Source organism: Bombus bifarius, unplaced genomic scaffold, assembly GCF_011952205.1.
Source record: "Bombus bifarius isolate JDL3187 unplaced genomic scaffold, Bbif_JDL3187 scf7180000009145, whole genome shotgun sequence".
In the NCBI taxonomy this organism is placed as follows: domain Eukaryota; kingdom Metazoa; phylum Arthropoda; class Insecta; order Hymenoptera; family Apidae; genus Bombus; species Bombus bifarius.
Genome location: NW_022884930.1, coordinates 608250 through 851170, shown reverse-complemented (window position 1 = coordinate 851170; position 242921 = coordinate 608250). Strand labels below are relative to the sequence as shown.

Genomic DNA, 242921 nt, shown 5'->3' with positions numbered 1-242921 from the left:
GGCTGGCCGGCCTAATGAAGGTTCGCGCGATGGTGACCTTGAACTTGGGCAAGACCCGCGTTTCCGGTCTTCCTGAGATGTACCATAAAATAAAGAAATTACGTGCCTTATGGGTTTTCCCGTGGGGTCCTAGAGTACCTTGACTGTACAATAGGCCCACTGTTTATGATGGGGTCCGCGCTAGAGTCGCGTAGACCCTTGACGATCGTCCTGCCCGAGAATCGCACCTGGTTGATACAAGGCGTCGGGGTAATTACCAGGCGGCACTCCAAATCCCCAACACTTTTACCATTTATGCGAGGATTGATTGTAAATTTTAATAAATTAAAAAAGAAAACTTTTACCATTTTTAATACGACAACAATTGGACGCTAGAAGAATCCTCACAGATCGCGGGTAATTTGTCTTTTCTCGATACAACGAAATTGGAGGATCAAAGAATCAAAGGTGATTTGTCGATAATTTTCAGTAAACTGTAAAATTCGTAATTGATGTTTAATTAGAAGAGCAGTATTTCATTTTTTTGATAGTTGGAACATAGTACAGACAAAGTTTGTACATAGACCGGACGTACTAAGCATCGACGTATACATCATTCGTCAGGCTGTACTGGCTAACAAGTGGAAAATCCAAACTAAGCATAGAAAACAAACTAAAAATATATAAAATGGTCGTAAAACCAATCTGGACATACGGAATAGCACTATGGGGAACAGCAGCAATGAGCCATATAACCAAAATAGAGGCAATGCAATTTAAAATACTCACAACAATAGCAAACGCGCCATGGTACGTTAAAAACGAGGACATTCGGAAAGACCTGGCAATACCAACGGTCAAGGAGGAGAGATTAACAGAAGCGCAAGAAGATACAGAGAAAGAATAGCAAAGCACCCGAACCGGTAACAAACATAAAAAGGAGACTAAAAAGGAAACACCCAACAGATCTCACAAAGGACATAACTTAACATACAAGCACTCGCCACGCTAAAGAGATAAATCAATCAAACTCGAAGATGGTATCCCACTGGGGGTAGCCATCCACATGCTATATCACTATATCACTAAGCTATAATATTTTACCAAATGTCCTATTGGACAAATTGTAAAATGTAAATAAATAAATAAAAAAAAAATTCGTCAGGTTTGAAAAGTTACACGGAAGCATCGCATAAAATCAATAATAAACAGAATACGTGAAGAAAGGAAGCAAATGTACCGGTTAACCAATAGAAAATCTAAATTAAGCATAATGAATAAACTAAATATATACAAAACAATAATGAAACCAAGCTGGACATACGGAGTCCCACTATGGGGGAGGCAGCAATGGGTCACGTAAATAAAATAGAAACAGGGCAAGCAAAAATTTTAAGGACGATAGTTAACGCTCCATGGTACGTCGGAAATGAAGACTTACGAAAAGATTTAAAAATTCCAACAGTCAAAGAGGAAATCGCTAGATATGCAAAAAAGTATAAAGAAAGACTTGTAACACACCCAAACCAGCTGGTTGCTGAAACGAATAAAACCATAATGGAAAGAAGACTGAAGAAGGAGCATCCCGCGGACCTCACGATAGAAATAAAATAAACAACTTGGAAGATGGAACCCCGCTGAGGGTAACCATCCACATGTTATATTATCATACCACTAAGCTATAATATTTTACCAAATGTCCTACTGGACAAATTGTAAAATTTAAATAAATAAATAGAGAAAAAAAAAGTTTAAAAAGTATCTAATGATAGCACGCGCGCGTTTATCCACGAATGAACAAAATAAAACTCGCAGTTGGAAACACTGGCAAGTATATTTTAACAAGACGAGATATTTTTAAACACCGAGTCGCTATGAAAATATTTTTATCAACGAGCGGACCCTCTATCGCGAGTTAATAATATAATCGATGCTCGGATAAAAGATACGCGAGTGTAGCTATGTTTATGCATAAATATGAGACGGCTGAATCTCTTCGGACCCTTTGAAACCCTTTTCCTAGACCTAGTCATTACGAAGCATAGCATAAAAAATATCTACGACTCGTACCACGGTAGACGTCATTTTTCTCCAAGTTACGAAGAAAAGCGGTTCGTTTCCCCAGACGACTTTTTATGCAGGATATATACGCTGAGTAATCAGAGAAAATAGATTTCCTTCTGCGTCCAGCTTCTCTTCCCAAATCCTTCTACGAGTACAGAAAAGAAAACGCAGACTAATCGTAACGTAACGTTTTAATCAAATTTCCCACGTTTTCTACGTTCGGAATAAAAGTATTCGCTTGGCAACTAAGCGATCGCGCATTTTCTCAATACCACCTAATGACAAAATCCGCGATCACTTAGTCGCCAACCCGATACATTTCTAACACCCAACCAATTTTCCTGTATACCGTTCTATTTAATCGGTACGAGGTAACGAATAATTAATGGATTTGATAAAACAATAATAGCGGTCGAAGGTCGTTGGATTTAAGGAGCCGTTCGAGGTAAGACAAATGCGGCATCTCATTAGCAATACCGGAGAGAAGATCTTCGCGCGTGGACGCCACTCGCGGTAACAACCTCCTAACGCGATACGATCATTATACGACTTCTCTACTGGCCGACTTTTTCCTCTCTTTACTACTTCGTGTCCGGCCAACGATTCGCTGGTTTTTTCGTTCGTGTGCACCGCGCGTCCTTTCGCACAAAACCAATGTTTTTCTCGTGTCGACGAAACAAAAAATCCTCAACGAGATTCCCTGTAACGGTTAATTAAATCGCAACGATAATTGCGTCCACTTGAATTTCATTTTTCAATCTCTAATGATTTGAATCATTTGATCGATCAACGATAAGGCAACGCGCAAAAGTAAACGCGAAATTGTCGGAAAGAGCAAGTCAAGTACGTCATACGTTTCATAAAAGTGTCTGGAAACAAGACAATTATCAAAGGCTTCGTCGAGATAGCGAAACAAAGTGTATTAGAGTAATAGATACTTTATAGAAGACCGCTATAACAATTAGGGACGCGAAATAGATTTTTATGAATCGAAAGTTCGTTTCTATGGTAAAATTATAGAATCTGTTTATGCGACCAATCGCGGGGAGACGTAATCGCGAGGAGAGACGTCAACGGGAGTCGTAAATTCCCGTTACGATTATAACAATCGACACCACGAATTGATCGATCCCCTGATCTCCGTTGAGATAATAGGGGTGATTGAGTTTGTATAACACTGTGATTCACAGAATTATAAATTATATATTTCCAACACTTAGATTACACCGATGAGCATAGATAAATAGATAATCACTTATCGCACGAAGATAAGATAGATTGTAGATGTACGTTAGAGCAGGGCTCTTATAATTGGATTTAGCGTATTAGTGGACGTAGCACTATAATATATTTAGTAGAGGAGATGTATGCTCGACAATACCGAGAACCGACTCTCGCGTTATGCTTAGACTGCCCCGATAGGCATTAGCTTTAGACTTGGTAGTTGACTTTTCCAACGATGTAGAAGAAGTGAAGTTGAGTGACGATGGAAAACTAGCGATGGGTGTGTCTAGCGCACGGGACCATCGGATTTGTTCGTGCCATTTTAGGTCAGGAAGTGAGGGCAGTATACATTGCCTCGGATTGGATAAACGAAGGTTGGTGGACTAGGAAGGGTCTTAACCGCCCTCGATAGAAAGTTGCTAGTGGGAAGCATCGTACGTGAGAAAAACTAACTTTCCCGTGTCAAGCCGAGTAAACAATAGTCTTTAGAAACTGATTTAGAAAAAGACATTTGTTGGGTCTGAAGGACCTTAGCAGGCAAGTTACTCGGGTTTATGACGGGTGCTTAAGGCTATCGAGGGTACGCCGTACGGAAGAGCGGACATCCGGTGTCCGTCTGGCCCGCGGTGTGTGACCTGGGCCAGGCAGAGAGTCGCCCGGCGTAATAGAATCGAAGTGAAAGAGATAACAAGTAAAATGGAGAAATATTTTCATTTCGAAAAGATCTAATTTATATAGATATACGTATATGGATAATTCGTAATTTAAGATTCAATTTTTAAGATTCAAAAATTGCAAGATGGTAAAAATTGATTTCATGGAGATGTTACTGTGTTATTATAATAAGTCGCGTAAATTCTATAGAATTCCACAATTCTATGGAATTTGTTTCACCGAAATATTAAAAAATTTAATCCACCGTACGATCCGTACGAAATAAAACACGAAACTTCCTTTATAAATCGTATTAAAATCGTAAGAAATAGCGATACGAAGAGAATAAACGAGCAGACTTGCCGGTGACGAGTTTTCAAAGCTTAAAAAGCACTTTTATCATTTGCAAGCATGTCATTAAGAAATACAAGCTGAGTAAATATGTAGCAGGCAAATACTGCAACGTCAGAACACCAATTTAATTTGTACCTTTTCTAATTAGCAGCTTGTTTGTAGAATTTACCCTCGTTTCTTGAGATTAAACGTTAAATTGTCATTTTGTCCCCATTGCGAACTGTGATTTAAACAAAGAACGAATTTGTTTCTTAACCGTGTCGTAAGGAACTTGAAAGATATGCCTCTGCCACGAACAAGTATCCCTTGATTTACTAAAACAAGAGAAAATTATGCATTTCAGTACGTTCGTCTTTTGTTCGTATCCTTTATCGTTCATTTATTTTTTAAATAATACAGAACGGAATTTTATTATCGAAAAATAGCTTCGTTCGTGGCATTATTTCGAACGTTCTTCCAATCAATAAAAAGCGAAATATATTCCAAATATCCAAAGTTTTGCCTATCACAGTTTCAATACGATTCCATAAAAGAAACTCGAGGAAAGTAGAAACAGCGGATGTTTTGACATGATTTCCCAAATTTGTATTCTATTCACCTACAGTTTAGAAGATTCCAAGTTCCAACGTTAAAGTTTCAAGTGACCTTATCGTTGGTCACAACGCGTACATTCTTTTGGGACAACTTTCGCATAAACAAATAAAAATTTACAAAGCTTCTTCGTTTCATTTCCGTAATGCAAGAAGATGCTTGAATCGATACTTTTAAAAATAACGAAAGTATAATTCTCTTAGAATGATCGATAATCAAATGATCATGCGGAAATATTTTTATGCTTTTTAGCATAATTATTCTCATCCAGCGATGAATGAAATAACTCTGCAAAATTTCTTCGTCGCTTAGTAGCTCCGTTACGACAATGTTCTTTCATTTTATACGTGGGGAAATCCTCATCGACACCCCTCGCTCTTCTGGCAAGCGGCGGGATAGTGTTGTCACGTCCCGCGCTGCACACGCGCCGTAACGTAGACTAAAACTACCAAAAGCGCGAGTGAGCGTTCCAATTTGAAATTTAAATAAATTTTAACAATTTGTATAGAAAGCAAATTCGAGCCTCACAACCCCCACGGAATAACCCGTCACACGACGATCCCTCCACGGAAGACCTAAATATAAATAAGCGTAGCGACATAGAAGAAAGAAGAAATAATTCCTTAGTTCGGAGTAGTTAATTCCTCGGTTTTGTGTGATTAGTTCGTCAGTTCTTGGTGATTAATTCCTTGGTTCTTGGCGATCAGTTCTCCAATTCTTAGCAAGTAATTTCCTTGTTCATAGCGATTAATTCTCAATTCCTTTAGCTCTTAATTTCTCAATTCCTTTGCCTTTCGATTCTTTCGTTCCTTAGCTTTTCAGCTCTTAGTTCCTTTAGCTCTTAGTTTTTGCTCTCAGTTCTTAAGTTCTTCAGTCCTTTAGTTCTTTAGCTTTTAGTTTTTTGTTTCATTAGTTTCCAGTTCTTGTTAGTCTTATTAATCGACGTGTTTGTATTTGTCAATTTGTAAATTATTTGTAAAATTTGAAAATCTATCAAATTAATTTATGAGACGGAAAACGTATTACGAACGATTGTAACTTCGAGTATTCGAAATTTCAACGACAATTCTGTCAATATCCAATTAGAATACGAATAAACATTTTTTTTTGTGAAGAATATTTGTCTAATAATATAATAGGATTAAGCGAACATTTATTTTCACCAACTTTAATCCTCTCCCGTGCCAGTACTCCTGCGCGTAGCAGGCGCGTAGCAGAGTTCAATTGCCAATCGCATTAAACAACGGACAACGCTACAATTTAATCTGAATTCAAAAATTAACGGCAACACAACCAAAACGAGCCAAACAAAACGTAACAGTGTCAGACTTTACCGACTAAAACCCCACGGTGGACCGCCTGATGCTCGACTGAGATGCCCCGGCACCTTTTTCGAATTACTGCCGCAGCACTCCTGCGTCTTCTCCTGTCCGAGGGAGCATTCCTTGGGTAGCGCAGGGTCGTCCTTGCGAGGAACCCTGCAAGGATAAGACGCTCTCACGCTCTCGCGCTCTGTTCGTTCCTTTACGAGCATTACGTCTTCGCGATATAAACGGACTGCGAGCAACTCTTGTTGCCCCCTCAGCATCGCTTTCGCAACTGACGAGGGGTCTAATCCGTCGCCAATCGCTAGCTAGTAGAATACGACGTGGGGCCTCCCACGCTGGACAAAATCGCAACGTGTGCTGGGCCGTGTCCTTGCCCTCACCGCAGTGGTGACATGTGTTCGTCGCCTCTCTTCCGATTTTCTGCAGGTATTCCATGTCCTGCGAGCACCGCGTCATCCGGAAGGACAGCGGAAGCCCTCCGCGGTCCCTCCAAGGCTCCCAATTATTACGACATTGTACTCGCGCGTTGATTAATCGAGTGGTTGTTCCATTGTTCGTGGTAAATTTGCAACTGTTTTCGTTCGCTCGATTCGTTACGACACATCCAGGACATTTACGCGTTTAAATATGAATATTATCTACGCTGCTTTGCGATATCGAGCGTTATCGATCGAAATACAATTGGAATTGTCAAAAGTCATAAATATATCTTTTTCGACAAAACGTTATCGAAGGAATTACAGCAAAGATCAATAAAGAAAATTTCCTCCGTGTATCTTTTGCTGAAAAGTGCTATTGATAAAATAAAATTACAAAAGAAGAATTTACGATAGATCGTATAAAAGAATCGTATTTATTATTATTATTATACGTATTATCTCATCGTTGAAGAAATAAAGGGGGAATGAAGAAAATTAACTGGCATCGAAAGAACCATCTTTTTTTGCCTTTATTATCGAAATTCTTTATTTTCTGTGTCTTGTAGCTCTATGTGTAGGTGTGCATGTGTATGGAGTAGGAGGAGGAGAGAGAAAGAGACAAAGTATAATCTTCGTTTATGCTAGAAATATCGAAATATTCGCTTAACGAGATATACATTACGTGACGGCTAATCTTTACTTTTCTTTTGTTCCTAAGACGCGTAAGACCACCTTAAGATCATAGATAGCGAGCCGATTTCACTTTGTTTTATTCATCGATTAACTCATTAATTGAATAGGCAGATACAGTGGATAGGGAAAGTCGTGTGTAATGATTGTTCTTTGTCTTTTTTCTTCGTTTATTCTACGTATCCTATCTTTGTCGGTTTTTGTAAAAAGACACTGTTTGGCTAGACAGAAATTTGGCTGAAAATGATAGTCTGCTCCCCGTCCCTAATGGGGAAAAAAGACGAGTAAAAGAATTAAACCATCAAGAACCGGGCAGTGAAACAATGTGCAAGATTGGAGAAAGTAACTTGCAACGTTGATTTGTCCTTTGTCAGGCTAAATATATATCGGAACACTACGCATATTGGCAACGCCGGTGTTCAATGCAAAATTCCTTATAGCGCCACGAATAATTAAATTTGAATTTTATAAAGTTGTAGGATCTAAATGGAAAAAGAAATAGCGAGCAAAAAAATATTACATAAATGCTTATAAATCCTTTTTATAATCATAATGTTAAAAGACAGAATTCAAATACAAGTAAACCGACCGCAAATAAATTGCAAATGGAATGTTGGCCTTTAATGGATTAAGAAAAGCTACTTTTTAGAAAAATTTTTAGAAAAGCACGGTGTCGGGAAAGCAAGGGAGAACTTGAGACCCTCTAATAACAAATTCACTATTTTTGCCACAAATACATTCGAAAACTAGGCACATTTATATTCGCAAATCTTTCTTCCGATCTGTTTAACCGGAAACACCAGTATCGTCCTATATTTTACACGAAATCAAATACATAAAAAATAGAGCTTTCATTACGATACAGGCCGATCGTTTAGCGTTCGGTTACTCGCCCATAGCAATTAGAGAACAGAACGTCGTGATAACGCACAAATCTTAAGAGTGGAAAAAGGAACGCAAGAAGTGTTTTCATTTCTTTTTTAAACCAGTCTTCAAATCGACAGTTCATTGTAAAATCATCGTGAAAAATTCAAAGTTTCGTTCAAGCATATCGCAAATATACAAACTACTCTCGTTATTTAAGAAGCGAATCCGTAAAAAATCATTTACTTTTACTTACTACGCTTTTGTTTCAACGCGCTATTCTTCGCCGTTTTCTTTGTAATTACAACCAAAGGGAAATTCGATCTACTTTGATCAAAGAAACACAGTATATTTCCTTTTTGTAAATTATATTATAATTTCGATGCAAAAGTAAGGAGAAATTTTGCTTGATATCTTTTTCCATCCATTTCCATCGTTGGTAAACTCGTCGTAAGATATCTTTTTAATAAATTGTAACAAATAACAAAAGAGCCAGGACTTCGATTTGCAAATTCGTGCATATTCGAATTTGTATTCGTGTATTTCATCGAATATTAGTAACGATCAAATAAAAAATACACGCTTCGTGTGCTTTTTTCTTTTTACAAAAATTCTCATTACTTCTGCATCTGCGAAGAAGTTCGTCTCGTTTAACAGCTAAGAAAAATGAGCATGGATTTACGGATAATTCATATAAACCATTAAATATAATTCGCTTTTAATCGATCTTATTACGTCAATATTTCATCAGCTCTTTTAGTTTCTCTAAGAACTTCGAATGAGTTATATGAAAGAAAAAAGAGAGAGATAATAGTAATTACTTTTATAATAATAAGAAGAAACGTAAGAACGTTTAATTTTTAAAAACGGGTACTACCAACGATATTTGTAGCAAAAATATACAGGCCACGTGGCTGCTTACAATATACGCTCCGCAAATTCTTAAAAGGAAAGAAAAACTTAACAAACGCGAAAGAAATGAAAAGTTATTTTTCTTCTTTTTTGTTTTTTTTTTCTTCTTTTGACAAAGAACATAACGGTTAACGACGTCAAAACAACCATCACTCAGTGTCAGTCAGGTGCGGCTGTACAAATCATTGATACCCACTGACAATGAGCTCATCGATTGTACACCTATACTTAAGAATCTAGATTTTATTACGAAACTGCTCGCACGAATTTCACAAACGATTTCTTATTTTCTTTTTGCTTTACTTTTTTCTTCTTTTTCCTTTAATTACACCACGAAAAAGAAACTATTGACCCATGCTACTTCGCTCGATTATTCCAATAATTATATTTACGGATGCATCGTACATGCGTTATTGCCAATAACATATGTACCGCTTCATCTTCGTACCGTTGTTTGTTGAACAACCTCACAGACATAAACTGAGATACGTATTATATTTTCCCGTGCAATTCGGTGTGTCGAACATTCAAAAAAATTAGTTACAATTATTTAAATTACACGATGAAAATATTATATTATTCGTTGAAATTCACGTACCTATCGAATCCATATTTTTTTTTCCAATTTATAGATACAATAGCGCAGTGATCGTCGACTAATTGATACAAATTTGCATATGTACAACGTACGAAGATGAAACACAAGGAACGGAATATGTATATTTATATACACGAATCGGAGCATGTGTTATGAATGCATAATATGCACGCATGTAAATGTATATCTCTGTATAATATGACGTGTGTAGAGTGTGTGTGTGTGTGTGTATGTGTTTGCGCGCGCGCTCATGTGCGTGCGTGCGTGCATGCGTGCGTGCGTGCATGTGTGTCTGTATGTGTATGTATCCTTGTAAAATGTACGTCGCGTTTCATGTACGTATGTATGTATGTACGAAACATTTCGCATAGACGTTCTGGGAGTGGAATCAAGATATATCGAGTATATGAAAAGCAATCGTTTTTAAAAATGTAGAAATTCGCTTGTTAATAAACGTATACGCAATAGTTTGGCCATCGGTCTTTGCCATACAAGGATAATAATTTTTATCGACTACTATCGTTAACTAGGGATGAAGTCATCGTGAAAAAAGAACCGGAAGTCCATAATTGTTTGTTTCTTTTATAGACAAGGGAACGATATCCGTTCAGTTAGAAGAAAATGTTTTCACGAAGAAAAACGCACGAGGATAGCATAGTCTCGTAAATTTCAAATACATGTGCAATAATACATGTGTATATAATTTTTTTTTTTCTTAAGAAGCGGTAATTCGTTTTTCGCGATCCTAATGGTGCCTTTAATGTACGCGTGTTCGCTTGTTATGCCTTATCGTTTCCTTTAACTGGCCAGTGTAAACTCTACTGTGGCACAAAGAAATTTCGACAATTACTCGCGTAATTTCACGTTCGATACGTCGTGTAAATAGAGCTTCAATTGCAAATAAATTGTCACGATATATATTTATGTGTATATATATGTATATAGAATACCACTAAAAATTCGCTTGAGCGTACGCCCAACATACAGACCAAACCTTCATATCAATCTCAAGCACACATCAACCGCTTTGTAAACGATATAACAAAAGTAGCTTGACAAACGAAGCACACAACCAAATGATGAATCCTACATTGTTTTGCATACTTTTAGTTTTAGATTCAAGAAAAAATAATATAGACTTCGAAGAACATTAGTTTCGAGAAATTAACACACGAACGTGTATCTGTACATCTATACAACCCTTAACTATATAGTAGTCAATTATGTTAAGGAAATACATACTACCTAGTATTGCTATACGATTTCTTTATTTATAAGAATGTTTGACAATTAAAACGTAAATTATAAAATATTTTGCAGAATGCAACCTCAAATAAAGATTAGTTAAAGATTAAATATGAATAATTAGAAAGCAGACAACGTAAAGCATTAGAAATATATACGTTTATTATTTTAATATCTAACAAAATAAAAATGTAAAAAGTTTCTACTTGATAAAAGAAAATATATAATTTCATTAGTCTGTCAAATTGAATCATTCGTGAATTTTCATCTTTTGCATAATACGTAGAATTACAAGTAATACTATAACCTCTAAAGCCTCATTGTATGTGATGTTAATTTTCTTAAAATCATATACTATCTCGAAATACTCTAGAACTGTGATGATTTAGTTGTGTGCTCGTTCACATTATCGAATCATGTTGATCAATGAATGAAAGCATCGAGTAAATACAAAAGGTAATAGCAAAATTCGCTTTACCCCCAGAAACATCGCTATTCTCATATCAGATTCGTTTACTGTCTACTTTTAACAAATGTATATGTCCAAACAAACTTACTTATGAATTGCACGATGAAAAAATTAAGATATAATAAGATAGAATGGAACGAATGAAAGCTCACAATGATAAAAAAACACTTAGAAAAATTGTCAATATAACTATCTAAGTTGATAATCGTCGTGTTCCCTCTGTTGAAAGAAAGGAAGCACGGATTGCGCAAACGCATTTTCACAGAGAATGTTTACACTGTTTCGTACGTACGTACAACATGTGTACTCACGAAAAAAGAACTAAGATTAATGTTATTTGGAATAATTATGATCCTTAGTAATTCCAAACGTAAGAATCAATTCCAGATAAAAATGATTACATCTCACATTCACAAATGCGATTGGCGATTTAATCACTAATTACTGAAAAATCTATGCATACATAATCAAACACTTCACTGTTTGCGCGGCAGCCTTTTCAGCTATAAATGGAATTATGCATTAGATTAATTCAGTATCTTAAATTACCTAGTTAATGTTGTGTTTTGTGTATCAAATCATTATCGTAACAATTATTTGTTGGGCACACACCGAATTAAAGTCTCAGCCATAAGCACGCGTCAAACTTTTCTTTCTTCGTGATTCATGTTCATTAGCCATCCTCTTTTGGAGGGGTAAACCAACCTATAGGAATATATAACAACATAATACCATGTATATAGATATTTCAGAAACAAGTATTTCAGAAAGAGATGGAAAAACATACGTCAAAAGTAAAAGATTAAGAGCCATGTGATACAAAGACTTACTAACATAACAGAATCTTATAGGATTGCATCGTTAAACCTCGAGTTAGGAATGCAAATAGTAATATAACGTATAAATATCGACGTTATATTAAAAAAAAAAGGAAAGGAAAAAAAGAAGCAGCATATGTTTCTAAAATTATCCTTCCCAAATTATTTAAGTCAATATTGTTAAAGAAACGCGCATTAAAAAACATATTATATAATAACGATAATGAAAAATTCATCGTCTAAATAACCCTAGACATTAAACTCATCATCTTCTCATCAGATATTCTTCGTATTGCAAAAATTTAACATACATGATGAAATGAGAAATAAAATGACCGTCTTACCATTTTTTTCATGTATTTGTACAAGAGACTTGAATGACTGTTGTGCACGGGCTAGACTATATTGACCCTGACCACACACTTTGCTAGCACTACCTGGTCCTTGAAATTGTATGCGTGCTTTTCCCTTCACTAGTGTTGCTGAAATCTGCATGATGACTGCTTCCACTGTATAGGCTGAACTCCAACCTTGTTTCGTTAAGAGTTCCATGCAAATTGCACCTCCTATAAGGACGTAACCACCAGAGATCATGGGATGCACAACTCTGACAAATGGGGGTTCGAATGGGTAAGTTTCCTGCAATCACAAGAATAAAGAATTTTTTCTTAATTTTACAAAATCAATAACCTAAATATCAATATCATGCGAATTAACAAAATTTCTAAAGTATTTACCAAACTACATTGATATCATACGTAATTAAAACATCAAGATATAATAAACAGATTCTTAAAAGTGATGATGTATTACTTATTATCTAAAACACAACTAGAATCAATAATTTTGATTTATACAAAATTCATACAATAAAAACACTTGCAAGTTAATGACATACCTTAAAAAGCATGTTAAGAAGAATACTGTCTTTGCCTTCCTTTTCTTTTAGAAGTATGAGATCGCTGTGTAAAGGTGAATCAGGATCAACACACATCAGCCTGACATTCCATTCATACAAACTGTCATTTACTAATTCTATGCTGTACATTCCTACAACAAATTTAAGTAAATACTTGAATATGTCAATAAATCTGCATTTTCCTTTTATAATATGATTATTAAGCTGTCTTAATACAACCATAGAATGAAAAACATGTGACTACCTTTTTTGAAACTGTCACTCCGATAAATGTCGCGCAATTCTTTCATAAGTCTGTCTGTGGCTTGCACACTGCCACAGACAGATCCTTTTAAGTAATCTTGTCTTTGATTTTGTCTCAACCTTTCTAACGTTGCAAGATGTTCCAATTCTATTTCTTCACCCTTAAAAATTCAATTTGTATCAGTATAAAACAATACAAGTATAATCTACATATTAAAACAATTGTTTTATTTAATGTTACTTTATTTACCTTACTCTTTGCATTGGCATCCCCTTCGTCCATATCTAAATGTAGGTCTTCCTCCGCGTCGCTTTCTTCATCATCATCAATATCTTCTACATCCTCAGCTTCCATCCTTTGTGCCGCTGCTTCGTTCGATCCTCCTAAACGTAATGGATCCAAAGCTGTCCTTAACCGTTCAACATCGGGTGGTTCGGGTAATGAGTGCAGTCTACATAATTCTTTCAAGAGAATCCCAACTTGATTAATGACATGGTTGTCACGGCCTGTAGTAGTACTTAAAATTTGTACCGCATTTGTAACACTTGTTTCCTCTGATTCCGCAAACCAAACTGGTGGTGTAGAAGGATAGGTTTCCTATGACATTCATTAGAGTTCATATAATCACTTTATAAAGCAAAACCGCAATAATCATAATTTAATTTTTATAATATGTAATATACGTAATGATATATTACTTTACATAATATTGAATAACAATAATGAATATTTATATAACATATTTCGATAAACTTGATAGTTCTCAATATTGCAATTAACTACTTTATTCAAAAAATGCTATAATTTCCCTCAACATAGTTCATTTGTTATTTCAACTAAGACAGAAAATTGTCTAAATATAAAATGAACTACTACCACTTTAAAGTATGTGTACAATAATAAAATCTTCTAACAAATTAAAAAATATGTTTACCAATTGTTATGCATATAAAAATTACTGATAAAAATTAGTTACCTAATTGGGTGTTTAAAGCTGACTCATAAAGTAGAAAATATTTTAAGATTCTAAAAAAAAAACTGTAGTAAAAAAGATAATGGACATGAAAATTCTTAAATTGTAAAATAGTTGTGTTCGACGATAATTCGTGAAATAAAAGATTACATTAAAAATCAACTATAATACACGGCGAATGTTTATCACGGTCGTATACAGGATATTTAAATATGGATTTATCGGCAATTGCAGTTAGCTCAGCGTCGGTGCACGTCCATGCATGTGCGTAACAGAAATCACATATTATTAATTAGCAATACCAGACCATATTTTCTCAATGAAACAAATGAACAAAAATTGTCAATTTTGTAACAAACGAATAGATAAAACGAGAACAATAATGCGTTTCACTAATATCTATTTGAAGCAAATTTTTAAGTCCAACATTTGTTTTGATACACGCAAGATGAAAAGATAGTTTTGAATACGCTCGAATTGTTAAAACGCTAAATAATTTTATTCACAATCGACCTTTAATGAAAGAAAAGACAACTATTGTAAATTTCGAATTGCATTCGGAGCTCCATAACAAAAGAAACATAGCGCTTAAATTTTTTTTGAACGCACGCGATTATACGCGACTTATTGTTTACATACGCTGATAATAAACTTTCTGCATGGATCCGAATCTAAAATTAATCGCTACAAATTAATGAACTCAACTCTAAACAACATAAACAGCTATAAGATTAAACAATTATTTACTTTTAGCATTAATATGTTAACTATTATAATTTCGGAGTAGTCAAATGAAAATTGAAAGTAATTTCATAACAAAAAAGCGAACGATGATGGCAACGATGGTAAGAGGGACGTACATACATGGATATGCTCATTGTTATCTAATTTATCTATAAATATTATCTGGCGTACACAAAATTAGTAAGTAGTTTGGTAATCGTGATATAACTGTCTAAATGGCACCGATTCTAAACGAACTTGTTTGTTGCAAATTTCAAACACAAAAATGGACAGAGAGAACAGATACCATTACGAGGGGCTTACCCTCTATTTGTGACATACATTGACCTCTAGCGCAATATTAATTCGTCTGAAAATCTCCACGGAAACTAGCTGATTGAGGTGAGAAAGGATCGATCGTAACTACAACAAAACGTACAGAACAATAAGAAACTATGGAGAGGACAATGCGTACACGATAGACACGGTATACGTGCTCCCGAGCATGGCTCTTGTCAAAAGCCTCAAATAACAACACGACTGTTATTGTTTCTTTGTCCGATCGGTCGTAGACAGCGACGAAACTTAACACGCTATCCATATAAAAATGAAAATACTGTCGATTGTTCCGAATCGATTTACTGTCTCAAATCGCATCCATGCTTGGTACACTTACTGTAATATTGGCGTGTATTTCGTATTTCTTCCCATTTTTACCGACGAACCTGCAGCTGAGTTCGTCCACACTCGCAGACATTATCTGAAATCTCTCATGGCTCTTAGGGAAGACGGACTCAAGAGTTTTAATCTCCTGCTTAAGGGTGTTCAAACAAGCCATTTGGGGGAGCGAACGAACGTGCCGGACCCCAAATTTTTCGGCGGTGCTTGTTCCAAAAAGTACAGCAACCCGAAAGAAACACGACGTACCCGATGACTGCCCGACAAAATGGCGACCGCAACTGACCAATTCGGCTAGTCTCGTACAATTTCGTCCTCTTTCGTCACAGATGGCACCACTGAAACATTCAAACACTCGTGACGTCTTTCCGGTACAGCTGAGTGCCGCTCAACGTGTTGTGGCATTTAAAACGAAATCCGGATAATATACAATTGCTCACGAAAGTATTCGTACGTTTATAAAAATGTGTTATCAATATATTATTTATTGAAATTTCGTTAGAACGGTAATGAACACGACTATCAGAAATATATTAATAAAGTTCAAAATAAATCTAAAAATTTGTAAAAATATAATCACATATTCTTTATATTTAAAAACCAATGATTAAGTATCTTATTAGTTGTAGAGCTCCGAAAATAATATTGTATTTGTACAAATCTCGATCTAAACACTTAAATATTGTATTAATAAACTCTACCGATTATACTATATTAATAAATACCAGTAAATCAAAAGTTAAAATAATCAACTTCACTTTTTATCAATTCCACAATTTCATTACATGAATACATGATTAACATTCAATTTTCAAGAAACAAATAATTTATTTCCGTAAGTTCATTCATTGCAAAGAAAATGACATAAACGATACTAAATTCTAAAATAAGTTTAAAAAATAGTATTTGTAACATCGTTACCTTCTTCTGTTTTTCATTTTATGGAGTAGATTAATGCAACTTCTGATTGACTCAAATGTAAATCTTCCTTTTAGTCAATATAATGTATTTAATTTTAACATAAAATAACCAACACTCGTTAATTATATCATGAATTTATTTGAAATGTCTAATATGTCTAGTTCTTATGATCTATATGTACAGATGATAGTGTGATAAAGTATAATACACGCATGTTAACATGTTAACAAATAAATGCTCTAATCTAATATACTAAAAATAATTAAGTTCTAATTTTTCGACTGGGCCCACAAATTTCTTCTTTTTTTTTCTTTTAATTTCAGGATATAGTGCATACATTCTATGTACTTCATGGGATAACATGAAGCAATTATTAAAATAATTCAAGAAATTCTTCCAACTTAGATATTTATTTACCAGTTTGTATTCGTATTCTCTTCAGTGGCATACATCTTTTTGTAATAATATTTTTGTTCTCACGTAGTTATATACATACATAAGAAATAAATAATATTTATTTATAACAGCGCTCAATATAACACAAACATATTAGTACAAGAAACATTGTTCATATTGTACTTAATTTATTAAATAAAGGATCCATGATGCATGCGCTTAAAATTAAAATGAGCTAAAATGATACTAATTGCAATTATATTTCCTTTTCTCTTTCTAACAATAAGTTTTTTTTTACGAAAATACAAAAATCAAAACCCGACATGTTATAAAACGTAAATAATAAATATATTATTTTACATATTGTACAGACGTTTTTCACTGCATGCTTTTCGTGTATGAATTTCTTGGGTTATTTTTTTATCATCTTTCTCGTTAACATTGGAAAAGAGTAGACACCAGTCCGTGGTACATAGTCTTTTTAATGGCAATAGAATCTTTGAATTCGTGATATGACTAAGTGTAATTTATAAATAACAAAATATACCATTTCCACCGTAACAGGATGCCTAAGCCTTTTTTATTATATGAAAATCCATAGTGGTCAACATTAATTTATCACTAGAATTATTTTCATACATATACATATATATACACACGTTTCTTTCTTTGCATATACATAGCTTTTTCTGTTTCATGTAATAGTAAAAGCGAATGTGAAAGTTAATCAGTCAATAATATTAATTTAAGCCTCTATTTTTCAAAGTCAGGATCAGCAGAAATAGCGTACTTACACTCCAATTCATTTTTCTTAGTTACCTTCCATTTAATTAAACGAATTAAAAACATGCACGTAAACGGAAATTATATTACATAATTATTTCAAATAATTTTACTTCCGTACCTACATTATTTTTAAAGCGGAAGACCATCTCAGGTGGCTTTATACGTTTAACAATTTTTAAGTTTTCTGAACTTTTTTTCTGCGATACTTGTTTTCATATAAATAAATGTTTTATATACATATACATATATAAAATATATTATATATATAATTATTAATATATATATATATACATATAGTATTTAATTAATTTAATTAATATATATATACATATATATATATATATTAATAATTTATGTTCGCTTTATGAAATATGTTTTAATAAATAATAATCATGAAATTTGCTAATACAAAAAATAAGACAATTTATGCTTTACGTAATATAAATTTGTATTTTTTTTACATAACTTTCTACATAATTAATAATTACTTTGTTCATTTTATAAAAAATAAAAGAAGCCAATTACATCCTTTAAATGATTGTGTTCACATTTGAAATAGTTATGAAGCCTTCACAAACATTGGTAGTAGATATCTCACCAACTGTTAATATGTGTCATATTTTTAATGATATTCTAAATTGCATTTCTTTTTATTGACTTAGATATTTACACAGACAATACTTGAACAAAATTATTTGCATCACTGTGTACGGTGTCTCTGATAAGTGAACTTTAGAAAATAGAGTTTTCCAAGATTCAAAACTTAGAATACTTTTTCTCTAGTAAGATTCAGTAAACTTACGTCACAATTTATGTTAAACCATTGTTGTGAATTAGTAACAGTTTTAAATTATTTTTCAGCAATTATCATGATACATATTAGTAATAACTAGGAACTTGAAGAAGCATTACCTCCGTCTCTTTAAATATACAAATGCCAAATCTTTTTGATATCCGTTCAACGTGCAATATAAGCAAGTTCAAACAACCACCTTCTTGCATTTCGCATCTGTTAATGAGTTATCGCATGGCGGCACTTTCTTTCTCCGAATCACATTAATATTAAAACTTTCATTTTATTTATAAAGAAATACTATACGTAAGATACTTTATAGTAGAGGTAGAAAAATAAAATGAGGACAAACAAAGAAGAAAGGAATGGTCTTGTGTGTGTGTGATAGTCACAGTATTTATATTGTTCGTTCGACAACCTCCAGTTGTAAACGAAAAATCTTAAAGAAAAGTATTAATAATCTTAATATATAAAAGCATATCTAAACTGCCAACTGTGCAACACTAGTTTTATACATCTCAGTTTTATTTACAAGTATTCTTTCGTCGATAGATACACTTTGGAGAAAGAAGTAGCTCACAGTATGTCACAGATTCCTTGTATTATAAAAGGTAATCTTCATTTGCGTGCACTCTTTCTGGCACATGACGTCAATACAGAATAATCTGGTTTACGTTTTTTCAGGGCATGTAATAATGCTGATTTGTTACATTAGAGTAAAGGAAACGGCTTTTTTTAAAATGCCGAATGATAGTAATCATAAGTAGGCCAGTAAGGCTGTAGCCAGTCCTAGCTGGTGCGTTGACGTTTTTTGGCAGGGTGTTCCTCAGAAGAATGTGCAGGTGCAGGCATTACCATCTCACCACCTCTATTAAACATATATTTCAATTGAGGCATGTATTTCATAATACTTTTTACTTGTATTAATGGTAGTTCTTCGTTTAAAGATGAACACTTCCCTGCTTCCATTAACATTTTCATTTGTAGCCTTTAAAAGAAAGTATCTTAAATTAAAAGTTATTTACATCAGTCATAATGTGAGGTAAATGTACATTCCTATAAAATATTTTAAGGTAAACAAAAAGGAATATACTTGCAAAATTCTTACTATTGACAAAGTTAAGAGCATTGTGTACAGACATATGCAAAAAATAATACTTTTTTACCTATTTCCTTGATATAAGTCTATATGCAAGACATCTGTTAGGACTTGCCGACAGCTATTAATGTCACAGATAGGAAAATACTGGGCGACGAAGTCAGGAAGCGTCATCAGTAATTCAGAATATATATATGGCTTGAAATTAATACAAGGTACCATTTTGTCTTCTACAAGCGCTTTCTGAATTTGATAAGGTTGAACTTGACAGGTTGATATATGTGTTTCTGATATTGGGATCAATGGCTTTCTGCCTCTTGAATCCCTAGAAATAAATACTTCAATACAATAATAAAGTATTTATTTGTTCCCTTTAAAGTAGTTTAGTTCCTATTAAAAATTTAAATATAACAATATGATAATATAATAAAGCAAACAATGTCATACCTGGAACTATTATTACTACCATTAACTGGTATTAATGGTGGTGGATATTTCGCATGAGATGTGTTATGCACGGATGGTGTATGCCTTTGTGGGTGTAATAGCGTAGATACCTGAGTAGGTGACGGCATCAGAGCTTGTACTTGTTCGCTTAAACCTAGCATTTGAGGGTATGTACTTGCTGTAACAGCATTTGGGACACCTAAAGTAGGCGTAGTATATGTTGATGTAACCCTAAAATGGAAACATTCTATGATAAATCTTAAGGAACATACAAATTAGGAAATATATATGATCAACTATAATTATGTAATTTACACGAACTACAGTACTTAATAAAGTTACAAAATGTTTATGTAAGATACAATATTGTACAGAAAATCTACACATTGTTGAATAGTTTGGGAAACTTAAAAGTGTATACTAGTTTAAAAGAATATAAATAGAGAAATATGTACATGAGATATTAATCATTGTAATCAGATTCCCTACAAAATGTATATATTGATTTACTATATTTATGCTTAAATGTATAATAGCATCAAGAGTATTTTATGTATTATATAAATTTCAATATTTCATTAACTAACATTTTAAACAACAAATAAATAACTAAAATAAAAAATTAACATAGTTTATTATTTAAAATAATAAACAAAGAAAGTGTAGAAATCAGTCATATATGTATATAAATAATAATAATAACAAATACGAATTATTCACATTTTTCACATATATCAATATCTCATTTAATAGCATTTCTGTGAAAAAAGGTCGATAATAATATGATCTACAAAAAAACGAAACTAAAAGTATATCTAGGAAATATAAAGTAGATATATGTGTATAGTAAATAAAAGAAATAAAAACATTAGAAAGAATATAAGTACTGTTTGAAGAGGCAACACAGGCAATATATAGTTATTGCAGATTTATATAAATCAAAAATTTGTTAATTATAATGTTCTTGTGCATGCTATCTTACTTTTGTGTAGTAATCATGACTATAGTACATTTTACAGGGACTCACCAGTCATCCTTCCCATAGGTTGGATAACTATACAAAAAAATCATACGTTGTATGTACAAATGCAAGAAGCTATAGTGCAGGTTTTCCAGATAATAAATAATAACATTTTTGCAAATAGTATAATTATATATTTCAAATAAATAAGTGGTTCCCTAAAATTCGACACTGCATGCTCATTTTATTCTAGTATACATCATATTAAGATCACTTTTCAAATAAAGCTATTATGAACTTTTAATATGCATTGATAAACTATATACAGTGTGAGTAATAAATATAATAAACATTTTTACACTAATGTAACTACTACACGAATGAAGTTGCGTTGAATTAATGATTAATTTCACCTTGAATTTGAGCAACACATCAAGAAAGATAAATTGTAATTAATTGTCAAAAGGGAAACGATATTTAACATGTGTATATGATTTGTTATTTAAATAGATTTGAGCAAAATATTCCATAACGTGCTTTTTAACAATAAAAACTCACATCTAATATATAATTTACTGTTTTCAATCACTAAATTGGAAGCAAGCATAAAATATTGATAATGCTGTGTAAGAAGAGAGAATGCTTAATATTAAAAATGAAAAGTTGCTCTGAATATTCTAAAGCTTCATTTTAAAAAAACATATACATAGATATTGTATATTAAGAAACAAAGAAGAATAAAGAAGACTTTTAAGAAAACTTTTCATTGCTTACCCGAGATTAGGTTGATTGGAGTGAACTGTTGCTCTGACAAGAGGGGGTGGTTGGGCCTGAACAACATTCTGCATAGTTGTAACTGGATAAACTCCAGGGTACTGAGCTGCTGCACTACCTCCACCCCCTCTACTCCTACTAGATTGTTGGGAATAATTTTTTGGTGCCGTAGATATTTGCTATAATAAAAGATCTTGAACTATTATCAATGAAAAACTCATTAGTATATTATTTCAATTTGTCTTTGTTTATTAAAATATAATTTTATATATATAAATATATTTATATTTTGATATTTATAATATATAATATATATGTCGGAGAAGAGTCAGGAACAGGGTTGTGGGCGTTTGATAGACCTCCCTTGGAGTTGGCCATCGTTGTGTGATAACGAAGACACGGCCTGATGGTACGAGTATGGACACTACCGATTCGACAATCAGCAGCGGTGATTAGGCACTTGCGATGTTAGCGACGTTGGTCTTAGGTTCGATGACGAATCCACGGTCAACGGGATGAAAGAGATACTTGCTCTAACTCAATCTCACGAATCGTCAGGCGCTGCTCCCTTCGTCGATGGGATCTCAAGAAAGAAGAATCTTCGTCCCAATGATGCCACAGAGAAAAACTATGATAGGGTGTATCTAAGGACACGAGATCATCGGATTCGTCGGATATAGCCCTCGTTCCGAAAGTAAGGGAAATTGGCGTCGCTGTCAATTGATCCGTTTGGGACAAAGACCGTCTGTCCGTTTGGAAGATCTTAATTGCCGGAAAAACCCAGGTTTTATAGCGAGTCCTCGGGCTAACTGGACTTGTGCTGTGTATGTGCCTCAACATCCACACCTTTGCTAGGCGAAGCGCCCGTCCCGTTGACCGCGGTTACGTTCGGCGACTGATGGTCGCTTTGAGCCCAAGTTTATTACCACAAATCGCAAACAAGTACAATTGGACAGGATGACGGCAAATTGTTTAATTACGACTGTAAACTTTAATTGCAATTTTACGGATTATCCCGAAGTTCCAGAGGGACGGCTCCGGTGTCCTTTCATCTCCGACATATAATATATATATATATATATATATATATATTATACTAACACAACATTGACCCTTACTGGGGGTTCAACATCTTCAAAAAGAAATAGAAAAAATAGCTAATTATAATGATGTATTTAAAAAATATTCTTACATATTCTAACTTTAATAAAATTTTAACAATATTACAACAAAAATATATAATAATATAAATATATTTTTAAACAACTGGACACTTTTTATTGAATTACATAAAAGCGGAAATATAGTAGAGAGCGACTTACATTGTGCATGTTTAGGGACGAAGGCATTCGCACAATAGAACTAGGTTGAGAAACAAGCGCCGCCGTTTGAAAGGTGGGTTGACCACCGACGAGGCCTGTCCAGCCATTAACACTTTGCACTGTGTTCAACATCGGCTGTGTGACGATATTCGACCTGCCTGAGGATAGTGCTGTTGGCGAAGAATGTGCTGGATGGGTGGTCGCAACGGGTCTAGGTTGGCTGACTCGTTGCTGCACTTGCGATGTGTTTGCGACAGATCCACGTGGTAGCATGTTATGCATAGGGGCAGCACGTGCGTTAACAGTCGCTTTATTCGCACTATTTTGCACGGGAACTGGTTTGGTCGCTGGCGGTGTGGGTTGTTTGGTCCAGCCGCCACCGCTACCACCACCTTTGCTATTCACTAACAACTGAGAGTCCATCACTTTCGTCGGCCAATAATCTTCGAACCCCGTGCCCGGCGGGAAATAACTTTTAATGTCATTCAAACTAATCACTGAACATGTTTCACTGGCAAACAGTTCGTTACGAATACCCTGTACTTTGCAACAAAACTTTAAATACGATAAGTCCCAACCCTCGAGCTTTTCCGCTTTCAACTTGAGATTCTCGGTCTCGCCCTCGAAGTAAAAAAGAGGGACGTATTGAAGGCCGTCCTTCACCGTGTAAGGAACAACGGATTCCTTATTTATCCGAATGAATCCACATTTATCAGCTTTTTGCCCATTTGACACGTTTGGATTCGTCCCGGCCGTTAATTTCGTGTAACACACGTCCAAAAACGTATAAAACTCCTTTGCGTCCGAAAGTCGAACCACTAAGTCTTTACACGTGAATGGATCTCTTCCAAACTGATTCTCGCAGTGTTTAACGTTTATATCGGTGAACAGCTTACTCTCCGCTTCCGTTATATAGTAACTCCTTATACACGTACAACTGTAGATATCCGAGTGCAGGTAACTCAGGTACTTGTTCAGCAACTTAGATTCTAAAATTCGTACAGCACAATACTTTTCGCCAGAGCGAAATATATAAGGTATGTGACAATCGTCGAAACTGGTCCATCCGAATCGGCCTCTTTGGCTTTCATCGTCAGGCGGTACTTTGCCTTCCGTCGTAGGAGGCTTCGTTGATACGGCAGTTGACGAATCCGCTGGTCGTTTATTCAAGTATCCCAGGATACCAGGAAGATTTGATTGTGGAAGGAGACATTGTGGGGGCCTTTGTTGTGGTGGGGCCCCTGGTACTCCTGTAACCATTTTCGCCTTGTTTGCTTCCACCATTTTGGCAGCCAGTTCTCGGATCTCCGCCTCATCGGGAAGTTCTTGCTTAACTACTACTTTATCAAAAGCTGGAAAATATACAATATACTCCTATTATTTTTGATAATTACAAAATAGAGAATATGATATATATACATTTATGTGGTATAAATTTTTTAAGGAATATTGAACTCTAGATAAAATTATTTTGCTTAAATTGTTTGTTATTTAACGGTTAAGTGGTACCCATAGGTAACCATAGTAGTCTAAGTTAGATTACTTAATTCCAATATTTAATTTGTATGTGTATTCTACATTTATTAATAATTTTCATCACAAAAAATGCTTACAGAATACAAACTAAAATGAAATACTTTAAAATTAAACAGCTTAATCCAAATTACTGAACAATACCAATCGAGAATTAATTAAAATTATATTTTAACCTTATATGTATAATTCTTTTCTTTAACACATTATTTACAATAACAAAGCCCACTTAATTATTACAATAACTTATATTCGTTATAAATACTAGATTATAACTGAAATACATAATGTCAGTATATTATCAAGTTTTAGTGAATTAAATAACAATAAATAACCATTATGAATTCTATTTATTTCTCAACAAAATTAAAACATATTAACAAAATCTATAGAAATCAAAATAATGAAAAAATTAATTATTTTTTATTGTTTTAGATGATTGTGTATAAAAATTACAGACGACGATCGATGGAGAAGAGCGCGGGAAAATACATTTATCGTATGCCACAAATGAATTCAAGCAATTATCTTTGATTATTCTGCGAAACGAACTCCCACAAAAATAATAACCCACTAAATTGTCAATTTTATCCATCTTAAACAAGACTTATAAAGTTCGTTTCTACATAAAAAAATATCTCGTATTATACGAAATTTGGCGCTGTTAATTTGTACGAAAGCATACACGTGTTCAAGACCTATGCGCAAGACACGCACTATCCAATCGAAGTTATTTTTGCACTGTAATCATCGATATTTAATTTAAGTTTATGAATATGAATGACAACTATTCATTTTTCTTATACAAATTTTAATTGTTTTTCCTTTCATACAAAACATAGACAAAGAAAATAAGCATAGAAACATTTTCGTGATAGTTCATTTTCAATTAAACATTACAATTCAACTAAATTGCAAAAGACGAATATAATAACACAACACAAGATTGGTACCGGCAATTTGCATGATATATATACATATCTAAGATTTGTAATGTACACAGGACTGCAAAATTGTCTAATGTCGGATTAGGAACCATATTTTCCGAAAATTCACAAATTCGAAACTGTAGTTGCGCACTCGCAGTTTTGTAAAACGTCAGACACTTCAAAACACTGTACACTGTACACGTGACATGTGTTAATTGATTATTCATTGTTTAATCGATTCGAATCCCCTGTCATCTACATCGACATTTAAATAAAACAACCATAAATTACGTTCTGTAAAAAATTAAAACGTTCCTTTTCTTTGAAATCGATGGAAAAAATACTCTCGCGCTCTTTTCAACCGACATCGATTATCAAACGAAAACAAGGGGCTAATCAAGAGTACGCGCACGTGTACATTAAGATACGAGAAAAATTCACCACACTAGGATTTACAAAGACACAACGCATCTTTCATTAATGATAGAAAGATGCATTTGAAAACGTACTGAGTGACACTTGATCGGGTGCCGTCTGCAACGGACTCCTTTTCTCGAGCCATATGGCGTCCGTGCTGCTATCAGCGTTCACCGTATGCATGTCTGTAATATCGTTCCTCATCCTTGACGATCAACGATGCTTTCTAGCCGAGTCGAAATCACATATCGGTTGGATGAGTTGTAAACCAGCGAAGAGGTTATACGCGGTGCGTCTACTGATGTGCACTGTCGATGGAACGACACACGACCATGTTACACGACGAGACGAGAAACAGGCTCAGACAGAGGAAAAGTTCTATCCTCCTCCTCTGTTTCGACTCTCTCGGCTTCGAAGTTTTCACGCTTTCCCTCGACGACGTTTTCACTTTGCCTCTGTCGATTGCAATTATTATAGCAGGTGGCGCGAAAGAGTTTCCGACTCGACTCTCGAGGGATACATTTCGAGGGTAGATAAACGTACGTAGACGGTGGTATCGTTCACACTGACTATGTACATGCTGTTCGTAACACGGGCGTACCTCTGGACCCCGGCGAAGCTTTGCCGTTGATTAAGGAGCTCTCGATCGAGGGTAGCGCCATTTTACGCGGACTTCGCCTCTGTAAAACTGCGATTTCAGGCCGCCCAGTAGGCCATGCCGTAGCATCGAGCTGTCTGCCTGCAGTTGCACGGGACACTAGGCATTCCGCGGTCTAGCCGACCGCCAATCCTTACGGACTAGAGAGGCACGCTTAGTTTTCCACGCTGACTGTACTCCGTTAGGTATGTGCCAGTATCGTCCTCCGCGACGTATCACCACCCGTTGGCTTTAACTTTCCATTTTTAGGAATCTGACGTTACTGTTGCACTCCCTAATGTCCATCGATAATTCTTTCAGATACCCCAATTTTATATCACTGCGGGGTATTTTTAAACGACAACTTCGTAAATCTGTATTGCATTTTACTGCGCGAAATGTGCAAGTACAAAATACAATGAATGTTATCGAGTATTCGATAAAACACTGAGTTGTATATGTACATTACTTGAAAAAATGCATACAAAAATATATAACATACTTGAAAGTATATGTATTACTTGAAAAACAAATGACAATAATTTCTTTAAAAAGGTTCTTAAAACAAAAACACAATTCAGATCATTAACCTATTATAATATAATTTGTCTATATTTTGTATTTAATAAATTGACAATTTGAATTAAAATTGTATACAGTATACAAAGATTTCTATTGCTCTGGGTAAAAGGGGATCGGTAGTCTTCCCAATAACTGTCGCCATCTATCCGTCGCGCTCAATATTATTAATTATGTTGAATTTTATTTCCAGACATAAAATACATACATGTTGCGCATGCGCCGATAATTTAAATAAACATAACGGTAAATATAAATAACTTAAAAATTAATAATATTGCAACAAAATCCTTAAATTACATTTAATTCTAATAATAATTCATTCGTTACGAAGAAATGTCCATTAACTTACAAGAAATGAATGCTTTATAAGATGGAAGGTAGGTTCTGTTTATATACTAATTACTATACTTTGGTGTTCGATACGAGAGCTATATAAGACCGTTGCCTGGCAGCAGTCTTTAGTCGAAGCCGATCAGTGACAAGTGAAGGATGTACTCAACTTTCTCTCCCAAAGATAATAAAATTTCGAAGACGGTAGAAATTATTCCAGTATTTACGGTTTTTTAAATCGTGATTATACAATTTACACATAAGGTATAATTTTGTGCTATATAAATAAGAAGCATAAATAAAATGCGCAAGATCATTTCAGTTTTCAAATTTCGTAGTAAATAAGTATTTAAATACCGGAAATTGGAAAATAAAATTAAAAAATCTTTATACGCTGTGTTAATACGCATGCTTGTCACGTGTTACATTCATCACTCATACTTCCAACTAGGAAATATTTATTGTTCCCTCTATATTATCGCGTTTTATAAATTGAGATTTTAATTAAATTTCGGCAATAATACATATAACAAATATATATTATTAATATGTAAAACTGCACAACGGTTATAATGAAATATACATACAGCAAAATTGGATTTCTTAGATGTTTACAAACAAATAGGTCATTCAAACTTCTTATTTTCATTATAACCATAGCAATATCAGGTAGTATTTCATTAAACTTTAGTCTATAAATCCATATGTATTTCATTAATTCAAAATTCTTTTCTGCATAACTCTCAGAAATCATCGAAATCGTGATCAACATTTTCAACTGCTTTTAATCTCCAGTGTAGTATCATTATCACTTGGTCGTACTTCTCACTTCACTTATTTCAAGAGATTCAGGAAATTATGAAATTTTATGCTAGATACGTCACTGAATCTTATAAATAGGTGAACCATATCCTCAATCGGATTTCGCATCGTGTGTCAGGGATCGGCTGCAGCAGCTAGGTACATACCGCTCAAAGAGTGGCCAGGGCCAGCGCGTAAGATCGCGCAGACGATGTGACAACGTTGCACGGTCGATATGCTCTTTCAGGCAAAGTGCCAAGATTGGTAAACGCACGCGGCGGTATATAGTCGTGGTTTCAGGTGCCCTTCCCTCCTCTAACGCCCGCGTTTCACCCCCACCGCCATTCCTGGAACTTACCCGTGGGATTCTGCGTGATGGTGGGGGTTAAATAACAAAGGTGGGGGAATTGAAGCTGCGCAGAACATTGCCAGACATACGTCGCTGTTTGTGCCTCTGCGCAGCCTTACATACATATACTCGACAGCCTCCTATATACTACATATGTATTATACTTATTATTTTAATCATGATTTACGGCTGCAACGTTGCCGGTTCTCGCTGCAGGCACGCCCACTCGGTCTCCCTTTTTTCACTTTTCAGTCGTACATACTAATACATAGATGTATGCGGGGAAAAGCAACGTCGCTTGATCGATACTTAAAGAAACATATAAAAACAAAAAGATGTACAAAGTTGTATTTATCAGCATCGTATGAGCATGTTTACGAATAAAGATACGTCTTTATTAAGATACAAAATAAAAAATCGCTAGCTTTCGTGCATAGATTGAGCAACTAAAACTAAAATAAAGAATATTTAAAAAATCGTAACTATATACGTTGTAATTAAAATGTTTATATGTTTGTTACTCTTTTATTTCGATTGTGTTTTTCTATAAATAATTATATATATAACAGGAATAACAAAGATGTTAATCTATATGACCGTGCAACGTTGCCATTACAAAATGGCCGTCGCGGCCTTGATTGGCCCGATTTCTTCTATGGCATACGCTGGGCCAGTCGTTTTGGCAACACTGGAAGGTCATAACAATCTATTTATAGCAGCCCTCTATTGCTGCTGTTGCTATGCCAAGTGAAGGCACAGTTCGCGGGGAGGGGAGGCAGTGGAAATGGAGGGGGAAGAGATTACTGAAGAACAATATGGCGTTGAACAGGATGTGCCCTGTACCGATCTACCCATTCTCTTTGCCATAACTACATTGTCCTTTCTTTCTAACGTTCACAATCTTTCTCTTACAATTTCCTTCTTCTTCCTAATATCAACGTATATCATTCATTTCGTTCAATTATGAAATCAAAAGAGCAAACATTACATAACGCGATGAAATATAGTACAGAGAGACACAATTAAATACGATAGCCTTAATCGTGATAAGACGTATGGGACGAGGTTACCATCGCTTTAGTGTTCTGTGACGAGAAAAACAAGGATGATTCGAAGAGTGGGGAGAACGAATATTCGGTATATTCACAATAATGAAAGAGGACCATCTAAATATGCTCTATCATTTTTCTAAATGTAATTTTTTGCGCAACTCAGTAGAATTGCACATGGCGGCGTGCACTTGCAGCAGCTGACAAGCATCGTGGTGTGCGTTTTCATGGTACACAAGCACGCATGCGACTTGCACGAAGTCGCGCCGCTTCGGGAATGCTCGGCAAACTTCGTGAAACTGCCTCTTTGTTACATCATTCTTTAGCTCTTATGTAGTACATAGAGGCGGATACATTATATACTGCGTCTGCACATATTTCCCTCCCAGCTCTCGCTCTCGTATGTACAGTGTATATAGCTGCCTTTGCATATATGTGCCGGCGAAGCAAACGGGCGGACGGTCGGAGGAGTGAGATCAGCTCCATGTTACACGAGGCGCACAAATGTAAATCAACTAGAACGGACACTAGAGTATGTAATATGTATATGCGTTTTATCATCTATAATTTTACCAATTATAATAAAGAAAATTCTTAATAATCTTATTCCATATTAAACTATTACAACTTCACTAGATCTAAATAAATCGTAACTTTAAATAAATTATTATTTGTTTTCACTGTAATATACAATAGTGCTTTCTGCATTTTAAAAATTTGATTATTCCATTACTCAGAAAAAATATATATATAAAACTTTTCGTACACATATTAAACTTTTATTAAAAAAATATATTTTGCCAAAGTACTCAAAATTACGGAATAAAGATGAACCAAAATTACTTTGAAAGAACAAAATCCAGGGGCCTCTTGCATAATATAATATAACGTAATATATAGTAATATAATAGTAATATTACTAATATAGTAATATAAAGTAATAGTAAGTAATATAAACGTCTCCTTTACGATTTCACAATTTCTTATCAAATAGGATAATCATATAACGCGATTTTTTCTTAATTTAATTGTGAAATTTGTTACTATTATGCAAGGACATTTATTAATATTGATAATTTGTATAATTTCACTAATGACAGTAGTTCAATTGCAAAAGTGTAAATGGAAGTTTATATGTATCATTTTCAAAAACTAATAAAAAAGCATTATTGAAAAAATGTTTTTAGTGATAGATAGATCTATCTTGCAACTAATAACTGACATCAATAATGTTTATTTTTCATCACGCTTTGTGGCGCCAAAAAACTTTTGGAATACTTCACATATAAAAAGGACATAATCTATAATAATCTCAAAGACAATTCCACATCTTTTTTATCTACGGTTGATTAATTTTCTTTGCTTTTCCATCTTTTTATTTCAGTTATTTCTTTACTTAATAATAACGGAATTACACATCGATACTGGTAGTAATATATATTATGTCATATTTATATGTAATATTATGGTACGGTAAACCTAACCATAAATCATTAAAAAGATTATAGTTACTTATAGGAAAATAGTTGTAAAACAGGAAGCACAAATTCTTATGAGCGTTTTCAATAATGAATGACTATACTTACTTTTTCATTGTACTGATAGAAAACAGGCTATATATTATTTTTATATAATAAAATAACCATGTACATAATGTATGTCATACAATATAATAGTATGTTATTTTATTATCCTAACCTTAATTTATTCGCGATGCACACAAAGCTCAAAAAATAAGCTATCTATGAATAAATGTAGACTTGTTATTATCTGACCGTAATTAAATTTTCATAAAAGAATATATCTAAATATAATCTTTCATTAATATAAAAAAGTTTTTAATAAAAGATGACACGCTTTAAGCTTCTCGTAATATTTTTTGTTTATGGAAGTTATACGGTACTGTAATTTAAGTATTCATTACACACTTTCTTCCCAAAAAAATATCTACGATATTGCCAGGATCATCTTACCGTTTACTTTAAATAAACCGTGACGTCATCTTCTGCAAGCACACGCGGATAAAATGAAATGTGAATTAACATCCTTTTATTGATCATACATCGAAACGTATTGCAAATAATTCTTGTTATTAACGATTTATCGTTCGTGTAAATATTAAATAGTAATAATCAATACAATGTATGTATATTTAACAGGATATAGACATATTTTTGCAAACATTGAGCACCGTACATATGTCACTAATAATGTTTCCTATGTGTATTCTTTACTTTTATATGTACAGTCACATAACGTAAATACAATAATCGTTAAACATAAACAATCTTAATGAGTTCTTTCCCAGCATTTGCAATCGATGTCTGTATGTGTCATTCAAATACAATAATACACGCTGATATTCAAACTCAATTAGGATTACGCTGGTATGTGTTTTAAAAGTCAATTTACAACAAACATGTATCCACGTGCACATAAACGAACCTTAGTATTATATTGAAATTAATAGACATTAGACGTTTTATATAACTGTGAATTTACATGTGCCCAAACAGGGTAACTGTGGTATATATAATATTTATAAATGACTGAAGAAAAATCTTTAAAAAAGAAAGAAAAATGAAATAGTTTCAATCGTTGCGTTGTATGGAACAAGAAAAGGAATGCAATAGAAGGTAAAAAGTATACGTCAGATTTTACGAGAACAAGACGTGTATTTAGATTCAATGTGTCGTTGTTGCAACGGTATATTGTCAACACGTGAGATGCAGATGTTGACAGGTAGTCGCATCGGGGAACCACGTTTCGCCGGGTCTGCACGAGGCGCAGCTCATAGAAAACAGAAAACACGACGTGTACCTTCTAGGCACTGGGCGCTGCTACAACCCGTGTAACAGAGCGAGAGGGTACCGAGGTTGGACGTGGTAGAAAATCAAGCGAGGAGTACACAGAAGTACCAAGAAAAGTAAAAAAGGATAGAAGATGAGAATCTAAACGAGAAAGGAATACAGATGTATAGGAAGAGAAAAAGAGATGGGGAATATCGGGAGAAAGAGAGGGGGAAACGATACGCGCGAGTCTGTTGTCGCCGCCACCGCGACCACCGCCGCCACCCATAACCTCAAAGCTTACCTCTGTTGATTCGGGCTTCGACGATTTGTACGTCTTCGTCGACGCTCCTGTCGTTCATCTTCTTCTTCTTCTCGTTAACCTGAATGTCCATGCACATAATTCCACAGAACAAAACAACACTTCCGCCACACGAATACGCTACCCTTACGTTCCCGTGACATTTACATGAAACTGTGTGTGCGCGCGCGCGAAATATAATATACCACAGTTACAGCGGGGAAAGCGAATGGGTCGTCGCACGAGGGCGCCGCGAAATGCGCCTCTGTGAGTTGCGAATCTATTTTGTGGTTGTTGTACTTGACAATGGAGGAGAGATAGACATAGAGACACGACCGATAAGCACGAGGAAGGAAAACGAGAAGAATCTTAAACAGTTTAGTCGGTTGCCTCGTTCGTTATACACGTACACGCAATTCTCTCGCGGCCCGCGTTTTCTGCTGTTTTGTGCGGAGGTGAACCGAGAGGCCGACCGGGTTCCGTCCAGATTTGAATGTGGTACACGTTGCCAGTTCTTTCTCATACCCCCCTTCGTCCCCCTCCTATTCGTCCTTATGTACTTAACGGTTGCGACGTTGCCGCACATCCGGTACCATTGGGTAAGTGGTGGGGGAAGAGAATTTTGCAAAAGAGTGGGGGATGTACATAAGTACCTGACAACGACATAGTGGGGACTGCGAAAGGGTGGGGGAGAGCAGGGGGTATGTACATAGAGAAGGGGAGAGGGTTGTTGCTCGGGAATAGGAATTTTCCATGACGCCTCGGGGCAACAGCGACCGTTAGCTAGATCACGTGGCTTCACCGGAAGTTGTAAGGGCGACGCGCCATGATGCGCGCGCCCTCCTTTTCCGCTTTCAAATCTTTTTTTCCGAAATTTTTTTCCTTCGAAATATTTAATTATACTTTACGATACTTTTTTTCTTTTTCGTGCTTGTTATCATTTATTGTACGAGTCGTCCGAAAGTCACATTAGTCAATTTCATAAATTGAAAATAGAGGAAAATTTGTATGTTTGTGTGAATATACAGTATTATTTTTATTATTGTTGAATCGCAAAAAGGTGATACTCTCAAATGTGCCTTTCCAATTTTGCCAAATAATACAAATAGTTTTAACATTTTTTTTTTTTGGTATATATACATATATTTGTGACAAGTAGTCTTATAGAAATAAATCATCTGTTTTTTGAAAATTGGATATTAAACAAAAGATGTCATTGTGAATATTTGACGAAAACTCTAGTTGATCAATTTTATCAGTTTGTAAGTAAATTTCAAAATTATGTTTTCTTCAAAATGTCAAGGACGAGTTAAGGTGACATCAAGTCTAAGTATGCATACTTCACATTAAAAGTAATGTAAGCAAAGTATAACAAAGATAGTATAAACAGTTTATGTAATTTTACTTCAGTTGAAACTACGTACAATATAGATAACTTATAAATAAAGCAGAAATTGTGTGTGTCTTAAATATTGGTGTTCCGAAAATAAATGTAAATAGGTTTGCAACGCTCTAAGTGAATTTATGTAATTTGATAGAATGAAATAAATAAATAAAATGTCACACACATATGTGCACATATATTGTTATAAAAAATAAGTATGTATACGAGAATTAATTTATTAAAATTGAAAATTAATTAAGCATGATATGTTTCCCTTTCACTGCTCTTTCTTATCTTAATGGAAAACTAGTTACTCTATGCACTATCTTTTCGTGCGCCGTTTTAGAGGAGGAGGTTTTAATAAATAAAGAAGCAATGACATATTGCTGCTTTTACGTGCTGTATGACGTTGCGGGTAACATATTACCGAGGTATACCATTTGCATTGAAAAATGAAATATAAAATTATTTATTTTTTTCCATAAATAAATGGAAACATTCTATATATATATATATATATATATATATATAGATACATTATAATACAAGTGACACAGTAAGTACTCATATTTGTCTCGGAAAAAATTTCAGAACGTGCTACCAGTACAAATAATACTTTATATTAAATGGAAATTTTGAATTACTGCAGTATGCATTGCTCGTACGTATCAGAGGCATGTTGTGCGGACTCCTCGATATCTTTAGTAGCTAAAAGCCCTTTGGTACTTTCGGCTCCTTTCATCCAGTATTGTACCTGTCAATTAGCATAACATTATAAAATGAAAAAAAGAATTGTGCATTACACATATATGTATACATATTCATAAACGTAATTACTAAAAGCGCGCAATAAATGTTGCGGGTAATCATAAAATTTAATTACGACGTTGTATCGAATTATTTGTCTCACAATATTGAAATCGTTCGATCGTTAAAATCGTTAGTTATTGCACAAAATAACGTGAAAAATGGTATGGTAAATTTGCAATATAAAGAAAGAGTTTCAATACATATGTATGTATACATATTTTTTAATAGTTGTAAATTGTAGGAATTATCTATGTAACCAGATATCTATTAGAAACCAGAGGTACTGAAACGGACACCATAATTAATTACAATAGCCCATCTTGATATGTTATAAGATATTAAATTAATGGTCATCTGTCATTTAATAGATGTTATATATGGTCGTTGGAAATTATTTATTTGAATTGGTATACGTGAAACCTCAGAGATGATGCATAATATATGAATGGCATAATAATTAAGATAACCACATGTAATTTGCTTGTAACACCGTTATTAACATGCAGTTCTATGATTATAATATAACGTTCACTAAATAATGACGAAAGTACGTTTATAAATTATATTAATTGCAGCGAAAATTATTCTGATATTTATAAAAGGATCAAATAAATTAAATACAAACAATTAACAACGAAGGGTATCGAAGGAAGTTAAATGAAAATGATTTTTGTTCGAATAAATAAATACATGTTTAAATAGTCGCCGTGCAAACTGGTAATTAGAAAAGTACACAAATATTCCACGACTTTGTATTTAAAAAACTAAGTACAATAATTAAAAATTAAAAATTTATCACTGTTAACAATCTGTCCTATTTAAACATTGTAAACCAACGAAACAAATTTGTGTAAATATAAGTATAAAAAGATCGACCACATTATGTAAAAAAACGATGCAATAAATATTATAAAGAGGGTTCAATGGAATTTAGAATTTAGGATATCTTCTATGTTTTATATAAAAAGAATTTTTAAGTTAATCAATTTTTCCCGTTATTTTTATGATATACTCCAGACTCTGTAGAATTAAATTGAAAATGATTAAAAACATTTACCGAATTAATTAAAAAGTAGACGCCAATGGAAATTTCGTCCCAGTTGGCGTAATTAAATATTAAAATCAAATAATTTTAAAGGAGGACAGATTATTAGATAAATAAAAATTTTGATTCTACATCCGGTTAATCCGACTTCGAGTTGCCGCATTTATGGCTGAAACGTTAAAAACGCACTATTGTAAGTAAGCCATTAGAGTAGTCGAATTTTCCTCTATTTAGCTGTCCCACTTTCGAGCTATGTAGGTATATTTTATATCATAATTTTATACTCCGCAAAACAGACCATCAAATAAAAGAAATGCTTTTACATGCTTCCACTTATCCTCAATTTTTTATTCCAACAGCTAACGCGAAAACCAGATTAATACCAGAAAGTGGCAACGAGGTTAAAGGAGGTCGCAACGAAAACAACCCTTTTCCATGATAGAGTCTAGAACATTTAATGTATGTTCTACATATTTGTTACCTAAGTTCTATTTCTTGAATCGCATTTAGAAAAATATGAAATTGCATAAACATCCACATTCACTATTAATTATGAGAATTAATCACCTGTTTGTGTAACAAATCTCTTCTTCGACCTGGAGGTTCTTTTCGCAAAAGAGGTACCAATATTCCTAGACAAGATTGAAATTTTTCTAACGCAAGCGCATAATTTCCTTCCGCAAGATATAGTTCGGCGATTGCTCCTATTTCAAGCCCATCCGCCATACTGGTTGTACTTTTGCTAAGCGTTCCTATCGATAAATAACCACGATAATTATCCATAATATAATAAAATATACACACGTAATCTTGCAGTAAATAAGAAACAAATCTTTATTAATATACCTAAATTTTATAAATTCGCTAGTAAGAAATTATAAAAAATTAACGTTTAGTAAAAAATAATCATAAAATAATATCTCTTGGTGACGAGACCGATTGTTGAATCAGGAGTTGCTATCAATTACAGGTTATTCTAGATGGATAAAAAAGTTTTCCGTTGAAACAAAGCACACACCCCGTTTCATCTCAACAGGTGTAATACTTTTAAAGCCATATTGCTTTTTCTTATTTTATTGGAATTTCATAAGGATATTTTATTACATTTTTGTAACGATGAATAACGAATCAATTGTAAACTAATAATGTTAGAAACTTCCTCGTACCTAATTAGAATTATACAATGGCGTGCAACTACCACGTATAGATATTTTTAATTTTAACGAACTTTATGTGTTATAGTACCTATATGAAACATTCTAATCATAAATTCAATTTAAACTGAATTAAAAATCTTATCTGTCTTTGTATTTTATATTTTATGATTCAATGTAATTATTAAATAATAACAAACTATCTCAATTAATGTAATGTAATTTCTGCAACAGAAGAAATATTATTCTATGAATTCTTCTATATAAATTAACAATTAATTTGAGTAAATTATATTATCTTCACATTTTATTGAAAAGGTCGTATTGTAAAAATTTTGATACAAACGTAGTTCGTGATACACAAGTGACGCCTCATTTAAAGATGATATCCTCTGAATAGAATATTCTTTATGCTCCACAGGAACACATTTATCTGTATCATTACTATTATCTATACAGGATGCTTTCAATACCTCTGCTCTTTTAATATAATCATTTATGCGTGATCTTAAACTTTCTTTCCTCTTTAAATCAGTCTCACCTAATAAATTCATAATTTAGTTAAAATATGAATGTAATTAATTAAGAGCGAACAACATCAAATTTGTGTCATTTGTATTACTCTTTCTTACTTGTTACAATAGGAATAAAATATCTAAGAGCTTCACAATATAAATGTAAAGCTTCTTTCGAATTCTTTTCTGCATCCATTTTCACAGCCTTTTGAATTAACTCTACCGCCTTGTCGTAATTTTCCTTTGTTGGCGCATGAGCCAAATCCAGGAAATCATGGGCGAAAAATTCATCAAACGTTATCCTCTCGTCAGGGTTGTGTCTCAACAAGGACATCAATAAGTCCTTGCACTCCGATGAGACATGCGAGCCTTTCGGTAACTGTGATTTCATCACATCGACAAATACAGGAATAAATAATTTTCAACAATAAAGAACAAAAGAACAAAGAACAAATAATTTTCAAACGATAAAGAAATAAAAGAGATTCTTTATGTTCAGTAATATTCCGTATATTTTGTACAGATCTTGTACATTGTATGTTTCTTGAATTAAATTAAAAGATTTATAGAAACACACAGAAACGTCATATAAATTATTTGTAAATATTTGCATAAAAGATACTAAAGAAAAATATCTGAATATTTCTGATATTTTTAAAGGTAAACTAAAAGTTATGCGGATAATTTTTAAAAGCAGCAAGAATTTCATTAATGTTGTCGTTACTGTAAAAATCACTTTTTCAAAGATATTTAGTTTTCTGGTCTTTTGCTTTTAGTAGAGCATAATATCTTTTGATAGTTTATTTAAAGCTCTTCATATATCGTTTTATTTATATTTTCAAGCCATAATTCTTATCATGGAAAATTCTTTACAACTATTTATGTATTCTCAATTGAAAGAATGTTGTTTAAATAACTCAGATCGTTCTTTCCAAATGTCGGCAAACGTCAACAGTCGACTGCAATAGTTGTCTACCTAAAAACTTGCCTTTATTAACTAAAGATGTCTCTTGAAATAAAATTGATTGATTACTTGATTGCAGGATTTTCTACGTTTATTTTCTAGATGTTATGGTTTCAAAATTAGAAACAGTACTGCTATTCATTTGCATTATCTTTATCCTTGTAATTACATAATAAGCGATTTAAATCACATTATCATTGCTTTTCTTAGCTGCATGTACATTGCATACATGCATTATAGTACATTGTAACAAAAAAGAAATATGTTATACAATACTAAAAAAACTCATCATACTTTCAACGTATACAAACGTCCAAAGTCAACATTTTTCTTAAACACACAATTAAGAAATAACATATCACCGTTGCACTTAGAACAAGTTTATACTTATGTACATATTTACTTCAATTCACATGTTCAATTCACAATCACACACTGTTCGGACAATTATAATTTTCGAATAATCAAATAACTTTCTTTTCGCACAAGGAAAGACTATTTATTTTGAATCATTTCATACAAATATAATAACATAATATTTTAATGAGAACAAAAACTTTCCAGTAAAAAATTCCACGATGTTTTCTATTGTTATCCTCGCTTTACAATTTCTTATAAGAGACCGTTTCTTTGTTAATCAATGTTGCGTTACTGTAACACTTAATTTCCAATTTTCAAATGTTCAAATATTCGAATCTTCAGATTTTCAAATTCTCGAATTTATTGTTGCTAGACCGCGGATATTTAAGCATTTACAAGGAATTGAAAAATCTCAAAATGTATAGGATGCTCATAATATACGAGAATATATGAAATATCCAGTATAAAGTATTCACTATACTATTTAACGAGTAAAACAAATTTTTATCTATGTTAAGTCACGTTCCTAAAAATATGAAATTGCATAAAAATCCTCAACCTAGTTATCGTGCAATAATGTTGCAATTACGTATCTTTTATGCATTATTTATGCGTTATTTCGCAGCTTATTAATTCTCAATAAACTAATCGTTGCTCGAATAATCAAAGTTCTACTATCCTTAATATCTTCTTCATAAGATTTGCCTAATCTTGGAACTTCTTTGAGTACAAAATATACCAAATAATTTAAGCATGCAAGGAGATAGTTCGAGCCAAAACACATAATTTATTCAGAAACTAAAAGTGACAAAACATATAAGACAAATAAGAATACAGAGACAAATACAGTAACGAAGCAGTGCATTTTAATTATTCGATAATACTAATTATTCATTATATGTACACATAAAACAGATTAACAACGTAATCACCTTAATAGGTCGGCAGTCCTTGATCTTCTCAGCTAGCTCCTGGAAGCTGTTGCTAGAATACGGAGCTTCGCCAAAAAGGCATTCGTACATGATCACACCGACGCTCCACAAATCAACACGAGCATCATATTTGTTCTTCAATAAAATTTCTGGCGCCATGTAAAGTGGAGAACCACAAATCGCAAATTTTGTTTGCGAATTCGAAAGAAATCGAGCGAAACCGAAATCTAAAACGAACGTAGACTAAATGTCGTCGAATTCGAATTGAAGAAATTGATATATAAAGAGGCAGCTCCACTTTACAGGAATTTGAGTATATAACTAAAAATCAATTGAAAATCATCCGTCGGGTTAATCAAAAGGTTTCTAGCGTTTTTAATAGTCTATCTATTTTACTATACAGGGTGGTTGGTAACTGGTGGTACAAGCGGAAAGGGGGTGATTCTACGCGAAAAAAGAAGTCGAAAATATAGAATAACAATTTTTCGTTTGAGGCTTTGTTTTCGAGAAAATCGACTATGAATTTTCGCTCGGTACGCGTGCACTTTATCTAGTCACGTTCAAACGGATCCCACTGTAGATCGTTGTGTGGATGGAAAAATTTAAAAAAAAAAGAAAGAAGAAAAAATAAAAAAAAAAATTTGTATTCTATATTTTCGACTTCTTTTTTCGCGTAGAATCACCCCCTTTCCGCTTGTACCACCAGTTACCAACCACCCTGTATATTCGATGAAGCTAACAAAATTGTTTCACAATTTCCGAATTATATTTAAGAAATAATTTTCCTGATCTTTATTTAAGTAAATGATATCTAATATCAGGAAAATTCTATTATTGGATAATCTTTAAATTTTTTTTAATTTCGCTACAAATTTTTTATCAAACAATATCTTTCCAAATGTGCTGAAAATTCATAATCAATCAATATTCCTAGTAATAAACTTTTGTACCTTTAAACATAAAACCTACATCTTTCGTTCTCTTCCAAAAGATACAATTTGAATATTGGAGCTGTCTCCCTATTACTGGAAACTTCAATTGTATGAAACTAGAAAAAGAAATAAGAATTCAGAATGTAGAACGGACCTCCAACTTTTAATGTTAATTGTGGCCTTCTGATTAGCAATAAATTTTGGGGTTTCAAATCCATATGACAAACATTATTATTACGTAGATATTTTAGAGCGAGTGCAAGTTGTTGCAAAAATCGACGACAAATTTGCTCGGGTAACTTGTGCCTCTTCTTTATAAAACTCGATAGATCGCCACCATCACAGTATTCCATTACGATGTATATGTGCCTGTATTATCCTGAACGATAGATATACTTTTCTGCGTTGTTCAGATTAATTAGAGGATTATACCGCTCTTGAAAACGCTTTACAAAAGTATTTCGTATATATAATTTAGATATTAATGATTTTACATTAATTAAAAATTAAATTAATGTCTTTATAAATGTAAATCCCCTAATTATTCTAAATAATGATTTGGAATAAATTTTAAATATAAAATGACCAGTAATAAAAAAGAACTGTGTCGCCACCACTTGGAAATCTAATCCATCAATTAAGATCCTAAACAATAATATATATTAAAGTATAATAAATTATTAATACTTTAAACAATATTAATAGAATATTGATGACGTATTTCGTTTATTATCCTCCATTTCGGAAATAAAACTGCAAATAAATCTTAACTCCGTATATTGCATACACGTATGTTCATATACATATAAATATACATGTACATATGTATATATGTACGTGATATTTTTTATGGCGTTCATAGTCTTTTTTTACTCTGAATGTTGGATGTTCAACGAACTAACCCTTCGTCCCAAAAAAAATCCCTCATTTCGACGATATTCTCGTGGCGCAGTATTTTTAGGAGATAGATCTCCGTGACGATATTATCGATAGCCGACTTGGAGAGTGATGATTTGTCTACACACTTGATTGCGACTACCTCTCGGCATCCATCCTATAAAACGACCAACAATAGCATAGGGTTAGCCTCGCCTTGAGATAACGCTACTTTCAAACATCTTTTTCTGGCCGCCTCTCAATTCTGCGCTAACAATCGACACAGTTCAATGTTCAGTCATAGAAATACATTAAAACAAGTTGAATTTGAATGGATGACCTGTTACATTTTCTTACTGTGTTTATCAATGCCGGGGAAAAAATAGTGTAAAGGTTAGTATAATCTCGTAAACGATCGACGACGGGAATATCGGAAATATGTGCAGTACGTTTTTAAAATTATTTACACGATACTAATGCTGTGGATTGTCATTCTTGCTTAAATCAGTTAATATTAATTTATTAATTTTTTTGATAATAAAAACGTACTTCCTTTAATAAAAATCTTACTTACTTAAACTTTTCATTAATATATTATAAAAAGTGTCAATAATTGTAACCAATTTGTTTATTGTATGCAAAGATATATTTCGTATTTTAAAATTACGACTAAACAATGATATTTTATTTTTCATAAGAGGACCATTAATTAAAAAGTTAAAACATGTGTACTATGTTTCTCCGTACTGTATGCCACAGTTTTAAGTGTATTATATGCAGCACGCTTAAAATTCACAATAGTCGTAGTACGTACAAAATGCATTAATCTTTCATTAAATTCAAATTAATTCAAAACTGTCAGAATTAGAATTCTGTTAAAGTCATTCATTTACCGAATTATATGACATACATATATGCATATCTCATGAACCTCCATTATTGGAAATACAATACACAAATATTGCAAATACGTACATCCAAAAAGTAATAATATTAATACATATAATAATCTAGTAAGTTTTACTGTTATATAATAAAATCACTAGAAATATAACTAAACACATCATATAACGTTAAGCAACTTTTTATCTTAAAGCAATAATTTATTAACACAGTATTAATTTTCTGTCGTACAATTCAGATATATCTAAACCTAAATAACATGAAAATTTACTATTATGATTTCATGCATATTAAAGGAAAGCTGTGAAATAGAAATTATACATATTTTATGTTACAATGAATCACATGTGCAATTGTGACGCCTGTTAACCTAGTTACAACAATGCCATCATATGATTTGTATATGTACGTATCAAATCTCAAAATATACATACCTTCTTAAAGGCTTTGTAAACAGTCGCGTAACTCCCCGTACCGATTTTTTCTAATAAAGAATAATCACTTACGCTGGGTAAACTCATTTTACCCTGTAACTCTTATTCAATTCACTTCGACATTTGTCCCGAATATTACTACACTATGAGGTTAACGTAACTTGACAGAACGCCGCGCCGTGAGCTTCTGCTTCTTCACTTATCATTCGTACACACATTGGCGTAATATTCCGAAATTTCAAACGATAGTTTAAACTTTAATTTCTCACTCCTCTCGTATAATGTATATAACACATATACAGGGTGTATACCACGCGATCGTGTCTAGTTATAACTTCGTCACTAGCACAGTTAGAGAAAAATGTGAAAGGAGAAAGATGAATGGTTTAAAGAATACTATGCCCATAGGGTCATATTTGTTATAGAAGAGTAATGGTGTACGTGCAATCAACAATTCTATTACTTTTTTTAATGGAATTGGTTACTTCTTTTTTTACATGAAGACATTCTACGTAAAAGAGTATTGAAGTACAATGATAAAAGACTTATTAGTTATCGAGATATTTTTAAAAAATATCTTTTGTTCATTGCACACATGTACCATTGCACTCCTAAAAAGCACATGATCCTACGGATGTAGTATTCTTTGAACCATTCATCTTTCGCCTTTCACATTTTTCTATAACTGTACTGGTAACGGAGTTATAACCTGAAACAATTGCATGGACCACCCTATATGCATATATTATATATAATTAATTGTATATAATCGTCCTTTATATACTCAATTTGGAAAATAAGAATTAACATATTTTTATGCCTCTATATAAAACTGAAGTTTGTATTATGAAATAACTTAAACATTCATAGTTTATGTAGAATGTGGAACAATATTATTACTTCTACAGATTATAAGAATGCAACTTTATGGTTGTAATCATTAATTTATTAAGAAAATTGACATCTTGACATCTATTTCCCTATGCAAAATAAGTAAGAGAATTGGAGTTTGTACAACATTCGTAACTTAAAACCTCGATCGAAAGTTAAAAGGTTCGTAATTTATTTATAATTAGTAACTTATTTAGAAACTATTACTCTGAAAGGTTATAAAATTGCGACTTTATTGTAATAATTATTAATTTTCTAAAAAAAAAATCAACGTATTGTTATTATCATATTATAATAATAATTTGAAAATTATTTTCAAAACATTTTTGTGTAAAGACGCCCATGTGTGTCAGTTGTACGACGCGTAAGAAGCTAACTTCAGGTAGTTGACTAAAGTCAGTAAAAACGGTACTTGGTGACGAGACATTTCGTTGTCGCGTCCCTCTTAGATTCTCAATTCCTCGGATAGTATCACGTGAAATTTAGTGTCTATTGTCGTCCATCGATCAACTCAAATCTTACATTTTCGAGAGCGAACGCAAAAAAAAAAATAACGTATTTGACTCGATAGAAGAAAAAAGTCATCGCACATACTGCTATGGACGTGACAGTAGTGTTCGAGCTATAAGCTCGTCTCTTTCTTCATGGCAAACGGTGCATTCTAGATTAATTTATGGTTTTACTCGATTAGCCTACTGATTTGGTGATTTGTCCAGTGCAATGGCTAAAAAGATTATCGTGCATGGTAATATATCTGTGATGTGTTTCAACATCGATATATATTTAGCATAAAGTGTATCTGGTGTTCATTAAAATCCTTAATCGAACTTCAATTTCATCTTACTAGTCTTCTTACACTCAGAACGATATCAAAGTGAATTTTCCTTAGTTATCTTTCTACTATTCGTGGAAAATTGTTGTGATTGTTATATTCGTCAAGTATATAATAATATTTATATATTCAGTTTATCGTTTTCATTAATTATACTGTACGTCATAAAATAACAAGATATTTTTATTTATTTATATATTTTCATAAACATTACCAATTACTTAAAATGATTGAAGCGTTTGGGAGCAAAAAATAATTAAGCCTCAATTCAGTCTCAACACTAAAGGTGTTAGTATGTTTTCTTTTCCCAATCTAATATATGCATAATGTTTCTTTCAATATAAGATATAGTTTAACAAATTATGTTAAACCAATTTTTTTACGTCGAGGTATAATTATCCGTAATTATGTAAATCAGTTGATCACAATATAAAATCTAAAATTGTGTAAAATGAATGGACTTTAAAGCAAAAAATTAATAGTAAGAAAAGGACAATATAAAATATCAATTCAATAAACAGAGGATGTCATTGGGTAGTATGTATACAGAGGTGTTCTGATTGGCTAACAACACGATGGCTCATTCATCCTTACTCCGTGAAAATAGCTTTCAGTGTATCAGCTGCCGGAGTTCAACTCGGATGTTTTGGCAGCTGATTTTATTCTTGCTTGCGTTGATGGCAAAAATATTTTGAAGTTTTAACTGTTCATATTATTTTGAGAATCGTTTAGTATCGTGATTGTAAATTTCGTTAGTTACTATCGACAGTAAGTTAAGGTAAACTCATGACGAAGTTTCTTGCTTTATTCGAGAAGTAGCGAACGATGACGTCATGTGTTGAACATAAGCTGTTTTCACCTTGTTCCGCTACAATAGTATTTCGCGGGTGCAGGTGTGATAGCTTTTCGAACCAAAATTGTGTCGAAATTCATCAAGTGTAATACCAAACCAGTTGCAAATACATTCGTGTTCACACTATTATTTTTTGCATAATTTCGTGGCCATTTAAGTTGGGGTACAAATTGAAATAAAAATGTGTTAGTGTACTGTTTTTATTTAACTATCATATACGTACACCAGATAGTTTAATTGTTTTCAATTACAATGTAGTGGAACAAATGAGTCAAGTGAACGTTCACAAGATTTGGTTTAAAGGTCAAAATACTGGATATAATATAAATTGTATTTATTTCTTTATACAGGTACAAAATATATAAAGTAAGTGGATATATTAGTATTTCAATTATTTAATAAATCAGAAGATTCACAATGGATTCTGAAGAAGAAACATACGATGATGTTGATTCTGGTAATGAGTCTAGCGGAGATGATGTTGATTTTGCAATGGAAATAGAGGCTGGAAATCTAAGAGAACGGGCTACGGATGTTGACGATTATCCATTTGAAGTCTTATCAACAGAGGAAATAGTGCAACACATGGTTGATTCTATTAAGGAAGTTAACACAGTTGTAGAAGTATGTTTTATTCACAAGATTAAAAAAAACTTTTAATTTTTGTTATTACAGTTGAAATATTTTATTGTTTGATTATAGATACCAGCCACAACTACACGTATATTATTAAATCATTTTAAATGGGATAAAGAAAAATTAATGGAGCGTTTTTATGATGGTGATCAGGAAAAGTTGTTTGCAGAAGCACGAGTCGTTAATCCATTTAGAAAGGGTCCATTAATAAATAGAACTCAATCTTCTCAAAGTTCACTAGTACATAAAATTCTATACTATTCACTATGTATAAAATCAAATGTGTGTGTGTATGTGTGTATAATTGCATTAACAATATATTTAAAATTTTTAGGCCAGAAGAACTTCAACAAATGGTACAGAAGAATGTGGAATTTGTTTTACTGTTCAACCATCTGCAGTATGTATATGAATACCTACAAAATACTAATTTGTGTTAAAATCTGAAATCGATGCTTGTATGCATTAAATATATCCAAAACAAATTTAGATGATGACTGGACTCGAATGTGGACATCGCTTTTGTACTGGCTGTTGGGGAGAGTATCTTACAACCAAAATTATGGAAGAAGGAGTTGGCCAAACGATTGCATGTGCAGCACATGCTTGTGACATTTTAGTTGATGATGCCAGTGTTATGCGTCTTATAAAAGACTCTAAAGTGAAATTGAAATATCAACATTTAATAACAAATAGTTTTGTTGAAGTACATATTTTTTAATCTTTCATTTTATTGAAAAATTATGTGACAACAATACTATTTAATATTTTTTTTTATAGTGCAATAGGTTATTAAGGTGGTGTCCATCTCCAGACTGTAATAATGCAATAAAAGTGCAGTATGTAGAAGCAAGACCAGTAACCTGTAAATGTGGACATACATTCTGTTTCCATTGTGGTGAAAATTGGCATGATCCAGTAAAATGCCATTTGTTGCGCAAATGGATAAAGAAGTGTGACGATGATTCTGAAACGTCAAATTGGATTGCAGCAAACACAAAAGAATGCCCAAAATGTAACGTCACTATCGAAAAAGATGGTGGCTGTAATCATATGGTATGCAAAAATCAAAATTGTAAAACTGACTTTTGTTGGGTGTGTCTTGGACCATGGGAACCACATGGTTCAAGCTGGTATAATTGTAACCGTTATGATGAGGAAGAAGCTAAAGCAGCACGAGATGCTCAAGAAAAATCGCGATCTGCATTACAAAGATATCTATTCTATTGTAATAGATACATAAATCACATGCAATCATTGAAATTTGAAAGTAAACTATATGCAAGTGTAAAAGAAAAAATGGAAGAAATGCAGCAACATAACATGTCATGGATTGAGGTAAAATTACTTATAGCTAAATCGAATGTAGTTTAATGAAACGAAAAGCAGCATTTTATAAAAGAGTCATTTTCAGGTACAATTTTTAAAGAAAGCAGTAGACATTTTGTGTTCCTGTAGACAGACTCTTATGTATACTTATGTTTTTGCTTATTATGTGCGAAAAAATAACCAATCTGTGATTTTTGAAGACAACCAAAAGGATCTAGAGGGCACTACAGAACGCCTCTCTGAATATCTTGAACGAGATATTACAAGTGAAAATCTTGCTGATATTAAACAAAAGGTTCAAGACAAATATAGGTAGGTCATTAATTAGTAAACATATTTTTTCCTTCTTTCATCATTATAACACAATTCTATTAAATCAAGAACTAAATTTTTTAAGATATAGAGCATATATACATGTGCGTATTATTTTTATTTTAAGATATTGCGATAGCCGGAGGAAAGTGCTTTTGGAACATGTACATGAAGGTTATGAAAAAGATTGGTGGGACTATGTTGAATAGAGACCTGAACCAACTTTGTTTTTTGGGCATACGAGACAAGATTTCACTGTTGACACTTTTGCCCCAGCTGTGATAAATCAAGAAAGCTGACAGAAAACAAAAATAGAGCATGTCATCAAGTGATTTACATGTTACATATACTTTAAACGTAATATGATCTGTGGCAACACATATATCGTTATGAATTTTTGAATTTATTAAAATTGAATCCTATTACCATCAGGCTAATTGTAAAATACTTTCGCATTAATTAACGATGCTAATTTGCGCTTGCTGTGTGCTGTTTATCGTTACATATTTCAATCCCTCATAAACATGCCTTGCAATAATATTTTCAAGTCTCAAATGAATTTTATATATTAAATATGTCGAATGATAAACGATGATATAAAAGAAATCGAAGTGTGTTGCTGTATTGAAAAAAAAAAAGGATTATCGAAAAATTTGCTTAATATATTTTAATGCCATAGTATAATACATTGTGTATCCCTTTTCATACTACTATAAGATTCTCCGGAAAAGTGTTATTTGATCTATGGTTAAAAACTTTTCGAGAATGCTTTGAATAGTACATGAAAAGGCTAATATAGAACTAGACTACCTTGATCTGTCTTTTATTGTCAATCCTGTGCACTCGATTTATAAAGGGATAATTGGATATAACAGGATACTGGTGCAGATAAGATTCATAAAATGTCTTACCATTTTTGCTCTGTTTTGGACAGTAATACGTCCAGGCTATAACTGCCAATCTTTATGAGAAACTGAACTAAAGTGATCATGTCGTCAGTATTGTGTGCAATCTCTAGATAAAATTATATTTCTTTACCTTTTATTCTGTTTTTGTTTACATAATCTCCACGAAATTATACTCTTAAAACGAATATTTTTTGTATTTGTAAAAATAAAAGATTGAAAATTGTTTCATAAGTAAAAAATAAAGATACTTAAATTATTAGTAAACTATAATATTTTCTTGCTTTAAGCAAATTATTAAAACAGGGTCCAACATTCGTAGGGATTAATAATTCACATTATTCAGCATTAATATACCGAATAGGAAATTGAATATTATTTATACCCAAACCACTCAGTTTTAAAGGTATGGAAATATCAAATATTTTCGTTTATTTTTTTATTTAAAATCAAGAAGAAATTAAACATTTTCCTTTTACTTAATATGTGATCGTTGCTTCTTTAAAATTTATTTCATGTTTGGTGAGAGATATTCTTAATACTGACGATATGTTTCATATATCATTAATCAAGTAATTGATGGTTAATGATTGTGGTACGTTGGTCACTTATTGTTATATAAGTGGGGAACGAAATGAGTTCCGTTTGTATAGTTATATAGTTATATATTCACACGTAAATGCATAATACATACTTATACATAGTTGTAATATCGATATTAGCAACCTTAAAGTAGAAACATTTGAAGGTTTATTAAAAAGAATTGTTGATTCTTACTATTATCCTCGTTAGGATATAACAATTAAAAGAAAATAAAAAAAAGCAATTGTGTTCTGTACAGTCACAAGATCTGAGTAGAAATAAGAAAAACTGTTAGATATATTCACAGCAAATTATTCTCAAGTTTATGATTTTGTATTGTATGTTCATGTAATGCATAAAGTTATAAACTATAATCAAGGAATTATTTCTTTTTTTATATTCAAACGTTAAAAAGTATTTAAAGAAATTTAACAAATTTTGTGTAATTTATACATACATCGATCATTCGATTATTATTATTAAGACCTGTGCGATAAATTTCAGTAGTTGGTTTTAGATTTGAATTGTTAAACATATCTCGAAAAACATAATACATTCAAACAATGCTGAGATTTTTGGATAGCAACAAGAATTTCATAAAAGTAATGGTATTATTCGAAGAAACAAATACCCGGTTTACAAATTTTTTAATAGTTTTCAATAACTGGTGATATGTGTACAGAAATCGCGTAAAGTATTTTATTAGTAAAGTATGTCATTAGTAAAAGTATGTGTTTAATTTTCCAATAATCTAAAAGATTATCTTAATCTAAAGATTAAACACATCGATACTTTACGCTGGTACCGTATTAAACGGAAGGTAAAAGGATACAGGACATATTATAGATACTCTCATTACTAATTATTCTGTATTTTAGAAATTTTTGTGGTTTGAAATCTTTGCATTCTGGTATCAAATAATAAATCAATATATTTTGAGTAGTACGTAGATTGTATTTACGTTTGAATAAGTATGCTATTTTAAATAAAACTATATCAATATCTACTAAATATATTTTTAATAATTCTACCGCGAAAACATTAATTCTTTTTTAAGATAATACCTTTTTTAAAATTGAATTTTTTTGGTAATAATACGCCTTTCATACGAATCAGTTTCTGCAAAGTATTATAATACATATAAGCAAGTATATTTAAGAGTAATCGTTTTTGAAATTAACAGTGACCTTATTTAATACATAATTATTTTTCATTCTTTTTAAATGTATTAAGGTTTTATATTTTTCGTGATATATTTTATATATGACATCGATAACATTTAGAATGTATTATCAAGTAATACTATAGTCAATAGTCGTTAAGTGTACAATAAGACATTAAAATCTTCGATTAGATCCAATGAATGAACATTTGTTATAAAAATCAGCTACTTGGATTTGATTATCTAGCCTCCTTTGCATTTGCTAAAGTTTTATATTTAAAAAGTTGGAAATATATCAACTAAATATTTCATTCATGCAAAATATAGTACCAAGTATGTATATATACTTATATATATAATATATAATATTATATATATAATATGTAATATATATATATATAATATTAAGCCTATCACATTATTTTGTAAATGATTTTTCTTGTTACAGGTTTAAAAATAACTGATACAACTAACAGAACTGAGGTTTTGTGGAAATATTTATTCCGAATACTCGTATAAAAATTTTTGCAATATCATTAGAAACTATCACGTATAATATTCATTGCTGTTTAAGAGAATGTTGCTGTATATTCAGTGAGCATTGTTATTTTAACTGCTTTTTTTATAAGTTCCAAGCATTTATTATGATGGTCTTTGATTGACAAGGAAATTTATTAATATATTTTCTACCTAGAATAAATTATAAATAAATACATTTAGATTGATTCTACCTAAATTCGACAGAATTTTGAGATTCCTGTTTGGTATAAATACCTAAAACGTTAATTTTGAGTATTATATGAAATTACTTTGATAAAATATCTAGATTAATATTAAATAAAATTTGTTTTCTCGCTAATTTAACTAGTCCATCGAGCTGCAGTTGTTATAAAATATGAATATAATAGGAAACTTGTATCGTTATCGTTCACTTATGTTACATATTTGTTGGAGTTATATAAAATGTAGGATGATTCTAAGTTGAGTGACATTGATACGATAATTGTGCAGGCTGCAAGGTTGAAACTTAATTTATATCCTGTACTTATTCTTTAAGATACCTTTTGGATCACACAATTTCACTTTCTGTGCCAATATAGAAACTTATGTAAGCTTCCAGAAATCATTTCTCGACATATTTTGGTAAAAAATAAGTACACTGGAAGATCTCACACGAAACGTACCCTGTATACATTAATTTCTAAGAGTATATCAGGAGGTCACTGTTAAGATCGTTGCAACCAAACCAAGTGTAGCACCTGTCATTATAAGACTTCTCCAAATTGCTCCACTTATTTCTTCTGCCACAGGGTATTCTATACAAAGTTGCTCCTAAAGAAATACAATATGTGCATATGTCAATGTAACAAAAACTTGTGTGTCCAAACTATAACAATTTCTATGTATTTGTATCCTAATTTTGGAAACACAGCACTTACCCATCCACCGTATCCTTTGATGAAATGTGCAACTTTCTCACCAATAAATCTGGAGACGTAAAGAGGTAATTTTTTCTTTAGAGTGTGCATTCGTCTATCCCGTGCCCACAGAGCGAGTCTACCCATGAATGCATATAGACAAACGATTCTCGCCCATGTAACTCCACCGTGTAAGAACAATTCGTCCGCAACTCCCATGAACGCTTCGTATGCCGTATCTGGCACAACGTTTAGACGATTTACCATACTTGCGAACAGAATACTATGTTTATTCAACATTTGATACACGTTGTGTCTCATACTACGGGAAACTGGGTCTTGAGATATCAGATATATATCTTCCTTCAGTAGATATCGTATCACATCGTTGGCTAAACACTCTGCTGTTCGCTCTATGGAATCTTCGCAGAGAGTATACCGCGAAGACGAAATCAGCTGCGGAAAAAAGTTCTGCAATCGGATCTGAAAGAGATCATTTCTTCGTTATTTTAACAAATTAGTCACACTCAATTTTTTGAAGTAAATACACATATGTGTGAGAAAGCGGAATAGTAACTAGACGATTAACGGTGCTTCGCTCTCATTACTTAGAACATCGAATAGTTTAGTGTTTTCGTATATTAAATCTTAACATATCATCGGGGAGTCAACAATCTAGGATTAGATTATTTAATTTGGGAATTTTTAATCTCTATTACGGCGAATGTAAAATACGAAATAGAATTAAATATCCTAAATTTCAGCAATTTAACGAAAATCATCAAAGTCAGTTATTAAGAAGACAGTTATTAGTAAATAAGTTAGAAAAATAAACAACAGAGCGAGAGGTTTAATTTTGAAATCCGACTTTATTGACCTTCCCCGAAAACGCGGCAAGAGCTACGCGCGAGTTAGAAGAAGAAAGAAACAGGCGCGAAAGAGAGGAAATTCGAGGATATAGCTTATTGACAACGGAGTCGAGTTAAATGAAAGTTTAGTTCGGTGACTTAATACCTAAGTTAACTAAAGCGAAAGTATCGATATGTGTGTGGTTACCTGACAAACTTCGATAAAAGACATAGCGGTATGTGCAGTGCCGATAGCATATCGGCACAGAGCGCCGTTATCACCGGCAATCGGTGTTCCACCGCCTCCGTTACGATCCTGTGGAATCACAGTATCAGCGCTTCCGCCGGCGTAGTCGTTGTCGTTAGAGACTCGCTGGCTCGACGAATTCTTGTTACCGGGGGGATCGCATTCCAGGATGCCGCCCACTCTGGAATGCGGTTCCCCCCGCACTGACGCACCCTGCCCCTCTCCATCCGTGAGGATCTCATTGTCCGGTGGTGCACCGTCGTCGCCGGCCATCCTCGTGTACGCACTCTCTGATCTCTTTGAGACACCGGTGTGTGTGTCAGAAGTTGGAACCACTCTCACCACAGAGAGGGACCAGATTAGTCGTAGGCACTAATAGCGATTCTTAAAAATCGAACCTCCTTTCTCGGGTTTTTAAAACATGGTTGTCTGTTGAAGAGTGAGCTGCTGAACTAACGCTCGAAGCGCCGGGTTAACGAGCGCTCTACACGAAAAACTTCGGCTCGCCTGCCAGACGACGTAACGCTCTCTACTTTCCCGCGGCCATTTCCGAAGCCGAACCTTTAACCGCTCCTCACTCCTCCGTCTGCTTATCCCCACTCCGAGTTTTACGTTTCCCACCAGACTCCACTACTAGTCCATTCCCTTCCATCTATACATCGCACGTTGTATAGGACGTTGCAAAATACAGTGGCTCGCGAAGGTGTTTGGATTCTTATCGTACAAAATTTTGACGAACATGTTATGTGTATTATGTGAAATTTTTGAAATTTCATTACCATTGCAGTTTTAACAATATTCGTACAAAGTCGCTAATAATTCTGATATTTTACATAGTTCAAAGTTCTCTAACGATAAGAAAGTTGGAAAGTTCGACTATATGTAATTCGTGAAATACCTGATTATTAATAGTCCAAAACAATGCCAATTTTAAAATTTCGCGGCTCTAAAAAGGTTAATTCAAAGTCGAATATTTCTTGTTTGATTCTGTACATTCTATATATAAGAATTTTATTACTTTTATTTTGCTCGTACATTGTTGTCACAATAATGAAGTTTCATACTTTCGTTATAAATCTTCTTAACATTGGACATCCGTGATATAAATTTCTTTTTCTTTGACACGCTTGATAATTAACGATAGGGCATGATTGAACGGATGGTATTGACACGCTATATTCAAATTTCGAAGAAACGATATTTCACATTTCTCACTCTGATATAGTGGTCAAAATTTTATCAGCATGGCTTCTGAGAGACTGAAATATGCGCTACATATTTTGTAACCCTCTGTATACTAACACAGGTTACTTGAATGGTGCACACAACGGTACAGGCTTCTATGGATCATTCACGATTTCTCCCCACCATTGACCATTGGTGTATTCCGGCACGCGGTTCACACTGTTATCCACTGCTCCATACAAACTCACTGTACATGTACGTTTGAATGTAACGTGCATGTTGTAAATGTGTAAGTGACTCAACTATCTCTTCTATATTTCCTCTCTCGTCCCTACCCTCTGTTCACCTTTCTCTCTTTACTCTCCTTCTCAGCGAGGCGCCGTCGATAACCTCCTTCCCCTCGAAAGAGTGCTCTCGCGCACGTGCACGGTCACAAGCGCGAATACCTGTGTGCGCCCTGGGAATCGAACGAACGGAATTTTCGATGGAACGCGGAGTTCGCCTGCTATCGGCCACCGTTCTTAGCCGTATTCTCGCCGCTGTATTATTCACGGAGAATGTTTCTTCAAAGATTAAGCCACTATAATCGGATATACGATACAGTGAGGTTTTGTTTGGAATTAATTTCTTATTGTTCGTTTATCGAATTCGCTTTGTATACATACGTGATAACAAGTATATTATTATAGTTGATACTAAGTATTGAAGGTTAATTGTTATAGTTGCTACAGTGGTTGGTGCAATCATGACAACGAGGTGTGACAATGTATCGATCTTGAAAATTTGATATAGTATTTATTCTTTTCTTTTTGGCAGCATTTGAATCATTGTAGCAATTCAAATTCCATAGAGAAGTAACGCAAAGGAACGATATCTATTACCATTTAACAAACTATTTGCCATAGAAGTTACCTTTAGATTTATCGATCCTGTTATGGGAGATATAGTGACCAACGCTAACGAAATTAATTAGAATACTTGAATAAAAAGGACAGTCACAAATATATTCTTTCTTCGTAAAAAATTTGTAATAATTTTAATATTGAAATAACAGTATAAAATTACTTAATGCACCAGGAAGTGCTCACAAAATGAAGCGTGTACACAATTTAAAATTACCCGACAGTCAACGTGTTATGCAATAAATGATTTGCTACTATTTTTGTGAAATATAAAATATGTTAATTTGAGAGTAACGATAAAGATATAACTTTATCGAGCAATAAGATTATAATGTATTATAAGATTATATTAATCAAAATTGTATATGGATTTCAAGAAATTGCAACACTTATTCCAATGCCGCTGGCGCGCTTGGTGAAAGCCAGCCACGTCACAGTTGCTAACCTAAAGGTGACGTAGAGATCGTTGGGGATGACGATAGTATTCCAGTCATTGGTAGTTTCCCATTTCATTGATGCCGTGCTCCCTGTTATTATAACTTCCTGCTGTGCAGTCGCATGGGTCCACCATTCATGTTGTTTGTCTTCCATTGAATTGTCGGTAGATAGCCTTCTTTTTAAGAGAAACTTCTTTTAATGAGAAACATATTTCAAAAGAATTATTTCAAATGATCCGTGAATGTTAAGGAAGTTAATAAGTTTTAAAATTATTCACTAATTTTAAGTAAAGTTACCTATTAATTTTAAAGAACTAGAACTCTATTAATCTCTACCCAACTATATTTTTTTAAATATTATATTTGCTTGTTAAAATGAAATCAGTAATACACTTGAATCTAATTAATTAGTATGTAAAGTTTACAATAAATAAAACGGTGTGCCAAATACTTTCTACAGTCGTTGTAAAGTTTTCTAGATTCTACGTCGTCATATTAGAATCTTTATTAGTAAGTAATTATAAATACGTTCACCCTCCATCGTTATACAATTAAGGTTCATAACCTTAAAATTTCCTACTCGTACTAAATCGTATCATTGAGAAATTCCTTATATTACCAAAAATATTATGTCCAATCTAAAAAAAGAAACATAATTTTGCTTTCGTATAAAATTTGTTTTTACCATAGTAGTAAGATTTCTACGGTTACATAACCACGTAATTGTTTGGACGATATTTCTCGATAGGACAAAAAGAGGGACAAAAACGTCTGGGAAGAAGACGATCGTCACAAAGTGTTGGCGCGTCGATTCACATATAACGAATACGATTGGTATTCGCGATGGTGCAGAATGTAGTGGTATTTGTATTGTAGTGGTGGTCACGGCGTATTTCCAAGAAGGAATTATTATGTTGAAACTGGTCGGCGCGGCGCGGCGTGCACGCCGACTGACTCTGATCGGCGGCGCGCGACCGTGCCCGCTCTTTTCTGCCTGTGCAACCTTCAAAGGCCACAGAATGCGTCGATGAATGAAGTAGGAAAGTTGCAGAGTACCGAGCCGACCGGATGTGTATACTAGGTGGTCAAGAAAATGAGAGCTACTACGTCATTCAGCAACTAGCTAGTTTTGCGCCCCCTCTCAGTGGTTAGAGTCGCTGCTAGACGCTCTAACGACAATTATCAATCACTTTATTTTTACATTGTCTCGATATTAAACCATCTTTAATCGTTCTTTGTCTTTTACTTGTCACTTAGCGTATAGACTTCTTTTTTTTTAATTCTTCGCACGATATATTAAAGATGTAGAAAAGAAGTTTAAGGTAAAATAGTTAGTGCAAAATAGATTAAAAAGGATGGAATGTGTTAAAAGTTGAATAAAATAATGATATATGTTTATGTAATATGAATAGCGGAAGTTCAACTGCTTCTGATGAAGGTTGTTTAAGACTTATTTGCTCCATCTTCTCCAATGTACAGTGAACGCAAAAAGTAGGTTTATATTTTTCTCTTCCTGACACGAATACGGTGAAGCTTGGTTTATACATATAGATTTCTCAACGGACGATCGATAATTTTATCTCAGTGTGACGGTTTTGAAATAGGACGAAGTACGACAATTTTTTATAAGCTTCTTCATATTGCACATAACTTGGTACTACAAATATCTACGCTTATTATCAACAACAATCTTTCCAACTTCCGTCTTCGTCCTTGCTTCTTGCCTCTTTGGTTTTCTGCAACTAGTTTATTCTCCTTCCTAAATTATTCAAAGGATAAGTAGTTCATAGATTCTTCCTGCTATTTATGATTTCTCGTTTCTAGGATAGGAGTTTATTTCAGAATAATCGCGTACCAAATAAAGCTTCAAATAGCGTTCAAATAAATGAAATTCATGTAAACGGATTTCTATCGAGTATTTAATTTATTTCAAAAAGAAAGTATTTGTTAAACTACCGACTTATTAAATACCACCGTTTTGTGTCCCTTACATACTTAAACACTATAAGAACATTTACTCAAACATTATACTGTAGTACTTAAACCTTTAAAGGATCAAGCTTGATCTATGAATTTCAGTCTTCCTCATCGCGAATGGTAATTATCTATGAGATTAGAAATATTTGCTGACGGAAGGTCTTGTAAGCCGTACGATAAACGATTTCTCTTAACCAAAGCTCGCAGGTGTCTATCGACGTTGTCTATGCGTTATTCGAGGCGGTTTACCTTTCTATACCAAATGTGGATAATCACACACGTAAGGCATTAATGCTTGGCAGCCGGACATGGATAAATTGGCAATATGAGTCACGTATAAATGACATCTAATTGGGTCATTATCTCACAGTTGCTTCTTAAAGTGGCAAGAGACGCAATAAGAAGCTTTGTGGATTGGCAACGTTTCGCACGACGAATTCCTTAGGAAAAATTTAAATGTATCTCATTCTCGCACTTCGCATAAAATACTATTTAAATCCCACTTTTGATTTAACTGGCCAAAAATATAACGTACAGTGCAGTTATATTTTACATTCTTTAAAGTATTTGAACATTTATAATAGAATATTTTTATTAATCTAATCGAACTTTTCGAGAAGTTGTATTCAGACAATCTTTTTCCGTTTGTCAACGTAAAGAATCGTTTTTAGATGATGAGCTTCTTAACTTCCGCTACGAATTTTTCAAACATAACCTAATATTATTAGCGAATTACGAGTTTATTATTTCCCTTGTTGGGTACTATCTCTATATTGCTTTTCGAAAACCACTCTATTACTTCTCATGGTTTAGGGTGGCTTTCGTTAGTCTTTTATTGCATTTGCTGACAACGTTATTTTAATAAAGAATTGAATAAACCAAAATGTTTTGTCCATATTATATTATAAAATTTTTTTGTGTTTATAATTCGCAATGGTTAAGCTTCTACATACTGAAGTGCTTCTCATACTTGTTTCATTTCTTTGTTGTTTCGCGATAGGAGATTGCACGCGTATCGTTTGTCTCTCTCGATAACCCATCCGTTCTCGAATTACCTTAGATTGGTAACAATTGTGCTTTATCCTTCTCTGGCCCATTAAAATGTCAGCCAGTCGCTGACAAACATATCAACTACCGCGACATCCGTCAAGTCGGACCACGTGTCTTGATAGTGGTCTGCAGCTACGATTGAAAATATCGTTTCACTTTGTTTTCTCGCCGCGAAGTGGACCGTGGGAATACAAGTGAGTGAGCGGCACACAGTATTTCAGGGGAACTCGTGGCAACCGGCTCTCGGTAGCTTTTCTTACCATCATTCATGATACTATGGTACGGCAATAGGATGATTGCCTGACGGCCGATGCCTAAAGTGGATAAAGTCTTCTATAGTAATTTAACTCGAACAGGGCACAGGGGTGTGTTAGATAACCAGCCTTTTACATTTTACTATCACTGAGTTGGCCTAACGACCAGCCGTGTTTGACCTCTACGTCCAAAAGCATGTTGTTCGTCATTTGGATAGTTGTCCCTTTGAGGTTTCGATATTAGTCGAAGCTTGAATTTGCGATGTTATTGGCTAAGAATGAAGGTTATGTTTATTCATCTGGAACTCGGTAGTTTTGTAAGCGTCAAAAAATCTGGTCAACTTGTTATTCAATATTATATTGTATGTTTAAAACTATCCTGTATAATTTGTTAATAAACATTCATATTCATTGAATAATCTGACGTATCTATCGATCCACGTGGAATAATCTAAGTCAATAAATTTGTTATTTAGTCCTTTGGGCAGTTTCACAAAAATTGATATATTTGAATATAAATGACGAATGATAATAAATTATATCACATGTACTACTTTTCGAATATATGTATTAACCCTACTCCTGGCGGATGGCGAATCCATTCGGATCTAGACGTACGTCGCTCCTAAGTTGCAATTATTTTAACGTATATTCTATATTTGCAGAAACGTTGAAGGCAACACGAACTCTTTGCACGTTGCTAAGATCATCCGCTGTTCGAGGGTTAATCAAGATCCGTGAATTATTTCCCTAAATTAGATTTTAGGAGCGACAGATTTCTATTAGATTTCTGTAAATCTTCATAACTATATGGGAATTATGTCTGAAGAGTATCACTCGTGTCAAGTGAATGAAAGTAATTTTAAGTCAACTAAATAATCTATAGATTTTACTACAATGGAAAAATTACTTCATAAATCAGTTATTCAGATAGTTGGTTTATTATTTATTTTTAATTCGTTCTCATAGATTAGTATGACTTAACAAATTTTGGCTAAATACAAAATTCAAACAATGGTAATACCTTTTGAGAAGATTTGGTTTCCTGTTGGAATTATGATAAAAAATCTTTTTAAATCCAGACATATATCTACCATATCTCACTATTCACAGACAAGTGGTGCACTCGTGAGCTACCATTTAAGTAATAAAGGCTACCTTAAGCGCTATATTAAACCGAATCAAACAGGCTGGAGCCAGTATATACAATTTGAATATTTAGTTATGATAAGGAACCTTATTCGGCCATTTTTATTCGGTATCCTTCATACATCGCCAAAAATGTAGAAATATAAAAAACGTAGGCTAAAATAAACAGTTAGGTTTTAATTATTGATTGCATATTTTTAGTATTATAGTGTGCAATTTTAATTAATTGTTAATTTCATTAAATGCTAATGAGAATACTATGAATGCTAATAAATCCTATTAATAAATTTTCCATTTTTTATCTGTACATTTTACATTTTTCTATTACTATAGATAAGCTGTTCCAATGATAGGTCCTACTTGAAATCTATGTTAGTTAGAGATCGATGACTGTTTCGTCAAATTTGTGACATCCATTAATCACTAAATATATTATTTACTAGATTATTAGATTTACTAGATATAGTATTACTAGATTACTAGATAACAATCAAGTTCATTTTTTCTTATTTATACTGTTTACGAGATACTTCTATATCTTTATAGTATCATTTCGTAAAAATTTTGTTACGATAAATATTCACTAAAAATTCATTAAAATGCATTGTATACGCGTCTATTGAAGTAATTGGTGCATGTTTGTAAACCTGATTGGAACAAGTGCATAGGTTGAGTCGTTCGGTGACCTCTTTCTTTCGCATAGTTACTTTTCTGTCGTGTATGCATACAACGTTGAATAATCACGACAATATAGCAGCCTCGAGTAATTAAGGAGTTATACGCTTAGGAAAATTGAATCAACGTTACGATCGTTTCGCGTAACGTTTCGCTAATTGGATCCTCGGATGTAATTTCATTCGTTTGTTTCATTGGACTCCATCAAGAAGACAATGTTCTATAAAAAGTTAAGGTAATTATTATTACCATGTGTGAAACGAATATTACACTCAACAAATCGATAAAATTATTAAGTTTATGTAAATTAAGGTAATGTTTACGCAAACTATTGCTACAAAATTCTAAAAGAATACTTTTAATAACTTACGAGAACGCCAAAGATATTTCAATATGGCAACTTAAATTGAATTTTAATAAAAATTAATCACGACTTCTCATTTTCAATTGCCAATGGTTACTTTACTAGTTGTTAATCTTCTATGTTACAGATAATGATAATATGCAACGAAGAGTTTGGAAGAAAAGTTGTGTTAGTAATAAAATCTTTTATTTGAAAAATCTATGGACAAAATTAAATTCTAATGGAGGAAACATCGAAAAACATTACGTATGAGATATGTCGACACTTCGATGCGCATTATATTCTTCATTTGCTGCCACATATAGAAATGTTACATATTAAAGAAATTGGTAATTAGATTTTGTACATAAATAATACGAATGTACATAACACAAATCTCATATCATTTTCTATACTTTTTCTTTTTCAAAAAAGAATTTACTTGTGCCACTTTTCCCCTAAAATCCTAGTATACAATCGAAATCAAAAAGTGATCGATTTAGAAGGTGCAAAGGAAGTTCTTCCGGTCCAGCGTAAATTTATTTATCCAGCGACAAGTTCGCGCTTAGCTAGTTATCCTTAACCGTGAGTTTTATTACTTCCGTGAAGCTGTCAATGGTCGTCTATTATCCCCCTTCGCGCGAGGTATACCTTTTTTCTAGTGCTGTGCACAAAGGAAAGGAGGGGGAAGGGGCCGCCTGATTTCGCGGTCCCGTGCGACGTCCCTGAGTTGGCAGTTGTACTAACAGATTGACAGACGTACTCGCCGCGAACTGACCCCTTCGTAGTGATTTAGTTATCTCTCTATCGACGCCTCGCCAACTCCTATAACTTGGATCGTAATAAAAAGAAAGAGGAAAAAAAGTGTTACCGGAAGTGTTGTATCAAAAGGTAACGCGAATTCTACGCTGAATGAGCTCCTGCCGGTTTGAAATTGTCTCGAGACGAGATATTATGATTAGGTGAGTAACTAAATTAGGTTTGATCTTCTTTTGAGTGGTCGTCCCGTCGTTCCGCAATTCAGTGGTTCTTAGAGATTTTTCAGTGACTTTGGTCCTAGTGACAAGATATTTCTTTTAGATACAACGATATATGTGCGTTCTTCGACCCAAAGTAGTCGCTAAAAATCTCGTAATTGATGCGACTATAAATAAACGAATAAGAAGAAGAAGTTCTATGGTACAAGATCGTTTGAATAAAGCTTGTTAGGCAATTGTATTAGTATTAACGATACAAGTTAAATTAAGTAATATTTCAAGTATAATATATAGTTCTCTATAAGGAGATTTTAATATTAACGTGGAACTATTTATTCAGTTGGATAAAACGAGGATCATATCGCAACATCCAGTTTTCTTAATCCATATTTAATCTCGGTAATGTTTAAGCTATTAATTACGAGGTAATGTATGATTAGTAAAAACCACAGAATTACTAGTTATAAGATAGTAATATCCTTTAAATATTCTTTTTTCGATATTTCTTAGATAACTTTTTATATTCTTTTCTCTATAAAATTAGATTACAGTTAATTAATACAATATCGTGGTTGTACTAATTTGAAACTTTATTATCGTCTTTTAAACGTTTTTTAAACAAAATATAAATCGATTATTTTATAACATTTGCAGCAAAAAATTAGGTTGAAGTATAACTCAAATTAAAACAGAAAAAAAGCTCGATGGTTATATATCAGTGTGAAACTTTGTTATTGGCTTGATCTCTTTAAATCCATTACTTAATTCAAACTTCCTTATTGCTTTAAGTAAAGATTCGCTGCGTTTTCGTGAAGTGCATTCCATTCATGAGCGAGTAAATTAAATGAACTGATGTAAGTAGTAGTATTTCGTGTGCATCCTAGTATTTGCAAGTGTCTAATAGGGTGCTAGTAGATCAAATGAATTCGTGGTGAAATCAGCTTACAGTGCTCGATAATAAGTCTAGTGGATTTCGAGCGGAAATAGATCATACCGGTCATTTGTGACACGTATGAACACTCGGGATAGTTACAATGGTGTTTAAAGTAGCAAGATCTGATACGTTTTATACACAGAAAATTCGAATAATATTTTACTTAAATCTGCTGTTCTCGCTTTTTCTTCACATTGGTACGTATGTCTTTAAATATTTTCTATTCTTGAGATATTTTATTCGTAAAAAGCACGGAATACGCAAAAGGTAAAATTACATCGAATATTAAAATTAAATATTTAAAGACACATTGATCCAATGAAAGCAGCAGGGTTTATGTCGTTTACCATTCTTTTTAGTTTTTCGTAAACTTACCTAAATCAAATATCATTATGAAAATGTACGACGCCCATTTTGTTTAATAGTCACATTTCGTTTAGTAGTAACAAGGATCAGAAAATATTTCGTTTAATTTTTCCTATACAGATAAGAGGCCTATGAGAAATTTAGACCAGCTATATGCGTTATGTAACGACATTAACAAGTCAGAGTTAACGATTGAGTAATGCATTAGATAATTAAGGTTTGAAGCTCGGTGCTAGACACTTTTCCATTCGAAACGACGTAATTTTCCGACCTCTAAATTTGATTTACGCGATACAATAAATCAATGGAAAAGAAGTTTATCCAGCATTGAAATATTGCCTAACCTACAAAATGCCTATACCGTATTGGTAACATACGTAAGATTCAAGATCGTGTCTATATCGTAAATTTGAAAATTCTTCATCGTAAGTACAATTTGCAATAGATTGCGAAGTACACGATATATATGCCATAATGTGACGCAAATTGTTAATTTTATGGAAAGAATAAAGAAAGCAGAATATTATTAAATGATTGAATCCTTCGAAAATTTATTACGTGGTGCTTTATTCTGACTTTTCGTTCATATAAGAGAATAATTTCTTTTTTACAGCAGCTTAACTTCCCTACAATTTTATAATTATATTATAATTTAATAACGACACAGGAAAATATAATTTTATTATTTTATAACCTTTTAATTTTATCATTTTCCTAAGACTTCTTTCGAGTAGCTTAATTCTGTGTCTCACTTCTTGAAAGCACAAATTTAATATTTTAGTAAACTGTAGTTGAGAAAACAAAATTACAATTGCGGATCTGGTTTCTTTAAAAGGAGCACGTTTTGCTTGCTAGTTTTCGAAACGGTTTGGTAAACACAGATAACAGCCCATTATTATCATATTTTGCACGGTGACATGAAAAGATGAGCACAATCAAATTGCAATTTTCTTTGAAAACTTAAGCAACGTTAAAAAAATTACGACACCCGGAAGAATAAATCTTTAAAAAAAATCGACAAAAAACAGATGTTGAACGATTCAACGTCTTACGATAATTAAATGATAATTGCGTAAAGTTACAGCTGTTCGCAATTACAGTAGATGCAAAAATTCTCAAAATTCTACAACTTTACATTATTTACTTAAAGATATATCTTCGATTTGAAAAATTTTAATATTGAAAAATCAGATAGACAAATGAAAAAAGAATTGAGAGTCGTAATAATAAAAACTGACAGAAGCACGTGCTTATTATACGTACTTGGTATGTATAGCGCAGAGTTGATTCTTTCAAAAAAAAATCATACGTCCAACGTCAGAAATTCAAATTTGTTCGCGTTGGAAAATGAGATAAATCGGTGAGACGAACAAATTGAAATCTTGCAACAGTAATAAAACCAGGTAAACGTAATAGCTCACCGTATGTATGGCGGAAATCTAGCGCAGCAACAACTGGATTTCCAATCTGATTTCCATCGATCGGTTGATTCTGGCCTCATTGATCGACAGATTTATTATCAGAAGTATACAATCGATCTACTGCGATTCTATTGAACTCAGACAGGATGGTCGATGCGATATTTTTGTGTCCTTCTGTTTATCCGTTTAAAATCAGCCAATGTTTGTATAATATCACAATCGTAAAATGTAATTTTTGTAAATAATACTTTGTTTAAAAAATACACACGTACATATATTTTCAAGACAAATATTTAAACGGCTGATAAAAATATTAAAATACGTATTCCACGATGCAAGTCACGGTAAAGCAAGAGTAACCAAAAGCGAGACGGATAAACATACGAAGAGTTAAATATTTTAAATATTTCATTATATCGCTATTGATCGAATCAAGTCATGCATGACAAACGCGCGTGGTTTAACACACGTAAACCTGATATAGCATCGTAATAGGCGAAAATATTGCTTTACCTTTAGCTTGAAATGCAAATGTCGCAATGAAACCGATTTTCTCACGTGGATCGCTATTTGAACCAGGATGTCATTGCCAACGAGTTACAGCGTGTACCTCCCCGGAGAGTCCTGGATCCTAGAAATTCTAGAATGGTTTCTTTCGCAGTACCTTTATCGAGAAAATTAGACTCCTTTGTGAGTTCATTCAATCAGAATGAAAGATAATCTTCTTGAACCGAGCATAAGTAAACAAGATTAACATACCTGGTTGATTAAATTCTGTAAATTAAAATCTACTTCTCTATTCGCTCTTTCAACGACGAATATAAGTATAATAAGCGGATGGCGGATTTTTATGTATTTATGCGTAGTTCGAAGATCCAAGAATGCATAATATGCAAAAATATACGAAATGCTCGATGTATAGTGGTCGTTGTAATATTTGATAAGTATCGAGATACTTTTGTCGCTCACTGTATATACGAGAAGAGGTTATTGAGAAGAGAGCGCTGTATGACGCGAACTGCATCGAATTTCTTGGGTTCCGCCGAAACGACGCGCATTCAGCTCCCATTCAACTCGCAACATCCACCCACGCAATCACGCTGCAACCGTGCAGTACGTGACGCGTGATCCGCAAGATTTTTACGCTGCTTGCCGGTTGATTGCCCCCAGAGCACGTTGATGACGTCAGTACGCTCGATGATTCACTACGAGCAACTCGTGTACACGACGCCGGACACACATGACCGTGCGTGTGCATAATTCGCATTACTTTCACGCGTCTGTGTACACTGTACACCTGAACGCATTTGCCGCGTTGATACATTCGGCCACGTTCGCGTTTCTTACCATGTTGGATTGTTTTTCGCGTTACTACTTTATTCTATTTCTGTCGATTTAGAGCAATCCGCGCGCGATAAAATTCAGCATCGTGCGAAGACCGCAGATGAAAAGCACAATTCATATTTCTCGTCTTTTATAGAGAAGGAATTTTAAAAGTTAACGCGTACGTTTTGGCGATCGATGCAACATCAAATCTGTCTCTGCGTTTGATTTTCATTCTGTAACGATTTGTTCAATTTGCTCCGCTCTTTGACCCATTTCCTACTCGCATTTTCTGTTCATTGTCAGTCGTATTTCTCTATTACCAAGAGATTTCTTAACCCTCGCATAGTATCCTCGTGGATTGCAGACTACAATGATTTATGTTGGATCATTTAAGTTTACGACATTTAAATTTCGTATTTTTTATTCTCAGTGTTAAAAACTAGTAATAAGGTATTCTTCTATTTCTGTTTCTATCGCTAAGAGAAATTTCTTAAGTATGCGGATAACATGGGAGAATCATTTATTGACACGCGTTATTTTACATCCGAATTTTATTATATGTATATGATCAGTTCTTCGGGAAATATCTGAAATGTTTGCCGAGACTGTATCATATATGTGTTAACTGGAAAGTATGTAGTATAATGGCCATTTTATTATGTAGACGATATCGTAGGCTTCATAGGACTGGATACTACCGATACATCGTCATGTGATCTCCCAAGTTCAACAAAGTTCGATAACATCATCGTTGATTAGAATGCCAAAGACCATAGTCTGGAAAATATTTATTACGTATCGTTTCGATCACGACGCCATTGTTTCGCTTTCTTAATCAGCCAGTAGCTAATGAAATCTATTTCTTACTAACCGATATTCCTAATTCTTTCTCTAATTTTGTGCTTTTATTTCAAGATCGATATTTCTTATCTTACATTTTCATTTATTGAAATAAATATTTGCGCGACATATATTTCGATAAAATAGTTTTAATGTGTTATTAGAGGCATTTTTTAATCAGAAGCCTCATCGGAATCGCAAAGTCAATTCTTCCTTAGAAAACCAATAAAGATCCAGTATTTGAACACTCACCATAGAAAAATTCTATATCCACGTTAAGCATTTATGTTATACAGGGTGGTTGGTAACTGGTGGCACCAGCGGAAAGGGGGTGATTCTACGCGAAAAAAGAAGTCGAAAATATAGAATAAAAATTTTTCTTTTTTTTAATTTTTCCATCGAGACAACGATCTACAGTGAGATCCGTTGTAACGAGACGCGATAAAGTGCACGCGTACCGAGCGAAAATTCAAAGTCGATTTTCTCGAAAACAAAGCCTCGAACGAAAAATTTGTATTCTATATTTTCGACTTCTTTTTTCGCGTAGAATCACCCTCTTTCCGCTTGTACCACCAGTTACCAACCACCCTGTATATGTAATGCGACACAATTTATATTGGTATATCTGAAATTGTATTGGTCAAATTTGAGACTAATCTGAAAATGTATATAGAAATTAGAAGGTATTTGTTGCAAACATGTATTCAATAAAAAATTGATATAAAGCCTGATAGCCATCTTGAGTATATAATAAGTGTCAAACGTGGTCTTACCGATTATCGAGCTTCGTTAAAATATAATGGATAATCGACCGTTTAAATAGATCTATGATCTTTGCGAAATAATTATACACATGCTTGTACTAAATATTTTCTAACTTCAATATACATTAAGAACCTAAATTCGCAGCACAAGGGAAGTCCTAGCCCGAAATAGGACGAAAATCGAGGATACCAAAATTGTGTTCGGGGCTTCGTTTTCGAGAACATCGAGCTTGAAAAGTTGCCATCGCGAAGGACACTGCAACGAGCGAAACAGAAACGAATAGAGACAATCATTGCGCGGCGAGACAATCGATTACATGATAGTCATATATCATTGCGTATATTAATGCCGAGTAAGATTGTAAGACAATGCAACCATGTTTCTGTCCGCGTATCACGCCTGGTATCTCGATGACTGTGAGTGCAACACACGTTTCATTTGTCCGTAAAAGTTTGCGACAATATCGCGAAGGTGGTGGAAGATACAAGATACGTACTAACAGTTATAGGTTGAGGGAAATTCAGGCGACCTCGGTTCTGGAAATATGGGCTAAACAGGGTGACTAAAATTCAGTAGAGTAGGATTCGATGAAATAGAATATGGCCGACTATACTAACGAACTATAACTATATTTCTAGTAAATTCTTTCTTAATTCGAAATTATATGTAAAATCGAACTTTCTTTATAATTCCTCTAATACACCATAGCCAGAATAAACATCAAGTAGTTTGAAATAAATATCGAATTTATCATCCGATTCTATTTTATAGGATCGTAAAAGTTGGAAGCTGTAAAGCCCTGTTGGTTCGTACACGGTCAGTAGTTTAGTCAAGTAGCATGTAAAAGCGAATTTACACCGCTTTCATCCTCGTGTCATCCGCAATGATCATCGAAAGTTAAGAGTGTAGATTCGGCTTTACTTGCTATTTGATGGATACTGGCCGTGTCTGAATCAGCCTTTAAGTTAGTGGCGAGCTCGCAACGGTTTGTAGTTCGTGTGCATAAGACACGAAAAGCTGGTTCCACTTTGGCGCTTGTTAAGCCGCCGTAAGATTTACTACAAACAGTGTCTCCATTATCACGTTTCTTTCAACACGAGTTGACGTGTATCTTTTTAAAGTTGGTAAACCCACATGATTGACGACACGATTGCTGCGCAATTAGCGATACATTCTCGTTCAATTTCGACTCTGTTCTTACCGTTGATTGATTTTATGAGCCACCAATTTGTCTTCTGGAAAACGCACAATCGTCCATCCGCGATGTTTTGCTTTACCAAAAAAATTGAGATATATTCTTCGAAAATCAAGCAATGTAATTGTTAAACATTTCGTTTGCAAGCTTGCGTTAAAATTATCTTTCAATCTCTCCGTATGATATTTATTTTCAGATTATTTTTCGATACAACCAAAGGCTAAGTTCACTTTCCGATAAAAACTAAAACAGAAAACCTTAAACGTTTCCTAATATATTTTCCTAATTATCGTAATTTCCCGATGTATAATAACTACATGGTAGATGTTAACCTTAACTAGTTTAGTCGAGGCAAATAGGTTATATGCCTTGTGTCAGAAATGAATAGCAGATAGGTTAAGCAATAAGATGGATATGGAATATAAACGAATGGGGATCAGGGTTTTCAAGATCGATGGCAAGAACGTGAAGACCCGTCGGTGATTTCGGCGAGTCGTTTCCGGAAATTTGTATCTCGCTACACCGTAAAGTACTTCCTTCATATTGTAAATAAATAATCACGGAAGACGACCAGCATCGATATATTGTCGTGATTCTTAGTTATTGAGAAAAAAAACATATCTTAGTGTAACGTCTCTACAAGAGGAAAATCGAAAAAATACCGATATTTATTTCGATTTTCGATAATATATTGGTTTCGATATAGCTTCGATGGCATAATACCGGTATCAAAATCATACAGGATTTAAAGTAACAATGAAAAGGAACTAAGAAATCGTGTAAAAAGATTTCACGAGGAGTTGTTTTATTTTTTCGTCGGTAATGCGATTAAGTAATATTGCGTAAGACGAAGAACAAAAAAATAAGACCGAGTATTACGGTGCTTTTTATTGTTCGCCAGATACATTTGTCGAATTAATTCAATTTATCATTTGTTTATTCGTTAAGCGACTCGTTAAATTTGCTCTTCTCGAACGGCGAGATTCTTTTTAAGGTGAAATTTTTTTCTTAGCTAATGACCAGCAAAATCGTTGGCAGGAGAGCAAGTTCAGAAAAGTATAATAAATCTGTCAAAATGCTCTTGTCTAAATTTATGATCGTACAACATGGAACAACGTGTAGATGGCGCGGAAGAATTCGAAACGTGTCCTTCGCTGTGCTTCGCGAATTAATTTATACGACGATACTAAATTAATCTGAAACCAATACCACAATTAGCTTTGTTTTCGAACCAACGCTGAATTCTACTAGCTGCTGGTCGAAATTCCCATTTCGATCAAACGTCGATAATCGATAACGCGAAACAACTAGAGAACTGATTTAAAGGAATTGAACGTCTCGATTGATCCTCGTTTCGAACCGACTGTTGGGCCACGTGTGCGATTAAGATTGCCGTTCTGACGAATCAACGCTCTGCTACTGCTCTATTCTTTGCATATTTTTTTGCATCTTGAAATTTTCCATATATTCCACAATTTACCGTAATGTACCGTATCTTGTGGAATATTACGCTTCTAAATTTCCCACGAATGTATAAAAATTCGCAGTCTACTAATAATTGACCTTCCAATAATATCCACTGTCTTTCTATATCCTTGCATATGACGAGTATTTTGTGCAATATCGCAGTTTCAAAATTCCCCATAAACGCAGAAGAATCCACCATCTTACTGGCAATCGATCTAGTAAATATTATACGAACGACATAATGTTCAGCAGGATAACCTATTAAACGGCAAGAAACGTGCAATGTCGAACGAAAGATCGCACTCGGCCGCGAGCCTCGTTACAATAAAACAATTAATATCAATATTAATCCACTGATAATGCATCATCGATTTTCCAACTATAGGTTAGTTATCGATAAACAATCAATTAAAGCGGAAAAAATGCTTTCTCGCGGGTGTCCAACGACCGACTCCTGCTATCGATGTCGCGGCGATATTCGCGGGAATCGTTTACACGAGGTTACGCAACTGATGGTCGCGTCGTCGCGAGTACCGCGAATTTCTTCAACGCCATGCGCTTTTATGTTTCTCTCAAAGAGCATTCGCAAGCTGACACTCGCACAATGCGAAGTGTGTCAGAACGAAACTTCGCTATAAACTCGTATAAAGTAATTTATTCATCAAAAGATGGATGTCGGTTTTCGTGATCTCGTTTGCTCTTTTTCCAACGACTCGTCGTTGACTCTCTGGATGCAGATACGTTTGTGTGTGGCTTCTACGAACGAAGAGTGGGGAATATTGGTGCCTCGTGGCCTCCCCTATATAAGGTTTGCGCTCTCCCATTGCCTCTCGGTTCCCCAATTCGGGCAACTTCTCCGAGACTTGGCAAACCGCACACTGTAAGTTTTACAATTCTTTTTTCTTCTATTTAACTACCGTTAAATGTAAAACTTCGTGTCGATTTTTGGCTCAGACATGCCCGTTAACATTTCAAAGAGAAACTTTTCTTAATATTCTGCGATAATAATACGAAATAGCGCAAAAAACCGTGGCCTATCGATGTCAATGTTAAATGTGAAATTTGTCTGAAACGCAAAGAAACGATCGTAGCAGTCGATTCATATTTATATTTAACGTATTTTCATCGAAATTGGTTATATCGATATCGGTCGATCAAGATGTATCGATATCACGATGTTCGAGTATAGTTGGAGGATATTTACGTTTGTTAATATCTCTTGAAATTGTTAATATCTTTGTGTTTTCTGTTTCGCACAAATGGCACAATTAGGTTCTTCGATTCTATTGCGTTATTTTGAGAGATGATGGCGAGAAGGAACGAACGTCTTCTTTCTTGTTTGCCAGATCGAGCTTAGAACGTTCGATAGAAGCAGAGGACGCAGTTGTTCATGATTGTCTATGCACCTGTTACTTATCAATGTAATTGAATCTTCAAGAATTAAAGATCTTATAGTGATGTTTACGTTTCGTCTATTTTATTACCCGATTTCCATAATTCGAGCTATGGAAACGTACCAGTTTGTCACGACTCTGCATTCGTATAAATATCGTCGGCCATTGAACTGTTTGAAAAATGTCAGTAAAAAGCCTACTTTCGCTCAATACGCTAAACACGTTATTCAAGATCAAAATTGACCAACAATTACGTCGACTGACATCACGTCGAATGAATCTTAATCTCAATCAATAAATTAAAACCGCACGCCGGCAGTTAGCCATCGAGATGGCGAACGTCTGCGAAGTAAACATACCGCGTTTCATGTAAACACATAATAATTCCAAATGCAGGATCGCGAAACGTGGACATTGAGACTAGAGCATCTTATTCTATTCGCGACGTAACCGGTTTTAAAAGGTTTTGGCATGGCTACACATGTTAAACAGCGTTCTAACTTATTCTATGGATTGTCGATTCGCTGTAAGACGTGACGCGATATCGACAAAATAACAACTAAAATAATATTTCGTTCATTTTGACGTTACTGCGGAGAATTATAGATTTTTTAACAAATTGGTCGACCTATGGATACGATAAAGTTTAAAGGCGTTTATGAATAAATTACAGCAGTATTTTAGTAAATAACCTTTGATTTTATTCGCCAATGCCGGAATTACGTTCGCCTCAAATTCAATTAAAAATCGTTTCGACGTGCGAGTTTTGCAAATGATACGCGAAGATATAGTTATTTATTCTAGCGTTTCTAGGAAGCGATTTCGAAAATTATGGTACTTTAAAATTTAAAACTCGGATTAATTTATCTGTAGTTCTCTGAATTTCTACACATTTCTCAAGAATTTCACAACACTTTTTGTCCGTATAATCAATCAATATCAATGGCAAAGGATTAAACTACGTTTCGTTATAGGACATAAAAAAATATAGCGTAAGAAATTACGATGATTCTTGGAGCGTAGACGGAATAAACCTTGCCCTAGTGACGACGAGGTCGACATATTTATTTCCATTTTCCGTGTTACATTAGGCGAAAAGTCGCTTTCCACCGTTGTTATCAGTTACGCTTGCCTTTTATCTCTCCCTTAATTAACAAGCTAACAAACGATTAATTCATCGGAGACGAATTTTCGTTAACGTTAGAACGCGTCATAATGATTTTGCAAAAATAAGCGCACTCTTTCTTGCGTAAAAACTAAAAGCATGGCTGCTTCAATAATAAACTTCATCAACTTCGTTTAGCTCGTTAAACTTAGATCAATCTTCAACATATGTACTTACGTACGTTCATTTCGATTCTATTAATCCAATAATATTAGTTTGTTACTTCGGAGATATATATTTAGCGCAAGCATACATAAATGAGCTGCAATGGACGATGAAACGCTTATCGTAATTAATTAGTTGCCGGTATTTATGCAAATTCCTAGATATATTTGTAAATATAATTTTATAGAAAAAAATAGAATGTAAACACGTGCTTGTCTCGCTTCGAAAATATCTTTAATAATTCGACTGTGAATGTTTATGCGATTCATATGCGTCATGAACAACTGAAGAATTAGGATCTGAGTATAAACGTGTTTTAGCTATTAAATATCTATTTAGCCGTAATATTAATAATAATAATCGTTTTTTCGTTTTAATCGCATCATCCTAACTTACTATTAAGATCTGCTAAAGTTCCGCTGGTAAAATTCAGCTTAACTTATTAACACGTTCATCCGTCGATCAGAAACTTTTCTAACATAAGTAAAAGTTAACGAAGCCACGTAAACGTTAAGTAGATCAGTTTCAATCCTTCCACGTACAAATATGATGCAATTTATTTTCAATAGAAATAAAATATCAAGTAACGTGATATTATTTACTATCGTTGGTGATTCTTGTCTTTTGGGCTTGAGATGGCTTCCGGTTTACGCTTCCTCTTACAGGAGATGTAATTTCCTATAGGATCAAGGATTGTAATTCGTCATAATTGAAATATAGGAAAATAACAAAATTATTATATCCAAGGAATTAACGATCTACGTATAGCGTAAGTAACAGTTAACTGAATTTTCTCTCTTAACAAATTAATACGATATAACGCGATAACAAGAGCGTCAACGAGTCGATGAAACAACGTCGAAACGAAAGGATCGAAGGATCTGATATCCTTTGAAGCGAATCGGGCAAAGTAACGGGGGCATCTCCCTTCATGGCCACCATCGGCATGTCATTCGATAGACTAGGAAACGAACGGGAACGTTTGCAAACCGAGTGATAGGAGGTGGCAGTTTGCTTTTACTCTTCGATACTCTCTGACAGTCACTTCATTACCAAACGCCGCACCGTCTCTCGCGGATCCAATATTATTTTATTATACGTAGAAGCCGCGTGTAACACGATAAAACACGTTCTTATTCGTCAAATCGGTGCGTCGCAAATTTTTGTGCATTTTCATGTTCTTTGTTATTAGATCGTCGATTCGAAGCTTCTTTTCGAGACTTTTAAACAAGTGCATTCTACCTATCGTAAAGAGATTATTTTGGAAAATTCTTAACTTTTAACTCTGCTATTCCTCCTCATACTATTAGATACTATTTATTAAAAAAAAAAAAAAAAACAACTGTTTAAATACTTTGTTTCGTTCAAGTTTTGCTATCTTTTACAAACGCGAAGACCAAGTGGAACAGTAGCAGAGTTAATTATTTTGCAGGATTATTTGTCATTATTCGTAGACATTAAAGCTAGAAATTCATCGTTTGAATATTTTTCGAAAGAGGGACGATGTCCATAATCGCGAAGAACATATTTTATCAATTTATTTATTAATAGTAATAAGCATGTTTCGGATAATTAGTTTCGAAATTCCGAGTGCACGAAGTTCTTATCGATTTGCGCACTTTAATCGCTTTGTCTAATAAACCGGTGGTTCGCTATGATAATTACAGCTAATTAAACGATAACCTCGACGAAATGTTATATAATTTCGATAAATTTGAGGATTTACATACGCGATAGTTGTCATTTCTCAACGCACCTGACTTTTATCGTTCTATTCACGGTATTTCCGCGTTTCCTAAATGCGACCACCCTCTAACTGGTATGCAGCATCAGTCGATCGATTAATTGATCCTTTCGTTTCGGACCACGGACCCCTGGATCGTGATTTCATGAAATTCCACGCCTCTTCCAGGAGTAAGTAATTTATTTTTTCGTTCTTAATCGCAACGATCGATTCTGACAATTAATTGTTACTAATTTTTCGATAAACGCTGTTTTTCGCGTGTCTCGTCAAAGATCTTCGGTCGACAAAATTTAATTATTAGAATATCAGATAAGACACGAGCTATTTAACGTCAAATTATGCTGCGAGTGATTTAATCATTCGCCGAAACGTCCTTCTTACTTTATCATTCGCAAATCAAGTGAAATACCTTGTAGCTTGTTAAATCAGATTCTAAGTAGGCTATGAAAGATTTAAAAGTATTCAACGTGTTGATACGAAGCGCAGTTTAAAAGTATTCCACGTGCAAAATAAATCTTTTCTCGAGTTCCACTTTTTTAATTGCGTTCATTTTCATACAAATCTGAAAAAAAAAAAAATATTATTACTTCGATATCTCCAACGTTCTTCGTAAAATATTCAACGATTCAGAAATTTCTGTTCTTACTCGATCGAGCTGGTTTACATCGTGGCCTATCCCACCGAGACAAGGGAAATTATAAAACACGCAAGAAAACGGAAACGCAAAGGAGTCAAGAAATCCATTTATCGTACGTTTATTTCTGATTGAGAGCGATCATGAATCAACGATACGCTTATCGAAAACGTGCCAATTAGTTAGCAGTGGTAGCGTGGTGTGAACCAGTCTTAACGAGTATGATGACACCGCTTTTCAGCGACGGCATCGCTTCTCTGCCGCCGGTAAATTTGTCGACAACGAGACTGATTATTATGTCCTTGCGAGACTGACGATAATTATAAACCGCTTTACTTTCAGTGCCACACGCTTGACACGCCGATTAGAGCTTTCGAGAGCAGCTTGACCTCGTTTCCTTTTCGCACCGTTCGATCCGCAATCGCGGTCCACGTTTTTAATCAAACGCGATCCCCCGATTAACAGTCGCGTGACGGAGATGAACGCTCGACGTTCGCATTGATCGCGAATTTCGCCAATTTTTTCTATCTACAATGGCCTCTATCTATTTTACGAGTTTCTTTACCCATTTATCTTTGTTTCAATCGACACTATGTTCGAGTCGAGCTAAGTAACTTGGTTACGAACGATTCTTAAACTACCTATATTTACAAGTAGATCGCGTATTTAACTTGGTATTTATTAGCGGCGTGATAAATAGCGAAATGTATCGTAGATATACATCGACAGTTGGGCGATCAAATTTCTCGTTTATTTATCATTCGTAGTTCTTCGTTTTGCGGTTTCGACGAACTTTCCAATTTACACCACTTTATGTTGTTTGCTTTTTTCTTCAAATTTCCATTCGCTTTCGTGCAAAAGACCTTAGAATATAAAATATATATATCCTCGTTTCGCACGAGGATATAACTTGTACTCGTTAAAAGAAAATTTGTTCGACTCGTAATTTTCGTAAGTAAGTCACCGACGCGTGGAAATTATTCTTATTTAATAATTAATAGTTATTATAAATAAATGGTACGATAGTTCGATAGAGTAATATTAACAAGCGACGAATCGAAAGAGAATGTAACTTGGAAGCCTCGAAACGGAATCCTATAAGAGGATTAATTTATGTTAATTCGATATCAATATCGTTTCAGTTCCATCACTTTTATGGGAAAATCGGCAAGGTCGAAGTAGTTTTACGATGGAAGAAGAACGAAGGTGTAGCAACTGTTCTCGTGTGACCGGATTGAAAAACGATAGGTGTAACAGCGAGAAAAATCGTTCGATGTAGAATGTAGGGGATTAGTACGTTTTTTTTTATTTATTTATTTATTTATTTACATTTTACAATTTGTCCATTACAATTTGATTTAAGGGAATTAGTACGTGTGTCGTATGTTACGAAGATGTCTTGTTTAAATAAAAAATATACGTATACAGTATTCCTACTGTCTCACGGATTACTTCGTCTTATAGAAGGAAACGAGAATAGAAAATTACTAACAATCACGTGGAATCAAAGTTACAATTAATAAAAATGAGCTTTCTAGTTGAGATTACAGCAAGTTTTCGTATTTCCTCGTTTCTCGTAGCGCAGAAATCCCCTCTGTCTACGTTAAATAACTAGGAATCTCAGTAAAAACGCGAGGAGTGTTAAAAAATCATTCGCAACTCAAGTAATCTATAAATACACGTTTCACACGTGTAATATTACACGATTCTTCGCATTTTTCCATTCCGTCCTGCCGTTATTACTATTTCACTATCGACGAAGATTTTTCAAGAAACCATATTTTTCCCAATGATAACAGGAAATTATAAAAATACAGATATCAATCGCTTATTTGCGAATTTGTTAAATAGTAAAAAATGGTTCGGAACATAGTTCGACGATGATAAAGTAAAGACTATGGCCTTTGCAGCCGTTTATAGTCATTGCAGGTACGAGAACACCGACCAATTCGAGACTGTGCTCTTGAAACTGTCGACCTTTTCGTTTCTATTTTCAGCATTTCCGTATCCAACTTGTTAGGTTACGAGATATTTAAAAAATAGTGTCATTCAAATCAGTGTTCTCTGAACATGTCAACGAATGCCTACTCATTCTTATTATCACAGTTTGTGATTCATCCTCGTGATAAACAACGTTGTCTTCTATCCTGTTACTCTGCTGATATTTGATAAAGCTGGAAGGAAAAGCTCTACGCGTGAAAATTTCTTCTTCGAGGTTTCTTCTTTTTTTTCTTTTTTTTTTTCTGTACGGAGTTACAATTCGAGTTAAAGATCTGTTTAATTGTCTTTTTGCCAGCAACCTTAGCTTTTATTGTAAATGTCGAAAAGTTCGTCGAAGAGCTCGTGATATTAGAACTGTGGCGAGTTATATAATAAATGCAAATAAGAGTAAGATTATTTTTTCATATTCTAAGAACCAGCGTTTTCCTGTATGAAAGGAAGTTTTCACACTCTGAAAGATATTGGTATAAACTATTCCAACTAAGTAAACTTTCAGGGCATACTGTACATGTAAAATTTATCGCACAACAGGCATAATTGACGTATATCTAAAAAAATTCGAATCGTAAATTATATGCGTAAACGTTTATACAGATGACAATTTATAAATATTGTTATCAGCTGAAACTGCTATTATGTCTCGTTTTATGTTTTATGTTCTGTAACGGGTCTCTATGTCGATAATGAATCACTGTACGAAAAGTTACAATCGTTGTAATGACAAGTTCGACCGATGTAAAACGTGTAATTAACTGGAAAATATATCGTATCAAATTAGAGAGAAAGAAAGATAGTAAATTCTTTTCTAATACATATTCGTTGGAACTTGGGAAAAAAACAATCCTAGAACGATTTTTCCATTTTTTATCAACCTATGATACTTGATATTTTACCAAATTTAATAAAAATTCCGATAAATACAATTTGAACGTACAAAATATCTTGGAATTTCTCAACGAAAGATCAATTTTCTTTATGTTTGCAAGTAACGATATTTCGCAAAATTAATCGACGATCAAGTCGATAGAAAATCTTTCAAAAATTGTAAGATTTCTTATACCAAACGGGATTAAACAGAATTCGATTTTTAATTCTCTGGTCGGTGTTTGCGTTGATTAAATTTATTCCGGCGATACCATAGAAGACATCTATCGCTGTAACTAATGCTGTAACTAATTCTATCTAAATTCACTCGGTTTAAATTCCCAAGAAAGGAAATAAATAATCGACGTACTAGATTCTCTATAGATTCTCTGCTTAAAAGGTTTTCTGTATTAGTGCCAAGAGTACACGTGGTGCACAGATCGCACCTGCAGCACGCATCATCGTAGATGGCAATTACATTACGACGGATCATTGAACTTAATTTCACAACGGATAATTGACAGTTTAACCGATGTAGTTAATTACGGTGTGTCGTACAACGACCTGAATGCGATATCGCCTACCGTTTATTAAACCTTTTAAACGCACGATATTGTCGATATAAGTTACGATTAGATGGCTAATTTAACATCAAATTCATATTTTTATAAATATTGATTTACGTGTAAAATCAATGAAATAATACCGGAAACGAACGAAATAGAAAAACGTTTAAATATTAGATTTTACTGTTAGTTTCCACTCGTGAAGAGATCTTCAAACGCAGAATCACGAGTTAAAGGAATTCTTCCCTCGAGATAAAAGCATACTTATCTTTCATTATTGAAAAATAGCAGGCACGCGTCAGTCCACGTTTTAATTTAATCGATTCGAAGGGAACATTCGTCGAAAATTTGTTGGGACACATTTCGCGCAAGTAAAAGCATTCTTTGAAAGATTCGATATACAGGGTGGTTGGTAACTGGTGATGCGAGCGGAAAGGGGTGATTCTACGCGAAAAAAGAAGTCGAAAACATAGAATAAAAATTTTTCCTTCGAGGCTTTGTTTTCGAGAAAATCGACTTTGAATTTTCGCTCGGTACGCGTGCACTTTATCGCGTCTCGTTACAACGGATCTCACTGTAGATCGTTGTCTCGATGGAAAAATTTAAAAAAGAAAAAAAAATTTTATTTAGTATAGAGAAATTCTATGATAGAATCTTCGACGTAACTTTACAAGAAAATGCAATAATACAACGTACTCGGAAATTTAACTATTATTAAATATATACCTTGCATTAACCTGATTAATATTAATCATCCGTATAATAATAACGTTACCATTAGGTATAGGATAGGTACACATGGAATACTTTAGACGAAGGTATTAAATTATCGTGCAATTTGCATTCACAATCGAACGAGTAACTAACGTGATTAATTACCTACTCGACTCAACGTTCATCATTTTGTCACGAGAATGATTAAAAGCCTGAAGATTTTTATCCTATAGAAACTTTATATTTATATACCAGCTGGTAAAACAACTTATCACGATAAGCATCAGAAAAGATGTTTAAATCTCGCCTTTTTCTATTCGGGACACTCTTGTCAGTTTTAAAATTACAAACGACAATTAAAAACATTATAAGATATATCAAGAAACGTACGTATTTGTTAAAACGATGAAATATTTATTTCCGACTGATCGAAATTATAAAACTAACAGATTACGGCGGAATAAACGTTTACGAGCAGAAAATGCGCACGTAGAACGAAACAAAAGAGGAAGTTAATATGTAAAATGGGTTCCGGATGATCGCGATTCACGAAGTCTGCGGAAGGTTTCGAAGAGACGCGCGTGATATCGTCTACTTAGCGAGTATTTGGTACAGGATGTCCGTCAATGTCTGCTAATATTCAGTCGTTTTCTAGAACGAGACGAAGACACGCCTCCCTCGCAATTATGTCGTTGAGCTTTTCAGGGTCTGTAATGGGATTTGCCAAGGTATTCGATTCAACATTTTCTCGAAATTCTTGTATTTTTTTCTATATCTCGTTGCGTTGGATATCGGTGTGATATCAATTACATGAAATTCCAAGGTAACATAACCACGTGCAAACTTATAAATTCCAAACTTTTCGATTCAATTGCGAATCTAACCGCAAAATTACAAGATCTAATTTATATCTATTACGATACGAAAATTCCATCTTATAATTATGAAAAACAAACGATAAGCTACACTCTTTATATAATATTCTATATAATATAAATAAGTTTTCAAAATAGACAAGTTACTCTACAATTATTGTATAAATCATCGCTAAATTACCTATGTTCCGGTAAATGCAGATTTATAATCGTTTATGCGTTAGAGTAGCAACGTAGAGCGTTTATTTTTATCAAATAATATCGTATATCGGAAGCTGAAGTGTTTGCGCGATAACATTAATTCGTATCGAACGATAATAGGGGTGACATTCTCTTTAGCATTGAAATTTCAATTTCGGAAAACTACCCTTCAACGACCGTGTGGCCTAACGGATAAGGCGTCGGACTTCGGATCCGAAGATTGCAGGTTCGAGTCCTGTCACGGTCGATCCTTTCATTTTTCATTTTTTTTCTTTCCATTTTGATCGGCCAAATTACTTTCTCCCTTCTCGTAAATGTAATTATTTTAGTTTACAACCCTGATCTAGTCGTATCACTTACTATAAAAAATATATCGGTTGAAATTGTACAGGGTGTCCCAAAATATAGACTCAATTTAAAAAAAAAAAAAAAGAAGAGAGAAAGTTTATGTAGAGAAATTTCGTTCGAGGCTTGTCTTTCAAGTTGTAAACAGTGAACACTCCATAGATTGAGTTTGAAGCAAAAATATAATCGCCGGAGGCTTCAAAACCAGTCCTTTATTTTAAATAATAGCAGTTGTGTAAAACTCGTCGGTCATAAGATATAAATTTGTCAACGTTGAACACTCTGTAAAAGAATAAACGAAGATTAATGTATTTATGCGACACACGTTTTTATCGATCCGCGTTAGAAACGTCGTCAGAGCTTTTACACTCCAACGTTGATCACACGAATGGTAAAAACACAAACGACATTAGCATGAAGTTTCGCAAAAAATTAATAACTGATTTGAAATAGTTGCACTAGAAATAAAGATATTCTCGTTAGGGTAAACAAGAAACCCGGTTTCCTGGCATCCAGTTTCAGGAAAAATTCATTTCAGTTCGTTCCTTTTATTTGGATAAATATGCATCAGTCGAGTTTGTTTTCACGTTAGATTGTATCGAGGCTGTTATGATAATTCAAGAAATTATTCATAGCCTGATCTGTTCAGCCATGACGATATTCTCAGTGTGTAGTTTACGAGACTTTGTTCAGTCGAAAGATAGCGCGGAAAACCGACTGTTACGTATGCGATGGCTAGTTGCATCGAGCATAGAATTGTGGGAACACATAATAATTAAAGTGATCATAGTGTTTATATGTTAAACGAGTGCAGTCATCTGCGAATCAAGGTCAATCTTCGTAACCGTATAAATGATACGAATTTTTCGTTCTATTTTAATTGACGTTTCATCTCGCGTCTGAAAATTCAGTTCTTCGCCGATGAAAGAAGAAGTGTCTTAACTTAAAAAGAATGAAGATTTTCAAAGGGAAAAAAGGGTTCAAAGGGTCCTCGACAACCGTTATAAATTACACATTTACACGTAGCATTTTCCTTGATATTAAAGAGGGACTGAAACTTAAGTACCCTCGTGACATGCGAATCACGTCCCTCTCGCAACATGCTTCGTGCAGACCCGATTATCGTTTCGTTGCCTCTGATTTCAAATCGTTGCCTTTCGGAATATTACGACCCACGCCCACTATTATCGCTGCAACTACGAATTGGCCCTACTTAAAGCCTCGATATCGTTTCCAATGGAAAGAGTAAATTCCTTCCGACTTGTCTATTCTTAATTCATCATCGAACATTGCGGTCCTCGTAAAACATAGTAGGAAATTAGTCGAGTGCGATCGATGATCGATATCGAGGATTTCAAATGTACATGTCAAATTATTAAAGCCAATTTTATTACGAATGTATCGTTTATGATAGCAACAACAGATCTATACATATATCTTGCCTGTACATGTTAATAAGACGATCGTTCGTTTAACGGAGCAAGGCTTTATCACTTTCACTAGCTTTCGTATCTCTGTTTAGTGCTGTTAGTGAAAAGTAACGCGAAATACATACCCTTTTTCTGTTTATATAATGTGTCGTATACGTTATGTGTTTTTATATCGCGTTTCAGCTCACAAGTGAGCGTAGAACCTAGCCCCGCCGACGAGCAGCAGCAGATCAGCACAGATTCAGCAGAAAGACTTCGCCGAGATCCAGCAGCCCGCAAAAACAAGATCAATCTAATATCGAACGAAGCCCATCGTCGAGCACGAAGATTTCTCATCTAACTCTATTACAAAGCCAAATTCACCCAACTGCGCCGACATCGTAGAATGGTAGAGAGTGAACTTAATTCAAAGCACAATCATAGTACGTATCTTTCAAGATCTATTTCTCAAAGTATCTAATTTTTAAACCGATACGCATAGTATACTGTAACGAATTTTTTTGCTGGTACTTAAGTTTAGATTTTAAATGTTCGCAGTGATTAGACGACAATATTTACGATTACCGTACATTGCGTACAAAACAGTTGAAATCCGAAGAATCGTAATGCAAAAGGATCATAGAATTGCTAAAATTCGTAAAGCAATACTTTTACAATGGGTTTTCACGTAATTAAGTAGTAAATGTCTTATATTCGTGTGTTTAACGCTGTGTTTATAAACACAGCGGAGGTTAAAAGTACTACGGATGTTTAATGAATTCTTCTACAACTTCTAGAAAAAACTGTTCATTCTTTATTAGAAACAACAATACGATCGATTAAAGATCTATCTTAAACAGAACATCCTGAATGTATCGTAATGCGATGTATGAATTCATAGAAAATACTATAAATATTAAACACGATTATCGTACTTCGCATTGATTTAAATAATATGCAATTCTTATTTCGAAATCATTAAGTGGTACAGTTATATAGGAATAAATTAAACACGAACCTGTTTTCTCATTTATTTCAGAGTGTGATGTAAAAGACGAGCGGCTAAACGGCTGTGGCTCTAAGGATCTCGAACTTGCCCGTAAGTATTATACAGAAATTCCGTCTATCTATTAACAAAAATCGAAAAGCCATATTATCTTGTGCATCGCTTAAATGTATTAAATATATTGAATATATTACAATGTTCTGTAACAGGTATTGGAACAACGGGCAAGACCCTAGACCCAGAGAAAGGATCCATCGTTAAAGCAGACTTTGAGAAGGCCATCGAACTTACCGGTAACTTCGTTATTTCTTTTCTTTCCCTTTATTTATTTATATTACGATACATATATACGAATTTACTCGATTCTTTTCAGACTATGGCAAATTTCACTACTTCCTCCTCACGGTGTGCGGCTTCGTCAGCACCAGCGAAGAGATGGACGTAATCTCTATGTCCTTCATTCTACCTAGTGCACAATGTGACCTAAAGCTCGATACCCAAGCCAAGGGATGGCTCAACTCGATCATCTTTATTGGTATGATGGCGGGTGCTTACGCCTGGGGCTCCGTAGCGGATGCCCTAGGTCGTCGAAAGGTTCTCATCGCCATCTCTTTCACGAATGCCCTTTGCATCGTCGCCTCCAGCTTCAGCCAGTCCTATGAACTTTTCATGTTCTTCCGTTTTTTAAATGGCGCTGCGTAAGTCAGTCCATTTACACTTTACATCTAAATTATTAACATCGTTCGTTTTTTTTATTTTATATACTCCGGCCAATTTCATCGATGTACATTAAAATTACAATTTGAACGTTTGTAACAGCGATTTCAGCGACGATTTCGCCGATTACTTCGATATGCTACATACGGAGAAGCGTATAGAATAGGGCGGAACGAAATATGGGGGAGAAATTATTCTGCGTTATTCGTAACTTCTAATAATGAAACTTTACTCTTAATATTCTTTAACGATACACGCTTGAATCGAGTTAAAATACTATGTTAAAATGGGTCGTAGATTATTAAAAAATACTAAAGTTTTGTATTATATTATAGTTTAATAGCGATATTTTAAAGGATATAGAAAATTTTATGAGAATTCGCTGATTTTTAGACTTGGCGGCAGCGGACCTGTGATCTGGTCATATTTTGCTGAATTTCAACCGAAAGCAAAACGAGGCTCCATGCTGTCCTTCATGGCTGCATTCTGGACACTTGGAAACCTCTTTGTTGCTGGTAAATCTACGCAATCTTTTGATTAAATTTAATTATTATTAAATCAATATCGCGCTATACTCGCCTCATTACCGTTTCTCGTTACAAAATAACATTGTTGTTTTAGTGTAAAAAGAAATTTGTAGTTTAATAAATGTATGCTTCTTTTTACCACCAGGTTTAGCATGGTCGATCATCCCTAACGACATCGGTATCGTAAGCTCATCGTTCACGTACAATTCTTGGCGAATCTTCCTGCTGATCTGCGCTGCTCCATCGTTTATCGTCGCGGGGCTACTCCTGCTGCTCCCTGAATCCCCCAAATACCTCTTGTCCTGCGGAAGATACGAAGAGGCACTCGATATTTTCCGTGGGATCTATGCCATTAACACTGGCAAACCGCGTGATAGTTACACGGTAAATACTATATATTCGTTGCTTTAATTAGCACTAAAAATTGTATATTTATATTTAGATACGTAACGATATAGACCATCTTATGTTTTCTGAATATAGAAATTCAGAAAATTCGAAAGAGTGTAATTTTAATTGTTATGATACGGGTTTAGGTAAAGGAATTAATTTTGGACGACTTCCAAGAACCGGAACCGAAGAAGAATAACGTTGAAAAAAACAAATATAAAACAATGCTCGCTGACATCGTAGACAATAGCAAGCAACTGTTCGTCTCACCGATACTTCGTTTCACCGTAATATCGATCATCATCAATTTCACTTTTCACATCGGTTATTACGGTCTCATGATGTGGTTTCCGGAATTATTCAATCGTTTCGACGAATTCCATCGTGATCATCCTGATGAAGTTGCTTCGATATGTCAAGTAACCGAATATGTAGTTCAAAAAGGTTCTCAAAGTATCGAGAATTTTTGCTTGGATAAAATTGGCGCTTCCGTTTTTATGGAATCGTTGATTACCGTTGCATCCGCCATACCCGCAAATATCGTCGCTGTTTTAGGAATGGATCGTCTTGGTCGTAAATTCTTTTTAGGTAAGAATTATTTAATATTTGCATAAATACTTTATCACACGCTATTAAATTTTTAACGTATTTTTAACATTTTTTTTTTCGTAGATGGCCGATTTTTGAGAAAGGTAGAAGAGGAAAGACATTTATTATTTTTTACGTTCGATAGATTTTTTTAATACTATATATTTCATATACAACACGTTCAGTGTCAATTTTGATATAAAACTTCAATTTTCTATAGTTGTTGATAGATTTAATCTAATTTAGTAGTCTAAAGCAACAGAATTTTACTATTGTACTCGATAAATGTAGATAGCCTTCTAAAATGAAATCTTTGGATGTTAAAGTAAATCTTTGAACTCTATTGTAATGTATAACTAATAATTTAATATTTAAAAATTTTTTTGTTTATTCCGACAATTGTATTTTGTGTAAAAGATACTTTGTCCTCTTCTATTTTTTTTAACGAATCTACTATTTACAAGGATAACGCTGAGAATAACGTATAACTACTTAGCATTTATGCAAATGGCAATGTAAATAAAATACATTATTTGCAGTGTTCAGTACATTTTCATCAGGGCTCTGTTCAATCGGACTGTATTTCGTATACAACAAGCACCATAATCTGATCGTTTCGGCAATCTTTAGCGGTGTGATAAGCTGCGGAAACGCAGCCTTAGACTGTCTAATAACCGAAGTTTTCCCGACGCCACTTCGCGCTACAGGAATTGCTATTTCCATGGTTGCGGCCCGTCTCGGTGGAATTATTGGTAACATCGTAATAGCTCAACTCCTGGACATGTATTGTCCAGCACCGACTTTTATTGTTGCTGCTCTTCTAATAGGTAGATATTTTTAAGTTTTTTAAATGCTAATTAAAATGCTATTAACGTTAAAATTTACGTTACTTCGATTTGTATACGTCATGTAAATAGTTACATGGAAATCGATACATATTTTACAAGAAAAATGAGCAAAAATGTCATCATCTTTTATATATTGCTTAAACTCATTTTAGCAAATGAATTTGTTAAAATCTATTTATACATCCATATTATGCCATGGGCATAATTCTTCTATCTCTAATAGTTTCTAAGATAGTTCCCAAAAAATGTACTTCCAATTTTAAACTCAAAACAGAAGAAAATTACTTTTGACCGCTTGTTAAGACAAGCTCGCTTACTACACATATAGATATGTTTATTGAACAAAAAAATATCTTTTTGAGATTTCTACATTTTGAAACAATTTGTACTTTTTTTTCATTTTTATCTTTTAATTAATAAATGAATTGAATTTTACTAAATAGTATAAATTATATTTCTCTTACAGGTGGAGGATTATTATGCTTATTCTTACCAAACACAACACGGGAACCACTTTCTTGACACCAGTGGAAAGTTACATCAGACCAACTAAATCGATGTACAATCATACACGTACCCTTCCAATTGCTAAACTTACCATATTTCAAAACAACACATTGTATGTTCATGCATTTGTTCGCATTTACTCATGAAACGATTCATTGTAAACAACGTATGTCGTGACGATTGAGCATCACATTCCTATTTTACATATCAATCTCGAATGACAATAAACAAAGTTGTATTAACAATTAGAATTCGTAGTAGATAGTAGAGGATATGTTTTTCAAGAATAAATGAAACACGAATACACAATTTCCTACAGTATCTTTCTTTGTAGAAAAACAAAGATATATTATTTCTATTATATGTTCAAATATTAGATATATCGTGACACTCCAATCGTGTGTGAATTTTGTGTATTATTCGCTAAACGTGAAATGTAGATACAGCATTTACGCTGATAATTCATGTGGTGTTTGTAAAATTTTTGTTATGTACTTTTGTATCTCTTGTCCATACTCCTGACACAACCATTATATTTATAAGATGTAACAATTACAAAATGTCTGAAATGTAAAACAACAATGTAACTATGAAAGAAAGTAAAGAAATTTAAGAAAATTGAGCTTTTTCCTCTATAGTGTACCCATAATCCTTTAGATTCTTATCTTAAATTTTATTATAGAAATATTATTAAATTTCAATAGAATTTGGCCCAAATTATTTATTCCTCTGTTAAGAAAAATGTACATACATGATAATGAAAAAGGATAGAAATGAAGTGAAAAAATTACGAGACCAATGTAATTTTCATTTTTTCCATTATACATTCAATATCGAGCTAATATTTAAAATTATTCTCTCATCATTTTCTCCTTTTGTCTGGCGAGTTTTTTCTTACTGAGCTTCTTTTTCGATGGCTCTTCTTCCGGACTTTTTACTACAAAATCTTCTTTCTCAGTCAAAATTACCTCGATGTGACACGGTGAACTCATGTAAGCTATGGAAACATACAAAATTTTACTGAACTATTGATTAAATTGTGAAATGCGTATATTTTAAATGAATGTTCTAAATACGTACGGTTAATACGACCATGAGCTCTATATGTTCTTCTACGTAAACAAGGGGCATGATTCACTTGAATGTGGTTAATTACAAGACGGTCAAGATCTAGTCCACTGGCATCAGCATTACTCTCAGCATTTTTTAACAGCTGGAGTAAAAATTCTGCTGACTTTTTGGGCCAACGACCTGAATTTAAAGATAATAAAAGTAATTTTAAGTATTAGAGAGAATTAGTAAATTATTAATTATTTATTGTGATTTACCTTGTGTGGTACCGAACTGTTTTGCTTGAGCACACCTGCCAACACCACCATTAAATCTACGGAATGGTACACACTCCTTGTGTTCAATTACGTTTTTCAAGTATTTCTGCGCCCTTCGTAGGGGCATGTTCTTAATAGCACGTGCTGTTTCATGCGTATTCTAGAACATAGAATAGCAGTAAACAACTAGAAAATTTATTAAATAAAACAAACCATTCCAGTATAGCATTTTGTAAACACAACTTAGACTGTGAGGTTAAGTTTTTTGAAATATAGTTGTTGTTTTATTTACTTTGAAATGCACTCGCAGATTCGATCCACGTGCTTTGCACGATTTGCTTGCATTTACTGGTTCGTGAGAGTAACGTCCCATCGTGTTCTGAAATTACAGAAGTCGACGATAATTTTTCACATCGGCCTTTTGCAATAGCTGTCGCGACTTAACCCTGCCATCACTTATATTTGGTCCCCGATAATTATCGTTTACCAAATATTTTTGTTACACTTTTTCCACAATATTATTATTTGGTATCACGTCTTTAGAGATTTCAGGGTTTTAATGAACTTGTAGAAATGAAATCGAAGATGTAAGCAGATTCCAAAATTGCTATTATACAAGTCATACATACCTTTTAACAGCACGATTTTAAAGGAAAAAGCATCACGCGTGTAACTAGAAACTAGAAAGACATTTCCTGTGACGCACGTACTACCAACCTAAAATATGTCGAGTAAAAAAACCATAAACAATACTATTTACTTTATTTTAATTAAATATGATACAAGTACGCCTAGATTAGACCATAATTTCAATATATAATTTTATTTTGAATTATACTTGAAAGTTCTATACATTTTATATAATTTCATGTTTGAATAATTTAATTCTTGATTATGGAAATTAATCACATTTTAAATAATAATTTATAATTAATGGATGGTTATTTATATGTTTACATTGATATTAATGGTATTAGGGAGTATTGTATTCTAATTGAAGTCTTATTGTATTAGGTCAAATTATTACAGTTTTTAGATAATTTATTTCTAGGAACTTTTTAAACGAGTAATATACGTGTTTGTCGTTGTCCCGGGAAGATTCGTATAACCTCTTCTTATTTGCACAATATTTGTAAAAAATATGCATACTTGTGCTATTTCGTGATTGTTGTTATTAAATTAACAATTTTTCTAAACAAAATATACATTTTTTCGTTGCTCGCCAAAAAATCTAATTAAACAAAGAATTTGACAGATCGGAGACTGACAGTTCAGCTTTAACAACATTTCGAGCTGGGGCTACTCCTTACAAAATTTTCGAATGAAATTCACAATGAGAACGTATATGATTGTATATGTATTATAATTTAAAGATACGATTAAGAAAACTTTCGATCGAATAAATTTTCGATTGACTAGATAGCTGTATTTAATCTACAATAACATTATTGACAAGTGTAATATTTGTAAGAATTGTTAAAGATAGTTATTCAACCTTGCAATCCAAATGTCAAAAAACAAGTTAAATTTGACACTGCCACCTGGTTCGATAGAACCAGTTCCAGTTGTGTCACCGTCACCACCAGTACCACCATTACCCATTTATTCTGAGCCGCCAGTAATCCCAGAGTAATTAATTCTTTCATTAAAATTTTTATTATTAAAGACAAATATTGTATTTATTTATATGCAAATACTAATTTTCATTTATTTCAATTACAGCGGAGTTATGGGAAAGATGAGCATAGATGCCATTCAAGAAAGATTAAAGGAATTAGAAATGGATGAGGAACAAAAGAAGAGGCTAGAAAGCTTTTTAGGTCAAAAAGAAAAGGTCGGAGAATTATGTGATGAAGATTTTGAAAAGCTTGGAGAACTTGGTGCTGGTAATGGCGGTGTTGTCATGAAAGTGAGGCACAAAAAGTATGGACTTATAATGGCAAGAAAGGTGTGACTTATCTATGTTCAATGTGTTTATTTGCTTCAATTTGAAATTTATTGTATTATAATGATCATAATTTCAGCTAATACATTTAGAAGTCAAACCTGCCATTAAGAAACAAATAATTAGAGAACTGAAAGTTCTGCATGAGTGCAATTTTGCACACATAGTTGGCTTTTATGGTGCTTTCTATAGGTAATATAGTAATTTTATCTAATATAGTAATTACCTACAAAGTTAACATATTCAACACATTAACATATTTACATTAAATATAAAATATTTTGCCTACTATAGTGATGGAGAAATTAGTATATGTATGGAATATATGGATGGTGGTTCGTTAGATTTAATACTGAAAAAAGCTGGAAGAATTCCAGAACCTATATTAAGCACAATTACTTCAGCAGTAAGTACACTCACTCTTCGTTATTCTACCCTATTTTGCTCAAGGATACAATTTTCGCTTTTATACTTATTGATAGCATTCCATAAACAAAACCATGATGACATCATTAATTGAAATACTTCAACATTAGTTATGAACTTTAGACAAATATTCAGTAGTAAGTTTCCTGTTCTATAATTCCACCAGGAATCTTCCGAATACATAGTCTTCTTAATTCGTCATATATCCAAAGAAATGCACCAAGTGGTAGACATGGCCAGTACCAATAAGAACTCAATGGCATGGTTTTAAATATCTTCTCAGTTCCTGGCACATATAGCAATATACCAGTTAAGATAATTTCGAAAATAAAGGCAAAATTTAAAAACCAATTATCCATTCCTTGCTGTAGAATCGAGTTAACTCTCGTTTTACACATTATCAAATCTATAAGTTGTGTTATAACGATAGTTAAGAAATATCCGGTACGAGCTTCATTTAATAAATCCATTCTAGTATCATAGGTCCAAGTTTGACCATAAGAATCTTGCAAGTCGTTAATTGACTTATTTTCCCAATCTAATCTTAATCCTACCAAACGATCAGGTAAAAATCCATTTAACATAAGAATTAAGAAAAAAGTGTAAAATGCAGCTAAAGATTGAGTCATTCCAATCTGACCATAGGCTACAGATATTAAACGTTTGTTTACAAGTTGATCATATTGAGGATTCCTCGGTGGCCGATACATGATATCAGATTCGGCTTTTTCATATGCTAATGCTATAGCAGGAAGTAAATCCGTTCCTATATCTATGCAGAGGATCATCTCAAGAATAAAGGGTAAAGGAATGACGAATAGAATACTGCTCAACATTGGCAACATTTCAGGCACACTAGACGTCAAAGTATAAACAATGGATTTCTTAAGATTGTCAAATATCAATCTACCTTCTTCGATACCAGTCACAATTGATGCAAAGTTATCGTCCATCAGGATCATATCGGCTGCATTTTTCGCTACGTCAGAACCAGTAATACCCATAGCCACGCCAATATCTGCTTTTCTTAATGCTGGTGAATCATTTACGCCATCGCCAGTCACTGCGACAATTTCACCCAATCGCTGGCAACTTTCCACAATATATAGTTTTTGTTGCGGAGATGTTCTTGCGAAAACGATCTCTTGGTACTTCTTTATAAGGTCATCTAATTCTATAGTGTCCATATTCCGTAATTCGCAACCGGTAATGATAGTCGCGTGTTCGTCAGAATTGGTTATTTGAGAATACGATTTGCTCTGTATTAACTTACGCTCGTAACTAGTTTCGTGTTCTTCACTTATTATACCGACCTTCTTCGCTATAGCCATTGCAGTTACCGGATGGTCGCCCGTTACCATGATCACTTTGATACCAGCTGTGCGACATTTTCTCACAGCTTCAGGAACAGCTGGTCTTGGTGGATCTAAGAGACTTATTAATCCAACGAATCTGTAACCTTCATTAGGAAAATTGTATGAACTTGGAGAATCAGTGTTAAACTCATAGTTTAGACCATAAGTATAACTGGGCAGATGAAGATCACAGTATGCTAACACACGTTCACCCAGGTAGCCTAATTCTTCACAAGCTTGTCGACATGTTGAGTGGTCTAATGGTGTCATTTCTTTTGTTTCTCCTTCCGTAGTCAGTATGTGAGTGCACTTCTCCAAGATCACCTCTGGAGCACCTTTCAGGATTATAATATATCCATTGTTGTCTCTGTGTATCGACATGTGATACTTATTTATAGAGCTAAAAGGAATTTCTGCAACTTTTGGATACATATCTCGGAATGGCTCCGTTGGGTGGATGTGCTCGCAGAATTTGAGGATACCTGTTTCAGAAGCATCACCAATCACATTTCGTTCCTCGATTGGTTTCAGTAAGACAGATTCAGTGGTGAATTCTGCCCGTAAACAAAGCGTAGCATTCTTGAGTATCACTTGGAAAGCTGGTTTCTCCATTAGTAAAGTTTTCTCAATACCTAACATCTGATCAGGGGGACAATTATATCTGGTGAAGCCAACCCATAAATTGGACACAGTCATCCTGTTTTGTGTAAGAGTGCCTGTCTTATCTGAACATATAATCGATGTGGATCCCAATGTTTCCACTGCTTCTAAATTCTTAACCAAACAATTCTTGTTAGCCATTTTCTGGGCTGTTAATGTCAAACTTGTAGTAACAGTTACCAATAAAACTTCTGGCACGTTGGCTATGATGATACCAAGTAAATAAGTGGATGCTTTCACTATGTTGGGAGTAAGTAACAATGATAAGCCAAAGAATAATACCCCAAATAATACAGCAATAGTGATGATTATTTGAACAAAATGTTTGATCTCTTTGGCTATGGGAGTTTCGGATTTTTCAAGGTATGTTGTAAGTCCAGCAAGACGACCTATCATTGTTTGGTCACCAGTAGTCATTACAATTCCAACACCAGTGCCATCCACAGCAAAAGAGGAAAAGAAGGCAACATTAGAGGATTCTAAGGGATTCTCGTCGGTAGGATAGTCTGTACGAGGTACTGGTTCGCTTTCACCAGTGATACTCGAATTTTCAACTCGAAGTCCTTGACATTCGATAATCCTGATATCGCCTGGTATTTTATCGCCAGTTTTAATTTCCACTAAATCGCCTGGGACTATGTCTTCAGCTGGAATCCGCATTTTAACACCTTCCCGTATTACCATAGCAAAAGTTGGTACCATTTTTTGAAAAGATTCCATCACCTGTAAGATATTATAGAAAAAGATTCATTAATATCATACTTTGGATGTTTTTTAAGTTATATGCACTCTGTGCATTTTAACATGATTAAACTTCCTGTAAATGCATAAACATCCACAGTATAACAATGAGTGATTTGTTTACCTTTATATTTTTGCTCTCTTGTATATACGAGCAAAAACCAGAAAATAGGCAGATTAGCATAATAATAAGTCCTAACCATTCTGTGCCACCACCCTCACCTTCTGTCGCCATGCTAATTCCATACAAAATATAGCATAATAATGAACAGACCCACAACAAACCAGCGAATCCATGAAACATACACTTTATAAATTTGATATATTCCGGAATTACTTTTGGTGGTGTCAAAGCATTTGGACCCACTTCAAGAAAAACTTTGGTTGCCTCTTCTTTAGTTAGACCAGTAACTACATTGGTATTTAATTTCTTACATAACTGTTCCAAAGGAATCATATGATCTTGTGTTGTCAATTCCTGTTGAAGTTCCCTGATTTCTTCATCAGTAAGTTTCTTCTTACTGATTTGACTGGGTGATTTTTTTAGAACCTTATTTGCTGCATGGAACATTTCGAAATATATAAAATTCACCACATTAAGTATAATGCTATTGTACTTCTGCAAAATCTGTTTTTTTTTCTTTTTTTTTCAGAATTCAGCTTTTTTAATGGCAGACATTTTCATGGCCTCCTTTTCTACTTGTAGATTACAATTTTGTTTTCTGTCACAGGTTTTAAAAGGTTTGAGCTATTTGCGAGATAAACATGCAATTATGCATCGGGACGTAAAACCAAGCAATATTTTGGTAAATAGTGCTGGAGAAATAAAAATTTGTGATTTTGGTGTCTCCGGGCAATTAATTGATTCCATGGCTAATTCATTTGTTGGAACGAGAAGTTATATGTCGGTAAGAATTTATGTAGTTATAATTGCATTATTATCTTTAATTTTAATAAATGTCATGCATATATAAGGAATATTAAAATATGTGAAACTGCAGACAAGCTATCTCATCTCTGATTTTAATGATTTTTGCATACGTTGTAAAACTCAACATTTTGAACAACTTTTTCCTATACGTATTACCGGCGATCTCGCTTACTTTTCGAGATATTTCGTAAAAATCTGTCAGTACTATTGCGTGAATTCTACCTATAGTTGTATGGCAGCATATGTGTCAGTAATGGTTGCCAGTTGCTGGCATCTTATCTTCTGTTTATAAACGAGAGTTGGGTGAGCTTAAAGCCTCATGCACAACTGCATATGCGACGCTGTAAGATATATCTATTATAATTTATAACTAAATTAAAAATGAATATCATCAATGTATTGGATTTGAGTTAGACTTCTCAACGTTGTAAAGAGATCGGCAATGCTTAGGTAAAATAATATCAATTGTTTATTCGTCTATTATTTTCATAACTAACTTGTTATTATTTCATGCTATTGAAAAACCTTAGAATCGCAGACTCACAATCTATAGGCAGGATTCAATGTAATGGTACCAAAAGTTTGTTGTGAATACCTTGGACAATAAACAAGACCGTCAGTTATATGTATAGGAAAAGGTTGTTCAAAATGTTGATTTATGTGACATATCTCGAAATTATTGAAATTGGAGATGAGGTAGCTTTTCTGTAGTTCCACCTTAAAATGTTTGATATGAATATTTGCATTTTTAGCCAGAGAGATTACAAGGCACACATTACTCTGTACAAAGTGATATTTGGTCCCTAGGATTATCACTTGTGGAAATGGCAATTGGAATGTATCCAATTCCACCTCCTGATGAAAAAACTTTAGCTGCGATATTCAGCTCTCCACCAGGTCAACCACCTGTGGAGAATGTTGCTACAAATAATGCTTCTACTCCAACAACGCAATCACCTGGACACAGTTAGTTTACTATTAGGTTAAGTAAAAAGTTCTGAGCGTTTTTCGCTAGATGTCTTTAGTGAGCCATATCTCACGATGTGCACATCGCATCGAGTCATAGTATACACCGATTTCAAGGTGATATTACGCATCAAAAAGGTTCTTTGTCAGTTTTGTGTTCGGTGAAGCCAGTTGTGTGTTACAGCGTTCGAAAATGGAGATAAAAAAAGAGAAAATTCGATACATTCTTCAGTACCACTACGACCAAGGTGAAAAGGCGGAGCAGGCGGCCAAAAAAATTTGTGCTGTTTATGGACCCAGTACAGTATCGAATGCAACAGCAAAGCGGTGGTTCCAACGATTCCGTTCTGGTAATATGGACGTCGAAGATGAGGCACGCTCTGGTAGGCCAATCGTCGAAAATGTGGATAAAATCATGGAAATCGTCGAGTCGGACCGGCATGTGAGCACTTATTCCATTGCCCAGGAACTGAAGATTAGCCAGAAAACCGTTTGGAACCATTTGCATAAGGCTGGTCTCAAGAAGAAGCTCGACGTATGGGTGCCACATGAATTGACGCAAAAGAACCTTTTGGACCGAATTGATGCCTGCGATTCTTTGTTGAGACGTAACGAAATCGACCCATTTTTGAAGCGGATGGTGACTGGCGATGAAAAATGGGTCACATACGAGAACAACAGCCGAAAAAGATCGTGGTCCAATCGCGGTGGGCCGGCCCAAACGATCGCCAAGCGTGGATTAACGGCCAAGAAGGTTTTATTGTGTGTTTGGTGGGATTGGAAGGGAATCATCCATTATGAGCTGCTCCCATCGGGGCAAACACTTAATTCGGACCTCTATTGTCAACAACTGACCAGACTGAAGCAGGCGATCGACCAGAAGCGGCCAGAATTGGCCAATAGGAAAGGTGTTGTGTTCCATCAAGACAACGCCAGGCCGCACACATCTTTAACGACGCGTCAGAAGCTCCGAGAGCTTGGCTGGGAGGTTCTATCGCATCCGCCGTACAGTCCAGACCTGGCACCAAGCGATTATCACCTTTTTAAGTTTTTGCAAAATTTTCTTGATGGTACAAAACTGGCCTCAAGAGAGGCTTGTGAAAATGAGCTGGTCAAGTTTTTTACCAATAGGGACGAGGACTTCTTCAACCGCGGAATTATGAAATTGCCTTCAAAATGGACAAAAGTAATCGAACAAAACGGCGCATATTTAATCTAAATCGAATAATCTTGACTATGTTAATTTCATCGTCGAAATAAAGCGAAAAAGCGCTCAGAACTTTTTACTTCACCTAATATTTTCTTTTTTTTTTTGTATCTATTATATGGAATGTTTTATACATTGTATTTTTTTATATTTTTTATAGATACGGGTAGCCCAAGACCAATGGCTATATTTGAATTATTGGATTATATTGTAAATGAACCACCACCAAAATTGCCTGCTGGTATCTTCAGTGATGCTTTTACAGATTTTGTGGATCGTTGCTTGAAGAAAAATCCCGCCGAAAGAGCAGATTTAAAAACGTTAATGGTATGTGTTTTATTTCACACGACTGTCTATTTAAATGAAACAATTATTGTTCTTTTGTCTTTCCTAAATTGCTCTTCTTTTTTTATTCTTAGAACCACGAATGGATAAAAAAAGCTGAATCTGAAAATGTAGATATCGCTGGTTGGGTATGTCGTACAATGGATCTACAACCAACTACTCCAACCCGTTTGGCGAACGTACAATCCTGAATAAATGTCACTCTTACATACTTGACTACCTATATACGCGTTCAGTACTCTTAAGTAAATTTTCGTTTCTTTTCGTTAGATTAATATAAACAGTGACGTTCATAAATTTCATTTCTTTCTCTTTTTTAGCATTCTAATAATTCATGAAACGAAAATCTTTCGCGATTTTGAAAACAGACTTATTTACTAGAATTTATGATAGTTTTTTCTTTTACTATATTTTATATAATATTGCTCAAATATTCATAAACTGTTTGAGCGACAGCATTTATCGAGTAGAACTTAAGAGTATTAATATAGGTTTCGATATACGTATCACTGATTTATTCCTTTTTAAATAATCGTGTTTAGTGATTTAAATGTATAAGCTTTTAGTTATTAATTGTATCAGAATGTATTTTACGTAAAGTGCCGAATTTTTGTTTGATATTAAATTATTTTTCATCGTACGTTACAGTCTGATTTTGAAGTCGCGATAACAATCGTGTTAGAACGTGGTTGAATAATATGATCATTTCTAATGTATATACGACTATCGTGAAGTACAGAAATATTATATTGACATATTTGCATGCAACGCGTCACTGTGCTTGATCTTCATTTCGTTTTCCAGGTATTTCGTACCTTTATCTTATGATTCTGTTGAAAGTATGTAAGATAAACAATTATCCTTATAAGTTTAACGTTTATTGTACACTCATGGGCAAGTTATGTTTCCTATGATGATATTAGGATACATATGGGCATCGGATTTATGAAGACATAATTTGAAGAGAGAAGTGTTAACTAGAGAACAAGTTACTAGTATAACATTTGTACCTGACATTCGTAGAGCATTATTCACACCATTGAAAAAGAACTTTTATTTAGTCATTGCGAGAATGCTATGATATCTTTTATGAAACATCAGTCCGCGATTGAACAAAATTTCAAATTATAGTTAAATAAAATAGTATTTCAACAAATTGATACAAACTTTTGTATTTCTACTGTTTTGAAAAGTTCTAAATCTTTCACGATAATAATAATAATGATAATGTATTTAGAATATCGTTATATAAAAATCAACCATAATATTTATTATAATTGTTGTATAATATGGTTACAATAATTATGAAATACTATTTTATTAAACATCAACTAATGTGAGACTTTCAAATCATAAGGAAGACATATTAAAAAACGATAAACAATACCTTTTTAAACATTTTATCTCTTCTCTCAACAGTGCATGTTAGACCCATATCTTTTTAAAAATACGTACGTTTATCGTATTTTCTCACATATATCGCGGTCTGAGACGTTGCACTTCATAGGTGAAATTAACAACATAACTTTGATGCGCGTCCATGTGTTCACACGATAATGAATATACATGATTGTATGTACTGTATAGCTGTGAATCAAGTCTTTCCCGTGCAATTTTTGCGAACTGTGTTTGAAAGATTCGGAGCCACTGTCTGGCTACCTTCGTATTTACACATACTTCAACAATTATATGTAATTAAAAGATGTTAATAATTTTTATTGTATCTATGATTAAGGGAAACAATTTGAAAAAGGTTGAAATTTCTTGAACCTTTATTCAAACAAAGCGTTCAATCAAAATACTACAAACGTAGAAATCAATAATTCTTTTTTGTTACAAATAATCAGTTGTTTCTCTTAGTCGAACAATATTTGGTCCGTAATAATAGACAGATGTTTAATATTGTACAATCCAGTAGACATAGTTGCTTATCATTGTAATGTGCCGATAAAAAATGTCTATATGTACATAGTATAACAATATTATAAGCATTCTTATTCTATTCTATGTAAACGTTATACGTTACGATTTCTGTTTCCTATCGAAAGTGTCGTAATGAAATTATTAATTGAGAATAATGAGAAAGATCCGTTATATATATGTATGGAGGTTCTAGTTATAGTATATCAACCCCATAGATATTCATGTTTGCTTAGCCATTACTTTTTTACATGTGCGATTGCCAGTTTAGGTGTTAGCCTTTTTCCGATTTGGCTTAAAAAAATATCGGAGTGTACTACGAGCGTATTGTGATGTTTGCAAGCACAGTGGGAATATCCACTTATGTGCCTAAGCGTAAGACGCTCAAGAACTGATCTTTCATATTATGTTTATATGTCCTATAACAATGTGCGTAATCCTATTTACTATATTTCGTGATATATCGTAAACAGAAAGAAACATTTTTCGATAAATCCTGTTAAGAAAATTATGTAAGATATTATTAACATACAACCATAAAATGATTCTGTTCACCAAACAGCGAATTTTAATTGTCAAAAGGATAATTACTTCTGGCACTTACTAAAAATATATGGATATTCCTTGTTGCAAATTTGTGCATAATAATTGTCGCTGTATCGATTCACTGTCTAAATGTTGTAATTATTCAAAGAATAAATTTATCCTATATTGAAGCATACTCTTTATGCATTGAAATCCGAATATTAGAAATAAAATATACACTACGTATATTTATGAAAATATTAATTTGTCTCACTAAATACAAAGTAATAAATTTCGTTTTTATTAACATTAATTTGAGCATGTCGCTATAATACACAGTATTTTGATTTAGATTAAAGTAGAGTTCTCTACCTCTACTTAGAGTTCTCTATTAGATAGATCTATATTTACTATTTGCAGAAACGGTAATATCTTATCAAATGTACTAAGATCTACTGAAGTTCCGCCGACAAATATTTTCAAAATGGTGTTGTTAGTTCGATTAACCGTAACCGTGGCAGCTTCTTTTAGAGTTTCATTCGTAATACCCCGACATCCTGATAGATCTAGTAATTCCAACTGTGGCGCGTATTCAAGAAAATTAATCATTGTTTTATCTGTAAATTTGCAAGTCCGACACTCTAGCTGTTTTAAGTTGCACGTATCTTGTAAATTTATATCGGTTACTAATTCTAAGTAGTTGATTATTAATACTTCTAATTTGGGTAAAGCTGTTACAGCAGCTATACTAATATCTGTAACGTACGAACATTCTGCAACAGATAAAAAATTATGTGTATTACACGTAAATTATTTTCAAATGATATTTGACTTACCAGAAATGTCTAGATATTTGAGTCGCAGGCATGTTGATGCCAAATTAGAACAAAATTCGTCTGTGACTAACGCATTTACACTGATTTTCAGCACTTCAAGATTAGTCAATTGCACAATATGTAACATGTCGTTCGGATGTAATAAAAACGAAATATAGGAAACCTCTAATGTTTTTAAATTTTTACAATTTTTACCGATAGTCTGGATAACGTTACCAGATATGTCAATACATCTATTCGTCGTAAGTGATTTCAAGCTTTGTAATTTCGCAAATGCCTGAAAAGTAGACATTGTTTGTTAAAATCAACATTTTTAACCGTTTGAGTCCCAAGCAGCGCGATCGCGCTGTTTAGATTTTGTGTCGAAAAGTCCCAGTACATTTGAACGCTACGGACGACTGACGGTATTTTGTATTTCATTGTTATCTTCTCAATAATTTTTATTAAACAAAACTTGAAATACTTATAAACTAATAATACGCATATATAATAATATAGATGTATTTCATAAAGTAACAAATGTGACGAGTGCTATTGTGCCGCTTGTTTCTCTTCGCAATAGATTATGACAAGCGCTATCGCGCTATTCGGGATTTTTCGACCCTGTTTTTTCAAAGACCCCTGGGACTCAAACGGTTAAGAGGTAAATAAAACAAACTAAGAAGTTTACTTGTGTTAACGAATGTTCTTGAAGACAGGTACAATATTCTAAGACAATTTCTTCCATTGTTTGTAATGGCAAATACAGTAAACACCGCCCGCTTATTTTACTGCTATACGCTTTAAAATATCGTAACTTTGGATTCACTTTAAATAATTTTTGTAGATCTATATCACAAATGTAGGTGGTAGAACCAAGACTAAATTTTGTAATGTTGTGACAATTATCGATTAATGAATTGATACCAGATGCAGAAACAACAACACCAGTAATATCTATTTTTTGTAAGTTAGGGCACAGTTTCGCAACAATAGTTGCTGTACTTTGACGTAAAGGATATGGTACTATGGACAGATTGATTTCGTTTAAATATGGACCACATCGCAGTAATACTTTGCGAACGGTACATATACTAATTTCTCTTCCATTTAAGCCAGATAAGCTCCACATGGATAAATCCAGTCTTTTCACACTACTCCAGGATTCTTGACTTAATGCTTTCCATCTTTTGCACACTACAATTATTGAAAAAATGTTGTATTTACTTTGTGTATAATATATTTAACTACATATAAATAAAATTTAAATATTAAAATACAATTTAAAACAATAATAATACTATAACAAAATTTATGTGCTTACCTCTTTCTATTCTAATTCTATCTATAATTGGCAATTGAAGAAAAATGTGTATTAAACAATCATCATTTAATGTTTGAATATTAGTATCTGTAATGCCATCTTGTATGCAATCAAAGTTATGTGCAATGTCATTTGATATTTTGTTAGATTTTGATTTATCTTTTATGTTGTAACATTGATTTTCTATGCTATCTGGTTGATGCCACGAATCAGCTGCGAAGACTCTTAAATCTCTGTTGTGTAATCTTATTCCTTCATCATATCTAGCACTACGAATCACCGTATAACATCAAAACTATAATCCTCTTACTTGTAATTTCATCTTCATGTTTATTGGAATTGAAGTTTACCTTGCGGCTGCTTCTACGCTGTTAAACGTAATGAATGCATAGTTACTGTTTCCTTGATTTCTTCGTAAGAAGCAACTTTCAACATTTCCATACTTGGAAAATAATTTTATAAGATCTTTAAACGATGTCTAAAAAAAGAAACACTTTGTTGTTAGATTTGAAATACACTGATTTGTATATTTCAAGAAAACATTATAATGTTAAAAAAATATATACAAACCCTCTCTGCTAAGTTGCTGATAAATAATTTTCTAATTGGTACACCATCTTCAGTAACAAGTGAAAAAAGTGAAATATCTGTAATAAATGAATCAAATGTGAAAAATAGCTATGTCAAAACGTATGAATTAACCAAACAATTTCATATTTCATTACTGGTTTCTTCCATGATGTGACTGTGATGTAAACTGTTAGCAAGATATTCCTCTATGTAATCGGTCATTTTTATGGTTGATAATTCCTTTTCTCCCCTACTCTTTTTTTATTGGTATGATCTTCGTTCATACTCTTGAAATCGATATAATTCAAGAATAAAGATACGCTCATTTGCTCACATATATCTATGTGTGGCTGACTCAAGTCAACGTCACGGAATATAACCTTTAAATCCTTAACATAAATATACAAGAAAAAATAGAATATTTCAGGCATATTTCATTATTTTTTACTTACAACATAATAAATACTAAGAGACAAGAGAAAGAAAGAAAGAATATTAATTCAAAGTAAAATTGTTTACAGATATTACAATTCACTTAGTTTATTATCTTATGTGTAAAGTTACATTTTATTTATATCTTTTTGTCACTGATGTTCGTAAATATATGTAATAAATTATCTCGTTACGCACATCGTGAAATGGTTTATTAGAATGTATTCATTGTTTTGGATAAGATAAATTTCTCTCCATATATATATATATATATAATACATACAAAGGAAGTACATATATGAAATAATAAATATACACATTTTTAGAAAATATGTTTATTTATTCATTTAAATTTTGCATATAATAGTCGATTTTCTTTTGCTTTTGTTTTATTTCTTCATAAACTTTATTCCACGATCCATAATTAAAATTGGTAATTTCTTCTAATTGATTTAAATAATTTTGAGTTTTCTGTAGTATCTTTCTGTAACAAGAAGCCACAAATATTATAACTTTGAAATATTTATAATTTATAGAGAACTGCAAAAATATTTACTTATATGTGTTTGTATTAATATTTAGTTTCTTTTCTAGATATATAAGACATATATCTGTAAGATCATTTAATTGGTTAAGAAGTTCTATACTAGAGGAACCGAATTTTTCTCTCACTGTTGCAAGTGTGTTTTCAAAACATGTTATACTATCTATCCATTGTCCTAAAAATTAATTTTATCATTATTGTACTACTATATTATCCTTGAGCATACAAACCCATTGTTTTATATATTTCTCCCATAAGAATTAATGTATCTGTAATATCTTCATTATATTCATATAACACTGTTCTTCTAATATGTAAACATTTTTTTAATTTATTTAGTGCTTCTTTCGTTTTTCCTAAATCAACAGAAACTTGGGCTGCTTCAAAAATTTCTTTAGCTTGTATTATTTTATTTGGGGAATAAATTTGAGATTTGTCACCACAATCCAAACAATATATAGAATCTTTTATATTACATACTGGACCATTACATTTCAGGCATTTCGCAGCATTAAATCTTTCCTGTAATTATAATCCTATTATACAATTATAATGTGACCCAGTATATACATTATAACAAAACTGGATTCAAAAATCGAAAATAGTTTTCATACTCACTGTAAAATATTGTAATTTTGGTAGAGTGCATGCTTTACACTTACAAGTAAAACAGTAATGACTTTTTAAAATCTTTTGTCTATCTTCTGTTGTCATATGTCTATAATGTGGCCCTAATGACAATTTTATTATATTAGTAAGTTCCTTCCACAATTAAAACAAGATACAGTCTTAAATAATGTACCATAGCAGTTGAAAATTTCTTCACTTTGACCAATGTCTCTCGAAGCTCTGACAATAAGGTATTGACCCACAAAGCTAAAATTTAATAAGACAAATGTATTTGATATTGAAGTATATAAATATATATATATATATACACACATATTAAATAAATTTTAGGATTACATGTTAATTATATTGGGATCACACGAATGGTTCATCATGCTTGCAGAAGGATAAATTCCTGTAGCTATAATATCTTGTTGTTTCATGGAAGAGTCATTTTTTCTTAATAGTGTATTTGATTTTGTAATTGCATGTCCATTAACAATAAGTTGAAGAATATATCGTAAAAGTAAAGAACTTACATAAAGTTGCTTGTCATTGGTTGTTAAAATATTAAACGAAGTGTTCAATGAATTATTTGGGAATTTTTTCTTTAAACAGTCTTCAAGATTACTTGATTGAAAGAAGTTCGTATACTTCAATAAATATATGGTGAGCATAACAGCTGTCTGTAGAAGTTATGATTAGATAATTACACAAAACATTTTTTCTTTAATGTATTTTTCATCTTGAAATATACATACAATTCCATATACTGTTAACTCATCCATAGATAATTTATCGAAATTAGTAACTAAATTTTGTATTTCATTAAATTTGATTTCATCTGTCATAGTTGAACAAGTTAATAAAACTTTTAAGGCTAAATGCCCTATTCCAATTTCTTCCCAAAGTTTCATTTGATTTCCTGGACATTCCCAGCAATGATACAAAGACCATGCTTTAGTTGAACAGTATTCATTGCAATAAAAGGTATTTAAACATGTTGTACACCTGAAGTAATATAATACCATAAATCTTTTGTACTGTGGAGAAAATATTTAATATCAAATTGAACGTCCTACTTACGGAACAGGAATGTCTGCGTTTTGGCAATTACAATGTGGACACCGATTATATGTATCATGACTTAGTACCACAAAACTTACAGGTTTTTCCAGAAAAAGAATATCACCTTTCTTAATAGATTTATTTGCTATTACGTGTCTTCCTAATTCCTGGTTGTATATTCTATCTATAGCTACAGATGCATTAGGGAAATTAGTATTTTCTTCAAACGTAATGTGGGATTTTAATTTTAACAAATCATCAATATCTTGTACAAAATTTTGTACAATATTTTGTTGAAATGACTCAGCAAATGTTATATTATTTATCTTTTTTTCAATACTACCTAGAAGTTAATAAAATATTCGATTATAAAGAAATTATCATAAATTTGTAATCATAGTCATTTACTATTTACCTTTCATAGAAGGTGCAATATAATCAGAATCATGAATCATTTTCTGTATCTTGGAAAGTGTTTCTTTAGCTAATTGCTGTTTGCCTAATTTCAAATAACACTGTGCTGCGCGTAAATACAATTTATACTGCAACTCTTTAGGATAATTTAACTTAGTTGCTAGTTCAATATCTTTTATGCAATCCTTCTTATCATCAAATTGTATTAACCATGCATAAAATGCACATAAAAAGAAAATTGTAACATAATATTAAAATATATTATATATTGATGTATATTTTTAAAGTATTATTTACTTTTTACTCACATGATATCTATTTAAATAAAATAATGAAGCAGATCTATTTGCGATTGCAACTGCCAATTCACAACTATTTACAGGAGCATACAATGCACATTTTGTGTATAATTCTATGCTTTTAATATAGTTTTTTTCCTGAAATTCTTTATTACCCAGTTTCTTGAAAATTTGTGCTTTGGAAACAGATTTACATTCTTTCCTGTCATAATGATCTTCCAACCATAAATACACAAGTTTCCTAAACATCAAATAAAATAAAATTTTAGATAGTAAAATGTAATAATATAAATTTAACAATAATAATAAATAAAAAATAATAACAAGTAATATAGATTTATAAAAAATATTAATTATTCTTTATGATAAATTTTGTTACTTACTTCATATTTTGATCATTCCATAAAATTGACATAAGTTCATCTTCACGTTTTACCTTTTTCTTTAAAACAGGTTTTAATTGATGTGTAAGAATTTCTAATACTTCTTGCCATTCCATTTTAAATACATCGGACAAGATATTAAATCAGAATTTTAGGTTATTTTATTTTTCACAAATCTTTAAAATGCTAATATACTTCATACACTTTTATTATCTATGTTATATTAAACAATACATTATATCATTCATTTATAATTTATACATTGAAAAAACAACATATTTTTACGTTATATACATATAAATTTCTATTCTTTATATTAACTGCAATGTATATAAGGACAACATTGTAATCGCGAATATTGTCATTTGTATCAATTTTGACAGAATGTATATGCATATACATATTATATATTTATCGAATATTATATGGTGATTTATTATGAATAAAAATTTCAAAATTATTATGATACATATACGTAATTACTTTGCCAACTTATGTATAAACTTATATTACGAAAAATACTTTAGTACAAAAATATATGTACATATATTTAAGCTAACAAATGATTATACCTTTCTATAAATAAATAATTTATAAAATGTATATATATATTTTGTTTTTGATAATCTATTTTGTTTTTAAATCTTACAAGAAACACAAATGTTCATCTACATAATTATTTAAGAACATAATTTTCAATTTATTTTTAAATTAAACAATTTTTAGGTACATAATTTTGTAATATTAGAAAACAAATAAAAGTAACGATTTGTCTTTTCACTAAAACCTTAATATGTACAAAGAGCAGTTTAAATTACATATTTAATATAAGACGCCTTTTTACGCAAGGTTTCATTTTTTCATAATTATGCTGATAAATAAATAATAAATATAAATAATATAATATTATTTACAAATAATAATAAAATAATTACTGTTTGTCATAAGAAGTGTGATACAATAGATTTAGTCATAGATTCAGTTAGTAAAAATATTAAGAGAGATGTTGAATTAATTTTAAATTTAGAATAAATTAACCAAAATTTCTAATTCACTTTAACTAAATGTTCTAAAGATAGTCAAGTGTAATTATTTGAAGATAAGAATAAACAATATATCTTTATTTCTGCACATAAAAATATTAAGTTGTTCGAATCAGAAGTATTTTCATTACCAATAATAAAACAGAAGGTGATAGTAGAGACCGCTAATGATGCATCTTCGGTTATTGCATATTTCAAGTGTTGTATACGGAAAATATGACGAATAACGGTATAAAAACGCAAGTATATACATACACTTTGGTTGAGACTTTGTGCAGCAATTTTAGGACGAAACAGAATCAAATGCAAGATCATAATTCGAACCGATTGATGTTCACAATTGTATGTTCGAATTGCTCTTTAACGTGCACTATTATTAAAACAAATCTGATATGAAATCATCATCGGCATAGTCACTGTAATCATCTGCTCCAGGAGGTACGAAAATCCCTCCGAGCACACCGGACAAATTTTCACCGAGACCCATCGCCGATGCAACTCCAAACACAAGTCTCATCACGAGTAATCTCATGAAGTTCACTACGTTCGTTTCTTTGCTTTGTAGAGACAACTGTGTTGTCTTCTTTACTTTGCTCTCAACGCATTGAATCTGTCGAGCATTACAGAGATAAATTATTACGAACTCGTAAAGGAAAGAATCATTATATTAAATTATAATTTCTTGAAAAAATATCTATACTTTTTACGTAAAATTGTACACTAATGTAAGATATCTGAATTTTTATTAGATGCTACTAATAAACATTTAATTGGAATTACAAATGATATATAGAACAAGGTATAAATTCTTATGATTATACAAAATTATAATTTTGATTACTTCTGGGATTTATATTTTTTGTCTACACATTTAATAATTTTAAAGTGATTAAATAAATCTTTAACCAAATAAAAATGTCCGATCACGTTTTCCCGTGATCGATGACTAACAAATAGCGGGAACGTACATTCTGATGTCACAATTAATTTATCGAATATGAAGATTAAGTATATTCAGGGATTACTTACGCTGATACAAACAATGAGGATTACAGCTAAGGCGAGCGTAACTCTCATCTTGCACTTCCGATGTATTAATCACTTCCTGCGAATATCAGTGAATGCCTTAACGATCGTTGATGTGTTTTCTTTGTATTTTATGTTTTGTTTCCCGCCGATTCGTTTGTAAGTATCGATGGGATCGTTTCAACTGACCACGCAGAGTGAGCAACGAGAACTGGACTGAACAACGTTTCCGCGGGAGAAACTCGTTCGGTTCCTATTCTCGTTAAACCTTGATGCTAATAGAGCACAGGTCGTAACATACAATCGAACAGGTGAACGATGGGGACAAAGTAAAATAAGTGGCATGATCGCAGAAGTTATTCTACGCTAACGGTACACGACGAAAAAAGGCATCCAGGCCATCTCTTCAGGTTACGCGATACGTGCTCGGCCACTGGCCCACTGTGTGTATAGTCACGGCTACGGCTGTTAGAGGATCTATTCGAATTGAGCGCGTGAAAGAAAAGATATACATATGTAAGTATTTATGAATATGTACAGTGGGAACAAAAAGTATTTGCACTTTCATAAAAACTAATAACTAGAATAGTGAAATCACTAAATGGCAGGCAGCAAGGTGCGTGAATGATCTTTTTATCAGGTTCTAAAGTACATGATACGACATTTAATATATTTCGATCTAATTAATAGTATGTAAATACTGTAACAAATATGGTGGTGTGCAAATACTTCTTGGAGCTATTGTATGAGCATTCTCTTAGTCTGTCAAAGTATGCATTTTACATATTGTTCTAAAGGCTAGTATATATGTAGCTGTTAGGAAACGATAGTCGTTTTATAAATTTCAAATTTCATTGATATTTGACATTAATATAGGGAAGAAAATATTTGTAATAATTTTCTTAGTAACTCTTGTTAAATTACCATCTAAAAAACGAATTGTTATATCGAATGTAATATAACTAATAAGAATAAGGAAATTAATACGAAGAATACCAAAAACGTCATACATTAATGAAAAACGGTTTTTGGTTGAAATGAACACAGACTCACCATTTACACATTGTAAGACCTATAATCTAAAATGTGTATTTATGCTTCGTTTGATGCCAAGAATTGAACCGAACGTGAGGATATTACATATTAAAAACGATTCAAGAATTTGGCCTGAAGTATGGGTATTATTGCTGACACGAATTGTTGCTTTTCTATTACTGTTTTTTACGGAAATCAAAGATACAAAGATATTACTAAGCAAGCAATATTTTACAATCTTCGATATTGTAACATTATGATGAGCAATATCTTGAAAATTTTGAAAAGGATGAAAAAATACACGCTTACCTCTAAAACCAAATATAAAGACAATTTTGTTAATATAGAATTAATTGATAACGTAATAAATTGTAAAATTGTTTTTTCTTGTAATTTTCATATGATCAGTATAGATTTATAATACATCATAAAAAATTATATATGAAAAAATGATGTATGAACTAAAATGTAAATATACGTGACAGACCATAAAATTATTTATAACTTTTTATTTTCATTCGATCGATATCTGTAAGCGTGGTCAATTTTATGGTTCACTGTCGTCACTATACCATTATTGATTGTGCTTAGAATGGTGGTTTCATTACCATTCAATCGTTTGCGATCGTTAAATTGTTCTTCAATCATTTGTCGTCATAATGAGTCTTACCTGTCTACCATGTAGGTTTGTCGGACAAAGAATAGAGTTAATGAATGTTAACAGATTATTTTTTGAAAATTTTTACTACGGGTTTATACATCAAATATCGATAAATTTATCGATATTTAAAATTTGTAAAATAATGGAAATAATAATAATAATGGTTTATTAGCACTAGTAACTTGTAACTTGTGACTTATAAAATATCTCTATACAATAATAATAATTCAATGGTGAAAGATGAATCAGCAGCGTGAATATAAAAAATATAAAACTTTCCTACTTTCACTTTTATCTATCCAGTACTTCTTCCATCTCAAGTTAATGCATCCTCTGGAACCATCAAGCATGTATCAATAGACAGAAATAGATGATCACCAACATAGTGGAGAATCGATTGGTTTAAAACGATTGAATGGAAATGAAAGTCGTTCAGAAGTAGCGGCTGTGACAATGGCCGAGGTACGATCACCTCGACGACGATGCTAATGACAAGGTTCGATTTGCGGTGAAAGACGAAGGACAGCCAGCAGGAGGATTCAGCTGGGGTTTCCTTTGGAATCGGCGATTGGGCGAACACGGGGAGCTTGTAATGAAAGGCAGGATGCGCTCGGGACCGGACGTGATGTTCTTCGCATACAGAAACAGTTCCAGAAACGAAGGAAACACCGTCGCATGGACTATGATGATTGGTACCCCTCCATCAAGATAACCGTGTCCTAAGTATGGCATGGTAAGAAGACGACACCGGATAGGTTTTTATGCCTTCTCAACTGTTTGTGCATTTATTTATGACGCGATACTAATTTCGTTCTGATCAAGCCGGAGATTGCTGGTCTTTTAAGATCTTCCTAGGGTTTTATATTTTATTGTCAGGGCACGTTGTTAAATGTATTTGCATGGAAACATAACCTAAGAACGTATCTTTTTGCCTGGAATTTTAATTTTCTTTTATTTGGAACTTTCTGAAATCGAATTTTGACGTTTCGTTTGATTTTGAATTTAAATAAGGGCTTGATCAAGGTCTTTTTGCACAATCAAACTGATATTAATAGTTTTACAAGTATTACAAATTACAAGTCATCTGATTATCCTATTTAGTGAAAAATTATAAAATCATAAGGAAGAAGTTTAGAACTTATTGCTTCTAACTTGTTAATTTTGTTTTAAATCTTATTAATGTTAATGTTTTAAATCTTATTAACAGTAAATTAAGACATAATTAATCAGGGCAGGGACTACAAAGTGGATAATAAATTATGTAAGAAAAGCAAATAGTAAATCGGTGATTGAAATGCTGCGTGCATTCAACCGTAAGGAAGATTTTTGCTGGGAAAAACGATAGAATAAAATGAAACGATCAATACCTATCAACGAGACTTTCTGTTGCAACCTATACAGGTGAACATAGAATGAAGTAAACGCGCGTTAAGAGTTCATAGACCCAGTCAGCCTATTATTTCAGTTTATGCATTTGAATTTGCGCGTGTCAATTGGACGACATGTAAATACTATGTGTTTTACATTTCTTGATGCTGTTTTACACATTCTCTTGAAAATGTTGTATCTCTTTTGTATGAATAATACGATTCTTTTTTTACGAATGCTGCAATTTTAATCGACTTTTAATCGAATAATACGATGTTTATTATAAAGTTAAGATTGTGAATGATTATATGAATTAAATGATAGAAGATTACAGTACAAATTATATGAATGATATTTAATCGAGTAATACGATTATTATAGTAAACGGATATTTATGTAGAATTAAGATAATTCATGCAAATTACGAATGTACATTCACATATTTAGGCATTATGTTTTATACAAACATGATGAATTTCTTATGCTAATAAACGCAGGAAACTATTTTACATAAAAAATCAATGATCTAACTTACACCATTCGGATTTTCAGCCAATCATATATACGTATACGAAAAGAAACATATTTCCTTATCTTCACAGACTCTTATGATTCTTCCTGCATCCCATTCAGACTCCGGAAGTAGCGGCCACGTCACCGTGTTTCCCAGAAATACAAAATTCATATTACGTCAATTTAAAAATCGATTATTATTGACAGAAGATCGTTTTCTCGTGACGTGCGTGCGTTAATGGGATACGTGTCGCCAAGCGTAAAACAATAGCACGGGTTTCTGTCCTTCTCTGATTCAGCGCTAGGAATCGGTTCCTCGCTATCCTTCGAGAGAGAGGACCCCGTCTCTGTTAGTGCGTGCTTTACCCTCACCGATGACACTTTGTTCGGGCTCCGCGACAAGTTTCACTTGTTGCCACGAATTTCCATTTTGTCACTTCTCACAGCGACATGCGTTTATCAAACTTCTTTTAACTCTGTAAAATCTCATTCTTACACATATCTTTCTCTTCTTTACTCTCTTTTTCATTTCATTTCGTATTTTCGCGTTACAAATGGAGAAGTGGATCGTTCTTCGTGTAATAGGAATTTCAGTATTGATTTCTTCACTTGGTTGGACTATCATTGTTCATTTGTGAATTGTATGATAAATTGTGAATTTATTAAGACACTATTATTATTCAATTTTGTTCTGTGATTATCATCTCTCGTGATTTATATCCTGTGAAATACAGAATTGGTACAGGATTGTTTGAAGAAATGAATGCGGAGGAAGTAAAGGTTGGATGCTTTCAAGTAGTCATCGTGCTGTTACTTGGCATCAATTATGTCATCGTTGCAATGAGCCACGCGCTCCCGGTGTTTCACAATTATACGCCTAAATTTTATTGTCAGGTAAGTTTCTTTTGTCTCACTTATCTAGGTATTTCTTTTTTCATTAATTATATCTTATATACGTTTCATAGCTTATTAATTTGATCAATTATATGGCAGGTACATATGTATTATAATAGTGATTGTTATAATTCATTCTTTCTAACACTCTTTTGACCTAAATTCAAGTGACTCGTTTATTTACAATCACAGAAATGTCTGACATTTACTATTATTTACGTATGTGTTCTGCTTTAGTTTACAAAGTTTTGAATAATATTTCTGCATAACTACTCTCTATCATTCTCTCACGTATATAAATTATTCCAAATAAAACAGTAAGATATTGAGTGTTCAACTGGTGAATGAGGAACATACATCTTGAGAAATGTCATGAATTATTAATTCGAATAATTCGCTAACTTTTGTCTTCTGCGAAATTTGAGGCTCCTTTTGAATTTCAAATTATTCATTAACTTACTCAAAAACGCAAAATTAATTCATAAATTTACATAATTAATTATATAATTAATTACTCTTATTATTAGTTTTCTTATTGTTGTTTATGTAAGAAACTAATTTATGTAAATAGAAATTTGACTATTTTTTATCGTCCTGCATATGAAATTATATGTATTTATGTAATTAATCATTATTTTCGTAGTGTTATGTAAACGAAATTACTAAACAGAAGTTTCTCTAATTTTCATTTCTCAATGTTTTAATGTCTAACACAGTGTCGAACAAATATTGAATTATTTAGTTAGCATCAGCTACTCAGTTAAAATTTTACAAAACGATTCATTTGCATATTACAGCCAAAGAATGGAACGAAACGAATATATGGTTGCCAAGAGCTTGGCAACGTGACTGTTGCAGTTAACGAGACTTCCGGTCTTAAGGAATCTTCGAGTACAGACTTGTGCTTCAGCAAGTATCAATTTGCAACTGAATTCGGAGAAAATAGCGTAGTAACAGAATGGAGTTTAGTTTGTGAGAAACGGTATTTGACGTTTCTTGGACCGACAGTTTATTACGTCGGTGTTTTAATGGGCGCTTGTATCGCTGGACTTTTAGCAGATCGAATAGGAAGACTTCCGGTTCAAGCGATTTGCCTTTATACTCAGGGCACGATGGCTGTCGCACTGTATGTTGTGCAGGTATAGACATTTTTCAATTTAAACGAAATAATTCAAAATTATGAAGAAAACGAACAAGTAAATTTTAACTTAATTCTTAATTTATGTCAAAAATGAACTAAATTGGAGATTTTATCAAAATTTCTTTTTTAGATATTCTATCAAATTTTATAATTTATTGAAAATGATAACAGAAGATAAAAATTAACTGTATTCAAATAAAAAAAAAGGAAACTGATACGTTATTTCGCTCTTAATTTACATTAAAAATCTATTTGAATGCATATAAGTGGAATAATGAATCAAATAAATGTATTGTGTTAATTAAATCTTTTGTTCGATATGGAAAGTAAAACGAGAAAGAAATAAAGAAACAATCGTTGAATACCAACTTGACGAGAACAATTTCCTTTTTCTTGCTGAATAAAGTGTCCATTTCAGAATTATCCCACGTTTCTGGCTCTTCGAGGACTACAAGGAGTTTTTGTTCAGGGTCTACAAAATTCGACGTACATCCTTTCTTTGGAACTGTTTCCTGTGAAAGCACGGACTTTCGTTGCATTAGTTATGCAAATTGCGTGGGCTATTGGTTTGATGCTCTTAGCCGCACTTAGTTACGTTATACCCGATTGGAGAATTTTACAATTAGCTGTCTCAGTTCCCACTGCTATAACTGTGCTCTACATTTGGTAGATTATTATTGTTTTTAATAGAATGAAAAATAAGATTTTAGTATTGAAATACATCTTTTGGGAAACTATAATAGATATTGCTTTCAGGATAATACCAGAATCACCAAGGTGGCTACTAGCAAAGGGTAAAATCACGGAAGCAGATATGGCAGTGGAACGCATCACGAAATACAATGTCTGTTGCACTAGATCGCGAAGGGAAAATGTTAAAACGGAGACAAACATTTCCGAGAACGCGACGCCGGTTAAACCGGAACGAAAGTCACGTGTTTCGTGTGCAGACCTAAAGAAATCGAAAACCGATAGCGAAGTGAAAGAAGAAGCTGCGAATTTACTAAATAGCAACACGGATGCGGCTCGACAAAAAGTTCAAAGTAAAAGACAAAAATTGTTGAAAAATTCTATCTATTGTTTTCTTAGCATGTTATGTTATACAAGGTATAATGTATGATAGTACAATGTAATATATTGGGTTGTAACATATTCTGCCCATTTTCTCCATTTATATAATAAATATAAAAACAGGGTGAATTTATGTTACCACTCAATAATATAATATCGTATTAATATAAGTCTCCTTTTATAATTTCAAGTATGATAAAAAATTTATATTGGAAATATTCGCTAGATTGGAACCAATATCGTTTTGATGAAGGAAATATGAATCGTTATAATTAAAAATGTACATTATATTAATACGTATATACACTTTTTAGAAACGAGTTTGAGAGAAATATCCGAATACTTGGAAAGTAAGCTGCCTAAAACGGAATCGGAACCGGACTCTGCACAATGTGAGAATGGAGAAACAAATAAGAAGAATGGTCCATCGAAGTCGAAGAGCCATCGGAAGTCGAAATCGATATCACAGTCTGCTGGTAATCAACGACTTTCCATGAAAAATACTTACGACATCGTAGAGCTACGTACCCCAGCGAAAAAAGAAATGTCAAATAAGGATGACGAGAAGAAATTTAGCAAAGTCAAAGAAAAATCTAGTAACGCGCAAACGAAAGAAGAATTGTTAGAACTATTTAAATCCACGCTGTTAAAAAAATATGGCATTGTGATCATTTATCAATGGTAAAAATTTTTCAAAATTTGACCACTTCAAAATTATATTCTTAATATAAATTCATATAATTAGACTGTGAATATTTATGCGAATTTGTTCTTATAAATACTACAGTTTTTTAAACTTGTAATTCATATTATCTGTCTTAGGTTCACGTCTTCTATAGCGTGTTATGTCTTCATGACGCTCGAGCCGAATCTTTGGGCGATCAATAGACACGTCACTTTTGCGCTAGGAGGAGCGTTAGAAATTGCATCTTACGTGTTTCTCTACTTCATATTGTCTAGATATGGCAGACGACTACCGATGTCAGCGTATCAATCAATTACTGGTGCAATTTGCATCTTTTTTGCAGCTATAATTATCTTTTCAAATTCCACCATTACATCCAGTACGTGATTGTAACGAGAAATATTTCGTATTAAAATACGTATATTAAAATTTCTGTAACATATAAAGCGTAGACACTATACATTGAAAAAATTGATTAATTTTCGATATAAGTACCTACTTTGTAGATTCTTACTAATTTCGTATATCATCTTTGTAGATCTCATGAAGACCATTATGTCCTTGCTCGGAAGAGTAGCAGTGATAAGTACCGTTTCCATAACATATTTGTATACGATTGAGATATTTCCAACTGTTGTGCGAGGAACCTGCTTAGGCTTGTGCACCGTTTTCGCGAAAATTGGCAGTTTGTGCACGCCACACATACTATCGGTAAGATTTGCATACTGTGTTTTTAGAATTAAAATGGAACGTATAAAATCACTACTATTAAATTAAATTCAATGCAATACGAATTTTTACTTCCTCTCTAAAATATTCTACTTCAACACGAGTATGTGAAATAAATTATTTAAAAAATTAAATAAAATGTTAAGCTAAATAAAGTTATATTTAAAAAAATATAAATTCACATGGCATGAAACAATGAATACAATTTTCCTTTTTAGGGAGAGCATTTTCCAATAACCATTCCATTAATAATAATTGGAATGCTCTGCTTAGGATCTGGAGTAGTTGCTTTAATTTTACCAGAAACTTTAAGTCAAGTTTTACCTGACGCAATAGAAGATTCCGAATTGTTGACTGTAAAAAGGAGAGAAAAGAAGAATAATGAGAATTTAAATAATGAAGATGCATCTACTACTGAAGATGCTTCAGAAAGGGAGATACTTAGAGCAAAATTATTCTCTGAAGATTGGGTGGACGCAGGAAATGGTATATTAGTGAATTTCTCGGAAAATAAAAATTCTGAATGAAATTTTTAAAGTTTTATATAGAAGAAATTAATGCCACATTTTTATATCGATGAATTAAAACCGACAGTTTGACGATCATTATGATTATTGACGTTCCGTTGCAAAATGTGATTATTTTGTATTATTTATCGCAAAGATTTATTGTTAATTATATCTTTTATTGAGTTGGATTACGTGTAATTAAGGATTTAAAATAATGACTTAATTTATAATTAGAAAATATTTTATATATGAATTTAAATTGCAAGGGTGAAAAATAATATAATATTTTTTATAAATTTATAGCTGTTTTCATAAACATGTATCATTGTGTATTATATTCTTCACGTATATTAGAATTTTCTAACAGTTTATATTGACAAATATTTATTATATGTTAAGTTCAGTATTTAGAATTTTAGAAAAATTACAATACAATCAGTTGTCACTGCCTACCATAAAGTAAATTTATATAATGCTTAAAAGTTAAGACAATGAATTGTGAGTGATATAAATTTCTGAATATTTGCAGTTTAGAGGCTGAAATAACGGAGCGTAATAGTTTATTAGCTCTTTTAGATATATTACAATTCGTATATTAAATAAATATATTTGTATATACAATTATGAAACTAATTTTGAAAAATTTTATGGAAGTAATATCAAACTTCCTCTCTTTCTCTTTATTAATTAGATATCAATATTATATTAATAATTGTATATATCTATATGTCTAATAGGTGCCAAAGTTTGCATTTACTTGTAATAACTTCAATATAAGAATTGAGTATTGTAAAGATAGATTAGTTTTACATAATAATTATTGAAACATACAGATATATACATACTTTACATTACTCTGTCGTAAATATATTCTTTTATTGTCATCTTTTAGTAAAAAAAAGTTTTATTTATACAAAGCTTCATGTAAAAGATGTACAATGTTTCAAGATGAATTAAATTCTATAAATGAATACAGAGAATGGACTTACTAAAATCATTAAAATTCGCATCTTCTATCCTTGTCTTCGATAATTTCCCTTTTTTTCCAGTCTTGAAGCATAAAGAGTCATAAACATTTATGAACAGCTATTCATGTTTCAGCATCGTTCGTCCAAAATCAGATTCTACAAGTGGAGGGCCTTTATTTCAGTTTGTTTTCACAGAATGTTTACAATATTATACTTCTCTAAACTCGATACTTATTATTATTGGAATTATTATAATGTTCTTCGTTTATTTAAGAGAGATTGTTTTTTTATTTATAAAAATGTCTTTTTATAATTATTAGGTGCACGAATAAATTCTTTCAGATTTTTATGCAAAATGGAAGTTTTATTGTTGGATAGAATTTATTTCCACACCTATTATTTTAAGTATAGTATTAAATATTTTTAAGTTTCCTAATAAATGATATATGAATAAATGATATAGCAACAGATAGTAGGAAAAAGGGAGAAGTGTAATCACAGATATATTGAGAACATAGAAAAGTACTTTATTTATGACTTATCACAGCCAAAAAACATAACTAAAACAATTCTGATAAGGAACTACAGTTGTGGACAACATTATATAACGCTATTTTAATATTGTAGTTCTCATGGACCCATTTAATAGTGAGTTTCTCATATATTACTCAAGGAACTTTAGGTTGTACAATACCATTATTCTGAGGATTTGCATGTTGTGTTTGCTCTGCTGCAGTCTGTAACAGTCTTGTTCTACGTCTGGTATAATGTTGCCATAATAAAATTTGCTGATCATCTATAAACTTTGTACATTGAGAGTTTACTACTTCTCTTCTAAAGTGCTCATATTGTAATAAATCTAAGAAATACAAACACATAGGATATTTCAAATACTTTGCATATTCTGGTTCCTTCCAGTATAACAGATATTTAAGGTAATTTATAAATGTTGCATCCTTAAAATATCCACGTTGTGCTAAAACTGAAAAATAATAATTATTAGTATTATCATAACGATCACATTGGTTATTATAACAAATATACTGCTCATTGTCCAAAGTACAATTTAAGTAATTTGGATTTGCAAGACACTGAACAAACTCTAATTCAACTTGGAATCTTAAGCGTTGTTGATCGTCTGTTTCTGGGCCTCCTGAAAAACAAATTATGCATTTAGTAAAAAGTATTGTACTCTACACCTAATATATAATAAATTATCTACGTTTAATTTCAGCATAAACTAACACTTAAATTAAAATTCAGACTAAATTACGATTTAATAACTAAACTTTATGTATAGTAATCTAACCTAAAAATTATTAAAGAACAAGTAAATTACGACTATTATATCTCCCAAAATTTAATTTTAAAGTATATAAATATGAAAGAAATTTTCTCTTCCAATTTAATAACTTAATAAAATAAAACTTGGCTTAATAGAATGTCATTCATTCTACAATTATAATACATGCATTAATAGAAAGAAGGAAAAATAATAATACGATAAGTGTTTTTGGGAAGGAAAAACTTTATTAATTTTAAGAATGGTAAGAACGTAATGAAAAATACCGTTCATTCCAATGAAAGATGGTTTTCTGCCTTTCATGAGACCCGGAGGATCATCCAAACGGTTCATAGTACATTAATTCGTAACTGTCGATTATTTTCAACCACACTGGTTATGGAAACACTAATTTCTTTATGATAGAGAAAACGACGTATAGTTAAATTTCTTTGAAACGTTTGTACAGATTTCCGGAGCAGTTTTTTTACAATTCTTTACGGTTCTTAAGATTTTCGTATACATATCGGAGCTTATTTCGAAATAGGTGAGTCGTATTGTATTGTAAGTTGTAACCACGACCGTGTTGTAAAAGAGACCAGTGGGAAGATGGCTGATACTTATGCGCGAAATTCAGCCAAATGTACGGTTCATGAAATACTGCCTTTAGCGATCAGATGGACGAACTATACACACGTTTCTTTCTCCGGCGCGTTTGGTGCACAATTTTGCCCATAAGCACCGGCGATCTGCATAATCGTCTCTAACTTTATCTGGTATCATAATCTTGTAATGAGTCGGTAATACAGGAAATGACAAGAAATCCTTGGTTTGGTTTTTGATTTAAAAAATTACTACGTGTTAAATCTATGCTACATCTTATTATTGCTCCTACGATAATATTTGGGTATATCAGAATTAAGTTTGAAAGCAAATAATGACATTATTGATAGAAAATTGATACAAAAAAAGAGAAATACGCAATATTAAGAAGAAATACTTTATTACTTAAATTTAATCACGCGTTAAATATTGCAACGACAAGAAATTGTTCATTTACACAAATGTACAACACAAGAAATTCTTAACTGTAAATATAATATATTCGTTACATCTTTCAAGACTTCGGTTCTGAGAAAATTATACTCATTCACACGTACATACATACTTACACATATATCTAGAGCCATTATTACGTAATTATGCCTTTTTTTTATCAGTTTTCGCAATAAGCAATATGTGTTACAATAGTAAGTACACCGGTAATGTTTTAAGAACACTGATCCATAATGAATATTTCAACGTTAAAATAAAAGTAGAGAACCGTTGGAATGTACCTTAATATAAGATAACAGTATTCTCTTGAGAATTATATAATATCTTGTAATTTTCAAATTGCGTGCCATGCCGCAATTTAGCACATCGTTGATTTTGAATAAATAAATTATTTGCAAGCTTCTGAATTCACGTCCTAATCATTATATATACACAATATAATATTGGAAAGACAACCAACCGACAGCGGAGCTAGTCAATTTCAATATGAATGACAGTAATTATTCTGTCGGCAGTAACGTTTTAAAAAAAATGCTATGTTGAATATTCGCCAAATTTTACAATGCTGTTATACGCTACGCTATTTGAGGTAAAAACAAGTCAATGCTTGTTTCATAGTATGTAATTTACATTTTTATACTTTGTGTTTTCCATCCTTATTATTGGACTAGAACGTTATTCTTGCTTTTCTCTTACAACAGTCCCATTTGTGTTCACAGATTCATCTTCCATTTCCCGGTTCCTTGCTTGTTGCCTCAATTGTGCTCTCTTCAAACTGGTCATTAATTGACTAGATTGATAAAGCCAGCTTGCCTACAGATGAGAATCGTGGAAACAATACATACTATTAAAAAAAATATATATAGGTTTTTTTAAACGTACTGGACATTTTTATCTACTTACAATCATAATCATGCAATTCATCAAGATAGGCACAGAGAACACGACAGATATAAAGAGCCCATTGGAATCAAAATATTGTTGCCTTGAGAACAACCTATTAAAATCAAATAAATATATTATCTCAAATACTTTCCAAAATAATATGATAATTCTTAGTAATTTAAAGATTCTTACATCCAGTTAGACGCAGCAACTTCATTGATGCTTTCAGAGAAATATACCAAAAGTACTGCAACATGAACACTTCATTGCGATAACTATGTACAGTAAATAAATTATTTTTAATACGAAATATACTTACACAGAGCAAGGAATAACATAATTTGAAAATTGGCATGGTTTCTTGTCATTAATGCAGTCATTGTGACAGCAATATGGAAAGTTAACAATAATGCAAGCCATGGATCCCGCCATTCAATCTGTTTAATTCAATTCTTCAATGAATTATAATTTAATTCAAATATGTAAATTGCTTGTTTATATGCCCTTTACAATGGTATATGTTATATAATGAAACAAAAATATCTAATAACAATCAGGTATACAAAATACCAGCAAGTTGTTAAGAAAATAAGACAAAAATACTTTCTACACAGTTACGATTTAACATACATATCAATAATTACACATTTATATAATGTCGCATTGTACATATATATTAAATAACGTGAGTCTGCTGTTCGTGTGTATTATACATACTGCCAAATCACGTTTAACGAATGAACGCGGGAACATGTCACTTTGATGATTGACATATAAAACTGGGCCTATAATTTATCCGCATCTAGAAATGAGACGGAAAAACGGCTTGTAAGCCGTGCATCGAATAAGCAAACTGTGATGCATGCACCAAAAATAAATTCTCGGCGAAAATATCGGTCAATAGTTAATATTTATTCTGTATTTCATAGCTGCTATTGCGAGCAAACCCAAGTCAAGCTATACAAACGAGACCGAATAACGAAATAAATTCTTGAAAAATGCAGGTATAATAATCAAATTACCGACCGAAATGGTTGACATTTGTGTCAGTATTTTTACATTGATACTTTTTTGCCAGCGGTACTGAAAATGAAAGTGATCGAGAACGAAAGGGAAATAAGGAACGTCCTTTCAAAAACTAGAACACGTTCAGAGAACAAAATAAATTAAGGGGCATCAATCGTAGACGAATAAAACGGAACTTACGTAGCAAAAATGAAAGTAAAATTTTCGTTACTTACGCTTTGTAAAAACGGAAGAATACCGTCGATCGGAGATTTGACTTGATCCTCCGACATGGTGTAGTTAGTAAAATTCGGGCCACAGCGCCCTACTACAACCTACTTTTGGTCGATTTGGACGCCAAAGGAAATAACGAACAATGTAAATGTAGATAAATGTCGCGAACACGGCAACACACGGAAAAAACAACGATCGTAGAGTCGTAGCAAGAACGATTTCCCGTCTTTCTCTTTCGTTGTTCTCGTCTTTCTCGTTTCGACGCATACACACGACTTTATGGAACTTAACAACGTTACACGTTTGAGACGTACATAGAGAATTCACCGTATGTGCATACAGCGCTATCTATGAGCATGGTGCAGATTTAAATACAGCATTCGCCGTCGTCGATATGATATCGACATTGCGGTGCATACCGGGTCCGATCGAATAACATATAAAAACGTGATTTCTCATGGAAAAATAAAAAAAATGTATAGAATGAATTCTTTTTCATTTTCGGCTTAATTTTCGAGAAAATCGAAATCGGAAATTTATCAAGTATACTTGAGCATGGCTAATTCCGACTCGGACAGGATTAAATAATCGGCAGGAGGTCACTCTATCTGTGAAGATAATGTAGAATAAAATTTGTCCACCTAAGACTTCACTTTAACAATAAATTCACAAATTTATTTTCCTCGGAAACAAAGTGTCTTGTGAGCGAATTTTACCTTCATACGAAACAATCGATTTCTTTGATATTTTATCGGTAAATGTAAATTAATTCAGTAGTTGATAGAAAGCTTGATCTTACGACTCCTTTAATAAAATTGATATTGTAATAATGTAATTATTTTTTTTTCTGTTTGTAGACATGAATTTAAGTAGTCAAAAGACAAAATTAATTCTGGATAATGGTATAAAAATGTGATACTCAGCTTACTTTAAAGTAAACAATCGATTTGATTGCATTACCAAACACTATGAAGAAAACAGTTTCTTCGCACGTATTTGGTGACGTGCTGCGCAATGCAGATATGTATATATGTAAATGTGAATGCGGTAAGTTTAATATAGTCTTTAACCCTTTGATCATCTACTTATTTTTGCAAGAACGAAGAACATAATTTATAATTTTTACTCGAAATGAAAATTTGAAAATCGCTCTACGTCAATCTGGCGTTTTAAAATACAAGAAAGGTATTTTCAAAAATCCTATATTATAGGAAAAATATAGAAATACAATTTTTGCAATATAATTCTATTTATGAGAAGCATTTTCTTACTTACACGCTTTTTATTGGTAAGTTAATATATACAAACACGAAAAAGAAGGATGAAATATGTAAAATCTATTCGAGCCTGTCAATTCCATGTAGAATTTAGAATGGATGATATGCTTGCGTAATCTGAATAATGCAATGCAGTAATTCGTAATGATTATGATTCGTATTGATATGATTATTCTATGTCTGAGCTAGAAGTAAAAGAATCGGAGCGTCGATTTCGAAAACAGAAAAAAATGAAGAAACTTCTGCGATTAGGAAATTTTTTAATTAAATTAAGATTAATAACAAAGATAAGTTGATTTCGATTAGTCCTGGTAAATGTAAATGCAAACGTAAAAAGGTAAACGGTCTCTAAATAAAGAAATTATTTTTTGAACAACGAACCTCGTGTAAATTCATGTTATTGTTAACGCAATTAAAGAATTACTATCTACGATGTTTAGGATATATGTTTCTGTATAATACGTACATTCAATGCATTTATATGGCTATCAGTTCTCCATAAATAAATAAATACGTGTGTCAAAATACGTAATATAACTGTAATGTACGCTTTTCTTCCATTCGATATCTTCTTCCATTATTTTTTTTTTTTATTTAGTTGTTTACATTTTCAATTTGTGGGATTTGGACATTTGGTAGAATTTTTTGGCTGTTTGATATCATGTGGGTGGCTACCCCCAGCGGGGTACCATCTTCGTGTTTGTTAGGTTATATTCTTTATGAGATCTGCTGGGTGTTTCCTTTCTAGTCTTCTTTCTATGCTTGATGTGTCGATCGTTTCCGCTACCAGCCGGTTCGGGCGCGTTGCTATTCTTTCTCTGTACCTTCTTGCACATCTGCTAATCTCCCCCTTGACCGTTGGTATTCTCAGGTCTTTCCGAATGTCCTCGTTTCTAACGTACCATGGGGCGTTTACTATTGTTCTAAGAGTTTTAGCTTGCATTGTCTCTATTTTGCTTATATGGCTCATTGTTACTGTTCCCCATAGTGGTATTCCATACGCCCAGATTGGTTTTGTGATCGTTTTGTATATTTTTAATTTATTTTCTATACTTGGTTTGGATTTTGTCTGTTATTGATTTGATATGCTGTTTCCATGTGAGTCGTATATCTATGTGGAGTCCTAGGTCTTTGACTTGCCTTGTTTGTATTATGTGTCTTCCATTATTAAACGACTAACAATGCCACAATTAATGCAAAGGAAAAATATCAATCGATCGACGTAATCTGACTGTAATAATTACAAGGAATAAAGTGATGCATTACCTTAACAACGACATAACAAAAAAAGCTTCAAAATATATACAACGTGTCATCTTCAAGTCGTGATTGCGACATCGAAGTCTTCGTTCTGCTCGGATGGCTATTTTCTTTTCGGATTGCAGTCGCAGTTTGTTTCCTTTTCTGCTATTCGATATCTGATTTTAGTTGTTGTAACATGTTATGAAGATGGAAACACAGTTAATTCGTTATTTTGAATCAAAGGAATACATAAAGTATCGGACTTTAATCGTGACCTATTTTACTGCTCGAATATTCACAATTTATGACATGATTCATAAATGACTGTAACATATTGTTAAAGAATATTATGTTGAAATTGTTCTATGACAAAAATTTCATTACTATTCGCTTTCATTGTTATTGTATCTACTTGGTTAAGAAGTAAATTATGAGAATATTATAAGAACACCTTTATATTAGTGATTATAATTATACGTATAGTAAGCATTATATTATAACTTACCGTTTCTTGGAAGAAAAAGAAATTGACGTTTTACCAAGAATATGCATTCGTTCGTTGGATAAATCGAAGGACGCACGTATCGATATATACTGTGTTAATTGTATTGAAACTTTCTACTACACTTTTACTACAGTTGTAGTATCTTTGTTAAAATGCGAATTTTAGAGAATATTTTTTCAATAGTTGCTTTTTAACAAAATTATGTATCGTTCGTTGGATAAGTCGAAGGACGCACATATCGATATATACTGTGTTAATTGTATTGAAACTTTCTACTACACTTTTATTAGAATTGTAGTATCTTTGTTAAAATGCGAATTTTACAGAATATTTTTTCAATAGTTGCTTTTTAACAAAATTATGTATCGTTCGTGAATCAAGAACGATACGTGATAACGGTTAATGTTGATCTGATTTTATTAAAATCAGATTTTCTATGAACAAATCTTCATAAATATGCATCATGAATTTCAAATACATAGAATTTAAAAGTATAAATCTTATGACTTTAATATGCTTTGAGGTAAGTCGAGTCCTCTTACATCTGAAGAAATTGAGCTTTTGGCCATCTTTGATGATTCTTGCATCTTCGTGCGATTGTGAAACTCGCTGGTTCAAGAAGTCAACTCTTTACGTAATGTGTCATCAGTTTTAATCAAAATAATTTCAATATTCAATATTCAATTACCTTCAAACCTTACCAAAATTCAAATAATTTCAATATTCAAGTACCTTTTTTCGCATCTCTTATCTCCTACCCCCAGATAAGATCAGAAACAAAAATGCCGCAACTATTACCAATCATAAAATGTACATTTATTCGAAAATGCAATTAGTCTCGATCGAAGATGATTTTTAATTTGCCTTGTTCGTAATTACAATTACATTTATTTTAATGTAATCAACTACGCGTTCTATTTTAAGCGAGGAATACCTAAAAGATCAATTTTTCTATCCGCTTTTCGTTATTCGATTCTTCTTCACGATACGACTAGGTTCGAGCGACGCAAATTCCAAAATTAGCTTCTTTAACAAATTCTCTTTTTCTCGATAAAGTAAAAGAGGCTGGAAATGTCTATATTTATATGGAACCTTCGTTCATTTTCTAACGCAAGCAATTTCACGCAAAGAAAATTCCGAAATCTCATTCCCTCGGCTTCCAACTCCATTCCAATTCTAAATTCATCCTCGTGTATCCCACGTAACGACGAAGTCAGATTTAAGTAAAGAAGGCTGAAAAAAACCCATTTTTTACAACCATTCTGATTAATACGAAATTTAGAAAATTTCCTTTTCTCTTCATTTTACAGATAAGATTATATAGTTCAACTCGATTGCAGACCCACCCTCGATATCGTCGTAACAATGGTCACTGTTTTTTCGATCAGTCGCGGAGAGACGCGATCGCGAGGAAGCGCGTCAACGGGAGTCGTAAATTCCCGTTACGATTCGAATAATCGACGCCACGAACAGGACGACCACTTTATTTCTGTTAGCATAATAGGGTTGGTTGAGCGAGTATAACACTGCTGTTAACAGGTTAAAATACATGTAATATCGTGATATAATATATTTACAAGGAATGGATGATACAGATGTTAATCGGACAGAAAAAGACGATTGTTGTTCAACCTGAACTATTCACACCAAACGTACAGAAAACAGCACAACTAAACAATTAGATAACGACTCGACTTTCACCAAATGCAATCAACACTCTCTCGGCAACGCCACCCGCAAACTCTGTTTCTCGACTCGCACTCTGCTCCTCGACTGACTCTCTGGCCGTTGTCGCATTCTATTGTCTTTTGCTAGACACACGTGTTCTGCAGACGCTCGTAGCCAGGGTCACGTAGGTCTTTTCTACGAAACTATGCACTTGAAAAGACCGATGACACATTGATGGACCCGACGGCGCCTCGGCTCTCGCGACATTGTTCATGGTTCGCCCGATATCTCTTAGGCTTTTCATCCACGATACTACATACATGTTTCCAACAACTATGTGCAGAAGATATTCACGCTGTTGCGTAAGGTATAAGAGAAGCAGATGGATGATTGACAGGTGGAAACCCGGTAAAGAGATGCGACCGATCTGTAGTTGTAGATCAAGCGAAGTCCGGTGACGATGTTATCGCAAAGGAAAACTGTTGTTCGGTGGTGATTGCCTCGTCGCTGGTCGCTTGCAGGTGGAATCCTGGGAAACATGAGATAAGCCATATCTATGTTATATATGTCGAGTTCTCATTATGATTAGGGTTAGGGGCGTGAAACGAATCCTTATTTGGATTACACATTGTTGCTATGCGATGGAGAAGACATCGACTAGTGTAAATACGACTACTACAGAATTTGATAAGTAACCGCGGTAATCAGACACTCGAGAAGCTAATGACGATGATCCTAGGTCCAACAACGAATCCGTGGTCAACGGGGTAACAGAATGCGCTTTCTTCCAAAGCCCGAGTCGTAATCGACCTGCTTGGCTACTGTGAAAATATTACTAAATTAACTCTTTGTTAAAACGTGGAATATCCGTTTTAGCTGTAAAGACGATCCGAGCGTAAAGACAAGTCACTCGCTAATACGATCTCACTCGATGATGCTCCAGAGGAACATTACGATGGGGTGTGTCTAAGGATACGAGATCATCGGATTCGTCGGGGATAGCCTTCGTTCAGAAAGTGAGGGAAATTGACGCTGCTGTTAATTGGTCAATTTCCATGTTGGTGTTTAGAGAAGGATATGAGCCGCCCTTGAGGGAAAGTTGTTAGCGGAAGACTGTTAGCGGACGACTGATTGTCACCTTGAGCCCAAGTTCATTGTCACAAATCTCAAATAAATACAATTGCGTGGAATGACGGCAAATCGTTCAATTACAGCTATAGACTTTAATTACAATTTTACAGATTTCCCCGAAGTTCCAAAGGGGAGGCTCCGGTGTCCTTTCACGATGATGATGGGATGATGATGAGACGAAAGGACATATCGGGACTTTCCTATATTACTATAGCTACTACACTTAAGCTATAACTATACACTTGTTTACTATAGCTACACTTAAGTAATAAAAATAAGAAATAGTTTTAATGTTCCAATCTGGCTTTATGACGATCGGCTTGGGCCCTAAGTGACATAACGGGTCACTGAACGTAACCACGGTCACGGGAGGGACGTGCATCTGACAGAGGTATGGAATGATTATAAACAGCTCTCCTTAAACAGCTCCTTAATTATATAAACTCTCCTTAAAAACAAAGATTGACCCGAGAGGTGAGGACAGGAATATATAAGAGCAGTTCCACTTGGATTTTTATTGGAGTTCATGAAGATAAGTTTTACTTGTACGTGGAGTTATACGTGTATCTAAGGCCATTGTCATTAGTGTGGCGCAAGCCAAATCGCCGTGATTGATTGTGAAATTCATCAAACGCCCACGACCCTATCCCCAACGTTAATCCGACATATATAAACCGATTTCCCCTATTTTTATCCGATGGAGCAATAACCATAAGGAACCTTTTGATTCGAAAATGTCTTATGCCAATTGACGGACTTAACGATAAATCAGAAGGATTATTGCCACCCGATTAATTATATGTGCACGGTTGGTGAACGCCGCGACCGTAGAGAGTCACCGGACGTAACAGTCACTGTTCAATATAGCGACTCTAATTACTTTGTATTGCTCTGATATAAATATAATAGACGATCGGTTCCTCCGTTCGACCGCTGCTTATCAATCGATGACTCGTCAGTGTACACGATCACTGCGTTTCCGGGTGACAGTTTTATCAAGCGACGCGCGTCCAATGTGCCTCGGTTTCAGTGTACAGTGTACATTAAGCGACACGAAATCAACTGGCGGAAGAGTCATAAAATCGGACCGTCGTCGCCGCGTACCGATTGGACTTTGAGCGGTCAAAGATTGGATTGAGATGGTGGATTTCTTCTCGTGCAAGATATATCAGGTCACAGATATATCGTGGTTGTCCTGCTGTGAGGATCGTTTTGTCGGTTGCTAGACATTCGATACATTGTTAGGAATATTAAGCAGAAACATGTCGTTCGAGTTGGATACAACGCCACCGGGATCGGAAGCCCTGGCTGTCGCCGAGAAGGAGCTCCGGGAGACCGAAAAGAACACGAAGGAGGGCCTCGCAGCTTTAAAGAAGTATATCGAGGGTGAGTTTCCAGAAAATTTCTTTCAACGTTCTTTTTGCCGATCATCTTTACCTTTGGCTTTGTCACATGTTTAATTCCGAAATGTTCTCTCGCGTAGTTCTGTCGCTATTTGTCTTTAACGCGAGACAGCGTGATTTTTACGATCGGGCTTACGAGAGGGATTTGCTTTCGAATTCGGAGCTTTCTGCTATTCGCAGCTTTGTCTTTAGGCGATTCTATCGCTATTTTCCCTTACGCGATGATGGATTCTGTAAGAGTTTACGGAATATCTTTGTCTTCGGTATTTGACAGTTGGCTAGCGTTTTAGCGAAATCTATTAGTTTTCGATATTGATAAAAAATTGGCAGCGATCTAACGGGCAAATGTAGGATATCCGTGCTCTAAAATTTTATCTTCGCCTTGAAACTTTCGTCTCTTAAGGGAAGAACGTTAGACGCACGATGCGATAGATTTCTTTTATGCGAAAAGTCGAAGATTATTTATCTCGATGTGAAGCTTCTACTAGTCGATACGATAAATCGATGAAAGCGATCTTAATCTTCGCGACCACCAAGGCTCGTAAACAGGTTAGATTTTGACGTCGGGTTACGTAGCCGTTGCCGAACAAAGATATTTGACAGTTTACGCAAGCTTGATCGACTATCTCACTTCAGATTCTTTAATAAACGAAGACAGTGGAAAACATTACGTACTACGTACTGGCTTTGTTTTTCTTTCCATTGTCATCCATACTATATTGAGAAATTATCTTATATTTAAGAAAACAACTAACTGGCGATAATGCGCATAACAAACGCACAATTCATAAGAAACTTCAGAAATATGTCATACACGATAGTCGGTTCGTTTCTAGATTCAACTTTTATTTCCAATTGTTTTAATAATATTCTCCGTAATGCGATGTAATTTGTATAAATGTAATAGATATAGCACGTTTTATATAACGATTAACGTTGTTTATTCGTACGTTCGTTGCTATAATACGTAAAAATGCGATGTTTGCAACATTTTAAATTTAAATGCAAATCAATATTCAATAGCCGGTGTAAATCAATTCGCGAAGATGCTTTTTCTTTAACAATCGGCAAAAGAAAACTGTAGATTTTTAATAATTTATTTGCATAATTTTAATCAGTTCCAGTTAGTTTCAATAGATGTCGAAAAGAGGGGAAAAAATATCGAAATATCTCTGAAAGTATATAGAATTAAGAAAAGTATAAGCGATATGTTAACGTATTCAAAGGATTGACGTTATTCTAGTCAGCTCCGAGTGCATCAGAACGTTCACTGACGGTCATCATCGCTTCTTCGATAAGAGCTTATCGGTGTGGCTGTACAGTAGCGTTCGAGTTTTCGTTTAAACATCGTCTGTGTTTCACAATTCTTGAAGGTTGATAAATAGAGTCAGTACAGCAGGTACACGGATGAAAATGATCAAAGATCGTTGGTAATACAGTTGATTAAATCTGTATCGATAATGCTGTGTACCTTGACCCTTGACGCTGAGAGGTAAAGAAACCTGTATATCTAAGATAAGATTCTCGTTGTACCGATACAGAACCGTGTCATTAATGCCAGAAATAGTGCCGACGAAAAAACTTTGCTACTCTTTGTTTTGTACTTTTTCTTCGCAAATTAGATCGATCCAATTCGAGATATTAATATTGGCTAAGTATGGAAAGAGAGTATACTTGCCAAAGGGTATAGAACAAGTTTCTTCTTATCTTTAAACAGTTACGAATATTACTGAAATAGAATTACACTCTGTTTAGAAACTTTTGGCAGCCACTCTATGCGAGAATGTCGTGTAAACAAAAATATACTATTGTGAAACAAATTCGTAAATATAAAAAAAAATGATAGAATCGTGTTTGGAGGTCAATATGATCGTAACTTTAAAAGTTGGTACATTTTACTTTATTATTTAGGGAATAAGGAAATACGCTCGATCGTCTTACAACACACTGCGTTGAAAATACTGCTTTGACATAGTACGGTGGAAAAATTACGACAGCCTTTCTTATAACACAATATTCGACACAACACAGAACGAATTGGCCGCTATTTGTATGACAAGGTTTCAAATTCACGTCACTAAAAGACATACAGTAAAATCTGGTAGGACTGATCATGCAATTTAAATGTGAATAGATTCGCAATAGAATTCGCTTAGTTTATCTTCGCGTAATTTGTTTGCGGATAACATCCACTGTAGACTAGGAATTTATCACTGTTATCTCGGTTAGTTCAAAAGTTTCTTTGATCATTGGAGATAAAGTATAATTATAGTTTTTGTTAGAGCTCGAGTGGAAGCAAGTGTTTCTGTGCAAATTGGAGTTAGATATATCGGACGATAGCATTTTTTTCGTTTATTGACAAACAACAATGCTAGAAATCTATCGACGAAAATGTAAATTTTTAAACGTAATTCAGCATACGTAATAAAGTTCTTTTCTCATTTTGATCGCTTGTACTGTTCCGTTCCTGACTTCAGGAATGAGTCGCAGATTGTTGCAATTTCCTTAACAAGGAATACCGGGGCAATTTTTTACGGAAGAGGTTTCGCTGTGAGCACGCGAGGACAGTTCGATCTTCCACTACTGTCGTGACTGATGAAATGAAAATTATTTCCCGAGTGAAATATAGTTTCTATATTGAATTGGATGAATTGAACGAATTGAAAGGGATATTATCGAATAACTTGTGTGCGTGTTCGAATAATTTCATAAAATTCAATAGACCGTTCCGAAGATTTGCATCTATGGATCTAATCGAAGATTAAAACTCTTTTGCCAGTTATGGAAATCTAGTCAATAATTGATAATTTCTCTCATTATTCGACTGAACGATTTTTACACATTTTTAGAAGATTTGTTAAGCAAAATTTAACATATATATGTTTCTAATACAAGTATTTTAGTTATATGTCTAAATAATATAAAAATATAATATTCTTTATAATTTTTCGTGCATGAAACAGGTTTTTACTTTCTTTCGCTGTTCATATAGATTTTTAAAAATATTCTCAATTAAAGAGGTTGCTGCAAAAAAGAGTCAGTTCCGGTAATTTAAGTAAGTTAATACAAAATAATTGAAAGTCAATCAAACTTAAATCACTTTTTGAAACCTGTTACAAGTGCATTGTCAATATATACCTATGACGTAGCAAATGCCTCAATGGTAAATAAGCATTGGGAACGAAGATCAAGTGCTTAACAGACACGTTTTCTAATTTAGTTGTAAGATCTCTATTTACTCAGGACACTTCGCACGGTAGCTTCGATATCCTTCTATTTTGTATATTTAGGTAACTGTCACAACGGCATACTTGAACGTCTCGATTGAATATTTATATGTCTCAGTGTTACGCATCCAAGTCACTCCATGCTCGTATTCGTATAAAAATACGACAATTGTTACGTCCCGTGAGATAATCCGTACGCCATCCCTCGTTATGTGGCCACCAAAGGTCCACGTACCGTTATTCAACCCTTCGATATTCTTATTAATTTGAAGCAATCTCTAATCCTGAAAGTGTTCTCGGTTTATGAACGATCCTTAAAACAGTCCTTATGTTTATTGTACGCTCTTATAAATTACGGAGAAAGCGGGTATCACCTAACGGGGAAAAGCGGTTTTTTCCCCAAGAACAATGTCACTCACGAGCCACGTTGGTAGGAGGCTTCCTCCTCCTATCTTCATTCTTTAACGTTGATTATAATCAATGGGCATCGCGGATCGTTAGCCTCAATTTCCTAACGAAAAGTGTAAACAACGAATCCCCTGTTTTCGTTCAAAAAGCACACCCGTACCGTGCTTTCCTCCGTAATAAGACGAGAGCGGACAGTCAGTCAAAAGTTCGGCGTCAAGAAATCAAAAGTCCGGTGCCAATTCGAAAAGAGTCAAAATTCTCTGCTCGGAAAGAGTCAGACAGCAACTCGAAAAGAGTCAAAACTTAGTCGCCAACTTGACAAGTCAGTAAAATCAGTTGTTGGAAATAAAATATATATTATAACCTGTTAACCGCAGTGTTATACTAACTCAACCACCCCTATTATCCCAACAGAAATAAGGGGATCGATCTGTTCGTGGCGTCGATTATTCTAATCGTAACGGGAATTTACGACTCACGTTGACGCGCTCCCTCGCGATCGCGTCTCTCCGCGACTGGTCGAATTTACAACGATATACACAAAATTTGTATGTTTTTAGTTTCTGCGGTAGTCTTTGCAGCGACATTCGGTTTGCACTGTATAAACATATACATAAACAGTAAAAGTAATAGCCAATGGCAATAATAATTATGTTTAAAATTTAAGAACCTATGACTAAAAGTAGTTAGCTATTTAGAGGTATGTAAATCTAGGCTTACAATCGAAACACTTTCGCGTTTTTAAGCGTTTCTTGCCTAGTCGTAGCATGAACTTAGTCACCTTTTGTGGCTAATCGCTATCTTGGCTTAACTCCCTTCTGTTCCCCTTTCCTTCTCCTTCCTCCTTTCTCCTACTTGTTTTATTTCAATCCCTTCCCCTTGTTTCTCAACAACTTCTTCATATTTCCTGCTTATCTTGCCGTCTCTTCATATTCCCGTGCCAGTATCTTCTAACGATGATAAGAGAATGTAATTGTAGATATTAAACAAAAGCGTTGAAAGTGGTGAATATTGATATAAGGAATAGTTGAACGTCTATTTTTGCGAGCTCTACGAATGAAATGTGCATGAGCTGGCTCTGTATTTTCTAACTTTTATGTAGATCTTTAGTTTTCAAAATGTTTCGTATATAATTGGTTATAAAATTCGGGTAATTATATAGAAAAGGACACGTCTCACCGCTTTTAACGATCTTGAAATACATTGTCAAAATCGATATTCTGTACAACTTTCTCCTATATACGTTATCGCAAAGCCGCTTGATTTCCGCTTTTCCGAGATATTTGGAAAAAACCTTGATATAGTTTACCTTACGATTACGCTTCGTTCTGGAGGCTGGCTTTTACGTAGTCCAACTTAAACTGAATTCATCGATGAGATAGGCAACCACTTTTAATATTGTATAAATAAAAAAGAAAAACGAATGGATCATGGATTGGACTAGATCGCTAGAGTATTAACCAGCCTCCATTAGGCGGTCGGCTATGCTAGTGCGAAATAATTTTCAATGAATCTATTTATATATGAACTGATATATGACATACGAACGCTATACCTTATCTATTCGTTTTTTTTTCAGTTATTTACATTCACAATTTGTCCGATTTGGACATTTGGTTGAAATCTGTCTATTCGTTACGTACAATTAATAATTAGAGTACATAGTATATGTATGTCAGCTACATGTAGCCTAATGATAAGCACGCGCGATTTTAATCTTTGAGTTGTACACAAAAGTATATTTGGTATACGCTATACAGTATACAGAGCGCTTTAATTTTTTCCAGCCAAACGTTCTTGTCAGTATATCTTATAGATCAAGATTAAACAAAAATCGTATAAATATCATTGGAAGTATTGTCAAAGTTTTATAACAAAAAAAAAAAAAAAAAAAGAAGGAAAACAAACTATATACGAATGAGCAGTAACAAATCTACTTTACTACGGTATAAAGTGCGAATAGATCAGAAATATTTACATGTAGTAGTAGTTAGAAGGTATCACAATACCTGTGCAGCTCCAACTCTGATCTTACTAATCTTGTGATCGACAGCGATAAGATTGAATTTATTAATGTTCGAAATTTTCGTTTATTACCCGTTGAAGTTAATTATATGAAAATCCAGCCATTTATATACGGTATATATATGGCATTATATATATGGTAAAATGACGTGTAGTGGAAATTAAATTTCATTGAAGTTTTTTGTGAACATCTCGGAAATGAAGGCCGGGCGATAGTTACAGGTATGGGAGAAGATTGTTCGAATGTCAACGTTGACGGCATAATTCAAGTTCGTTGAAATCGGTGAGGGGTACCCTTTTCTATGTAATTACCAAAGTTCGTAATTCCATGTATCTATAAAATGGACGATATATTATACCCAGAAAAAGTTTTTATAAACGTTCGATAAAAATCGACGACTTCAATAAAAAAAACCTTCGTCACAAAGTCTACAAATCTAGGTATATATATATAATTCTTTCGCGACATAATGGTAGTTACATTTATAATAATTATATAATATGAACATTGAACATTATGCTTAAAAAAATTGATATACATGCTTATATTGAGCAGAAGAAGTTAAAATACTTTTTCTATTTCCTTGAACTATACTTCGTTACGATATCTTCAATCCTAATAGCTGTAATATTATTCGTCATACGTTTCATACGTTTTAACGTTATTTATCAAATTAACCACGAATAAATTTCTCATTATCATTTCCAGACGACAAGACACTCTATTTTCGTACGGACGAAGTTTTTCTTTTGATATTCCTGCGACCATGCAAATTCTACGCGAAGAGCGCCTACGAGCTGATGAAGAGGATCGCCGAGTTTAAAGATAAAAACGCAGCTCTGTTGTCTAATTTGATGCCAAGTGACGAGAAGGTGGCTATGCTCGAGCACAACGTGGTGAATGTCATCAAAGGAAGAGATAATAAAAATCGAAGAATACTTGTTGTTAGCTGCGGAAAGTCTTGGGACCCGTCCGCTGTCAGCGCCGATCAAATATTTCGAGTGTTGTATTTGGTTCACCAGCTCGCCATGTGGGAGCCGCTAACTCAGGCAAGTACGATAGAAATTGTCGACGGACAGGCTGGTTTTATAACGCCGTTGGTTTTGTAACGTTCAATATACTCGTGATTATATGGTTATGTAAAATATCACAGACTGCGATCGTAGCTGAGAAGTTTATTTCTTGCTTTGGTAGTTCGTGACTTGCTTTTCAGACATGCTTTTATGTTCGTGGAAGAAAATGATCCTCATTTACAGATATACGGAACTGTCGTCATAATGGATTTCGAGGGCCTAAGTATGAAACAAGTGATGGGCATGACACCATCTTTTTGCATGAAACTCTTGACGTTTATTCAAGAAGCTATGCCTCTGCGTTTGAAAGAGGTTCGTAGACAACTTTGACTTAAGGATTTTGTAATATTTCTTACTATCTCGTAATGTTGCGCGTTGTTACGCATGAATTCTGGATTTTGATAATTCAAACGAACACTATAGGCAGGAAACATGATAAACCGCACCAGTTTTCTTATGGGAAAGGGATTTTTAAATTCAATGCACTGTCACCTATTTCCACTTAAACGAATCTATTCTAAAAACCGTCGAATTTTAAAAATTATGAGAATCTTCAAAATCCGGATTAATGGAACTAACTTTTACACCTTCCCATAAATGCGCGAACGTCTGTAATTTAGTTCTGTATGTGATAGGATCGAACCAGAAGTGAAATTACTTTACGTATAGTTTTAACGCTTTTGATTAATAACGTCGACGATTCTAATCGATCGTAGGTACACTTCGTAAAACAACCGTTCCTATTCAACATGGTGTGGCAGATGTTCAAGCCCTTCGTGAAGGAAAAGCTAAAGAAACGTATGTTCTTCCACGGCAACAAGATGTCCTCCCTTCATGCATACATTCCAGTTAGTCACATTCCGAAGAACTACGGGGGCAATCTACCGGAAATCGATTACACCAGTGCCGATTGGTATCCTATACTGCTTCAGCACGAAGATAAGATTAAAGGTAAGATTTAATTAACCTAATTGGAAGTATTCATTCTTTCCAGTCGTACGTTATATAGAGAAAAAAATCGACGTTGCATTCGAGTCTTCTTAAAATATATGCTTTATATTCTTTAAAAATATAAATTTTTTATAGAATTTACGAAAGACATAAATATATCCTTCTGTCTTATAAATGGATTTAACAGAAATATGTCAATTAAAATATGATAGAAGATTATAGAAAAGGAAGACTCGAATAAATCGGGATGAAATAAACATTTTCGATATAACAAAGCAAGAAACTGATACAATTTCTTTTATTTTTCAGAATGGAATTCGTACGGATACCGTAAAAATGAATAATGAATATCGAAAAATGAAGAGACTAAAACAATGAGGCATTCGAATTATACTGTGATCATATTCTTGTACAAAGTATTTTAAGAATATCAACAATTGCTGTCGTTGCACATTTATGATGGATTTATCAAGTTACTATTAAGTGTATAGTTTTGTACGAAACATGGTTATTTCTGTTTATTATAAATAATATTTGCTCACTCTTAAAATATCCTTTGGCAGTGAAAAATGTGCTTTCGAGAGAAGCACGAATGACGAGACTATAGTGCAATAATCTTTAGCTTGACGCACAGACGAAATTAATTTTATCGCGACTTATTTAACGTTTCCGATGCAGTCGAATTTTTTTAACAATTAAAAATATTTCAAGCTCGAACAATGTAAGCAAAAGACTATAATTGGTATACATGGTATACATGATTTTTGTTTGCATCTTCTTAAAATGCAGAGCAAAAAAGAAAATCCGAGTACAGTATAAGCGTAAAATGAAAAAAGGCAGAATAGCGAAAAGAGGAAAGTAGAATAAGACTTTTGAAGCAGATTGTTCTGGTGATAGGCAAATTTTTAGTCAGGCAGTTTCATCTTCATGATAATTTTTTAATAGAGGAACCAGGTTTTCGAATTGTTTATCTTTTACGTCTCAAAAGTTCATTTCGAAACTTTTCTCCGTTTCAAGCAAAATGTTTGTAAACCTGTCCTAATAAGATTTACCTTTAAAAAAATATACAAATTCATGCAAACTTATGCAAACTTATTTTTAAATTTCGAAAAACACTGCTATAATATTCGTAAGTCTTGAATATATTTTTATATAGTTATATGGCATAGTTTTGTACGAAACATGGTTATTTCTGTATATTATAAATAATATTTGCTCACTCCTAAAATATCCTTTGACAATGAAAAATATGCTTTCGAGAGAAGCACGAATGACGAGACTATAGTGCAATAATTTTTAGCTTGACGTACAGACGAAATTAATTTTATCGCGACTTATTTAACGTTTCCGATGCGGTCGAATTTTTTTAACAATTAAAAATATTTCAAGCTCGAACAATGTAAGTAAAAGACTATAATTGGTATACATGGTATACATGATTGTTGTTTGCATCTTCTTAAAATGCAGAGCAAAGAAGAAAATCCGAGTACAGTATAAGCGTAAAATGAAAAAAGGCAGAATAGCGAAAAGAGGAAAGTAGAATAAGACTTTTGAAGCAGATTGTTCTGGTGATAGGCAAATTTTTAGTCAGGCAATTTCATCTTCATGATAATTTTTGAATAAAGGAACAAGGTTTTCGAATTGTTTATCTTTTACGTCTCAAAAGTTCATTTCGAAACCTTTCTCCGTTTCAAGCAAAATGTTTGTAAACCTGTCCTAATAAGATTTACCTTTAAAAAAATATACAAATTCATGCAAACTTATGCAAACTTATTTTTAAATTTCGAAAAACATTGCTATAATATTCGTAGGTCTCGAATATATTAACAATCGTGAGAGGAGGTAAACACAATTAGAAATTCTAAATAAGAATTCAACGAAAACCGTTTAAATCGAGCTTGATGTTAGTTACAAAAATTCTAAAATTACAATGCGTAAAGAAGAAGGCAAACTCTTTACGCATTTATATAACGCTTTCGAACTTGACTCGAGTCGTGCAGGTCAACTCGATTCGGAGCGCTGTTCGAAACTGGACTAAAAAGAAAGTTTATCGTATAGTACGTAACGACGTATAGAAATTTCTATATCATGTGTGACCACATCTTCGTATTTCTAACTTCGTTTTAACGAGGCGAAAATACAAGAGGAAGAAAAGAAAATGAAAATAGGCAAAACGGAGAAACGAATTTTATAAATATGAATTTTATAAACATAATTTATTAACTACATCGAGTTGTGTTATCAACTAAACTTATTAATTATTTCTCTAACGTACATATTACATATAACGCTATGCGAATAATTCATATTTTTAAGAATACAATTTAGAAGATGGAACGTAGATAGCAAATCGTTTTGTATATTTTACATATATCGGATATACTGAAAATTTTCGATGAAAAATGATCGATATTTGAACTGTTATAATTTCGTGATTCGTAGAAATTCGTACAACAATCTACTTGGGTTCATTTACAAGCTCGAAGCTGCTGCCTAGTTCACAACATTTTTTAAGCTTCATTAACAATCGTTTAAATTTGTAGAATTTTCGGAAAGAAAAAGTACCCTCGCTTTCCTAACCGTTACATCCTAAAGATGTAAAAACATCTTTGAAAAATAAAATGTACACATCGAACGAAGGACTCGGATATCTTCTTCAAACATATGTAAAGAATACTATGTAGAGAATAGTTTAATAATACATCTTGCGTCCATTTCTCTTAGCGAAGAAAAGGCTGAATCGCAATGAAAACGAAATCAAGCAGGAATACCATATCACGATGACGCATAACAAACGCGAAAGGTGATCGTAAATTAAACGGAATATGCGCATGTCAATTATACAAATGTTTTTAATATTGAGTCAGAAATCAGTTTAAAATTTAATTAGTCGCGGTGTCGCGGGTCGAGAAGGAGCATAACCTTCGTTGTGGGACTCACTGTCACGACAAAGGTGGGAGAAACGCATTCGCTTTCCAGCCGATTTCTGACTTGCGAGTCCTGCTTCGAGATAGTCTCCACCGAAGTCTCAATCACGTTGCATCCGTTCGTTCGATCGACCGATCAACTTGTTTCTCTTTTAACAGGCCAGCTTCTCAGTTTTTAGTCGTCCCTTCGTCACGATCCTCGTAATCGATACTGCGTTCGTGACATTCGTGAATCTTGTCGCGTAGAAACCGTGACATGACATCCTGCAGCCTCGTCATCGGGATATCGTGAGACGAACCATTATTCTCGTAAAAAAATTAATTTCCCAAGGGAGAGGCGCGATTCCGACTGGATCCCTCGAGTAAGTAAATTTTCAGGTATGACCATTTATTTGTCGATCGGTTCATTTTTATTCGTATTCGGTTCGATGCGTTGTCTGCGTTTAATATCGATGATCGAGATTGGTGTGTTATGGGAAGGGTTGTTGTTTTGGTTTTGGGCATTTTAGTCTTCGTGTTCGAATCACGGTTCTGAATTAAAAAGCTGAAAGTACGTATTTTGTGTATCTCATGCTAGAAAATGCGGGAATCTCGAGGATAAGGAAATAATTCTTTTCTAAGTTGTTCATTTTGTATCCTTTGTTAGTTTATCGACCGATAAAACGGTTGAAAAGGAAAATTTGGAATAAATCGGCACTGCAATATTTCGTTTGTTAAGACAGATTAATACGTATTTGATGATTTAAGTATAAAACGCAAGAGTTATTTACTGTTCGTAAAATATACGACTCTCAGCAAATTTTTATCAAACGACATTGCATATTTTATTTTTGGCTAATGACGTGACGCGTTATTTAATTAATAATTGATAATTAAACATATCATAGTTTATCTTTCTAGTATCTATGTTTTCCAAGTTTCGTATATATATAAATGACATTGCATAAATTGACAAAAAAGTGTCGTTGAAGAGGAAAGGCCGAGTAATTAGGTTACAGTATGTTGCATAAAAATCGCACACATTTTGAACTATTTTATCGTTTGAAATAATAGCAAGTCAATATTATCGGTATAAAGAAACTTAAAGACCTTCTGTTCGTATTTCTCCGTCTGAAGTGAATGGAAAGCAAGTTATGCGACAAAATTTCTGCAATATCAATCGCTGTATACACCCGTCAGATATCATTTGGAGTTTTTAGTTATCTTATCTGGCAGCGAACTACCGGATTAGGATAAATACATGTAAAATATAAATAAACGTTGCAAAGAATGAATTTTGTACGTTGCATTTCAACGATTCGATCCAGAAGAAAGTAGATATTTATTCGGACAATATTTGCGAACTTTTGTTGTACGAGCGATAAAACGATGATAGAAAGTTCCCCATAATATCATTTCATCATTTCCGTGAAAGTTCTTTGGGATTAATTATCATTCATTTTACGATTTACCGCGTGATTTATTGTGGGATATTCGTTCTATTAGAGTCGATAATCGGATCATCGATAGTATTAAAATTGTGTTGATAATTCGGTTAAAAAATTCAAAAGAAATTCCTTAAATTATGTTTACTTTATACCTCTGAAGTAATAACTGTGCAAATAGTGAAACAGATCCTACGATTACTCGCGTTAAATTCCGTATTTAGCTTGTTTCAAGCAAATATTTATACACATTACGGTACATTCACACAAATACTCGCTCCCATCAATTTCGTTAACAACGAATAAAAACGAAATTTTGTATACATAATATTTATCCGATATCGAGAATACTAAATGGCGAACGATATACATGTAGAGGAAATAAATAAAAATTCTTCTCGGTAGAGAGAATAACGTAAATTTTATGGCAAACCACATGACTGAGCGCTGTCAGTGCTAGAATAACGTCTCAATCCAAAATCTTCCTCGAAATCAACGCGCAACGCACCAAACAATACCATATCGATTAAAAAGATTGGAGGATCGACGGAAACACGCATCGGGCTGAACAACGTCCAATTATCACTGACGTTAAAATCACATTTAATTTATGTAAATATGATATTCATAAACTTGCACACGTATTACGTAAGTAATACACATACAATAGCAAACGTAATTCGAACAAACAGTAAAAGAAAAGGGAAGAATTATTTCTGCATACATATCTGTATGTGTATACACATGCATGTAGTTCCTATGTTTCTAACAAAAATTATATGTAACTGGTTTTTCATGTGTGTTCTACACATAGAGCTCGTTCAAGAGTAACAAAGCCTTGTCAGCGATCCCATGGAGCGGCTAGGAGAACAGGATGTCTGCATCGTTCCAACCAAATCGAGAGAATTGCCGCACTTGAAGATAGGCAGCTCCGTGTTGAAGGCCGATTTCGACGAAGGCGATGACTTCTACAGGGAAAAGACGAAGAACGAGTTACGCGAGACGCCAGAGGTCGTGGAACAGGCGTTGAAGGACTTCAAGGCGATGTACAAAGGTACCAGGTAACGGGACTGCTGGGAAATGGTGCCCGGTAGCGCTATAGCGTTGATTTCATGGCCACCTTAATATGCATTCACTCGGATAATCGTGAAATACAGGGAAGTTTGGTAGGAAATACTCGATTTTGCAGTTCGTGCAAGATTTAGGAGAATTTTCCGCGGATAGAAACGGTAGCTATGAAAACGATTAGAAAAGTATGGTTAAGTTTAAAAATGTCACATGACTGGCTTTACGAATAGTTTAGTAGGAAAGACTCGCTGTACGTATTTGAAGAGGATTTAAGAGAAGTTTGCGTTAATTCGAAGAATAAAAGGAAGCATTTCCAAGATGTTACGTGAATCGATATACGATAAATTAGTGACATTTTAGCCGATATGTGAGAAGAGAAAATACGCTTTTTAACACTTTACTGACCGTTAGCGGTTCAACAGGATACGCACGTTCGACCGACAGCTCAGGCGCAGATTCTCCCTGGCGCCGGCTCTGTTTCGGTTTAGACTCTCCAATACCATTCTTTTCGTTCATCGCGAACGGTAAGTTTTTCAAATTGGTATAAAACTATGGGAGCTTACAAAGCAACGCAACTGACGCAACTGAGCAAGGTACTTTAATACTAAATAAGAAATTATTGCTCAAATAATGAGAAAGATTGTCGGCGACAAAAAGCCGATTAACAGGCTATCGGTCTGTAAAGTGTTAAGAAATCTTGTTGTTTTCTTATCTGTCTATTGCATATGGAGACGTTTAGGTAGAATTCAGGTAGGTTCATTTGGGTAGAAAAGCGAAGAGCGTTCTTCGTGCAAATCTCTGTCGTGCAAGCATGTTACAATCCTCCTTTTATCTGTTGTACACTTCAACCGGTGATATTTTCTTTTAAATTGAATCGAAGAGGATGAAGAATACCACGTGAAGCGATTTCTCATATGGAAGAGAGCTCGATAGATTTTCATCGACGTTTTAGAATCATTCGATTCTCTGCAAGTACTTTGAACAGGAAAATTGTAGAAAGACAAAGAATAACAATCGCAATCATTTATCAACCACGATAAATATTTTTCATATTTTCTTATCAGCCAGGTTTAGTGATCTGTGCGATTTTTCTCGATAAATCAAAATATCCTATCAGCAATAACGAAGGTGAAACAAGATTAATTAAGCAATCGACAAGACTAAAGTACAAAAAGCCTTTTATGGAAATAAATAAATAAATATTTTTGATATCTTGTTACCAGCCGGGTTTAGTAATCTGTGCAATTTCCCCCCGATAAATCCAAATACTCTATCGATGATAGCGAAGGAAAGACAAGATTAATTAAGCAATCGACAAGTATAAAAAAGTATAAAAAACCTTTTACGGAAATACGATTTTTATGGTCGAATTATACTTTGAATTAGCCTCGTGTTGTTGCAGTTACTCTTATAGCGAAGAAAGGAGTGCTACGAACGACACGCAGCGTTGTCGTGATGTTACCACGCTGTACGTTCGTTTTATGCGTTCGGAACCGGTTAGGTGAAAATGAAAATTTCACTTTATCGCGAGCTCGGTTAATGTTCCTCGAAGGAACTTGATAGAAACTGAAGGTAATAGTCGCAGCGAATAATCGTCAAATAATCACTCGCTTTCTTATTTTAATAAATACTTTTTGCTTACTTAATTTTTTTTTCTTAAACAAGGAAAATTTTCTTCGTCACTATGAACGAGTTAGCGAACATCTTCTTTTTAAAATTGTACCGATCGTGATAAATACTCTCAGCAGTGGAATAATGTATCGTTATGATCGAATAACCGCTAGGTTTGTCTCGTTCGTCGCCTGAAACAATATCAATTTTCCTTTGTAAAGAAACGCCAAATGTAATTGCACGTTTCGAACGTGAAGGTTTGTGTTTCATTTTTAGACGAACCCGATCTGTTCGTGCCGGATGACGATGAATTTTGTCGGAAGTTCCTACGACCTTGCAAATGGTACCCGAAAAGTGCCTTTGAACTGGTGAGCTAAATTCTACCTTAACATACATATTCATACACCTACTGTCATTGCAATTCAACAACTGCGTCAATAATTATCGTTGAAACTCGAACAGTTAAGTTTGAAATAATTAAGAGAGCGCAACGTATGTGTCAATAGCAGCGAGTATGCTGATTGCCGCAAGAATTTGTCAGCTGTCGATGATTTAAAAAAATTATTAGAATCGCACTTCATTTCGAAATTAGGTAAGAATTATATTGACAGAAAATCGTTGTTACTTCACAGATGAAACGGTTTTACAAGTTCAAGGCGAACAATCCACGCTACTGCTTAAATCTCTTACCCAGCAACGAGAAGAAGGTGCTGTCTTCAGATATGGTGATTCCGTTACCAGATCGTATGGCGGATGGTTGTAGAGTGCTTCAGATCAACTGTGGGAAAGCGTGGAACACAAAACTCGTCAGTATCGATGAAATATTCCGATCGATCATACTGTCACTGGAAGCGGCTATGGCTGAACCCAAGACACAGGTATACTCAATGGAATTGTCATGTTCTTGTTCAAAACAAATCTCGTTTTAAATCTCATCTCCATCTTTTGAATAAAGAAGACGAAGTCGTCAGGGAACGACGAAGAAGTTAGACGCATGAGAAATGCATGATGAAAATAAGGTGTGAAATGAAAGTATGCTATACAAACGTAAAAAGCCTTCTTCCTTCGAGTATTGGTTGAGCTTACAGAGGAAACGATTGTGTAATAACTGGTATGGAGTCCAGCTGCCTTCCAGCAGCATATTTAGTATCGTTAGGAAAGCACGCTCTATCGGAGTCGATACATAGCACCTTGAAAAATGTGCAAGTCTCATCGTAACATTCTATTCGAGTTCTCACAATACCCTACCATGTATTTTCCCATACGGTGCCGATCTTCCAGACGCATACTTTATACGCATATGCGTACAACCGCGATATCGTGAATATTTCTCCATTTCGTTTGAAAAATACTGCTGTACCTTTGTGAATATCTTTTCCCTGTATTCTATTCTTCCTATTCTATCATATTTCTGTTTACCGTATTCTGTCTCACCTTATACTGTAGTTTAGACAAACTTTTGTCCTATTTATTTGCTCCATTCTACTTGTCGCGTTACGTTAACGTTCTATTACCGCTATAATTTGTCACTATGTCTTTTACATGTTTTCTGTAGATCGCTGGAATCCACGTAATTTTAAATATGGACGGCCTAACATTGAACCATGTGACACACATCACTCCGAGTTTCGCCGCCTCGGTAACGGATTGGGTACAGAGATGTTTACCCTGTCGACTGAAGGGTATCCACGTAGTGAATCAACCCTTTATATTCAACATGGTTTACGCTATCTTCAAACCTTTCCTTCTGGTACGTGCTTCGACGATCATTTATCAACGAGTTCTCATTAACCCCTCCGCGTTTTCCGCGTCGTTTACGACCAAAGCGTATTTTTCTATCGTCAGAGAATTTCTTAGATCGTATGAAAATAAGAAACAATTGTTATTGGTCGCGCCTGATTTACCTACACGCGTTGAAAGCTTCTTTTCCGGTCGAAAGGAAAGTGAGATGGAGACATAAAAAATTCGATGATCGTAGTTTGGTTAATTTTGTGTCTAATGTACTTAATTTCATATTCTCCTATTTGAATGAAACAAAGTTCGATTACGACGGTATATCGAAGGAAAGACTAATCTAGATGCATATGCAAAAGTGAATTTTAATAATTTTGCATATTACCTCGTGCTAGATTTTGTATAGCTAAATGTTAGTTTGGATACAAATCAAACTGAGAATAACAATTTAACGATGTTGATACTGTTTCTTTATGTATTTATTAAATAGACGAGGATGATTCGTAACAATATTTGTCGCTTTGTAGAATATTTTAATTCGATCATCGATAATTGAAATTTCATTTACAGGAGAAAACACGTAAGAGGCTTCACTTTCACGGAACAAACAGAGACACTTTATTGTCTTTTATTAATGCGAAAGCTTTGCCGATGGAGTTTGGTGGCGAACTCGAGATGCCGAACGAATCGATTGGTCAAGGCGTTTGCGATTATTTCTGCTGGTTCGAGAAGGACTTCGAAGGTACTTTACAACTTGTCACTTCTCAATTTCTATTCCATATCCTCGAATATCCTCCATCTGTGGAAATTAATTGCATGCTGGTATATTATAGCGCGATACGTATACACATACATATAGGGCGTTCTTGCAATTTAGTGTACAAATTTTAAAAAATTTGTCAAAATAAGATTAATACATCATGTAGCAAAAAGCTTCGTTAGAAAGTTATACGTGTTATGCAATGATACGAGCGACATATGTTTATCGTTTCTACTATGATTCTACTATGATGAAACTAGACAAAATTATCACGAGATTCGGTCTATGATAAAATTAATAGCATACCGATTTCAATTTTGCATTTACAAAAGCGGACGACACTTCGAAATGCGCACACAAGTACATATACCGGGTGATTGGTAACTGGTGGTACAAGCGGAAAGGGGGTGATTCTACGCGAAAAAAAAAGTCGAAAATATAGAATACAAATTTTTCGTTCGAGGCTTTGTTTTCGAGAAAATCGACTTTGAATTTTCGCTCGGTACGCGTGCGGTACGTTATAACGGATCTCACTGTGGATCGTTGTCTCGATGGAAAAATTAAAAAAAAAAAATTTTTTATTCTATATTTTCGACTTCTTTTTTGCACCACCAATTACCAACCACCCCGTATACAGCTTTACGTCGTACGTGAAGTTATTTATAGCTTTTAATACAACATTTATGGAATTTTTGCTACATGACGTTTTAGTTTTATTTTTATCTATAGAATACACTGACGCAGTTCGGACATTAAATTCTTCAGGACCAAATTTTTATTAATTCGTAAAGAAAGTTAATTTTCTTCAACATCGTGTTAACGCGACACTTCATTCGCTTCTGAATTCTGCTTTTCAATATTATAGTTGTTGAGGGATGTTATCAAATGTAATTTTACACGTTGATTTTTAACGAGTAGAGTTTCAAGCAAAATTAATCCATTAGTCCATTAATCAAGAAAAGATAAACGAGGAAAGTTAACACTTTGTTTAGTGGGAATGCCACAAATTGTGCAAATCGACCTCGACGTAAATGCATATTTTATGGCCACGTAATTTGATTTACCAATGCATTGGTTATTATCACGGGGTCTTATCGCGTTTGATTCTTTAAATAAATGTACAGTTCCCACGTTACGAATTTCACATTCTAATTCGAATTACACTTGATATTAGTGACTTGCGTAATTACGCATGTGTTTCGTTACTGCGTGCTATTATCGGCTATGGTTTGGGTTACGCAACTGCACCTCGTACAATTTCCCTCGTATACAGAAAAGGATAATTGCCGGACCATGCAACTTCGTTCGTTATGTAAAAGGATTAATTACCGTCTTGAAAAATATCTCGTTTATCTTTGATTCTCGCTTGCGAACTAAACCCCCACTGACTTTCTTCTTACCCTTCAACTATCTCCCTTTTACGCTTTACATACAGCTATATCGTTAACAGATAATAAATGTGTGAAAATATTGGGAAACTTCAAATTTTAAAGAACAAAAGATTTCTACAGGAACGGCAAAAACGAAAAGAAATTTTAAAGAACAAGAAAAACTATGTTTAGTCAATGAAGCAGATAATTGTTCTTTTAATCCTTCTATGGACATATTTTACTTTTTCCACGGAAAAAAAGTTAGGCAGTACGTAATTCTTAGTGTTAATAAAGGTCATCTCCTAGATTTTCAGGTAGATAGGGTTAAATGGTTTGTTACATGATCTGGTAAAGCAGCTTCTATTCTAGTTTGATAACAGGAAATAAACGAAAGGAATAGTTTGTCCAAGCTTGCGATTCGCGTGAATGTTGGACTTATATAAATGTTAGTAATACAAGTACAATTAGGGTAATAATATAGTCCCCGGATATCCAAGACTGCTCAACCTGCGTATTCACTTGTCCATATTAAATTTTCTAGAAAGTAGTTGACTTATAGTAAACTCGTGCAAATTAAAAATTTGTCTCGTTACAGCTGCCAGTAAATATGGATATGTTAAGAGTACAAAATGACGAGGGACAAGGTGTAATGAGCGTTCAATTTGAAACGAGATAACAGAGATTTTAAGGTAAAGTGATTGTTTTCATTGAATAAGTATAACGAAATAGGGGAAACGGGTGATAAGCATTGGAAAAAATCACGATTTAAATATCAAAGAAGGAGGAGATTGGGAGTTCCGATAGTTATCATTATAGATGGATCGATGATCTTTATGCTCGCGTTGGATAAAATTTATTTGTGAAATAAGAAAGATAGATAAACGAATTACAACGATGAGCGTATCGAAGTGATAACGAAGTTATCTTGTAATTATCCTCGTTATGAATAAATAAATATTTCGTGATTTCAAATGCGATAAGTGTAACGGGCAATATACGTTGTTATTAATATTGTTACTTGGTTTAATAAAATATATAAGCAATAAATACATATAAATTATAGTCGTGGTAAATAATTGTGACATTGATGGTTCGTTGTATAATTGATTGATTACGAATATATTTTTAATAAAAAAATGTTGGTCGAAACAAAAAATAATGGTAAAGCCTATGTGCGGTTATTGTGTGTAATTAATTTAGTTTTTTTTTTTAATACGCATTAAGTACATATTTTACAAGCGTATAACCTTGTGATAAACCCACTTTGTTTAACAATAAATTAATCAACATGTTGATAACTTAATTTATACGAAACATATCAGCTGGTAGATTCTTCTGAAGTTTTGGGGAACTTTAAGTTAAGTAATTAAGTTAACAACACTATATATAAATCGTATTTCACTTTTAACAAGTTTACAGTATATCATTTTAAAAAAATACATCGAAGTACATATTAAAATAATACGAAAATAGGATTAAATATAGTACCATAAATATCGATTTAATATCATACAAAATTACTCTAAACTATAACTCGTATAAAATCCTGATAACTCGATTATTTATCTCCTGCAGTAAAAAAAGAATCATAAATCCACAACTGTGTAACTAGTTAACTAAAACAATGTGTCTACTACCCTTCCATTCTTTTTACAAAAATCTAGTTAATAACGCTTAGTTAAGAGACTTAACTAAAAATTATCTATTATAAACATTTATAAATAAGCAACTAACTAGACTGTACGTCGAATCTGGATTACTACTTTGTCGGAAGAACCCACAGCCAGCGTCTTTGCTCGAATATCGATTTTCGATCGAACAATCGTTTTTCCGTCGTTTTGAAGGCATACCGAAGCGCATGGATTATTTTTTATAACCATACGAGTTGATTGCTGAAAAAAGACCAAAGGGGAATCGATAAATAAATAATATCATGCGTAATATACATGCTGGGCCCTCTCGTACAACAATTTATTAATTAATAATATTATTAGGTTGTTCGAAAAGTTTCTTTCGTTTTATGAGGAAATAATAGACGCGCAACGTTTTTCCCTTTATATTATTTTATCGAATTACGTACGATCAATTTTGTTCCGTTGAGACAAACACCGCGACATTTCACAGACTTGGTTTCACGTTTGTACGAAGGTGCACTGTTGTAAAAAAATACGTTTGCGAAAGAAAGGCACTTTTCGGACAACTTAATAATAAATTCACTAGTCAGAAACTGCGGCTATAGACTTCTCTTTCCCAATTTTGGAATTTGTCACCTACCGTCAAATTCCTTATCGCACATTAGTAACAATTCCAACCACTGCGATCCCGTTACACGTGGAAGTTGTAGCGTTCCACCGTAACAGGCGGGCAAACATTTTGGCGAGACGTATTGGTGGAACGATTTGCGATCTGACCCGTGGAAAATCAGCTGAAATCACCAAATTATGCATTAAAATCGTATTTTTTGTAATATCTAATACAATGCACTGTATGGATCTCATCGGTTAACATCGACCTTGGAATTTTACAAAAATTCTTTTCAAATATGCTAGGACATCGATCGACCAGATCCTGATTATCTACAGTCTCGGTTATCTACAATTTTTAATTATCTATTTACTAACTACAAATGCTCGTACGTATCATGCAATTCTTTCCTCTTCCTACGAGATCTTTCTTTTGATTATTCGTCACTTTCTCGGGTCAACGACCGTTATTGCTACCATACATGCTAATTGAAATTCCTAGTTAAATAACAAGCCGGTTAGGAGGTTAACAAATGGATCCTATCAGCCATTGAACTGCAACTTTCTCCGGAGAAAGTTGTAGAAATTTTCAAAGAGAGGTCAACTCACCCTACTCTTCAGCTTCTCCCTTAAGAACGGCTTGAACAACGCGAACACCATGTTGAACACGTACGGTTGGTTAATAATATGTATATTCTTAATTCGGAGAGGTACCGCGTCCTGCAGCCAATCGACTATCCTCTTCGCGATCGCTGGAGTGAATTGCCAAGCCTGCTGAAGAGTAAGTCCATCCATATCGAAAACGACTACGGCACCAGCGATTTGTGTATTTGGCTCCAACATGGCAGCCTCCACATACAGAACGCAACCTTTGAACACCTCGTCCAAAGAGCACTTGTTGTGCTTCCATTTTTTCCCAAGCTCGATGATTAGTATCCTTCGTCCACATTGATCTCGGTTGGGCAGCACGGTCAAAATATTGTGCTCGAATATGTTCCTCTCTCGGCTGGGTTTCAGATTATCGTACATGTCCGCGTGCTTTATTTTAAAACTGTAGTAATTCTTCACGAGTTTCAATGCCGATTCTGGATAGTATTTGCACGGCCTGAGAAACCGAATCAGCCAGGCATCGTTCTCCAGCGGACACTTCAAGTCGGTTTCGGCTGTGATAGATTAAGGGTGATAAAGACGAATCTATCGTGTTTTTGTCTGTGATCTTTAGATATTAATTATTCGATCGAGTATCGTATCGTAGTGAAATTTTCGAGCTTTCGAACAGAAAGACATAATATCGTCGATCGGTATTTGCGAATGAAACTTTACCTTTCAGTAATTCCCTAAGTTGAGCGATCGATTCATGTTGAATTTCTGGCGTCTCACGAAGTTCTTTTTTCGCCACTTCCTGCAACTCCGGTCCAGGTGGCGATATTTCGAACTCGAGCGTGTAGTCGCCGAGTTTCAGAGACGGAATATTATCCCAATTGGTCAACATGTTATCTGCAATGTATTACATAAGTAAATAAATACGTTTCTATTAATATCGATTTAAATCATCGAAATCCGTGTGATATGACGATAATTAAACATTTACAGTGGCTCGATAGTTTCTATATAGTTTGTATATATTTTTCGAAATATCTGCGATCGGAGGGGTTGCTGCGAGAAGAAGGCAGTTGCGGAAATTTGAGTAAACCAACAAGAACCAAAATCAATCGAAATCGAATCACTTGTTGTCTATAAATATTAGAACATCTATCCGTTATATCTACTAGAACATTTTATTTAGTACTTTCATTACAGACGCATTCGATGCGAACGATATAACGGATTTACGATAATATAATTCGAAAATAAAGGCAGCGAAGTAGCGGAGATTTCTATTAAAAATCAGTGACCTAATATTTACGGCCGACAGTGTACACACATTTTCGGTTTTGTTTCGAACTTATGATTTATTTATCGAAATGTTTTATATAACGCACATAATACATTTATCAAATGCTTTTTCACCAGCCACTGTACGTAACTTCTCGGATCATTAAAATCACAAACAAGCAACAGGTTAAGAGAATTTCACCACTGACTTTCCACCTCCATCTTTCCGATTTATTAGTTTCCTTTTTCCTTTCGTTTGTTTATCGTGTCTTCGCAGAAGTTATAATTCGTTCCGTTTTATGGTCTTCTCACAGAAATAATAATTCATCTCTGAATAATTCAATTCCTTTTCGACAAAACTCTCGACGATTCGTCCGCATCGTCGCGACTGACTACACATCCGATTCGCCAATTTGTAATTATTCAGATAAGCCGAGTGTGCAGAAAGCGACGATTTTGTCACGATAGTGACTCACTCGCCAGTCAAAGGCGGTTTGATACTGAAGAACACTGCTAACTCCGCGGAATTTAATTAACGAAGCGTACGTTCTCCTTTAAACGTTCATTATCATTTCACCTCCTCCTACTCGGCGTTTACTGAAAAACCAACCAGAGAAATTATATCGCAAATTCTATCTAGATTTTGTTCACTCGCCATAGATTATCTCGTTTCCAATCATTTTTAAGCATTCCTATTATTCTTGTTAAACCATCTGTTCGCTTTTCTTGTCTTTTAACGTACTTCGGACTTTGTGGAGTCGTCTCAAAGACTCGAACGTGATTTTGTCGCGAATTGTAATTATCGTAATGACGGGGACGTACGACAGACGGAAGTTAAATTTGCTTACAGCGCATGCAATAGATTGTAGCAAATATCAAAGAGATCGATAGATACATATAAAAAAAAACACTTGACATTGTAGAGAATAATTTAATAGCATGATAAACATATCGCGAATGTTCGTGTTAATTCATAGTTTTACGAATAGAACTAAACGTTTCAATAAAATTCGATTGGAAATTTATTCTAAGTGATATAACGAGTACATTACTTTCGATATGTGTAGCTGTCAATCAGGGCAGGCGCGAAGAAGCGAATTGAAATGCTTACGAAAAGTTAGAACAAAGAATTACGATATAATCTAATCATTCTGAACGTTAAATATGTAAAATTATTAACACGTTAGACCGAGAAATATCGCAGAATGTTTGATCGTTTCCCAATCGTTTTATGAAATACAACTAAAAAATGTAATCAATGTTTAATTGACATAGTCGTTGCGTAAGAACGAGACCACGTCAAACGCTGAATTTGCATTGGGAAACGTTATTCGACATTTTTTTTCCCAAGCGTTTCATATTCTCGAAGCAGACAAGATTCCTCGTACAGGCACGTGCAACGATTGCTGAAGGATGTATCCTTCTCCTTATATACTCTTCTTCTTTTTCTTCCTTCCATTTTCAACAATTACGCCTTCCCGGTCGCAGCTAGAGCGTGGAATCGCGTTGTACGCTCAACGATGCGGAAATCTCTGCGTATAAAGGTGTACATGTACCTTGGTGCAGATGTTTTCTTATGATTCTACGAGTGGAGATCTAGTGCGTTAGATGTATTCTCCTCTTTCTTTTTCGAGAAAGAAGCCAGATACTGTAACGTCTTGCTTACGAATCAATCCTGGTTCGACGTTTAAATAAATATACAAATATTTAACAATTTCGTCGACGCTCATATGTACATAGTTATATTGGGTTTTCCAACAATTTTATGGAGAATTATAAAGTAAGTACAAAGATTATCTCGTTGTTATAATCGTTGTTCTGGGAGGATGACGGGTATATTCGAGAAAAGTATACTTTTTATTAGAATTTGAAGAAAAGATATTTGAAGGTAGAAACAAGATTTTATCGTTACTGCTAACTATCATTACTATCACTGTCAAGTGATTCGAAATAGAATCCTCAGAGCTTATTTATTCACGTACAAATTTTAACATCGTTCGATTTCTTCTTTATATTCATCGGACGAAGGAGGAACATTCGCATTATCGTATTCATTCCCTGCAAACTTTAATCTGAAATAAACGTAAATCGTATATGGAAATCGAAATTATGCGGATTGATCGAGGCCAAATGAAAGGACAAATGTTTCCTTTTGTTATCTATATAGATATTGTTGTAACGAAGAAACGAACAAAAGTGCATCGATGCAGTAATTTATAAATATTGCCCAATGTTGACACGTAATGCAACACAACGCAATCTTCTCCTATTGCTCGTGGCGCAGTTCACAGATCAGGTCACGAATTGTGCGCACACTTTCACCAAGAGTGGCAACGGCTACGTATTTCCACCGGAAAACCATTTTTAGATACGCGTTATAAAATTCACTGCGTAATTACTTCCATGCGAAAGCTTTTGCTATTTAAAGAAGTTAGTATAACGATAATATAGCATAGTTATATAGTTCTTTGCATAACCGGTATATTGTATAATATAGCAGTAATAGTAGTTTAGCATAATGATAATTATATGTAAGTAGTATCGTAATAACTTTAGTTGGAACGAGAAAGGTAAACGCATGAATATTCAAGTAATCCGTGTAATTAATGTTGTTGTAACGTTTCACGTTATAAAGAACATGTTATAAATTTTCCTTTAGTACGTGATTATTTGAAGCGTATGTAAATGGTGTTCGCGTAATTAGTAGATCGACCAGAATCAACTGGAATTAACCAGAGCTTTCCTCGTAAATGGTAGATAAGGAAATGGACGGTAACAATCGAATACGTTCTTCGTACCAGGAGTTAAAAATTCGCTACTTCAGCTCCATCCAATTCTTCCTCTCGACATTAATATTCTTAATCGATCGATTAACCTACGTTACCAGGGATGTATACAAAATTCACTTTGTTCTTCCACTGCAATAATAAAATTAGAATCGAACTCTGTTTAAAAGACTGGAACGTCACCAAGAAGCTGTGCTAATCGTTAGACGAAAATTCACGAGAAACAAGTCACAATTTGAAACTCCTATCTCTGTTTTTCTCGACGACAAACTCCTCTTCTTTTTCCACGAGCCGTACATTAACGACGAATGTTCCCAATTCGACTAAAACGAACACTTTGCTGCGCACACCCTTCACGCCAGTTACTCTCCTTTGTTTCTCCATTTAGGAGAAACGGACGGCAAAGAACATCATACCCTGCGAACGACTGCGAATACACGAGACAAACATTACCTTTGTTTCGCGTCTTTTGTGCACCGTCGAACGCGTAAAATGGTCGAGCAAAAAACGTCCAGGGATTTTACGTAACGCAACGGAGAAGGTAGCTGCTGTATGGGTCGATCGCAGACAGAAAACGAGATAAAGGAATCAGAAAGGTATTTTGACTCGATCGGTCGTTTGACATCGACGAAATGGATCACGTAACGAGAAATGGAAGAGAAGTACCGATAAAAATAACGAGTAGTAATTTGGTAATCATAGATAAGGTATTTATAGGCATTTTGGAACGAATAAAGGACATTGAATATTAATCGAGAATTAAATCACTAGAGAGTTACCATTATTCTTGATACAGTCACCTCGTTTGAAACCTTAGACTATAAAAAAATCTGCATATTATTATTATCGTCGATTCAGTTATTATTTAAAGGATTATATATTTTTGTTGACTCGTTACTTCCTTATATTCTTTAAGATAAAAGAAACGGTAATGTTACGAAAGAATACACAACGTTGGATTAATATGAAAAACGTGACAGCTGTTCGATGTTTTTGTCCGTATCGAGGCAAACAATGTCGGATGAGAATTATAAGAAAATAGTAAGTGGTTGTAAGAAGAGATGAATTGCGAATAAAAAGGAAACCGTAGCTGGTTTTACACAAGTGTGTGACGTAGGTATTAAATTCGGAGGTACTTTGAGGTGAAATTCGCAGCCATTCGTGGCACACGAAGACAGAGATCGATCCTGTTCCCCTGGAACAACACAACTCGTGAACATGGTACCCTTCATCGTACCGAGCAGTTTAATTGAATCGAAATAGCTAGTGGTTGAATTTATGTACATAAATATATCAATCGTTATTCCGTTAGCGAAATGGAACAATTTTCGACGAGCTCGAAATCTATTTTGATTACGTTGAGTATATATCAAATTTACAATTCTACGTCTTGGAATGATAAAGCGGGCAATATTAGACTTTGAGATTCGTAAAGGCCAATTTGTTCGATTATTCGACCGAGTCCATGAAATATGAATTAATTGGATCGGGTATTTCTCGTGTCACCCAGAGACGGCCTGAAAGGGCGATCGATGGCGAAAGTACGGAGAAAAAGGATCAAGGACGCGATCGCAGAGGTAATTAGCGGTTGGCAGGCGAACAGAGAAACAAGAAAGAAAAGTGGCGCGCGAATTCCGCCGATTGCGTAAACTTTCTGCTTACGATACTGTGCAAAAGTTTCTGGCTATTTTTGATACTACGCGTGACGACTAGTCGCGTGTAAAGTGCTCTTAGTCGACGTACACATTTCTTCCTCAAAGAGACCTGCTATTTAAATATTTATCTTCCTCTTGCTTTCCGAAGACATCCTAAGAAGAAGGCATTTTTCCTATTAAATCGAACATTCGCGTCATGTGAACACCTTTTTTCCTTATTTTTTAAGCTGTCGGAATAACTTATGTAACAAGAAGCTATTATGGATTTAAAAATCACCAAGATCTTTAGAGAGATAAAATAAACGTTTAAAATTCTGGAACGTCGTACTCGTCGTTGTTAAGTTTTAAAAGTCGACTCGGACGAGTTAATGGATTATGAAATCAAAGGTTGACAGAGGTCCGTTTCTTTCACCGTGTCCGACCTCGAGGTACAGTCAGCCACGAAAAAGGAGACGCTTGTGTTATTCGAGGTGAACCTGTTTCACGATCAGGGTCATCGGTGTTATATTTTGTTTGTTCAAAAGACACGAGGCGCCTACGATCTGGCTGGGGACCGCGATTGTCTCGGGAATACGAGTCGTTTTGCAACCGAGAACTCCGAATTCGTGGCTTCTGGAATTGGACATATTAAACGTATCTAGATTTCACCTTGACATATAATTAATACAGAGGATATATCACGATCAGAAGTTACAAATCGTGGAACGTTTATTTCTCTCTAAAAGAAGTTCGTGAATTAGCACATTCGATTTCACGTTCCCTTCTCCTGCCAACCACCCTCTGTCAATATTTATCAGCGTGATTTATGAGAGAGTCGAAAGCAAGGGTTACTGGCGCACTTGCATTCGGGGTTGTAAAGTTTTATCGAGCAATTCCACTTAGGCGCATCGACCCGCCATCGCAATTGGCAGTCGACCAAGAACTGCTGAAACACAAGAGTGCAACGAGGTAAGCCACCTTCGCGACCAACGCGAAGATTCGTGTACTATTTAAACATCGAAATAGGAGCTGAACCGATGCCAGCATTCGGTTTCACATTTTACGCACGTTCGATCGTTGATGGACTTTCGCATAAACCGACGTTGCAACAGGCTGCGTCTTCGATGAATCGTTTCTCACTGACAACGAGCGTCTGTACCGTTTGTACGTTTCCACGAAACTGTTTTCTTCGCGAGAAAAGGGAAAACGCACGTACTTTTTTCGTTCATGGTGGAAGTAAAAATCTAGAGATAGTCGTCGAATTTTCGTTCAACTCGAAACTCTAGTTAGAGGTCAGTGAGATAACTCTCTTATGCAATGGTCCAGAGACGATTCTCCATAGCAGAAAACTCTTGCCTCTTTCTCGTAATAGTTAGCCTAGAGCAATCCGAGAAAACTTTCCCATCGTTGAGGATGCGTAATACCATTCTCGGTGTTTGAAGGAGATCGTTAACGATCGTCGGAACGTCGGTCTTACGCCTTGCGTCTGCAAACAATTGGCAATCAACCAGACGACGACGATCACCTCCTGCGACGTTATTTTTCTTCCTGTTCTTTCAGGAAAATTCCAAATGTTTAGTTGACTCGGATATTCGAATATTATTTCATTTTGTTTCGCGTTAACGTAGAAATAAAATAACGGATCGTAACTATTTCAAGAACTGAAATTTATGTCATAATTGTTCTTAACTCTTAAAGATTGCGTTTTATACGAAAATTCAGTAAAGAATCGAGGATCGTTCGGCGAAGTATTTGTTGTTAATTTGCGCAAGGTTATATAAAGAAACTTATTCCGTGCCAATAATTTTGTTTATCGCCGTAAATAAAATCTGTAGTTTCTATTATTCCCACGAGGCAAGAAAGTAGTTCTTGATGGCCTGTCTTTTGTCTAGACGTTGATTACAGCACGAATGATAACCGAGAAAGGTGAGCTTAATTTCAGAAAGGAGCCAGGAGGATGAAAATAGAAGGAAAATGAAGGCAGATCTCACAATGGGCGTTAAGAAAACGAAAACAGAGGAAAGATGAAGATGAAAACTGGAGGAGAAACAGGAAGAAAAGAAGAGGAAGAAAAGCTTCCTCCTGCAAGCTGTAACGCGTGGAACGAAGACATGCTCGTTACGTTAACTTTGATTGGGTCTTTAGATAAGAAAAGAACCTGATTTTCAAGACGACGAAGAAGAAAGCAACTTGAAATGTCAGAGGAATTACAGAGTCTTATTAGTGTGAAAAGAGATGGGAATCTGGTTCGTCGGCATCGAAGAAAGAGGTTTTTAGATAATTAGAGAACGGATGTTATAAAATAGGTTTGCGAGAAAAGTGTTGGCAGAAGCTCGATCGAAGTAAGGTAAGATTATACAAAAATAACAGGATACTAAAAATTGACGTAAGAAATTCTGCTTTACGATCGATCATAATTAAAATTCTTCGTGATTATGTCGACAAAAATATATCGATGACTGTTCAATGAATCATTATCAGGCCACCTTCAACGAGTAATATTTATGTTCCACAGAAAACAATTTCGTGATTTTATATGTACGTCATTCGTAATTGACTTTCCTTTCGGGGAGGGAAGTGTATTATTTACAGTCCGTTCGAAATTACTTGGACGAATATAAAACGCAGACAAGCAATAAAGAAATTGTTGACTTTGAAAAATATCCTATACACTTTTAGATTTATGGTAAAATACTTAAAAATATTTTTATTGAAGAAACTTCCCATCTTCGTTCGAATATTTTCTTACTATTTTGTTATTGATTTATCTCACAAGCAATGACAAATATTTTAGACATTTCAGAATATTTTCAAACGCTGAATACAGGTACGAATCATTAGATAAAAGATATTATTGGAATTCCAATTTAAGATATGTCACAATATTCAATTGAGGACGTACTCTTCAAAAAGTTTCGTAATTGTTCATTAAAATCTTAACTGACAAGACTTAAATAAGCAAAATCTTTCATTATCAAACTATTAAAACTGCGTTACTCTCTAATGACGAAGCAGTCTAAAGAGTCGTCAAACAATAGCGTTATCTGTATATGAAGTTAGGACGGATATACGTACACTACCAATGGTAAGTATAATGAGTTACACATAGAAAACTTTGATGAATTTATTATATGTGTGGTAGAAAATATTATGAGTTTTCGCCAAAACCGAAAATGTACATAAAAATTGCAAGACATTTTTCACAAAATTGCTGTACGATGTTTACATCTTGCTTATATCTTCGCTATAGCACACTAACTTCTTATCGTACATTAACATTTAAAACTGAATTTGATCGTGTAATAATATACTATGAAACTCACTTGTAATAATAATAAACGATAATATCGCACAGAGTCTTTTCGTAATTTCTTCCCGTAATTTGGTGATTAAATTATATTCTGTCAAAAACGAACAAATCTCCGCATACTTTCAAGCGTTGCAGCGCGTTTAATAAATTACACGAGTACCGTGTACTCTACATCGTATTTATATTAAAATCAATTTTCCGGCTAATTCGGTTCGAAACTTGACAACGACGTAATAGTACGATCACGGGAAACTGGTTAGGAAAATGTTGTATGATTCTGATGTAACTGTGCACACGTAACAAACGTGCCATGGTCGCAGAGAAACCGCTGGTTTCATTTGTAAGACGAACACGTGCGATGAACACAAAGAGAATTGTCTAGCATCGGGACGGTCTATCGAGGAATACCTTGGTCGGCATTTAGTTTTTCGAAAAAGATCCGGCTGTAAGGAGTTTTCGTGCGGGATAAGTGTTTTAAATTTTCTTGTAAAATTTATCACAGAATCTCGACAAGATTATCATCTACGTAGGAAAGTGAATGCTGGTTAAGTGTTGTGAAACGTGTGCGATACTTTCATCACTGGCAGAAGTAATATGGACGCTAGTGTGTATGTAAATCGTTGCGTGTTTTCTATCGGCACGAATACATTATCGTTTTACTTGTCCGCCTTCCTTTTTTTATTATATCTTCGATTGACGTAGTGCGAATAAAGGTCGGCGACGAGAACAATTTTGTTACACGTCATAATGACCAATCTTAATTCCAAATGAATGTATTTTAATTTTCAATTAACGCTTCAAAGAAAATCTTATGAAATCGATTTGACTATTTCATGGTTGACTTGCTTCCCTGTTTTTGTCACTTTACGATCTTAGTATACGATACGATGTATCTTGCGCGTATCGTCTCTTACGATCGCCGTGTTGATTTAACGTGATTTTGCGCCCGTCATTTCGATCGAAATGTGATAAAAATCATGTTCGATTTATTCATTAATTCATATTAATTCACAATGTCATATTAATTTTGTGTAATCTTCGCTGCTCAAGAGGCAGAAGGAAGCAAATAAGCAACAAGTTTCTTGTTTGCTAATACAATTTACGTTTCTGAGATCAACTATATTCTTGTTCCTTTTAATGAAAAAATAAATATTGAAACAGCGAAACAAAGAGACAGTCGAGGATTTGAAAAAACCGATTTTCCTCGTTGTTCGTTTTCCACTTATTTGATATTTACACATGACGATAAAAATTGATCGTTGTACGAATAATTACGGGCTTGCGAAATATTACGCGAGTAATTAGAAAGAATAAATACAAAGTAACGATTTTAACAAGGGAAACAAGTGTTGGAGCGGCCCACGATAACGCAACCTTTTGCTAAATGGCTCGTCTTGATCAATGTCATGTTTACTTTTAAATTACAAACCCGAGAGAGTCACGATAAGAGGGACGCAAATGTCAAGTTAATGTTAATGTTAGCGTAAAAATTTGGTACCCTGGTAATCGGATTGTCGAGTTGACGTTTACACAAATTCGTTCCTTTCTCTTCTAAAAACACTCGGAAGAAACTACTGAAAATCTCAACACCAAAAAGGACGAAGTAAAAATATAATTAATTCGTTCGCTAGAAATCTTTCCAACAATATTTCATCGTCGGATCAGTTGCCGAGATAAATTCGATCACATCGTAAAGCTAACGAGAGAATTTCTAACAAAACACGAAATTACAACGTATCAATTTTTTGTAAAAATGATAAAATTCAACCTATAATTTTAATATATTATCGCTAATAATAAGACCGCGCGACTTTATGCATATATCGATATATATGTTTCGATGTCGGATAAGTGATTCACATAAATGCACGAAAATCCACGGTAATGACATATATTATAACGTCTGATGCGATTATAAACGATCGATTAAAAAGACGTTCGCACGCCTTAAACCTACCAAACTTCCATACAATTCTACAAAAACAATAGCAACAGCGCTCCTACACGAAACCAAAGAGTACTTACGTTCGATCATAACAAGTGTTACTTGACTCGGATCCTCGGTATCCTCTTCGGTTTTCTTTGTCAACGAGACTTTAGAGAGTTTGGCCGATACTTCGAACAAATTCCTTGGAAATCGACCACTCGATAAAATAACTAACACGGAACTGAAGCAAATACTAATGAATCAGCCAGTGTATCGACCAAGACACATCGACGGGACGGAAAATTCTGTCGACGGAACGAGTGAATATCCTCGAGGTGGGGGCGCAACGGTCGAGCGAACGAAGGCGAGAACGTTCGCCGAAGAACCGCGACGTGCGTTCGATCGACAAAACGGACGAAAATGCGGTGGGACCGGGCCCAGAGACCCGTTCTTATAGGCTCAACAGCTTCGCCTTCAGGGTCGAAAAAGTAAGATTAAACGATTTTTCGCGAGCGTCTACGATTCGTTCATAGGATCGATGATCATCGTTGAGTAGGTCGGATCGGAAGCGCGTTTCTTTTCGTATCGGCGCGACTCGATCGTCGTTGTCGACGAATAGAACGAATAGAACGAGATAGGAAACGCGGCATTGAAACTTGTACTGCGAGGAAAATAGTCACGTTTCATGCCGTCTGGAATTAAGCTGACCGATTCGTTGGAGGGGAAATGGATTTTATTAACTGATCGAGTGGAAATCTTGGTCGAGCTGTTTCCAGAGATTCGCACGGTGAATAGAGAGCCGTGTGACAGGTGGCTGCAGGGAAATTGAACTCCGCTATGGGAAGAATTCGACCTGGAAATCGACGAGCAAATTGGAACGTAATGTCGTCTCCTTGCTACATACGTGATATACGTTTCTTCGATTATCGTTATGAGATACGGATCATTAACGAATACAGGACGCTAACATTTGAAGAAAATCTTAATAATCCACGTAAATCACACACGTAACGATTTATATGGCAGAAAAGTTGCCTTTGTATGAAAATTGATGGATATAATTATATTTCAATTTATTTACCGTAGTCGTCGTAATGTTTGTGAAAGGAGGTGTACGTCTTTGGATCTAATATTATAAAAAGGATATACAGGCAGCGTCACATTAATGTTTCAATATCTTTTAAATCTGAGTAACCTTTTTAAAATTAGACCGAGCGATTTTTTGAGAAGCTATTTAGAAGAATGAATTTTGCGCATTATTTATGACGCGTAAAGAAAACGTCGAAAAAATTGCAGTTGATTGGAATTGAAGAATCGCGAAGAAAATTGTAAAGAGTAAATGTCGCATTTTTCAACTTTTTTATCCGAACTTAATTAACATCTTTATGAGCTATAAACGGTTAGAAATAATGAAAATCACAGTTATTTACGACTTTCGGATAACCGTAATAAATTTGAAGATTCTTACGGGGAATCTTCCGATGGCTGTCGCTCGTTTCTGCATCAGCAGATTTCGATAGAACGTTCAGTATGTCTATAACTGGTATAAATCTACAAAACGTATCGTTTCGATTTTCGTTACAGACCCAGCTACAAAAGTTGTAAAACGCGGCCTTCTTTATTATTTTTCTCGCGATTCCGATCGATCGAAACTTTTTACGAAATCTTTTAATCTTTTTTATTCATCCATTGAATTAATCCTTCCAACTTCTTAAAAAATTTCAAGTCGTTTAGTCCAATTTTTAAAGAGTTGTTCCATTTTAAGGCGTTTCGAATACAAATGCGAGCGACTGCATACTATTCTCTTTCATCTATCGCGTGACAAAAACCAGAAGAACGATAAAAACAGACTTATCATATTTTTCCCATGTGATTTTCATATACACGTTCCTTCGGTGTAATTTTTATACTTTACACGCAATGGATTAGCTTTTTCACTTTATCCATGATTTTCAAATCATTTTTTTTGTTGTGAATATTCGAACGATGTAAGTATTCGCGCGCCAATAGGTAATTATAAACTTTTCAGACGCTTAAACGTGAACGTCGTAGGAATGCCAAACTGGTTGGGATTGTTTGTCACGCCAAATCGAAAGGTTCTTGAACCTTGAATTAATATGCGCCGCGTTTTCCATTCGATGGAGCGCAGAACTGCGATCGTTCGCAATACGCGATCGGTATATAGTTTTGAATCTTTCGCGGGTCGGTTTATTATCGTCGTTTGACGCCTTGGCGCTGAAATGCAGTCAGTCCGATTGCGGCAACTCTACGATTAGATAAAACGTTTCGAAATGGTGTTCGGTCGTGGAAAGTTGAAACGTGTCTCTTCCTTTCCCCTTTTTGTTTTCTTAATTAAAATCATGGCTGTTGCTAGTGACGCGATTAGGAACCAGTTTTTGAACGTGTATAAGTCTGTAGATGTGGAGATGACACTCTGAATTTCAAGGCTGGTACGGCTTTTCTCGTCGTGAAAATGTCATGGCCGATTATTAGATAACAAAGATAAAAAGTAAGAAAAAAAAAATAGACAATTCTACAAATTCGAGTGAAACACGACGATAAAAATATTCAAACTGTATGCAACAGCGGATAAAGGATAAGAGCAAATAGAAAGAATTCGATGAATATATGTTGCAAAAAAAATATTCGCTTTAAAATAAAATATTCAGAAAAAGATACTTCTGAGTCGAAAATACATTAGCGGGATCCGAAGTAAGAGAAAATAAATTTCCATGAATTTAAATTAATACGATGATAAATGTGACGATACAGACGCTATTGGGTATATCAATTTTGTAAATTATAAATATTTCAGAAATTACTGCCCAGATATACCAATATATAAATAATATTGTTGCTATAATAGATACTAATTATTCGATCGAATTCGATTCGTTTCGTTCGTGATTAACATTCATCGATATAACTGTAAATCTTCACTCATCGAAGATTCATCGTTGAAATTGCAAGATTTGATATTCCATTCTTTGCCTATCACTTCGAAGCCACGAGTAAAATTCCAAGTTACAAAAATCTCGCAAATCTACGAGTTGCCCAAACTAGACGAAAACGTTCCCAGCATCCGCACACGTTCCACTAATCGTGATTCGCCCTTCGTCATCACCACGACCCCATGTACTCGACCCTCGGTGACCGGAAACGGAACGGATAACTCTCACTCACCGTTTAGCCGTGATTCCATCATTGACTTGACTGAAGGATCGACCGGCGGTCGTACGATTCGACGAGCAGAGACGATGCCGTTGTCGTGTCAGGCAAATACGATATATCACGCATTAGTAGGTGATGTATAAACGAGGTTCTCTCCTCTATATAAACGCGTTGGGGAACTCGGTGACTCGAGCTCTGACCTTCCTTCCTCGTTACGATCGACTTCCCTCTCTCCGTATCTGTCGTCGATGCTCGTCGACGACAGCGTGGCCGAGACACGCGCGTGCCGTTCGATGCTCGAAGTGGAACGATCGATCGATCGAACGAACGAAACGGGACGGATGATTTCTGTCGGTCACGGGATTAATGGGGCGAAACAGCCTGTTTATCAGCCGCTTCCTCTCCCCGGCGAAAGTTCTGGTAGGAGGAAAGGGATGTTTGTTTATCGGATGGCACGGCTGGGATCGGGTTATGGGTGTTTATAAATAAATTGACGCTGAACTTGGAGACGGATCGTGATGAGCCGAGTCGCTGTGGCGTTGGGGTGGGTCAGGATGCATGATCGATCGTCCGACACGACGGTGGTTTCATGGTGGAAGGATTTGTTATATGATACGAGGGCTGAATATGAATGTGAGCATCGGTGATGTTCAGAGTGAACGAGAGATAGAGGGAGTGCGAAATAGAGATACGTTACGGTGTATCGGTGTTGGGGTACCTAGTATAGGCATTAAAATATGGTAATGGAAATGGTAGATTGCCAGTGTAGCTAGTCGGTCGCTATCGAACCTTTGTATTCCATCGGTATCAGCAATAGCGACAGTAACAGTGCGATAATTATTTTGTTGCCTTGCGAAAGAGGTAATCGATCAAAGAAACGATTAAATCGTAGGAAGATCGAATAGTGGAGAATACCGAACTTGAAGATTCCACGAGACTTACGAAGTATTGATAAATCGATAAGACGAACCGTTGATACGTAATCCTTTGTGATAAATATTTATGCATATTAAGGAACTATGTATCGAGTCCACAAGTTTCATTTCAAGATGAAAAGTCGTGATGCAAACCGTCGAAAAAGAACAAGGATATATTTAAAGGAGGATAATCCGAGGACGCCCTGTGCGTCAGTTACAAATTACATGCGAGCGTTTCCTTGAACTAGGCGCGAAGTCCGATTTCTGTCGCCAGTGTGTAACAAATATAAATCAGCGGAACTAACGCGAAAGATTGTTTAACTTAAGTAATACTTCTTCTAAGAAAAATCATAATCGTCGAAAGAAATACCGAGAACCATAGTGACAATGCTAATAACTACAGATTTTCGTGCATAATTCATGATTTCTAGAATGTAATGGAAACAGAAAAAAAACATAATGACAGTTTGTATATTTTGATACATTTATGTTACATATCTTCTGTATATTCTTGTTTTCTCGAATTCCCATAAATGCATGAACAGCTGTAGTTTATAATACCGGTTTACCAACTATTTTTTATTTTTTCGTTTAATATACGTTTTAATGTAAAACTAAGGGAATTAGATATTAGAAATGAGAATTTGAGGTTGATGTGACATTGTATTAAGCCGAGAAGGACGGAAGGTTGACCATCTATCGCTATTGTTACAATGTTGAGTCCGGCCATAGAGAAGCAGCTTCAAAGAAGCACGTAGCACGTTGCAACATTTGTATGCAATGACCGTGTCGTCGTGAAAAGGAACGAGCGTCGTGTTTTCCTCCACAGTTTGGTAGTTCTGCACTTTGAGTACGGCTAATGGAAACGTGTACATTGAAGGAATATACACCTGCCTTGCGAAGACTCAATAATTGAATTTACTAATACAAACTAGTTTCGAACACGAAGCTGATTGGTTTTTTGTTACATGTTTACTCGTTTATGGATCGACAAAGTACGTATATTGTTTTTATTCTATGCATGCATTCGAATAAATCCACTCTATCTTATATCTTTATATTTACATACTTACATTTTCCTTTCTTAGAAGAATTTTTCAAGCTTTTATCATTTGGACGTGTTTTCAATACGAAACTATCTTGTACTTACAATTTGTTCCTTTTTGTTTATTACTGATCTCAGCAAGTACGACGGTAGTATATTAATTATTTGCGTATTTGTTCGTGGAGCCTCATATAATCGCGTAATTTCCCATGTATAGCAAAGACTCTACTAGTTAAATATTTTTCCTGACCGCTTCGATCGTCGTCTAATACTTTTGTAAATAATAACGTTAGCGACAAGTTGATGATACGTCTTCAAATTGCAGATTATAGGTAGACATTCTTCTACAAATTTAGTTGTTTCGACCACTCGCGAGAAAGCACGTCAACGGGAGTCGTAAATTCCCGTTACGATTAATCGACGCCACGAAATGATCGATCCACTGATTTCTGTTACGATAATAAGGGTGGTTCGATCGAGGTTACACTGAGTTAACAGGTATAAATTAATGTTTATTTCAACAACTTTGTAAAGAAGGTAATTACATTGACGCGTATGTACAAGTTAAGTAGGTGATTGATTTAAGGATAGAAGCCCGATAATGACACGTTGACTATTCTAACGATAAAGAATAAGTAAATCAAAGCGACGATGCTGTATCGGAGGAAAGCTAGCGATGGGTGTGTCTAACGCAAGGGACCATCGGATTTGTTGATGACAATTTTGGTTAGGAAAGCGAGGGCAATAGACGTTGCTTCTGATTGGATAAAAGAAGGTTGGTGGACTAGGAAGGGTCTTAGCCGCCCTCGATAGAAAGTTGCTAGTGGGAAGTGTCATACGTGAGAAAAACTAACTTTCCCGCGTCTTCCCGTAGTAAACAATAAGCTTTAGAAACGATTCGGTAAAGAGATGTTTGTTCGATCTGAAGGACCTTAGCTAGCAAAGTCCTGAGATTTATAATGGGTCCTTAGGACTATCGAGGGGACGCAGTAAGGATGAGGGGACATCTGGTTCCCACCTTGCCCGTGGAGTGTGACCTGGTCTAGGTAGAGTGTCGCCCGACGTAACATAGTATTTTACGTTAAATAGAATTATCAGGTGTTTAATTTTGCAAAACTTACAGTAAGTTAGAGCTCTACCTGCGCGAAATTCGCCATCACGCGCTCGCCATGAGTTGTATCGCAAAATTCTAACCGAGCCCCGAGTGGTTCGCGGTTGACGGCTTAGCAGGAATTTTATCTGAAGTCGGTAGAGGTCTCCTCCTTTCAGCGAGAGACTTGGAACGCGACTTCTTAGTTTTATCTTCGTGAATAACGATTGGGCGCTTCTTCCAAAATTTGTCATCCTCCTTATGACGTCTTGCTCCACGAAGAACGCCAATTACGGAAATGTAGAAGATGATAAGACAGTAAGAGTCATAAGAAGGACACGAACATTTTTACAGTTATGTTTCCTCAAATAAATCCCCGGTAAATCTTCGGTTTACTCTATCTAAATCCTAGGTTTCTTTAAACAAACGTTGTATTTGCCTCTTAGAATAAAAGCTTACGTAGAAATGTTTAAACGATAAGTTATTTCCAATAACCAGTCAAACGATTTCTCCTATGCATTCCTTCCCCTCTTCTTTTCTCATGAAAGTTCGACAATCACGTGCGTAGTTATCATTCTTTTACGTGCTTGATTTCATAGAATGTTCCATTTGTACATGCGTTCAGTAAAGAGCAAAAGCCTTAGTCCACAGATATCGAACAGAAATATCTTGCTTTCCTTAATAAGTCTTTTACGAATAAATTTCACTAGACATTTTGTTCAAATTTATCGTGATCGATGAATCCAAATGTTTTTTTGTGAAATTTTTACATATAGGAATTGTATTGTAATAAATATAATACGACATTAAAATAGTAATAAAAAGCGATAGACAATGTACAATAATAATAAAAGACGAAGTAAATGAAAACAAACAAATGGAATTTGTTAATAAGAGTCATAAAAACTAACAGGACACGCTCTGTTGAAGATTAATCGAAAGTTGTTTAAAACTCGAGAAGATTCGATAAGAGAAACAGTATCTCCATAATTCTGATAACGTTGATAATCGTTGTCGAACAGAGAAACGATTCGTCGATCGCCCGTTGTTCGCCAAGAGGGGGAAACTCTTACTTCCTACACGTTCACGTACGATTCCCCTGTCATTAACCTGTTGTATTATTAGTGTGGCCAGTGCCAAGCCGATGTGCTTCGGGCGTGTTTCCGGCTGCCAATGAATTTCACGATTTCCCTTTCTAAGCTGCGAGTCGAATGATTCCTAATCCAGGAATAACGGCTATCTGTAGTGAAATTCATAGCAGCGTCGATCAATTCTGTTATTCGCTGATCGTGCGAGAGATCGCGTGAGAGCACGATCGTTTAGCTGTAATTAAAGCGGCGGCGGTGCTTTACGATGGATGTCTCGCGAATAAACGTGCTCGTACGTTCCACAGATTTTAGTCTTTTACTTTTTAGGAACTGGAAATGTCAGGAGAAATTTTCTGGAATTGGACAACACTCTGCTAATAATTTCACTTTCGAATACTTTTGGAATATTTTATAGCATCGGATTTGTAAAATTCCTTATGTAACTTTCCATACGAATTTCCTATGATTACGAATTATTAAAATACAAATTTTTAATTTTTCAATCTCCAAGTTTACAATTTTTTCAAGTTCCGTAAAAATTTACCATAATAACGTTTCAACTTATTTTTACGTGTTTCTGCAATATAATTGCATTGCCATTTTAAAGCATCTTTTACAAACATTTTCAGAAATCCCACGCTGTTCTTATCCGAAATTACAATTGATACGGTCGTACAACCGCGATTTGCAACTTTCTCCATCGTTGGATGATATAAACGTATATGAGATATTATGTTGTTACCGAAGAATTTGATATTAAAGATTTTTGCCCTACTGATTCTATGACCCAGAGACGTTACGTTGGCAAGTGAAATTAATATGCTTGACGAGAGTAGTATGCTAATAGAAATCGCGAATAGTATGCGTTAGCTGTTCAAAATGAAAGTTGTTTTACAAGTTTGCTTGCGTTTTTTTCAAGTAATTAAAAGAATTCTTCAACACGTGCTTCGCGTTGTTATGTATTCATCGATAAATCTTTCTTGCGCATCTATCAAATGTTATTACTTATCGCCCCAGAAAGCCTGTAATTTTATTCCATTAATACCTAATCCTACCATTTTTCTTACGGTTAGTCTTCTTCGGTTTCGAATTTCTTGGAAACCTTCTTCCAAGGAGATTTCGTTAGATGAACGATTCTGGAATCTTTGCTTCAGCGAGCAGCTTATCCAGCCATTAAGCGTCGAGCAACCCTTGAAACTAAATCAACAGCTCGACCACGAGATTACTTGGTTCTGGGAAATCGTTAAACAAAAAGCGAATGGAAATGGATGGTCGATAGATGGGCAGGATGGTCGTGTTGGACATGTTTATTGAAACTTCGATTAGCTTAATGGGAAAGCTTCGTTCGTTTCAATATAATAAGCTGCAATAATAACGTCAGTAGAAGATTAAAATCATTACAGTTTATCAAGTTTTTGCTGTTTCTTCAGTTTTATCGATAGCGTTGCATGATTAAAGCATTTACGCATTTTTCTTAATGATATACAAATTATAGACATGATTGAAAATTATACGATCTTATAATGACTTCTTAGAAGTGAAATTAATATTCAATTCTGTTATGATTTTGCTGTCTTTACGCGAGAAGAATAGACTGCAGATATTTATGCGAGTTTATATTTAATGGATAAGAAATATGTTTTGAAAACTCGAACGATATTTTATCTCAGCTAAAGAAACGGTTCCTACGTAAAAATTTGTTTTGCTCTCTAGATATTATAAGATGTATCTTATTTCGGGGATTTTAAACATCTTTGTTTACTTTCTATACATTATGTAGATTTTTCTACATTTAAATATCTCATAGATGGATAAACGTTCGTAGTTCAATTATTACAAGCGGAGGAACAAAGAAACTGAGATCGTTGGAAATTTTTCGTGACAATGCAGGTGGGATTACTAGATTGGAATATAGCAGCGATCTCATTATTGCAGAAGATTGTTCAATCTCTGTTACCGCAGTATCGCGTATCTCCTTTTACTCAGAAACGGGATTCTTACGACCCAATTAAAGTATAACTCTACAGAAACATCTTACGCGAATACTAATTAAATTGATAAAAACACGTGGAATATTGAAAATATTTGATTATATCTTTTTTTGCTGCCGTTCATTATTATAGTATCATGTGCAGCTTCTTTTTCTGGGGAACAGGTTTATAAGCGGACGTGTTTTGCAGCCCATCTTGGATACTTTATCGAAGATACGCGTAATATCGAAACACGCAGAAACGTTATAAATATCCTATTATATAACATATTTATAGTTTTCCTAGCTTCGATCGTATCTTTGATAGCGCGTTGCACTTTACGACTATATTTCGTGAATATTACAGTTCGTTTATTTAGTTCCTGGAATAGTTTCAGACGAAGAAGCGAACTAAGCTGGTACAACGTTCGCGAAACGTTGGCATCAAGTGTAACGTATTAGGTTGTCCGAAAAATTTCTTTCGTTTCATAAGGTGATAGTAGATGAACAACAATTTCTGCTTTATATTATTTCATTGTATTAGGTAGGATCCATTATATCTGTATTATTATGTTTGCGCGTAATTCGATAATCTAATATAAAACAAAAAACATTGTGCGTCTATTACTTCCTTACAAAAAAGGATAGAAACTTTTCGGACAACCTAATACTATCAAAAGGAAAAATTTGTAAACGAATATAAAGCATATTTTTCTTTTGCTAGCAAAACCATGTTCCTAGGAATTTGCCTTTCTTAATTTTGCTTTTGGTAATACGAATTTATAAAAAGGTATGAAAAACGTTACGTCGTGGATACGTTTGTTTGCATACACGTCCGATTTATTTACATTTCTTGGTGATGTAGCGTGCTATCTACGGTCCACGAGACAAGAAACGTATTGAACTGTAATGGAAAAAGCATCAAACAAGTAGCAAGATAGTGGCACCGAATGACACAGCACTAGATCCTGCAGGAAGCATTGTCAGCCCGAGGAACGTTCGTGCATTGCTGGATCGGTGATTGTGCCACAATCGACGTACAACTTTCTCGCTCGCAGATTTACAAACACGGAAGAAGCTTGAAACCGGCCTAGTAGGTTCTACAGTAGTCGCAGTGTACGCAGGTTCGCGCTAGCGCACGGATCAAGTCACGTCCTTGACAAAGCAGCCCTGCTGAATCAGTGAAGTTACAGTTTGCCAGAGTAAGTACTTTGAAAGCCTTCGAATCCTCGCAGTTGCTTCTAAACCTTACTGTTTACTCTTGTCCTTTGTACGTATCCTTTCTACGTCCCATCGATCCTCGTTGGTTGCTAGGATCCAGTTGGTTGCTAGTTTTCAGTTTCTGGAACTTGCAGGTCTTCCGAAGCTTTTTCATCGAGTGAGTATTAATCGTATTTTTTGATATCTCGGAGTTGTTTGTTAGGTTTTTGTTTGTTTTCTTTTTCTCGAAGCTATTGATCATTGTCGTTTACAAAGTTAGATGTTAATCTCACTGCAGTCGTCGAATTGTTATATGCGAATCTCACCGTCGTCTTGACGAACGAAGAGACCTTAAACGTTGTGACACAATCTACAGGAAAAAATTGACACGAAAAATTACTTAAAATAAGTTAACGATAGAATAACACGATAGTGGAAGATAGTTTTGTAAATTGTTTGGTAAATTTGTCAAGTTCTCTCAAGGATTTAAATAACCCACTGTATGTGAATTGCACTTTCATCCATCGTGAGTCGACTAATCGGTTAACATTCACCTGGATTTTACACACGAGCAAACAAAGAAAAACAGTGTTCGAGGAATGTAATCCCCTGAAAAACTGTCTGAAGAATAAAAGAAGCGGCACGTGAACGGTAGCTGGAGCACAGTGATGCTTTAATGACTCGTTGAACGATTGATAGTTACGTCGTAGTTAACTGGCACGTTTGTAAAAAGAGACGTTGTTGCGGTAACGTCTGCAAGAACAGAGAAAGTAGAAATGAGACGTTCTTAGGCAGACACGTTCAGTGAAATTGCATCAACCAACGTAATGATGAATTATCGCATATTATGTTCCTATATCTAACTCGAGTTGCATATATATCGCTTTTCTATCTTTATTTTAGTTATTATATTTTATCATCTATTTTGTTTATCGCGTCGAAAAACATATATTTTCCACTCAGCTCCAGAATAAATTTCTAACAAATTTTTTTCCAAATATAATTTGGTCTGTTGAACTCTGCGATATATATTTGGTCACGGTACATCCCAGTGGCGAAAACACCTGAGAATAGAGTCGAAATGATTGAAAGATATAACTTTATTGACGCAACAATTACCTCCACGAACTTTGAGCAGCAGCAGCTAGAAACGTTAGAAAACCAATAGAAAACGTAAACGACAAGATTCGTTGAGAAATACCTGATATCGTATTTCTCAGATATAGCTGAATTAAAGACAAGGGAAAGATATCGCATATACGTAAATACAGTTTAGCTAATAAGCGTGAATATCGTTTCGTGATTATATAGTTAATCTGTCATTATGCTAACTTTTGTAATAGCCCTATAGTTGAAAAACGAGGGTTTATCGTATTATGTCATTCCGTAAATAGAATGGAAAGTGGAATTCTTTAGCAAAGATCGTAGATTTCCTGAACAATTATATTTTCATCGCGAAATTACGCGTTACGTTAAATGTTATTTATAGAACGTTGATATAACGAGGAGATAGAAGGTTCAATCGCTAAGATTCTTACTTTTACTTTCTCCTTTCCTTAATATGTGAATCGTAATACACCCACGACAAAAGTCGGGTACGAGGTTGTCGTTAGTGAAAGCACCGAACCGTGGATGCAGCAGGATGACCATGACATGTTTCGTAATCTCGATGACGTATTACCTTTGGACAACACGGTATCGGCATGGCTCGCAACGATCGCTGCAACCGTCGCATGTTGCTAGCGAGTTCACGCATCTAATTTGTTCGTGGCGCAATTCTAACTCTTCCGTGGTTTGTAAACTAAATTTTGTTAGTTGAAAAGTTTTCTATTCTCGGGTTCTTTAATCTCTAAATGGCGAGTGAAATAAAATAGGTTCTTCGAAGCTGATGGAAAGCATTTGGGCGCTAACTTAATTTAAAGATCAAGTAGTTTAGACGATACATCGACGAATTGTGCATATGCAACAAGGATTTTAAAGACACAAGCGGATAGGACTTTTAGTCGTTAGTTCTCTACTGGTTTATACATCTATCCGAGGATTTACGACCGCTAACGTTTGTCAAGTGATCGAAGATGTTCTTTGAACCATAATGTTCATTGATCCGTAGAAACCCAACCATAGAACACTACTCACCACCCACTACCACCGTATCTTCGTCGAGTTTCGCCGTGTCCCGTACTTTTATTTTTGTGCAACCTACGCTTCCTTTCTACCTACGGATAAACGAGGAGGCATAGAAAACGGAAGCTCAGCTTTATTCTCAGTCAGATTTCATTCTATGTTCGCAGCAAGATTCGCTTCTATTACGCTTTTACCTATAAATCTAACTATTTTTAGTTTCCCAGGTAATATCTCACGATGTGCAGCGCAAAGTCTGTCAACCGTGTCTAAGAAATCCTATCCAACCGAACTATCAGCGATCTGTTGAAAGATTGCACCGACCTTGGTGTTGTTTAGTCGTCAGTTACTTCATGCGCTAATGCAGTCGCCAGTGTTTAAAGTCAGCTCGTAACTTTAAACTTTCCCCACGAGAACAAACCGACTGTCTACGATGCCTCTTTGAACAGTAGAGCTGCACGATCGTTAAACATATAACGATCTGATAAAAAATCGCTAACGAGACAACTATACGCGAGAATGGCCTCTTTACAAGTTTTAGAAAGCTAATATAATTTATGAATTGACGTGTATAAGCATAATATTCTCCTTTTAATATACGTTTTGCCTTTTGACGATAATGATACTGTACAGTGATTAATATCTAATTCATACAGTCGGTAAGCTTTTTGCGTGAATCGTTTCTTTCAAAGTCTGTACTCTTTTTTTCTTAAGCAGACTCGAGTACCTTGAACTTTAGACGCTTGTTCGATTTGCGTGTTAAAACAATGATACCGACTCACGGTTGCAAAAGTAATGTCACGACCTTCGAAGTATGATTGTAAATAGATTATACGTGTCTTAAATAGATCTTTCGTGCGCTGTATATGTACAATACGTGCATTGGTCGCTTTCCCTGAAATTTTGCTCGTCGTTAGAACGCGGATATTTATGCGTCTACTTTTTTTTATTATTTTATTTATTGTATTTAAGGATTTAAGGTATAACAATGCACGGTACAGGAAATAACACGCCTCGGTATTCGAAAGTATTCGAACAGTTACACAGAATGCATTATGCGCGTTGTAGGGAAGTTTTTCAAATTTAACGTAGGTTCCGTTTCTTGGATTTCGTTTATAAAAGTATCAACTATTCCGTTGAAATATTTTCATTTACGAATGTAATTTTACGGTATCCGCGATGTATTACCAATCCATTTGAAACCGGCGACGCACGTGTGGAAGAATACACGTTGTCGTTATCGTTATCAGTCAATATTGGAAAATCAATTGAAGGAATAAGACGTAGTAGGAAGAATATCGCAAACTTTACACTGCAAAAGTATAGAGGCGCAGCACTGTGCGAAATGATAAAGTAGTATTGATTTGAAGTAAAGAAAAAGATGGGAAGTCTACGACTATTATCGAAATATTAAATCGTCGATTCCTCGGCATAATCGTTTAATTAGACATCGGTTTCTCGTGTTTATGTGTTTACGAGAAACTCGAAGGTGCAAAAATAGACGGATTTTTGCATATGTAATATGCAAAAATGTGGAAAATATATAGAGTCGCGGTACTTGCGGAGTCAGGGAAACATTTATTCAGATTCTATTTGTTTAGTATGTTCGTAAAAATGAATTTGCGTATGTGTACGTCCGTGATTTAATTATGACGTTACATATATGATACAACCCGTATTTATCGATTAATGATTCTGAGATGTTAATGCGGTAATGTTTTATTCGTTCTCGTAGACGCTATTCAAATAGTTTATATAATAGTAATTCCTCGATTATACTCTTCGTTGTCTATGACTATGCTCGTTCATAAATAGAGCGTAATATTTATTTAAAGAACTATTTTTTCGGAGTAAACGCTTTCACAGCAAAATTATCTTGAAATATCGTTAGTTGAAAAATATGAAAAAATAATGTACGAATTCGAATCGTTCTATGGAGCAGCGTGATCGTTTCTTTTAACATTAACGTTCTCAGTAAGGCCGCAGGTAAGAGGGAAATTGCAGTGTATTTTGAGTCGATGCAACGAGGTCGAACACCTTAGTTGCAGTCAGTTGCATCACCGATCGGCATCGCTGCTGGATCGACTCTCGTATTCGATTTGCGACTCCCATAACACCGCTTTTAAATCTCCTTCTTTCTGAGAAGACCTAGCGATAACAAAAATCCAATTGAAACTGGCCAAAATTTCATTCAGCATCCCGCGACTGTATAGCAGGTGTTTTCGAACAATGTTTTTCCGTTGAACAACTGGCAAAAGCGTTTTTACAAAAAATTCCTGTCGAGTATTCGTTCGTGTCGAAAAAGGAGTTCTACAAAGTCATTCTGTAAAACTGAGAAACCATGGATCGGTCGTAAATCGGTAATCGTTCTCGCAGAGCGCATTTTTTGGAGAGAAAGTTACGTCGATTGTGTTCGAGCCAGGTGAACAGCAACCGATCGAAAGTCTTTGCAGTCGGAACGCGTTGTTTCGTGCAGGAACCGGAAGGATTCTTCGTACACGCATCACGCGATGGGTGATTCACGCTGGTGGCAGTTTCGTGTTTGATACACGTTCGTGTCGATGATAGACGAGGAACGAGTCTTCTCTCTGTGTCATTATCGCTACGACGATTTATCGTTAGTCGAATGCGAAACGAAACGTACGAAGAAAAAAGGAAATTTTATAAGCACGTAGTACCCTCTGATGACGATATCAGAAACTCGTATCGTGTTACTCATTGTTCTTCGAACGATTGATGTATTCTTCTTCGTAATTTCATGCGAACGAACTCGGTTGTAATCTGTCGAGATAATGCAACGTTGGAAATTGGATTTCTTAAACAAATCAGTGGTCGGAAACATCTCAAAACAATTAATACGTGCGATCAATTCGATCTTAGGAGATAATTTCCTAGAGCGAAACCAAAGTGAATAGCGGTGCTTCGAAATATGTCTACAATTCCAGAGCGTCTCAGGTATTTGGGAAATTTTCAAAATTTGTTGATAAAGCGATTCGCTGTCGAAGGACGAGCTAGCCGTTCAAAATAATTCGTAAACGAAACCGAAGCGAATCGAAGTACGTCGAAACGTGTTTCTATCAATCGACATCAAGTTCGTTTCAAATTCTAAACTCGGTTTACCAATTGTCTGAAAGAAAAGCTGGCGGAAAGAGGCCGAATAAGGCAGTGACGAGTGGAAAGAAACGAAACCAGTCGTAAGCTGGCCGCGAATTGCGTACGGTGACTGTTGCGCGCGGCTGTTACAGCCTGCGACCACGCTGTCGAGGTTATCTCTCGATTCGACGTCGCGACGTTAAATTACGTTGATCCTCGAGTCCTGGGCTTAACAGTTCCTCGAGCGTAGTCAAACGTGGATTACGCGAGTCTGTATCATGCCACAGGATACGAAGGACGTGCCGAATGGCAGGATCGGTGTAACCTTGAAGAACGAGCCGAAACCAGGAGCCGAGAGGGAGCTTCTTCTCGAAGAGGATTCGCCGAAAAACGGCGACATCGATGTTGGAAAGTGTTGCAACGATTCAAACGGTATGCCGGAATTCAAGGACGATCAGATCCAGTCGAACGACGAGGAGGTTTGTTTGGATCTTGGAGAACCCTCGCCGGAAGTGATGGAGTACGCCAGGAGAGAACTTGGAGAGACGGACGACGTTAAGTGTAGGACCCTTCAGGAATTAAGGGATATGATTTATGGTAATTATTATTGAGAAAGGGAGATTTACGTTGCCCAAAAGATACAGCGACTGGCGATAATATTTTAACCCTGGTAGAAACATTTTTATAATTTACGTTATGTGCCTCGTATATCGGTAAAATTGTATTGGTTAAAGTTAAAATTTCATTAGTTAAAGAATTGATTAATTAAAATTAAAAGCCGACTGATATTTGTACTTTGTAGCTTTACGAGTACTAAACTTCGAGAACAGTATATTATACTTCATGCGAATATTTATGCAATTTCATATGTTTACGACTATACGTTATGATACATTATACGTAAGAAGATAGATCAACTAGATATTTGTCTTAGTCGCTATACGTTGAATATGTTCTGCATAATGTGTGTGTATATCTTTGCGTTTCTAGCTTGCCATGAAAGAACAAATTTAGTCCATTAATTATGTCATTATTAATTATGTTACTATTATTATTATTATTATTATTAAGAAGATCAAAATAGTTTAGCTCGTAAGAAACTTATACGTCAGTCGGAGGAATAATTAATCGAGATAGCCGAGTGAAAACGCGTTCTTTGTCTATCTTGGGAATTCTTTGTTCGACAGAGAGAGGAGAATGTCTGCCGCACAGGATGGACGATGACTTCTTGATTAGGTTTCTAAGGACGAGGAATTTTAACGTTAACAGGGCGCATAGACTGGTAAGTTTCATTAATATAACGAAACTGATACGATATTTCCTGAGAATTACGTAGTATGGTTGACTGGCCGAATCTTTTTCTCCACTTCTTCGTATTTTCCGAACGCTTTCTTATTAATTTCGTAAAAATATGCAAATCCATGCAATTAGATAAGTAGTTTCCTTGAAATTATAGCGAACATGTGGTATACTTAACACCAATTTATCGACACTGGAATAAGATAATTTGTAGGCTGAAAGAGGTAGCATTCGTAAAACGAGTCCAGCTGCAACAGTTGCATAATCCTGTCAAGGTAACTCAGTCGACTTGCTGCGATCGAAAATGTCTTTCCTCGAACCTATTTCTTTCGAGACTTTTCATTTTTCACGACTCGCGTGCAATTCGTTTCTGATCCATTGATACGATACGATTAAATAATACAATTAATTAATACTATCGTTTGTTTCGATATTTTCCGAATGGCTGTTTTCGAATGGCGGAATCTTTCTCGATCATTAGCGCGTGAATCATTGTATAAACGTGGTCGGCGACACCTTCTTCTCAAGCGATGACAAAAGCAATTGTCAAACAAAGAGACGGAACGAGCTGAACGTCAGCCGATTAGTTAGCTGACTAGGTTGAATCAAAGTTCACTTCGATCGTGAGAAGCAAGAAACTCGCATCCGTCGATTCAAGCGACTTTATTTCCAATGGCCATTCTATTTGCTCAATTATTCGATTTTCAAGTGCTGTAATCCAGATTCGAACGATTCTCGAGAGAGGAGGAAACCATCGAATCTACGAGATTCGATAAGATGGGTAGTCGCGATGTATCCCAAGTTACGACATATCGTTGATTCGTTGAAAGGGCGATATACCTTAGAAATCACCGATAAAGCACATATTCGATAAATGAAAAAAATTCGATTAAGTTAGAAAATTTACTTTTCTTTAAAAGAAGTTGGCGCGATATCACAAAATGAAACGAATTCGTATTTCAGTTTCGCACGTTTTCTCTTCGTGGCCATCGTTAACAGAGTTGATTGCGTTTTCGAGGTCGACCTTTTTCTGTCGACAAACTACGAAACGCTTGAATAATTGCACGGTTTGTACCTCGTCTTCTTTACGGATTAAATCGAACGCTATCGCGTTCGTTTTCTCTCGACGTTCCTTTGAAACGCCATTAATTATTGGTTGGTGTTCGTTGTTTGCTCCGTTTCTATATTTGAGCAACGACGGTCGAGTTTGAACAGCGAGATTAAATTGCAAAGAATCTGTTTAATGCCGCGAGGCGTGGCCGGTGATCTTCCGAAAGGATTTTTGAAGAATTTAGAAATTAAAATTTGAATTTCCTTCGTCATTGGTAGACTACGGATGTTCATGGATTTGCGGAATATTTAAAGGTGCAAAAATGTAGAAAATGCTTGACGCGTTTTAAAAATCACAAATTTTTTATTATTACCGCTTATTCGATAGCAAGACAGTCTTTGCGTTTAATCGAACTTTACGTTCGGAACTCGACTTTAAAGCAAAGATCAGATCTCCTTAGGAACAATATCATTGAAACTTGGTTACAAAATTTAAACATTTTCCAGCATTTACGTTGTTGCGATATCGATTAGAGACTCGAGCAGAAAACGAATTCTAAGTAACCTCAATCGCGAGAAAGCCTCATCATACATATACAGCGAGGAGCATAACTGAATCAATAATCACAGCGTTGATGGCACGTGAAAAACTTGACGACAGTAAATAATGATTTGCACGAAGCTCGCGATTATCGAGTTCAATTACGCTCTTCACCGTACTAACCGAACCGAAAACCGCTCCTGTTTCTCAAAAGATCTTTCGATAGATCGTAAACTACTGCACCTTCAAAGAGGAACATCCGGAGATCCATCAAGATGTGTGTCCACTGGAGATGAAGCACATCGGCGAAGACGACGTGATGTCAGTGCCAGCTTACAGGACGCAGAATGGCAGGAGAATAATGATCTATCGACTGGGAAATTGGGATCCAAGGAAATATGGCGTGGAGGAGATCTTTAAAGCCACGGTCATCATTCTTGAACTCGGAGTTTTGGAGCCGAGAGCGCAAATCCTTGGCGGCGATGTAATTTTTGATCTGGAGGGCATCACTATGGCGCATGCGTGGACTATCACTCCCCAGGTATTTCTTTTTATTCTCTTTATTCCTTCAGGATAACGCTGATAATCGGCCAGATGATAATTGGCGCTGTACGAGAACGAAAGAGAAGGGGAAACGAGAATCGAGCACTCGATTAAACGAAACTCAGTCGCGGAAGAAGCATCTAAATCCGAGAGCAAGATATCTTAGCTACCGGTATCGATCTGCTTTCAGCGTTCTTGAAACTTAAACCATCTATAACGTCCTTGAAACTAATCGTCTCTCATTTTATCCGGCGACCTCCTGTTACGTTTATTCATCCCGGCCGAATATCCGGTGAAGTGGTAGCTGTGTAAAGGCGGCACTAATGGTGTCCTTGAAACTTCAACAATTCGCAAAGTTCTCGACACAGATCTTCTTCCGTGCAGCCACTAACTTCTTCGTCGGACCCCGATCCTTCGTCTAGTCGTTGGTTCGACGACGGAGAAAGATAACGTTGTACGACAACGCGGAAGAATCGAGAACTTGCAGGTGGCCGAACTTTGACGTCACTTTTCGATCATTTTTCCTACTGTTGCAAAATCATTACAAAATATTCCTTCGCATCTTTGTCCCTTGCATTGGAGGATTTATCGTCACTGAGAAGTTCCAGATACGAGATCGTCGCTATTTAAGTAAATGTCAACATTTGACCGATACTACTTCAAAAATTCAATATTCTTAAAAGTAAGAGGATCGTGTCTTAAATCTTGGTTTAGTCCAGTTAGTATGCAGTGACTGGAGCGTTTCAATTTTAGAATGTCAATTGCCGGTTTATTCCCTCGCATTAACTCTTCTCACAAACATCTCAATATCGATAAAGAGCATAGAATTAGGAAAATCTGCAAATCTAAAAGCCGTATTATCGTCGCGGTACTTTTGCACGATTGAGCTGGAGAACGTAGCTGAAAGCCGGCGTTAAAAGGAAATCCACTTTATCCTCCTCGAAATCTCGAGATATCTTACTGTTTCGATCAATGCAATTCCAATGTAAGCTTGATCAAGTTAACAGCTCATTGGGCAACGATAAATTGCAGTAAATCATCGAGTTTCGAATGTTAGGAGATACGCGAATGTATCGAGTGTTGGAGATCGAGCGTGAATAAATTTCATCTGAAACGAGGATGAAAAAAAAGAAAAAGATAACGATTTGAAATAATAAATCATTGTATTTATTTCTAACAACCATTTTATTTCTCTTTCGAAAGTATAGCATAGGAGTAAGAAACGTATTTAGCTAAATGACCGTGATGTAATCGTAAAAAATGAATTTTTAACAAATTCAATAATCATCGATCTTCTCTTTCTGTCTTCGCTAGGTGGCCAGTATGGTGGTAGCTTTGATAGTGTCAGCGTTCCCAATGACGACCCACGCTATACACATCCTCCATCAATCCTGGGTATTCGACGTGATGTTCTCGGTATTTAAGCCACTTCTGGACGTGAAGATGCAGAACAAGATCTTCTTTCACGGTAGCAACATGGAAAGCCTTCACGAGCACATCTCACCGTTCCATTTGCCGAAGAAGTATGGCGGAACCAGGGAGGAATTGGCTTACTACAAGTGGATAGACAACCTCAGCAAAGTCCCTCAAATCGTCAAAGAGATGAAGCAAGTCGGCTACATAGTCCCTGAGGAGATACAGAAGCAGTTAGACCAATTGGTCGAGGATTGAATTAGGATGTGCCTCAGGGATTCCTGCGTTGCCAGTTCAATATTATCTTCCATTCTTGATTAACAGTAACTATGTACGTTTCATGGTCATTTATAGACACGTCGATCCAGTTAGGATTTGGCTTGACTCTGTTTTTTTTTTATTTCGTTTACTTTTTTTTTTTATATCATCGTTGCTTTAACGCGTTTCTTCCCTGTCAGAGGATACATTTCATTTAGAGTAACTATCACATTAGACGCAACTGAAGTATTGTATATTTTATAATCGATATTCCATTATTACGTTCGTTCCACGACTTCCTATATTTTTTACTATTTAGTGGTCACCAAGTACTTTCCACTATAGTATTGATTAAACGTTTTAGAAAAATCACTCTTCCTTCTTCTCTTTCGCCGAATCTCCATTGGACGCTAGAATAAGATCGCGAATTGATAATAAATGGATCCGAGACGAATTAATGGCTTGAAAAAAATCGACATCGTTCAATTTCCTAGGAAATGGAGGGACTGGCGTTGACTGTATCCATAGATCGAATCGAAACCTTCGTTTTCCCGGCAGAATCAAACGAAACGAGGGCTATCAATCTCCTTTATCAAGATACGAACATCGTTCAGACTATGTACGTTAAAAGATTGACGATTTATTAGCAAACGATCTCAAAGAAAAATGAATCTTAAGTTAAAGTTACGATTCGAGTTGATCAAATTTATTCGCTTTTTAATTTTTTCCATTTTAATTACGACAAACAGTTAAATTACGCGTATTCTGATGTAAAATTCTGAATATATAATCGACGGTTAATCGAGATCGATTTGCGTAACAGGTTTGAATAAAAACAAGTTTAAATATAATACAAGCGCGCAGTGAATCATTGGATTAGTCACGAGCGCGAAGCGCAATTATAAGTAAACCGCAGGTATATATTTCTAGAACTTTCGAAACAAATAACACGTAAGCGACAAATGAAAATTACGACTCGTGTCTATCAGAAATCGACTAACAATACTGATTTTTGTGCTCGACTTCGAATACCACGATCGAAGAATACGTTCGCTGTTCCGGTCTTCAGCGAAACTGCAGCGAAATTTCAAGAACTCTCGTCGAAGTTCGATCACTCGAAAACAAGTTGTAAGCGTTGAAATTGCAAACGTAACTGCATGCAAGCGAAGAATCGCAGCGACGTAAGCAAATCTGCTATTAGCTTTCGCAAAATGTGTTTCACGTTTATTATTAAAAAAATGTATCGTCTCTTGAAATCGTGAAAATGAATATCGTACCAAGTCAAAAGATAATTAGCAACACGCAAAAGTAATTTAATTATGAAACCAGAAAAGGGAAGATACTTTCTAAAAGTCAAGGATACAAAAGTAAATTCTCAAAATGTTGACTTACGTCAGAATGGTTTTCAGTCCGTCAGATAGGTTCGTCGACCGACGAAGGACGACAGGTGTACAGGGCAACCCCCTGATCGAAGTCCCTCGATCCGTGTGGCGAAAACAAACGAACGGTGCGCGAGAGCATCGGCTGACCGACATCGAAGCGATTCACGGAAAACGAGCGAACATTGTCAGCGCGGTGGTTTTAGCGAAGGGTACAGCTAGGTCGGTAGGTACGCGTAGGTAGGGCAGAGAGCGGCGCAGGTAGGGCCTGGCGTGGACGGCGCTGGGCTTTTGTGGTGGTTGATATCGACCCGGCGTTGTGGAGGGTCGGAGCTGTCGGGGGTCGTATGGCGCAAGCCTGGACGGTAACGAGGGCGAGGAGGTGAACGGAGGCGGTAGAAGCGGCAAGGAGCGGAGACGGATGGAGAGAGTGGCGGTCCGCTTCCCTCCGAGGAGAGAAGAAAGAGCACCGGCAGTAGTAACCCGGCCAGTACCCCGCGCGCGGGTGCAGCTGCATCCGAAAACGCCCGTGTGTGTGAGAGTGCGTGAGAGTGCAAAACGAGGCGTGTGTGTCCTGGTGGCGAGCAACGATCGCCACGAGGGTTGCGGTACAACGGATACCCTGCAGTCCGGTATCCTCGCTGTCAGCATCCAACTTGATCGAGGAAAAGCGTGTACTTAGGCGACGTAAACGCGGTTCACCGAGAAACCCACATCCAAGGTTGGGTCTGTCCGCGAACGAAAAAACGAAACGCGAGACTGAAATTCGTCTGATCGAAGTTGGTTTAACGCATCGGACAACGATGTTCCTGCGACGGTATCGCGTTCCAAGTCACCCGACCAAGTTTCCATGCGTGTAACGCGTGCCCCAACCGAAAGTATGTGAAACGAAGAGAAGCGGATAGAGAGTGAGTGAGAGAGAGAGAGAGTGTGAGAGGGCGAGAGAGAGAGATAGCAGCGCCATGTTACGAAGTCAAGAGACCTCGAACGAGGATTCCTACCTGAGCTCGGGCAGGCCGTCGAACCTGCTGCGGACGAGCTTCAGCAGCGCCAAGTTAGAGACGCTATATCGCGCCTCCTCCCTTCAACAGAGGCGGGGTGGCCTCGAGTACTTCCTGTTTTCGGCGCTCCTCTACGCAGCTCACTCGTTGATCACGCCTGGTCAGGAGCTATCGACTCGAAGCTTAACCGCCGTCTTCTTGGGATTGAATCTGGGCCTGCTGGCCTGGGCTAAACACAATCCTAGAGCGAAAGATGCGCTTTGGTCGGTGATTCCACACGTGGCCTGGAACCTGTCAACCGCACAGCTACTTACTCAGCTGTTCCTCAAGTCCACCGAGGTCACGCCTAGGGACGGACTAGGCTGGCTGTTGCTCATGCTCTACCTGCTGTTCGCCACTTTACCCCTCAGACTGCCCCTCTGCGTCCTCCTTGCCATTAGCACCGCATTGGTGTACATCATCTCCGTCGTTGGACTCTCCAAAGCACCTGCACAGATACCCATCGATGTTTTGGTAGGTGTTGCTTCACGTTCGTACCTTGATGTTTCTCCGATAGAAGAGAAACTGTTGGGTATTTGGGGCGAGGCTTTGGCGACGGGTCGAATCGGGGGTGTAAATTTAAGGCTCTATGTATAATACGACTATCCTATACCTACTCGATATCTTATTTAGATTAATCAAACGTGCATGATCAAAAACAAAAAGTCCGATAATTTATAATGCTTTATCGACTCGAGCAGAGCAATAAATTTACGAGCTTAAGCGGAACTTCGTGCTATCCGAGCTAAACAAAGAAGCAATAGCAGCCGCTGGGATTAGGACGTTTTATATTCTCAGCGATTGAACCTCACTCGAGTGATCGATTATCCGTTGAACGAGTGTCTCTATTATCCCCGTTGTCAGCCTTTTTAATTGACTTACGCTCTCGAGTTTCCCATCGTGGCAATTAGACCACAACCGCGGCTCTAACCAGCGTCTTCCTTCGAAATCGCGATATTTCACGGTATCGTTCGTTCGTTTCGATTTCACTCGACTCTATCGAGTGTCTCGAAGACGAACAACCTTGCGAAAAGTTGCTCGCTTATTTTCACCCGGGTTTCGTGTAATTTAATGATCGAACCGTGCCTCGTGACCTCACGAAAACAACTGTTGCCGCGGTTCAATCCGCTCGAACTAATTTGCCGTGTGGTCGCCGCCGCTGGCTTCTTACGTGTTTCGATCGATCGATACGCAACGATACACAGCGAGGCTGGTCGTGCGCCTCCAACGATCCATTGTAAAATAGCCGTGGCCGGCGCGCGTGACAACTTTTCCACGTTCGAGCGGCTAAGCCCTCGATTATTTTCTATTCGAACGCCCCTGCATGGAACGTTGAATGGAACCGGAGTTCGCGATACACCCGGGACTGGCTTGCTATTTTTGAAAATACCAAGCTACACGGTTGGAAGGGATTGGTAAGTTTGCGGTCTGCGGCAGTTCGAATTTTAAATAGAGCATTTTTCTCTCGCTCGTTGCTGTTGTCGATAGCCGTGGGTGGACGTTCGCAGAAGTGTTTTTCCCTTTTATTTTTTGTTAATCGCTTTTAGTTTACGCGATACGCATTTCGTTGAAATAATTATTTTATAGGAGCTTCGTGATTTTACAGGGTTTTTATTCTAATTTTAGACGAAGCCCGTAGAATTTATAGAACTCGCCGCGTTACGACGTCGATTAAAATAACGGATCTTTGGATTAGATAGCTCGTTTTATTTTTTAATCAGCATCCCCGGTCGTATTAGCCGATATAAAATGTAATTTCGTGTTTCAACGTAATATCGAGCGATCATCGTCGGGATAGAATCGGTTTGGCTTGGCTGATTTTTCGTTTGGTTTAAAATAAAGTCTTTCGGAGAAACGGCAGATCGAAATGGGAAAAATTAATGGAACAAATTGAGATAGAAAATTTGCGAAGCATACCGGTCGTGCAACAAGTTAACACTCCAGTTGATTACGTTCCCAGCTCCACCAATTTATAGGAAGCCATTTTCGCTCGCTGTCAATTTTTATGGGACAATTCGTTCCTGGTAATAAATAACTGTAATCTCGGAGATACCACTCTCTTACCATTCTCCATCAACCTGGACAGTCTATCAACGAGAAGTTAATTGAAAGATTCTAGCTTCTCACGCTTTAATCTAAACACGACATTTTATTTTACCTTTAACGGAAATACGATGCTTAACATTTAAATGTAATAATCTTAGATCATGCGTGTTACCGGTTTCGCAAGGGCAACGTTACATTTTCATTCATATTTTATCGAATCGTTGGAAGGGCCGCGTTTACCTACATATGCAAATATTAAAAATATGAAAACGAAGAAGAGAAGGATACCACAGCTAAGATATACGGAAACTGTTAAGAACACGACACCCTGCTTAATTGTCTCAGGGAAGAAGCACAGTTACCGTTTCAACGAACAAGGCCACCGTTCCCGAGTTTTTAATCAGTCTGCTCTACGAATATAGGCGGCGTCCAGTTTAGCCAGGTCGCTAATTAAAGCTGCTACGTTCCTCCGTGAAAGGGGCGAACGGACAAGGGAAGTTCGTAATTAAACTTCGCGTTTCTGATCCGTCATCGCCGGAGTGAACGCTCGAATTCAGGGACTCGATGATCGAAACGTCGTTTAATCGAGCTTCGATGAGGCTCGCTAATGAACGTGCGAGAATTGGCAACGCAAATTCTTCGGTCCGCCTCGTGGAAGAGCGAATTATTAAAGAAAAATTTCAGAAACTGCAGCTAACGAGACTGACTCCTGAATAATTCATAGACACATATATACAGGGTGGTTGGTAACTGGTGGTACGAGAGGAAAGAGGGTGATTCTACGCGAAAAAAGAAGTCAAAAATATAGAATAAAAATGAAAAAAAAAAAGTTATAACGGATCTCACGGAATATCGTTGTCCCGATGGAAAAATTAAAAAAAAAATTGTTATTCTATATTTTCGACTTCTTTTCTCGCATAAAATCACCCCCTTTCCGCTTGTACCGCTAGTTACCAACCACCCTGTATATATATACGTATGTATTACCACGGTTACTCGTCCAATTCTATAATAATCGTATTTGCACTAGTCAATGTCTTCTCTATTGCATAACGACAATGTGTAATCCAAATGAAGATTCGTTTCACGCCCCTGACCCTAACTCTAATGTAACTCCGACATATATGAAAATGAAGTTTAAGGTGTTTCATTGAAACTTTTGAAAATAACGCAAATTCTTTCGTACACCCGATGCAAACGTAAATCATTACACGAACGTTTCGACGACGAGATTATACTCGCGACTAGTTTGAAAATAATTACTTTCTTTGTCGCGTGACACGATGATCGATGCGTGGAAGGAGTGAGTTTGTACACAGAGTGAATTAGGGTTGCACGGATAGAATTTATGAATTTTTGTGTTTGTCGGGCATCTATATTCCAACCCTGTTGAATTAGCTTCATTTTTCTTCGTGGCTCGTATATGTTGCTTTAATTCGCAGTTCCGAGGTCGGAAATTATGCCCCGGGGTAAATTTACCGAACGTTCTACCGTCACGAGCTGGAAAATCGTTCGCTAAAATGAGACGCAACGTCGACGTCAGCTTGCGTTCAGGCCTTCGTGAAAGTCTGCAGTGTTTCGCATAAAAAGTAATCAACTTTCTATGCGTAGCGTTTTGAAATTTACGAGAATTTTGCGGTGTAACGAGACTCGGTTATCGTCTTCCTTCTGCAAATCAGTGGAATCTTTATGCAACGCGATGGCAACAGTTTTCCCTTATTATACATATTTATCAACCAACCAATTTATCAGATGACCAACCAATAGCACGTACAGTCGAAGCAAACGTTAAAATTCTTCAGAATCTCTGAATATTAGAAAATTAATTCTCAAAGAAGGAAAATATCCATCCTGACGATTTGTATCCGTTTTCCACTTATTATCGTTCGGAATAACGGGGTTGGCGGTCTACAAATTTGTAGTGAACCGTGACGAAACAGTGGATAGGAACTCTGTTACAAATTTTCCTAAACAAGAACGACCACGAAAGCGAAAGTTCCAGTCGTGCACGTGGTTCTATCGTTAGTAACAGTCGAGTAGAGTTCAGTCAATGGTTGTTTAAAATAGAGAGAGAAAGAGAAGAGAAGAAAGAGAGAGAGAGAGAGAGAGAGAGAGAAAACTGGAGACAGAGAGATGTGCAATGACGCGACATGCTGCCTTTCCATGCACGACATACGATCGGTTTTCAATGGCAGGAACGTTTCTTTGAAAGCCATCGGCTCGATCACGGAAATCACCGGCTCCATCTATTCCACCAACGATTGCAATGATCGTTGATTGTTGTTCAATGAACCCTTTATCAGGGTTAATTAAGGAGCTGTCAACCCTTTCATCGAGTAACAAGCAGGTACAAAATGGGTTGCGTTAAATGTCGTTGTTAAAGGATTTGTTAAAGGATTCGAGTTAAAGGACGATGGATTTATCCATGGGACGTAAATTATTATACGAGAAAGTAACGATCAACGATATTCTAAAACTTATTTTTTAACTAATTGATAAAAGGTACAAGTCGAGGAGATTTACGCAGAAATTACCATAGAACAATCGCAAAGATTTGATAGATCATAGAAACTATCGAAGAAATCACAGAAAATAGTTGCAGAAATTTAGAGAAAACGGGAAGAGAAGATCTACTAAGAAATGTTTACAAGGCAAATATTACTAAATAATATTCAACGAAGTTATTGGTCTATAAAAGCGATAACGACGAAAGTGTTGCCTGTGCTAATTTCTCCGCTGTGGAACGTTCAATTACGATTTTCCAATTGTCATCGGGGACACACGAACGGACAAAGGCGGTACCGGATGAATAAGAATTCGTCCGTTCTGTAGTTTTCCATGTAGAATGCGGAAAATTAGAAACAGCACCGAGGTATGACAAGCGATACAGGTGTTGCAGCGATTTCGGCCAGTCAACTGGAACACGTGAACGTATTTGAAAGCATTCTCCGAGCCGATGCGAAGTGAACAAAAATGGATTATCGATCCGTTGGTTTGCTGTATTCAGCGACGTTTTTCGTTCGGTATTTAGGAACGCGGAACGAAATGGGGTGGGTAGAAATATCTCTCGTATTAATTGTTCCGATGCGTTGCAATTGGGAATCGTGGTTAACCTGGAATCGATGAAAGGCATTCCTAACAAGAGGGAATAATTTATCGGTGAATACAAAAAGGTCGAGAGCAATGGAATTGAGAGCTTTGAGAGCGTTCTATATGTTTTTTTTCACTGGGTGGATTAAGGTGGATTAATTTGTTCGATGGAATCAATCGAGGAGTTCAGTGAAAAAGTGGTACACATGTATTCTTCTTCTAAAAATCAGATACAGCTGTGGGTAAAAAAACGTTTAAAATTAGCTATCTTGTATTAGTATGTATATATATTCGTTTTATACACGTATTAATAATTTTTGTAATAAATATTTTTCTACCATGTTGTTGTCAATTAGCTATTCTACGTAGAATATAAAAGTGACAGAAAAATGGTAGCAATGCAGATTTAAACACATCAGATAATTTACCACGTGTTCAATGAAATTAACTTATCGATACACTCAATGATGCAGATTTCAGTGATTTTCGGGACTGAAACACGTCAAATCGCACGTCAAATGCAAATTCGTAAAATTGCTTCGTACAATTTCTGTCTCGAACTATGATGTTTCGAATCAAATCGCGGATTAAGGGACAGCCTATGAGGTTAAATAGCGTACAATTTAACTTAATCGATTGATTTCTCAGAAATTATTATCAATCGACTGCCAATACGCAAATTTAGTACGAAAAGAGAAAACGTCGTTATTAAATTTATAAAACTGCTATTAACGTTGAAAATAACGTTCGTCGTATGCTTTATTATAATTCGATCTGAACATTTCCTTTTGACACGATGTGTTTTAAATACAATTTTATGAACAAATCGAACCGCAATGATCGTATTCCGTATAACCATCAACGTGTTTAAAGCGATTTTTAAAAATTAAATGTTCTAGAATTCTTGCAAAATGTTTCTTCCAGGTGCTGACAGTGACGCTATCCATAGGCGCCATGCTTCTGGGTGCTTCCAGTTACTCTCTGACCGAGTTTCAACAACGTAGAGCCTTTTTAGAAACCAGACAGAGCCTGGAAGTACAACTGGTGATCGAGGAACAAAGCGCCGAGCAGGAAAGGCTGCTGCTTAGCGTGCTTCCGGAACACGTGGCTGTAATGATGCGACAGGACCTAGGCGCCTCGCTGGATACGCAGTTCAAGAAGATTTACATGTCCAGGCATGAGAATGTCTCGATTCTGTATGCGGACATTGTTGGTTTTACCGCGATTTCCTCCACGTACAGCGCTAGCGAACTAGTGAAGATTCTCAACGAGCTATTTGCTAGATTCGATCAACTCAGTGAAAGGTAAGCGATTCAGTTTTGGAAAAATCGTTCGACAGAGCCTAAGGAGCGATGCAGGAATTTTTGTTAGAATTAGAATCGATAGGACTGACTATTATTAGTTCGATTTGGACGAATTTTTTGAGTAGATCTAAGAAGTTGGTACGCGAATTGTTGCTACAATTGTCAAAGTACAAGTTTTAATACAATACACGTAGAGAGAACAAATTTTAAGCGAGATTATCAAGCAACTGGCATTCGACAACGCATTCAAAGAAATCACGAAATAAATCTGTACCCGATTACCGGGATTTTCGCGAATATAAAGTTCAAAGGAAACGCACGTTGCTTTTGTCAACGGTACATGCCTCGAATCGACCAGTTGTCGATAAACGGTGAGACGCACGATCGAATTAATCGACAGCGAAGCTATCGACACCGCGAAAGAATTCGTTCGTTTACAGTCCACTCGGCTGTGACCCGGTTAGAACGAACGCGAAACGCTTTCACGAGCTCCATTCCACTTTTCTCTCCTCTCTCTTTCTTTCGTATACGGAGAATAATGAAAATCCTGAAATTGCCAGCCGCGAAATTGACTTTATCGGAAAATTCTGGCCAGTCTCTTCTTCGTTTTCTCGATCGTTCTCGAAGAGAGATAGACTCGCGAGTCCTTCACCTGGGCGTCTCCGACAATCGATACATCTGAGGACAAAGTGGTGTATCATTAACGAATTTCTATCGCGTGATATTTCACTCTATCGAACCGTCCACGTTCGAACGTCGCAAGAGGATTATCGGAAATACAATGACTCGTGAAATTATTTGAGCATTTACTATAAATGAAAATTTTCTATCGATGCATCTCTATAGCGCTGATCATAAATATTCGTTGTCATTAAATATTAAGACATATTAATATAGAATAATCGATCGATCGTTCAAGCGTTGTTGTAATTTCTGCAAAATACGTTTGCATTGTGTGCAATTGTGTTTCGTTACGATGCTAATGAAATTCCAAAGCGTCTTGTAAAGCGTACACAATACATTCACGGACGGTTTCTATGAATATTCAAATACTTTCCCGAGCCACTCTACACCGTGTTTTTATATTCTGTTTAATTAATTTACAGAAATCCTCTGTAAGAAAGAGCACGAGGATTAAAGTCGTGGAAGAGGGACGAAAACGTAACGTTAGCGAGAACCATCGAAATCGTAGGTTTGATAATATCGAGATCCAATCTCTGGAAATGGAAGTATAGAAAATATAAAAGTCGATTATCTCTGGTTAAAATCGGTTAAATCTGGGTTTATAGAAGGTAGATGATTTAGCCCTTGCAGCATCGGTAGTGATACAGGTCAATGTATAATTTCAGCGGAACATCCTTCGCTTAAGACGCTCCTTGACACGTACTTTCCTCTCATTTGCCAAATAGCGGCTTCAGATCCAGTGAAAAATTAAATCCTCCTTCCTTACTTTCCTAAATCGAAATTCCCGCCACTCAACTGCATTTCTATGCGAACGCTTCAATCACGAATTCCTGGTAGCTTAATCAATATATAGAGCGGATTACGTGTAATCCATCGTGCATCAAACTTTCGACGATTCTCGAGCATTTTTTTGCTCGGAGAATTTCAATTTTTATCTGCTCGTGTTTTATTTCGATTAGAAATTCTTCAATTAACTTCACCTTTAAAAGATGAAAGCTTGGCAATTAAAAGCCTATTTTCGTATCGATAGCCAGTTCAACTTTCACTGTTATTTACTTGGAAAATTTTACTTTTGCACTTTGTATTCTCTTCTTATATCTTATAAACTTTGTCTTTACGCTATAAATTCAACTACTATACTTTACATTATACCGTGGATTTTACATTCAACTATCGTACCGTGAATTCTATTATATCGTAATATATACCTTAAGTTGCATTATTTTCACGCACAATGATATTTCGAAAACCTTTAGATACGAGCAGCTGCGAATAAAGATCCTCGGCGACTGTTACTACTGCATAAGTGGAGCACCCGTGGAAAGACCAGACCACGCTGTTCTCTGTGTCTATATGGGCTTATCTATGGTGGACGCCATCAAGTACGTGCAACAAAAGACCAATAGCCCTGTCGACATGAGGGTGGGTATACACACTGGTGCTGTGTTGGCCGGTGTCCTCGGACAGAGACAATGGCAATTCGATGTGTACAGCAAGGATGTCGAACTCGCGAACAAGATGGAGAGCAGTGGAATGGCGGGGTGAGAATCTCTTTTCTTCTTTCTCTAAACATTTCAGTATTATTTTGTCGCAGTTGAACAGAGTGTAGTTAAATTTCACAAGGAAAATTCGAACGAATCGTGCGTAGGCTTCTTTCTTCTTTTGAAGCGAAGCAAGTACTCGAACACGTCTTTTTACAAATAAAAGAACTATCGTAAAGAATATTTATCAAAGGTGTTTAAATTTTACGAAGAAAGGAAAGAAGTAATCTAGGTGATTTATTTATATTGCGCCTGTTTTTTGTTTGCAAAATAGAGGAGTATTTAAATATACTTCTCAATATAGAATTATGTCAATAATAGACTTTTATATACTCGTTTGTGAAAAATTCCTTTAAAAAAGAAAAAAAGAAGAAAGAAACGATATCAGTATTGACGTTCTGACTTCTTGACCTTGTCAATCCCCGAAATTCAAAAGGGATAAAGTAGAAGAGAGGCGCGAGGAAGCTGCCTGATTCGGGAGCTAAACGATATCGATGCGACGACGTATAAAACGCGTCCTTGACGTCGGTGGACACGTAATGAGCGCTCTCCGTATATCTTTGATATTAATTACCTGGTGAAACGCCTGGCAAGCAGTTTTTGATGTCCTGTCGTACTTTAATTTTAGCTGTGTTAAAGGGTGAGATGCCCGAGTCGCGTGGTAAAAAACTGCCCCTCGATAGTCGTGCTTTAAAAGCATCGTCTACCCAGCCATTGCAATTGTTTCTTTTGTCCCATCAGGCTAATAAATATTAGAAACCTCACTGGTCTCGGTCCTCCCTGTCACGCGATTCTTCCGTTCCTTTTCCGTAACACGTAACGCGACAGCGATCTCTTCATTTCGATTTCACTTCGTCCATTCGAAGATCATAGGGAAAAAACACGAATATATTTTCTTAATTTTCCGATCTTTAATGCCACTTTGTGATAAAATATAAACCAGAATTCACGTTAAATACGAGTTTGGAGTATTAAGTAGATGATACTGCACATAATCGTCTGCGCCACGTCACCAACTATTTTAACCGGCGGTACCGTAACCTTGTTATTATTCACACGAACTACAATTCACTCGAGAACAATAACGTAACGGCAAGTTGCAGCCAGAGAATCGTTTGCGAAAGACGCTCGAACGCCCTTCGACATTACCATGAATACAGAATAGGTACGCGAATTCTCCTTTCAGTCCTATTTTATGGCCACGCCCGCGTCGTTGGATAATCAGGACCGTTTTGCCAATCGCAAACGTCTCGAAATTTTCCTTCCTTTCTTTTCTTTGCCGAATAATCCTGTAGTCAGATTCGCGAGATAAAAGTTCGTAAGCGAGGAACGATCGACACGAACGATATTGTTAATGGCTTGAAGGAGGGTGCACATCTCGAACGCGACGCTGAGCTTCCTGAATGGCGAGTTCGAGGTCGAGCCAGCGCACGGCGAGGACAGAGAAGAGGCACTACAGAAAGCGGGCATCGTCACATACTTCATAGTCCGGGCGTTGAAACCCTTCAAGCCAGCTGCCACCAAGAGCATCGCCTCGCTCACGGAGGACGCCAGGAAGACGATCGACGCAGGAAACGAAAGAAATAACAATAAGGAGGACTCGGAGGAATTTAGACAGAGGCTGAGGAAGGAACTGGATAACAAAAGTGAGGAAGTTGAAGTATTTGACCGTTGATTATTATTAATGATTAAATTATTATTCGAAGGTAAAACGTCTTGGTGAGTGTAGTTTGTTTAAAAATGGAAATTAAAGAGCATCCTGATAAAAGGTCTATAAATCTGCCACAGCCTAGAAAATTCTTTCCTCAGAAATCTATTTATGTAAAAGAAGTTGTTATCGATACATGTAGCATCAATTTTTCATTGATAATAAAATTAACAGAAGATTCGCTTTGCGATCGATATCTTATGTACGTGTTTTGTATGATTTACTGTGAAATTCGTTTCATAAATCTTTCTATTTACAAGCAAATAATATTAATTATAGCTGGCGGAGCACATTTGAAAGGTCACGCGTACTGGTTGACCTTGCGGTTCAAGGACTCGAAGGTGGAGTCTGCGTTTCACCACGCCGAAGAAGCATTTTCCCCTTTGTCATTGCTCGGTGGGCCATTGGTGATGATCTGTGCCGCCCCAGTTTGGAGGTTTCAGCCCTGGGGACCTTTCACATGGGGCGGTATCGGGATAGTGGTGCTATTCGCGGTAGTTTTGGCTGGTGCCACGTGTCTCGGCAGTGCCATCAAGGCTATGTGGCTGAGAAGAGCTTTGGCTCTTATGATGACATTTTCCCTTGGTATTTTTCTGATTCTCGATATGGTACGTATATTTATTATTATTAATTCAAACAAACAAATTAACATCTTTTTTCCTTCATTCCGTTTTCCTTCCGGTTTTACGGTGACTTGCACTTACAGATCTTACGCAAAACATAAACTTGAGCATAAATAAAACACATACAAAATAAACCGGAACGATAATCACAACTACACTCTATTGGTTGTCCATACACCTACCTACATCTATTCGATAAATTATTTAAGACGATCGTATTGTTTTCATTCAAAAGTAAAAGAACTTTTAATTTCCTACAGCGATTTATAGTTGTTCCACTTGCTTGTACCATAGCAACGGGAAAGCGTAATATCGTATTAACGTGTTAATATATAGTTAACCAATTAACGAATAATTCAAAAGAATTTTGATACTTAACAAACGTCTTAGTGAATAAATACGTAGCCATTGAACTACTATTAACAGGAAAGCAAGAGGAAAAGAAAATAAATCCATTTTACGCTATTTTTCTGAGCTGTTAACTTCTCTGTCCCATTTTACAGTTCAACTGCGTGGTCATCGAGGAAACTATTCCGCCCCTAAACGCCACCATAACTCTGTCTTCGAGGTGTCCATATCCTTCCTACTACTCGTACATCGGTGTGCTTACACTTGTGGCGACCTCGATGCCGACCTACATATGCTATCTAGGCAAGGCGTACTTAATGTACGGTATCTCGGGCGTCCAGTGTTTCATCAACATCTGTCTACTCAATGCGAGGCTGGACTGGGAGGATTACGCTTCTACCCTCGAACCGACCCCCCTTCCATCGAAATATTGCCTATCCGCCACTCTTCTCATCGTAGCTACTTGTCTGGTCATCGTGTCCAGATATGTAAGTAATATATGCAATAACGTTATTTAAATCAGATGTCAGATAATTTGGAAACATCGTAACATCCTTGTTTATAGAATTGGGAAAGAATTATTTATCATAAATTTCCGTCGAATGAAATACCAAGGTTGGACAAGCTGTCTCTTAAAAGAAAAAGAAAACGTTTCTTTGCAAGACTTGCTTGAGAGAATTCATTTCTGCAAACGGCGAAATATTACCGAAAAGAAAAAAAAAGTGGTGGATAGGTATATTACCATATTATTCAATTATTATCAAGTATTATCTTTAGATTTTTAAAAAATTTCGATCTGCCCAAATAATCCAATATACTTGAAATATCGAAATACACGATACTTTCTCTGTTCTTTGCAAACGTCTTCTCATCCTGCCAGTTCTATCAGCGAATCTTTGCTCTATCGAAATTGTTTTGGTAAATTAAAATGTTCCACGTAGAGATAGGGAGAATTCAATTTCTCCTCGAGCGACGATAAATAATCGAGCCTTCGTACGAAGCTCTCGAACGGATTCATCAAAGTCGAGGGCTGCACTTGTCCCGACAGTCGAGGGCGCATCCTTCGTTCCCGTCTGTCTTTCACGAGGGGAAAATCGCGGTTTGCATTTAACGTAAATGAAACCGAGCCAGAAATCTCCCCTTGCTTCTCGCAGAGTAAACGAAAAAAGAAAAAAAGAATGGAAAAGTGTTTCACGAAATTATTCGTCGATGAATATTTTCAATAAAACTGTTAAACTTTGAAGCAAACCCTGTTGAAAAATAAATGAAAGGTTACGTTAATGGTAAAGTAGCTCGGTTTCGACGACTCGCACGATGAGGATTCGATCGATTTGCAGGCGGAAAAGTCGAGGAGGATGTTGTACCTACGAGGAAGGGAGGTGGAGGCGCAGAGAGAAAGGGCGGCGGACATGACGCGCAGAAACGGCGCCCTCATCTACAACATCCTTCCGCCGCACGTGGCTGCTTATTTTCTATCGAGTGCGAGACACCACGATGATCTCTACAGTCAAAGCTACGCCGAAGTGGGTGTTCTGTTCGCTAGTATGCCGAACTTCGCCGATTTCTACAGCGAAGAGAGCATCAATAACCAGGGCCTCGAGTGTCTCAGGTTCTTGAACGAAGTCATATCCGATTTCGATGCGGTAAGTATCGTTGGCGAGTTTCTACGACCCCTCGATTTAAAATTCTATTTCTGAAACGTTATGCGATTGAATTTTATCGACTAATACGTTATCGTAAATACGAAAACAGAAGCTTTCGATAAAAAGGACAAAATTTTGTACAAAAAGGTTATATTTGTAAAAATAACAAAGCAATTGAACAGCGAAAAGGACCTTTCCTTAGATATTTTCCTACATTTGGTAGGGATCTTAGATCAGAACTTTTAAGGGATTAAATATGGCAATATTCTTCTTTCGTTAGATCCTCGATCAAACTAAATTCAAGGACATCATCAAGATCAAGACGATAGGCTCGACATACATGGCGGCATCCGGAATCACAGACTCAGAGGAGTCCGAGGATGCTCCTCGGTGGGGTCACTTGTCTACCCTCGTCGAATTCGCCCTGGAGTTGAAGAAAGCATTGTCGAGCATCAACGAGCAAAGCTTCAATCACTTTGTTCTGAAAATGGGTATCAATCACGGCCCTGTGACTGCTGGGGTTATTGGCGCCAGGAAACCTCATTACGATATCTGGGGAAATACCGTGAACGTGGCGTCTAGAATGGAAAGCACTGGAAAAGTAGGCTGCATCCAGGTAAAATATTTGCAAAATCGTATAACTCGAAAATACTTATTCCGTCAGGTATGGAAGTAGTAGCTTTAGTAGAAATTCTCGATAAATAATTTATATTCAAAATATTAAATATTAAAATCGTAGGTCACAGACGAGACCCGGAGGATTCTGGAGCCATTTGGCTTCGGCTTCGAACAACGCGGCCTGGTGTTCGTCAAGGGCAAAGGTCAGCTGCTCACCCACTACCTGGTATCCAAGGACGGCGTGTCCTTGAATTTGGACAGTGACCTGCCAGTCGAACCCACCCATCCGATCATCTATCAGTAGGCTAATACTCGAAGGCTCTAAAAACTTCAACGCAAAACCCTTCTTCGTTCACGAAGAGACCTTTCGTCGAGCAAGGCTCCTCTCTCTCCCTCTCTCTCTCGATAATCTTCGAAGAGACGAACGAAATCGAGACGATGAAAGAGGACGAGACGTCGATTACTCGAAATGTTCAAGTTCGGATACGAAATAGGAAAAATTGCAAAGATACGACAGAGAGGTCTCGGACGAAAGACGAACGATCTACGAGATCGGAAGAGTTTGAAAGAAAATCGAGGACTGGGCCGATTAGATTGCTTTTTCGACCACAATTTTCGACCTTGATTCCTTGGCGAGAAGTTCCACGCGAAAGATACTTATACAACAAACTGTTTGGTTATTTTGTAAGTAATTAAGATGGTTGTTTGAGAGAGATTTTATTTATCGAAGAGGCGCCCAGGCCTGGTCAGCCTTTAAAGAAAGTCAGCCACCAGAGAAAAATTCTTACCGCTGTCACAACCTTAGTCTACTGCTGATAACGATTATATCGTTCATTGAGGATGAAGAACAGGGTACAAATGGAAGAAACAAAGTACGTTTAGAGCGAAACTAATCGATATTAATGAAAGTGTTGTTTCAACATCGTACTATACGTTTTCTCATTGTGGACGTCGTGGATTGTCTTAGTTAGTGGTAGGCCTTCGAAGGACTCCTATTTTACGTAGAACCGAGAAGAAAGATAGTAAACTTCGTCGATAGTTGGCTGGTTTCGACTAATCGGTTCGATGGAAACGAAAAAATAAAAGTCTAAACTTTCTCGCGTCGAAACAACATACGAAATATATAGAAGTTTCCAAATGATAATGAAACGAGAAAGTTAGGAAAGAATCCGGTCGATTCGCGCATATCTAGGATAAGTGTTAGTCGAAGGTGAAAGAAAGAAAATGCCATTCGATCGAACATCGATCGATCCTCGTCACTATAGAGAATCGATATGTAACTTAAGAAAGTGTCTAGCTCGTAATCCTTGTGATAGATACGCTGATACGGTTCTCGCAATCAAGTCAACTCTATTTTTCTAGATTCCGCGACGAGCACGTTCCAAGACGCGATTAATTAAAAAAGAATAATTGAAAGCATTACGAGCGTGGGCGTGGTCAACTACATAGTGGTAGGTCTTTTTCCTAACGTGGCTTCCGGAGAATCGCCGTTTCCTCTAAATATACGTTCTTTCGGTCATCGACGCTGTCGACTGTGTGCTTTCTTACGATTTCGATCCGAATCGTCGCGATACGACGAGAATACAAAATTTTCCGTCAGCTCTGTTTCGTGTTCAATAATATTCGCGAAGAAGATCGTAGACTTCGAAGGTGACTTCACGATGATCGAGCGCCTAGCGCTTTGTCCTCGCACCAAAAGGAACATCCTACATCGATTTCCTCGGTAATAGAGGAAAATTTTGTCGGTGCTTTTTCTCGAGAAATTTAGAATTTAATCGTCGTAATGATTCGACCAGGGATAAAAATTAATCGATTAAAATGGAATTTCGTATGTCTACGGTGTAATTGTTACAATAATTAAATATTGCCGGACATTATCGGTCAGATTACGCGTTGTAATTAAACACAGTTAATAAGTCGAATCGCAGGTACAGTTGTTGTATAGGAAAATTGCAAGTCGATATGTAGATACTATCGATAGTCGAAGAAAGGGGGTTGTACATTCTATATAATTGAAAATTGAAAGTAAAGGAATTGTTATATATTGCAAAAAATCTTGTAGAGAAGTTCTAAAAAAAAATACTTCGTCTGTTATTGGAGCTTTGTTCTCGTAGAATTGTTTAAAAAAAAAAGGACTGTAAAGAAGAACTTTAAAAAAGTGGAAAAGGTAAAAGAAACATCGAAAATGTGACACGAGCAGGGAAGATTGCACGCGTGTTTAGTATAAATATACTCGGAGAATTTCAACGAATAAATACGTAAAAGATAATGTCAAGTACCTACGTGCTCCGAGAACGTGGAATACGAGAAGAGGAAACGAAATGCTGCGTAATTTGAAGGTTTTAAAAGCTGTCGTTAAATTAAGCATCATCGAGTTTGAATGTATTTAAAATAGCTCGTTACGATTTAAACACGTCGTAACGAAAGAAAAGAGCAGGTTGACTGTTTATTACGATCAAGAGCAGAATGTTCTCGTCATGTTTGAACTACGAATATCTATCTAGCAAGGTCCGTTAGAACGGAAACAGTTTCTCGATAGTTTCGATTCTACTGTATTTTTCTGCGAGCAGGTTCGTCGATTTGTACGAGGAAAAGCCAATTCGAAGACGGTGAAATTTCTTATAGGAGCTTAGACCCGATTCGCTTCTGAACGTGCAAGGCATTTCATCAAGTCCCCGGCATTACTCTCTATTAAACGACTTCTGAGATCAAAATAAGGCAATCTGAAACAATTTCTGCCTTTCTTAATTAAAAGAGGATCGTTTCACGATATTTCCTTTCTCTTTCCCACGTGATAGTTTTTCGAGTTCGTCTTATTTTGTACTCAAGATTCGTTTAGTCGTAATTGTTACGGACTTCGTGAAACATTAGGTATCGTGTGGTCCGTAGGATAATTCCACGGGAACGTAGACTATATACTCGAACACGATCACCGATATAATAATTTATTTTTCTACAGTTTCAGTCGCCGATTTAATAGACCAAGATGACTCGAGTACGTACAACGCACACGATTAACGATGGCAGGAAGCAGAAGATTAGGATTTAATCCTTTCGTCGGCAATTATTTGGACACCCGATGATCGTTCAAGCTTGAAATAGTTGCGAAAGAGAAACGTCGCGGTATCGTAAGCGTAGAGAACGAGAGACAATTCGTAAATAACTTACACCGTGATTTTTAATAAACGTTTAACCGAATCGAAATTTTCAATCCGGGATATTTTCATTGCTTTTTTATAACCGTCTTTTTCTAACGATACTTTTAGCGAGATTAAAAATAGTACGAAAGGATTAAACAGAAACGAACAGAAAGGGGAACGAAGAGTGAGAGAGAGAGAGAGAGAGAGAGAGAGTGAGAGAGAGGGAGAGTGAAAGTGAGAGAGAGAGAGAGAAATTTTGGTGTAATTAGAAAAACGAGAACGCACGGCCTAAGCGCGATAACAGTGGTCAGACTGGACAGATGTAGCGATAGAAGAGAAGAAAGTAGTAAATCGAAGCAAACTCTCCCGAAGGAAATTCCGATCTTTTTTAAAACTTCGTCGCTCATATTTTCGAATCACCTTTTAAACTTGTTCGTTCCCTCAGGTTACTTTCCACGAAAAAAAAGAAAAAAGAAGAAAAGAGAATGTTTCATTCGAACGTAGTCTAACGATCGAATATAAATTTAGAATCTTCCTACGTATTGAAAAGAAAAAAAGAATCTTTCTTTCCTTTCGGTGGAGTTACAGTGATCGCAGAAAAAGGAAGAGAGCGGAAGAAAAGAAGACAAATTGATTACGCGACACTGAATTTCAAACTTTTTCCACTGTTCGCGTACTTCCAATTGATATATTGCGCTTGACACAGTCCACACTGCTGATACATCTCGGCATACACATACATATACTACTACATACATAAAATGGTGGCGTAGAAGGTGTAGGAAACGGAAGAGAGTGACACACGTGCGAAAATATTCGCGTGTCCGACCACACAGAGATCTTGTAAAGTAGCAATAAAGGTTATTTCGTGTACATATATAAAGAGAGAGAAGAAAAAGAAAAAAAGACGGGTCGATAATGTTAAACGGTAATAACGAAACGATTGTTTCATCGATAATCGTCGTCGATAACGAAGAATAAAATAAAGAAACGTAGGAAAGAAATTGACGAACGACCCGGCCGAATGCGTGTATAGTCGTGTAAGAAGAATTATATCACTGTAGATATCTTAGCACCTTAGATGTGAGATTTCGAAGAGGGAACACTTGTTGTAAACTTTCAAAGTATACTTCTTCAGACTGGGATACGCCGGGGACTCGTGGGAGTCGAATGGAATCACGCGACTGTAACATAATAAACGGCTTCTTCGCCGATGTAAATCGATTGCCTCCATGATTTTTCCATCACCTTTCTCCTTTCGTTGCTAATTCAAAGTCCTTTGTTTCAATATTTTTACGACGTAGATACGTTTCATATTTTTTACATTTTTCTCAGATTTTTTTAACAGGTCGTTCGATAAATCGAACGTTACGTTAACGTAACGTTCACCATTAACACTTTGACTGCCACGCCGAAATCACATGTCTCGTTCAGGACGCCACGGGAGTATTTTTATTATTCGAAGCATATAATGGCAAAATAGTAGTAAATTGAAGATGTAAGACAACGTTCTTCCCCAACGGACCGTTTATCTTATTGGTAGTCACGGGTGACCACCGTGGCGCCTTGGTAACAGTTGATAGCGACATATCGTAACGAGGCTTCGTTTATTTCAACAAACCATTCGCATTCGTTATTTCGTCGTAAGCAAAACGTGCAAAATATATCGTTGAAACGTGTGGAAGATATTGGTAAACGATATTTGCTCATTTTATACAGGGTGGTTGGTAACTGGTGGTACAAGCGAAAAGGGGGCGATTCTACGCGAAAAAAGAAGTCGAAAATATAGAATAAAAATTTTTCGTTCGAGGCTTTGTTTTCGAGAAAATCGACTTTGAATTTTCGCTCGGTACGCGTGCGGTACGTTATAACGGATCTCACTGTAGATCGTTGTCTCGATGGAAAAATTAAAAAAAAAGGAAGAAATAGAATAAAAATTTTTTTTATTTTTTTTTTAATTTTTCCATCGAGACAACGATCTACAGTGAGATCCGATATAACGAGACGTGATAAAATGCACGCGCACCGAGCGAAACTTCAAAGTCGATTATCTCGGAAACAAAGCTTCGAACGAAAAATTTTTATTCTATATTTTCGACTTCTTTTCTCGCGTAGAATCACCCCCCCTTTCGCTTGTACCACCAGTTACCAACCACCCTGTATATAATAGTAAGGTATGTTCACACTTCTAACTTGAATTATATTATACGATCATAAAGCAGCATTTACGATTATTTTCTAAGCTGTGTTTATAATAATATTCGTAGATTACCCCTCAAAGATGTGGATGCAAACACAGTGTACCGTTAGATGCAAGATTTGTCCTCATTTTCTTTTTTATCGATGTTCTGATAAAAATGTTTAATCGCTCAATGGGGCACTTTTTATTTCAAAGTATCTTCTATTTATCGGTTATATTCAAGATGCCCTGACTGTCAATTTTCATTCAATTTTTACAATCGTAAAAAGTTCAAACGCTCCGGTCACCAACGACCAACGTGGCAGTCAAAGTGTCAACGAATCGAATAAGACGATTGTCGATGTTAAGGAATAAAAATGATTGGATGAATTATTGGAAAAGACTTTATTTAGAATGTTACTTTGAATAAATTCGAAAGTTTTGTACAATACGAAGCGATTGATCGACGAAAACAGCCTCCTCTCGGAAAAGGAATCTTTTCCGGAATCAGAACTGAAACGATTACAGCGGTTATATCGATTTTACGTTTACATTCTACGACGACAAGAACCGTGATCATCCTGCCATAAGTAAGATTTTTTCTTTTTTATTTTATTCTATCCGAAACGATTTCATTTTTTTCCATTTGTTTCATGAAAAAATATTTCCTCTGAAAATTGACCAGATTCCCTTTTCTTTGACAGATTCTAATTTTATCAAGACTTCATATTAAGTCTTAGAACTTTCAATTAAGGTAGAAATTTTCTCATCTCTCCTCCTTTTTACTTCGTAGCACGGTACGCAGAGATGTATACATTTTTAATGTTTTACATTAAAAAAAAAAGACGACAGCATCGTTTTTCCTGCAACGCGACGATTACCTTAGAAACTTCGTTGCTTAATATACAACACAACGTCAAGGAATCAAACGCGCTCCTTGGTTAATACTTGTATATGTGTATATTTACAATATGTATTTTATATAGAATATACGTTTACACATGTTTCACGATTATCTTGTAAAGTGTCGACGATCTGTAAGCCTGGAAGGAAGGTTTCTCTCTGCATTTTATCTTGAGGCGTGAACGAAATACGTTTCCATGGAATTATACGGGTTGTGTCAGAATTATGGCAACCTTTAAATGAAAAAACAGTATCGGATACTACTTTCGGTACTTTCCTACAGTGTATTGTTAACGATGGACAATAATTTAAAACCTTATAAAACAAATATGCCACGTAAAACGGCGAGAACGTAAACAGGAAAAGTTCTTCTAGCTTTTACGTAATATACTCGAAACAAAAATTTCGAAACATTTATATTCTACCTTTCCTTTTATTCCTCTGCGTTTAAATTCTAAAAATAAGTAGAAATTTTAATTCGAAAAAATATCATCCTAAAGGAGTAAAATTCAAGCGTTGAATACGAAGGTCGAATAAATCTTTCGATTTAAACGTCGCCGATATCGACGTAGCCTATTCGATCGAAAAGAAAATTTAAATTGCGCACGGAATAGGAGAATTTTAATTCTATGATAAATCAAACCGAATTTTAAATCGCAAGCATAAAATCAATACAACACCGAACGACGTATACAAATTTGTGTAATGAGTATTTTAATTACGAAAGTGCACGCCTCGACGGGACGCAAGAGGACAACTTTCTGACGTTTTATAATTTCACATCAAGTCGCTGTTCAATAGCGACGAAACGCTCGAACGGGCTGTATTTAATGTGACATTTAGCGTACGAGACGGGAGAAGCATCTCGATAATTTCGCGGTCGCGTTCGCGACATGCTGGCGCGTCGATTACATCGAGCGCTTCCGCGAGTTTGAAATCTTTCGCGAGCAATTCGGCCGCGATTTCCCTTAAAACTACGGTCTAAATGTCGGAGCGATTGTCATCGGGATAGAATCGTGTAAAGCACTTGAAGAGTCACGGATTTGTATCCAATTAACGCGCGCTTGCTTCGTATATCGTGACATATTTTCGCACGCGAACAAGGTTTCAAAGTTCACAGCAAAACTTTATTCATTTGAACAAATATTTCGCGAATAGTAGAATCTCCTATAATTTTACTTATTCAAATAGAGATTAGGGAAGCTGTAGGTTAATTTTTAATGTTTAAAGATATATTTCATTCGATTGCTACGCTACATAGATGACTGTAATAGAGCTTCTTTAATTCTACAACGTCTCGTTCAGTTTCTTCCACAATTTCTCCTTCGGATAATTAAAGTTGATATTCGAATAAACGGCAGCGTTAGTTTATTTGATCCAGCGCTAACTAAAATTCCGTTGGAATAAATAAAGTTCTGCCATAAACTCAAAGCGTTCGATAAATTTCGATAACTTGGTAGAAAGTTCGCTGTTATAAAATTTGCCAAGCTAATTACTTACTTATATACGAACGCAGCCGTTCGTTATTCAAAAAGGGAGATTTTTATTTAGAAAATGGAAATGTTACATCGACCGATTTGCACAGTCGTAATTCGCACACGCACTTTGCCCGCATGAAAATGCCGCAGCGAACGAGCGCGTCGCACACCGGTAAAAACGCTTGTTAGCGGTGTCGTAAAATTCTCAGCGCCGTATCGTGATTCTGTTTGCCTTTCTTTATTCCCTGGGAAATTCCCTAGCCATCTGACTCGCGCGTTCGACATCCAAGCAATCTATATTTCCGGTATATTGTTTTCTGCCGAGCTTCCTCGTTTCGTTCTATTTTCAACTATCGCGTCACTGTCGTGTTTGTATTCCACGATATTGCGAACCAACGTTGGCAACGACGATCTCGACTATTCGACTAGAGATAGTTCTTCAAGGTAGGCCCCGTAACAAACAACGCGCGAACATTTATCTTCCTTGAACTTTAGTTCAAACCTCGTTCGCAAGTTCAAATTTTACTCGCATATTCAATGGCTATCGTTGAATACTCGATCGTTATCTTACGATACACTCGGTCCCCGATGTATTCGGAAATCGATAAGCTTTTAGCTGATTGGACAACGATGTGATAAATCGGCCGAACGAGTCACTGGTCGAAGGCGTCACTGGTGCCCGGTCGATCGAACTCCTGCGTGGAGCCAGCCGGTCGATCGGGCACCAGTAGCCATCCTCACGTTCTCACGAACTTGTACACCACACCGAACACCAACACGCTCACGAGAACCAAGACCAAAGCGGTGACCACCTTCGCGAACGCGTTCAACCCGCTTTCCGTGTGCTGCTGCGGTCTCCTGGTTGGCACGCTCTGTTTCGAAGCTAGACCCCGGGCCAGCGCAGGAAATGCCAAGCTCTGGGTAAAGGTTAGCTTGTGCAGCGATTCCGACAGAGAATAAGGACCCACGGAACCACGAGCTGCTGCTCTCAAGAGGGCGTACTCCAGGTCCAGAGCGTCGAACATGCTGTACCTGTTGATTGGAATAGAAATTTTTGATTACGCGATGGAAGATAGTTGGTAGGAGGTTGTCTCAAACAAATTCATATTATGGTTGCTTTGTAACCGAAGAGACGAAATTAGGGCGAAAAAGGAGAATTCGTTAGCGGTGACATTAACGGGAATATACAGAGTGGGAAAAATACTGAAAAAATATAGAATCAGATTGCGTTATATGTTTCTTTTTATATAAAATTATCGCGCGTAATTTGTTCGTTCAAATATATCTACAATCTGAAATTTTTCCCATTATTTAGTTTATCGCTTGTTACAGAATCTATGTTTCCATTAACTACGATAGGCATTGCGATGTATTTAAATAACGACTGGTTCGATATCGCTGTTACAAACAAATATACAAAGCAACGATATCTCAAACGCATATGTCAATAGAAATAACTGTGTTTGGTACTTTCGAGGGCTAAGACGTTCAGCTTATTTTAGAATCTAGCCCCAACACGTCATATCTGAAAAATACTCGAACGAAAAAGGCAACGTCAGCCCGTCGAATCGATTCACAGTGTGACTCGGCGAAGGTTTCACCTTTGAAAGTTCCGAGTTCGAGGTAGAAGGGCGCGACGAAATCCCGACGATTTCCGCCTCCGTGTGAAAGCAAGCTGTCGGCCAAATCACCCGGATACCACGGCCATGATTAATATCTCTGGATGCATAAATGAAAAGGAGAGCGGTAACCGCACACGTGTTCGTATTTGCATGGTACCAGGGTCGCGCCTTGACACGAGTCAAGATCGACGTCAGACCGTTATCAGCCCGGGGGATTATTTCTAGCCCCGTCCTCCCGGCAATTTCACGGATCGGGAACAGACACGTTCAGGGGTTTTTCTCCTTTTTATAAGCGAGACCGTGACGCGTCTGGAACGCGAACGATCGTTGATATCAACTTATCTTGGGATGCAGATCGCTCGACCAAGGGAACGAGATGGTATTTCGACCAAGTTGGCGAGCTCCGTTATGCGACGACGAGAATTTCTTCTTTATGCAAAACGTTCGTCATAGTTCGTTTTTATGGCATGTGTCGGACGAATGAAAATTTCTTCGTATTACAGAGAAACTTCGTATTATAGTAGCTCGCGTAAAATTAGGCGAGATTTAAGTCATCGTTTTTCTGCCTTTGAATTTGTTCAATCGTGTTGAGGTGATTCGATGTGTAAACGGAGAAAACTCGTGGATAAATTGTAAGGCAGAAAATATATTTACATAGAAGTGTAATTATAAGTAAGAATACAATTTGAGCTGGTCCAGATCCGCGCGCTAGCTGTGTTACCCTATAACTGAAAAACCCCGAAGTCAACGTCGCCTGTCTACCGTTTATGGTCTGTCTTCGTCGCAGTCTTTTGTCTACGCGCTGTCGATGGCTTCGATGCTTGAGAAAACTAAAAAGACCAGATGTAGAGTTTTCTTAAAAGTGTTGACCACTTCCACAAATCGATACGAAAGTTCGAATTTTGCGTCCTTTGCTCGTTGTTACGAGAACCGGTTGTATTTAAAAAGTTTTATCTTCTCGAAGATAGATCCATGGGACCTAGAATTGCTTTTCTTTGTTTCAACTATTTTTTTAGAACGTTCGACGTATTCGAATAAACGTAATTTTCGTTGAAAAATCGACGAAACAAGCCCTTCGCTTATCGAAAGAAACGAATACTACTATTACCTGCTACTACGTCTCCTATCTTGCGAATGCATCTGTACATTGGCAGAACTGGGCATCGAACGCAGACTGCTGGTAGTCGAGCTCGATGGACTGGGCGGAAGCGGAGGTTCTTCGTCGATGGACGTTCTGTCTGGCGTCGGTGGACTCTTAATCCCGGAATTATGGTGATTGTGATGCAAATGGTGCAATTGCAGTCGAGCGTGGTCCGGATGGAGTAGACTGGCGCGCCGGGATTGTTGAGGCGTGGTGGCTGGGCTAGTGCTGGCTACACCGCACGGAGACGGCGACGCCTTTTCCGACAATCGTACGAACAAAGTCGTTACAGTTTGGCTATTTCTATGAAACTTGTTTTAGAATGCCGCGAAACTCAGACGCTGAAGCCTATCGATGGTAATTATCGTTATGTCGATTTTTCGGACTCGGTGATCGCTGATGTGGGATTGGTCGGATAACTTGATCTCTATTTTTATGAAATCGTTTACTTTAGTGAGCGTTGCTACTGAATTCTACGTAATTTGATACATCGTGTAACTAGTTGGTATCTTCGAATTCTACGATTCCACGGTGTGATTCGTAGAATTTTACTATTTAGCTTTTGGCCCATTGAATTCTACAATTTCGTTGTTTATTATTATCACACGTCGCAATTCTCTAGTTAACGCCATCGAATTTTGCAATTTACGCAAACGAATCCGTTGCCGAATCCATATTTTCTAAATCTTTACTCGCAGTAGCGTAATTTTCTGATCGTTATAGTTAAAACTCTTTACAATATTTTATATATTATTGGAATATAGTATGGAAAATCTATCTCTGCCAAAAACTTTTACACGCAACTGTATGCATTTCATCTGCCAACAATACTAAAATAGAAATTGAAGAATCTGAAAATCATTGGGTAACGCTTGCCTCAGCTGTTTCGATCACGTTACCTGTATGGACTCGATGCCACTGTCGTTGACGTTTTCCTGGACATCCGGAAACACGAATGCCTGTGCCTGTCCGTCGGCCTCGCCCCTCGGTGAGTCGCTCGGCCATACCTGCAGCAATGGAAGTCCGCCACGAGGCTCTGTGCAAACTTCCGCGACGACGTCGTTGCTCTGCTCACCCGTACTGAGGCACAATCGGCCCAGCTCTCTCAGTGGCTTCTGTTTAACGAGACACGGTAACTGTTTGTCCAATATTCACTTTCCCTTTACGATCAGCAACAATTATTAATAGGTTCCAGACTCTGATCGATAAGATTATGCAATTTTTCACATAGATCGCGAGGAAGACGGAGTCGACGGAGTAGTATTTATTATAATTCAATTTATTTCGTGATATATTAGACGATCCTGTAAGTAATACGATTTTTCTGAAAGTTAAGTTCAAAACGACAGAAACTGTGGCTATCGGAGTTTTCAAAAATTCGAATAGAAAACTTCATAGAAAAGGATAGTGAATTATAAAAAATACGAGGAAATTCATCATCGATTGCCAAATTGTTCGTTTGTATCCAGCGATACGAAACGACCGCGTTACTTTCAAATCAATTTCTTGTTTATCGAATACGAATTACGTACCTGCGATTATGGAAAATTAAAAAGTGGCGCGATCTTAGAAAAAATTTAGCGAAATTTAGAAAAATTCGACCGAGTAGTAAAGTCGATAATTTCTGTAGAATATAATACCAAGATTATTTAAGTATTTCTTTGCTCGTTTAATGTTAGCAGTTGGAAGATCAGAATCTCAAGCGTTTCACGTGCGTGTACGAATCTGCTCAGTATCTGACGTAATCATGCTCAAGCTCCGATAACGCTATTCCCAGATACTATTCCAGTCGTGCACACAACCGCGTTATGCACGTTGCATTTACATCACGCGGGTGCTGTCACCGGTTCGAATTGATTTTGCACGATACAGTCTATGCAAGGACGTTTGCGGAAATTTCACCGAAGACACCATATGCTCTCATTGTGTCGATCGTTAGATTACATTTGCTCGTCGCGTTGCAAACGAATCGATGATTATCGAATAACCATAAAGATTAGTTCTCCACTCTAGCTTTCACTGTTGCCAGCAACAACAATGTTGTATAGCAATTGTTGTATAGCAATAACAATGTTCATTAGTTGCTAAGGTGTTATAAATTTTTAATAATCTTTGTTTAATAATCTTTGCTTCGCATTTACGTTTTCCTCTTTCAGAGACTAAAACTCGTACTCTTTACGTTTTATATCCTCTGTCCTGATTATCTCGCTAAACGTCTTGGATTTTTGACAAAATTTCAAATTGAAATAGGGCAATGTGGCAATCAAGTATGAATGCGCGAGTAATTTGAGCATGTTCCAGACAGTTTCTAGGAATAATCTTTCAAATAACTATGTCATCCCATTCTTAAACATACGTAGCTTTTTCGAAACATTATACACGTATTTGGTCGAAGTAAATTAAAACGAAAGAAAAAAACAGTTTCATTACAAAATTTACAATAATATCGCAATCGAAACAATACGAAAATTGCATCAAAATTCCAGTTGAGAAGATTACGGCCAATAAAAGATTGAATTTGCCTCGAAAAATGCTGGATATTGGATTTATTACTTTGTTTGCACACACGAACGAACGATCGATGAAGTTTTCATCTCTACGGAAGTTGCTGCTCACAGAACTAAAGCTCGATTCGGCTTATCGGTTTACAAAAGGAGAGGCTTCGTGTTATTTCCATTGTCCGTTCATCGAAAGCGTTCCAATTCGATCGCCAGCCTACGTTGCCTCGTCTTTCGTGGCCGTTTTGGAAACGTGAAAATTCGATCGACGCACCTGCTAATTATTCACCGACGCATCATCTATCGACGAGCTTGTTACTACAGGTCAGAAAGAGCCAGGTGATATAATATCAGAAAATATCAAGCGACAAGATGTTAGAGATATGGAAATACAGGAGACTTGGCGATCGAACGCCGAGAACGGAGTTCCATGAGAGGCTCGCGTAGATTCCAGCGATATTTGGCCTGTTTCATCGGTCATCGCCAACGATCATCGCGTTTGATACGTTTACCGACTATTCGCAAGGCAGAGGCACGTGCATAAGTAAAGGTGTTATCGTAATATATCGCGTGTTTCCAAATCGAGAAGTAAAATTGGTGAAAAAGAAGAGAAACTTTGGTAAAAGGAATTAGACGTTTTTCCGTAAATTTTTCAGCAAGTGAGAAGCGATACAACTTCTCGCAAATATTTCATAGTAAACTGAAAGAGACACGTGTACGAATAATTGATAGATAACAGAGATGTTTGGCCACCGAAAAGTGTTGTACAAACCGTACGAGAGGCTTCACGAATCGATAAACTTGATTAAGAATCGAAGAAGCGTTCGTTCCGTGTTTCCGATCGTCAGGAGAGAACTCGAAGGAGGATCGTAGCAACGTTAAACAACCTTCGAGGCTTCTCGCAGCCGAGAATAACGTCGAACCGAATGGAGAAGGATATTTCTCGTTTATTTTCCCTGCAAAGTAGGTTCTCGCGATCTTCATTTCACCTATAAATTACAATTACCCGGATGGCTAATTAAATTAACCAGACACCTTTATTAAAACTATCTCCAGGAAGAAGAGAAATTGCAATTACTTAATTCAAACACAATAGAGAAATCGAAGATTTCACGCGTGTATGAGCGGAGGAAACTGGTTCTTTAATCTAACTCGATACCCGATACGGTATATCGGTCTGTGTGGTTCGTGCGTGGCTAAGAATATCAAAGTTTAATTAACGATATCGTTATTAATAATCCATAATTGCATGTGACGCGAACAGAGAAATCTTTTCGAGAATTTTCCTGAACCACGAAACTCGAGCATAAGTTGGAAAGTCTTCGACCGGGTATAGCTTGTCTTGCTGCGATATACTCGATCGGATTTTTATTAAGGCCTGTTTACAACTGCCACGATGAAGGCCTCGCTAACACGCACGTATCTTTGTAACACGATGACGTAGGAAGCTTTCGGCCGAGAATTCTTCGCTAGATAATATTTATCGCGGTGTAACAATAAAAGTGCAAAGTTCAAAGCAGCGGCCTCGTGTTCTTAGGGCACAATCCGATTCTCGCCCTTTGAACGTCATTTTCATTATTCACTTTTGCGTCATTTTCACGACCTTGGCAGTAGCGGATATCGTCATAGCGAGAAACTGCCAAGCAATTCGATTTCGAAAATCGAAAAACCTTCGACGTTTCAGGGAAAATTATCGGTTCTACTTTGATGGATATTTTCTTATTGTTTTAGTATTGGTTTAATTTTCTGTCCTCTGATATTCCTCGTTTCTTGCTCCTCGATATCGCCAACGTAAAAGCGGATCCTTTACCGTTTCGGGAAACATTATTTACCTATCGATCACATTTCGATAATCGAATGCGCGCTTATTAGAACATCTTTAAAATAAGCTTGCGTTACTGAAAGTTTCTTATTCGATAAAAGATCGATAAAAGGAGAGCAAAAGTTTTCTATCGATGTTAGAATCGTTATCAACGATCCAAGTACGAAACCTGTATGAAAGTAATTAAAACGAAAAATATTCTATGGAAAAATATATTTTCGTAGCACTAACCCTTAACTAGCGGATAACTCGTTTGTAAGGGAAACCTGAATTTTTTTACTCTTGTCATCGTAAAAAAAATCAAACGAATAAATTTGGAAAATAATAAATTTCTATAAATATTCACTGTTTGATAATATGTTTCTCCATATCTCAGAATACATACATTGTGCAGTCATTCTACGAGTTCGCTGGACGATGAGAGCGATTCACGACGCCGCGACGCGACGACCGATTCTGAGCAGCGACATTTAATGGGATTATAACGTAAATTTATCGGTTCATTTTTATCCTGTTCAGCGTTTTTTTCCACAGGCGTATAATTAGTCCGACCTCGTGTAAAAAAAGCCGCTTGGTCCGACAAGCGATGCGAATGCAGATCGATAGAACGCAATCAGGAAGCTAATGAAGCTGGACGCTTCTTTTACAGCTTTTCCCATTCCACGGAAGGCAACGTGGACGTGTAAGAAAGAAACAAAAGAGGAGATAAAGAAACATGAAAGGGGCTGGAAAAAAACGAACTACCTGTTCCGGAAGAGAACGTTACGATAAAAGTTTCAGATTCGTCCTGCGAGTTCGTAAAGGATTGTCTGCTAAATTTTCAGCTCGGAATGTAAGAACCATAAAAAATGGTACGGTGATCATCGAATGTATTTGGATATAAAACACGAGAACGCGATATAAACAAAAGATTCATCGAGCGACTTGTATCCGGCATTGTATCGCGTCTCAAATTTACAAAACCACTACAAACTTTTTAATTCCTGTATCGGTCCTTAGAAGAAATTCCCTCGACGGTCTACGTCAACTATTACGTTCTATACGATAGTAGCGACTATTCTGATTTTCTACTTTCAAGAGGATGCCCTATAATCTCACTTTACAAAATTAACCACGTTCTAAGAAGATTTATAAAACTTTTCCATGGCAAATGTTCAAATATTTTCGCGAATCACTATGCGCGTTTAAGAACGATAGCTATGAAATTGACTACGTCTATTGGATCCTTTCGAAGCCTATGAGGTCTCTTAAGGAATTTATTTACTGCTCGCTAAACATTTTGTCAGTGACACGAAGTTTTCGAGTTTGGTTTATATCGGACGAGGAATGTTTAGCAGCTGTCGATTATTATCCTATAGAAGAGTTTCTAGTGCAAACATTTGCTGAATAACGAGAACGTATTTAGAGGTAGAACCGGGAAACGAGTTTCTTTGTATTGTTCTGTGTGCAGTGGTTGAAACCGGTTTCATGAAAAATTTCGTGGCATTTTTAGCGTACAAGCCGGATTTGCGGCCAGCACAGCGACAGAATTTGAATGAAACAACAATCTGGCTGCGATCCAAATCCTTTTTGCGTAAAATATAACACGATGCAGAATGTCCAAACACCCGACGCGACGCTAGTATGAAAAGAGATGAAATATGCATTCTTTTCTGCTCGTATATTTTTTTTACGTGTTTCTAACGAACAGAGAATTTTCTTCACGTACAGTATGTTATAGCCACTTACGTACCGTCATCTACAGTGATTCATGAAAGTGTTTGAACCCACGCAAAAACTTTTTACGAATGTGATGCGCGTGTTAGGTATAAATAAATATATATTCTACAATTACGACTACCTCTTTCCATTGTCATTATTTCTTAACATGTTAACAGAAAAAGATGGAGAAGATAAAGAAAGAAATATTATTATTATTAACACTATATACGAAGAGAAGAATTCGTTGGCGGATAAATATCATTTAGTCGGACATCTCGGTCGAGCTGAAAAATTCCAACGAATCCTCATTAGTAACGACCGATTTCTATGTTTCATACCGTACAGTGCCACTGTATTTTATCAAAAATCATTCGAATCTCTAAAAATGCATCGTTTTAAATCTATACGTTTCGATATGAAACATTACGAATTAACCGCTGGAGCAGTCTGGTTTTAGCGTTAAAAAATGTAGATGTGAAGTCGTTTGGCAAAGTGCTTCGTTGAATTTTGAATAGACAGTATCTTAGGTAAAACTCGCCTGGATTTTTAAATATGTTACTCGGTTACAAACTCGTTCGACGAGTCTCGCGATCGACTAAACAATACAAAACGAATAAAACGCCCCATCATGCTCGAACAATTCTTCTTTCGCTTACAAAGCGAAGGCCCAATTTTATAATGGCAATTCATATTGCAATTACAATGCGGCTACATTTGCAGTGCATTTATTCGTACTCCCCTTTCGTTTATCGATTTCGTGTTTCGTACGCTGCCGGTATCAATTTAAACCGAATATTTGTTACGATATTAAAGGTACTCGTATAAAGGTAAATAACAAATTTTTGTATCCCGAAAAATACTATTTTGTACTATTCGTATTTCAGTTATAATTGGACCGTGCGTGTTTATGCGTTTATAAAAAATCCAAAGATGCAAAAATGCAGAGAATGCGCACAATATTGAAAAATTTGTCAAAAACGCAACGTTGATTTACGATCGAAACGTTTCTTTGAAAAATTCAATTAATCAACTACATTCTCTATTTATTAAAGTCGTCGACTTCTACCTACAACTGCCCCCTGCCTTTGTCTTAAACTAATTACCGTTTTTAACGCTCTACCGGCTCTTAAAGAAATGTTCTCTTAACTAGTAAATTATCTCGAGCAGTTAGCAGCGAAGGAGCGATTCAAATGCTCAGCTGTTAGCGACAACTCGCGCAGTCCATTAAGAATTTCTCGGAGGCAGGTAACCAGGGGTTGAAAGGCGAAGCCATAATCGCGGCCAATGATTTGCAGAGCGAGTCCTACGGACACACGACAACGTTCGTGACCGTGACTGAAAGATCTTGCCTTGTTCGGCCTTGACATGGCACGGTCGATGAGGGAAAGGTAAAAAGCGGGTTGCTTTTTCTCGCACAGTGCCTCCCCATGCGTGTACACAGTAACACCCTTTCGTTTAATCTTTAACCGTTGGCTAAAGAACATGCACGTTTGCTTTCGTCGAATATATCCCACTGGAATCATTTTTTTCTTCTTATTATCAACAGTAAATAGAAGAAAATGAAATTTCCATAGTTTAACGATTAAAACCGTTGCTACTCGATTACTAATTTTGACGCGAAACTGTCGGCAAACTTTATCATCAAACGGATTGATGTGACGTTAGTGGAAAAGTTAAGGGTTACCCGATGTAAATTAATCGAAACCTTTGCCCTTTGAATCGGGGACGAGAAGGTTGTCGAGTGGTTTCGATTTCAAAACTGGTTTCTCGGTACGAGGGCAAGATATCATCGCAATTAGAATTTGCTGGTAACCGATTTACCTAATTTTTATTTCAAAGGCAATAGTTTCTCGTTCATTCTTCCCGTCAATAAAAATGAATAAATAGCTGAATGAGCGATCGAAAAGATAAAAAAGCGAGTAATATATATACAGGGTGGTTGGTAACTGGTGGTACAAGCGGAAAGGGGGTGATTCTACGCGAAAAAAGAAGTCGAAAATATAGAATAACAATTTTTCGTTCGAGGCTTTGCTTTCGAGAAAATCGACTTTGAATTTTCGCTCGGTACGCGTGCACTTTATCGCGCGTCTCGTTATAACGGATCTCACTGTAGATGGTTGTCTCGATGGAAAAATTAAAAAAGAAAAAATTAAAAAAAATGTTCACCCCCTTTCAGAATCACCCCCTTTCCGCTTGTACCACCAGTTACCAACCACCCTGTATAACAATACGTATACAGATATATTTTTCTTTTCGCGATAATTCTAAAAGTATCTGATAATAGACGACAGGGTCGTTGACGAAAATACCAGGGAAAAAATTAATTAAAGTTATCATTACATACAACCCTGCATCAACGGCTGGAAGGTTTTGAAAAGAAACGCGAAACATCGACGCTATTTCGCTCGTTTGTCGTCGAAAATGGCGAAGGGTCTCATTATGCCACAACGAACTAGTGTTCCTTTCATTCGAAATCTGTGCAACGTTGACCGAGAATTGAAGGGAAGCCAAGGGAACCGATCGAAGGACGTCGTTATCGAAAACACTTGCCCGTTTCACCGTAATTTTTACACAGCCAGCTTTATCCAGGATATCGAGACCCTGGAAATTCATTCCTTTCGTCGCCGTTACTTGTTAGCACATTTGTTTCGGAAATTAGACGAGTTTCTCGATATGAATCGAGGCAATGAGAGTGGAAATTCCGGGAGCTTTCTTTTCAAGCTTCCTCGCTATTGAAAAGGTACGATTATATTTTTTGTTCCTTGAGAATAGGAAATTTCTAAAAATAAATATTACGTAAGATGCGAGATCCGCGAGAAGCAGGAGATTTTGTTATTTAAAGAGACTACTAGCGAATTCGAATAAATATGAAAATTTGTATAACCGATTTATTCTTTCAAAATTTGAAATTCGAATGGTTAAGTGCGTTTGAACAAATTTGAAAATTGAAATAATTTGAAATTGAAATTTGAATAAATTTGAAAATTTGAAAGGATGCAAAAATGGAAATTATCAACTTCTTTATCGAAAAGCGTAGTTGAATCAGTTAAAAAATTGGAATTATCTACTTCTTTTGCAAGAATTTTGAATTTGAAGGGTTAAGAGAAAAGTAACCGAGTGCTTTTAATAAATATCCTCGAAAAGAATATTTAGAAAATAACTTTGCAGACCTGGTCGAGAGGCGTCTCATGGTTCAACGGAAGATAATTCACCCTAACCCTGCAGGATAATGAGATTACAATCGAGGGTGGAAAACGAGCAACGATACTAAACGACAAACTCGAACAAACTTCTGAACTTTCTCCGCGAACTCGACGAAGGGGAACTTGTCTCAAACACGAGACAGCTCGTATCAAGCTAACCCTAAATAATTAACAATTTAATTCAAACCGCTCTAATGTCCTGAGCACTTCGTAATTTATATATTATCTACCACGAAATCGCGTTAAAAGTAACAAAAAATATGCAAACTGAATCATAGCGTTGTACCGATGAAATTTAAATAAATTTCATCGCTATATTCATCTCGTCTAAACCACCACGACCGTATTATTATAACATTGAAATTCCCGAAGTTTTAATAAAATATCGCAACACAAAACTCTCCCTCGAAAAATTCCCAATGCTGATTACCAATATTCACAGACATACGTTTCAACTATAAAAGAAATAAAATTTTAGGATACTCAAACATCCACCCTAGCGACGATAAAATATTTATTATAAAACTGTACTTGAAACTCTCGAAAAATTCCTATTTTTATGTGCTTTTATCCATACACGCGCATCGCAATCACGGAAACAAAATATTGTAAAATAACAGAACTTTCAAGCCAGTGGTAATGAAATATTCGGTTATAAATCTCGAGGCACTCGTGGCAACTTTTAATCCTATGTATTTCTACGCACGTAGCTCAACTACGAAGGAAAGAATATTACAAAATACCAAAGCTTCCACCTTAGCAACCATAACATATTATAAAACCGCACTTGAAGCTTCCGAAAATTTACGTGTAATTGCTTATAATCTTACTCGTAATTACAAGAAAAAAAAATTACAAAACAACAAAACTTGCAACCCCCGGTAATAATAAAATACTTCGATATAAATCTCGAAGCACTCGCGAAATCCTCGATCCTATTTATCCCTATTCACCCGCGCACCTCAATTAGCAACGAAAGAAAATTAGAAAATACGAAAACCTCCACCCGAGATATTATGAAACAAACTTTGAACGCCTGGAAACATTCCCTCCACCCCTATGCACCTGAACTTCGTGCAAAAGAAGCCCGTAGAAACAGCGATCGGAGAAGCTCGCGTCACGAGGAGTCTCGGACGAACGTGGAACATAGGCCACCCACCTGCATGCTTCCGAGGGCGGGCTCATGGCCAAGAGTTTCGGCACGATCATCAGCGTCGTGCCTGCTGTCGACGTCCAGGATATAAGCTCCTCGGTCGGTCTCCTCGGGGTTCGAACTGCGACTGGTTCCGCTCGTCAGGACAGCCGAGACAGCAGCGTGCTCAGGGGGAGGGGGTTGCCTCGGTCCGGTAGCTCGGCGCCGGTGGGGATGGACGGCCGTGTTTCGCCGTGCTTCGGGGCGAGAAAGAGCTAGAGAGAGGCGAAAAGGGTCCAGCATCGCCAGTTCTTCGCCAAGAGTTTGATTTATCCCTGCTGTTACGCGACGAGACTTATCGTTAAGGTCGATCCGACGCTTGTTGCTGCTTGAATTATCGTTAGTGGATAGACGCGAGTGGCTAATAGGACGTGGCTAGGGATAGGGCTTGATAGAACGGTGGAATGTTCGAGCAGCACTGGGCAAACGAAGAGTAAGCAGTGGATTCTTTAGCAGTCGTTATTTTCGGCTAGCTCGACCCGCGAGGCAAAAATTGAGCTATCGGGGTTGTTGCACAATAGGAGGAGGGTTGGGTGGGTGGCGATTGAAACTTCCGATTCAGGTGGAGATGCTTGTTTACGCCATGAAATGATTAATCGACTGCGGATGTTTATGCATTTCTGAAATTTAACGCGGGCAATGCGTGCAATGTATCGCGATAAAATGTTACAAATATTCTGAGTAAAGTGGTCGTAGTAATATTCAATAATAATGGATGAAGCATGCTCCATGAAAATGTGGAACGATATAAATATTTCAAGCCTAGTTAAAGGTCGTTATTACATTTCCTATAGCCTTCGATCAAATTTATTTCCCTATCTGAGAAAAGGATTAGATTCTTCGAACGTTAGGAAGTTACAGATGACAATATTCTATTGAATGCATCCAAAGTTTCTGCATTATTATCAAAGAAGAATATGAAACGATCATCCAAGCGATTGAACAGATCGATCGTCTCTAACCTGTTCCTATCGCTAATTCCAGCAAAGTTACTTAAATGCTAAGACGAAGATAATAGAGCAGGCGAAGGAAGCAATTCGTCGGTCGAAGACGGAAGCACGCAAAGCTTGGAAGTCGATTCACGGAGGAAACACAACAGATTCGAGGAAGGACGCTCTCAAGGTTGGCGGATTGAGAATATGGGAAAAGGTTGGTGGATGCAGAATTTCTCGAGTGCTTGGATTCGCCTTTCCCGATAACGATGGCTGCAAAGGAAATCCAAAGGGAGCTTGCCAGACGAACGAAGCTGGTTTCTCCTTATTAACGAAGGAATTCTTGCGATCTAGTTCAGAAATCGAAATTGTTCGAAGCTTGAAATTACGCAATTAAATAGGGAAGAACAAGAAGAAAGTTTGACGAAAGGTTGAAATTACAAATTAAACTCGTGCAGCAACAAAGGGAGGACGCACTCGATGGAAAAAAAGCTCGAATCGACAAAGCGGTCGAACGTGGCTATGACACGAAACCTCCGATCGAACGTCCTTTAAAGCCCCACGAAAAATGAAGCCATCGAAAGAACGAGAACTAAAAAAACAGAGCTACAGCGCAGAAGGAAAAAGAAGATCGCACGAGCCGGAAAAATCTGTCAAACGCACGAACCACCCCATCGACTCTCCTGGCATTCGATAGAGCGCTAAAAAATCAGTCTCCGATAAGGCTACTCTCCATCTGAAACCACGGGCAACAAAACCGAAAATCCAAACAGATGTCCGGGTTTTGTTACACAACGAAATAGAAATAAGAACCAGCACCGCCGACAAGAAACGACAAAACGAACCGTTGTGAATCAACTAGGTGGTATATCGGAGGAAGCACGACGATGGATCGTGGCAACGCGCGACACAAAAGAGGTTGATGGACGAGAGAAAGGCGTTTGAAGAGAAAGTGACAAGGATAAAGAATGGAAATGCGACGTTTCGAAGATCGTGAGGAGCGAGATGCGACGAGAGATTCAGGATATTCGTCGAAGAAACCGAACGGAGAGAAAAGCGGTTGCGATGGAAGAGGGCGAGGACGTGACGCCGGCGCGAGAGGAACCCCGTAGGTCAAGGTCGTGGCAGGTGGCGTCGAGCCCCGTGGTACGCCCCTGACACCCCACTCGACCGCCAGAAAGCTTCATGCAGGACGATCTTTGCCTCTCTCGAGATCGATATGCCCAACCCGTTCAGGCTAGGCTGTGTGTGCAGGCAAAACTAGCTGTTTTCTTCTTGACGAATTTGCGTCGGATCGTCGTGAAAATGGCTAAAGCCGAAAAATATAAAACCCGACACGCGGCACGTTTCAAACAATCGAAAGAAACGGGAACGTAAACTCGTCGAACCAGTTTGATAGATTGATCTTCGCGCGAATAGACATCCCTCCGGTCCTTTATTTTCTGGGTGTTGATCTTCATTTTCTGGGATTGTCCAAGTTTGATACGTGATTAGGGGTCGGAGAATCGATGTGTTTGACTTGGGGTGAATTAGGTAGATCCTGTGGGATTCTTCGAAATTTGTTGTCACGTCATGAACTTGTGGCTGGGATCGATGTGGAACGTTTAGTTGTCGATGCTTCAGGCTGGCTATAACCATTTCCTAGATATGCGAAAAGAATATGAATTACGGGAAATGAAATTCCGGATAATGAGGAATTGTTTGGGTTGGATTTGGCGGATTTAGGGAGATCGGACGAAGAAGATAGGGCGGAAGAGTGTTTGGATAGCTTAGTTGACTTTATTGGTTTTATCAAGAGAGTTCTTTAAGACGAGCAAGGTGAAGATCCTGGACGGTATAAAGTTCAACGTATCGTTAATTGGAATAATAATTAGAATTAATACTGCGTATGTATAAATCAATATTAACTTAATATTGTACGTTCAGAAGGGCATCATTTCCTTCTTTGATCATTTATTTGCCAATCGTATCGAAATCGTGTGGAGATTTAGTACGTTAGTTTCGAAGGGCAAAGATGATTTGTGTTTTGTACTTTCTCAAGATAATTTGCAATTCTGAAATAGCAAAAGTTATAGGAACTTTAAATGGAATGGCTGCTCTTCGAAGTAATTTCAAGGATAAAGTACACGTACGTAACAGGGAACCAGCGGAACCTGTGCAAAATTTTATTTCCACTTGAACACGACTGAAATATAATAAAAAATGTAATATATAAATAGAGTTTATTAATTGTGCGTGTTTATTAATATCTTCCGCAAATATCCTTACTACAAATCAATCGTTTATTCATACTTGTGGTTGTCGTCACACCAAGAGAAACGCAACTTGCGTACAAATGATAAACGTCACGATGCACAGGTACTAAATGTTGTCATACAAACGCAAAAGGCTGAAGCGCCGCTTTGCATCGCTTCGCTTTTTTGATGATGAGTTGCAGAGCAACAAAAATATTTTGCTTCGTATTTCGCCATTCGAAGATTTCACGAAAATTCGATCAAACAATAAATTAACGACGCCTCTTGATACTTGATAGGCACGCTTCTAACAATTCCGCATTAATGATCATTCGTCGTATCAATCTATTTCGTTCGATTTCATAAAGTTTCATAATCGACCAAATACCAAAATTTCCGATTTCGTTAAAAAAATTCGTTCGATATAAATTGCGCAAGTATTTATAAACGGTAATATACAGAGTGCAATCGAAAATTATGTAAAAGCAGGCACGAGGCGATCGCTTACGAAGAAATGAGAGGAAAATACGGAATAAAATTTACGACGTTTCCTTTTCGAAAAAAGCGAGTTTGACAAATTAAAAAGTGTACTTGAACGTGGCAAATTCTGGACCAGACAGGAGAAACAATCGACAGGATGTTACTCTACGCGTGACAGTAAGTTGCAAAATGTAGAACAAAATGCTAGGCCAAGTCTTAACAAACACGTGGGAATTCTATTTTTTTTTTTTTTTTTTTTTTTTTTGAGAACGAAACGAAACTTTAAACGGCAAATTTTATTTCACATTTTCGATTTATTCGGTTCGGGTATGCTCGGCAAATTGTCGAAATCGATTTTCTCGGGAACGAAGCGTCTAAGGAACAAATTTCTATATCTCTACATCTTCTTACGAAGAATCACCTCATGCTCGCTTATACGTAACTTTCTTACCCTATATAGCGTAGAAATCACTATAATCAGCCCCTGTTCATTTACTTTTCCAGCGAAATAACTCACGAACGATTTGTCACGCGATCGGGTATAAAATAAAAATCAGATTTTTCTTTCGTGCTGTTAAACGTCTAAAAATGAACGTCCTTATTATCCATGGCAAGAAAGACAGCCTCGAAGACGGAATCCTTCGCACATCCGTTTAGGTTATGCCTCTCGTGCAACCGCATACAAACTATAAATACATATCTTTATTCTACGAGAAATTTTTCTAGACAGATAGGCGGTCACGAGATTTTTCTCTCGAATATAACGCCGGAGATATATCCGACAAGAATTGTCTGTCGATTATTTCGGAACAGACGTTGTCGAGAATTCTCACGTGACGGTTTACGGGTTACTCGTTCTGCTCGCGTGACTTCTCGCCCTGGCGTTCTCCACGTGGAAACACCGATACCAGCAACGATTACACTGGAAAACGCGAGAGGCTGTTGCTTTGCAGGCACGTGCGACGAAAATCGAAACTTTATTCACTCGCGTTGTTTAAAAGGGGAATTTAAATTATATTTAATGACTTATAAATTACCAGATTATTTAAATTAACCCGAAGATAAATTTCTGTAAGACAAACGTGGCTTTTTATTCTTCTGGCTCTGAACATGTAAATCTCGCGTGATACGAAATTAACGTTCGGTCTTTCTTCCATTGTTAAATTGCGAAACATAATACAGAAGGCGTGTTCAGGGTTATCTTGTAAAACCGATGTTGATAAGAATAGAATTTAGATCGCGTTTAATATGTTACAACTCTGAATTTGTTTTAATCAATGAAGTGATAAATTATCGTAAGATAAAAATAGTGCATCGTTCTCACTTGGAATTGTATAATTCTCGCGTGATACGCGATTAACGTTTGGTCTGCCTTTCGTTATTAAATTCTGGCGATCGTAGAAGAATTTTTGTTCGACTGTAATAGGAACGTAAATTGCAAAAATTATCCTCTAAGGCTTTGTAAAACTATCGATGTGTTAGAAGTTAAAAGAAGGAATTTTTTAATGCTATAAAAATATTTAACCTGGCTTGATTCATTTCTTTCATTCTGAGATCTCTGGTTAAAGGCTGGTTCCACATAGATCGATTCTGATCAATACTTCTCGGAAAAACGATACCGCAATTTTCAAAGCTCGTCCCTTGAAGGATTACCTTAGCGACCTTGAAACTCTTCCGGAAAATTGTTAGGTTCGTGGCGATAACCCGCGATAAAATTCAATTTACCGCGACAAGATCGGTTCCTGAAGCTTTGCGACACGTCGATCGCATAATTCGAAGCTTCTTTTCTCGATCGCGGTTCGTCGTTGTCTCTTCCTTCATTCGATTTTCCTGGCAAGTTCGAGTGGTCACGGTTATGGATTCTGAGTTTAAATCGCTCGACTTTTATCGAAAAATTCATCGAGAAAGGCGGGCATGTTGGGATTCCGTGTGGTTCGATGATCGATTTTAAACTATCTATGGAAACGTATATTATAGTTGATATATTGGCTAGTACTTTCGATATGATTAATTAGCAACGCACCAATTATATCGTATATTCCCATATATAGGTTAGTACTCCGATGCATATATTGGTGGTTGGTCCAACATAGTTGGCAATAACTTCGGAGCTTCTACCTTTACGAATTGCCATTATCCATTATACCATTGATTTAATTAAATCATCCTTAACATTAAAATTAAACCTAATTACCAACTTACTACTATTACTACCAACTTAAAAGCCTAATTAGTAAAAATGTGCAAGTGATATAATTTTGATAAAATCTTACTTATCGTAGTCGCATAATTTCATCGTATAATTTTAATTCTCCTCATTTTACATTAATATTATTTAATATTATCAAATATATCGTATTAATCGTACATTAATATTATTTGATCATTGGTAACACGAATGGTAAACATGTAAAATCCTGTACGTGTAATATCTAGCGTCAAGAAGGTATTTCCAGCGATATATTATATTTCCGCGGCGTGTGTATCGAATTGAATCGGTTGATGATTGTACGTGTAGAAGATACGAAACGCGATAAGATTGCGTAGGAAACGAGTTATGAATCGTACGAGGAAAAGGGGACAAGAACTCGTGGTTGTGTGCAAGGAAGAAAATAGGAATAACGCCCTTGTGAAAGTAACTGTATTCAGTCGTTGTATTGAATCGTACTGCCAGGTTGTAACGTTAAATTCTATATTTAGTCGGTTTTCTTACACGTTCGAGGTAATACCATTGTCGAGATGTCGATTTTCTTCGTTCTCTGCATCGATTGTACTTACTTTAAGCGACAAAGCTCGTTATCCTTGACGAGATAAAAGTTTGCCGAGTTGAGACGAGCGTCTCGTAGCTGGATCTATGGTCGAAATATTTTTGCGATATTTCTGCGAGAAAACATTCTCGTTTCGCGTTTCTACTCGTTAATTGTTCGTCTTTTTCTGAGCTTCCTGTCGCTACGGTAAGCGTATTACGCGAAAGGAAGAAGCTACGTGTAGCTTCCACCGCATTGTTCCGCAGCGTTATCGACTAATGCGTCCCGTTTGTCGAATTTCAGGTAACTTGTCCCATTTATTTGGCCAGTTATTGGCTCACCTAGAAAGTTCTAGTCATTTCGAGCACCTATCGTTTTAAACGAATCTGCCTTTGTAATACGTTATTTAACTTTAATATATCGTACTTTAATATTGCGCATATTGCGCTCTAACAAATTATTTATTAATCAATTAAGGTTAATTAAAGTTAATAATTCAAGCTGAACAAATATACTCGCATAACGGTAATCTCTTTTAAATTTATCAAATGTCAGGAATCTTTTCGATTTACACGCAAACGCACCGGTACGACTTAACAATTGATCAACGTTTCGAACGTTCCAAAAAGCCATAAATATTCCGAGCTATAAAAATTCGGTATAACGTTGGTATACTTAAAGTAGCGCGAATATGCTCTGTTTAAATGTTTCACCGCTGGTATCGGATAAAGGGTCGATTAAAATTCCATCTCGTCTCCGAGGGCCATTCTGTCTTTTTCCAGCGCCCAAACGAAATTCAATGGCAATAGCTCAGGTTGCTTCGTCGAGAAATATTCACCGGGGCAAGGAAACGCGCATGAGAATTAAAGATTCATAGAACGATGCTAAAATTAGCTTTCCAATCTCGACCAGAGGATTCTCATCTTTCTCCGTGTTGCCGCTACTCTATGAATTTCTCTAGGGAAGCAGTCCCGATTTTTAATTGATATCTTGTAATTTGACAGGGGATTAATTCGAGAAGATGTTACGTCAAAATATCGTTTCACATTCCGAAGAATTTCTCAAATCCACCCGAATCAGTGCTCTTATTATCGACCGTAATTATTTGCGCGTAATTGTTTAAGAAATACGAGCACTTTCTGCTTATCGTCATAGGTGTCCACACGATTTACTAATCATTTGATACAAAAATCTCCAATTTCCATCGGTCTTTTAAATTACCATCAACGCAGCAAGAATCTAAACCGAACAACTCCCACGTCAGTGAACAACTTTTTCATTAAACGGACTGCGAAGCTCGTAAACGTCGTTCGCATATTTTGCTTTAAACTTTGATTAATTTCGATTAATTCCCATTTTAAAAACTAATCTAAAAGGCTTAATTGCGCCGAAACAGCGTGTACACCATAGCAAATAAGATGGTTGCTGCTTGCTAGGGGCGCCATTAGAGACACGCGTGCAGCAGAGGGGTGGTTCGAGGGTGATTCCAGGACCATTGGGCCAAGGACGAGTGGGGTCAAGTCCTGGAGATGCAACAGATAGCTTCGACTGTCTATACGTAGCTCTATCGCCGAGGGGTGGGAACGAAGGAAAAGAGGCTGGTTCGATTTTTCTCTTCGAATCGTTGCCGCAGAATCCCTGGATTTCGGTGTCGCGCCAATAAACGCTAGCCACGTCGGACCGAATTACAAAAGGCGAATTAACGAGCCAAAGGGCTTGTTTCCCCCTTGCTTTCTCGTCGATAAGCTCTCTGCGAACGTTGCTATCATTCGATCGGCTTTAATCGGTGATTCTAATCGACGATCCCTTGGATGTTGCGATTTGTAAAACGTAGGGTATAATTTATATCGGTAAGAAACTTTTGGAAATTATCCAACGAACTATAACTATTCATAACTATTTAACGATTAAACGATTTATAACTATTAAAGAAATGATTTTTCATTTGCAAGTAATTTAAAACTGAATTGGGAATGGGGCGTTCACGGAGGTTTATCGCGTGGAAAGAAATAGAAACTTTTGATAAATGTGGTATCGCGTTAGAAATAAATATCGTAGATATTAGACGAGCGAATTAATTTGCCGCTCTTTTAAACCGAATTAGAGTTTCATATTTAACGTTTAATTTCTTTCCAAACGTATTTACTCGTACTTGTAAAATCCGGGTCATGGCTTACGAATCGATCACGCGAGCAATACGTTCGAGAAGGAAACAAATATTTTTAACTACGAAATTCGAATCCGATAATTTTGTAAAACTATAAATCGAACGAGCTTATCAACTTCTTCGTACAATTATAAAAGAGATTATACCGGTATAATTAACATTTCTGCTGGAACGAGTACTTAATGGCGAACTTATTGTTAGTCGATGTTTTAATGAAAGGACTTTAACTCGATCGTTAAATGCGAATCATGGATCATGGATCACGACGTAGAAGATCCAGCGGATCGCACTAGATGGAGCCTGGTGTCTAACATTCCAGACACGACGAGGCTTCCGCTCGCTTTGGCCGCGGGCAGAGAAAGCTCGAGCCAGCCTCGAAGGCTTCAGCTGATATCGTCGCGGTTGCCTCTTCTTCTTTTCCTTTCACCGTCGCGGCATATGTCACGCCAGGGCCGCACGATTTCCAATGGAATCGTGCCTCGTACCCTGATAACGATCGAGATGGTTTCACGTACCGACCTCAAAGATCATCCGAGAGAATCGCTGATCGTGATCGAGCGCGTCTTTGATCTTGTCTCCGACTAATCGCCATTGTTACTCGTTTCTCCCTTTTGTTCTTCGTTACGGAAATGGGAAAGTATTTTGAATAATTCGCCAGGATAATTATGTGAATCTTATTCAAGGAAGTAGCCTCCGTTTTGTGGAAGTAGATAATTTAATGGAGGAAATTAAGTCTTGAAAATATCCATATTAATACGCGTCCTGCCCTCTTTAATTAAGAAACATTCTCTCTGCCATTTCGAAACCGAGGAAACCTCAAGTTCCTTTTCTTATTTTATCTTTGCGTCGTCTCCGTTCCGCTCTTAATTTAATTTAAAACGCGAAGATTCGTAGCGCGAAAATGAAAAAAATGCTAAATAGGACATTTTAACCGAGGGAAACGGTGTTATTAAATATGTTATAACTTTGCAGGCGAAAATTCTACGAAACAAATAAAATGGATTCCTAAGCAAAGAGAATCAAGTAATAGGTTAAAGCTTCGGAAATGGAATTGTAAATTAAGAAAAGAATTAAGAACAACATATCTCTGGAAACTATTGCGTAGACCCCTGGGCTGTGCTTTAAATCAATATTTCAATGTCAAACTTTTCTCGGACAATATTCCAATTAATCGCAGTCTCTCGAGTACAGACTTCTAATTGAAACTCTGTGGATTCGGTAATTTGAATATGAAAGACGGTAGTTGTTTATCCATGTAATAAACAAGATCGTAAATTATGCGCAAGAATGTAAGAGCCGATAGAAACGAACCGCTGATCTCGTTCCAATTAAACGACACGGCGGACGTCATGATAAAACCTTCGTTAAATTGCATTAGACGTCGTCAAGTGCGTTCATAAGAAAGTCTCGGCGTTTCGCATTTACAACTTACCGTTTTTGAGGAAAATTTATCTTAAAATCTAATTGAATAGCCTACAATTATCACCTTCGTTAAAACGCAGCATTGAAACTTGCCACTAAAATTCATTTGCCTTCGAATGATTCGTTTTAACGTTACTTGGTAAGATAGATTCTTCGCAGGGGAAATTAGCAAACAATGCCAGCCCTTGAGGATATAAGAACGTAATCGATCGTGTTACAAAATTTTCTGGCTCGATGGTTTTCAAGATGGAATTAAGAACTTGAAGATATAATATTTAAACTACGAATGTTTGCACATTTGTGAGAAATGTACGAAAAGTAGGAGAACGCACAGGAATCCTGCGATATGCAAAATATCCAAGGCAAAGTAGTCGTTGAAACGTTTCGAAGATAAAAAATAATTTGATAAATTAATTTTGGCAAAAGCTCCTACACGCTTTTAGTAATTGCCAATGTAAAAACCTGAAATCCCGAAGTTTTAACTAATTTGGTAATTCTAGCGTTAAAATTCATTCGTACAAAACTCTCGATCGTTTCAACTGCTCAGAGTCCTGAGCCATTAAATTTATATTCTGATGCGGCATGAGCCATGAAACAGCCCCATGATGCATTTACCGCGCGATCGACGCGTCAACGGTTGTGGTTTAGCGGATTAGCCGATCATCAAACAGAATTTCGTTGCCGAGGCACGGCTTTCAAAGCATAGTAACGTTTTCGTAGGTGTGCGCATTTTTTGAACAGCGAGGAAACGATCATTGGCATTCCACGCGATCATTCCTTTAAATAGATACCACTCGAAGGATAACGGACCTTGTTTCCTTCTTCGATTTTCTTCCCTGCCGAAGGAATCCTTGTCACGCGATAAAAATAAAAGTCTTTCGCCTCGAAGGACAAAGCGCTATTATCTTCTGCTCTTTTTTTTTTACTTCTTTTTTCTTCTTTTTTTTACGAATAGGTTAATTCGTCGTGATCTCGCGATCGACGCGAAAGAAACGACGATTATGTAATTTGTTACGCTAATCGGGGAGCTTCGGTTTCGTAGCGCCTGGCTACCTTTCGCTTTCGCAGGAATTGGACATTTATCCGTGAACTTTGAAGTTTTGATGGGCATTTTGATATTGACACGCTCGTTCATCTATCGTTTACCTGTGAGAAATTAAAACAAAGTTTGGTGGTTTCGTTTCGCGGAATGTCAGATGGAAAAATACCGCGGCTAGAAAAGCATAACACGATGTTTGCTTTGAAAATAGAAAAATTTGAGCGATCGTAAAAGCGCACGATGGCCCGTCAACTTGACGCGTTAAATGGAAACGAGAGTAGTTGATCGTAATTTACATCAAAAATATAAGACGTCTGGAAATTCGTGAATGACAGTGTCTATCTACGTAACAGAACAGTTATTTTCGTCCGCCTTAAGATACGCGAACGAAGCGAATTAGGTTTACAAAGTTAAGTCGATCGCTGTTCAAAATGTGAGACAAAATCTTCGATTCGCAAGAACGTGCGATACGTTTCGTGACTCATAATGCAGATCGTTGTTTTTCATCGCTTTCTAAATGCATCTCGCGACACTGAGAATACCAAGCTGGCTTTCAATCACGCGAATCATTGAGACGAACCCAAGTAGAAGACGCGCACTTCCTTCTTGCTATCTACCAATTTGAATAACCATCGCTTTGCCGCATCTATACATCTCACGAGGAAGATCGATCCAATGCACAGATAACGATCGTCATCTAGAAATCGATTTGTTTAGTTGTTCACCTCGCTTCGAAGATCACACGATTTTCTAATTCTCGTAACTCTCGTGTATCAAAATCAAGTTTGCAAAGGCTAACAGAAATTTTCAATGAATTTTTCAAATAAATATTCTCCAAATTCCAAAGATCGTTGCATATTCAGCGTTTCCCTTTAGCTCGAAGATTCCTCGACTACCACTTCTTCTTCCTCTTCTTCTTCTTCTTCGCGCCTTTTTCAAGGAGAAATGCTTCGGCGATACCAGGTCACACCAGGTCATACCAGGACGAACAGCATCCGAATAATCGAATAATAGAATCGTTAAGCACGCACACTTGGTTTCTCGACGACGTCGTTTATGCTTCTTCTCCGCCTCGGAAAAGGGCAAATTCCTGTAGCTGAATTTAACGATAAACGCCGGCCAGAGCCGGTTCACCGTCGTTTCACAATGAGATTTCGATACCAATACACAAGTCCGTGACGTGGTTGTTCGCAGAACCGATGTGCCAACGTGAGCCAAGCAAAAACGTGACATAGACGATTTCACTTTTTTCGGACTTGTGTCCGACCTACGAAATGTATTCGCTAATCTTCAAGAAAAGTCACGTTCGCTATGACGCGTGGATGAAACGTTCACGATTTTGATCTTCCTTTGCGCGCAAGAACCTACATATTACTACCGACCATAGTTTTTTTATTCGAACGAAAGAACTAACAGCCAATGATTCATATACCGCCCAGCAATCTTATTACTTTCCTTATCGTTATTAGTATACCGTACTTAATCATATTAGATATTACATCATATTTAGCAAATTATCGCTACGTTTCAAATCCGGAATTTATCGATATACGGAAGCTGCACAAATTTCATTAATCGTCCAAGTATTAATAATTAATACTTAAGAACGTAATCGTGCAAACACTGTCACAGATTCGATCGCCATCAAACAACACTCATAGGATTCTCGTTCTTTGTCAGCAACCTGGCAATCACGCTAACAATTCTATCAACGATGTCACAAATCAATCCTCGATCTCACAGTTACCATAATTTACGTTCGCCTAATTGCAGTCTCAACGAAACAACGTAACGATCAACTGCATTCATCGTTCGTCACACGAAACATCAAATTATACCATGTTCGATTTGGATAACAATTGCGAGAGAGAAGAAGAGGACGCACGCTTATTAAATCGTTCTCGCGCGAACGAAATCGTTCACCAAGCAAAGGGTACATTCCATGTGGCTGGGTTCGCGACCAGAGATGGTCGCGAGCCATCCATTTGCCTGGCAACCTGCTGGCGCGGCGCAACGGTCGAAAGATTCGAGATCGTTGGCATTTACGTGCCGGCCCGCGTCGCGATTCCCAGAGACGGACGACGATGGTGCAATAGACGCGTGTGCAGACTTCCTAACCAGGCGGCTCGTCATCTACCCCAAAATGCCATCCGAGCCCTTGCTTCGATCTGACATTTCCACGCCAGGATGAGAAGCCGGGGTTGAACAATTTTGTCCATCTTTCGATCTTTAGAATACAACGTTTGAAACATCTTGCTGATAGCCTTTCCGTTTACCAGATAAAAGGATTGCAGGATTTTTGTCTTTCCTTCTTTTATCTTCCGCATTTTCTTTCTTTGCAGGATTTTCTGAATCCTCGTTCAAAGTAGTTGATAGCGTCGAAGTAGTCGATTTCAAGTTCTGTAACGTACTCGTAGGTATTTTCTAATCTTTCAAACGTCGTAGTATATTTATAATTTTGCAATATATATATATATATATATATAGTTGTTGATTAAAATTAAATTTAAAAACTGTACTTGAGAATAAAAGGAAGAAATAACTTTCAAGAACTTTTGAAACAAAGTTGCGAAATACTTAAGATAAGGGTACTCGTGAGTCTCAGCGAACGAGTTCGAACGGTCGTTCGAAGCTCGAGCAAGCGAATCAGGGCACTTCGTTTCCGAGATGTGTAACCACGACAAGATCGAATTAGGAAGACAAATGAGTGCAACGGCTCCTGGAATCGCAGTCACGTTGCATCTACGGCTGAATGAGTGCAGTTGCATCCGAACTCGTTTCACTTTCGACGCGGTGCCACGCGTACTCGCGTTTCCAAAGCAACGGAAAACTTGTATTTTCTCTGTTACGTAAGAATCTCCGTTGCGAAAAAGTCCAGAAATTGCACCGCCCCGATTTTTTTTTACCATTGTCTTCTATTCGTAACATCTCCGTTATTTGAGAATACGTTCGTTCGAAAATAACAACCTCTGAATCTTACAAACTATGCATTTTGCTGAAATTTTATTTCTACTCGAAACGGTGTACTCGTGAATCATACTATTTTACAACAACGTTCCAAACGATAAACACCGTATTGATCCGGCGATTTTATCGCTCAAGATCGTTAAACTCGCGAATATGCCGAGAGTCGAAGTTGCTGCAATTCGCTGTAGGGAATCGCGACCGTGAATTTAAAGCGATCAAACCGAAGGCAGTTTCGAAACTTTCGACTCGTACGGTACGAACGATGGTCTTGTAGTTTGAGTAATTTGATGAATTTTATGTAAATGGTTGATAACGAATCGTTTGCAAGATCGAAGAGATAAAACTTTCAAGCGTTTACTTTACGATCATTTATGTCATTTCGACTAGCTTGAAATATAAAACGCATCGAACGCGTTGTACGTATAAAAATATACGAAACACGCGTGAATTTCTTTATCAAGAATAAAATCATCCTACCCTTTTATTCGTCGCTTTGTAAATAAGATGGTTGTGAAACTCTTGAGGAGTAACGTATACGGTAAATGTACCACCAGCTACAAGCATCAGGACATTTTACTCGTTGTATCTACCGGAAAAGATGCAAAGAAAAATTTTACTTTATTTATTATTGTATATCTCACGAGATAGGAGTAAAGTAAGAAATTTACGATAAAATATCTAGAAAATACCTAGAAAATATAAAATATCAGTAGGCGTAGTAGCACTTACGTCCGGCAGTGCACCTACCCTCGTTCCCCCGATTCGACGCATCGTCCACACGACCCACGGGTTAAGTTAAGGCTTGTTGTCTTCTAGGTGAGACACTCCTACGCCACTGCATCCTGGGGAGCAGGAGCGAGGCAACGATTGTCGGATCGACGCAGAACAGCAACGATCGAAGAGCAGGAAAGAGGGGGCCCAACAGGGTACAACGTGGTGGTGGAAATATAAGGCGCGACGAGTGGCGGGCCTCGGTCAGTCCGTTAGTGGTACCTACGCCTTCAAGGTCCGCGTCCTTGAAGCGAACACACTCGTTCTCGATCTACCTGAGAGAGTAGCCAAAGATCTCAGGGCGCCCGCGAGCGCTGTTCCTCGATCTCGACTTCTTTTCCGGAAGTGGTGCCGGGAAACTCGCGAGCTCTTCGTTCGAATACCCAAAACGGCCCCCGTCTGATCATCCCATCGTCGAATTCGACACGAGTGAAACACAGGCCAGTAGGACGCGTGGATAAGTCAGAGTCTCGTGAGTCACGGAACCTCCATCGGGAACCGGAAGCGCCGTTCCTTCCGTTGGACGAGGATGAGGTCCTCGCTGGTGCTGCTGTTCCTGGCAGCCATCGTTCTCGCCGGTGAGTAAGGAATTCGGTGACTTTCACAGCCTGAACAGAACAGATCAGTGTGCCGATCGTCAGAGATCGAACGAATTACGGATGAAAGGAACGGTTAGTGTTACCATAAAGACGATTCTAACGTTGGATCGTTAACGAGGTTCGAGAGAATCGTGTAGGAGGGTAGTCTGTCATAGAATATGGCAGCGAGTGGGAACATGGTGGCAGGCGTGATTCGAATTCGTGCGGGAATTTTCAATATGGAATTGAATTTTACCCTCTGTCCTTCCCTCTACGAGTCAATGTTTTCTTCCTTGGACATTGTACCAAGACACGTCGCCTTTTTAGTAACAATTTTCACTTGGAAACTAGCCACGGTCTTCGTAATCGTACTCTATATAAAACAAACGTTGAGACAGACCACGTTGCACCACGTTAGAAGTCCTTTAGCTGGTTCATTCTTTCGACCGTTGCGCCATAAGCTTCTCGAGCTACTTACACGCGAACAATAGAATCGGCGTTCTTTCAAATTAGTCTCCAATTTCTTTAAGCGACGGACTAAAGTCAGAGTAGACGGTAGTAGCAAAAGTCGACTGAAAATCATCGCGTGAAATTAAAAATTAAGGCGAACCGTTTAAACGGGAGCGCACGTGAGTCTCGAAATGGCGACAGGCGGCAACGTTCGCGAGCCGTGTCCACTGCCCCTCCTCCGCCCCCTGTGGCGCTGTTTTCCTCGTTCGGAAATAGCGGACGGTGGACGCTTTCGAAGAATCGGCGGTTTGGACGGTGGAAATCGGACGGAATACGATTCTGGCGGTCGACGGAGACGACAGGTTGCATAAGAGATTAGAGCGTGAAAGCCTCTGGTTCTACTCGGTCCCGGATGGGTGACGTCACTGCCGTGCCCTGAAAAATACACGGGGTGGGGGGGCGCAACTTTCCCCGTTTGTCGCGGCGCTATGCGATGCCGACATGACACCAGCCCGCGGGACCAACAGGGCTCAAACGATTTAACGTGTTGGTCCTTTAGCCAAACTTTGCTTTTCGATGTATCTGTACACGGTGGTTGTCAACTTTGCATTCTTCGACAATTCTTCGGAATATTTTCAGATATTATTTTACGCGATTTTGGATGTTAAGACTTTCGATCGATTTAACCGAGTTAATCGATGCTTTACGCAGCCTCAGTTTTTGACTTTCGAAAGTATCTGTATCTCTTGTAATTTCAAATATATCCACACGTTTCACCGTGTTTCACTCTTTCGTACCAATTTTTCATTTCGAAAGCTTCTGCATGTAATTTGTCTTGTGAAAGGTTTTGCAGGCGTTTAAGTTTAAATGGTTTTCAACGCTGATCTTTAGCTCTGAAAATAACTGTAGATTGCTCGATGCTTGGCAAAGCCCTATGGTTACTTCAACGTTGGTATATTCGATTCTAAGTGATTTTTCAGAGTCAGTGTTTTGTTTCGAAAATGTCTGTAACGTATCTTGCTGTTATGCCTAAAATCTTGTAGGTATTTTAACATAAATTCGATAGAAATTTATTGGTTTAAATATATGAATTTGTTTGACTTTAAACGAGTTTAAATCTAGTGTGGATCTTTTCAAAACTTTGAACGTCGATATTTCCTTCGAGCCGGTTTTTCAATCGATTTTCAGACGTGAAAGTTTATAGATGACAAGGTTTTTGAAAAGCTCGATACACGGCTTAATGTACATTCTCTTTGAAAGAATATCCACGTTACGAACGTAGGTAGACCCGCGACTTTGAAATCGGCTACGGAATAGTATTAGCTTGCGAAGGAAGTGAAAGAACGATAGATCGACGTTTGAAAGTTTATGACACCCAGAAAGAGGTCGTTATCGAGCCGTAGAACAGGATGGATCGTTGAATTTGAAGCTACTTGTAGAATTCTCGGTTTTCAAGGAGATCCAGTGATTAGGCTTCGTTGGATCTGTAACCTGCTGACTTCGTACTTTCTTCGGCTCGTTGCTTCGCGACTTGACATACAACTCTTTAAAATTCCTCAAGAATTTCACTTTCCATCGCCTTTTTTTACATAGAATCTCGATCCTTGGTAATCTAATTTTATATTCAAACATTGCTCGTTCCTTTTACATTAAATCCAAGGACTGTAAAATTCGTTATTCTTAAACTCTACTTGAAATCGCTTTTTTTCAAGCGCTCCAAATCCAAATCACTTTCCATCCAGCCGTTCTTGCTTCAATAATACTATTTTACACTAATGAACTTCCTACTTGGTAAAACCAATCGCCTTTCTTCATCGCGCAACTTCTAGAGAAAGATTCCACTTTCTCTCGAAAAGGTAGCCGGTTGAATTAGCATCCTTCCGATTACACGCCATTATACTTTACCGACTGACCTTTCCAAAATTAATGGGGCAATGGACTCGGAAACAACTTTTACGAGAACTACACCGAACAAAGACTCGATCGCTATAATTGGACGTTTGTGCCTATTTGTACGAATTTTTCAACTACGATATACATATACAGGGTGGTTGGTAACTGGTGGTATAAGTGGAAAGGGGGTGGTTCTATGCGAAAAAAGAAGTCGAAAATATAGAATAAAAATTTTTTCTTTTTTTTCTTTTTTTTTTTAATTTTTCCATCGAGACAACGATCTACAATGAGATCCGTTATAACGAGACGCGATAAAGTGCACGCGTGCCGAGCGAAAATTCAAAGTCGATTTTCTCGAAAACAAAGCCTCGAACGAAAAATTTGTATTCTGTATTTTCGACTTCTTTTTTCGCGTACAATCACCCTCTTTTCTCTTGTACTACCAGTTACCAACCACCCTGTATATATAAGTTTGAGTCTATATAGGTCATATTATCGTAACATTGCATCATTGTTAAGAAAAAGATTTCGCCTACTAAGGGTTGATCGACCTAATGAATTCTATGCATTCGGGACATGAAAAGAACGCGAAATCGTTAATAAAACACGCTAATAAAACACGCTAATAAAACAATGTCGTTGGAAAGGCGCGAGACAGCTTTCTCCGTTCGTTGCTTTGATATAAAATTAACGCGGGGCCGAAACTGCAAATAGAGGAAAGCAACGCGTGTTTCCCCGTATATTAAAAATCAGCCGTTTCTGCTTCCACTTTCTCGAGCGGAGCGCGTTTCCGCTCGTTCGACCAAGAACCATCTCGAAACGAAAACAATGCCACACGTCGTGAATTTCCAAAGCACTCGCAGTTTCCCTTTTTAAACGAACATATAAAAGCACTCGACGCGAAAGGAGTTATATATTTCTGTTAGAAAAGAGAGTCTACAAATATAAATAGGTACGAAAGATGTATTTTATAAAACGGCATTCGCAAATGGCTTACATAAGCGAGATAAATATTGGCAAAATCGTATATTCGTAACTCTTACGTAATTTATAGTATTGATTTTCTACTTCCGCCTCTACTAAACGTAAGAAATCGAACGTTGGCGAGAATTGGTAGTAGTGTACTCTGATGGTTGCTCGGTAAAATAGGTAAAAAGAAAAAAGAAAGAAGGAGAAAAAAAGGAAATTATGGTTTGTGCTAATCGCTTGCCTTTGATCCATCTGACGAAAGACGATGATTCTGTCAATTGGTAAATAAATAATCATAAGCCAACGTTGTATTGTGACGTCAATTTCACACTTTCCATAATCTCGCCGCTGATAGGTATCTTCGCTGTTACGCAATCGTACGTATATGTATGCGTCTCGAAATTTCACCGAAGAAATCCGAGTGTCGTTTAGAAGTTTTATGTAAACGTTTTTATTCCTGACAACTTTATATTTAACTTTAAATAATTCACTAATATCGGCAAAGAAGTCATTATATTAGCAATAAATCACGTATATGAAAGATAATGTTATATCGTTATTGCATCTCTTATGAAATCTTCGCTAGTATCGATCTTCTTGACACTGGTCGTTAACTATCGATCGCTACAGTATACATGTAATCTACATCGATGAAGTGAAAATGTAAGATACCCGAAGAGGTGCGTGACGATATAGAAAATTATATATGCAGATGTGTATATATTTTACAAAAAATAATTCAAATTCTTAGAAATACACTCTTGCAAACGTATAAACTGTATTGTACTAATTTGCTGTAATAGGAATCGATCGTTGTAATTATTCTGGTACTTTCAATATCAAATCCTCGTAACTATCATTCCATCGATACGGTAAATACGATACTTGTAAATACAAATAGAATACACATTGCCCTAAAGACGACACGAACCACTTAATTTTAGAAGGCTCGAATCGCGTGAAGCGACAGGAGGAGAAGAAAGAAGAGAGCTTCGAAAGCGAGATCTGCAAGGACAAGGATGCGGGCGAATGGTTCAGATTGGTGGCGGGAGAGGGTGACAACTGTCGTGACGTGATTCAGTGCACCAGTTCGGGTCTTCAGGCCATCAGGTGTCCCGCGGGACTGTATTTCGATATCGATAAACAGACCTGCGACTGGAAAGACTCGGTGAACAACTGCAAACTGAAGAACAAAGAAAGAAAAGCGAAACCTCTGCTTTACACCGAGGAACCGCTCTGTCAAGATGGCTTCCTCGCTTGCGGCGACGGCTCTTGCATCGAGAGAGGTCTTTTCTGTAACGGGGAAAAGGATTGCGCTGACGGATCCGACGAGAATATTTGCGGTGAGTATGAAATAGAGAAACTTTGCTCGATCGTTTTGGCAAATTTCATAACTGGAAATTCTATTCGTTATTCGTTCTTTCGACGATCACCTCCCGAAGGTGAAAATTGGAAACTTAATGCATAGTGAAAACTACGTAAATTAGCGAGATTCGATTTTATCGACGCATCGGGGTAGCCTACTTTCGTTCGCAAAAACACTGTTCGTCTTTCTTTTTCGAAATGATTTTAAACGAAGATCAACGAGATTCAATTTTGTCGACACGTGTGAATAATTTACGTTCCCTTTGACACGAACAACGAAGACCATGACAGGGACGGATGACGAGTTTCGTTGCTGTTAATTTCGTCATCCTTCGTCGAGGCGACTTGAAATAAAGATTTTCGAGTAAAAGGGGCTATTGCGGGTTCGCGAAAATTACAGATATGGACAACGACCCGAACAGAGCGCCACCCTGTGACCCTACAGTCTGCGTTCTACCCGATTGCTTCTGTTCCGAGGACGGTACCACGATCCCCGGAGATCTACCTCCCAAGGACGTACCGCAGATGATCACTATCACGTTCGATGATGCCATCAATAACAATAATATCGGACTGTACAAAGAGATCTTCAACGGAAAACGCAAGAACCCAAACGGTTGCGAAATCAAGGCCAGCTTCTTCGTCTCGCACAAGTACACCAACTACTCGGCTGTCCAGGAAATGCACAGGAAAGGACACGAGATCGCCGTTCACTCTATCTCGTAAGCAAACACTTGTGAAAAACAAATTAATCTCTCCTTATTCTTTTCGAGTATTTTTCAACCTGGCTCGAGCGTTCAGCTTTAACCACGACTTTTGCTACGAGTTTATACTTTGGTTGTAATACACGGAACGTTCGATTCTTGACGATCTACGTACCGTTCGATCTTAAGAAGATGCACTTTCGAAATAAAATTGCGGTAAAGATAACGACGATAATATAGACTCGGAAATTCAATTTTTTGTGGTTTAAGTTGTTTTAGCAGCCGATCCTTAAAGTCGGCGTTAATCGCGCGATGAACGTTTGTGTTTCAAGTCACAACGACGACGAACGTTTCTGGTCAGACGCGACGGTGGACGATTGGGCTAAAGAAATGGCTGGTATGAGGATCATCGCGGAGAAATTCGCTAATTTAACGGACAACAGCGTGGTCGGTGTGAGGGCTCCGTATCTCAGAGTCGGTGGAAACAATCAGTTCACGATGATGGAAGAACAAGCATTCCTTTACGATTCCACCATCACCGCGGCCTTGAACAACCCACCGCTATGGCCTTACACGATGTACTTCAGAATGCCGCACCGTTGCCATGGAAACCTTCAACACTGTCCAACGAGGTAACCTAATTTTAAAGTAGAAAAGCGAATTACTTTAATCTGATTAAAAACTTCGCGCTTCGATGATTACGCTAATACAATTCTGTCGCAAGCTGGTATTAGTAGTGGCTCGAGGTAATTGATCCAATTATCTGCTATATGCATCTTGCACCAAGAACGCTTGTAGCTTAAACATATCGATATATATTGACGTGTTTAATATCGAATAACGTTTAATTTAATATATATATTGCTGTCAGTGAATGCTACATCCCACAACGAGTTCCATTAAAAGTAGCAACCTATCTATTTCCGTCTATCTACATGCCCCATTAACCTAATCTTTGGTACGTTCTATACTAATAGCGAGAGCGGATTCGTAGCATGAAAATATCAAAATATTTTGTGCAAGAAGCGTCACCTTTTATGTGAAATGTATCGCTTCGAACGAAGCAGCTACGTCTTCGCCTGAAATGCCAGGGATAGTAGCGGCTCGATTCAATCCCTCCATCGTCAATCGAGCATCGACTTTTTTGCGTAGGTCGCACGCAGTCTGGGAGATGGTGATGAACGAGTTGGACCGCCGCGAAGACCCACAGAACGACGAATACCTTCCCGGTTGCGCCATGGTAGACTCGTGCAGCAACATCCTAACCGGCGACCAATTCTACAATTTCCTAAACCACAACTTTGACCGACATTACGAACAAAACCGCGCTCCCTTGGGCCTCTACTTCCACGCAGCCTGGCTGAAGAACAATCCCGAATTCTTGGACGCGTTCCTTTATTGGATCGACGAGATCCTGTCCAACCACAACGACGTTTACTTCGTGACGATGACCCAAGTGATCCAGTGGATCCAGAATCCTCGCACGATAACAGAATCGAAGAGTTTCGAGCCGTGGAAGGAGAAGTGTATCGTGGACGGGCCTCCCGCTTGTTGGGTTCCCCACACCTGCAAACTCACCTCGAAAGAGGTTCCTGGAGAGACCATCAACCTTCAGACCTGCGTACGTTGCCCGAATAACTATCCATGGGTGAACGATCCGACCGGTGACGGGTTCTTCTAAGGCCACAGTGTCGCGTTCCTCCTTCTCGTCTAAGTCAAACCCTCTGATTCTCCTCTTGCCTGTCGTTTTGGGCGTTCACCTTTGATCTTTCTTCGATCCCTCTCATTCTCGTCCTGCCATTGGTCGATTATCCTTCACGAGTTTCACGGTGGACGTGGGGTCGTCGGCGACGTTTTCGATCGGGGAACACGGTCGGGTGGGCTTTCACGAAGATTACTTCCGTTACGAGATACAGGGTAGTTGTATAAAATTTTTAACGGAGCCTTTTGCTAGACTGTTTTTAGAGGAACAGTTATTAACAGAGGATGTAACAGAAAGGGGCTCGAAGACGTGATTGTCGATAAAGATGAGAATCGAGCTCTCCCGATCGGTTCGTCGACGAAAACCGTCCATCAATCACGTCACCAACGATCTGTGATAATTTTCATGCGGCTCGAGATTCAGCGACCAGGACGACGAACGCAACGACGAACGCGACAACGAACGCGACGACGAACGCGACGACGAACGCGACGACGAACGCGACGACGAACGACGATACAGCGAACTATTCTTTTTCTCTATTTTCTCTCCCATTTCTCTCCCATTTCTCTCCCAAACCCACGACGATTTCACCCTGGCCTCCACGAAACCTGACCTGGAGAGAAACGACGCGATCGTAACGCGAACACGACGTAAAAAAGGAAAAGTAAAACAAAACAAGGATTATTATCATCGTGTGTAATATATGAACGCGTGTCTCAGCCTGTCCCTGAAAAAAAGACGGATCCCTGACACATGGACGGAGGACACGACGGATTTAGCTGGGAGGTCGGGCTGCGGTTGTCCTGTTGACCCCAGGAAAAATGAAAATAAAAATCGATGATCCCTCAGCGACCGCCAGAACTCCCTGTCACAAAATGGCGGACACCCTTATTTTTAAAGGGTTAGCCAAACTTTTATATATATATATAAATAACTATATATATATATAAATATAAAATATCGTGTATGTATATTTTTTAAAGCTAAGTAATAATTATCAATTTTACGTTCTCGATGGAATCTTTAATAAAAGAGAAACCGGCGGAATACGAGAGTCTCTCATTCACATTTCCCATCCCCTTTCAATAGGAATTTC

General features: G+C 35.9%; 23 protein-coding genes, 3 long non-coding RNA genes and 1 other non-coding gene across 47 annotated transcripts; 13 read left to right on the top strand and 14 right to left on the bottom strand.

The window, feature by feature from the left end:
- Positions 1–10380: 10380 nt before the first annotated feature.
- On the bottom strand, positions 10381–16045 carry LOC117213948 (ubiquitin-conjugating enzyme E2 Q2). The gene is made up of 6 exons (XM_033459693.1): positions 15745–16045; positions 13622–13969; positions 13373–13532; positions 13108–13259; positions 12554–12848; positions 10381–12096 (listed from the first exon to the last, which is right to left on the bottom strand). The coding sequence occupies exons 1-6, from the start codon at positions 15904–15906 to the stop codon at positions 12065–12067; spliced, it is 1149 nt and encodes a 382-aa protein (XP_033315584.1). The 5' UTR covers positions 15907–16045; the 3' UTR covers positions 10381–12064.
- Positions 16046–18453: 2408 nt separating this feature from the next.
- On the bottom strand, positions 18454–33612 carry LOC117213941. Of its 7 annotated transcripts, none has more exons than XM_033459680.1 (7): positions 32966–33612; positions 23246–24597; positions 21924–22102; positions 21216–21242; positions 20189–20419; positions 19809–20066; positions 18454–19630 (listed from the first exon to the last, which is right to left on the bottom strand). In XM_033459680.1, exons 1-7 carry the CDS (start codon positions 33060–33062, stop codon positions 19432–19434), a joined length of 2343 nt encoding a protein of 780 aa, XP_033315571.1. In that variant the 5' UTR covers positions 33063–33612; the 3' UTR covers positions 18454–19431. The 7 variants fall into 7 exon arrangements, with proteins under 7 accessions (XP_033315571.1, XP_033315576.1, XP_033315575.1 ...); XM_033459685.1 differs by lacking the exon at positions 32966–33612 and adding an exon at positions 28642–30494; XM_033459684.1 differs by lacking the exon at positions 32966–33612 and adding an exon at positions 26726–26927.
- LOC117213942 lies at positions 26877–28065 on the top strand. The gene is made up of 2 exons (XR_004488751.1): positions 26877–26967; positions 27083–28065. It is a non-coding gene; the product is annotated as an uncharacterized LOC117213942 (long non-coding RNA).
- A 1252-nt stretch (positions 33613–34864) lies between the features above and the next one.
- Positions 34865–43580, bottom strand: LOC117213936 (serine/threonine-protein kinase ULK3). 2 transcript variants are annotated; one of them, XM_033459671.1, is made up of 8 exons: positions 43272–43580; positions 41961–42112; positions 41213–41427; positions 40127–40353; positions 37988–38249; positions 37702–37896; positions 36769–36953; positions 34869–35100 (listed from the first exon to the last, which is right to left on the bottom strand). In XM_033459671.1, the coding sequence occupies exons 1-8, from the start codon at positions 43356–43358 to the stop codon at positions 34987–34989; spliced, it is 1437 nt and encodes a 478-aa protein (XP_033315562.1). In that variant the 5' UTR covers positions 43359–43580; the 3' UTR covers positions 34869–34986. The 2 variants fall into 2 exon arrangements, with proteins under 2 accessions (XP_033315563.1, XP_033315562.1); XM_033459672.1 differs by lacking the exon at positions 43272–43580 and having other exon boundaries at positions 34865–35100; positions 41213–41437; positions 41961–42098.
- Positions 43581–44535: 955 nt separating this feature from the next.
- LOC117213935 (potential E3 ubiquitin-protein ligase ariadne-1) lies at positions 44536–49192 on the top strand. 2 transcript variants are annotated; one of them, XM_033459668.1, is made up of 8 exons: positions 44536–44907; positions 46198–46471; positions 46550–46723; positions 46818–46883; positions 46974–47189; positions 47264–47821; positions 47898–48124; positions 48252–49192. In XM_033459668.1, exons 2-8 carry the CDS (start codon positions 46265–46267, stop codon positions 48331–48333), a joined length of 1530 nt encoding a protein of 509 aa, XP_033315559.1. In that variant the 5' UTR covers positions 44536–44907; positions 46198–46264; the 3' UTR covers positions 48334–49192. The 2 variants fall into 2 exon arrangements, with proteins under 2 accessions (XP_033315559.1, XP_033315560.1); XM_033459669.1 differs by lacking the exon at positions 44536–44907 and adding an exon at positions 45591–45772.
- A 2060-nt stretch (positions 49193–51252) lies between these two features.
- Positions 51253–53949, bottom strand: LOC117213967. Its single transcript, XM_033459719.1, has 3 exons — positions 53248–53949; positions 52213–52674; positions 51253–52105 (listed from the first exon to the last, which is right to left on the bottom strand). Exons 1-3 carry the CDS (start codon positions 53557–53559, stop codon positions 51986–51988), a joined length of 894 nt encoding a protein of 297 aa, XP_033315610.1. The 5' UTR covers positions 53560–53949; the 3' UTR covers positions 51253–51985.
- Positions 53950–54642: 693 nt separating this feature from the next.
- On the top strand, positions 54643–55304 carry LOC117213969. Its single transcript, XR_004488755.1, has 2 exons — positions 54643–54760; positions 54844–55304. It is a non-coding gene; the product is annotated as an uncharacterized LOC117213969 (long non-coding RNA).
- On the bottom strand, positions 54757–56043 carry LOC117213968. Of its 2 annotated transcripts, none has more exons than XM_033459722.1 (2): positions 55819–56043; positions 54757–55010 (listed from the first exon to the last, which is right to left on the bottom strand). In XM_033459722.1, exons 1-2 carry the CDS (start codon positions 55962–55964, stop codon positions 54977–54979), a joined length of 180 nt encoding a protein of 59 aa, XP_033315613.1. In that variant the 5' UTR covers positions 55965–56043; the 3' UTR covers positions 54757–54976. The 2 variants fall into 2 exon arrangements, with proteins under 2 accessions (XP_033315613.1, XP_033315611.1); XM_033459720.1 differs by having other exon boundaries at positions 54760–55051.
- A 5940-nt stretch (positions 56044–61983) lies between these two features.
- On the top strand, positions 61984–87690 carry LOC117213949 (synaptic vesicle glycoprotein 2B). Of its 3 annotated transcripts, none has more exons than XM_033459694.1 (10): positions 61984–62220; positions 82831–83069; positions 83666–83725; positions 83842–83925; positions 84006–84330; positions 84743–84864; positions 85022–85260; positions 85413–85854; positions 86394–86681; positions 87169–87690. In XM_033459694.1, the coding sequence occupies exons 2-10, from the start codon at positions 83033–83035 to the stop codon at positions 87222–87224; spliced, it is 1653 nt and encodes a 550-aa protein (XP_033315585.1). In that variant the 5' UTR covers positions 61984–62220; positions 82831–83032; the 3' UTR covers positions 87225–87690. The 3 variants fall into 3 exon arrangements, with proteins under 3 accessions (XP_033315585.1, XP_033315586.1, XP_033315587.1); XM_033459695.1 differs by lacking the exon at positions 61984–62220 and adding an exon at positions 71275–71429; XM_033459696.1 differs by lacking the exon at positions 61984–62220 and adding an exon at positions 81905–82047.
- Trnar-ucg lies at positions 81047–81119 on the top strand. The gene has a single exon. It is a non-coding gene; the product is annotated as a tRNA-Arg (tRNA).
- Positions 87691–87983: 293 nt separating the features above from the next.
- On the bottom strand, positions 87984–89254 carry LOC117213950 (60S ribosomal protein L17). Of its 2 annotated transcripts, none has more exons than XM_033459697.1 (5): positions 89167–89254; positions 88830–88916; positions 88538–88697; positions 88290–88460; positions 87984–88206 (listed from the first exon to the last, which is right to left on the bottom strand). In XM_033459697.1, the coding sequence occupies exons 2-5, from the start codon at positions 88908–88910 to the stop codon at positions 88061–88063; spliced, it is 558 nt and encodes a 185-aa protein (XP_033315588.1). In that variant the 5' UTR covers positions 88911–88916; positions 89167–89254; the 3' UTR covers positions 87984–88060. The 2 variants fall into 2 exon arrangements, with proteins under 2 accessions (XP_033315588.1, XP_033315590.1); XM_033459699.1 differs by having other exon boundaries at positions 88830–88922; positions 89167–89232.
- A 348-nt stretch (positions 89255–89602) lies between these two features.
- LOC117213930 (dual specificity mitogen-activated protein kinase kinase dSOR1) lies at positions 89603–98160 on the top strand. Its single transcript, XM_033459658.1, has 8 exons — positions 89603–90166; positions 90260–90485; positions 90562–90674; positions 90777–90888; positions 94396–94572; positions 95348–95561; positions 96929–97095; positions 97188–98160. The coding sequence occupies exons 1-8, from the start codon at positions 90045–90047 to the stop codon at positions 97302–97304; spliced, it is 1248 nt and encodes a 415-aa protein (XP_033315549.1). The 5' UTR covers positions 89603–90044; the 3' UTR covers positions 97305–98160.
- Positions 90887–94377, bottom strand: LOC117213932 (sodium/potassium-transporting ATPase subunit alpha-like). Its single transcript, XM_033459660.1, has 2 exons — positions 93789–94377; positions 90887–93646 (listed from the first exon to the last, which is right to left on the bottom strand). Exons 1-2 carry the CDS (start codon positions 94233–94235, stop codon positions 91040–91042), a joined length of 3054 nt encoding a protein of 1017 aa, XP_033315551.1. The 5' UTR covers positions 94236–94377; the 3' UTR covers positions 90887–91039.
- A 703-nt stretch (positions 98161–98863) lies between the features above and the next one.
- LOC117213929 (F-box/LRR-repeat protein 7-like) lies at positions 98864–102861 on the bottom strand. Its single transcript, XM_033459657.1, has 8 exons — positions 102720–102861; positions 102423–102647; positions 102268–102344; positions 102048–102175; positions 101698–101966; positions 101065–101570; positions 100395–100671; positions 98864–100331 (listed from the first exon to the last, which is right to left on the bottom strand). The coding sequence occupies exons 2-8, from the start codon at positions 102487–102489 to the stop codon at positions 99937–99939; spliced, it is 1719 nt and encodes a 572-aa protein (XP_033315548.1). The 5' UTR covers positions 102490–102647; positions 102720–102861; the 3' UTR covers positions 98864–99936.
- Positions 102634–106385, bottom strand: LOC117214079 (SET and MYND domain-containing protein 4-like). The gene is made up of 12 exons (XM_033459932.1): positions 106017–106385; positions 105643–105874; positions 105336–105519; positions 104939–105263; positions 104614–104863; positions 104210–104538; positions 104046–104119; positions 103862–103974; positions 103474–103765; positions 103256–103418; positions 103047–103183; positions 102634–102656 (listed from the first exon to the last, which is right to left on the bottom strand). The coding sequence occupies exons 1-12, from the start codon at positions 106130–106132 to the stop codon at positions 102634–102636; spliced, it is 2238 nt and encodes a 745-aa protein (XP_033315823.1). The 5' UTR covers positions 106133–106385.
- A 400-nt stretch (positions 106386–106785) lies between these two features.
- LOC117213931 lies at positions 106786–108599 on the bottom strand. The gene is made up of 2 exons (XM_033459659.1): positions 108089–108599; positions 106786–107669 (listed from the first exon to the last, which is right to left on the bottom strand). The coding sequence occupies exons 1-2, from the start codon at positions 108134–108136 to the stop codon at positions 107436–107438; spliced, it is 282 nt and encodes a 93-aa protein (XP_033315550.1). The 5' UTR covers positions 108137–108599; the 3' UTR covers positions 106786–107435.
- Positions 108600–112218: 3619 nt separating this feature from the next.
- Positions 112219–117093, top strand: LOC117213961 (solute carrier family 22 member 8-like). Its single transcript, XM_033459712.1, has 8 exons — positions 112219–112556; positions 113354–113695; positions 114116–114363; positions 114454–114740; positions 115083–115449; positions 115591–115832; positions 115992–116164; positions 116401–117093. Exons 1-8 carry the CDS (start codon positions 112422–112424, stop codon positions 116707–116709), a joined length of 2103 nt encoding a protein of 700 aa, XP_033315603.1. The 5' UTR covers positions 112219–112421; the 3' UTR covers positions 116710–117093.
- A 500-nt stretch (positions 117094–117593) lies between these two features.
- LOC117213962 (mediator of RNA polymerase II transcription subunit 31) lies at positions 117594–119578 on the bottom strand. Its single transcript, XM_033459713.1, has 4 exons — positions 119229–119578; positions 118723–118812; positions 118354–118641; positions 117594–117815 (listed from the first exon to the last, which is right to left on the bottom strand). Exons 1-4 carry the CDS (start codon positions 119293–119295, stop codon positions 117778–117780), a joined length of 483 nt encoding a protein of 160 aa, XP_033315604.1. The 5' UTR covers positions 119296–119578; the 3' UTR covers positions 117594–117777.
- A 938-nt stretch (positions 119579–120516) lies between these two features.
- Positions 120517–122431, bottom strand: LOC117213963 (transmembrane protein 18). The gene is made up of 5 exons (XM_033459714.1): positions 122124–122431; positions 121202–121319; positions 121075–121129; positions 120901–120994; positions 120517–120810 (listed from the first exon to the last, which is right to left on the bottom strand). Exons 1-5 carry the CDS (start codon positions 122178–122180, stop codon positions 120673–120675), a joined length of 462 nt encoding a protein of 153 aa, XP_033315605.1. The 5' UTR covers positions 122181–122431; the 3' UTR covers positions 120517–120672.
- Positions 122432–128978: 6547 nt separating this feature from the next.
- On the top strand, positions 128979–138000 carry LOC117214059 (clavesin-2). Its single transcript, XM_033459897.1, has 5 exons — positions 128979–129330; positions 135717–136057; positions 136265–136393; positions 136798–137032; positions 137342–138000. Exons 1-5 carry the CDS (start codon positions 129207–129209, stop codon positions 137374–137376), a joined length of 864 nt encoding a protein of 287 aa, XP_033315788.1. The 5' UTR covers positions 128979–129206; the 3' UTR covers positions 137377–138000.
- A 2039-nt stretch (positions 138001–140039) lies between these two features.
- LOC117214057 (clavesin-1-like) lies at positions 140040–148988 on the top strand. Of its 2 annotated transcripts, none has more exons than XM_033459892.1 (7): positions 140040–140321; positions 142198–142437; positions 144339–144430; positions 144695–144940; positions 145618–145812; positions 146367–146538; positions 148522–148988. In XM_033459892.1, the coding sequence occupies exons 2-7, from the start codon at positions 142236–142238 to the stop codon at positions 148557–148559; spliced, it is 945 nt and encodes a 314-aa protein (XP_033315783.1). In that variant the 5' UTR covers positions 140040–140321; positions 142198–142235; the 3' UTR covers positions 148560–148988. The 2 variants fall into 2 exon arrangements, with proteins under 2 accessions (XP_033315783.1, XP_033315784.1); XM_033459893.1 differs by having other exon boundaries at positions 140040–140337.
- A 138-nt stretch (positions 148989–149126) lies between these two features.
- LOC117214058 (alpha-tocopherol transfer protein-like) lies at positions 149127–165052 on the bottom strand. Of its 3 annotated transcripts, none has more exons than XM_033459894.1 (5): positions 164885–165052; positions 151493–151666; positions 150779–151332; positions 150201–150351; positions 149127–149818 (listed from the first exon to the last, which is right to left on the bottom strand). In XM_033459894.1, the coding sequence occupies exons 1-5, from the start codon at positions 164904–164906 to the stop codon at positions 149790–149792; spliced, it is 930 nt and encodes a 309-aa protein (XP_033315785.1). In that variant the 5' UTR covers positions 164907–165052; the 3' UTR covers positions 149127–149789. The 3 variants fall into 3 exon arrangements, with proteins under 3 accessions (XP_033315785.1, XP_033315787.1, XP_033315786.1); XM_033459896.1 differs by lacking the exon at positions 164885–165052 and adding an exon at positions 161800–162146; XM_033459895.1 differs by lacking the exon at positions 164885–165052 and adding an exon at positions 152254–152272.
- Positions 165053–165203: 151 nt separating this feature from the next.
- LOC117214060 lies at positions 165204–168681 on the top strand. Of its 3 annotated transcripts, XR_004488770.1 has the most exons (4): positions 165204–166784; positions 167160–167332; positions 167407–167609; positions 167709–168681. It is a non-coding gene; the product is annotated as an uncharacterized LOC117214060 (long non-coding RNA). The 3 variants fall into 3 exon arrangements; XR_004488771.1 differs by having other exon boundaries at positions 167426–168681; XR_004488769.1 differs by having other exon boundaries at positions 167407–168681.
- Positions 168682–172060: 3379 nt separating this feature from the next.
- On the top strand, positions 172061–182871 carry LOC117214056 (alpha-tocopherol transfer protein-like). Of its 3 annotated transcripts, none has more exons than XM_033459889.1 (5): positions 172061–172183; positions 177683–177992; positions 178583–178677; positions 180512–180826; positions 182143–182871. In XM_033459889.1, the coding sequence occupies exons 2-5, from the start codon at positions 177830–177832 to the stop codon at positions 182497–182499; spliced, it is 930 nt and encodes a 309-aa protein (XP_033315780.1). In that variant the 5' UTR covers positions 172061–172183; positions 177683–177829; the 3' UTR covers positions 182500–182871. The 3 variants fall into 3 exon arrangements, with proteins under 3 accessions (XP_033315780.1, XP_033315782.1, XP_033315779.1); XM_033459891.1 differs by lacking the exon at positions 172061–172183 and adding an exon at positions 172343–172359; XM_033459888.1 differs by lacking the exon at positions 172061–172183 and having other exon boundaries at positions 177287–177992.
- Positions 182872–184122: 1251 nt separating this feature from the next.
- LOC117214055 (adenylate cyclase type 3) lies at positions 184123–199927 on the top strand. The gene is made up of 9 exons (XM_033459887.1): positions 184123–185392; positions 190979–191358; positions 193299–193583; positions 194949–195229; positions 195571–195899; positions 196418–196750; positions 197600–197905; positions 198186–198521; positions 198645–199927. The coding sequence occupies exons 1-9, from the start codon at positions 184841–184843 to the stop codon at positions 198825–198827; spliced, it is 2985 nt and encodes a 994-aa protein (XP_033315778.1). The 5' UTR covers positions 184123–184840; the 3' UTR covers positions 198828–199927.
- A 6208-nt stretch (positions 199928–206135) lies between these two features.
- LOC117213960 lies at positions 206136–219527 on the bottom strand. The gene is made up of 4 exons (XM_033459711.1): positions 219370–219527; positions 209886–210101; positions 208954–209243; positions 206136–207255 (listed from the first exon to the last, which is right to left on the bottom strand). The coding sequence occupies exons 1-4, from the start codon at positions 219373–219375 to the stop codon at positions 206961–206963; spliced, it is 807 nt and encodes a 268-aa protein (XP_033315602.1). The 5' UTR covers positions 219376–219527; the 3' UTR covers positions 206136–206960.
- A 14675-nt stretch (positions 219528–234202) lies between these two features.
- LOC117213959 lies at positions 234203–242545 on the top strand. Of its 2 annotated transcripts, none has more exons than XM_033459708.1 (5): positions 234203–234739; positions 238996–239394; positions 239817–240138; positions 240453–240752; positions 241273–242545. In XM_033459708.1, the coding sequence occupies exons 1-5, from the start codon at positions 234691–234693 to the stop codon at positions 241799–241801; spliced, it is 1599 nt and encodes a 532-aa protein (XP_033315599.1). In that variant the 5' UTR covers positions 234203–234690; the 3' UTR covers positions 241802–242545. The 2 variants fall into 2 exon arrangements, with proteins under 2 accessions (XP_033315599.1, XP_033315600.1); XM_033459709.1 differs by having other exon boundaries at positions 234207–234739; positions 238999–239394.
- The last annotated feature ends 376 nt before the right edge of the window (positions 242546–242921 follow it).

Coding starts and splice junctions, on each gene's coding strand:
- LOC117213941 (XM_033459679.1), bottom strand. CDS start 26,328: ATGAGGAACGATATTACAGACATGCATACGGTGAACGCTGATAGCAGC. Junction 21,243..21,923: donor TCCAATCAACCTAATCTCGG/GTAAGCAATGAA, acceptor TTTTTTGTATAG/TTATCCAACCTATGGGAAGG. Junction 19,631..19,808: donor GACTTATATCAAGGAAATAG/GTAAAAAAGTAT, acceptor TTTCTTTTAAAG/GCTACAAATGAAAATGTTAA.
- LOC117213931 (XM_033459659.1), bottom strand. CDS start 108,136: ATGAGAGTTACGCTCGCCTTAGCTGTAATCCTCATTGTTTGTATCAGC. Junction 107,670..108,088: donor TCCTCATTGTTTGTATCAGC/GTAAGTAATCCC, acceptor AATGCTCGACAG/ATTCAATGCGTTGAGAGCAA.
- LOC117213932 (XM_033459660.1), bottom strand. CDS start 94,235: ATGTTCCATGCAGCAAATAAGGTTCTAAAAAAATCACCCAGTCAAATC. Junction 93,647..93,788: donor AAGAGAGCAAAAATATAAAG/GTAAACAAATCA, acceptor AATATCTTACAG/GTGATGGAATCTTTTCAAAA.
- LOC117213935 (XM_033459668.1), top strand. CDS start 46,265: ATGGATTCTGAAGAAGAAACATACGATGATGTTGATTCTGGTAATGAG. Junction 46,724..46,817: donor AATCTTCTCAAAGTTCACTA/GTACATAAAATT, acceptor TAAAATTTTTAG/GCCAGAAGAACTTCAACAAA. Junction 47,190..47,263: donor TAACAAATAGTTTTGTTGAA/GTACATATTTTT, acceptor TTTTTTTTATAG/TGCAATAGGTTATTAAGGTG.
- LOC117213968 (XM_033459720.1), bottom strand. CDS start 55,964: ATGGAAGACAAACAACATGAATGGTGGACCCATGCGACTGCACAGCAG. Junction 55,052..55,818: donor GATCTCTACGTCACCTTTAG/GTTAGCAACTGT, acceptor ATCCGATTATAG/TGGCTTAATCTTTGAAGAAA.
- LOC117213961 (XM_033459712.1), top strand. CDS start 112,422: ATGAATGCGGAGGAAGTAAAGGTTGGATGCTTTCAAGTAGTCATCGTG. Junction 114,364..114,453: donor ATAACTGTGCTCTACATTTG/GTAGATTATTAT, acceptor TATTGCTTTCAG/GATAATACCAGAATCACCAA. Junction 115,833..115,991: donor AAATTCCACCATTACATCCA/GTACGTGATTGT, acceptor TCATCTTTGTAG/ATCTCATGAAGACCATTATG.
- LOC117214056 (XM_033459888.1), top strand. CDS start 177,674: ATGCCACAGGATACGAAGGACGTGCCGAATGGCAGGATCGGTGTAACC. Junction 177,993..178,582: donor ATTAAGGGATATGATTTATG/GTAATTATTATT, acceptor TTTGTTCGACAG/AGAGAGGAGAATGTCTGCCG. Junction 180,827..182,142: donor CGTGGACTATCACTCCCCAG/GTATTTCTTTTT, acceptor TGTCTTCGCTAG/GTGGCCAGTATGGTGGTAGC.
- LOC117213967 (XM_033459719.1), bottom strand. CDS start 53,559: ATGGCCGGCGACGACGGTGCACCACCGGACAATGAGATCCTCACGGAT. Junction 52,675..53,247: donor CTTTTATCGAAGTTTGTCAG/GTAACCACACAC, acceptor GATCTCTTTCAG/ATCCGATTGCAGAACTTTTT. Junction 52,106..52,212: donor TCAAAGGATACGGTGGATGG/GTAAGTGCTGTG, acceptor GTATTTCTTTAG/GAGCAACTTTGTATAGAATA.
- LOC117213950 (XM_033459697.1), bottom strand. CDS start 88,910: ATGGGACGTTACTCTCACGAACCAGTAAATGCAAGCAAATCGTGCAAA. Junction 88,698..88,829: donor ATCTGCGAGTGCATTTCAAA/GTAAATAAAACA, acceptor TCTATGTTCTAG/AATACGCATGAAACAGCACG. Junction 88,207..88,289: donor AGCTCATGGTCGTATTAACC/GTACGTATTTAG, acceptor ATGTTTCCATAG/CTTACATGAGTTCACCGTGT.
- LOC117213929 (XM_033459657.1), bottom strand. CDS start 102,489: ATGACCGATTACATAGAGGAATATCTTGCTAACAGTTTACATCACAGT. Junction 102,345..102,422: donor TCACATCATGGAAGAAACCA/GTAATGAAATAT, acceptor CATTTATTACAG/ATATTTCACTTTTTTCACTT. Junction 101,571..101,697: donor TAGAATTAGAATAGAAAGAG/GTAAGCACATAA, acceptor CAATAATTGTAG/TGTGCAAAAGATGGAAAGCA.
- LOC117214057 (XM_033459892.1), top strand. CDS start 142,236: ATGGAGCGGCTAGGAGAACAGGATGTCTGCATCGTTCCAACCAAATCG. Junction 144,431..144,694: donor CGAAAAGTGCCTTTGAACTG/GTGAGCTAAATT, acceptor GTTACTTCACAG/ATGAAACGGTTTTACAAGTT. Junction 144,941..145,617: donor TGGCTGAACCCAAGACACAG/GTATACTCAATG, acceptor TGTTTTCTGTAG/ATCGCTGGAATCCACGTAAT.
- LOC117214079 (XM_033459932.1), bottom strand. CDS start 106,132: ATGGAATGGCAAGAAGTATTAGAAATTCTTACACATCAATTAAAACCT. Junction 105,875..106,016: donor TGGAATGATCAAAATATGAA/GTAAGTAACAAA, acceptor TTTGATGTTTAG/GAAACTTGTGTATTTATGGT. Junction 105,520..105,642: donor TTTATTTAAATAGATATCAT/GTGAGTAAAAAG, acceptor GATGATAAGAAG/GATTGCATAAAAGATATTGA.
- LOC117214055 (XM_033459887.1), top strand. CDS start 184,841: ATGTTACGAAGTCAAGAGACCTCGAACGAGGATTCCTACCTGAGCTCG. Junction 195,900..196,417: donor TTTTTCTGATTCTCGATATG/GTACGTATATTT, acceptor CCCATTTTACAG/TTCAACTGCGTGGTCATCGA. Junction 198,522..198,644: donor GAAAAGTAGGCTGCATCCAG/GTAAAATATTTG, acceptor TTAAAATCGTAG/GTCACAGACGAGACCCGGAG.
- LOC117214058 (XM_033459894.1), bottom strand. CDS start 164,906: ATGATGGAATCACGGCTAAACG. Junction 151,667..164,884: donor GATGGAATCACGGCTAAACG/GTGAGTGAGAGT, acceptor AATACATTGCAG/ATAACATGTTGACCAATTGG. Junction 149,819..150,200: donor GTGCGATAAGGAATTTGACG/GTAGGTGACAAA, acceptor GTCTTTTTTCAG/CAATCAACTCGTATGGTTAT.
- LOC117213963 (XM_033459714.1), bottom strand. CDS start 122,180: ATGTCGGAGGATCAAGTCAAATCTCCGATCGACGGTATTCTTCCGTTT. Junction 121,130..121,201: donor TATGTTATTCCTTGCTCTGT/GTAAGTATATTT, acceptor TTCATGTTGCAG/TACTTTTGGTATATTTCTCT. Junction 120,811..120,900: donor TGAATTGCATGATTATGATT/GTAAGTAGATAA, acceptor TCTCATCTGTAG/GCAAGCTGGCTTTATCAATC.
- LOC117213948 (XM_033459693.1), bottom strand. CDS start 15,906: ATGGCTTGTTTGAACACCCTTAAGCAGGAGATTAAAACTCTTGAGTCC. Junction 13,970..15,744: donor AAATACACGCCAATATTACA/GTAAGTGTACCA, acceptor TGAATGTCATAG/GAAACCTATCCTTCTACACC. Junction 13,533..13,621: donor ATGCCAATGCAAAGAGTAAG/GTAAATAAAGTA, acceptor TGAATTTTTAAG/GGTGAAGAAATAGAATTGGA.
- LOC117213959 (XM_033459708.1), top strand. CDS start 234,691: ATGAGGTCCTCGCTGGTGCTGCTGTTCCTGGCAGCCATCGTTCTCGCC. Junction 234,740..238,995: donor GGCAGCCATCGTTCTCGCCG/GTGAGTAAGGAA, acceptor ACTTAATTTTAG/AAGGCTCGAATCGCGTGAAG. Junction 239,395..239,816: donor ATCCGACGAGAATATTTGCG/GTGAGTATGAAA, acceptor CGAAAATTACAG/ATATGGACAACGACCCGAAC.
- LOC117213949 (XM_033459694.1), top strand. CDS start 83,033: ATGGTAGAGAGTGAACTTAATTCAAAGCACAATCATA. Junction 83,070..83,665: donor TAATTCAAAGCACAATCATA/GTACGTATCTTT, acceptor CATTTATTTCAG/AGTGTGATGTAAAAGACGAG. Junction 84,331..84,742: donor CGTTTTTTAAATGGCGCTGC/GTAAGTCAGTCC, acceptor GCTGATTTTTAG/ACTTGGCGGCAGCGGACCTG.
- LOC117213930 (XM_033459658.1), top strand. CDS start 90,045: ATGTCAAAAAACAAGTTAAATTTGACACTGCCACCTGGTTCGATAGAA. Junction 90,167..90,259: donor GAGCCGCCAGTAATCCCAGA/GTAATTAATTCT, acceptor TTTCAATTACAG/CGGAGTTATGGGAAAGATGA. Junction 90,675..90,776: donor TTTTATGGTGCTTTCTATAG/GTAATATAGTAA, acceptor TGCCTACTATAG/TGATGGAGAAATTAGTATAT.
- LOC117213962 (XM_033459713.1), bottom strand. CDS start 119,295: ATGAACCGTTTGGATGATCCTCCGGGTCTCATGAAAGGCAGAAAACCA. Junction 118,642..118,722: donor AAATCCAAATTACTTAAATT/GTACTTTGGACA, acceptor ATTATTTTTCAG/TTTTAGCACAACGTGGATAT. Junction 117,816..118,353: donor TGCAAATCCTCAGAATAATG/GTATTGTACAAC, acceptor CTCCACTTGTAG/AATCTGATTTTGGACGAACG.
- LOC117213936 (XM_033459671.1), bottom strand. CDS start 43,358: ATGAGTTTACCCAGCGTAAGTGATTATTCTTTATTAGAAAAAATCGGT. Junction 41,428..41,960: donor GATTTTTTTTGGGACGAAGG/GTTAGTTCGTTG, acceptor AGGATAATACAG/GCACATATACATCGTAATGG. Junction 40,354..41,212: donor ATTAACATTAAAAGTTGGAG/GTCCGTTCTACA, acceptor CGTTCGTTTTAG/ATTTCGGTTTCGCTCGATTT.
- LOC117213960 (XM_033459711.1), bottom strand. Junction 209,244..209,885: donor GTGGCATCGAGTCCATACAG/GTAACGTGATCG, acceptor TTGTCGGAAAAG/GCGTCGCCGTCTCCGTGCGG. Junction 207,256..208,953: donor GATAGGAGACGTAGTAGCAG/GTAATAGTAGTA, acceptor TCCAATCAACAG/GTACAGCATGTTCGACGCTC.
- LOC117214059 (XM_033459897.1), top strand. CDS start 129,207: ATGTCGTTCGAGTTGGATACAACGCCACCGGGATCGGAAGCCCTGGCT. Junction 129,331..135,716: donor TTTAAAGAAGTATATCGAGG/GTGAGTTTCCAG, acceptor TATCATTTCCAG/ACGACAAGACACTCTATTTT. Junction 137,033..137,341: donor GCACGAAGATAAGATTAAAG/GTAAGATTTAAT, acceptor TTTATTTTTCAG/AATGGAATTCGTACGGATAC.